This window comes from Chiloscyllium punctatum, chromosome 36 (assembly GCF_047496795.1).
Source record: "Chiloscyllium punctatum isolate Juve2018m chromosome 36, sChiPun1.3, whole genome shotgun sequence".
NCBI lineage: Eukaryota > Metazoa > Chordata > Chondrichthyes > Orectolobiformes > Hemiscylliidae > Chiloscyllium > Chiloscyllium punctatum.
Window position 1 is genome coordinate 19,042,134 of NC_092774.1, and position 288,358 is coordinate 19,330,491.

General features: G+C 48.2%; 7 protein-coding genes and 1 long non-coding RNA gene across 10 annotated transcripts in view; 3 read left to right on the forward strand and 5 right to left on the reverse strand.

Annotated features, from left to right (window-relative positions):
• Positions 1-16,462: 16,462 nt before the first annotated feature.
• Positions 16,463-23,820, reverse strand: LOC140460856 (uncharacterized). Of its 2 annotated transcripts, none has more exons than XM_072555550.1 (2): positions 23,674-23,820; positions 16,463-18,043 (listed from the first exon to the last, which is right to left on the reverse strand). In XM_072555550.1, exon 2 carries the CDS (start codon positions 17,634-17,636, stop codon positions 16,659-16,661), a length of 978 nt encoding a protein of 325 aa, XP_072411651.1. In that variant the 5' UTR covers positions 17,637-18,043; positions 23,674-23,820; the 3' UTR covers positions 16,463-16,658. The 2 variants fall into 2 exon arrangements, with proteins under 2 accessions (XP_072411651.1, XP_072411652.1); XM_072555551.1 differs by lacking the exon at positions 23,674-23,820 and adding an exon at positions 19,149-19,440.
• Positions 23,821-46,348: 22,528 nt separating this feature from the next.
• On the forward strand, positions 46,349-51,465 carry LOC140460841 (uncharacterized). The gene is made up of 2 exons (XM_072555524.1): positions 46,349-46,388; positions 48,975-51,465. Exon 2 carries the CDS (start codon positions 49,382-49,384, stop codon positions 50,852-50,854), a length of 1,473 nt encoding a protein of 490 aa, XP_072411625.1. The 5' UTR covers positions 46,349-46,388; positions 48,975-49,381; the 3' UTR covers positions 50,855-51,465.
• A 4,435-nt stretch (positions 51,466-55,900) lies between these two features.
• On the forward strand, positions 55,901-117,997 carry LOC140460025 (uncharacterized). The gene is made up of 5 exons (XM_072554431.1): positions 55,901-55,968; positions 57,734-59,750; positions 66,093-66,240; positions 69,558-70,744; positions 116,134-117,997. Exons 2-5 carry the CDS (start codon positions 58,104-58,106, stop codon positions 117,451-117,453), a joined length of 4,302 nt encoding a protein of 1,433 aa, XP_072410532.1. The 5' UTR covers positions 55,901-55,968; positions 57,734-58,103; the 3' UTR covers positions 117,454-117,997.
• LOC140460857 (uncharacterized) lies at positions 78,548-84,325 on the reverse strand. The gene is made up of 2 exons (XM_072555552.1): positions 84,076-84,325; positions 78,548-81,523 (listed from the first exon to the last, which is right to left on the reverse strand). Exon 2 carries the CDS (start codon positions 81,113-81,115, stop codon positions 80,147-80,149), a length of 969 nt encoding a protein of 322 aa, XP_072411653.1. The 5' UTR covers positions 81,116-81,523; positions 84,076-84,325; the 3' UTR covers positions 78,548-80,146.
• Positions 95,307-103,984, reverse strand: LOC140460864 (uncharacterized). The gene is made up of 2 exons (XM_072555564.1): positions 103,906-103,984; positions 95,307-96,621 (listed from the first exon to the last, which is right to left on the reverse strand). Exon 2 carries the CDS (start codon positions 96,294-96,296, stop codon positions 95,532-95,534), a length of 765 nt encoding a protein of 254 aa, XP_072411665.1. The 5' UTR covers positions 96,297-96,621; positions 103,906-103,984; the 3' UTR covers positions 95,307-95,531.
• A 5,846-nt stretch (positions 117,998-123,843) lies between the features above and the next one.
• LOC140460851 (uncharacterized) lies at positions 123,844-220,999 on the reverse strand. 2 transcript variants are annotated; one of them, XM_072555544.1, is made up of 5 exons: positions 181,623-183,063; positions 164,939-166,461; positions 131,990-132,241; positions 126,422-126,429; positions 123,844-125,919 (listed from the first exon to the last, which is right to left on the reverse strand). In XM_072555544.1, exons 2-5 carry the CDS (start codon positions 166,052-166,054, stop codon positions 125,556-125,558), a joined length of 1,740 nt encoding a protein of 579 aa, XP_072411645.1. In that variant the 5' UTR covers positions 166,055-166,461; positions 181,623-183,063; the 3' UTR covers positions 123,844-125,555. The 2 variants fall into 2 exon arrangements, with proteins under 2 accessions (XP_072411645.1, XP_072411644.1); XM_072555543.1 differs by lacking the exons at positions 123,844-125,919; positions 126,422-126,429; positions 131,990-132,241; positions 181,623-183,063 and adding exons at positions 216,012-216,116; positions 220,040-220,999 and having other exon boundaries at positions 164,569-166,461.
• LOC140460900 (uncharacterized) lies at positions 142,096-146,668 on the forward strand. The gene is made up of 3 exons (XR_011954386.1): positions 142,096-142,268; positions 143,810-143,947; positions 145,639-146,668. It is a non-coding gene; the product is annotated as an uncharacterized lncRNA (long non-coding RNA).
• Positions 221,000-226,011: 5,012 nt separating the features above from the next.
• The window catches only part of LOC140461035 (uncharacterized), a 205,070-nt gene continuing 142,723 nt past the window's right edge, over positions 226,012-288,358 (reverse strand). The window contains exons 2-4 of the mRNA XM_072555820.1: positions 258,528-260,520; positions 237,325-237,828; positions 226,012-228,340 (exon numbers count right to left, since the gene is read on the reverse strand). Of these exons, the coding sequence (XP_072411921.1) occupies positions 227,636-228,340; positions 237,325-237,828; positions 258,528-260,114 (2,796 nt within the window). The 5' untranslated portion in view covers positions 260,115-260,520 and the 3' untranslated portion in view covers positions 226,012-227,635. The remainder of the gene's footprint in view (positions 228,341-237,324; positions 237,829-258,527; positions 260,521-288,358) is intronic.

Here is a 288,358-nt window from a genome sequence, read left to right on the forward strand (position 1 = left end):
GAGTTATAAGGAGAGACTGGGACACTTTTCACTGAAGTGCAGGAGGTTGAGTGGTGATGTCATTGAGATTTATAAAATCATGAAGAGTGGAGGTAAGGTGAATAGCAAAGGGCTCTTCCTTAGTGTAGAGGTGCTCAAAACTAGGAGGTATATTTTTTAAAAGTGAGGGGAGAGATATTTAAAAGGAGCCTGATGGACAACATTTTGGTATAGGGTGGTTTGCATATGGAATTAACTTGCTGAGGAAGTGGTAGATGCGGGGACAGTTACAACATTGAAACGACATTCGGATGGGTACATGAATAGAAAGGTTTAGAGGATTATGGGCCAAACGTAAGTAAGTGGGACTAGTTTAGTTTGGGAATCCTGGTCGGCATGGACGAGTTGGACCGAAGGGTCTGTTTCTGTGCTGTCTACCTCTATGAACCAGAAGTGATCTTATTGAAACCAATAGATTTCTGAAAGGGGCTTGACAGGATAGATGCCGATAAAATGCTCCTTTGTGGGGAGGGTCATAGAATCCCAACAATGTGGAAGCAGGCCATTCAGCCCATCTATTCCACACTGGCCCTCTGAAGAGCATCCCACCCATTCCTAACCCCTTTCTCTGTATTTCCCATGGCTAATCTATCCTAACTTGCACATCCCAGGGCACTATGGGTAAGTTAGCACTGCCAATCCACCCTAACCGACACCCTAAAATACAGAAGAGGAAGTGTTGGATGTCTTCAAACATAAAGGTGGATAAATCCCCAGGACCTGATCCGGTGTAGCCTAGAGCTCCGTGGGAAGCTAGAGAAGTGATTGCTGGGCCTCTTGCTGAGATATTATCATCAATAGTCACAGGTGAGGTGCCGGAAGACTGGAGCTTGGCTAACATGGTTCCACTGTTTAAGAAGGGTGGTAGTCCAGGAAGCCTGATGTCATTGGTGGGCAAGTTGTTGGAGGGAGTCCTGAGGGACAGGATGTACATGTATTTGGAAAGGCAAGGACTGATTAGGGTAAGGTCCTAGGGAGTGTTGCTGAACAAAGAGACCTTGGAGTGCAGGTTCATAGCTCCTGCATGAAAGTGGAGTCGCAGGAAGATAGGATAGTGAAGGCAGCGTTTGGTATGCTTTCCTTTATTGGTCAGAGTATTGAGTACAGGAGTTGGGAGGTCATGTTGTGGCTGTACAGGACATTGGTAGGCCACTGTTGGAATGTTGCATGCAATTCTGGTCTCCTTTCTATCGGAAAGATGTTGTGAAACTTGAAAGGGTTCAGAAAAGATTTACAAGAATGTTGCCAGGGTTGGAGGATCTGAGCTAAAGGGAGATACTGAACAGGCTGGGGCTGCTTTCCCTGGAGCATTGGAGGCTGAGGGGTGACCTTATCGAGTTTACAAAATTAGGAGGGGCATGGAAACGATAAATAGACTAAGTCTTTTCCCTAGGGTCAGGGAGTCCAGAACTAGAGGGCATAGCTTTTGGGTGAGAGGGGAAAGATATAAAAGAGACCTAAGGGGCAACTTTTTTATGCAGAGGGTGGTATGTGTATGGAATGAGCTGCCAGAGGATGTGGTGGAGGCTGGTACAATTGCAACATTTAAAAGGCATTTGGATGGGTATATGAATAGGAAGGGTTTGGAGGGTTATGGGCTGGGTGCTGGCAGCTGGGACTAGATTGGATTGGGATATCTGGTCGGCATGGACGGGTTGGACCAAAGGGTCTGTTTCTATGCTGTACATCTCTTTGACTCTAAAAGCAAGTTGTAGACAAGTAAAAAGGCCCAACCAGGCAAGGAGGTGGTTAACAACCTTAGGGCATCCCTCTTAAACCATGCATCTAGTTTGTTTACAAATTAAACATGCTTCAGCTCTTTTCCTATCTGCTTTCTGGAAATCTGGGTGACACCAGGTTTGTAATACAGTATTAACCATTCCCTCCTTGCCCACGTGTGTACAATACTGCACATAATCAATTGAAAAAGGCAGCAGCAAAGAAGGAACACAAAGTAGTCCATCAGGGGTCACCCACATTTCGGTTTGAGTATCGAGGGAGTACCTTATTTGAGGCCATAGTTTGTGGTGCTCAGCAGGGGAAGCACCCTGTGATTTCAGTCCCATACCCAGGCCTGGCATTTCTATCCCCATATTGTCTCTGTCGGGGTTTTGCTGGGGACGCAATGGGACCAGAGGTTTGGGGTGTCAGGCTGCCTGCTTGGCAGCAGCATCCATCTGCTCATTCCTTTGGAGACTGTATCCATTGCCTCAGCATGAGCTGAACATCTTGATAGCTGCCAGATTGATTGGACAAAACAGCATTACTGTTCGTCTGCCCCATGGGGGTTAAAAATCCTCTCCGTTCCCACAAGTCTCTGTAATCATGGGTCACACCAAAAGCACAGTGAGAGTTGAAGAGCTCAACCCCCCGGAGGGGTCTCTCAGTTCTGAGATCGGTCAAATGAACACTACGATTATGGTCTGTTTCAGCAAGGTTTCACACTTTAATTTGTAACAGCCGGGCAAAGATTTGTCCAGCAACACAGATATTAAAAGATTCTGTGTTCCTTGGAGAAACTGTGAGATTAACTTGGAATAAAATATCAATTTTCATATGTTTCTTAAGAGACCATACAGCCTTAATTACAGAATATTCCAATAAAATGTAATAAAATTACATAATGGAAACAGGTTAACCCAATGATATTTCCTGGGAAATAATGTTGTTTCACACGCATTATCTCCTCATACCTGTGCTTCAAGGTTAGCTAGGATGGTCAGTAATGTCCTATCTAGCTTAATTAGATCCATACAATGAAGAAGGCATTGTTTGCTTAATCTGTAATTCAGTTAGCTCAGAAATGCAGCTTTTAGCCATTTTAAACACAATGTTAATTTGCAGCCTGAAGCCATGTTGTTCTATTACTTTATATTGAGATGCCATTTTGTGATGAATAAAAGCTCCTGACAACAGCCTAAATCTAGCTATTAGATCCTCATCTGATGTGGACCCGCTCCGTCACTCAAAGCAAAACTAAATTTACAATTTAAAGCCATACGTGCTATTCTGCTAAATTAATCCAGTTGATTTGTTTTTGTTTAAAAATGTGAAAACCTCGTGAACAGTTCTTCCAGTTAATCACTGGATATTCAAATTTCTCTTCAAAATTAAAGATCATAACAAAACTGGGTGTCATTGTGGGATTTTGAATCTGGAGTGTGTGCTTGTGAAGTTTGAATGAACAATATTTCAAAGTGAATGTTATCGTGTTCAGTATTAAGACTTTCTGGAGATGAAAAATTTGCCCTTGTGTGTTTTGCAACACTTAACCAAGGTCAGTTCTATAGAATATGCAGACAGGTTGATGCGAGAGTTTGAGAGCTGGGGCAAACATCAGAAATAATGGAGGCAGGAGCACAGCAATTAGAGTTAGAAAGTTAGCCAAAAATATAAAAACAGGAAGGAAAGTTTCGTCACTTTGTTAACTTTTTTAAGAAAAGCTAAGTGTTGGTTCTGTAAAAAATGAGTCTGGGGATTCAATAACGGAGGATAAAGAGATGGTCGGTGAATTGAAAAGAGCTTGAATCTGTCGTCACTAGAGAGGATACAAGTAACAGCCTGGAACTAGCTGGAAATCAGGAATTGAAAGGGAAGGAGGAACTGAAGACAATTACAATTACCAGGGAAGTAGTACTGAGTAAACTGTTGGAACTACAAGCTCACAAGTCCCAGGGGTCCAAAGGATTTCATTCTAGATCCTTAAAGAAAAACTAGCTGGTGATATAGTTAATGCATTGGTTTTAATTTTCCAAACGTCATTCGTTTCAGGGAAGGTTTCTGTAGATTGGAAAACTCCTTTCTTCAAAAAGGGAGACCGAGAACAGGACACTGCAGACAATTTACCTTAACATATGCCATTGGGAAAATGTTCAAAGCTATGATTAAAGATGTGATGACAGGGCACTTGTACAAGTTCAAGGTAATCAGGCAACATGAATGTGTTTTTGTCAATGGGAAATAATGTTTTGAAGAACTGCCTCTCCCACCTGTGACTGAGCTGATAAATCTCATGGACCGACAGAGAATTGAATCCGTTAGCACAGTCCCCGCATTTCTACGACTTCTCTGTCGTTCTGGTGTCCTTTTGGCTCCCTGTTTCTGATGAACAATTGAAACTGTGATCACACTCAGGAAATGTGTGCAGTTACTTCCTGCTGCGAATACTATAATGTTACTTCAGTCTGTGTAACTGGTTACAGCTCCATCCCATAGACAGCTCACTGGGGCACACTCTCTCTCAACAAGGACAAAAGACATACAAAAGTTGAGTAACCAGACAAAACGCAGAAGCAATAAAATGTCGAACCACAGGGGAAAAAAAAATTGTGGCTCTCCCCCTTTTTTCCCTGTTGGCATTTGAACACTTCAAATCTGTCAATAACAGCAGCAGCCTCAAAGAGCATACTGCGCATGTTTGCCGGTGTCAGCAACGCAGTACGCATGCTCGCTGGTGTCAGCAAAAACTGGTGCGCATGCTAATCGCTATCGGCAAATAAGGTGCGGGACCTTCTTTTGATTGACCAATAGGAAGCACGGGAGGACCGGAAGGACATTGGTCCTCCTGCCAATCAGAGTCACCCCATTGTCTGAATGCGGAAGTTGGACCATGAGGTTCTGAAGTTGCTGCTGCTCGTGTCTGAATGAACATTGAGCTTCATCCCAGACTGCAAATTCCTCCCTCTGTCCATTATCTGGGAGTACGGCACTCTCTTCTCTTGCCACCTTTTCCATTTATTTTTTTCATTCTGGGATTCAGTTGTTGACTCGCAGCAACTAAAAGGAAAGGGAGTGTGTCGGGATGGGGACAGACTCTGGAAACGTTGCGCCAGGTCTGTGTCTCAATTGGCAAGATACACAGGTAGGAGGCTGGAAGAACACAACAAGTCAGGCAGTATCAGGAGGTGGAGAAGTCAACGTTTCGGGTGTAACCCTTCTTCAGGATTGGGGTTGGGTGTAGGGGGCGATGCAGATAAAGGGTGTGCTGGTTGGTGAAGTGGGGATAGATGTAGACAGGTAGAGGGTTCGATCAAGGCAGAAGGGAGGACTGCAGATGCTGGAAACCAGAGTTTAGATCAGAGTGGTGCTGGAAAAGCACAGCAGGTCAGGCAGCATCCGAGGAGCAGGAAAATCGATGCTTCGGGCAAAAGCCCTTCATCAGGAATTTCCCCAGGGTCAGGGAGTCCAAAGCTAGAGGACAAATGTTTGAGGTGAGAGGGGAATGATTTAAAAGAGACGTGAAGGACAACCTTTTCACATAGACAGTTGTGCATGCGTGGAACGAGCTGCCAGAGGAATTGGTGGAGGCTGGTACGATTATATTTAAAATGCATCTGGCTGGGTACATGAATCGGGATGGTTTGGAGCCGTGTGGGTCACATGCTGGCAAACGGGATTAGATTAATTTTGGATATCTGGTCATCACGGACAAGTTGGACCAAAGGGTCTGTTTCCATGCTGTATGACTCTTAATCGTCTTTGGTGAAAGCAGAAGTGTGGTTGTGAAGACTAGAGTTTCAGAGCAGCTTTCGAAGATGTTTTGCCCTTACTGGGAGCAGAAGAATACAATGAAATCTTGCATTTGTGAGAGAGCAACTGAGTAAAGGGAGTACATCTGCGATTTTGGTGGAAAATGGGAATTCATTGCACTGTGGGGATGAAGCCCTACCCTATCCAGTTATTTCAGCTGGTGGATGAGACTCGGCAGTTCACACAGGCAGTCAATCCAGTAATATTTTGTAAATTCCACTTTGGAAATAGAACCAGTCTGATTCAAGATTGGGATACAGGCAGACTCTGACCTCACACCTTTAATGCATTGTCTAAGCTGATATGACACCTTTTTGTTATAAAACCTTGTTATCTCAAGAAAGTGTCTTACAGGAAGTTCTGGGATTTACATATTAATGATACCTGCAACCCATTCTGAAATATGAAAGGCTTAACAATCCAGGTTTGTTCAATATATCATTTCAGTGGCAGGACACCGTAATGTTTTTCGATAAATTCTGTGCCTTATGATCTCATTCTCCACAACCACCTGATGAAGGAGCAGCACTCCAAATGCTGGTCCTTCCAAATAAACCTGTTGGACAATAACCTGGGTGTGTGTGATTTTTTTTAAACTTTGTCCAGGTTAGGTTGGATTGATCATGCTAAAGTGCTCACAGTGCCCAGGGAGGTGCAGGTTTGTGTGAATTGGCTGTGCTAAATTACACAGTGCCCAGGGATGCGCAGCTTAGAATGGATTGGCCATGCTAAATTACCTATAGTTCCCAGGAATGTGCAGGTTAGGGTTAATTGACCAGGTCAAACTATCCAGAGTGAAGATCTAGACCCCTCTTAAGGGGCCTTTTGGTTCGCGATTGGTCTAAAGAATCAATGAAATGCAGTCTGTACAAAGCAAGGTTATCAGTTTAATAAGGCATCTTGACCCAATTCTGTCCAACAACACAGTGATTAAAGCTTCTGTGTTCCATGGCGAAGTTGTGCAATTACATTTGAAAATGACACGTTATTTATTTAGGTTTTTTAAGAGACAGTACAGCCTTAATTACAAGAAAAGACCAATCAAATGTAATAAGGTGACATGATTTAGAGCAGGTTAATCCAATGATATTTCCTGGGGAAGGGGTCTTAATTACATAAATCATCATGCCATGGTAGCAGCTCAAGGTTAGTTCAAATGGTCAATTAATGTGTCAGTGTTCATTTTAAACAAACTCCATTGTCCTCTTATCTTTGGATTGTAGCTTAATTCTGCAAAACAGCAGGACAAGTTCACAGAGTTCAATCATTATTCTCAGCCATTTTGTGTATTATTTTAAATTGAAAAGCCATTTTGTGGTTAGTAAAAATCTACATATACTTGTTGAGTCTGACAATACCCTAAATTCAAATTTTAGATCCTCACCTGAAGCATCAGAGTCTGAGGGGTGACCTGATAAACGTTTGTAAGAGGCATGGATATGGTGAATACCCAAGGTCTTTTCCCCAGGGTAAGGGAGTCCAAAGCTCGAGGGCATATGTTTGAGGTGAGAGGGGAATGATTTCAAAGGGACCTGAGGGGCAACTTCACGCAGAGAGTGGTGCATGTATGGAACGAGCTGCCAGAGGGAGTGGTGACGGCTGGTACAATTACAACATTTTAAAAAGCATCTGGATGGGGATATGAATAAGAAGGGTTCGGAGGGATATGGGGCACATGCAAACAAATTTGACTAGATTAATCAAATGTTGTCTGATTGTGTGCTGCATTGTAACTAAAGTGATTGAATTGACTGCACACATTGAAGTGAATAATTATGATCAAAGACTCCTTACAGAGACATGGCTTCATGATGACAAGGATTGGATCCTGAATATTGAGGGGATAGTCAAATGGGAAGCTAGGTATAGGCAGAGAGTTGGCACTGCTAATCAAAGCACTGATCACAGGGTAGTCTGGTGTCAGCTCGGGTTTCAGGTCCTGATTTCTCTGTCCTCTGATCTCCCTGTTCCCACAGAGTAAGATGTTGGTCTGTTCTCAGCTCTGCTGAATTTCTGCTGAAGCTTTGACCCCACCTTTACACCTTCCGGAACAATAAAACATTCAGTCAATCAAGCCCCAACCCACAATCCCCCAGCCTGTCAACCGACCAGGCACAGACCGTAATCATAGCATGGAATCAAACAAGAAAAATGAAACAAAATTAAAAACATATAGGTGCTTATGCTTAATGTTTGTTCATTAGGAAGCAAAGCAGAAATAGGGATCTCCCAGGATTTTTATACTGCTCTTCTTGACGAATTATCGCTCCCTTCCATCTCACCATTTGCACCCAGCTATGATTTACAACAAATTTACACCAACAGAAGTGAAGCATCTGTTATCAAATAGACGTAGAGATATACAGCACCGATACAGACATTTTCTCTCCCTCACGCACGCATGCGCACACATGTCCAATAGGGGTTGAATGTGTATTTGCAGAATCATGTTTGCAGATACATTTTATTGTGCATTTTTGCGCAAAATCTGCAAGCAGTCGGTACACGTAATATTTTTTAAATTCCACTTTGGAAGTGGAACCAGTTTGACTCAAGATTGGGATACAGACAGACTCTGGCCTCAATCCTTTTAATGCATTTTCTGAGCTGAGATGTCACTTTTTGTTATAAAACCTTAATTTATCTTGAGAAGATGGCTGACACCAAGTTCTGGGATTTACATATTATTGATACCTGAAACCTGTACTAAACGATGAAAGACTTAACAACCAGGCTTGTTCAACTTTGTCCAGGTGAGAGTGGATTGACCGTGCTAAGTTACCCATCGTGCCCAGGGAAGTAATGTCTTGATGGTGCCTTTCCCCCAACTTCCCATGTACGTTAACCATTTCATGCTAAAGTTGTTCCTCAAGAAGCTGCATTGCAGGCTCACCCTGAAATGACAGTTTATTTTGTTGCCCAAAATCTGACCTGCTCACTCTCTCGGCAGTATCCGAATGCTGTGAAAGATATTAACTTTCAGATGGAGGTATTCAAAATTCAGAGTAGTGATATTTTTGCTTTTCTGTCCCTATAAAATCCTGAATCAACACCTTCAGGAGAATGAGTGAGAGCGGAGTGGTGCTTTCAATTTCATGGAATAACAAAAGAACATTCCGCTGAATCGCTTGTTCTGAATTTCTACCCTGCACTGTCAGGGAGGACTTTTGTGATCTCTTTTTATCAGAGTACTTGAAGATCTGAAGACTGAAGTTTCAAAATCAACAGATGAAAGGCCTACGCCCAAAATGTTGACTCTTCTGCACCTCGGATGCTGCCTGACCTCCTGTGCTTTTCCAGCGCTACACTTTTCAGCACTGACTCTCCAATGTCTGTAGTGGTCACTGCCTGAGTCACTCAATTCGTTGGGACTGCAACGATTTTCAGCTATGATTCTGTGATATTAACTTTCAGGCAGAGTTATCCAAAATGCTCTTCTGTTTCTGTACAATCCTGAATCAGAACATGCAGGAGGATTAGTTAGAGTGGAGTGAGAACAGAGGGGGAGAGAGAGTGGGATGGTGCTTTCAATTTTGTGGAACAACAAAAGAAAAGCATATTCCGCAGAAAGTTGAATTGCTTGTTCAGAATTTCTACCCTGCGCTGACAGTGAGGACTTTTGTAATCTGTTTTTGCAGAATATTTGAAGATCTGAAGGAGGAAGCTTCGAAACCAACAGATGAAAGCCTTATACCGGAAACATTGACTCTCCAGCGTCTGCAGTTCTCACTTTGACATCAATGTCTGACAGTCTCTCAATCCATCGGGACAGGCAACAATTTTCAACTATGATTCTGTGAGAAGGAGCAAAGGTTTTTGGGTCCCATTTAAGTATATTTTCAGTATCCGTGGGACTGGATGAGAGACCCTACCATTGCAGTGCAGTGTGTGTGTGTGTGGAGCGTGTAACAACTATATGGCCTGGAAAGAGGAATTCACGGCAGAGAGGGCCTGTACACACGTTTGTATGTCACTGAAGTTTTGGCCATGGAGAAACCAGAGGAATGCCACTCTTTGGAGAAACCGTGGAAGTGTGCCAACTGTGGGAAAGGCTTTCGTGTCCCATCTGCCCTGGAGACTCATCAGCGTAGCCACACTGGGGTGGGGGGGGGGGGGGGGGGGGGGGGTGGGAAGACCCTTCAGTTGCCCCAAGTGCAGAAAAGGCTTTACCCAGGCCTCTGCACTGCTGACCCACCAGCAAGATCCACACGGGGGAGAGGCCTTTCAGCTGCCCCGAATGTGGGAAGGCCTTCAACAGTTCACCGTCCCTGCTGAGGCACCAATGGGTCCACACGGGGGAGAGGCCTTTCAGCTGCCCTGAGTGCGGCAAGGCCTTCAACAATTCGCCCAACCTGTTGAGGCACTGGCGGGTCCACACGGGGGAAGAGGCCATTCCCCTGCCCCCAAGTGCGGCAAGATCTTCACCCACTCCCTCCAACTGCAAAGCCACCAGCAAGTTCAGGAGCTATCGCAGGGGGATTGTAGGAGCGACGGCCGAGTACCAATATCGACTGGACTATCAACCAAGTTCCGGGGATCCCGGATTTGAATCCGGCTGTGGCAGATGGTGGAATTGGAATTTGGTCAGAAATCTGGAGTTCAGAATGTAACGGTGAAACCATTTTTTGGTGGGGGGGGGGGTGAGCAAACGCCCATCTGATTCACTTCCGTCCCTTTTTTTTTAGGGAAGGAAACTGCCATTTTATGAATAGATTCACTCAGTCATCCCAGTCTGGCCGATGTGTGACTCCAGATCCACATCAGTGTGGTTGACTTTACACAGATGCCCCAACCCCCACCTCCTGGCAGATGGGCAGGGAGACACTTACTTGGAGATAGGGTATGGGCTGAAATTGCTGAGTGAGGCAGTTGCGGGTTTTGGTACATTAATACTTAATCCCAGAGCTTTTTTTAATTCACATTCTCAAGGTGACATAAGGTCTTCTAAAATAGGTGACATCTGGGTTCAGATGTTGCATTAAAGGTGTGAACATTGAATCTGTGTCCCAATCTTCAATCAGACCAGTTCTATTTCCAAAGTAGGAATTTATATAAAACATTACATGGATTGATTTTCTGCAGATTGCTCAAAAAGTGCACAAAGTTGAATATATATGCAAATACAATTCTGCCAATACAAATTCACCCCATTGAGTTGTGTATGTGCACATGCATGCATGAGAGAGCATGTGTGTGCATGTGTTGAGTGTATGCTTGGTACAATGAGTGTAATGGAGTATGAGCCTGTGTGAGTCAGAGAGAGTGGGTGTGTGTGTGTGTTGGGGGGGGGGGGGGGGGAGGTTCAGGTACATCGTTCTTTGGAAGTTGCATCACTGGTAGACAGGGTGGTTAAGAAGGCATTTAGCACCATTGCCTTCATTGTTCACACCATTGAGTACAAGGGTTGGGACATCATGTTCAGGTTGTACAGGATCTCCACACGGGTGTGGGCGGGGCCGGGGGAGGGGTGGGCGGGGCCGGGGTTGGGGATGGGCGGGGCCCGGGGAGCCTCACCGTCACCAAGTCACAGCCACCTCGCGCTACAACTGTTCATTCACAAAAACAAACTCTCCTGTCTCACTCTGCAGCTGCGGGGGGAGAACACATAACACATTTAAAGGGCTGAGCTACAAGTAACGGGGCATTTTTATATTTAAAACGATACATTGAAATCTAAGGAGACTTGGACATAATTAATGGTACATGGTAATATTTACAAAGCATGACCATATTGGAAATAGTGCAGCCACTTTGAAAAGGGGTTTGGAGGTGACCTTGAGATCGTTAATTTTTAAGAAAATAGGAAATTATTACGATTTGAAATGATCGTGAAGGGGTAATGTAACCAGTAAATGGCAAAGGTAATTGCAAAATTCTTGAAAAGAAAACGATTCCAGATATATGCGGATGCAGGGAAATAATTCAACAAAAGAGCCATTATTAATATTTTTGGACCAAACACTCTCCTTTTGAGAGATATAAATAGGAGCATCAATGTCTCTGTCTTTTCAGAGTACAGTGCAAGCCAGTACCATTTGTTTTGCCATAGTAGACCTTGCAACTCAAGCTCACCAAATATTCATATCTGTGTTCTTAGCAGTCAAATTCTGGCTCTGCCAGTGATGCTCACATTCCACGAACAAATAAAACAGATTATGGTGCTGCTATCACTGCATGTGCCAGAATTAAAAGGAAGAGAAAAATTCTGAACTCACACGACACACAGTTTGTGTACAATGCCATTATCTCTACTTAGTCTGTACCAAATTAAGAGCAGCCACAGTTGACATTTCTTTGGCAATTCTACATGTTGACTTTCTATCATCACAATCTCTTTGACGTTCTTGTAGGTGCCTAAATTAATCTTCAGATTATTCAATTGTGAAACAATGTTACTAGACTAAAAATTCACAACTTCACCAACTGCCAAAACATTTTTTTTAGGCTATTTGGGCAGTAAAAGTGACAAATGCAATATCAAAGAAATACAAAGTTATGAAGAGGGTTACATACACTTAACCAAATACAATGGCAGTGCAGAGAATTTCAGAAAAAGTGCAATAAATATTCACTTTTTAACCCCTTATCCAACTCATTCAAGAATTTCAAATTGAATTTGTGGTAATTCAAGAGCAAATGGCAACATTTGTTTGTTAATAGACTCACCATAAATTGTGAAAGATCACTTTTATCAAAGTCACAATGTTCAATCCCAAACATTGCAATTAAGTGCAAAGTTACTTTCAACTGTTTAATAAAACACTGCAAACTGTATTTCATATGAAAATACAATCATTTTAAAATTTGGATAAGATCTTTACAAAGGAAATATATTAAACAAAATAGCTTTCCTGGGTATCAATGTTGACAACAGTTGTGCAGGTATTATTTGGCAATTGACCACCTAATTGAAATAATTTCAGAATAAATGAGCTGCTTCATTATTATACATTGAGATATTTTAATACTAATCACATGAAAAGAAAATCTTTGCCTTAAAGAGCCAAATAAAGTTAAATAAAATAGAAAAGCATCTTACAGAATTCACTTCAAATCATCTCTGGTGAATCACAAGAAGATGATGCTCAATAAACCAAATGATGGACAATCACTGGTAATGATAGAAAAAACATTGTAAAGAATGTAGATATCTCAATTGTACCTTAAAAGAATATCTACTCTGCCTTGGACAAGGACAACTGAAAGTTTTTTTTTTGTCTGATTGAAATCCACAATAACCAAGCTTTAGAAAATCCATCACTGAGCCCAATCTGGAATAAACGTTTTTTATCCCCCCAGGAAATCCTTTACAGCTTTCAGCCTTCTCCAGCTACGATTAGCACGAAGGAAAGGTGAAGCTCAGTGGGGAAAGGCTGAGTAATAGCATATCTCGGCTCTCACCTAAGTATTCTTCGAAGAAAAACATATATCTGGATGGGGACATGAATAGGAAACATTCAGAGGGATATGGGCCAAATGGGTCACTAGATTAATTTAGGATATCTGGTTGGCCTGGACTGAAGGGTTTGTTTCTGTGTGTCATTACAGACTCCCCTCTTCTGGAATCCCCATACCAGCTGTTATTTTCATGAAATAATCTGACAATTGTTGACTTCCATCAACCTCTTCCATCCGGAGAAATTTCCTCTCTCTGCAAAGTGTGGTTCACGTTGGCAAGTTCAATCCTCCTCCGGTCCTCAGGAACACACTCTATAATGTGCAACATTCTCAATACCTGTTTAATGTTCAGTAGGGAAACTACTTTCAGTCCAACAGTTAAGACAGAATTCCTCAGAAATGTTTTTGGCAAATGCACTGCTCCCACGAGAGCTCGTGGACCCATAGTTCACATGCTTTTAACAGCCTGTTTTTATTTTCATTTCCCTGCCTTCCCAGGATACAGAATTTCTCCCACCAGAAATTGTTTGCCCTGAAAAATATCCAGCAGGAAGATGATTATGGAGCTATCAATAAAAATGCCTCATATAGGTCACCCAAGGTTAAAAATAGAAGAACATCTCTCTTCAAAGTTACTGTTCGTTTGCCCTTTCAAAATTCCTCGAATTTAAGGTGTTCCATTGTAGCATTTAATTATGATCCATTAAAAGCAGTATCCAGTCTCATCTGAGTGAGGAACTGACTGAACAAGCGAAATAACTTTTCTGTCTGCTCTTTAGATGTGACATCCTCTCCCTCTCTGTGTTGATGCAACAGGATTACCAGAGCTGGAAGTACCACTCTCTGAATACAATTGCTGATTGACAGTTTACTTGAACTCCTTAACGTAAGGATTTAAAAGCTGCTCGCCCGATCTCGCACAAAGTACAAAAAACAAACTGTTCACCCGTGCCTGCACAGAGGAGAAATTTCACTTGGAATAGATCACAAAATAAGAACTGTTACCAGTCCCACAACTCATGTGTTTCCCATGGACAAAGTTAAACATCACCCAACACCAGGTTATAATCCAACAGGTTTGTTTGGAAGCACTAGCTTTCGGAGCACCGCTCCTTCATCAGGTGGTTGTGGAGAATGAGATCATGATCACAATTTATATCCAAAGGAGTCTAGCGTCACGGAAATATGACACATCAACCAATTTTAGATTAAATCTTTCACCTTTCGAATGGGTTTCTGTTCTTTGCTATGTTAATCCCAGAATTTGATTTTAATTACCTTCTCAAGAATATCATTCAAATGTAGAGCTTTTCTAACAATAGGTGTGAATTCAGTCTGCGTCTGAATATTGATTCAGAGTGACATTTATCTGAGAGAAAAGCTCTGCATTTAAATTTCATTTTTGAGGAGGTAATTTCTAGATTAGGGTGTAGAGGTTAGGGTGGATTGGCTGTGCTGAATTACCCATAGTGACCAGGGATGTGCAATTTAGGGTGGATTGTCCATGGGAAATACAGAGGATGGGAATGGATATGGGTGAAACTCTTCGGAGGGCCAGAGTAAAATAAATGGGCTGAATGGCCTGCATCCACATTGTTGGGATTCTATGCCTCCCCCGACAAAGGAGCATTTTATCGGCATCTATCCCGTCAAGCCCCTTTCAGAATTCTACAGGTTTCAATAAGATCACTTCTGGTTCAGAGAGGTAGACGGCACAGAAACAGACCCATTGGTTCAATTCATCCATGCCGATCAGGATTCCCAAACTAAACTAGTCCCACTTGCCTGTGTTTGGCCCATATCCCTCTAAACCTTTCTATGCATATACTCATCCAAATTCCACATGCAAACCACCCTCTGTCAAAACGTTGTCCCTCAGGTTCCTTTTAAATCTCTCTCCTCTCACTTTAAAGATATATGCCCCTGAGCCTTGACTTCCCCTACACTAAGGAAGAGCCCTTCGCTATTCACCTTACCTCCATTCCTCATGATTTTATCAATCTCAATAATGTCACTCCTCAACCTCCTGTGCTCCAATAAATAAAGTCCAAATCTCTTCTTATAACTCAAACCATCTAGTCTTGGCAACCTCCTGGTAAATCTTTACCGAACCCTCTCTCATTGGAAGACTTCTCTTACAGGGTCACCAGAATCGTACTCCGTACTCTCCAAGTGGCCTCACCAACATCCTGTACAACCTCAACATGATGTCCCAACTCCGAGACTCAGTGGGGTGAACAATGAAGGCAAGTATGCTTAATGTCTTCTTGACCACCCTGTCGAGCAGCGATGCAACTTTCAAAGAACTGTGTACCTGAACCCCACCCTGTCTCTCTTTTACAGCACGACAAAGGGTTGGACCCTTAATTGTTCATGGGCTTCCCTTCCTTGTTTTAGCAAAACGCAAGCCCTCGCTTTTAATAGCTCACTCATACACACGCTTTCTCTCCAGACACCCACACATACACACCCCCAACACTCTCTCAGCGTATACTCCATCACGCACTCACTTTACCAAACATGCGCAGACACTTACGTGCACTCTCATGCACAAACTCACATCACTTTTTGGGCAAACTTGTATTGGCAGAAATATGTTTGCAGACTCATTCTACTTTGCTCAAAAAAGTGCACAAACTGCAGGCAATCAATCCGTGTAATATTTTATAAATTCCCAGTTTGAATCCGACTGGTTCTAGTTCCAAGATTGGGATACTGACAGACTCGAACCTCACACCTTTAATGCATTGTCTGGGCTGAGATGTCACTTTTTTAAAAAAAAACCTTAAGTCATCTCGAGAATGTGAATTAATAGTAATTCTGGGATTTACAGGTTAATGAACTGAAACCTGCAACTCAGTCTAAAAGGTGAAAGACTGAACAGCAATCTTGGTGTGTTCAATATGTCATTTCAGTTACATGACACTGTGATCTTTTGCTATAAAATTTGGGTGTTATGATCCTGCTCCACAGTTACATGATGAAGGAGCAGCGCTCCAAAAGCTCATCCTTCCAAATAAACCTGTTGGACTATAACCTGGTGTTGTGTGATTTTTAACTTTATCCAGCCCAGTCCAACATCGGCCTCTCCACATAATTTCTCGCGAACACTGCCCACACCTCCTGATGCTGCCAGGAAACTTTCCAACGCCGATGAAATGACACACTCTGCACTCCTGAAAAATTGACAAGTTCTCACGATACTGGCTGCTCATTCACGACTCCAACTGATATGCGACATTGGAAGCTTAGTGCAGGAAGCTGAAAGAAATGAGCAGCTTTAAAACAAAAACTCTTGGAGCTCAAAGCTTTCAATGAGAGTCTGAGCACAGCAGCAAGTTCAGGTAACCTTTATTGCGACCCAACTTTGTTACAGCTTCAAACCCCCTCAGCAAAATGGCAGAGAAAAAGCAGTTGCTTTTTAAACAGCTCAAAGTCAAAGCGCACACACCCCCCCCCCACCCCTATTCTCCCCCACCCCCACCCCATCCCCCATCACTTTCTTTACTCTTGGTCACCACCAAGATGTCCCTTTGTAATTGGATCCTTGGTACAGCCTTAACCTGGAGGAATTATTGCCTCACTCGACAATTTCAACCCATACCCTGTATAGCACCATCTGCTGCAGCGGGATTCAAACCCGGGATCCCTGGAACTGGGTTAATAGTCCAGTCGATAATGGCACTCAGCCATCATTCCTTCAATCCCCCCTGCGGTGGTACGTGAACTCGCTGGTGCCTCTGAAGGTGGGAGGAGCGCGTGAAGTCCTTTCCGCACTCGGGGCATCTGAAGGGCCTCTCCCCAGTGTGGACCCGCCGATGGGTCAGCAAGTGGGAGGAATTGCTGAAGGCCTTCCCGCAGTCGGTGCAGGGGAATGGCCTCTCCCCCGTGTGGGCCCGCTGGTGTCTCAGCAGGTTGGGGGAATGCCTGAAGGCCTTCCCACACTCGGGGCAGCTGAAGGGCCTCTCCCCCGTGTGGACACGTTGGTGTCTCAGCAGGGTGGAGGAATTGCTGAAGGCCTTCCCGCACTCGGGGCAGCTGAAGGGCCTCTCCCCGGTGTGGATCCGCTGGTGGGTCAGCAGAGAAGAGGAATTGTTGAAGCCCTTCCCGCAGTCGGTGCAGCTGAAGGGCCTCTCCCCCGTGTGGACCCGCTGGTGGGTCAGCAGGGAAGAGAAATCGCTGAAGGCCTTCCCGCACTCAGTGCAGCTGAAGGGCCTCTCCCCCGTGTGAACACGTTGGTGTCTCAGCAGGGTGGGGGAACTGCTGAAGGCCTTCCCGCACTCGGGGCAGCTGAAGGGCCTCTCCCCGGTGTGGACCCTCCGGTGGGTCAGCAGGTTGTAGGCCTGGGCAAATCTCTTCCCACACTCAGGGCAGGAGAACGGCCTCTCCCCCGTGTGGGCCAGCTGGTGTCTCAGCAGGTGGGAGGCCCGGGTAAATCTCTTCCCGCACTTGGGGCAGTTGAAGGGCCTCTCTCCCGTGTGGGAGCGCTGGTGCCTCAGCAGGTCGGAGCATTTGTAGAAGGCCTTCCCACACTCCGGGCAGGAGAACGGCCCCTCCCCTGTGTGGATGCGCTGATGAATCTCCGGGGCAGACGGGAAATGGAAGCTTTTTCCGCCATCAGCACACTTCCACCGTTTCTCCACGGGGCGGGATTCCTCAGGTTTCTTCATGGCCGAAGCTTCAGCTGCGCGCACACACACGTTTCCAGCCCCTCCCTGCCGTCAATTCCTCTTTCCAGGCTGTAGATGCTTCTACACACCCCACACTCAATGCACTGCAACAGTAGGGTCTCTCATCCAGTCCCACTGATGCTGAAAACGTACTCAAACAGGAACCAAAACGCTTTGCTGCTTCTCACAGACTCAGTTGAAAATTGTTTCCTGTCCCGATGGATTGAGCGACTGTCAGACATTGACGTCAAAGTGAGGTCTGCAGACGCTGGAGAGTCAGTGTCAAAATGTGTGGTACTGAAAAAGCGCAGGTCAGGCAGCATCCGAGGAGCAGGAGAGTCAATGTTTCGGGTGTAAGGACTTCATGCGTTGATTTTGAAGCTTCTATCTTCAAATCTTCAAGTACACTGTTTAAAAAGAGATTACAAAAGTCATCACTGCCAGGGCAGGGTAAAAATTCAGAACAAGCAATTCTACTTTCTGTGGAATATTCTGATCTTTTGATACTCCACAAAATTGAAAGCACCATCCCACTCTCTGTTCTCACTCCGATATAACTAATTCCCCTGAAGGTGCTGATTCATCTTACAGGGGCAGAAAAAGCAAAAACATCAAGACTGACTTCTCTCTGAAGTTTGGATAATACCACCTGAAAATTAATATCTTTCACGACACTGGGATCCTGCTGAGAGTGAGCAGGTCTGATTTTGGGAAGCATAAAAAAAGTGTCAATTCAGGGTGAACCTGCAATGCAGCTTCTTGAGGAAGGACCAGACACAAAATGGTTAATGACCCCGAGAAGGTGGGAGCAAAATGAGACATCAAGGCATTAACACCGACGCACTTCAGTCAAACTGTTCTGCTCCCAGTCAGGGCAAAACATGCTCTGAAAGTCCAGCCTTCACAATCACAAGATGGTCATAAATCCTATCCCTCAGAATCCTTTCCAACACCTTGCAGACGACAGATGTGTTCTTGCCTTCCCCCACAAACATCCACTTCTTTGTTGTTCAAAAATCAGATGAAACCAGCCTTGGATATATTCAATGACCTTATTCTCTGAATCCTTTCAAGTTTCACAACATCCTTCCTCTAGCAGAGATACCAGAACTGCACACAACATTCCAAAAGTGGCCTAACCAATGTCTAGTGCAGCTACAACATAACTTCACAACTTTTATAAGAAGAGCATTGGGAAAGTTTTCAAAACCCACAAAAAGAATGGAGGGATAAACCGATCTTTTGCGGGTCAGCTTGGAACATCAGGGCGGGGGGATGGGAATGAGGGAAGGAAGCTGAATGTGCTGGAGCCAAGGTGGAGGAAGAACAGAGGATGCAAAACCGGCTTGAAGCTGCAATGAGGAATATTGCATGTGCTGTACTTGTACCTGTTGCAGTTACTGGTGGGAATCGGGTGCATTTTAAACATCAAAACAGAAAAGATATCCAGCCCTCCCCCTTCCCAATCTCTATCCTTCAGTCCCTCCTCACCCGGGTAACTAAGACACATACCTGAGTTTGAGGAGTCTGCTCCCTCCCTGGATTCACTCCAGTTGCTCCAAGTGACCAATTTCCCCTCCTCCCATCTCTGTCTCCCTCCCAGGATGAAGAGTCGCCCAGAGGGAGGGAGATTCACATTGAAACGGACAGGACCACTTCCGCGTTGTGACGTCACAAAGGAACTAGGGGCGGGGCGAGGAAACGTTACGGTACAGGAGGCGGGGCGAGGAAAAGTGGAGGTTGAGGGGGCGGGGCAAGACCGACTGCGGGACGCTGCACTGCGCATGCGCTGCTCCTTGGGGCGTAGGGCAGGAGAACACACTTTCCAAAAGCCCCCTCCCTTCAGAGAATCCCCACAGTGTGGAAGCAGGTCACTCGGCCTCACCAACCCTCCCACACCCACATCCCTATCCCCATTGCTCTACATTTAACCCTGAGTCATGCACCTTACCTGTACATTATGCCTAATTTAGCACGGCCATTCCACCCTAACCTGCATATCCCTGGGCACTATGGGTAATTTAGCATGGCCATTCCATCCTAACCTGCACATCCCTGGGCACTATGGGGAATTTAGCATAGCCAATCCACCTTAACTTGGATAAAGGTTAAAATTACAACTCCAGGTTGTAGTCCAACAGGCTTCTCTGGAAGCAGTAACCTTTGGAGTGTCATGAGACATAAGCATGGAAACAGACCCTTCGGTCCAACCTGTCCATGCCGACCAGATATCCCAACCCAAACCCATCTGCCAGCACCTGGCCCATATCCCTCCAAACCCTTCCTATTCATGTACTCATCCAAATGCCTTTTAAATGTTGCAATTGTACCAGCCTCCACCACTTCCTCTGGTAGCTCATTCCATACACGTACTGCCCTCTGCATGAAAAAGTTTCCCCTTAGGTCTCTTTTATATCTTTCCCCTCTCACCCTAAACCTATGCCCTCTAGTTCTGGACTCCCCGACCCCAGGGAAAAGACTTAATCTATTATTGGAAGCAGTAACTTTTGGAGTGATTTGGGTTCAATTCCCGCTTCGGGCAAATGTGCGGCATTTGCACGTTCTCCCAGTGTCTGAGCGGGTTTCCTCCCACAGTCCAAAGAATTGCAGGTTAGGTGAATTTGCCATGCTTAATTGCCCTGTAGTGTAGGTGCATTCGTCAGGGGTGAATGTCGGGGAATGGGTCTGGGTGGGTTGCTCTTCGGAGCGTCAGTGTGGACTTATTGGGCTGAAGGGCCCGTTTCCACTCCGGAGGGAATAATTATTTATATAAAATGCCCCCGATCCATTAGAGGGCCCAACATTAGTTTTAATTGGGTAGTAGAAATCTGAAGTATAATTGCTCGCTTCAGGACATCCAGACGTGAATGAATTTGGCACAGGACACATTGGGCAACTATTAAAGAATCCGTTGTATTTCACTGGGTTGTGGACTCATGCAGAGACAAGAACAACTTACTTTGATAACAGTGTTCGATTTGCAAATGGAACGGCTGACCGATATTGAGAGTTTGCACACATGGTTAAGCAGCTATGGGTCATAGCCAGGATTTATGAGGCTCAACTCCCTAATTTGCACTGTTCTGGAAAGTGTGTGCTTCATTTGCCTTGGAAGGAAGAAATAAACAAGAGCTGACAAACAGGTATGAGGAAAGTTGGAAAATGTTACAGAGAGACACACACACACAGGCAGAAGTTTGCAGGAAAGTTAACACTTCATAATCTGGTTTCAATGCACATTAGCCTGGGTATGGTACTGATATCACAGGGGCCTCAAAAAGGGCACTCCCTCAATACTCAAACCAAAACATGGGTGCCCCCTGCTCGACTGGTTTGTGTTCACTCTTTGCTGCTGCCTATTTCAGTTGATGATGTACATTATTGTACACGCTCACAAACCTGGTGGCACCCAGATTTTGGGAAAGCAGCTAGGAAAAGATCTGAAGTGTGTTTAATTTGTGAACAAACAAGGTGCAGACTCTAAGAGGGATGTCCTGTGTTTGTTAACCACTTCCTTGCCTGGTCAGTCTTTTTTACTTGTCTACAACTTGCATATATAGTATCACCTCCCATACATTGTCATGAATATTGTCTAATAATAGTAGATGTATTTAGCAGATGAATCAAAACCATCTCAAGTGACTGAAACAGCTGACACTGTATTGTTGGACAAGTGGGAAATATTTGCATCAGTTAACCAAAACACTTCAAAGTTTACAGTCACGGGTATGTCAAGCTGAAGAATTAGGACCGGGGCATTTTGGAGCCTGCTTCCTTGGACAGAGAATTCTGCAGATACACGACTCTCTGGGAAAACCAGCAGCCCTCACTTCCTCCTCCTCATCTCAGTCCTAAACCTACTCCCCCCAAAGCTTGACGCCTCGTCTCAGCTACCAGCAGAAATGACTGGATAGCTTTTGCATTTTGTCGGGCTGCTCACTTTTTTTAAAAAAATGTATTTTCGTCAGTGTAGGGGTGAGGTTCACAACTAGAGGGCATAGGTTTAGGGTGAGAGCAGAAAAATATTAAAGGTACCTAAGGAGCAACTTTTCCATACAGAGGGTGGTGCATGTATGGAATGAACTGCCAGAGGAAGTAGTGGAAGCTGGTATAATTACAGCATTTAAAACACATCTGAATGGATATATGAACAGGAAGGGATTAGAGGGATAGGAGCCAAGTGCTGGCAAATGGGACTAGATTAATTTAGGATATCTGGTTGGCATGGACAGGTTGGACCGAATGGGTCTGGCTCCGTGCTGTACATCTCTATGATTCTAAATAATAAAAGTATATTTTTCTAAATAATAAACTATATCCATGTTAATAAGGCTTAGTGCACCACATTTACTAACCATTCTCAACAGATCCTGCCCCTTCAATAACTGAGGAACATATACATGCTGGTGCATAATCTCCTTCACTAGGATTTACACACTACCCTCAGCAATTGCACAAGTAACAGCAAAGGATAAACAGCACAAGGATTAAAGAAACAGTGAGGGGGGAAACAGCCCAAGGATTAAACAAACAGTGAGGGGGGGTAAACAGCCCAAGGATTAAACAGACAGTGAGGGGGGTAAACAGCCCAAGGGCCAGTAAAAGCAGATGGAAAGTGAGTGTAAAATGTCACTATGACAGGACAGGCCCCACATTCCCCACTGGTTGAGCTGAAGGGCCTGTTTCCACACTGTTGGGAATCCTTCTGGGCTGATCAGAGTCTAGCGACCCGGCTGTATCAAAGAATAAACTATTGCTTGTGTGATTGACAAAGAGTCATTTCCAGGTGTGTTTATTGACCAATCCCAGAAATCCGAAGATCCGGACTAGCAGTCCGAACAGCCAGACAGGAAATGGTTAATGTCCCCAGGATGTGGGGAGCAAATAAGACACCAAGGCGTTAACACCAACACCAGGGAGAACCTGAATATACAGACGTGACAAACATTAGTGGCAAGCCAGAATCACAGATGTACAGCACAGAAACAGTCCCTTCAGTCCATGCTGACCAGATATCCTAAATCAATCTAGTCCCATTTGCCAGCACTTGGCCCATGTCCCTCTAAATGTTTCCCAACATATACCCATCCAGATACCTTTTAAAGGTTATAATTGTAGCCAAAACTTCCTCTGGCAGCTCATTCTTTACACACACCACCCTCTGTACATAGGAGTTTCTCCTTAGGTTTCTTTTAAATCTCACCCTAAACCTATGAGCAACCCCAGATCAAAGATCTTGTCTGTTTACCCTCGCCATGTCCCACATTATTTATACAAGGTTGTTGGGTCACCCCTGTGGGATATAGGTAAAGCACTGTTACTTCTGCAACCATAATTGCTTCTGCATGGTAAATGAACTAACACCAGGGTATAATTGTTTCAGCCAACAGTGGAGTTAACAAGAATGAAAGCTATGTGAAGGAAATATATAATTGCTTTTGTATTAGCTAAAATGTGCATACATGAAATGTGCCTGCAAACAATGTTACAGACAAACAGATAAAGGTGCTGTGAGGGGAGGGGGTGTAGATTAAACTAGATGTGCTCGTACAAACAGTTATAACCATCTATTTCCTGCTTCTGCAAAAACAAAAAACACACAATCAAGGAGGTTAGAGAGCTCAGTGTCGGCGGAAAATGGGAGGAAATGTTGCTTTCGCAAACAAGGAAGCAGCTGGCAGTGAAAGAGGATATACGCTAACACTTTGTTCACACACAAGGCCGGATAAGGCAAGAAATAGACAAGAGTAATGGGCGCCACCGGGAAAGAATGGAGCTTGGAACATCAGGGCGGGGGGAAATGTGAATGAGGGAAAGAGGCTAAATGTGCAGGAACGAAGGTGGAGGAAGAACAGAGGATGCAAAACCAGCGTGAAGCTGCAATGAGGAATATTGCATGTGCTGTACTTGTACCTGTTGCAGTTACTGGTGGGAATCGGGTGCATTTTAAACATCAAAACAGAAAAGATATCCAGCCCTCCCCCTTCCCAATCTCTATCCTTCAGTCCCTCCTCACCCGGGTAACTACGACACATACCTGAGTTTGCGGAGTCTGCTCCCTCCCTGGATTCACTCCAGTTGCTCCAAGTGACCAATTTCCCCTCCTCCCATCTCTGTCTCCCTCCCAGGATGAAGAGTCGCCCAGAAGGAGGGAGATTCACTTTGAAACTGACAGGGCCACTTCCGCGTTGTGACGTCACAAAGGAACTAGGGGCGGGGCGAGGAAACGTGACGGTTCAGGAGGCGGGGCGAGTCCTTCAGCGGGCCGCCGCACCGCGCATGCGCGGCCCCAGCAGCAGACGGGGAGAACAACTCACTTTCCAAACCCCCTCCCTTCAGAGAATCCCCACAGTGTGGAAGCAGGCCACTCGGCCTCACCGACCCTCCCAAGGGTCACCCACCCACACCCATTCCCCCACATTGAACCCTGAGGAATTGTTAGAAACGAAAATCGCTTCCTAATAATCGCTCGAGACAAATTCAGGAAAACAAAGGTTTATTTCCAAGTCTGCAGAGTTGGGCACCCTTCTGAGAAAAAGGCGCCCCGAGGCTTACAAAGTTTCTCATTATATACAGCACAAGTCCCTCCCCTCCTTGGCTCTAACCAGCCACGAGGTTCACATTCTTAAACCGTCATTATTCTCCAATTTGCACCCTTATCACAAAGTCTGCAACAAATGTCTCCAGAGTTGTTTTTTTACCCTGTAGTCTTATCAGTCAAAGACTTATTCTTCTCTGTCTGTGCTAGCGGTCTTATCAATCTGTAGCAGATGCGTTTTTCTATCCTGCAGTCTTATCAGTCAAGGACTCATTCTTCCCTGTCTGTGTTAATGGTTTCATCAATCAAGGACTTGTTTTTACTCTGCTCACAAAATGTCAGCATTTGCACAATTTAAGTTATCCTACTTTTGAGTATACAAAATGTTTTAGAAAAGAAGCAAAAGTCTTGTCCTTTATTATAGAGCAGCCTGTTGGTTCAGGCACATCTTAATTGTTTGAACCGAAATTGCCTCACAATTCCACCCTTTCTCTTTTTAAGATGTGCCTGACCAAGATAAGTGTGAGAGGTAATTTCGGTTCAAACTTTAAGATGTGCCTAGACCACAGACTGATCTATAATAAAAGACAAAACTTTTGCTTCTTTTCTAAAACATTTTGTATACTAAAAAGTAGAATAGTTTAAAATTGTGCATGCAGTTTGTGAGCAGAGTAAAAACAAACAGGCCCTTGATTGATGAAACCATAAACACAGGCAGGGAAGGATGAGTCCTTGACTGATAAAGACTGCAGGACAGGGAAACGACTCGAGAGACATCTGCTACAGATTGATAAGACCGCTAGCACAGACAGAGAAGAATAAGTCTTTGACTGATAAGACTACAGGGGGAGAAAGACAACACCTCTAGGAACATTGGAGACATTTATTGCAGACTTTGTGATAAGGATGCAAGTTGGAGAATAATGACGGTTTAAGAATGTGAACCTCATGGCTCGTTAAGAGCCAGGAAGGGGAGGGTCTGGAGACATTTGTTGCAGACTTTGTGATAAGGGTGCGAATTGGAGAATAATGATGTTTTTAAGAATGTGAACCTCATGGCTCATTAGAACCAAGGAGGGGAGGGACTTGTGCTGTATATAATGAGAAACTTTGTAAGCCTCAGCGCGCCTTTTACTCAGAAGGGTGCCCAACTCTGCAGACTTGCTAATAAAACTTTGTTTTCCTGAATTTGTCTAGAGCGATTATTAAGAAGCGATTTTCGTTTCTAACAGTTTCATAGCAAAATGTGACATCTCAGCTCAGACAATGCAATAAAGGTGTGAGGTCAGAGTCTTCTGTGTCCCGATCTTGGGTCAGACTGATTCTATTTCCAAAGTGGAATTCACAAAATATTGCACGTATTGAGTGCCTGCAGATTTTGCATTTTTTGAGCAAATATAATTCTGCAGATACACATTCACTGGCATGGACTTCTATGTGTGCGTATGTGCATGAGGGAGAGAAAAAGTCTACATCAGTGCTGTCTATCTCTATGCGTATTTGATAACAGATGCTTTATTTCTAGTGATGTAAATCCAAGCTGCATACGAATAGTTAAATGTAAGCGAGAGAGAGAATTCCTCAAGTTGGGCATGAGGAGAAACCTGTGAGATCCCTCCCTCTGGTTTTCTTCCTCATAAACATACAGTAAACACAAACATGTATTTATTTCTCATTGTGTTTCATTTCTCTTGTTTAATTCCCTGCGATGATGTGGGAGAATTATTAGATTTGGGTCAGCCATTTTGTCACATATTAAAGCCTGGAAACCATTTTGAATCTCAGCTTAGTGCCTGCTTGCTAAAGCTTGTGTTTCCCAGGCTCAGCGGAGACGGTTGGCCTTGCAGCTTTACTGCTTCCTGATAAACAAATTCTTTCCTGACATGGGACTTTATTTCCATCCCCCACAGTTGGCGAGTCAGGCAGGAGATACCCTGGTCCTCTCAGGTCACCGGCCGATATCCTTTGAGAGATGAAATATAGAGGGTGGTTGCTGCTTTTGTTGTGTCCAAAATAAAGAGGAAAGCTGGCCAGGGACAAAAATGCTGTTAGAAATGTTGATACAATTCTCCCTACTCAGCCACAAGATACTAGTGAGAGAACTCAACAGGGTCCTAGAGTCTGGACGTAATGTTGCTGAGAGCACTTGTGCTTTACAAAGTTAGTAATAATGAATTTGCTTACCCCAGGGCTTTGAGAGGTGAAACCCTATTTGATAAGCCCTGGACTCACACTGAGGTCCGTGCCATGCTTCAAGTTGCCCCCGATCTGTTCGAGTGCCCAACATTACTTTTAATTGGTGAGTAGAAATCTGCAGTAAGTATAATCGCTCGCTTCAGGATGTCCTGACTTGAATGAATTCGACATACAGGACACATTGGGGCAACTATGAAAGACTCCGTTGTACTTCCCCCGAGTTGTGGACTCATGCAGAGACATGAACAACTTGCTTTGGAAATAGTGTTCAATTTACAAATGGAACAGCTGAGAGGGATTGAGAGTTTGCACACTTGGCTAAGCAGCAATGTGTCAGGATTTATGAGGCTCAACTCCCTAACTTGGGCTGTTCTGGAATGTGAGTGCCTCATTACTCTTGGAAGGAAGGAATAATCAAAGCTGACAAACTGAGACATGGAGAAAGTTGAAGAGTGTTACACAGAGAGAGAGAGGGGTGCAGGCAGAGAGAGTGTGTTTGTTAACCACCTCCTTGCCTGGTCAGCCTTTTTCCCTGTCGACAACTTGCTTTTATAGAATCACCTCACGTACATTGTTATGAATATTGTCTAATAAGAGTAGATGTATTTAGTAGATGAATCAAAACCATCCCAATGGCTGAAACAGCGGACACTCTCGTGTTGGACAAGTGGGAAATAATTGCATCAGTGAACCAAAACTCTTCAGAGTTTACATTCACGGGAACGCCAAGCCTCAGCATTAGGACCGGGGCATATTGGGGCTGAGATGGAAAGGCCCGTTCCTAGTCCCTGCTGGGGTTCCCCGGTCAGCAGTCAAGGTCATGGGGAGGCCGCATGGACACACACAACACAATGCAAACTCCAGGTGTGGTCTCACCAGGACCCTGTAGAGCTGCAGAAGCACCTCTTTGCTTCTATACTCAATTCCTCTTATTATGAAGGCCAGCATGCTATTAGCTTTCTTCACTACCTGCTGTACCTGCATGCTTGCCTTCATTGACTGGTGTACAAGAACACCCAGATCTCTCTGTACTGCCCCTTTACCTAAATTGATTCCATTGAGGTAGTAATCTGCCTTCCTGTTCTTGCCACCAAAGTGGATAACCATACATTTATCCACATTAAACTGCATCTGCCATGCATCTACCCACTCACCTAACTTGTCCAGGTCACCCTGTAATCTCCTAACATCCTCATCACATTTCACCCTGTCACCTAGATTTGTATCATCAGCAAATTTGCTAATGTTATTGCTGATACCATCTTCTATATCATTTACATATATTGTAAAAAGCTGCGGTCCCAGCACGGATCCCTGCGGTACCCCACTGGTCACTACCCGCCATTCTGAAATAGAGCCGTTTATCACTACCCTTTGTTTCCTATCAGCCAACCAATTTTCAATCCAATCTAGGACTTTGCCCCCAATACCATGCGCCCTAATTTTACTCACTAATCTCCTGTGTGGGACTTTATCAAAAGCTTTCTGAAAGTCCAGGTACACTACATCTACTGGATCTCCCTCGTCCATCTTCAGAGTTACATCCTCAAAAAATTCAAAAAGATTAGTCAAGCATGATTTCCCCTCAATAAATCCATGCTGACTCTGTCCTATCCTGTTACTACTATCCAGATGTGTTGTAATTTCATCCTTTATAATAGACTCCAGCATCTTTCCCACCACTGAGGTCAGACTAACTGGTGTATAATTTCCTGCTTTCTCTCTCCCTCCTTTCTTAAAAAGTGGTATAACATTAGCCGCCCTCCAATCCTCAGGAACCGACCCCGATGAGGAGACTGCCAGGTATTGTTTCCCTCGGGTGGGTGGTTCAAGATTAGGCAGCAAATTTGAAGGTGAGAGGAGAAAGATTTCAAAAAGGCAGGAGGGGCACCTTTTTTTCAACACAGAGAGTGGTTTGTGTGTGGAATAAATGTCCAAAGGAAGTGGTGGATGCAGGTACAGTAACAATATTTAAAAGACATTTGGATAAGTATATGAATAGGAAAGGTTCAGAGGGAATTGGGCCAAACACAGGCAGGTGGGACTAGTTTAGTTTGTGAATATAGTCAGCATGGACTAGTTGGGCTGAAGGGTCTGTTTCGGTGCTGTATGACCCAGTAACTGTTCTGTACTGGTCTTAAAATCATTTTCTTGCCTTCCCCCATAAACATCCACTTCATGGTTGTTCTAAAATCAGATGAGCTCAGCCTCGAATATATTCAATGATCCCCTAACTGCAGAGAGACATTCTCACTTCTGAGCTCAATTCCTCTTGCTAATATAACACTTGCCTTGCTGACTGCTTGCTGCACCTGTCTGACAACTGGCAGTGACTGGTGTAGGAGGACGCCGAGGCCCCTTGGTATGTCCACACATCATTCCTAATAAAGGGCTGGTGCCCGAAATGTCGACTCTGCCGCTCCTTGGATGCTACCTGACCTACTGTGCTTTTCCAGCACCACACTTTGACTCTGATCTCCACCATCTGCAGTCCTCACTTTCTCCACATCCCAATCCATCACCATTTAAACAATACACCTCCTTTCAGCTTTTATTTCTACAGAAAGGCTCTCACTTCACATTGTGGTACTGCATTTGCCATGTGTTTGCCAATGGTGGTCTTCTCTACATCGGGGAGACCGAGCATAAACTTGGGGAACGGTTCGCCGAGCATCGCAGCCGGGTCCACAGAGGCCGACCGGACCTCCCAGTCACCACCCATTTTAATCCCCCTCCCCCACTCCATTCCTGGCATGACCACCTTTGGCCTCCTCCGTTACCACACCACACCAAACCACAACCTGGAGGAACAACACCTCATCTCCCGCCTGTGCAGCCTCCAGCTCGGAGGACTCAGGATTGGGTTCTCCAATTTCAAATAACCCTCACTTCCCATCCCCAACTCCCTCCCCAGCCCCGACCCCTCATTTCCAATCCTCCCTGCCTGTAGGACCGGGGCATATTGGGGCTGAGATGGAAAGGCCCGTTCCTAGTCCCTGCTGGGGTTCCCCGGTCAACAGTCAAGGTCATGGGGAGGCCGCATGGACACACACACAACACAATGAAAACGAGCGCCACCTCCTGGAGGAACACCAGAAGACCCCCGTCAGAGACACATCTTCAGTCTTCATCGTGAATGGTTCAGCCTGATCATTCTGCCTTTCACTGCACTCTTCCTTATCTTTCTTTCACTAACTATGCTTGATTGGGCCACAATGGATAACCTGGTGATCTGTAGTAAATGGGAATGACAGTGTCATACTTTTCTTTACAGGACATACCTTTATGCAGAAAAGGACAGCCGCTCGAGCTGCTGGGTTTGTGCCCATATTCCCATCCACTCCAAGGGAGGGATTCCCCCTGAGATCCATACCTTTTAATGAATCTGACCCTGCTGAATGGGGGGCTGTATCAGGGTCGCTCTGCTGCTGTCACAACTTTTCACATCCCCCCGGTTTCCTAAGTGGGTGAGCACCCCAAACTCTGACGGGGATAATACCCACCTCCGCTGGCAATCAGTGGGATATACAATGGATACATTTAAGGGTTGGTTCCAGCCTCAATACTATCACTCCTGTCATGTTTGGGCACCCAGTGCGATGTGGGGAGGACAGGTCACAGGACCTCCTCTGCTCCTGGGCCTGGCCAAACTGGTCATAAACAGGTCCAGGCAGCAGGCCATGGAGGGGGTCGTTAGGGCGACTGCCTGCCCCTCCTCTGTGGGTATGTCAGAGCCGGGGTGTCTCTGGAGAAGGAGCACGCGGTGCCCACCAACACCTTTGGGCTGTTCAGAGAGAGGTGGGCACCGCAGGGAGTGGAGTGTATTATTTCCCCCTCCAACTCTATTTTGATTTGATCCCTGCCCTCCCCCTCACTGTTTGATCTTGCAGCATTGCCCTCTGAGAAGGGCACTGCTCGTCACTGGCCACTCAGGTGTTTCCTTTCTTCCTGGTGGTGAAAGTGGAATAAAGATTTGTGCACTTATTGTCTTTCACTGTGTCTCACACCTACACACGTCTCATGGGTGCGGGGGGAAATATAAGCACTCCTGCAGCAAGGTGGTAGTGTGGGGGTAGAGAAGAGAAAAAAAAATACAACCCTGCCCGAACACCCCCCTCCCTGTTCCTCACCAATCTCACTGCCATGACTCCACATCTAGGAAGTACTTGCATCAAGAGCAAGCATCCCTCAGGATGACAGGCTGGTTTCAGTAAGTGTCTGCACTCCCTACTCCTTACTTCAACTGCTTACCAGCCCACTGCAGACAGGAGCATACTTAACCTCAGGGCTCCCAACAAGACCGCCATCAATTCCTCACTTCCCACCTTTTGGATTGGAACCCAATGCAATCATTTGTTGCCCTCCAACGGCACTGATTTCATTTGTGGCCATACGGCTTACCCCTGGCTGCCTACCTCCTGGACTGGCAGCTGGTATTTAGGATATGTTGTCCCTTTCCTTTACCACTCCCACACTTTGCCTTTTGAGACTTCCAAACCGCAAATCAAGAGAGCGCTGACAACTTTACAGCACCTTTTCTCTACCTTCTCCCCTCCCTATGCTACCCTCCACCTTGAGGGTGAAGGTTAGCGAATTGCTACCACTCTGGAAGAGATTGCCAATGCCACACCTTCAGCCTTTGACCTGCTCAGTGCAGGGATGGTCACTGTCTGCACCATTGCTCTCCAAAGTCACATGGCCCTCGACTCCCTGTTAGCTGAGAAAGGAGGCACTTGTGCCCTTATCGGCTCTGACTGCTGTATCTACATCCCCGACTCCAGTGACAACATTACTAACATTGCCGCCCACATTGGCGAGGCGGCCTCCTCCCTCCATGACACTACTCCCCGTTGGGACCTTTGGACATGGATGGGTGGTTGGCTTGGCTTTTGGGCTCCCGCTCTCTTCCAGGGCCTTGTGCTTCTCATTGCTGGTTTCGTTCTGCGAGCACTTAGTATTATTTTCCAGAAACAGTGCTGTGCCCATTTCAGCTGCCTTCTGATGCCGAATATCCCAGCATCTTCCCAACTTGTGCCGCTTCTCATTTCTGACATTTCCGCACCAATGGATGGTGTCACTGACACTCTCTCTCCTGATCCTGGTGACCTGGACTATGACGGTTACCTTGGCGACTCTAAACCCCCATCGCCAACAAACCCCACTGGGACTGCTACATCCCTCCTTTTGCCGGTTCCTCTGAACTGACCTCCTGATTTGGTGAAAGAAAAAGAAGGAAGGAATTGTGGGAGAATTATTATATTCTAGTCAGCCATTTAGTCACATATTAAAAACCTGGAAACCACTTTCAATCACAGCTTAGTGCCTGCTTGCCAAACCTTATGTTTCCCAGGCTAAGATTGTGTTTCCCAGGCTCAATAGAGACAGTGGACTTGCAGCTGTACTGCTACCTGATAAACAAATTCTTTCCTTGCGTGGGAATATCTTTCTCTTTGCAAGGACCTATTGTACACATCAGCTACTAACCAACACTGTCCAGACACTACGTGACTGGGCAAAGTGCCTCAGTTTGCTCAATTTCCTGCAATTAACAGTTTGCTAATTGTTAAATGATTGTAACCTATATAATCATACAACTCTCTGTTTCTCGTCGGAGTGACTTGTGACTATTAGGTCGACTTGGCTCTCCCCGTGAGCTCCGAATAGACAGTCAATAACCCAAGGTTTGTGTGTCATGATTACTTATCTAATACTTATTGGACTACTACGAGCAAGTCACCCACAGCATAATCCACTTCCATCCCCAACATGGATCAAGACACCATCCTTTTTTTCCAGACAAGTAAATGTATCAAGCTCAGGAAACAAAGCCTGTCAAACATTAACAGGCACAGATCTAGACCAACCTTTTCCAGAGTCTGTCCCTTCACCTCGATTGACTTTCTTTTTCCCCTCAGCTCCTACAAACCAACAGCTGAACCCAAGGATGAGAAAAGAAATGGGAAAGAGGGTGAGAAAAGAGAGTGCGGTCCTCCCAGATGTTAAACAGAGGAAGGAAGCTGCAACCTGGGATAAAGCTTAACCTTCATTCAGAGAGGAGCAGCAGCTTCAGAAGCTCATGGTCAAAACCATCCGCATTCAGACAATACAAGGGCTCTGATTGGCAGAAGGACCAGGCTCCTTCCGGTCCTTCAGGCTTTCCCAAAGGTTCGTCTCCCCGTCCATCAGAGCAATGAGGAGCGGGGCCCCCCAAATCGATTTCACACATGCGCACCATCAGCACTGCTCACGGCCGATAGAACGGTTTACTGATCGCATGGGATTGTGGGTGCTACATCCGCCATTAAAGAGATGAAATCAAGAGTCCCATATGTCTTTTTAATCGTCTTTTTTTGGATGTTGGCGACGTATACGTCAGGGACTAATCTTTAATCGATGTTAGATTGATACACTGAGTGAAACACAACAGGCATTCAACTCTAAACTCTATTTCCAATTTGGTGCCAGTGCAGCACTCTTTATCTGTCCTCACATCAGGACAGAATCAAAGCCCGACATCTGTTCCACCTGAACGTTGATATTGTTTAGTTTGCAGGTTCCAACCCTCCGTTTCAATCATTTATTAAAACTTACTCGTGGTACATGGGCATCGCTGGCTGGCCAGCATTTAGTTCCCCTTGAGAAGGTGGTGGTGACCTTCTGTAGTCCACACGCTGTACGGTGACCCACAATGTCCTGAGGGAGAGAATTCCAGGATTTAGACCCAGCAACACTGAAGGAACAGCAATGTGTTTCCAAGTCAAGACGGTGAGTGGATTGGAGGGGGTACTTGCAACAGGTTGTGTTCCCAAGCATCTGTTGCCTTGGTCCTTCTAGATGGAAGTGGTTGTTGGTTTGGAAGGTATTTTCTAAGTATCTTTGGTGAATTTCTGTGTTGCATCTTGTAGATCGTACACATTCCTGCTTCTGAACAGTGGGGCAGAGGGAATGGATGTATGTGGAGATGGTGCCAATCAAGCAGGCAACTTTGTCCTGGATGGTATCAAGCTTTTTGGATGCTGTTGAAGCTGCATCCATCCAAGCTGGTGGGAGAGTATTCCATTACACTGCTGACTTGTGATTCGTAGAAGATGGACAGGGTTTGGGGAGTCACAGTATGCCTGACCTGTTGCCTGCTCTTGTTGCCATTGTGTCTGTGATTAGTCTAGTTGAGTTTCTGGTCAATGGTAAACCCCAAGAACGTTGATAGTGGGGTGTTTAGTGACAGTAACACTGTTGAATATCACGGGGCAGTGGTCAGATTATCTCTTTTGGGGATGAGTCATTGTTTGTCATTGGCATGGCATACATGTTACTTGCCACTCCTGAGCCCATTGGATATTGTTAAGATCTTGTTGCATTTCAAACTGAACTGCTTCAGTTTGTGAGGAGTTGTGAATCGTGCCGAACATTGTGCAATTATTGGTGAATATCACCACCTCTGACCTTATGATGGAGGAAGGTCACTGATGAAGATGGTTGAGCCTAAGAAGACACGACCCTATGAATTCCTGCAGAGACGTCCTGGAACTGAGATGACTGACCTCCAACAACCAAAGCCATCTCTCTATATGCCAAGTATACCTTAACACTTAAGATACACAATAATATTTCAAAACTAATTGAAGGAATACATATGAAACACCCCTCTTCTGAGAGCTTTCAGTGCAAGTTTTTTTCTGTTCCAGGAACAATCTGATAAGTGTTGACTGTCATTAACCCTTTTAATCTTGGCCACCCATAGCACCCCCTATCCATTCTCCACCGCCATTCAAGCGCCCTCTATCTATTATCCCCCCCCCCCCCCACCCCGAGTGCCCCCTGTCCATTAACCATCCCAGGAACTGACCTCGTGAACCTACGCTGCACTTCCTCAATAGCCACAATGTCTTTCCTCAAATTTGGAGACCAGAACTGTACACAGTACTCCAGGTGTGGTCTCACCAGGGCCCTGTACAGCTGCAGAAGCACCTCTTTGCTTCGATACTCAATTCCTCTTGTTATGAAGGCCAGCATGCTATTAGCCTTCGTCACTACCTGCTGTATCTGCATGCTTGCCTTCATTGACTCGTGAAAGTGAGGACTGCAGATGCTGGAGATCAGAGCTGAAAAATGTGTTGCTGAAAAAGCGCAGCAGGTCAGGCAGCATCCAAGGAGCAGGAGAATCGACGTTTTGGGAATAAGCCCTTCCTCAGGAATGAGGAAAGTGCGTCCAGCAGGCTAAGATAAAAGGTAGGGAGGAGGGACTTGGGGGAGGGGCTTTGGGAATGCGATAGGTGGAAGGAGGTCAAGGTGAGGGTGATAGGCCGGAGTGGGGTGGGGGCAGAGAGGTCAGGAAGAAGATTGCAGGTTAGGAAGGCGGTGCTGAGTTCGAGGGATTTGACTGAGACAAGGTGGGGCGAGGGGAAATGAGGAAACTGGAGAAATCTGAGTTCATCCCTTGTGGTTGGAGGGTTCCCAGGCGGAAGATGAGGCGCTCTTGCTCCAACCGTTGTGTTGCTATGGTCTGGCAATGGAGGAGTCCAAGGACCTGCATGTCCTTGGTGGAGTGGGAAGGGGAGTTGAAGTGTTGAGCTACAGGGTGGTTGGGTTGGTTGGTTGGTCCGGGTGTCCCAGAGGTGTTCTCTGAAACATTCCGCAAGTAGGCGGCCTGTCTCCCCAATATAGAGGAGGCCACATCGGGTGCAGCGGATGCAATAGATGATGTGTGTAGAGGTGCAGGTGAATTTGTGGCGGATATGGAAGTGTCCCTTGGGGCCTTGGAGGGAGGTAAGGGGGGAGGTGTGGGCGCAAGTTTTGCATTTCTTGCGGTTGCAGGGGAAGGTGCCGGGAGTGGAGGTTGGGTTGGTGGGAGGTGTGGACCTGACGAGGGAGTCACGGAGGGAGTGGTCTTTTCGAAACACTGATAGGGGAGGGGAGGGAAATATGTCCCTGGTGGTGGGGTCCGTTTGGAGGTGGCGGAAATGATGGCGGATGATACGTTGGACATAGAAGTTGGTGGGGTGGTAGGTGAGGACCAGTGGGGTTCTGTCCTGGTGGTGGTTGGAGGGGCGGGGCTCAAGGGGGGAGGAGCGGGAAGTGGAAGAGATGCGGTGGAGGGCATTGTCGACCATGTCTGGGGGGAAATTGCGGTCCTTGCAGAAGGAGGCCATCTGGGTTGTGCGGTGTTGGAACTGGTCCTCCTGGGAGCAGATGCAGTGGAGACGAACGAATTGGGAATATGGGATGGCATTTTTACAGGGGGCAGGGTGGGACGAGGTGTAGTCTAGGTAGCTGTGGGAGTCGGTCGGTTTATAGTAAATGTCCGTGTTGATTTGGTCACCAGAGATAGAAATGGAAAGGTCTAGGAAGGGGAAGACGGTCCAGGTGAATTTGAGGTCGGGGTGGAAGGTGTTGGTAAAGTGGATGAACTGTTCAACCTCCTTGTGGGAGCACGAGGCAGCGCCGATACAGTCATCGATGTAGAGGATGTAAAGGTGGGGGGTGGGGCCAGTGTAGCTGCGGAAGATGGACTGTTCCACATATCCTACGAAGAGGCAGGCATAGCTGGGGCCCATGCGGGTGCCCATGGCTACTCCTTTGGTTTGGAGGAAGTGGGAGGATTGGAAAGAGAAGTTGTTCAGAGTGAGGACCAGTTCAGTCAGTCGAAGGAGGGTGTCAGTGGAAGGGTACTGGTTGGTACGGCGGGAAAGGAAGAAGCAGAGGGCTTTGAGTCCTTCGTGATCGGGGATGGAGGTGTACAGGGACTGGATGTCCATGGTGAAGAAAGGGCATTGGGGGCCGGGGAAGCGAAAATCATGGAGAAGGTGGAGGGCGTGGGTGGTGTCCCGAACGTAGGTGGGGAGTTCTCGGACTAAGGGGGACAGGACCGTGTCGAGGTATGCAGAGATGAGTTCGGTGGGGCAGGAGCAGGCTGAGACAATGGGTCGTCCCGGGGCAGTCAGGTTTGTGGGTTTTGGGCAGGAGGTAGAAACGGGCGGTGTGGGGTTGTGGGACTATGAGGTTGGAGGCGGTGGATGGGAGATCCCCCTGAGGTTATGGACGGTCTGGGGGGATGATGGTTCGGTGGTGGGAGGTGGGGTCATGGTCAAGGGGGTAGTAGGAGGAGGTGTCCTAAACATATGTAAATATGGCCCCGCCCATACGCTCCTTCCGTGACGTCACAACGTGGAAGTGACACTGAATGAATGAAAATCCCTCCGTCTGAGCAAATCCTGGGGCAGGAAAATCTGTTCACTTGGAGCAATGGGAGTGACTCCAGGGCGGGAGCAGACCCTGTCAGCTCAGGGATGGGAGTTAATACCAGGTGAGGAGGACAGAGATTGGGAGGAGTAGATATCTTTACCGGTTTCCTTTTCAAAATGCACCCAATTTCCACAAGTAAATGCAACAGGTATAAGTACAGCACATGCAGCTTCAAGCCGGCTGTGCATCCTCTGTTCTGCCTCTGCCTTGGCTGCAGCACTTTTGGCTTCCTTTCCCTTCTCCACTCTTCCCCCCTTTCCCCACCCACCCCCCCCCCCCCCACCCCCCGGGTGTTGACACCTCAATGTTTTCCCTGGTTGTCTTTTGTGGGCTTTGAAAACTTTCCCACAATCGTCTGAGTACAGGATTTGGGAGATTATGTTGGAGCTGTCCGGGACATTGGTTAGGCCACATTTGGAATATTGTGTGGCAGTACTGGTCTCTCTGCTGCAGGAAGGATGTTGTGAAACTTGAAAGGGTTCAGAAAAGATTGGCAAGGATGTTGTCAGGGTGTGAGCTGAACAGGCTGGGGCTGTTTTCTCTCGAGCACCAGAGGCTGAGGGGTGACCCTACAAACTTTTATAAAATCAGGAGGGGCATGGAGAGGGTAAAAAGACAAGGTGTTTCCCTGGAATGGGGGAGTCCAGAACTAGAGGGTAATAGTTTTAGGGTTGGGGGGAGATTTAAAAGGGCCCTAAGGCCCTTATATTCAGAGGGTGGTGCATGTAAGGAGTGAGCTGCCAGAGGAAGTGGCGGAGGCTGGTACAATTACAGCATTTAAAAGGCATCTCGCTGGGTATATGAAGAGAAAGGGTTTAGAGGGATATGGGTTAAGTGCTGTCAAATGGGACTAGTGATTTAGGATATCTGATCGACATGGATGAGTTGGACTGAAGGGACTATTTCTGTGCTGTATGGTCCTCACAATGCTGTTCTCATTGGGCTCTCCCTTAACTTTATTGCACATGGTCTTGGCGACAGTATCACATTCTGAAATGAGAAAAGACCTATAAATGCACAAGGGAAGGGTTCCATTCTGGGTGTGTACATGGAGATGGGTATAGTTACTTACGACGCAGAAGTTGTCCCCCAGCCAGTGGAACACAAGCCATCTTTGGACATGGGCAGGAGGTATAAGGCTCCTTTTGTCTTACGCGAGTGGGCGGGACAGGTCTCAAGTAGGCTGGCGGTGTTATGTGGAACATGAACAATTGCACACCCATAGCCAGTTCCATTAAAGCAATTCTCACACGACCCTGCAGTAGAGTGAAAAGATGTCAGCAAACAGGTAGGAGGAGGCTCATACAGTGTTGGAAAGCGATACTGTATTTCTCTGCGGAGGGTCGGCAGGAGGGAGTCTGACGAATACAATGGAATCGGGGACTGGGGACGGGGCAAGTCAGTCATCTCCCGATCGAGAGGAGTAACATACTACTGCCTCTGGGGTGAAGAGCGTTCTCTGGGCCTGTATAAAGAAGTTCCTTGTGGATTGAGGAGTTTCCCCTATCAGGCTTCCCTTTTCTCGAGTCGGCCCGTCCTACAAAAAGGGATGGTGTTCCTGGGCGTCCTTAAAATATTTACCATAATGACGGGGTTGATCATTTTTATCCTCACTAGGCTTGCGTCTGCAGGTAAGATCAAAAAGACAGGTTCGGTAACGCCATGGTAACTCCCCCTGATTTCTACTGTCCAGATGGACCATCTGGTCTTTCTGATGGAAGAGTCCATTACAATAATCAATCTTCATCACGTTCCACACGTCAAAGGCGTCTGGTCCGGTGCACTGGACGACATCTCCTCAGTATGGGTGGTGGATAACCTCTGATCATTCCCGGTCCCATCCATACTTAGAGCCTTTCCCCATCAGGATGTTGTATGTGATCAGAAAGGTGAGGAGATAAGTGATCCCCCACATGTCCCTCCTCTTAGTTCAAGTATCTGTAATAAGATTAACATTAGAACAACAGCAGGATTCAAAAACCCAAATGGACAGCGTCCACTCCTTTTGTTCAGATTCCAGTATTCTCTCCTCGTCTTTCCCCCTTTTGATTGGTGCGGTCAATCAATTTACCATGGTGCAGTTGGACCCAAGCTGAGTGCCCAGCGACTGTGACCGCCGTAGGGGTGGGAAGTAAAACCTGGAAGGGGCCATCCCAAGGAGGTTGGAGACCTTTGCCAGTCCAGTTCTTGATGAGCACCAATGAACCAGGCTCTACCCGTGATGAGGCTGAAAGGGAGGGAACATCGCTGTAGGCCGCACGCTCCTGGGAGTAAAAGGCACGCATAACATTCGTTAGAGCAAGAACATAACCAATCATTGCTTCGGTCATGTGGTGGACGTGGACTGAGAAGGGAGCCGAATCATTCCAAAGGGTACGGAGGGGGTGACCAGAGAGACTCTCAGCTGGAGACAGTCGTGTCTTGCCCGCAGACATGGATCACATCTGGAATAAGGCCACAGGGATTAGCATAACCAGGAGGGGCCAGACTCTGCCATTAATTTGGCAAGTTTAGTCGTGAGTCTGGTTAAAACATTCAACAAGGCCGGCCGCCTGAGGATGATAAGTACCATGCAGTTGCCGACAAATACAAAGCTGGGAACAGAGTTCTCCGTTAATATTACCTACAAATGTGACTGGAGTCATAGAGATGTACAGCACAGAAACAGACCCTTCGGTCCAACTCGTCCTTGCTGACAAGAGAGCCAACCCAATTTCGTCCCAGCTGTCAGCACCCGGCCCATATAGGGGCCAAGTGATGGCAAACGTGACTAGATTAATTTAGGATATCTGGGCAGGTTGGGCCAAAGGGTCTGTTTCCGTGCTGTGTGACTCTAATTGTCTTCAGTGAAAGCAGAAGTGTGGTTGTGAAGGCTGATCTTTCAGAGCATGTTTTGCCCTGACTGGGAGCAGAAGAGTTTGACTGAAGTGTGTCGGTGTTAATGCCTTGATGTCTCATTTTGCTCCACCTTCTTGGGGTCATTAACCATTTTGTGTCTGGTCCTTCCTCAAGAAGCTGCATTGCAGGTTCACCCTGAATTGACACACTTTTTTTATGCTTCCCAAAATCAGACCTGCTCACTCTCAGCAGGATCCCAGTGTTGTGAAAGATATTAACTTTCAGGTGGAGGTATCCAAAATTCAGAGAGATGTCAGTCTTGATGTTTTTGCTTTTTCTGCCCCTGTAAGATCCTGAATCAGCACCTTCAGGGGAATTAGTTAGAGTGGAGTGAGAACAGAGGTGAAGGGAGAGTGGGATGGTACATTCAGTTTTGTGGAACAACAAAAGAATATTCCACAGAAAGTAGAATTGCTTGTTCTGAATTTCTACCCTGCACTGATAGTGATGACTTTTGTAATCTCTTTTTGCAGAGTATTTGAAAATCTGAAGACTGAAGTTTCAAAATCAACGGCTGAAGGGCTTATTCCCGAAACATTGACTCTTCTGCTCCTTGGATGCTGCCTGACCTGCTGTGCTTTTCCAGCGCCACATTTTTTGACTGACTCTCCAGTGTCTGCAGTCCTCACTTTGATGTCAATGTCTGACAGTCTCTCAATCCATCAGGACCACAACAGTTTTTGACTGTGATTTCTGTGAGAGGGATCCACACTTTTTGGTTCCTGTTTGAGGACGTTTTCAGCATCAGTGGGACTGGACCAGAGACCCCACTGTTACAGCGCCCTGAGTGTGGAGCCTGAAACAGTTATACGGCCTGGGAAGGGGACTTCACGGCAGGGAGGGGCTCTACACGTGTTTGTGTGCAGCTGAAGCTGTGGCGATGGAGAAACCTGAGGAATCCCGCCCTGTGGAGGAACCGTGGAAGTGTGGTGACTGTGGGAAAGGCTACCATTTCCCGTCTGCCCTGGAGACTCATCGGCGCAGTCACACCGGGGAGAGGCCATTCCCCTGCCCTGTCTGCGGAAAGGCCTTCAGACATTCCTCTAACCTGTTGGCCCACCAGCGGATCCACACGGGGGAAAGGCCCTTCCACTGCCCCGAGTGTGGGAAGGCCTTCGGGACATCCTCCCACCTGCTGACCCACCAGCGGATCCACACAGGAGAGAGGCCATTCACCTGCTCTCAGTGCGGGAAGGGCTTCAGGTATACCTCCCACCTGCTGACCCACCAGCGTATCCACACGGGGGAGAGGCCCTTCAGCTGCCCCGAGTGCGGGAAGGGCTTCAGCACTTCCTGCAACCTGCTGACCCACCAGCGGGTCCACACGGGGGAGAGGCCGTTCACCTGCTCTCAGTGTGGGAAGGGCTTCACCTGCTCCTCCCACCTGCGGAACCACCAGCATATCCACACGGGGGAGAGGCCCTTCAGCTGCCCAGAGTGTGGGAAGGCCTTTACCCAGGTCTCCTCCCTGCTGACCCACCAGTGGGTCCACACCGGGGAGAAGCCAGTTACCTGCTCTCAGTGCGGGAAGGGCTTCACCAGCTCCACCAACCTGCGGAAGCACCAGCGAGTTCACGTGCCATCGCAGGGGGATTGAAGGAGTGACGGCCGAGAGCCAATATCAATTGAACTGTGGACCTGTTTCTGGGGACTCCCGGGTCTGAATCCCACCACGACAGATGGCAGAATTGGTATTCGGACAGAAATGTGGAGTTCGGAATCTAACGATGAGACCGTTTCAGGGAGGGGGAGGTCGGGGGGGGGGGAGAAAGCCCCCATCTGATTTCCCCCTCTCCCTTGTTAGGGAAGGGAACCACCATTGTGGGAAAGGATTCACTCAGTCGTTCCAGCTGCATCCTTTACCCGGTCTGGCCTACACCTGACTCCAGACCCACAGCAGTCTGGTTGACTCTACAGTGCCCCTTCCTGGCAAATGAGCAGGGAGACACTTACTTGGAGACAGGGTATGGGTTAAAATTGCTGAGTGAGGCAATACTTCCTCCGGGTTACGGATGTACCAGGGATCCAATTACAAAGGGACAACTTGGTGCTGGCCAATAGTGAAGACAGTGAGGGGGAGGTGGGACAGGGGGGGTGTGGTGTGTGCACTTTCACGTTGAGCTGTTCAAACAGCAACTGCTTTTTCTCTGCCTTTTTGCTGGGGGGATCTGAAGCTGTAACAAAGTTGGGTTGCAATAAAGGTTACCTGAACTTACTGCTGGGCTCAGACTCTCATTGAAAGCTTTGAGCTCCAAGAGGTTTTTGTTTTAAAGCTGCTCATTTCTTTCAGCCTCCTGCACTAAGTTTAGAACATGGAACATAGAACAGTACAGTGCAGAACAGGCCTTTCAGCCCTTGATGTTGCGCCGACCTTTGAACTATTCTCAGCTTGTCCCCCTACACTATCCCAAAATCATCCATGCGCTTATCTAAGGATTGTTTACATCTCCCTAATGTGGCTGAGTTGACTACCTTAGCAGGTAGGGCATTCCATGCCCTTACCACTCTCTACATAAAGAACTTGCCTCTGACATCTGTCTTAAATCTATCACCCCTCAATTTGTAGTTATGTCCCCTCGTACAAGCTGATGTCACCATCCTAGGAAAGAGTCTTTCACTGTCTACCCTATCTAATCCTCTGATCATCTTATATGTCTCTCTCAAATCCCCTCTTAGCCGCCTTCTTTCCAATGAGAACAGACCCAAGTCTCTCAGCCTTTCCTCATAAGACCCTCCCTCCAGACCAGGCAACAACCTGGTAAATCTCCTCTGCACCGTTTCCAATGCTTCCCACATCCTTCCTGAAATATGGGGACCAGAACTATACACAATATTCCAAGTGTGGCTGCACCAGCATTTTGTATACTTGGAGCGTGATATTGCGGTTCCAGAACTCAATCCCTCTACGAATGAAACCTAACACACCGTGTGCCTTCTTCACAGCACTATCCACCTGGGTGGCAACTTTCAGGGATCTATGTACATGGACTCCAAGATCACTGCCTTCCTGTTATTCTTCCCAAAGTGAATCACCTCACATTTAGCTGCATTGAACTTCATTTGCCACCTCTCAGCCCAATTCTGCAGTTTATCCAAGTCCCCCTGCAACCTATAACATTCTTCCAAACTGTCCAGTACTCCCCCCACTTTAGTGTTTTCTGCAAATTTACTAATCCATCCACCTATGCCTGCATCTAAGTCATCTATAAAAATGACAAACCGCAATAGTCCCAAAACAGATCCTTGTGGCACACCACTAGTAACTGGATTCCAGGCTGAATATTTTCCATAAACCACCACATGCTGCATTCTTTCAGAAAGCCAGTTTCTAATCCAAACTGCTAAATCACCCTCAATCCCATGCCTCTGCATTTTCTCCAACAGCCTGCCATGTGGAACCTTTATTGAGGTCCATGTACACCATGTCAACTGCCCTACCCTCATCTCCATGCTTGGTCACCTTCTCAATAAACCCAATGAGGTTTGTGAGACACGATCTGCCCTTGATGAAACCATGTTGACTATCTGAAATCAAATTGTTGCTTGCTAGATGATTATAAATCCTATCTCTAACCTTCCTTTCCAAAAGCTTTCCGACAACAGAAGTAAGGCTCACTGGTCTATAATTACCTGGGTCATCTCTGCTGCCCTTCTTGAACAAGGGCACAACATTTGCAATCCTCCACTCTGGTACTAAACCTGCAGATAATGACAACTCAAATATCACAGCCAAAGGCTCTTCTATCTCCTCACTCACTTCCCAAAGAATCCTCTGATAAATCCTATCCGGCCCAGGACATTTGTCTACTTTCACCTCTTCTAGAATTGATAACACCTGTGTGCAACTAACCTCGATCCTTTCGAGTCTAATATCTCATACCTCATTCTTCTCCTCTACAATATTCTCTTTTTCCTGAGTGAAGACCGATGAGAGATATTCATTAACACCTCTCCAATCTCCACAGGGCCCACACTCAACTTCCCACTTCTGTCTTTGACTGGCCCTATTCCTACCCTAATCATCCTCTTATTCCTCACATACCTATAGAAAGCTTTAGGGTTCTCCTGTATTCTATTTGTTAAAGACTGCTCATGTCCTCTCTTTGCTCTTAACTCTCTCTTTAGATCCTTCCTCGCTGATCTATAATTCTCCATCGCCTCATCTGAACCATCTTGCCTCATCAACACATAAGCCGTCTCCTTCTTTGGAACAAGAGACGCAATTTCTATTGTAAACCACGCTTCCCTTACCCTATCACTTCCTCCCTGCCTGACAGGGACATACCTATCAAGGACACACAATATCTGTTCCTTAAACCAGCTCCACATTTCAATTGTCCCCATCCCCTGCATTTTGCTACCCTATTCTATGCATCCTAACTCTTGCCTAATTGCATTATAATTGCCCTTGCCCCATCGATAACTCTTGACCTGTGGCATGTTCCTATCCCTTTACATCACTAAATGAAACCTAATTGAATTATGGTCACTCTCTCCAAAGTGTTCACCTTCCACTAAATCAAACATCTGGCCTGGTTCATTACCAAGCACCAGATCCAGTGTGACCTCCCCTCTTGTTGGCCCTTCGACATACTGTGTCAGAAAACCCTCCTGCACACACTGGACAAAAACTGATCCATACGATGTACTAGAGTGAAAGCATTTCCTGTCAATGTTGGGGAAGGTAAAGTCCCCCCTAATGACCATCCTGTTCCTTTCACTCCTACCCAGAATAATTTTTGCTAATCCTCTCTTCCACCTCCCTGGAACTCTGTGGAGGCCTATAAAAAAACTCCAAGCAGTGTAACGTCTCCTCTCCTGTTTCTAACCTCAGCCCACATTACCTCAGTAGACGAGTCCTCATCAAAAGTTCTGTCAGCCACCGTTATACTATCCTTGACTAACAAGGCCACACCCCCCCCCTCTTTTACCGTCTTGGCTGTTCTTAATGAAAGATCAAAACCCTGGAACCTGCAACATCCATTCCTCACCCTGCTCTATCCATGTCTCCAAAATGGCCACAACATCCAAGTCCCAGGTACCTATCCGTGCTGCAAGCTCACCTACCTTATTGTGGATACTCTGGCATTGATGTAGACACACTTCAAACCACTTCGCTGTCTGCCAGCACATTCCTGTGACCCTGAAATCCTGTCCCTGTCCTTCCTGCTCTCATCCTCCTGTGCATTGCAGCTACACCCCTGGTTCCCATCCCCCTGCTGAGTTAGTTTAAACCCACCCGAATAGCACCAGCAAATTTCCCACCCTGGTTCAAGTGAAGACTGTCCTGTTTGTACAAGTCCCACTTTCCCCAATTATCCAAAAACCTGAAACCCTCCCTCCTGCACCATCCTTACAGCCACGTGTTCAGATAATATCTCTCCCTATTCCTTGCTTTGCTATCACGTGGCATGGGTAACAAACCAGAGATAACCACTCTGTTTGTTCTAGCCCTCAGCTTCCACCCTAGCTCCCTGAAATCCTGCCTTACATCCCTATCCCTCTTTCTACCTATGTCGTTGGTACCTACGTGGACCAAGGTTTGGGGCAGGACACCCTCTCCCTTCAGGATCCCAAAGACATGATCCAAGACATCACGCACCCTGGCACCTGAGAGGCAACACACCAACCGCGAGTCTTGTTCGTTCCCAACAAACCTTCTATCTGACCCTCTAAGTATCGACTCCCCAATGACTAATACTCTCCTGCTTTCCCTCCTTTCCTTCTGGTGCAAGAGACCTGGGCCCCAGTGCATACCCCTAGTAGGACGTTTTCCCCCCTCAACAGTACCCTCTGACTTATAAAGCAGGAAGAAAATAAAAATAAGTCGTCCCTCCTCTCCCAGGAACCTCTGCTCTCCAACTTCAAATGTAAAACCTCAACTCAGTGACTCCCCACTCCTGGATTGCTGCTGCCGCTGAAAAATAGAAAATGTCACCTGTTTTTTTTGTGGTTAGCACTGCTGCCTCACAGCGCCAGAGCCCCGGGTTCAATTCCCCACCCACGTCTGCGCGGATATCCTCCCACAGTCCCAAGATGTGTGGATTAGGGTGAATTGGCCACGCTAAATTGCACCATTGTATTAGGTGACGGGGAATGGGGCTGGGTGTTTTGCTCTTCGACGGGTCGGTGTGGACTTGTTGGGCCGAAGGGCCTGTTTCCACACTGTAGGGAATCTGATCTAAAGTTCTGGAATTTATATATTGATGAACTGAAACCTGCAACCCCTTCTAAAAGATGAAGGATTCAGCAGCGGTCCAGGTTTGTGCCAAACATTGCATCGGTTGCAAGACACTGTGATGTTTTGCTATTAATTCTGTGTCTTATGATCCTGCAGCACAGCGACCCGCAGAAGGAGCAGCGCTGCAGAAGCGAGTGCTTCCAAATACACCTGGGTGGGCGGGGTTTACCAGGAGGGGCGGGGTTTAGCCTGGGGACGGGTTTTAGCGGGAGGGCGGTGCTCATGGGCGGGGCGTGTCTCGTGAGGTTCGCGCGCTGGTAGGCGGGGCGAGGCTCAGCGGACGATGCGGCGCGTCCAGCCTGGACGCACGCGGCTTTGTGGGCGGTTGCGCGTGATGGAGGGGGGCGTGGTTTTGACTCGCGCGGGGATCGCGGCGAAGGGGTGGGGTTTAGTGCAGGAGGGGGAAAGAGGTTTGGTTCCCAGAGGCGGGGCTTTGTCCCGAAGCGGCGGGGCTTATGACCTGCTTCAGGAAGGGGCGGGGTCTACGAGTTGCGTTCGGAAGGGGCGGGGTTGAAGTGTCCCCTGGGCGGCGGAGGGGGCGGGACCAGGACCTGGATCAGTGGGCGTGGCCATCCCGAAGCCGGAAGTGTGCCCGCGGCCTGTTTTCTCCGCTGGAGCCTCGCCTGCAGCAAGTAAGGTAAAGCTTTATCAATATTTCCTTTTACAGAGTTTGTATTTAATAACCAGTAATGGATACTCAATATCATCATCAAGTCCCAAAATGCAATTCATTTCAATCCATTGCAGATAAGCACTAAGAGTTAATTTTCTACAGGATTCAACAGTCTCAGCACTAAAATGGTCTCACAAGGGAACGGCTGTGAATGTTATCACTTGGTGTCCTGTTCACACAGATTCACCGATGCTGAGGCAAACGTTCTTCATTGCCTTACAGCATCCTGTTATCACTTGGTGAGCCCAGGTGTCCCTATCTTTAAGTTCTCTCCTCATTCTGAGCCTTCCTGCCTGTTTATTTTCTAGTGCAGTAAATGTATTCAATAATTCATCATTACATTTTAGTCTGAATGTTTAAAGACATGTTTTAAGGCTATAGACTTTATCACCCAGATGCCCACACTCTCATTCCTCCCTTTGATTGCACTGTGGTTACTGAAAGAGAAGGCTAGTCCAAACGAATGCCCTTCAAGGTGGTCCAGCCATCAACATCCTGTAGAGCAGCACCACCATCTTCACAGCTCATCTGGTCATATTTATCATCACCATCGACACGTGTGGGTGAGCCATCAGATCGCGAAAGGAACATCTTCTGGGGCAAATCTATATCACTAAGGGACCTCATAAGCCTAGCAATTAAATAGCTAACAATACCAATACCGACAAACAGACATAGCTAAACTGATAAGCCAATTGTACCATCGGCCCAATCTGCAGTTTCCCCAACTGGTCCCTTCAGTCATTCTGTCACGGAATACCTGGATCACTTCTTGCATCTTAGTAATATTGCCAGTGAGATTGGGAATGCCCATAGTGCGTTTATCTTGGACAATGGTGCAGACCTCACCCTCCCGGGCGAGTATATAGCCTAATGCACACCGATTCTGCATAGAGTAAAGACACAGGTCTGATAATCCCAGTTTACTCTGTTCCAGAGCCTCTTTACTCTTATTTCCTTAAATGGTCAGGCCACAAAAGAGGGAATTGAGGTTCTGTTGACTTGTCACCCCTGCCGATCCTTCCAACCTCAGGGTACTCTGGATTCCCCAGCCTATCGGGTGTCCTGTATTGTCACCCAGTCCCTTGGGATCCTTTCAGTTGGAGCAAGGTTGGCTGAGGTTCCATCGACTTGTCCACTGGCCTGGACAAGGTACTGTTGTGGGAACAAGGGCTCCGATTGTGACCTTATGAGGGACATCTTTGCCATCCAGGACAAGGAAATTGGTAGCTTTACCTTAGCTGAAGAAATAATAGTCTGGTTTGGTGTATATTAGGGAGAGTTTGTCAAAATAGGTTACTGAAATGTTACAGCAGGGGGTCTGGTCAGGTCTACAGGAGTATAGGGTCAACGTTTTGCAAGAGGAGTCGCTTTAGCACTGTACAAAATGGGCCAAGTGACTCGAGCAGTCGCACTGTATGGGAGACAATGGTCCTCAGAATGCTGTTCCCGTTGGGCTCTCCCTTCGCTCTATTGTACATGGTCTTGGTGACAGTATCAGGTTCTGAAAAGAGAAAAGGCCTATAAATGCACAAGGGAAGGGTTCCATTCCAGGTCCATGTGCCACATAAGGCCTGCTGTACCCCAGGCAGTGTTACACCAGCTGTTTGTATACACAGACCGGAGGTATTGGAAAGTGATATTTCTCTTCACAGGATCGGCAGTAGGAAGTCTGACAAATAGAATGGAATCGGGGACTGATTGGTGCGGCCATTCAATTGACAACGGTGCAGTTGGACGCAAGCTGAGCGTCCAGCGACTGTGACCGTCATAGGGGTGGGAAGTAAAACCTGGAAGGTTTCTCCGTTCTCCGTTCATATTACATGCAAAGTGTCGTCCATTGTCTGAGCGAATGCACGCAGGTATACTGAAGCGGGGAATTATTTCCTTAAACAAAATCTTCATCACAGTCTCAGCAGTAGTGTTTGGAGGAGGGTAGGCTTCAATCCACTTCAAAAAGACATCAACAATAAGCAAAACATATTTATAGCAACTCAACTCATTTCTCCAACTCAATGAAGTCCAGTTGAAGTGTCTCCAAGGGACCCTCCAGCAAGGGAGTTCTCGTAGAGAGCATGTTCTGCCCTGACTGGGAGCAGAATGGTTTGACTGAAGTGTGTCTGTGTTAATGCCTTGATGTCTCATTTTGCTCCCACCTTCCCGGTGTCATTAACCATTTTGTGTCTGGTCCTTCCTCAAGAAGCTGCATTGTAGCTGAACTGACACTTTTTTATTGCTTCCCAAAATCAGACCTGCTCACTCTCAGCAGGATCCCAGTGTTGTGAAAGATATTAACTTTCAGGTGGAGGTATCCAAAATTCAGAGAGATGTCAGTCTTGATGTTTTTGCTTTTTCTGCCCCTGTAAGATCCTGAATCAGCACCTTCAGGGGAATTAGTTAGAGTGCAGTGAGAACAGAGGGGAAGGGAGAGTGGGATGGTACTTTCAGTTTTGTGGAACAACAAAAGATTATTCCACAGAAAGTAGAATTGCTTGTTCTGAATTTCTACCCTGTACTGATAGTGATGACTTTTGTAATCTCTTTTTGCAGAGTATATGAAAATCTGAAGACTGAAGTTTCAAAATCAACGGATGAAGGGCTTATTCCCGAAACATTGACTCTCCTGTTCCTCGGATGCTGCCTGACCTGCTGTGCTTTTCCAGCGCCACATTTTTTGACTGACTCTCTAGTGTCTGCAGTCCTCACTTTGACGTCAATGTCTGACAGTCTCTGAATCCATCGGGACCACAACGATTTTTGACTGTGATTTCTGTGAGAGGGATCTACACTTTTTGGTTCCTGTTTGAGGACGTTTTCAGCATCAGTGGGACTGGACGAGAGATCCCACTGTTGCAGCGCACTGTGTGTGGAGCCTGAAACAGTGATACGGCCTGGGAAGGGGACTTCACGGCAGGGAGGGGCTCTACACGTGTTTGTGTGCAGCTGAAGCTGTGGCCATGGAGAAACCTGAGGAATCCCACCCTGTGGAGGAACCGTGGAAGTGTGGTGACTGTGGGAAAGGCTTCCTTGTCCCACCTACCCTGGAGACTCATCGACGCAGTTACACGGGGGAGAGGCCATTCCTCTGCACCGACTGCGGGAAGGCCTTCAGACATTCCTCCCACCTGTTGGCCCACCAGCAGGACCAAACGGGGGAAAGGCCCTTCAGCTGCCCAGAGTGTGGGAAGGCCTTTACCCAGGCCTCCACACTGCAGAGTCACCGGCGTATCCACACGGGGGAGAGGCCCTTCAGATGCCCAGAGTGTGGGAAGGCCTTTACCCAAGTCTCCACCCTGCTGAGGCACCAGCGTGTCCACACAGGGGAGAGACCCTTCAGCTGCCCCGAGTGTGGGAAGGCCTTCAGTAATTCCTCCACCCTGCTGACCCACCAGCGGGTCCACACGGGGGAGAGGCCATTCAGCTGCCCAGAGTGCGGGAAGGCCTTTATCCAGGTCTCCACCCTACTGAGGCACCAGCGTGTCCACACGGGGGAAAGGCCCTTCAGCTGCCCCAAGTGTGGGAAGGCCTTCAGCGACTCCTCCACCCTGCGGAGTCACCAGCGTGTCCACAATGGGGAGAGGCCGTTCACCTGCTCTCAGTGCGGAAAGGGCTTCACCTGCTCCTCCAACCTGCGGAGCCACCAGCGTATCCACACGGGGGAGAGGCCCTTCAGCTGTCCTGAATGCAGGAAGGACTTCAGTAATTCCTCCGCCCTGTTGAGGCACCAACATGTCCACACGGGGGAGAGGCCATTCACCTGCTCTCAGTGCGGAAAGGGCTTCACCTGCTCCTCCACCCTGCAGAGTCACCAGCGTATCCACACGGGGGAGAAACCCTTCAGCTGCTCTCAGTGCGGGAAGGCCTTTACCCACGTCTCCTCCCTGCTGACCCACCAGCGTATCCACACGGGGGAGAGGCCGTTCACCTGCTCTCAGTGTGGAAAGGGCTTCACCTGCTCCTTCAACCTCCAGACCCACCAGCGGGTCCACACGGGGGAGAGGCCCTTTAGCTGCCCAGAGTGTGGGAAGGCCTTTACCCAGGTTTCCACCCTGCTGAGGCACCAACGTGTCCACACAGGGGAGAGGCCCTTCAGCTGCCCCGAGTGCGGGAAGGCCTTCAGCAATTCCTCCACCCTGCTGACTCACCAGCGGGTCCACACGGGGGAGAGGCCATTCACCTGCTCTCAGTGCAGGAAGGGCTTCAGGTATACCTCCCACCTGCTGACCCACTGGCGGGTCCACACGGGGGAGAGGCCCTTCAGCTGCCCCGAGTGTGGGAAGGCCTTCAGCACATCTTCCACCCTGCTGAGACACCAGCGGATCCACACCGGGGAGAGGCCGTTCACCTGCTCTCAGTGTGGGAAGGGCTTCACCTACTCCTGCAACCTGTGGAAGCACCAGCGAGTTCACGTGCCATCGCAGGGGGATTGAAGGAGTGACGGCCGAGTGCCATTATCGATTGGACTATCAACCCGGTTCCGGGGTCTGCCGGATTCAAATCCTGCCACGACAGATGGCAGAATCGGTATTCGGTCAGAAATGTGGAGTTCGGAATCTAACAATGAGACCGTTTCAGGGAGGGGGTGGTGCAGGGGAGAAAGCCCCCATCTGATTCCCTGTCTCCCTTGTTAGGGAAGGGAACCACCATTGTGGGAAAGGATTCACTCAGTCGTTCCAGCTGCATCCTTTACCCGGTCTGGCCTATACCTGACTCCAGACCCACAGCAGTCTGGTTGACTCTACACTGCCCCTTCTTGGCAAATGAGCAGGGAGACACTTACTTGGAGACAGGGTATGGGTTAAAATTGCTGAGTGAGGCAATACTTCCTCCGTGTTACAGCTGTACCAAGGATCCAATTACAAAGGGACAACTTGGTGCTGGCCAATAGTAAAAACAGTGAGGGGGGTGGGACAGGGGAGGTGTGGTGTGTGCACTTTGACCTTGAGCTGTTCAAAAAGCACCTGCTGTTTCTCTGCCTTTTTGCTGGTGGGATCTGAAGCTGTAACAAAGTTGGGTTGCAATAAAGGTTACCTGAACTTAACACCGGCCTCAGACTCTCATTGAAAGCTTTGAGCTCCAAGAGGTTTTTGTTTTAAAGCTGCTCATTTCTTTCAGCCTCCTGCACTAAGTTTAGAACATGGAACATAGAACAGTACAGTGCAGAACAGGCCCTTCTGCCCTCGATTTTGCGCCGACCTGTGAACTATTCTCAGCTTGTCCCCCTACACTATCCCAAAATCAACCATGTGCTTATCTAAGGATTGTTTAAATCTCCCTAATGTGGCTGAGTTGACTACCTTAGCAGGTAGGGCATTCCACCCCCTTACCACTCTCTGCATAAAGAACTTGCCTCTGACATCTGTCTTAGATCGATCATCCCTCAATTTGTAGTTATGTCCCCTCGTACAAGCTGACGTCACCATGCTAGGAAAGAGTCTTTCACTGTCTACCCTATCTAATCCTCTGATTACCTTGTATGTCTCTATCAAATCCCCTCTTAGCCGCCTTCTTTCCAATGAGAACAGACCCAAGTCTCTCAGCCTTTCCTCATAAGACCCTCCCTCCAGACCAGGCAACAACCTGGTAAATCTCTTCTGCACCGTTTCCAATACTTCCCACATCCTTCCTGAAATATGGGGACCAGAACTATACACAATATTCCAAGTGTGGCCGCACCAGCGTTTATATAGTTGCAGCATGATATTGCGGTTCCGGAACTCGATCCCCCTACCAATGAAACCTAACACACCGTGTGCCTTCTTCACAGCACTATCCACCAGGGTGGCAAATTTCAGGGATCTATGTACATGGACTCCAAGATCACTGCCTTCCTGTTATTCTTCCCAAAGTGAATCACCTCACATTTAGCTGCATTGAACTTGATTTGCCACCTCTCAGCCCAATTCTGCAGTTTATCCAAGTCCCCCTGCAACCTGTAACATTCTTCCAAACTGTCCAGTACTGCACCAACTTTAGTGTCGTCTGCAAATTTGTCTACTTTCACTCCTTCTAGAATTGATAACACCTGTGTGCAACTAACCTCGATCCTTTCGAGTCTAATATCTCGTACCTCATTCTTCTCCTCTACAATATTCTCTTTTTCCTGAGTGAAGACCGATGAGAGATATTCATTAACACCTCTCCAATCTCCACAGGGCCCACACTCAACTTCCCACTTCTGTCTTTGACTGGCCCTATTCCTACCCTAATCATCCTTTTATTCCTCACATACCTATAGAAAGCTTTAGGCTTCTCCTTTATGTGTTAAAGACTGCTCATGTCCTCTCTTTGCTCTTAACTCTCTTTAAATCCTTCCTAGCTGATCTGTAACTCTCCATCGCCTCATCTGAACCATCTTGCCTCATCAACACATAAGCCTCCTCCTTCTTTGTAACAAGAGACGCAATTTCTATTGTAGACCATGGTTCCCTGACCTTATCACTTCCTCCCTGCCTGACAGGGACATACCTATCAAGGATACACAATATCTGTTCCTTAAACCAGTTCCACATTTCAATTGTGTCCATCCCCTGCATTTTGCTACCCTATTCTATGCATCCTAAGTCTTGCCTAATTGCATTATAATTGCCCTTGCCCCATCGATAACTCTTGACCTGTGGCATGTTCCTATCCCTTTACATCGCTAAATGAAACCTAACTGAATTATGGTCACGCTCTCCAAAGTGTTCACCTTCCACTAAATCAAACATCTGGCCTGGTTCATTACCAAGCACCAAGCTCCAGTGTGACCTCCCCTCTTGTTGGCCCTTCAACATACTGTGTCAGAAAACCCACTTGCCCACACTGGACAAAAACTGATCCATACAATGTACTAGAATGAAAGCAGTTACAGTCAATGTTGGGGAAGTTAAAGTCCCCCATAATGACCACCCTGTTCCTTTCACTCCTACCCAGAATAATTTTGCTAATCTTCTCTTCCACCTCCCTGGAATTCTGCAGAGGTCTATAAAAAAACTCCAAGCAGTGTGACCTCTTCTCAACTGTTTCTAACCTCAGCCCACATTACCTCAGTAGTCAAGTCCTCATGAAATGTTCTGTCAGCCACCGTTATACTATCCTTGACTAACAAGGCCACGCCTCTCCCTCTTTTACAGCCTTGGCTGTTCTCAATGAAAGATCAAAACCCTGGAACCTGCAACATCCATTCCTCACCCTGCTCTATCCATGTCTCCGAAATGGCCACAACATCCAAGTCCCAGGTACCTATCTGTGCTGCAAGCTCACCTACCTTATTGTGGATACTCTGGCATTGATGTAGACACACTTCAAACCACTTCGCTGTCTGCCAGCACATTCCTGTGACCCTGAAATCCTGTCCCTGTCCTTCCTGCTCTCATCCTCCTGTGCATTGCAGCTACACCCCTGGTTCCCATCCCCCTGCTGAGCTAGTTTAAACCCACCCGAATAGCACCAGCAAATTTCCCACCCAGGATATTAGTACCCCTCTGGTTCAAGTGAAGACTGTCCTGTGTGTACAAGTCCCACTTTCCCCAATTATCCAAAAACCTGAAACCCTCCCTCCTGCACTATCCTTGCTGCCGCATGTTCAGCTGATATCTCTCCCTATTCCTTGCCTTGCTATCACGTGGCACGGGTAACAAAGCAGAGATAACCATTCTGTTTGTTCTAGCCCTCAGCTTCCACCCGAGCTCCCTGAAATCCTGCCTTACATCCCGATCCCTCTTGCTGTGGGAGATTAGAAATGTTGTTTTTTGCAGAGGAGGCGAAGTGGGGGGAAGGGAAGCGGAATTCTTGTAGCATGTAGCGTACGTAATGAATATAAGAGGGTCTTTTAAAGAAAATAGTTTTAAGCTAGGAAATAACTTTAAAGTGTTGTAGTTGACCACAAAAAGAAGCAGCAGGGACATTTCACAATAAAGCTTTTAGTATGATAAGAGAAACTGGATAAAAGAACAAGCTGTAACAAACAAGGAACAAAGAATGCAGACAAGGACAGCAGGATGGCCAAATAAGAAAATTACTAATAAGTGAGGTAATCAGCTTATGATAAGATGGGAAAAGGGAGGTGTGATTCAGCAACTTGTAAACTAAATAAGAAAGCGAACATGCTGTTTTGGCACACATTTCTGCTCAATTGCAGAAGCGTCCGGTACGTGTAAGACTGTAATAAATTGTTCTTGTTTCCAAGGCTTTGTCTCAGGCTGATTGATTTGTGATTGAGTTCTGTTTCTCACATTTCTACCTATGTCATTGGTACCTACATGGACCATGACTTGGGGTTGGAAACCCTCTCCCTTCAGGACTCCAAAGATACGATCCGAGACATCACGCACCCTGGCACCTGGGAGGCAACACACTAACCGCGAGTCTTGTGAATTCCCAACAAAACTTCTATCTTACCCTCTAACTATCGAGTCCCCAATGTCTAACACTCTCCTCCTTCCCTTCTGGTGCAACAGAGACAAGCTCTGTGCCAGAGACTTGGGTCCCAGTGCATACCCCTGAGTTATGCAGTACCCACTGACTTATACAGAAGGAAATACAAATAAGTCGTCCCTCCTCTCCCATTAACCTCTGCTCTCCAACTTCAAATTTAAAACCTCAAATCAGTAACTCCCCACTCCCGGATTGCTGCTGCCGCTGAAAAACAGAAAATGTCACCTGCTTTTTTGCGGTTAGCACTGCTGCCTCACAGCGCCAGAGCCCCGGGTTCAATTCCACTCCCCCCCCCCCCCCACATCTGCGCGGATATCCTCCCACAGTCCAAAGACGTGTGGGTTAGGGTGAATTGGCCACGCTAAATTGCCCTGTATTGTTAGGTGACGGGGAATGGGGCTGGGTGTTTTGCTCTTCGGCGGGTCGGTGTGGACTTGTTGGGCCGAAGGGCCTGTTTCCACACTGTAGGGAATCTGATCTAAAGTTCTGGAATTTATATATTGATGAACTGAAACCTGCAAACACCTTCTAAAAGATGAAGGACTCAGCAGCGGTCCAGGTTTGTTCCAAATATTGCATCGGTTGCAAGACACTGTGATGTTTTGCTATTAATTCTGTGTCTTATGATCCTGCAGCACAGCCACCCGCAGAAGGAGCAGCGCTGCAGAAGCGAGTGCTTCCAAATACACCTGGGTGGGCGGGGTTTACCAGAGAGGGCGGGGTTTAGCGGGCGGGCGGGGCTCATGGACGTGTATCGTGAGGTTCGCGCGCTGATAGGCGGGGCGAGGCTGGAGGCGCGCGGCTTTGTGGGCGGTTGCGCGTGAGGGAGGGGGGCGTGGTTTTGACTCGCGCGGGGATCGCGGCGAAGGGGTGGGGTTTGGTGCAGGAGGGGGAATGAGGTTTGGTTCACAGAGGCGGGGCTTTGTCCCGAAGCGGCGGGGTTTACGAGCTGCGTTCGGAAGGGGCGGGGTTTACGAGCTGCGTTCGGAAGGGGCGGGGTTGACGTGTCCCCTGGGCGGAGGAGGGGGCGGGACCAGGACCTGGTCCAATGGGCGTGGCCATCCCGAAGCCGGAAGTGTGCCCGCGGCCTGTTTCCTCCGCTGGAGCCTCGCCTGCAGCAAGTAAGGTAAAGCTTTATCAATATTTCCTTTCACAGAGTTTGTATTTAATAACCAGTAATGGATACTCAATATCATCATAAAGTCCCAAAATGCAATTCATTTCAATCCATTGCAGATAAGCACTAAGAGTTAATTTTCTACAGGATTCAACAGGTGGGAAGTAAAACCTGGAAGGGGCCATCCCAAAGAGGGTGGAGACCTTTGCCAGTCCAGTTCTTGACGAGCACCAACGAACCAGGGTCTACCCGTGACGAGGCTGAAAGGGAGGGAACATCGCCGTAGGTCACACGCTCCTGGGAGTGAAAGACACACATAACACTAGTTAGAGCAAGAACATAACCAATCATTGCTTCGGTCATGTGGTGGACGTGGACTGAGAAGGGAGCCGAATCGTTCCAAGGGGTACGGAGGGGGTGACCAGAGAGACTCTCAGCTGGAGACAGTCGTGTCTTGCCCGCAGACATGGATCGCATCTGGAATAAGGCCACAGGGATTAACATAACCAGGAGAGGCCAGACTCGGCCATTAATTTGGTAAATTTAGTCTTGAGTCTGGTTAAAACATTCAACAAGGCCGGCCGCCTGAGGATGATAAGCACCGTGCAGTTGCCGACAAATACGAAGCTGGGAACAGAGTTCTCCGTTAATATTACATGCAAAGTGTGGTCCATTGTCTGAGCTAATGCACGCAGGTATACTGAAGCGGGGAATTATTTCCTTAAACAAAATCTTCACCACAGTCTCAGCAGTAGTGTTAGGAGGAGGGTAGACTTCAATCCATTTCGAAAAGACATCAACAATAAGCAAAACATATTTATAGCAACTCAACTCATTTCTCCAACTCAATGAAGTCCAGTTGAAGTGTCTCCAAGGGACCCTCCAGCAAGGGAGTTCTGCAGCAGACCTGACGCTTTCAACGTGGAGTCGCTTGAGTGATGAAGTGAGCTGCCAGAGGAAGTGTTGGGTGCTGGTACGATGACAAGTTAAAAGGCTCCTGGATGAGCATCTGAATATGAAGGGTTCAGATGGGTCAGGGCCAAGTGATGGCAAATGCAACTGCACTCATAGAGATGTACAGCACAGAAACAGACCCTTCGGTCCAACTCGTCCTTGCTGACAAGAGAGCCAACCCAATTTAGTCCCAGCTGCCAGCACCCGGCCCATATAGGGGCCAAGTGATGGCAAACGTGACTAGATTAATTTAGGATATCTGGGCAGGTTGGGCCAAAGAGTCTGTTTCTGCGCTGTGTGACCCTAATTGTCTTCAGTGAAAGCAGAAGTGTGGTGTGAAGGCTGGACCTTCAGAGCATGTTCTGCCCTGACTGGAAGCAGAAGAGTTTGACTGAAGTGTGTTGGTGTTAATGCCTTGATGTCTCATTTTGCTCCCACCTTCTCGGGGTCATTAACCATTTTGTGTCTGGTCCTTCCTCGAGAAGCTGCATTGCAGGTTCACCCTGAATTGACACTTTATTTTTGCTTCCCAAAATCAGACCTGCTCATTCTCAGCAGGATCCCAGTGTTGTGAAAGATATTAACTTTCAGGTGGAGATGTCAGTCTTGATGTTTTTGCTTTTTCTGCCCCTGTACGATCCTGAATCAGCACCTTCAGGGGAATTAGTTAGAGCGGAGTGAGAACAGAGGTGAAAGGAGAGTGGGATGGTACTTTCAGTTTTGTGGAACAACAAAAGATTATTCCACAGAAAGTAGAATTGCTTGTTCTGAATTTCTACCCTGCACTGATAGTGATGACTTTTGTAATCTGTTTTTGCAGAGTATATGAAAATCTGAAGACTGAAGTTTCAAAATCAACAGATGAAATGCTTATGCCCGAAACATTGACTCTCCTGTTCCTCGGATGCTGCCTGACCTGCTGTGCTTTTCCAGTGCCACATTTTTTGACTGACTCTCCAGTGTCTGCAGTCCTCACTTTGATGTCAATGTCTGACAGTCTCTGAATCCATCGGGACCGCAACTATTTTTGACTGTGATTTCTGTGAGAGGGAACCACACTTTTTGGTTCCTCTTTGAGGACGTTTTCAGCGCACTGTGCGTGGAGCCTGGAACAGTTATACGGCCTGGGAAGGGGACTTCACGGCAGGGAGGGGCTCTACACGTGTTTGTGTGCAGCTGAAGCTGTGGCTATGGAGAAACCTGAGGAATCCCGCCCTGTGGAGGAACCGTGGAAGTGTGGCGACTGTGGGAAAGGCTTCCGTGTCCCATCTGCCCTGGAGACACATCGGCGCAGTCACACCGGGGAGAGGCCATTCCCCTGCACTGATTGCGGGAAGGCCTTCAGACATTCCTCCCACCTGTTGGCCCACCAGCGGGACCACACGGGGGAGAAGCCCTTTAGCTGCCCAGAGTGTGGGAAGGCCTTCAGCACATCCTCCCACCTGCTGACCCACCAGCGTGTCCACACGGGGGAGAGGCCCTTCAGCTGCCCAGTGTGCTTGAAGGCCTTTACCCAGGCCTCCACCCTGCTGACCCACCAGCGGGTCCACACAGGGGAGAGGCCCTTCAGCTGCCCAGAGTGCGGGAAGGCCTTTACCCAGGCCTCCACCCTACTGAGGCACCAGCGTGTCCACACGGGGGAAAGGCCCTTCAGCTGCCCCAAGTGTGGGAAGGCCTTCAGCGACTCCTCCACCCTGCTGAGGCACGGGCGTGTCCACACCGGGGAGAGGCCATTCACCTGCTCTCAGTGCGGGAAGGGCTTCACCTGCTCCTCCCACCTGCTGACCCACCAGCAGGTCCACACGGGGGAGAGGCCCTTCACTTGCTCTCAGTGCGGGAAGGGCTTCAGGTATTCCTCCCACCTGTTGAGGCACCAGCATGTCCACACCGGGGAGAGGCCCTTCAGCTGCCCCGAGTGCGGAAAGGCCTTCAGCAATTCCTCTACCCTGTTGGCCCACCAGCATGTCCACACCGGGGAGAGACCGTTCACCTGCTCTCAGTGCGGGAAGGGCTTCACCTGCCCCTCCCACCTGCTGACCCACCAGCGGGTCCATACGGGGGAGAGGCCCTTCAGCTGCCCCGAGTGCGGGAAGGCCTTCAGCAATTCGTCCCACCTGTGGAGCCACCAGCGTGTCCACACGGGGGAGAGGCCCTTCAGCTGCCCCAAGTGCGGGAAGGCCTTCAGCGATTCCTCCTCCCTGCGGAGGCACCAGCGGGTCCACACGGGGGAGAGGCCGTTCACCTGCTCTCAGTGCGGGAAGGCCTTCAGCGATTCCTCCCACCTGCTGACCCACCGACGGGTCCACACGGGGGAGAGGCCCTTCAGCTGCCCCGAGTGTGGGAAGGCCTTCAGCAATTCCTCCACCCTGCTGACCCACCAGCAGATCCACACGGGGGAGAGACCGTTCACCTGCTCTCAGTGCGGAAAGGGCTTCACCTGCTCCTCCGCCCTGCTGAGGCACCAGCGTGTCCACACGGGGGAGAGGCCCTTCAGCTGCCCCGAGTGTGGGAAGGCCTTTACCCAGGCCTCCACCCTGCTGAGGCACCAGCGTGTCCACACGGGGGAGAGGCCCTTCACTTGCTCTCAGTGCGGGAAGGGCTTCAGGTATACCTCCCACCTGCTGACCCACTGGCGGGATCCACACGGGAGAGAGGCCCTTCAGCTGCCCCAAATGCGGAAAGGGCTTCAGCACATCCTCCTCCCTCCTGAGGCACCAACGGATCCACACGGGGGAGAGGCCGTTCACCTGCTCTCAGTGCGGGAAGGCCTTCACCTACTCCTCCCACCTGCTGACCCACCAGCGAGTTCACGTGCCATCGCAGGGGGATTGAAGGAGTGACGGCCGAGTGCCATTATCGATTGGACTATCAACCAGGTTCCGGGGACTCCCGGGTTTGAATCCCGCCAAGACAGACGGCAGAATTGGTATTCGGTCAGAAATGTGGAGTTTGGAATCTAACGATGAGACCGTTTCAGGGAGGGGGTGGTGCAGGGGAGAAAGCCCCCATCTGATTCCCTCTCTCCCTTGTTAGGGAAGGGAACCACCATTGGGGGGAAAGGATTCACTCAGTCGTTCCAGCTGCATCCTTTACCCGGTGTGGTCTACATGTGACTCCAGACCCACAGCAGTCTGGTTGACTCTACACTGCCCCTTCCTGGCAAATGAGCGGGGAGAAACTTACTTGGAGACAGGGTATGGGTTAAAATTGCTGAGTGAGGCAATACTTCCTCCGGGTTACGGATGTACCAAGGATCCAATAACAAAGGGACAACTTGGTGCTGACCAATAGTAAAGACAGTGAGGGGAGGGGGGTGCACTTTCACGTTGAGCTGTTCAAAAAGCACCTGCTGTTTCTCTGCCTTTTTGCTGGGGGGATCTGAAGCTGTAACAAAGTTGAGTTGCAATAAAGGTTACCTGAACTTACTGCCGGGCTCAGACTCTCATTGAAAGCTTTGAGCTCCAAGAGGTTTTTGTTTTAAAGCTGCTCATTTCTTTCAGCCTCCTGCACTAAGTTTAGAACATGGAACATAGAACAGTACAGTGCAGAACAGGCCTTTCAGCCCTCGATGTTGCACCGACCTTTGAACTATTCTCAGCTTGTCCCCCGACACTATCCCAAAATCATCCACGCGCTTATCTAAGGATTGTTTAAATCTCCCTAATGTGGCTGAGTTGACTACCTTAGCAGGTAGGGCATTCCACGCCCTTACCACTCTCTGCATAAAGAACTTGCCTCTGACATCTGTCTTAAATCTATCATCCCTCAATTTGTAGTTATGTCCCCTCGTACAAGCTGACATCACCATCCTAGGAAAGAGTCTTTCACTGTCTACCCTATCTAATCCTCTGATTATCTTATATGTCTCTATCAAATCCCCTCTTAGCCGCCTTCTTTCCAATGAGAACAGACCCAAGTCTCTCAGCCTTTCCTCATAAGACCCTCCCTCCAGACCAGGCAACAACCTGGTAAATCTCCTCTGCTCCTTTTCCAATGCTTCCCATATCCTTCCTGAAATATGGGGGCCAGAACTATACACAATATTCCAAGTGTGGCCGCACCAGCGTTTTGTACAGTTGCAGCATGATATTGCGGTTCCGGAACTCAATCCCTCTATGAATGAAACCTAACACACCGTATGCCTTCTTCACAGCACTATCCACCTGGGTGGCAACTTTCAGGGATCTATGTACATGGACTCCAAGATCACTGCCTTCCTGTTATTCTTCCCAAAGCGAATCACCTCACATTTAGCTGCATTGAACTTCATTTGCCACCTCTCAGCCCAATTCTGCAGTTTATCCAAGTCCCCCTGCAACCTATAACATTCTTCCAAACTGTCCAGTACTCCCCCCACTTTAGTGTTTTCTGCAAATTTACTAATCCATCCACCTATGCCTGCATCTAAGTCATCTATAAAAATGACAAACCGCAATAGTCCCAAAACAGATCCTTGTGGCACACCACTAGTAACTGGACTCCAGTCTGAATATTTTCCATAAACCACCACTCCCTGCCTTCTTTCAGAAAGCCAGTTTCTAATCCAAACTGCTAAATCACCCTCAATCCCATGCCTCTGCATTTTCTCCAACAGCCTGCCATGTGGAACCTTTACTGAGGTCCATGTACACCATGTCAACTGCCCTACCTTCATCTCCATGCTTGGTCACCTTCTCAATAAACCCAATGAGGTTTTGTGAGACACGATCTGCCCTTGATGAAACCATGTTGATTATCTGAAATCAAATTTTTGCTTGCTAGATGATTATAAATCCTATCTCTAACATTCCTTTCCAAAAGCTTTCCAACAACAGATGTAAGGCTCACTGGTCTATAATTACCTGGGTCATCTCTGCTGCCCTTCTTGAACAAGGGCACAACATTTGCAATCCTCCACTCTGGTACTAAACCTGTAGACAATAACGACTCAAATATCACAGCCAAAGGCTCTTCTATCTCCTCACTCGCTTCCCAAAGAATCCTCTGATAAATCCCATTCGGCCCAGGGCATTTGTCTACTTTCACTCCTTCTAGAATTGATAACACCTGTGTGCAACTAACCTCGATCCTTTCGAGTCTAATATCTCGTACCTCATTCTTCTCCTCTACAATATTCTCTTTTTCCTGAGTGAAGACCGATGAGAGATATTCATTAACACCTCTCCAATCTCCACAGGGCCCAGACTCAACTTCCCACTTCTGTCTTTGACTGGCCCTATTCCTACCCTAATCATCCTCTTATTCCTCACATACCTATAGAAAGCTTTAGGCTTCTCCTGTATTCTATTTGTTAAAGACTGCTCATGTCCTCTCTTTGCTCTTAACTCTCTCTTTAGATCCTTCCTCGCTGATCTATAATTCTCCATCACCTCATCTGAACCATCTTGCCTCATCAACACATAAGCCGTCTCCTTCTTTGTAACAAGAGACGCAATTTCTATTGTAAACCACGCTTCCCTTACCCTATAACTTCCTCCCTGCCTGACAGGGACATACCTATCAAGGACACACAATATCTGTTCCTTAAACCAGCTCCACATTTCAATTGTCCCCATCCCCTGCATTTTGCTACCCTATTCTATGCATCCTAACTCTTGCCTAATTGCATTATAATTGCCCTTGCCCCATCGATAACTCTTGACCTGTGGCATGTTCCTATCCCTTTACATCGCTAAATGAAACCTAACTGAATTATGGTCACTCTCTCCAAAGTGCTTACCTTCCACTAAATCAAACATCTGGCCTGATTCATTTCCAAGCACCAGATCCAGTGTGACCTCCCCTCTTGTTGGCCCTTCGACATACTGTGTCAGAAAACCCTCTTGCACACACTGGACAAAAACTGATCCATACGATGTACTAGAGTGAAAGCATTTCCTGTCAATGTTGGGGGAGGTAAAGTCCCCCCTAATGACCATCCTGTTCCTTTCACTCCTACCCAGAATAATTTTTGCTAATCCTCTCTTCCACCTCCCTGGAACTCTGCGGAGGCCTATTAAAAAAAACTCCAAGCAGTGTAACGTCTCCTCTCCTGTTTCTAACCTCAGCCCACATTACCTCAGTAGACGAGTCCTCATCAAAAGTTCTGTCAGCCACCGTTATACTATCCTTGACTAACAAGGCCACACCTCTCCCTCTTTTACAGTCTTGGCTGTTCTTAATGAAAGATCAAAACCCTGGAACCTGCAACATCCATTCCTCACCCTGCTCTATCCATGTCTCCAAAATGGCCACAACATCCAAGTCCCAGGTACCTATCCGTGCTGCAAGCTCACCTACCTTATTGTGGATACTCTGGCATTGATGTAGACACACTTCAAACCACTTTGCTGTCTGCCAGCACATTCCTGTGACCCTGAAATCCTGTCCCTGTCCTTCCTGCTCTCATCCTCCTGTGCATTGCAGCTACACCCCTGGTTCCCATCCCCCTGCTGAGCTAGTTTAAACCCACCCGAATAGCACCAGCAAATTTCCCACCCTGGTTCAAGTGAAGACTGTCCTGTTTGTACAAGTCCCACTTTCCCCAATTATCCAAAAACCTGAAACCCTCCCTCCTGCACCATCCTTACAGCCACGTGTTCAGATAATATCTCTCCCTATTCCTTGCTCTGCTATCACGTGGCATGGGTAACAAACCAGAGATAACCACTCTGTTTGTTCTAGCCCTCAGCTTCCACCCTAGCTCCCTGAAATCCTGCCTTACATCCCTATCCCTCTTTCTACCTATGTCGTTGGTACCTACGTGGACCATGGTTTGGGGCAGGACACCCTCTCCCTTCAGGACCCCAAAGACACGATCCAAGACATCACGCACCCTGGCACCTGAGAGGCAACACACCAACCGCGAGTCTTGTTCGTTCCCAACAAACCTTCTATCTGACCCTCTAAGTATCGACTCCCCAATGATTAATACTCTCCAGCTTTCCCTCCTTTCCTTCTGGTGCAAGAGACCTGGGCTCCAGTGCATACCCCTAGTAGGACGTTTTCCCCCCTCAACAGTACCCTCTGACTTATACAGCAGGAAGAAAATAAAAATAAGTCGTCCCTCCTCTCCCAGGAACCTCTGCTCTCCAACTTCAAATGTAAAACCTCAACTCAGTGACTCCCCACTCCTGGGTTGCTGCTGCCGCTGAAAAATAGAAAATGTCACCTGTTTTTTTTGCGGTTAGCACTGCTGCCTCACAGCACCAGAGCCCCGGGTTCAATTCCCCTCCCACGTCTGCGCGGATATCCTCCCACAGTCCCAAGATGTGTGGGTTAGGGTGAATTGGCCACGCTAAATTGCACCATTGTATTAGGTGACGGGGAATGGGGCTGGGTGTTTTGCTCTTCGACGGGTCGGTGTGGACTTGTTGGGCCGAAGGGCCTGTTTCCACACTGTAGGGAATCTGATCTAAAGTTCTGGAATTTATATATTGATGAACTGAAACCTGCAACCCCTTCTAAAAGATGAAGGATTCAGCAGCGGTCCAGGTTTGTGCCAAACATTGCATCGGTTGCAAGACACTGTGATGTTTTGCTATTAATTCTGTGTCTTATGATCCTGCAGCACAACCACCCGCAGAAGGAGCAGCGCTGCAGAAGCTAGTGCTTCCAAATACTCCTGGGTGGGTGGGGTTTAGCCTGGGGGGCGGGGTTTACCAGGAGGGGCGGGGTTTATCCCGGGGGGCGGGTTTTAGCGGAAGGGCGCTGCTCATGGGCGGGGCGTGTCTCGTCAGGTTCGAGCGCTGGTAGGCGGGGCGAGGCTCAGCGGACGATGCGGCGCGTCCAGCCTGGACGCACGCGGCTTTGTGGGCGGTTGCGTGTGAGGGAGGGGGGCGTGGTTTTGACTCGCGCGGGGATCGCGGCGAAGGGGTGGGGTTGAGTGCAGGAGGGGGAAAGAGGTTTGGTTCCCAGAGGCGGGGCTTTGTCCCGAAGCGGCGGGGCTTATGACCTGCTTCAGGAAGGGGCGGGGTCTACGAGCTGCGTTCGGAAGGGGCGGCGTTGACGTGTGACAATGGCGGAGGAGGGGGCGGGACCAGGATCTGGATCAGTGGGCGTGGCCATCCCGAAGCCGGAAGTGTGCCCGCGGTCTGTTTCCTCCGCTGGAGCCTCGGCTGCAGCAAGTAAGGTAAAGCTTTATCAATATTTCCTTTTACAGAGTTTGTATTTAATAACCAGTAATGGATACTCAATATCATCATAAAGTCCCAAAATGCAATTCATTTCAATCCATTGCAGATAAGCACTAAGAGTTAATTTTCTACAGGATTCAACAGTCTCAGCACTAAAATGGTCTCACAAGGGAACGGCTGTGAATGTTATCACTTGGTGTCCTGTTCACACAGATTCACCGATGCTGAGGCAAACGTTCTTCATTGCCTTACAGCATCCTGTTATCACTTGGTGAGCCCAGGTGTCCCTATCTTTAAGTTCTCTCCTCTTTCTGAGCCTTCCTGCCTGTTTATTTTCTAGTGCAGTAAATGTATTCAATAATTCAGCATTACATTTTAGTCTGAATGTTTAAAGACAAGTTTTAAGGCTATAGACTTTATCACCCAGATGCCCACACTCTCATTCCTCCCTTTGATTGCACCGCGATCACTGAAAGAGAAGGCTAGTCCAAACGAATGCCCTTCAAGGTGGTCCAGCCGTCAACATCCTGTAGAGCAGCACCACCATCTTCACAGCTCATCTGGTCATATTTATCATCACCATCGACACGTGTGGGTGAGCCATCAGATCGCGAAAGGAACATCTTCTGGGGCAAATCTATATCACTAAGGGACCTCATAAGCCTAGCAATTAAATAGCTAACAATACCAATACCGACAAACAGACATAGCTAAACCGATGAGCCAATTGTACCATCGGCCCGATCTGCAGTTTCCCCAACTGGTCCCTTCAGTCATTCTGTCACGGAATACCTGGATCTCTTCTTGAATCTTAGTAATATTGCCAGTGAGATCGGGAATGCCCATAGTGCATTTATCTTGGACAATGGTGCAGACCTCACCCTCCCGGGCGAGTATATAGTCTAAGGCATACCGATTCTGCATAGAGTAAAGACACAGGTCTGATAATCCCAGTTTACTCTGTTCCAGAGCCTCTTTACTCTTATTTCCTCAAATGGTCAGGCCACAAAAGAGGGAATTGCAGTTCTGTTGACTTGTCAACCCTGCCGATCCTTCCAACCTCAGGGTACTCTGGATTCCCCAGCCTGTCGGGTGTCCTCTATTGTCACCCAGTCCCTTGGGATCCTTCCAGTTGGAGCAAGGTTGGCTGAGACCGATCGCTGCATCCTCCTCAGATGGAGGTTCCATCGACTTGTCCACTGGCCAGGACAAGGTACTGTTGTGGGAACAAGGGCTCCGATGGTGACCTTATGAGAGACATCTTTGCCATCCAGGACAAGGAAATTGGTAGCTTTACCTTAGCTGAAGAAATAATAGTCTGGTTTGGTGTATATTAGGGAGAGTTTGTCAAAATAGGTTACTGAAATGTTACAGCAGGGGGTCTGGTCAGATCTACAGGAGTAGAGGGTCAACGTTTTGCAAGAGGAGTTGCTTTAGCACTGTACAAAATGGGCCAAGTGACTTGAGCACTCGCAGTGTATGGGAGACAATGGTCCTCAGAATGCTGTTCCCATTGGGCTCTCCCTTAGCTCTATTGTACATGGTATTGGTGACAGTATCAGGTTCTGAAAAGAGAAAAGGCCTATAAATGCACAAGGGAAGGGTTCCGTTCCAGGTCCATGTGCCACATAAGGCCTGCTGTACCTCAGGCAGTGTTACACCAGCTGTTTGTATACACAGACCGGAGGTATTGGAAAGTGATATTCCTCTTCGCAGGGTCGGCAGTAGGAAATCTGACAAATAGAATGGAATCGGGGACTGGGGACTGGGCAAGTAAGTCATCTCCCGATAGAGAGGAGTAACATACTACTGCCTCTGGGGTGTAGAGCGTTCTGTGGGCCTGTATAAATAAGTTCCTTGTGGATTGAGGAGTTTCCCCTATCAGGCTTCCCTTTTCTCGAGTCAGCCCGTCCTACAAAAAGGGATGGTGTTCCTGGGCGTCCTTAAAATATTTACCATAATGACGGGGTTGATCATTTTTATCCTCACTAGGCTTGCGTCTGCAGATAAAATCAAAAAGACAGGTTCGGTAACGCCACGGTAACTCCCCCTGATTTCTACTGTCCAGATGGACCATCTGGTCTTTCTGATGGAAGAGTCCATTACAACAATCAATCTTCATCACGTTCCACACGTCAAAGGGGTCTGGTCCGGTGCACTGGACGACATCTCCTCAGTATGGGTGGTGATAACCTCTGATCATTCCCGGTCCCATCTATACTTAGAGCCTTTCCCCATCAGGATGTTGTACGTAATCAGAAAGGGAGGAGATAAGCGATCCCCCACATGTCCCTCCTCTTAGTTCAAGTATCTGTAATAAGATTAACATTAGAACAACAGCAGGATTCAAAAACCCAACTGGACAGGGTCCACTCCTTTTGTTCAGATTCCAGGATTCTCTCCTCCTCTTCTACACCTTTTGATTGGTGCGGTCAATCAATTTACAACGGTGCCGTTGGACCCAAGCTGAGCGCCCAGCGACTGTGACCGTTGTAGGGGTGGGAAGTAAAACCTGCAAGGGGCCATTTCAACGAGGTTGAAGACCTTTGCCAGTCCAGTTCTCAACGAGCACCAACAAACCAAGGTCTACCTGTGACGAGGCTGAAAGGGAGGGAACATCGCCGTAGGTCACACGCTCCTGGGAGTGAACGGCACACATAACATTAGATAGAGCAAGAACATAACCAATCATTGCTTCGGTCATGTGGTGGACGTGGACTGAGAAGGGAGCCGAATCGTTCCAAGGGGTACGGAGGGGGTGACCAGAGAGACTCTCAGCTGGAGACAGTCGTGTCATGCCCGCAGACATGGATCACATCTGGAATAAGGCCACAGGGATTAGCATAACCAGGAGGGGCCAGACTCTGCCATTAATTTGGCAAGTTTAGTCTTGCGTCTGGTTAAAACATTCAACAAGGCCGGTCACCTGAGGATGATAAATACCATGCAGTTGCCGACAAATACAAAGCTGGGAACAGAGTTCTCCGTTAATATTACCCACAAAGTGTGGTCCATTGTCTGAGCTAATGCACGCAGGTATACTGAAGCGGGGCATTATTTCCTTAAACAAATTCTTCACCACACTCTCAGCAGTAGCGTTAGGAGGAGGGTAGGCTTCAATCCACTTCGAAAAGACATCAACAATAAGCAAAACATATTTATAGCAACTCAACTCATTTCTCCAACTCAATGAAGTCCAGTTGAAGTGTCTCCAAGGGACCCTCCAGCAAGGGAGTTCTCGTAGAGATACTTGAACTAAGAGGTGGGGGATCGCCTACTCACTGACCTGTTTGATCACGTACAACATCCTGATCGGGAAAGTCACTGACTGAGTATCGATGCGATCTGAAAATGATCTGAGATTATCCTGGTGTCATCTGGTGCACCAGACCAGACGCTTTCAACATGGAGTCACTTGAGCGATGGAGTGAGCTGCCAGAGGAAGTGGTGGGGGTGCTGGTATGATGACAAGTTAAAAGGCTCCTGGATGGACATATGAATATGATGGGTCAGGGCCAAGTGATGGCAAATGTGACTGGAGTCATAGAGATGTACAGCACAGAAACAGACCCTTCGGTCCAACTCCGTCCTTGCTGACAAAAGAGCCAACCCAATTTAGTCCCAGCTGTCAGCACCCAGCCCATATAGGGGCCAAGTGATGGCAAACATGACTAGATTAATTTAGGATATCTGGGCAGGTTGGACCAAAGGGTCTGTTTCTGCGCTGTGTGACTCTAATTGTCTTCAGTGAAAGCAGAAGTATGGTTGTGAAGGCTGGACTTTCAGAGCATGTTTTGCCCTGACTGGGAGCAGAAGGGTTTGACTGAAGTGTGTCGGTGTTAATGGCTTGATGTCTCATTTTGCTCCCACCTTCCCGGGGTCATTAACCATTTTGTCTCTGGTCCTTCCTCAAGAAGCTGCATTGCAGGTTCACCCTGAATTGACACTTTTTTTATGCTTCCCAAAATCAGACCTGCTCACTCTCAGCAGGATCCCAGTGTTGTGAAAGATATTAACTTTCAGGTGGAGGTATCCAAAATTCAGAGAGATGTCAGTCTTGATGTTTTTGCTTTTTCTGCCCCTGTAAGATCCTGAATCAGCACCTTCAGGAGAATTAGTTAGAGTGGAGTGAGAACAGAGGGGAAGGGAGAGTGGGATGGTGCTTTCAATTTTGTGGAAAAACAAAAGAATATTCCACAGAAAGTAGAATTGCTTGTTCTGAATTTCTACCCTGTACTGATAGTGATGACTTTTGTAATCTCTTTTTGCAGAGTATATGAAAATCTGACGACTTGAAGTTTCAAAATCAACGGATGAAGGGCTTATTCCCGAAACATTGACTCTCCTGTTCCTCGGATGCTGCCTGACCTGCTGTGCTTTTCCAGCGCCACATTTTTTGACTGACTCTCCAGTGTCTGCAGTCCTCACTTTGATGTCAATGTCTGACAGTCTCTGAATCCATCGGGACCGCAACGATTTTTGACTGTGATTTCTGTGATAGGGATCCACACTTTTTGGTTCCTGTTTGAGGACGTTTTCAGCAGCAGTGGGACTGGACGAGAGACCCCACTGTTGCAGCGAACTGTGTGTGGAGTCCGAAACAGTTATACGGCCTGGGAAGGGGACTTCACGGCAGGGAGGGGCTCTACACGTGTTTGTGTGCAGCTGAAGCTGTGGCCATGGAGAAAGCAGAGGAATCCCGCCCTGTGGAGGAACCGTGGAAGTGTGGTGACTGTGGGAAAGGCTTCCGTTTCCCGTCTGCCCTGGAGACTCATCGGCGCAGTTACACCGGGGAGAGGCCATTCCCCTGCACCGACTGCGGAAAGGCCTTCAGACATTCCTCTAACCTGCAGGCCCACCAGCGGATCCACACGGGAGAGAGGCCCTTCACCTGCTCTCAGTGCGGGAAGGGCTTCAGGTATACCTCCCACCTGCTGATCCACCAGCGAGTCCACACGGGGGAGAGGCCGTTCACCTGCTCTCAGTGCGGGAAGGGCTTCACCTGCTCCTCCACCCTGCTGAGGCACCAGCGTATCCACACGGGAGAGAGACCCTTCAGCTGCCCCGAGTGCGGGAAGGCCTTCAGCAGTTCCTCCCACCTGCTGACCCACCAGCGGGTCCACACGGGGGAGAGACCCTTCAGCTGCCCCAAGTGCGGGAAGGCCTTCAGCTGTTCCTCCCACATGCTGACCCACCAGCGTATCCACACGGGGGAGAGACCCTTCAGCTGCCCCGAGTGTGGGAAGGCCTTTACCCAGGTCTCCTCCCTGCTGACCCACCAGTGGGTCCACACCGGGGAGAGGCCGTTCACCTGCTCTCAGTGCGGGAAGGGCTTCATCAGTTCCTCCAACCTGCTGATCCACCGACGCGTCCACACGGGGGAGAGACCCTTCAGCTGCCCCGAGTGTGGGAAGGCCTTCAGCAGTTCCTCCCACCTGCTGACCCACCAGCGTATCCACACGGGGGAGAGACCCTTCAGCTGCCCCAAGTGCGGGAAGGCCTTCAGCAGTTCCTCCAACCTGCTGACCCACCAGCGTATCCACACGGGGGAGAGACCCTTCAGCTGCCCCGAGTGTGGGAAGGCCTTTACCCAGGTCTCCTCCCTGCTGAGACACCAGCGGATCCACACGGGGGAGAGACCATTCACCTGCTCTCAGTGCGGGAAGGCCTTCACCTACTCCTCCCACCTGTGGAAGCACCAGCGAGTTCACGTGCCATCGCAGGGGGATTGAAGGAGTGACGGCCGAGTGACCATATCAGTTGGACTGTCGACCTGTTTCCGGGGACTCCCGGGTTCAAATCCCGCCACGACAGATGTCAGAATCGGTATTCGGTCAGAAATGTGGAGTTCGGAATCTAACGGTGAGACCGTTTCAGGGAGGGGGAGGTCGGTGGGGGGAGAAAGCCCCCATCTGATTTCCCACTCTCCCTTGTTAGGGAAGGGAACCGCCATTGTGGGAAAGGATTCACTCAGCCGTTCCAGCTGCATCCTTTACCCGGTCTGGCTTACACCTGACTCCAGACCCACAGCAGTCTGGTTGACTCTACATTGCCCCTTCCTGGCAAATGAGCAGGGAGACACTTACTTGGAGACGGGGTACGGGTTAAAATTGCTGAGTGAGGCAATACTTCCTCCGGGTTACGGATGTACCAAGGATCCAATTACAAAGGGACAACTTGGTGCTGGCTAATAGTGAAGACAGTGAGGTGGGGGCGGTGGGACAGGGGAGGTGTGGTGTGTGCAGGCAGTCAACACATGTAATAGCTTGTAACTTTGACTTTGGAAACAGAACCAGTCTGACTCAAGATTGGGATACAGGCTGACTCTGACCTCACACCTTTAATGCATTGTCTGAGCTGAGATGTGAGCTTTTGCTATCAAACCTTGTTATCTCGAGAAGGTGACAACAAGAAGTTCTGGGATTCACATTGTAATGACACCTGCAACCTATTTGAAAAGGTGGAAGACTTAACAATCCAGGTTTGTTCAATATACCATTTCAGTGGCAGGACGCTGGAATGTTTTGCTCTAAATTGTGTCTCAGGATCTTATCCTCCACAACCACCTGATGATGAGGCAGCACTCCAAAAGTTACTGCTTCCAAAGAAGCCTGTTGGACTACAACCTGGAGTTGTGTGATTCTAGAATCTGGTCTCCAGCATCTGCAGTCCTGGTTTTTACCTTGTTGATTTTAACCCTACAGCGAATCCTCTTGCAAGGATGCCTGCCTTGAAGAGTTTTCCTCCTCTGTCTACAAGAATCTCAGGGAGTCCCTCTCCCACTGCAACTCCCAGGTTTTTTAGATTACTTTACAGTGTGGAAACAGGCCCTTCGGCCCAACAAGTCCACACCGCCCCGCCGAAGCGTAACCCACCCATACCCCTACATTTACCCCTTACCTAACACTACAGGCAATTTAGCATGGCCAATTCACCTGACCTGCACATCTTTTGGACTGTGGGAGGAAACCGGAGCACCCGGAGGAAACCCACGCAGACACGGGGAGAACGTGCAAACTCCACACAGTCAGTCGCCTGAGGCGGGAATTGAACCCGGGTCTCTGGCGCTGTGAGGCAGCAGTGCTAACCACTGTGCCACCGTGCCGCCCACTGCCACCGTGCCGCCCACGGTGCCGCCCAGGTCATTTCCTCTGCCCTGATGCTCTTCAACCATGTCCTGAAACAGACTCGCCACCACAGCCCCATTCGCTTCCTCAGTGCCTGCCTCCGTAACCAACTCATCCCACACGGACTCCAGACCACCTTTAAACCAGCACAGTTCGGATCCGAACAGGACAAACAGTACAGACTACAGATTCAAAAAACACCAGGAACGGTTCTCCTTCAAGATCCTCCGCTCCACGCTTGCAGCAATGCGCCGGCACCTAACCTCTCTCCAGTCAGCCCTGCCTCAGCTGAGGGCCACACTCTCTCAGAATTACAAAGGACCCACTCTGTACTACATCCTCAGGAGAATTCATACTCTCAACAAACAGTATTTCAACTCCATCTTAAACATCAAAAACTGTAAGTACAACAAACTTTTATCCACCCACCTCCATAACCAGCGCTCCTCAAACATTCCAGAAGATTCCCCCGGCCTCTGAAATTGCTCGGACGCCATTAGCCATGCGGCTGGTGCAGCTGCCGCCCCCACGCTGATTGATGTCACTTCCGCCCCCATCATGGCTACTCCCACAGCCACTTCCGCCCCTCACAATTCCTCATGCATCACATGTGACATCATTTCTGCCCCTCACATCATCGCTGATGTCACACGCTCAGTGACTTCCGCCACTCTTACTGCTGTGGTCACCCCCACTTCCGCCCCCACCAACGCCACTCACCTGCATTCTGCTGACATGCCCCCCACAGATCCCACCGTCACCATTCCTGGCCTACAGAACCCTGAGGGGAACACCACCCCTGCTCATGACTCCACCCCCCCATTCCCCCCCACCATCACACCCACTCCAGTTACCGGCTCCGCCCCCACTCCCAGCTCCACACCCACACCAGATCCCAGCTCCCAGCCCTGCCGCGTTTTCACCATCCCCCCAGACCTCCCCCTCACTGAGGACGAACGATAAGTCCTCAGCAAAGGACTCATCTTCATCCCCCTCCGTCCACGCATCAATGAATTTAATACACGCCGTGATGTCGAACACTTCCTCCGCCTCCGAGCTTACTTTCACAATCTGGACTCCCGCCCACCTTCCGAGGACCCCTTCGCCCACCTCCAACACACTGCATCCACCTGGACACCCCGCGCTGGCCTATTACCTGCCCTCGACCTCTTCATTTCCAACTGCCGCCGGGACATTAACCACCTCAACCTGTCTACCCCCCCTCCCCCACTCCAACCTCTCACCCTCACAACGCGCAGCCCTCCAATCCCTCTGCTCCAATCCCGACCTCACCATCAAGCCAGTGGATAAAGGGGGCGCAGTGGGAGTCTGGCGCACTGACCTCTACACCGCTGAAGCCAAACGCCAACTCGAAGACACCTCTTCCTACTGCCCCCTCGACCATGACCCAACCCCCATCATCTCCCAGACCATACAGAACCTCATCACCTCAGGAGATCTCCCACCCACAGCTTCCAACCTCATAGTCCGGGAACCCCGCACTGCCTGGTTCAACCTCCTTCCCAAGATCCACAAGCCTGGCCACCCTGGCCGACCCATTGTCTCAGCATGCTCCTGCCCCACTGAACTCATCTCTACCTACCTATACACTGTCCTATCCCCCGAGTCCAAGAACTCCCCACATACGTTCGAGACACCACCCACGCCCTCCTCCACCTCCAAGACTTCCGTTTCCCCGGCCCCCAACGCCTTATCTTCACCATGGATATCCAATCCCTCTACACCTCCATCCGCAATGTCCAGGGCCTCCAAGCCCTCCGTTTTTTCCTCTCCAGACGTCCCCAACAGTACCCTTCCACTGACACTCTCATTCGTTTGGCTGAACTGGTCCTCACCCTTAACAATTTCTCCTTCGAATCCTCCCACTTCCTCCAGACCAAAGGGGTAGCCCATGGGCACACGTATGGGCCCCAGCTATGTTTGTCTCTTTGTTGGCTACGTAGAACAGTTGATCTTCTGTAATTACACCGGCACCACTCCCCACCTCTTCTTCCGCTACATTGATGACTGCATTGGCACCACCTCGTGCTCCCGCAAGGAGGTTGAGCAATTCAGCAACTTCACCAACACATTCCACCCTGACCTTAAAGTTAACTGGACCATCCCTGACACCTCCCTCCCCTTCCTCGACCTCTCCATCTCCATTAATGATGACCGACTTGACACCGACATTTCCTACAAACCCACCGACTCCCACAGCTACCTGGATTACACCTCTTCCCACACTACCTCTTGCAAAAATGCCATCCCGTATTCCCAATTCCTCCGCTCCCGCCGGATCTGCTCCCAGGAGGACCAGTTCCACCACAGAACACACCAGATGCCCCCCTTCTTTAGAGACCGCATTTTCCCTTCCCACGTGGTTAAAGGTGCCCTCCAAGGCATCTCGTCCACATCCCGCACTCCTGCCCTCAGACCCCACCCCTCCAACCGTAACAAGGACAGAACGCCCCTGGTGCTCACCTTCCACCCTACCAACCTTCGCATAAACCAAATCGTCTGCCGACATTTCCGCCACCTCCAGGGATATATTTCCCACCCCACCCCTTTTCCGCCTTCCGTATCTACTTGGTTAGGTCCACCCCCCCCCCCCACCCCATTAGGAAGACTGGGTGCCTCCTACCAGAGTGCTTTAGGGAACATCTCCGGGACACCTGCACCAATCAACCACACTGCCCGGTGGCCCAACATTTCAACCGCCGCTCCCTCACCACCAGACGCCTGGAGGAAGAACGCCTCATCTTCTGCCTCGGAACACTTCAACCCCAAGGCATCGATGTGGACTTCAACAGTTTCCTCATTTCCTCTTCCCCCACCTCACCCTAGTTCCAAACTTCCAGCTCAGCACTGTCCCCCTGACTTGTCCTAACTTTCTATTTTCTTTTCCACCTATCCACTCCACCCTCCGCCTTGACCTATCACCTTCATCCCCTCCCCCACTCGCCTATTGTACTCTATGCTACTTTCTCCACTCCCCCACCCTCCTCTCACTAGTCTCTCCACGCTTCAGGCTCTCTGCCTTTATTCCTGATGAAGGGCTTTTGCCTGAAACGTCGATTTCGAAGCTACTTGGATGTTGCCTGAACTGCTGTGCTCTTCCAGCACCACTAATCCCGAATCTGGTTTCCAGCATCTGCAGTCATTGTTTTTACCCAATAGTAAAGACAGGGTGGGGGGGTGGGGGGTGAGGAGGAGGGGAGGTGTGGGGTTCAAAAAGCAACTGCTTTTTCTCTGCCTTTTTGCTGGGGGGATCTGAAGCTGTAACAAAGTTGGTTTGCAATAAACGGTTACCTGAACTTACTGCCGGGCTCAGACTCTCATTGAAAGCTTTGAGCTCCAAGAGGTTTTTGTTTTAAAGCTGCTCATTTCTTTCAGCTTCCTGCACTAAGTTTAGAACATAGAACAATCCAGCGCTGGGGAACTCAAAACTAGGGAGGGGGAGGGGGGGCATTTTTATTTAAATATAAGGAGAGAGATTTAAAAGAAACCGGAGGGGCAATATTTTGAAAGAGGGTGAATTGCATGTGGAATGAACTTGCTGAGGATGTGGTAGATGCAGGTACAGTGACAACATTGAAACAGCATTCGGATGGATACATGAGTAGAAAGGTTTAGAGGGATATGGGCCAAATGCAGGCAAGTGGGACTGGTTTAGATTGGGAATCCTGGTCAACATGGACAATTTGGACCGAAGTGTCTGTTTCTTTGCTGTATACCTTTATCGAAACCAGTAGATTTCTGAAAGGGGCTTGACAGGATAATAGATGCAGATAAAATGCTCCTTCGTGGGGAGGGTCATCGAATTCCGACAAGGTGGAAGCAGGCCATTCAGCCCATCTATTTCACTCTGGCCCTCCGAACAGTATCCCACCCATCCCCCCCCCCCCCCCCCGCAATGGGTGAGTGGGTGAGTGGGGGAGGAGATGAAGATGATCGGTCAAGGAGGAGAGGGTGGAGTGGAGAGGTGGAAAAAGGAGATAGGCAGGTCGGACAAGTCCGGACAAGTCAAGGAGACAGTTACTGAGCTGGAAGTTTGAAACTAGGATGAGGTGGGGGAAGGGGAAATGAGGAAGCTGTTGAAGTCCACATTGATGCCCTGGGGTTGAAGTGTTCCGAAGCGGAAGATGAGACGTTCTTCCTCCAGGCGTCTGGTGGTGAGGGAGCGGCGGTGAAGGAGGCCCAGTCCCAGTCCCCCCCCCCCCCACCCCAGTCCCCAGTCCCCGTCCCCCCCCCCCCCCCCCCGTCCCCAGTCCCCCCCCCCCCCGTCCCCAGTCCCCCCCCCCCGTCCCGTCCCCCCCCCCCCCCCCAGTCCCCGTCCCGTCCCCCCCCCCCCCCCCAGTCCCCGTCCCCGTCCCGTCCCCCCCCCCCCCCCCCAGTCCCCGTCCCAGTCCCCGTCCCGTCCCCCCCCCCCCCCCCCAGTCCCCGTCCCCCCCCCCCCCCCCCAGTCCCCGTCCCGTCCCCCCCAGTCCCCGTCCCCCCCCCGTCCCCCCCCAGTCCCCGTCCCGTCCCCGTCCCCCCCCCCCCCCCCAGTCCCCGTCCCGTCCCCGTCCCGTCCCCCCCCCCCCAGTCCCCGTCCCGTCCCCGTCCCGTCCCCCCCCCCCAGTCCCCGTCCCGTCCCCCCCCCCCCCCCCCAGTCCCCGTCCCGTCCCCCCGTCCCCCGGTCCCCGTCCCGTCCCCCCCAGTCCCCGTCCCGTCCCCCCCCCCCCCCCAGTCCCCGTCCACCCCCCCCCAGTCCCCGTCCCGTCCCCCCCCCCCCCAGTCCCCGTCCCGTCCCCCCCCCCCCCAGTCCCCGTCCCGTCCCGTCCCCCCCCAGTCCCCGTCCCGTCCCCCCCCCCCCAGTCCCCGTCCCGTCCCCCCCCCAGTCCCCGTCCCGTCCCCCCCCCCCCCCAGTCCCCGTCCCGTCCCCCCCCAGTCCCCGTCCCGTCCCCCCCCAGTCCCCGTCCCGTCCCCCCCCCCCCCCCAGTCCCCGTCCCGTCCCCCCCCCAGTCCCCGTCCCGTCCCCCCCCCCCCCCCCAGTCCCCGTCCCGTCCCCCCCCCCCCCCCCCCAGTCCCCGTCCCGTCCCCCCCCCCCCCCCAGTCCCCGTCCACGTCCACCCCCCAAGCGGCCGACCATGTTCCCAAACAGACCCTTAACCCCCATCCTCCTCCACAATGATCACCGGCTCCTACCTGCTGTACAGCCCGGGGGGGGGGGGGGGGGGGCGGTGTGGCCCGTGACCCAGCAGCTGCCCCAGGAAGGCGGCGGTGCCCAGTGACGGGTGTCTGTCCCCCGGGGCCCGCACGGCGCCATTGTCCTAACGGCCGCCCTCCCGCCGCTTCCTCGCTCGAGCGACTTCTCCTCCCAACCGCCTTCACCCCCGCGTGACGTCTGCACGTGGGAGATGGGCGGGGCCGGGGGAGGGGGATGGGCGGGGCCCGGGGTGGGTGGATGGGCGGGGCCGGGGGTGGGGATGGGCGGGGCCCGGGGTTGGGGATGGGCGGGGCCGTGGGGCCTCCCCGTCACCAAGTCACAGCCACCTCGCGCTACAACTGTTCATTCACAAAAACAAACTCTCCTGTCTCACTCTGCAGCTGCGGGGGGCGGGGACACTGCCACGTTTCGAGGAGCCCTGTCTACATTGGGAAAGCTCACGGCTCAATTTAAACAGATATTCCGACATCGAACGGAACGGCGTCATATCTGCATTTTTTAATGCTGGAATCCATTGCTTATTATTTTTTTTCTTAACCCCCCCCCCCCCACTACGGTAGTGCTTATTATTCCCCCAGCACCCATGGTGTGTGTGTGTGCAAATGTAAGACACAGTGAAAGACACAAAGTGCACGAATCTGCAAATAAAGAGGTTTAAATGGACAAGATTATATTTCAAAGGGATGTGAGCACATTCAAAGGGACATCTTCATATGTAAAGTCACACAGTTATATCCAAATGAATCTACATTTCAAAGAGACGTTGCCCTATTTATAAGTAGAGACAATCGGTGTGAATTCTGTCTGTGTCCCAATGTTGAGTCAGACTGACATTTTTCTTAGAAAAGCTCTGCATTTAAACTACATTCTTGTGCTCCAGTGAATAAAGTCCCAGCCTCTCTCCTTATAACTCAAACCCTCCAGTCCTTACAACATCCTGGTAAATCTTTATTAAACCCTCTCTGATAGTATTCTTCCTATTACAGGGCCACCAGAACTGTACTCAGTCCTCTGCAAGTGGCTTCACCAACATCCTGTACAACCTCAACATGATGTCCCAACCCCGATACTCAATGGTGTGAACAATGAATGCTATGCTGCTAAATGCCTTCTTAACTGCCCTGGCTACCTGTGATGCAACTTCCAAAGAACCATGTACCTGAACACCACCCGCCCCCCCCCCCCATGTCTGTCTGTTCTATAACATGACCCAGGGCCCTATCATTATCTGGACAAGTGCTGCCCTTCCTTGTTTTAGCAAAATGCAACCCCTTGCTTGTATTAATACCTCTCACACATATGCTCCGACACACACACACACACACACACACACACACACACACGTTCCTCCTCCCCTCAATACTCTCACAGGCTTATACACCATCACACTCACACTTTACCAAGCATGTACACACTCTCACGCACAAACTCACATGCACGCGCACACAATTCTTTGGGGTGAATTTGTATTGGCAGAATTATATTTGCAGATACATTCAATTTTGGTCAAAAAGCACACAATGTCCAGGCAGTCAATCCATGTAATATTTTATGAATTCCTCCGTTGGAAATAGAACCAGTCTGATTCAAGATTGGGGTACAGACAGACTCTGACCTCACACCTTTAATGCATGGTCTGAGCTGAGATGTTATCTTTTTCATAAAACCTTAAGTCATCTCAAGAATGTGACTTAAAAGATGTTCTGGCAGTGACACATTAATGAACCAAAACCTGCACCCATTCTAAGAGATGAAAGGCTTAACAGCAATCTAGGCTTGTTCAATATATTCTATCAGTTGCATGATCTTTTGATATACGTTCTGTGTCTGCTCCACAGCTACCCGATAAAGGAGCAGCACTCAGAAAGCTAGTGCTTCCAAATAAACCTGTTGAACAATAACCTGGTGTTGTGATTTTTTTAACTTTATCACCCCAGTCTAATACCAACCCCTCCATATCATTTCGACTGAACACAGCCCCCACCTCCTGGTGCTGCCAGGAAACTTGACAATGCTGATGAAACAACGCAGTACCTGAAAGATGTACAATTTCTAATGATACAAGCTACTCATTCACTGCTCCATCTGATACACGACATTGGAAACTCTGCAGAGGCTGAAAGACAGGAGCAGCTTTAAAACAAAAACCTCTCGGAGCTCAAAGCTTTCAATGAGAGTCTGAGCCCGGCGGTAAGGTCAGGTAACCTTGATTGTGACCCGACTTTGTTACAGCTTCAGATTCCCCCAGCAAAAAGGCATAGACAAAGTAGCAGCTTTTTAAACAGTTCAAGATCAAAGCACACACACACCCCACTGTCTTTACTATTGGTCAGCACCAAGTTGTCCCTTTGTAATTGGATCCTTGGTACAGCCGTAATCCGGAGGAAGTATTGCCTCACTCAGCAATTTTAACCCATATCCTGTCTCCAAGTAAGTTTCTCCCCGCTCATTTGCCAGGAAGGGGCAGTGTCGAGTCAACCAGACTGCTGTGGGTCTGGAGTCAGGTGTAGGCCAGACCGGGTAAAGGATGCAGCTGGAACGACTGAGTGAATCCTTTCCCACAATGGCGGTTCCCTTCCCTAACAAGGGAGAGAGTGAATCAGATGGGGGCTTTCTCCCCCGCACCACCCCCTCCCTGAAACGGTCTCATGGTTAGATTCCGAACTCCACATTTCTGACCGAATACCAATTCCACCATCTGCCACAGTGGGATTCAAACCCAGGAGTCCCCAGAACCTGGTTGATAGTCCAATCGATAATGGCACTCAGCCGTCACTCCTTCAATCCCCCTGCGATGGCACGTGAACTCGCTGGTGCTTCCGCAGGTGGGAGGAGTAGGTGAAGCCCTTCCCGCACTGAGAGCAGGTGAATGGCCTCTCCCCGGTGTGGATCCGTTGGTGCCACAGCAGGGTGGAGGAGTCGCTGAAGGCCTTCCCACACTCGGGGCAGCTGAAGGGCCTCTCCCCCGTGTGGACCCGCTGGTGGCTCCGCAGGTTGGAGGAGCACGTGAAGCCCTTCCCGCACTGAGAGCAGGTGAACGGTCTCTCCCCCGTGTGGACATGCTGGTGGGTCAGCAGGGTGGAGGAACTGCTGAAGGCCTTCCCGCACTCGGGGCAGCTGAAGGGCCTCTCCCCCATGTGGACCCGCTGGTGGGTCAGCAGGGTGGTGGCCTGGGTAAAGGCCTTCCCACACTCGGGGCAGCTGAAGGGCCTCTCCCCCGTGTGGATCTGCTGGTGCCTCATCAGGGAGGAGACGTGGGTAAAGGCCTTCCCACACTCGGGGCAGCTGAAGGGCCTCTTCCCTGTGTGGACACGCCGGTGACTCCGCAGGGTGGAGGAATCGCTGAAGGCCTTCCCACACTCGGGGCAGCTGAAGGGCCTCTCCCCCGTGTGGACCCGCCGGTGGCTCAACAGGGTGGAGGAATACCTGAAGGCCTTCCCGCACTCGGGGCAGCTGAACGGCCTCTCTCCTGTGTGGACCCGCTGGTGGGCCAACAGGGCAGAGAAAAACACGAAGGCCTTCCCGCACTCAGGGCAGCGGAAGGGCCTCTCCCCCGTGTGGTCCTGCTGGTGGGCCAGCAGGTGGGAGGAATGTCTGAAGGCCTTCCCACAGTCGGTGCAGAGGAATGGCCTCTCCCCGGTGTGACTGCGCCGATGAGTCTCCAGGGCAGACGGGAAACGGAAGCCTTTCCCACAGTCGCCACACTTCCACGGTTCCTCCACGGGGCGGGATTCCTCTGGTTTCTCCATGGCCAAAGCTTCGGCTGCACACAAACACGTGTAGAGCCCCTCCCTGCCGTGAAGTCCCCTTCCCAGGCCGTATAACTGTTTCAGTCTCCACGCACAGTTCGCTGTAATACTGGGGTCTCTCGTCCAGTCCCACTGATGTTGAAAACATACTCAGACAGGAACCAAAAAGCTTTGATCCCTCTCCCAGAAATCACGGTCGAAAATGTTTGCTGGCCCCAGTGGATTGAGTGACTGTCAGACATTGACATCAAAGTGAGGGTCAGAGATGCTGGAGAGTCAGTGGAAAAATGTGGCACTGGAAAAGCACAGGGGAGTCAGGCAGCATCCGAGGAGCAGGAGGGTCAATGTTTCGGGCATAAGCCCTTCATCCGTTGATTTTGAACTTCCCTCTTCAAATCTTCAAAAACTCTGTCAGAACAGATTACAAAGCTCATCACTGCCAGTGCAGGGTAGAAATTCTGAACAAGCAATTCTACTGTCTGTGGAATATTCTTTTGTTGTTCCACAAAATTGAAAGCACCATCCCACTCTCTCTCCCCCTCTGTTCTCACTCCGCTCTGACTAATTCCCCTGAAGATGCTGCTTCAGGATCTTACAGGGGCAGAAAAGCAAAAATGTCAGGACATGATATCTCTCTGAATTTTGGATACCTCCACCTGAAAAGCTAATATCTTTCACAACACTGGGATCCTGCTGAGAGTGAGCAGGTCTGATTTTGGGAAGCAATAAAAAAGTGTGTCAGTTCAGGATGAACCTGCCACGCAGCTTCTTGAGGAAGGACCAGACACAAAATGGTTAACGTCCCCGGGAAGGTGGGAGGAAAGTGAGGCATTAACACCGACATTAGAGAGAAAGTGAACCTACTGACATGGCAAAAGTTAGTAGAAAGCCAGAGTCATCGAGATATATAGCACAGAAACAGACCCTTCTGTCCAACACGACTGTACTGACCAGATATCCTAAATCAATCTAGTCCCATTTGCTGGTATGTGGCCCATAGCTGGGGTCATCCCCACCCCCTGTCCTGAGACCTTGATGCCTCCAAGCTGACCCTCAAAGGTTCGGTTTGTCCCTCCATTCTTTCCCAGTTTTCTTTTGTAGGTTTTGAAAACTTTCCCAATCCTCTGAGTATAGGATTTGGAAAGTTATGTTGTAGCCGTACAGGACATTGGTTAGGCCACATTTGGAATATTGTGTGCAATTCTGGTTTCCTTACTATCAGTAACATGTTGTGAAACTTCAAAGTGTTCAGAAAAGATTTACAGGAATGTTGCCAGGGTTGGAGGATTTGATCTATAGGGAGGCTAGGGCTGTTTGCCCTGAGCATTGGAGGCCAAGGAGTAACCTATAAAATCATGAAGGGCATGGATAGGATAAATAGACAAAGCCTTATCTGTGGAAGGGGGGGTCAGGGGGAAAAGTCCAAAACTAGAGGGCATATGTTTGGGGTGAGGGGAAAAGATACAAAGGAGATCTGAGGGGCAATTTTTTCACACAGAGGGTATTACGTGTATGGAATGAGCTGCCAGAGGAAATGGTGGAGGCTAGTACAATTGCAACATTTAAAAAGACAGCTGGACAGGTATACGAATAGGAAGGGTTTGGAGGGATATGGGCCAAATACTGGCAGGTGGGACTAGATTGGGTTGGGATATCTGGTTGGCATGAACGGGTTGAACCGAAGGGTCTGTTTCTATGCTGTATATCTCTATGACTAGTTGGACTAAAGGGTCTGTTTCTGTACAGTATGACTTTGGAACTGGCCTTAAAACCACTTTCTTGCCTTCCTCCACAAAATCCACCGCTGTGTTGCTCAAAAATCAGATGAGCTCAGCCTTGAACATATACAATGACCCCCTAACTGCAGGAAGACATCCCCCTTTCTAAACTCAATTCCTCTTGCTAATATACACTTGCCTTGCTGATTGTTTGCTACACCGGTCTGACAAATGACAGTGACTGGTGTAGAAGGACGCTGAGGCCTCTTTGTCTATCCACACATCATTCCTGATAAAGGGCTCCTGTCCAAAACGTCAACTCTCCTGCTCCTCGGATGCTTAAAAATGTGTTGCTGGAAAAGCGCAGCAGGTCAGGCAGCAAAGGAGGAGAATCGACGTTTCGGGCATAAGCCCTTCTTCAGGAATGATTCTCCTTCTCCTTTGATGCTGCCTGACCTGCTGCGCTTTTCCAGCAACACATTTTTAAGCTCTGATCTCCAGCATCTGCAGTCCTCACTTTTTCCCTGCTCCTCGGATGCTGCCTAACCTACTGTGCTCTTCCAGTAACCCCACTTTTTGACTCTGATCTCCAGCATCTGCAGTTCTCACTTTCTCCACATTCAAATACATCTCCAGTTAAACAATACACCTCCTTTCTGCGTTTTTTTTTCCACAGCCAAGGCTATAACTTCATATTGTGGTACTGCATTTGCCATGTGTTTACCAATTGTGGTCTTCTCTATATCGGAGAGCGAGTGCAAACTTGGGGAACGATTCGCCAAGCATCGCAGCTGTGTCTGCAGAGGGCGACCAGACCTCTCAGTAACCACCCATTCCAATTTCCCTTCCCAACCCCTTTCTGACATGACCATCTTTGGCCTCCTCCATTGCCACAACGAATCTAACAGCAAATTGGAGGAACAACACCTCATCATCCGGGCAGCCTGCAGCCCGAAGGACTCAACGTTGAGTTTTCCAATTTCAAACCCCCCACCCCTCCATTCCCTGACTCCATTCCCATCCCCGACCTCCTCTCTGCCACCAACCAGATTCATTCCTCCCACTGACCAACCAGGTCGTACCCTCTAACTGTCTCGACCTATCCCCACTTCCCCACCACCCCCTTTTTATCTGCAGTTTCTGCACCCAGCCCCAGCCCTGAAGAAGGGTCACACCTGATATATCGACTTCTCCACCATCTGATGACTCCTGCCTCACTATTTTGCCAATTGAGATACAGACCTGGATCAACGTTTCCGGAGTCTGTCCCCGCCGAATTCACTCTCTTTCCTTTCAGTTGCTGAAAGTCAACAATTGAATCACAGAATGGTTAAAAAAAAGTGGAAAAGGGGGCGAGATAAGAGAGTGCCGTCCTCACAGACCTGAGACAGAGGAAGGAATTTGCAGTCTGGGTAAAGCTCAATCTTTATTCAGAGAGAGAGAGGATCAGGACTCGCAGCTTGAGAAGTTCATGGTCCAACTTCCGCATTCAGACAATGGGCTGGCTCTGATTGGCAGGAGGACCAGTCTCCTTCCAGTCCTCCAATGCTGCCTATTGGTCAATCAAAAGAAGGTCTCGCGCCGTTTTTGCGTACAGCGATGAGCATGCCCAGTGTTTTGCCCAGTCTGCTCTCCGGGGATGTTGGTGTTACTGACAGATTGTAAGGGTCCAAATACCAATGGGGGAAAAAAGATAGAGACACAATTTTTTTTCCCCTTATGGCTCGATATTTTATTCCTTTTGCATTTTGTCTGGCTGCTCAATTTTTGTATGTTTTTTTCCGCTTATTGTGGGGGGCAAGACCCCAAGACCAGAACTGGAGGACATAGGTTTAGGGTGAGAGGGGAAAGATTTCTGGGGGTCCTTAGGGGCGATCTTTTCGCACAGAGGATGAGGTATGTACATGGAATGAGCTGCCAGAGGAAGTGGTGGAGGCTGGTACAATTCCATTATTTAAAATGCATCTGGATGCGGATATGAATAGGAAAGATTCAGAGGGGTGGGGGGGCAAATGCTGGCAAATGGGTCACTAGATTAATTTAGGACATCTGGTCGGTGTGGACCGAAGGGTTTGTTTCTGTGCTCTACAACCCTGAGTCTATTTTTAGATAGTATGGAAAATAAAGAGCATGAAAGCATGGGAAGGGTTAGAGCATGGAGACCACTGCCAGTTTGTTGCAAAGGATAGTGGAAAGCTCTTACACCAATTAGCAGAGTAAGGTTGAGGCTGAAAGGTCACTATGGCAAGATGAGATAACAGTCAGTAAAGTTAGCCTCACCTGCTAAATATGATTGACAGGATTGGGACAATAAATATTTGGGATATGACATTAAATATCTAATTAATGATTGGTAGAGTCAGCCTGCTTGAGACTATTGATAATAAATATCTAATCATGACATTAGGAAAATATTAAGTAGGGTCTGGAATGCTGACACCTCTAACCGTGACATTAGAATATCATTAAGTAGAATGTAGGAAAAACTGTAAGGGTGCAACTAAAGAGATAATGGGAACTAACATCATGGTTTATTGTGCAGCTAACGTGAGGTACTTTTGATTAATATAGTTGGACATGCTGATAAGCTAACAAACACACTGCTCAGCTGGAGACAATGCTGTCCCCTCTGTCCAGGAGTAAATGCTGGAAAGGTGGTATTGTTCATAGGGAGGAGGATGGTCTCCGGCTACACTCTGATATCTATCAGCTCGTAAATGGGGCAGAACTGTGGAATTTAATCTCCAGGCAGTTTGGGAAATTTAATAAGGGAAGGAAGTAAGCAATAAATAGTAGATCCCTACAGAGTGCAGAGGAACAAAGGGTCCTTGCTGTCCAAGTTCAGAGATCCCCGAAGGTATCAGTACAGGTAAAACAGGGGATGAGGAAGGCATAGATTTGTACTTTTTCACACAGAGGATGGTGCGTGTGTGCAACGAGCTGCTAGAGGAAGTGGTGGAGGCTGGCACAAACACAATTTTTAAAAGGCAGCTGGATGGGTATGTGAGTAGGTAGGGTTTAGAGGAATATGGGCCAAGTGCTGGTAAATAGGATAGATTAATTTCAGACATCTAGTCAGCAGGGATGAGATGGACTGTTTCTGTGCTGTACAGCTCTATGGCCATCCCCTTCATTTTGAAATATTTTGGAACACCCTGTTAGGGTTCAGAGTGTGCCAGGTCCTGACACCTCCCTCCTCACATCTCCTGTGTATTTTAAATCAATAATACCGTTTGTATGTTACTGGGTTAGTACTTTAAACACACAGACTCATACAATATAATCAGAATTTCTATTCGGTACAGACAGTGATGACTTGTTTCAACTTGCTAGCAGGGTATCAGAAGGGGAGGATCTGCAGACAGAAATCTTGGAAGAAATTCCATAACAAGATCTGACAGGGTCACTGAATATCGTTGGGGGGGTTGAGTCTGGAAAGAGAAATCCATTTGACCTGCTTCAAAAGGTACTGGACATCAGTGTGAGCAGAGGAGCACTCGGAGAGGAACATACCAGTGAACTGACCTTTAACTGGTTACACAGAATGAGTGTATGTGTCCCAGTGAACTGACTTTGGAACAGACTGAGAGAGGGGCTGGGGCATTTATTTTACCCTGGAGCATCAGAGCCTGAGGGGTGACCTTAGAGAGGTTTATAAAATTGTGAGGGGCATAGATAGGGCAAATAGCCTAGGTCTTTTCCCCCCAGGATGGGGCAGTCAAAAACTGGAAGGCATAGGTTTAAGGTGAGAAGGGAAAGATTGAAAAGGAGCCTAAGGGACAACTTTTCATGCAGAGGGTTATGCATGTATGGAATGAACTGCCAGAGGAAGTGGTGGAGGTGGGTACAATTCCAACGTTTAAGAGGCATTTGGATGGGTATATAATAGGAAGGGTTTGGAGGGATATGGGCTGGGTGCTGGCAGGTGGGATTAGATTGGGTTGGGATATCTGGTCAGCATGGGCGGGTTGGACCGAAGGGTTTGTTTCCATGCTGTACATCTCTATGACTAGCACTCGGAGCATGGCTCCTTCATCAGGTAATTGTGGAGAATAAAATCATAAGGCACAGAATGGATGGAAAAACATTACTGTGCACTGATATCATATGTTGAAAAATCCTGCATTGTTAAGTCTTTCATCTTTTAGTATGGGCTGCTCGTATCATTCATTTGTAAATCCCAGAATTTCCTGAGAGACATTTTCTTGAGTTAACTCAAAGTTTTATAAGAAAAGGTGACATCTCAGCTCTGACAATGCATTAAAGGTGTGAAATCAGGGTCTGTCTGTATCACAATCTTGAGTCAGACTGGTTATATTTCCAAAGGGGAATTTACAAAATATTACATGGATCAGCCTGCAGATTGTGCATTTTTTGAGAAAAATCGAATGTATCTGCAAAAATAATTCTGCAAATACAAATTCACCCCCATGGATGTATATGTGTATATGTGTGTGAATGAGACAGAGAAAAGTCTATTCTGTGCTGTATATCCCGATGTCTACTTGATAACAGATGCTTTAATTCTGCTGGTGTAAATATTGTTGTAAATCATAGCTGGGTATGAATAGTTAGATGTTAGGGTGAGAGAGTGCCTTAAGAGGGGCAGTATAAGAATCCTGGGAGAGCCCTATTTCTGGTTTACTTCCTCATGAACAAACATTAAGCACGAGCATTTATTTATTTCTAATTTTGTTCTGTTTTTCTTGTTTGATTCCTGGCTAGGACTACACTCTGTGTCTGGATGGTTGACAGGCTGGGAGACTGTGGCTTGGGTCTTGGTTGACTGAATGCTTTATTGTTCCAGAAGGTGTGGGGGGGGGGGGGGGGGGGGGTCTAGGCTTCAGCAGAAATCCAGCAGAGCAGAGAACAGACCAATATCTTACTCTGTGAGAACAGGGACATCAGAGGAGAGAGAAATCAGGACCTGAATCCAAGCTGACACCAGACTTCCCTGTGATTAGTGCTTTGATGAGCAGCGTCAACCCTCTACCTTCACCTCGCTTCCCATTTGACTACCACCTCGATATTCAGGATCCAATCCTTGTCATCCTGAAGCCATGCCTCTGTAAGGAGTCTCAGATCATAATTATTCTCTTCAATGTGTGCAGTCAATTTTGTTACAATGCACCACACATTCAGAAACATCGTTTTTAGTTTCAAGTTTTTGTGATCTTCAGAATCCAGTTTTGATTGCTGGTACATTTTCTCCCCTTGTGCCTTTCTATCATTCTCGGATGTTCATTTTCCACATCACTACATTGCTGATTGGCCATGCTAAATTGCCCATAATATCCAGAGATGTGTAGATTAGGTGGGTTAGCCATGGGAAATGCAGGGTTATAGTTTCATAGTAAAAGAAGTAAGAGTTGGCCATTTGGCCCATCGAACCTGCTCCACCATTCATTATGATCATGGCTGATATAACCGTCGTCTGAGATCCTCCTCAATGCATTGTCCCAACTACCCTTAATTCCCCTACCATGCAAGTAACCATCGAACTGTGTTTTGAATATACTTAATGAAGATGCTGCTACTGCTTCATTGGGCAGAGAATTCCATCGATTGACTGCTCTTTGGGAAAAGCAGTTCCTCCTCATTTCTGTCCTAAATCTACTCCCCTCAACTTGAGGCCTGGTCTCATCCACCAGCAGAAATGACTGGATAGGGTAGGACTTTATCCCCACAGTGCAATGAATTTCCACTTTCCACCAACTCTCAGATGTACTCACTCACTCGGTTGCTGTCTCACAAACTAAAGACTTCATTGTAAATTCTTTTGCTCCCAGTAAGGGCACAACATCTTGGAAAGCTGCTCTGAAAGTCCAACCACACCGAAGACAATTCCAGTATTACGGCACAGAAACAGACCTTCCGGCCCAACTCGTCCGTGCTGGGGGGGGGAATATGTTAAGCTAGATATGCTTGCAAGCAGTTACAAGTAGCTGCATCTTGCTTCTGCAAAAATCGCAAGGCAGAATCATGAGGGTATATTCCAAGAAATAACTCACTGAAAAGGGGGGTGGTCGACTGGTAGAAGCAGATGTATTGAGATGACAGTAGCAATGATCACACACATAGAGATTCTGGATGAAGGGCTTTTGCCCGAAATGTCGATTTTGAAGCTACTTGGATGCTGCCTGAACTGCTGTGCTCTTCCAGCACCAATAATCCAGAATCTGGTTTCCAGCATCTGCAGTCATTGTTTTTACCACGCACAAAGGGAGTTAGTATGAACAAGATAACCAAATAAGAATCTGCGTTGGGCCAGCAAAAGTAATAAGACCCAGCTATCGTTGGGGGAGGGTTGCACGCCACAGACAGATGTGGTAAAATGATTAGATTAGCAGAAGTAAGAAGGGAGTCTGGAGCAAACTCAATCTCCATTCAGAGACACAGAGCAGCAGCTTCTGCATTCAGACCATAGGAAGGCTCTGATTGGCAGGAGGACCAGTCACCTTCCGGTCCTCCACGGCTTCTGATTGGCCCCCCAAAAGAAAGTCGCGAGGCGTGTGCCTTGTGTGCAGTGAGGAGCACGCGCAGTCTGCTCTCTGGCGATGAGGCTGTTACTGACAGGATTGAAGTGTCTGAATGTCAAGAGAAGGAAAACAGGGGAGATGCATCATTCCCCCCCCCCCCCCCCCCCCACGTAATATTTACCTTTCCTACACGCCCCATGAGTTTATAAATCGAAATAAGGTCACCCGACAACTTGTGGTCGTCGATAGGGCGACCAGAAGTGTACTCAGTACTCTACACATGGTCTCACCAATATCCTGTCCAACCTCAACGTGATGTCCCAACTCCTGCACTGAACGGTGTGAACAATGAAGGAGAGTGTGCTAAACGCCTCTTTCACCACCCTGTCCACCAATGATGCAACTTCCAAAGAACTATGTCCCCGACTTGGAGATGCCGGTGTTGGACTGGGGTGGATGAAGTTAAAATTCACACCACACCAGCTGATACTCCAACAGGCTCATTTGGAAGCATTAGCTTTTGGAGCGCTGCTCCTTCATCAGGTGGTTGTGTCTTATGATCCTGTTCCACAAACACCCCATGAAGGAGCAGTGCTCCAAAAGCTTGTGTTTCCAAATAAACCAGTTGGACGATGACCTGGTGTTGAGAGATTTTTAACTTTATGTACCTGAACCCCCCCCCCCATGAATCTGTTCTACAACACGATGCAGGACCCTACTGTACAAGTCCTGCCCTTCCTTGTTTTAGCAAAATGCAACCCCTTGCCTTTATCTCTCGCTCTCTCAGACACACACACACCCTAACACTCACCCCATCTCACAGGCTTATACTCCACCTCACACACAGTTCATTAGCATGCACGCACACACACACTCGTGCAGATACAATCACACATAAGTCAATGGGGTGAATTTCCATTTGCAGAATTATATTTGCAGATATATTCAATTTTGCTCAAAAAGCACACAAACTGCAGGCCGTCAATCCATGTAATATTTTATAAATTCCTACTTTGATTAATAGAACCAGTCTGATTCAAGATTGGGACACAGACACTTTTGTGCAGTATCTGAGCTGAGATGTCACCCATTTTTATAAAACCTTACATCATCTCAAGAAGGTGAATTAAAAGTAGTTCTGGGGTTTACTGAACTGAAACCTGCAACCCATGGTAAAAGATGAAAGACTAATCCGCAATCTAGATTTGTTCAATATGTCCTGTCTGTTGCATGACAGTGTGATCTTTTGCTATAAATTCTGTGTCTTATGACCTTGCTTCACAGCTACCTGATGAAGGGGCACCGCTCCGAAAGCTAATGCTTACAAATAAGCCAGTTGGACTGTAACCTGGTGTTGTGTGATTTTTAACTTTATCCACCCCAGTCCAACACCGGCACCTCCACATCGTTTCCAATGGACACAGCCCACACCTCCCAGTGCTGCCAGGAAACTGGACAATGACAATGGGATGATGGAGTACCTGCACTCCTGAAAAATTTACAATTTCTAACAATACTGGCTACTCATTCACGGCTGCAACCGATACACAATATTGGAAACATAGTACAGGAGACTGTCAGAAATCAGCACAGCAGGTCAGGCAGCATCCGAGGAGCAGGAAAATCAACGTTGCCTGACCTGCTGTACTTTGCCAGCACCACACTCATCTTGACTCTGATCTCCAGCATCAGCAGTTTTCACTTTCGCCTGCAAGAAATGAGCAGTTTTAAAACAAAAACTGTTGAGTTCAAAGCTCTCATTGAGAGTCTGAGCTTGATGTGAAGTACAGGTAATCTTTATTGTGACCCAACTTTGTTACAGCTTCAGAATCTCGCAACAGAAAGGCACAGAAAAAGTAGCAATTTTTAAAAAAACAACACTCCCTCCAACCCCTCACTTTCTTCATTATTGGTCACCACCAAGTTGTCCCTTTGTAATTGGATCCTTACTACAGCCTTCACCCGGAAAAAGTATTGCCTCACTCAGGAACTTCAACCTGTATCCTGTATCCAAGTAAGTTGGATGGGCAGTGTAGAGTCAGCTGCACTGCTGTGGGTCTGGAGTCACAGGTCGACCAGACTAGGTAAAGGAGACAGCTGGGATGTCTGAGTGAATCCTCTCCCACAACGACAGTTTCCTTCCCTAAAAAGGAGCTGAGTGGATCAGATGGGGATTTCTTCCACCCCCAACCCCACCAACAACGGTTTCACTCCAGATTTCTGACCATATTCCAATTCCACTAGCTGCCGCGGCGGGATTCAAACCCGGGAATCCCCAGAATTGGTTTGATAGCCCAGTCAATAATGGCACTCGGCTGTCATTCCTTCAATCCCCCTGCGATGGTACGTGAACTTGCTGGTGGCTCCGCAGGTAGGAGGAGCGGGTGAAGGCCTTCCCGCATTCAGGGCAGCTGAAGGGCCTCCCCCCCGTGTGGACCCGCTGGTGCCTCAGCAGATTGGAGACCTGGGTAAAGGCCTTCCCGCACTCGGGGCAGGGGAATGCCCTCTCCCCTGTGTGGACCCGCTGGTGGGTCAGCAAGCTGGAGGACTTGCCGAAGGCCTTCCCGCACACAGTGCAGCTGAAGGACCTGTCCCCAGTGTGGATCCGCTGGTGGGTCAGCAGGTGAGAGGAACGTCTGAAGGCCTTCCCGCAGTCGGTGCAGGGGAATGGCCTCTCCCCGGTGTGACTGCGCCGATGAGTCTCCAGGACAGACGGGACACGGAAGCCTTTCCCACAGTCACCACACTTCCACGGTTTCCCCACGGCCAACGCTTCAGCCGCACACAAACGCGTGAGGAGCCTCTCCCCACCTTGAATTCCTCTTCCCAGGCCGTATAGCTGTTTCAGTCTCCACACTCAGTGCACCATCCCACTCTCTCTCTCCCCCTCTGTTCTCACCCCGCTCTAATTCCCCTGAAGGTGCTGATTCAGGATCTTACTGGGGCAGAAAAAGCAAAAACATCAAGACTGACATCTCCCTGCATTTTGGATACCTCCCCCTGAAAGTTAATATCTGTCATCACCTTTTGTTACGATGCGGCGCACATTCAGACACACCATGTATCGTTTCAGGTTTGGGGACATGAGGATCCAGTTTCGATTGTTGGTCCATTGGTGACGCTGTTGCTTGGTGACGGTGAGGCTCCCCCGGCCCCGCCCATCCCTCCCCCCGGCCCCGCCCATCCCCCCCGGCCCCGCCCATCCGCTCCCCCGGCCCCGCCCATCCCCACGTGCAGACGTCACGCGGGGGCGAAGGCGGTTGGGAGGAGAAGTCGCTCGAGCGAGGAAGCGGCGCGAGGGCGGCCGTTAGGAAAATGGCGCCGTGCGGGCCCCGGGGGCAGACACCCGTCACTAGGCTTGTGATTTTTACCATCAGTGTTTGTTTTTAATTCCTTGTACTTTTCACCCTTGTGGACTAATCTAATTTATAAATTAAGGTAGATTCGCTATGCTAAATTACCCATAGTGCCCTGGGATGGGCAGGTTAGAGTGGATTGGCTATGCTAAATTACCCATAGTGCACTGGGATGGGTAGGTTAGGGTGGATTGGCCATGCTAAATTACCCATAGTGCCCTGGATGTGCAGGTTAGGGTGGATTGGCTATGCTAAATTACCCATAGTGCACTGGGATGGGCAAATTGGCTATGCTAAATTACCCATAGTGCCTTGGGAGTGGTACGTTAGGGTAGATTGGCTATGCTAAATTACCCATAGTGCCTTGGGAGTGGTACGTTAGGGTGGATTGGCTATGCTAAATTACCCATAGTGCCCTGGATGTGCAGGTTAGGGTGGATGAGCCATAGGAAATACAGAGTAAAGGGGTGGGTATGGGTGAGATGCTTTTCAGAATGCCAGTGTGGAATAGATGGGCCGAATGGCCTGTTTCCACATTGTCGGGATTCTCTGACTCTCCCCCCCAAAAAAGGAGAATTTTATCGGTATCTATCTTGTCAAGCTGCTTTCAGAATTCTACTGGTTTCAATAAGATCGCTTCCGGTTCGTAGAGGCATACAGCACAGAAACAGACCCTTCGGTCCAACTCGACCATGCTGACCAGGTTTCCCAAACTAAACCAGTCCCACTTGCCTGCATTTCGTCCATATCCCTCTAAACCTTTCTATTCATGCACCCATCTGAATGTTGTTTAAATGTTGTAATTGTACCTGCATCTACCACTTCCTCAGCAAGTTCATTCCACACACAAACCACCCTCTGTCAAAACGTTGCCCCTTGCGTTCCTTTTAAACCTCTCTCCTCTCACCTTGAAAGAATATGCCCCCTAGTTTTGAGCTCCCCGACGTGAAGGAAGAACTCTTTGATATTCAGTCCTGGCAATGTCCTGGTAAATCTTGACCAAACCCTCTCTAATAGTCTTCTTCCTATTACAGGGCCACCAGAACTGTACCCAGTACTCTAAACCACTGTCTACCAGTGATATAACTTTCAAAGAACTATGTACCTAACCCCCGCCTCACCCCATGTCTCAGGTTTGGAGAGATAAGGGCCGGGTGATGGAAGGTGGGACTAGATTGGGTTGGGATATCTGGTCGCTGTGGATAGATTGGACCAAAGTGTCTGTTTCCATGCTGTATATCTCTATGACTCTATGTCTCTCTCTTTTACAAGATGACCCAGGGTCCCACAATTAACTGCACTTCCTTGTTTTAGTAAAACATAAACCCTTGCATTCATACCTGTCTCATACACACATACACCAAGCCTCTCACAGACTTATACTCCATCACACTCACACTTTACCAAACATGCACGCACACCCACACACACAAACTATGAGGTGAATTTGTATTGGCAGAATTATATTTGCAGATACATTCAATTTTGCTCAAAAAAGCGCAGAGTCTGTAAGCAGTCAATCCATGTAATATTTTATAAATTCCTACTTGGGAAATAGGATCCCAACCTTGAATCAGATTGGTTCTGACAGACTCGAACCTCACACCTTTAAGGCATTGTCTGAGCTGAGATGTGACTTTTTTAAAAAAAATAAAAACCTTAAATCATCTCAAGAAGATGATTTGAAAGATGTTCAATGATTTACATTCGAACAAACCGAAACCTGCAACCCGTTCTAAAAGATGAAAGACTTAACAGCAATTTAGGTTTGTTCAATATATCTATGACAGTGATCTTTTGCTATAAAATGTAACGTCTTTCGATCCTGCTCCACAGCTACCCAATGAAGGAGCAGCACTCCAAAAGCTGGTGCTTTCAAATAAACTTGGTGTTGAGAGTTTTAAATTTTATCCATCCCAGTCCAAAACCGGCACCTCCACATCTGGTGAACACAGCCCAAACGTCCCAGTGCTGCCAGGAAACTTTACAAAGCTGATGAAATGACGCAGTACCTGCACTCGGGAAAATTTACAATTTCTAATGATACTAGCTCCTCATTCACTGCTCTATCTGATACACGACATTGGAAACTCAGTGCAGGAGGCTGAAAGAAATGAGCAGCTTTAAAACAAAAAACCCCTTGGTGCTCAAAGCCTTCAATGAGAGTCTGAGCCCGGCAGTAAGTTCAGGTAACCTTTATTGCAACCCAACTTTGTTACAGCTTCAGATCCCCCCAGCAAAAAGGCAGAGAAAAAGTAGCTACTTTTCAAACAGCTCAAGACCGAAGTGCGCACACCTCCCCCCAACAACCACACTTTCCTTAGTATTGGTCACCACCAAGTTGTCCCTTTGTAATTGGATCCTTGGTACAGCCTTAACCTTTGGGAAGTATTGCCTCACTCAGTAATTTCAACCCGTATCCTGTATTCCAAGTAAGTTGGATGGGCAGTGTCGAGTCAACCACACCGCTGTGGGTCTGGAGTCACGTGTAGGCCAGCCTGGGTAAAGGATGCAGCTGGAACGACTGAGTGAATCCTTTCCCACAACGGCAGTTTCCTCCCCTAAAAAGGATGTGAGTGAATCAGATAGGGGTTTTTGCTCCACCCACCCCCTCCCCCCCCCCAACAAAAAATGGTTTCATCGTTAGATTCTGAACTCCAGTTTCTGAACAAATTCCAATTCCGCCATCTGCCGCGGCCGGATTCGAACCCAGCAGCCCCGAAACTGGGTCGATAGTCCAGTTGATAATGGCACTCGGCTGTGGCTGCTTCAGTGCGTCCACAATTGGGAGGAGCAGGTGAAGCCCTTCCTGCACTGAGAGAGTAGGTGAACGGCCTCTCCCCGGTGTGGAGCCACTGGTGGGTCAGCAGCTTAATCGAGCAGGTGAACCCCTTCCTGCACCAGGGGCCCCCTGAAGGGCCTCTCCCCCTAGTGGAGCTGCTCGTGCCTCCGCAGGCTGCTCACCTGACAGAACCCCTCCCCACACTCGGGGCAGCTGAAAGGCCTCTCCCCCCGTGTGGACCTGCTGGTGCCTCAGCAGGTTGGAGGCCTGGGTAAAGGTCTTCCTGCACTTGGGGCAGCTGAAGGGCCTCTCCCCCGTGTGGACCCGCTGGTGGGTCAGCAGGTTGGAGGAACTGCTGAAGGCCTTCCTGCAGACAGGACAGGGGAATGGCCTCTCCCCCGTGTGGACCCGCCGGTGGGGCAGCAGGTTGGAGGAATTGCTGAAGGCCTTCCCACACTCGGTGCAGGGGAACGGCCTCTTCCCCATGTGGACCCACTGGTGCCTCAGCAGGGCAGAGGCCTGGGTAAAGGCCTTCCCGCACTTGGAACATCTGAACAGCCTCTCCCCCGTGTGGACCCGCCGGTGGGTCAGCAGGGCAGAGGAATCGCTGAAGGCCTTCCCGCACTCGGGGCAGCTGAAGGGCCTCTCCCTGGTGTGAATCCGCTGGTGCCTCAGCAGGGTGGAGGAATCGCTGAAGGCCTTCCCGCAGACATAGCAGGAGAACGGCTTCTCCCTGGTGTGGCTGCGCCGATGCGTCTCCAGGACAGACGGGACATGGAAACCTTTCCCGCAGTCGCCACACTTCCACGGTTTCTCCACGGGGCAGGATTCCTCGGGTCTCTCCATGGCCGAAGCTTCAGTTACACACAACTGCGTGTGGAGCCCCTCCCCACCGTGAATTCCCCTTCCCAGGCCGTATAACTGTTTCAGGCTCCACGGTCAGTGCACTGCAACAGTGGGGTCTCTCATCCAGTCCCACTGACGCTGAAAACATCCTCAAACAGGAACCAAAAAGCTTTGCTCCTTCTCACACAATCACAGTTGGAAAATTGTTGTCGTCCCGATGGATTGAGTGACTGTCAGACATTGATGTCAAAGTGAGGACTGCAGACAATGGAGAGCCCTTCAATCTGTTGATTTTGAAACTTCTGTCTTCAGATCGTCCAATACTCTGTTAAAAAGAGATTACAAAAGTGATCATTGTCAGTGCAGGGTAGAAATTCAGAACTAGGAATTCAACTTTCTGCGGAATATTCTTTTCTTTTCTAATTCCACAAAATTGAAAGCACCATCCCCCTCTGTTCTCACTCCGCTCTAACTAACTCCCCTGAAGATGCTGATTCAGGATCTTACAGGGGCAGAAAAGCAAAAACTGTCAAGACTAACATCAAGAAAAATCCACCTGAAAGTGAATATCTTTCACAACACTGGGATACTGCGGAGAGTGAGCAGGTCTGCCCCTCAGGTCCCTTTTAAATCATTCCCCTCTCAGCTCAAACATATGCCCTCTAGTTCTGGACTCCCATACCCAGGGGAAAAGACCTTGGATATTCACCCAATCCATGCCCCTTATGAACATTCATCAGACAATAGACAATAGGTGCATGAGTAGGCCATTCTGCCCTTCGAGCCAGCACCACCATGGCTGATCATCCACAATCAGTATCCTGTTCCTGCCTTATCCCCATAACCCTTGATCCCACTATCCTTAAGAGCTCTATCCAACTCTTTCTTGAAAGTATCCAGAGACTTGGCCTCCACTGCCCTCTGGGGAAGAGCATTCCATATACCCACCACTCTCTGGGTGAAGAAGTTTCTCTTCAACTCTGTTCTAAATGGCCTACCCCTTATATCTAAACTGTGCCCTCTGGTTCGGCACTCCCCCATCAGCAGAAACATGCTTCCTGCCTCCCGAGTGTCCAATCCTTTAATAATCTTATACGTCTCAATCAGATCCCCTCTCAGCCTTCTAAACTCAAGGGTACACAAGCCCAGTCGCTCCAATCTTTCAGCGTAAGATAGTCCCGCCATTCTGGGAATTGACTTTGTGAACCTATCTTGCATTCCCTCAATAGCCAGATTGCCTTTCCTCAAAATTTGGAGACCAAAACTGCACACAGTACTCCAGGTGCAGTCTCACCAGGTCCCTGTACAGCTGCAGAAGGACCTCTTTGCTTCTATACTCAATTCCTCTTGTTATGAAGGCCAGCATGCTATTAGCTTTCTTCACTGCCTGCTGTACCTGCATGCTTACTTTCATTGACTGATGTACAAGAACACCTAGATCCCCTTTACCTAACTTGACTCCATTTAGGTAGCAATCTGCCTTCCTGTTCTTGCCACCAAAATGGATAACCACACATTTATCCACATTAAACAGCATCTGCCATGCATCTATCCACTCACCGAGCCTATCCAGGTCACCCTGTATTCTCCTAACATCCTCCTCACATTTCACCCTGCCACCCAGCTTTGTGTCATCAGCAAATTTGCTAATATTACTTTTAATACCTTCATCTATATCGTTAATGTACATTGTAAAAAGCTGCGGTCCCAGCACTGATCCCTGCGGTACCCCACTGGTCACCGCCTGCCATTTCGTAAGGGAGCCGTTTATCACTACTCTTTGTTTCCTGTCAGCCAACCAATTTTTAATCCATGTCAGTATTTTGCCCTCAATACCATGTGCCCTAATTTTGCTCACTAACCTCCTATGTGGGACTTTATCAAAGGCTTTCTGAAAGTCCAGGTATACTACATCCACTGGATCTCCCTTGTCCACCTTCAGAGTTACATCCTCAAAAAATTCCAGAAGATTAGTCAAGCATGATTTCCCCTTCATAAATCCATGCTGACTCTGACCTATCCTGTTACTGCTATCCAGATGTGTCATAATTTCGTCCTTTATAATTGACTTCAGCATTTTTCCCACCACTATAATCCTCTGTTTTCTCTCTCCCTCCTTTCTTAAAAAGTGGGACAACATTAGCCACCCTCCAATCTGCAGGAACTGATCCTGAATTTATAGAACATTGGAAAATGATCACCAATGCATCCACGATTTCTAGAGCCACCTCCTTCAGTACCCTGGGATGCAGACTATTATGTCCTGGGGTCATATCGGCCTTCAGACCTAACAGTCTCTCCAGCACCATTTCCTGCCTAATTCAAATTCCCTTCAGTTCAGGTCCTTCAGCCACTATTACATCTGGGAGATTAGATCTGTCTTCACTGGGGAAGACACGAGCAAAGTACCAATTCAACTCTTCTGCCATTTCTTTGTTCCTCGCAATAAATTCATTTGTTTCTGTCTTCAAGGGCCCAATTTTAGTCTTAATCATTTTTTTTTCTTTTCACATACCTAAAAAAAGCCTTTACTATCCTCCTTTACAATTTTGGCCAGTTTACCTTCGTACCCGATTTGTTCTTTGCATATTTCCTTTTTAGATATCCTCTGTTGTTCTTTAAAAGCTTCCCAGTCCTCCGATTTCCCACTCATCTTTGCTATGTTATACTTTTTCCCTTTTGTCTTTATATGGTCCTTAACTTCCCTCATCAGCCACAGCCACCCCTGCCTGTCCTTCGGATCTTTCTTCCTTTCTGGAATGAACTGGTCCTGCATCTTCTGCATTATACCCAGAGATACCTGCCATTGTTCCTCCACTGCCATCCCTGTCAGGGGATTGCACCATTGAACATTGGCCAGCTCCTCGCTCGTACCTCCATAGTTTCCCTTATTCAACTGAAATATTGTCACTTCCGATTCTACCCTCTCCCTTTCAAACTGCAGATTAAAGTTTATTGTATTGTGGTCACTACCTCCTAATGCCTCTTTTACTTCGGGGTTCCTGATCAAATCCGGTTCGATGCACAACATCTGGTCGGCTCCAGCACAAGCTGTTCTAAGAATCCATCTCGGAGACACTCCACAAACTCCCTTTCTTGGGGTCCAGTACCATCCTGATTCTCCCAGTCTACCTGCATGTTGAAATCCCCCATAACAATGTACTAATATCTTTGCGACAGGCCAATTTCAGCTCCTTATTCAACTTACACACTACATCCAGGCTACTGTTTGGGGGCCTGTAGATAACTCCCATTATGGTCTTTCTACCCTTAGAATTTCTCAGTTCGAGCCATACTGACTCTCCAACCCCTGATTATAGGTCCCCCCATGCAAGGGACTGAATATCATTCCTTACCAACAGGGCCACCCCACCCCCCTCTGCCAGTTAGTCTGTCCTTACGATAGCACGTATACCTTTGGAATATTCATTTCCCAGGCTCTGTCCACTTGAAGCCACATCTCAGTTATCCCCACATCATCATAACTGCCAATTTCCAAATGAGCCTCAAGTTCCTCCACCTTATTGCTAATGCTTGGTGCATTCATATTTTTAATTTGTTACTCCCCTCACCCTTCCCATCAATCCCTATTTCACTTGACCTTACGGCATGATCCTTTTCTTTTGAGTTTTCTGCTCCATTGATTCCGTTGTCTTTCTTGACTTCTCTTGTTCTAACTTTCTTCTTAAACTTCCAGTTTGTCCCCTCCCCCCGACTATTTAGTTTAAATGCAGCTGTGTTGCAGTGGACAACCTACCTGCCAGAATGCTGGTCCCCCACCTATTAAGGTGCAACCCGCCCCTCTTGTATAATTTATCCTTCCCGCTAAACGTCAGCCTCTCATGCGCCAGGGAAAATATCCCTGGCCTATTCAGCCTCCCCCTGTAGCTCAAACCCTCCAACCCTGGCAACAGCCTTGTAAATCTTTTCCAACTCCTTTCAAAGTTTCACAACATCTTTCCTCTAGCAGGGAGACCAGAACTGAATGCAGTATTCCAAAAGTGGTCTCACCAATGTCCTGTACAGCTGCAACATGACCTCCCAACCCCTCTACTCAATGTTCTGACCAATAAAGGGAAGCATCCCAAACACTTTCTTCAGTATCTTCCTGAGACTCCGCTCTCAAGGAACAATGAACCTGCACTCCAAGGTCTCTTCGTTCTCCAACTTAACATTTGGATAAGTACATGAATAGGAAAGGTTCGGAGGGATATGGACCAATCAAGGTGGGACTAGCTTAGTTTCTGAATATAGTCAGCATGGACTCGTTGGGCTGAAGGGTCTGTTTCTGTGCTGTCTGACTAACTATTCTGTACTGGTCTTGAAATCATTTCCTTGCCTTCCCCCACAAACATCCACTTCTTTGTTGTTCAAAAATCAGTTGAGTTCAGCCTTGAATATATTCAATGACCCCCTAATTGCAGGGAGACATCCCCACTTCCGATCTGAATTCCTCTTGCTAATACACCACTTGCCTTGCTGACTGCTTGCTGCACCTGTCTGACAACTGGCAGTGACTGGTGTAGGAGGACGCTGAGGCCCCTTTGCACATCCACACATCATTCCTGATGAAGGGCTGGTGCCCGAAACATCAACTCTCCTGCTCCTCGGATGCTGTCTGACCTGCTGTGCTTTTCCAGCACCACACTTTTCGACTCTGATCTCCAGCATCGGAAATTCACCTCCTTTCTGCTTTTCTTTCCCCCCACAGTAAAGGCTGTAACTTTACATTGTGGCACTCCATTTGCCATGTGTTTGCCAATGGTGGTCTTCTCGACATCGGGGACCCTGAGCATAAACTTGGGGAACGGTTCGCCGAGCATCGCAGCTGGGTCCACAGAAGCCGACTGGACCTCCCAGTCACCACCCATTTTAATTCCCCTTCCCAATATGACCATCTTTGGCCTCTTCCATTGTCACAACAAAGCACACTGCAAATTGGAGGAACAACCCACCTTCTGCCTGGGCAGCCTGCAGCCCTGAGGATCAACACGGAGTTCTCCAATTTCAAATCACCTCCCTTCACCACTCTGGAAAAAGGGGGTGAGAAAAGAGAGTCCCGGGCTCAGAGATGTTGGACAGGGGAAGGGCATTGTGGTCTGGGGTGAAGCTTAATCTTCATTCAGAGAGAGAGAGGAGCAGGAGCTTCAGAAGCTAATGGTCCAACTTCTGTATTTAGACAATGGGGGGGCTCTGATAGGCAGGAGGACAATTCCAACTCTGGATTCCTCCCGTGGGTTAAACTTGTATGTCTGATGATCTTGCTCTATGGGTTATTGACTGTGTACATTATGCAACTCACGGTGGTGCCCGTTCGGTCGCCGACTTTCTCCTGACAGCTTGGTGGCGTCCCCCGCCTCCAACAACGAGCTCAAAGGGTTAGCGGCCGGTGTCTTATTTGTCAGGAACATAACCCCGGAAAAGGCTTGCCTTGTACTCCGGGTAGAACTCCCTTGGCAGAGGGTCCCTTTGAGACACTTCAACTGGACTTCATTGAGTTGCAGAAATGTCAGTGCTATAAATATGTTTCGCTTATTGTTGATGTCTTTTCTAAGTGGATTGAAGTCTACCCTCCTCCTAACGCTACTGCTGAGACTGTGGTGAAGATTTTGCTGAAGGAAATGACTCCCCCGCTTCGGTATACCTGCGTGCATTCGCTCGGACAATGGACCGCACTTTGTTGGTAATAGTAATGAAGAACTCTCGATAAAGGACAGATTTGAGAAGGCCTAAGGAATTCCTTATGAACTTGTAAGCCTCTCTTGGCTCATCCCGGAGATCGTACCTTTGGTAGTCTGGAATTTTAAAAAAAGCTCTTGCAGACAGTTTTAGTTTAATTTTAATCATCCCCTTCATGTAACAGTGATGCTATTAGTACAACCTAACATTGATACCTATAAGCCAGGCTAACTGGATTCTAATAAGCCAGGAGAGTAGGACATTGTTCTCCCTTCAAGAGCCCTAGCAGGCTACTCTGTTGTACTATCACAAACAGACTATCTTTATCCACAAGTTTACAAAGGCTATACTGTCACAAACACAAAAAAGTTAACAAAACCACTGCATGTTCTGAACTAGACAGATAATAGTGAAGGACAATAATTCAAGGGAGAAGTCAATTGATAGCGAGTTTCATTTTGAGGTCAGAATCAAACATTGTTATTAATTTCACAAAGGGACAGCCGTGAATGTTATCACTCGGTGTCCTGTTTTTTACAGGTTCACTGATGTTCAGGCAAACGTTCTTAATTGTCTTACTCTCTATTGTGCAGCAAATGTGTTATATTATTCAAAATTAAACATTTTAGTCAAAATGTTTAAGGATAGGTTTTCCTACTGCCACCTGTTTGCTGAAGTCTTTTAACTCTACTGCCAGGTCGTATGAGAATTGCTTTAATGGTACCAGCTATGGGTGTGCAATTGTTCATGTTCTACATAACATCTCCTGCCTATTTGAGACTTGTCTCACCCACTCGTGTAAGACAAAGGGGCCATATACCTCCTGCCCGTATAGACAAACAGCTTGTGTTCCACTGGCTGGGATACAGAAGGCCTTATGCGGCATGAGTAACTATGTACGGACCCGGGACGGAATCCTTCCCTTGTGCATTTATGGGGTCCTTTTTCTTTTCAGAATCTCATACTGTCACCAAGACCACTTGCAATTGAGTTAAGGGAGAGCTTAATGGGAACAGAATTCTGAGGACCACTGTCTATCAGATGTACAGCACAGAAACAGGCCCTTTGGTCCAACGCGTCTATGCTGGCAAGATATCCTAAATCTATCTGGTCCCATTTGCTAACACTTGGCCCATATCCCTGTAAAACCCTTCCTAGTCATATATACATCCAGATGCCTTTTAAATGTTGTAATTGTACCAGCCTCCACCACTTCCTCTGGCAGCTCATTCCTTAGATGCACTGCCCTCAATATAGGAATTGCCCCAAAGGTCCCTTTTAAATCTTCCCCCCACCCTCACCCTAAACCTGTAGTTCTGGACTCCCCCTTCCCAGGGAAAACACCTTGTCTTTTTACCCTCTCCATGCCCCTCATGATTTTATAGAAATCTGTGGGGTCACCCCTCAGCCTCTGGCACTCGAAGGAAAACAGCCCCAGCCTGTTCAGCTCAAACCCTGACAACATCCTTGTCAATCTTTTCTGAATCCTTTCAGGTTTCACAACATCCTTCCTCTAGCAGAGAGACCAGAACTGCACACAACATTCCAAAAGTGGCCTAACCAGTGTCTGGTGCAGCTACAACATAACTTCCCAACTCATCTACTCAATTAAAAGGATTGAGAAAGTTCTCAAAACCCACAACAGACACTGGAGGAACTTTTGCGGGTCAGCTTGGAACATCAGGGCGGGGGGATGGGAATGAGGGAAGGAAGCTGAATGTGCTGGAGCCAAGGTGGAGGAAGAACAGAGGATGCAATACCGGCTTGAAGCTGCAATGAGGAATATTGCATGTGCTGTACTTGGACCTGTTGCAGTTACTGGTGGGAATCGGGTACATTTTAAACATCAAAACAGAAAAGATATCCAGCCCTCCCCCTTCCCAATCTCTATCCTTCAGTCCCTCCTCACCCGGGTAACTAAGACACATACCTGAGTTTGCGGAGTCTGCTCCCTCCCTGGATTCACTCCAGTTGCAACAAGGGAACAGACTTCCCCGCTTCCCGTCTCTCCAGGATGAGGCGATGCCCAGAGGGAGGGAGTGTCACTCAAACTGACAGGGCCACTTCCGCATTATGACGTCATTAAAGGGGCGGGGAAAGGTGACAGTAAAGGGGGCGGGGCGAGGTGGACAGCGGGGCCCCCTCACTGCACCTGCGCGGCCCTGCAGCAGAAGGGGAGGAGAATCCCTTTCCCTTCAGGAAATCCCCACAGTGTGGCAGCAGGCCACACTGCCCCACTGACCCTCCCAAGGGTAACCCATTCCCCCACCCCCACTGCTCTCCATTTAACCCTGAATAATACACCTAACCTGCACATCTTTGGATATTATGCGGAATTTGGCATAGCCAATCTACCCGAACCTGCACATCCCTGGGCACTATGGGTAATTTAGCATGGCCAATTCACCCTAACCTGCACATCCCGGGGCACTATGGGTAATTTAGCATGGCCAATCCACCCTAACCTGCACATCCCTGGGCACTAGGGGTAATTTAGCATGACCAATCCACCCTAACCTGCACATCCCTGGGCACTAGGGGTAATTTAGCATGACCAATCCACCCTAACCTGCACATTCCTGGGCACTAGGGGTAATTTAGCATGACCAATCCACCCTAACCTGCACATCTCTGGTCACTAGGGGTAATTTAGCATGACCAATCCACACTAACCTGCACATCCCTGGGCACTAGGGGTAATTTAGCATGACCAATCCACCCGAACCTGCACATCTCTGGGCATTATGGGTAATTTAGCATGACCAATCCACCCGAACCTGCACATCTCTGGGCATTATGGGTAATTTAGCATGACCAATCCACCCGAACCTGCACATCCCTGGTCACTATGGGTAATTTAGCATGACCAATCCACCCTAATGTGCACATCCCTGGTCACTATGGGTAATTTAGCATGACCAATCCACCCTAATGTGCACATCTCTGGGCACTATGGGTAATTTAGCACGGCCAATCCACCCTAACCTGGACAAAGTTAAAAACCACACAACGTTCCCCGTCCAACTCTATTTTGATTTAGTCCCTACCCTCCCCTTCACTGTTTTGATCACACAGCATTGTCCTGTGGTTTGAAGGGCAGTGCTTGTCACTGGCCACTCGGGTGTTTTTATATCTTCCTGGTGGTGGAAATTGAATAAAGATTTGTGCACTTTGTGTCCTTCACTGTGTTTTACACCTGCACACACACACACACACCATGGGTGCTGGGGAAAAAATAAGCACTGCCGCACTTAGGCGGTAGTGTGGGGGTTGAAAAAAAAGAGAAAAAAGAAGAAAAGAGAGAAAAAAAATATATAAACAGAGGGGATAAAAATAAGCACTACCGCACTTAGGCGAAAGAAAAAAAAACCACACAACGCCAGGTTTTGTCCAACAGGCTTCTTTGGAACCAGTAGCTTTCGGAGTGCTGCTCCTCCATCAGGTGGTTGTGGAGAATAATATCATAAGACACAGAATTTATAGCAAAACATTCCCGTGTCCTGCCACTGAAATGATATATTGAACAAACCTGGGATTGTTAAGTTTTTATCTTTTCGAATGGGTTGCAGGTATCATGACATCTTCTAGTCTGTCACCTTCTCAAGATAACTCAAGGTTTCATCGCAAAATGTGACATCTCAGCTCAGACAATGCAGTAAAGGTGTGAGGTCAGAGTCTTCTGTGTCCCGATCTTGGGTCAGACTGATTCTATTTCCAAAGTGGAATTCACAAAATATTGCACGTATTGAGTGCCTGCAGATTTTGCATTTTTTGAGCAAAATAGAACGTATCTGCAAATATAATTCTGTAGATACACATTCACTGGCATGGACCTCTATGTGTGCGTATGTGCATGAGGGAGAGAAAAAGTCTACATCAGTGCTGTCTATCTCTATGCGTATTTGATAACAGATGCTTTATTTCTAGTGATGTAAATCCAAGCTGCATATGAATAGTTAAATGTAAGCGAGAGAGAGAATTCCTCAAGTTGGGCATGAGGAGAAACCTGTGAGATCCCTCCTTCTGGTTTTCTTCCTCATAAACATACAGTAAACACAAGCATGTATTTATTTCTCATTTTGTTTCATTTCTCTTGTTTTATACCCTGCGATGATGTGAGAGAATTATTAGATTTGGGTCAGCCATTTTGTCACATATTAAAGCCTGGAAACCATTTTGAATCTCAGCTTAGTGCCTGCTTGCTAAAGCTTGTGTTTCCCAGGCTCAGCGGAGACGGTTGGCCTTGCAGCTTTACTGCTTCCTGATAAACAAATTCTTTCCTGACATGGGACTTTATTTCCATCCCCCACAGTTGGCGAGTCAGGCAGGAGATACCCTGGTCCTCTCAGATCACCGGCCGATATCCTTTGAGAGATGAAATATAGAGGGTGGTTGCTGTTTTTGTTGTGTCCAAAATAAAGAGGAAAGCTGGCCAGGGACAAAAATGCTGTTAGAAATGTTGATACAATTCTCCCTACTCAGCCACAAGATACTAGTCAGAGAACTCAACAGGGTCCTAGCGTCTGGACGTAATGTTGCTGAGAGCACTTGTGCTTTACAAAGTTAGTAATAATGAATTTGCTTGCCCCAGGGTTTTGAGAGGTGAAACCCTATTTGATAAGCCCTGGACCCACACTGAGGTCCGTGCCATCCTTCAAGATGCCCCCGATCTGTTCGAGTGCCCAACATTACTTTTAAATGGCGAGTAGAAATCTGCAGTAAGTATAATCGCTCGCTTCAGGATGTCCTGACTTGAATGAATTCGACATACAGGACACATTGGGGCAACTATGAAAGACTCCGTTGTACTTCCCCCGAGTTGTGGACTCATGCAGAGACATGAACAACTTGCTTTGGAAATAGTGTTCAATTTACAAATGGAACAGCTGAGAGGGATTGAGAGTTTGCACACTTGGCTAAGCAGCAATGTGTCAGGATTTATGAGGCTCAACTCCCTAACTTGGGCTGTTCTGGAATGTGAGTGCCTCATTACCCTTGGAAGGAAGGAATAATCAAAGCTGACAAACTGAGACATGTAGAAAGTTGAAGAGTGTTACACGGAGAGAGAGAGGGGTGCAGGCAGAGAGAGTGTGTTTGTTAACCACCTCCTTGCCTGGTCAGCCTTTTTCCCTGTCGACAACTTGCTTTTATAGAATCACCTCACGTACATTGTTATGAATATTGTCTAATAAGAGTAGATGTATTTAGTAGATGAATCAAAACCATCCCAATGGCTGAAACAGCGGACACTCTCGTGTTGGACAAGTGGGAAATAATTGCATCAGTGAACCAAAACTCTTCAGAGTTTACATTCACGGGAAGGCCAAGCCTCAGCATTAGGACCGGGGCATATTGGGGCTGAGATGGAAAGGCCCGTTCCTAGTCCCTGCTGGGGTTCCCCGGTCAACAGTCAAGGTCATGGGGAGGCCGCATGGACACACACACAACACAATGAAAACGAGCGCCACCTCCTGGAGGAACACCAGAAGACCCCCGTCAGAGACACATCTTCAGTCTTCATCGTGAATGGTTCAGCCTGATCATTCTGCCTTTCACTGCACTCTTCCTTATCTTTCTTTCACTGACTATGTTTGATTGGGCCACAATGGATAGCCTGGTGATCTGTAGTAAATGGGAATTACAGTGTCATACTTTTCTTTACAGGACATACCTTCATGCAGAAAAGGACAGCCGCTCTAGCTGCTGGGTTTGTGCCCATATTCCCATCCACTCCAAGGGAGGGATTCCCCCTGAGATCCATACCTTTTAATGAATCTGACCCTGCTGAATGGGGGGGCTGTATCAGGGTCGCTCTGCTGCTGTCACAACTTTTCACATCCCCCCGGTTTCCTAAGTGGGTGAGTACCCCAAACTCTGACGGGGATAATACCCACCTCCGCTGGCAATCAGTGGGATATACAATGGATACATTTAAGGGTCGGTTCCAGCCTCAATACTATCACTCCTGTCATGTTTGGGCACCCAATGCGATGTGGGGAGGACAGGTCACAGGACCTCCTCTGCTCCTGGGCCTGGCCAAACTGGCCATAAACAGGTCCAGGCAACAGGCCATGGAGGGGGTCGTTAGGGCGACTGCCTGCCCCTCCTCTGTGGGTATGTCAGAGCCGGGGTGTCTCTGGAGAAGGAGCACGCGGTGCCCACCAACACCTTTGGGCTGTTCAGAGAGAGGTGGGCACCGCAGGGAGTGGAGTGTATTATTTCCCCCTCCAACTCTATTTTGATTTGATCCCTGCCCTCCCCCTCACTGTTTGATCACGCAGCATTGCCCTCTGAGAAGGGCACTGCTCGTCACTGGCCACTCGGGTGTTTCCTTTCTTCCTGGTGTTGGAAGTGGAATAAAGATTTGTGCACTTATTGTCTTTCACTGTGTCTCACACCTACACACGCCTCATGGGTGCGGGGGGAAATATAAGCACTCCTGCAGCAAGGTGGTAGTGTGGGGGGTAGAGAAGAGAAAAAAAATACAACCCTGCCCGAACACCCCCCTCCCTGTTCCTCACCAATCTCACTGCCATGACTCCACATCTAGGAAGTATTTGCATCAAGAGCAAGCATCCCTCAGGATGGCAGGCTGGTTTCAGTAAGTGTCTGCACTCCCTACTCCTTACTTCAACTGCTTACCAGCCCACTGCAGACAGGAGCATACTTAACCTCAGGGGTCCCAACAAGACCGCCATCAATTCCTCACTTCCCACCTTTTGGATTGGAACCCAATGCAATCATTTGTTGCCCTCTAATGGCACTGATTTCATTTGTGGCCATACGGCTTACCCCTGGCTGCCTACCTCCTGGACTGGCAGCTGGTATTTAGGATATGTTGACCCTTTCCTTTACCACTCCCACACTTTGCCTTTTGCGACTTCCAAACCACAAATCAAGAGAGCGCTCACAACTGTACAGCACCTTTTCTCTACCTTCTCCCCTCCCTATGCTACCCTCCACCTTGAGGGTGAAGGTTAGCGAATTGCTACCACTCTGGAAGAGATTGCCAATGCCACACCTTCAGCCTTTGACCTGCTCAGTGCAGGGATGGTCACTGTCTGCACCATTGCTCTCCAAAGTCACATGGCCCTCGACGCCCTGTTAGCTGAGAAAGCAGGCACTTGTGGCCTTATCGGCTCTGACTGCTGTATCTACATCCCCGACTCCAGTGACAACATTACTAACATTGCCGCCCACATTGGCAAGGCGGCCTCCTCCCTCCATGACACTACTCCCCGTTGGGACCTTTGGTCATGGATGGGTGGCTGGCTTGGCTTTTGGGCTCCCGCTCTCTTCCAGGGCCTTGTGCTTCTCATTGCTGGTTTCGTTCTGCGAGCACTTAGCATTATTTTCCAGAAACAGTGCTGTGCCCATTTCAGCTGCCTTCTGATGCCGAATATCCCAGCATCTTCCCAACTTGTGCCGCTTCTCATTTCTGACATTTCCGCACCAATGGATGGTTTCACTGACACTCTCTCTCCTGATCCTGGTGACCTGGACTATGACGGTTACCTTGGCGACTCTAAACCCCCATCGCCAACAAACCCCACTGGGTCCCTCCTTTTGCCGGTTCCTCTGAACTGACCTCCTGATTTGGTGAAAGAAAAGAAGGAAGGAATCGTGGGAGAATTATTATATTCTGGTCAGCCATTTAGTCGCATATTAAAAACCTGGAAACCACTTTCAATCTCAGCTTAGTGCCTGCTTGCCAAACCTTATGTTTCCCAGGCTAAGATTGTGTTTCCCAGGCTCAATAGAGACAGTCGGCCTTGCAGCTGTACTGCTACCTGATAAACAAATTCTTTCCTTGCATGGGAATATCTTTCTCTTTGCAAGGACCTATTGTATACTGATCAGATTCTAACCAAAACTGTCCAGACACTACGTGACTGGGCAAAGTGCCTCAGTTTGCTCAATATCCTGCAATTAACAGATTGCTAATTGTTAAATGATTGTAACCTATATAATCATACAACTCTCTGTTTCTCGTCATAGTGACTTGTGACCATGAGGTCGACTTGGCTCTCCCCGTGAGCTCCGAATAAACAGTCAATAACCCAAGGTTTGTGTGTCATGATTACTTATCTAATACTTATTGGACTACTACGAGCAAGTCACCCACAGCATAATCCATTTCCATCCCCAACATGGATCAAGACACCATCCTTTTTTGCCAGACAAGTAAATGTATCAAGCTCAGGAAACAAAGCCTGTCAAACATTAACAGGCACAGATCTAGACCAACCTTTTCCATAGTCTGTCCCTTCACCTCGATTGACTTTCTTTTTCCCCTCAGCTCCTACAAACCAACAGCTGAACCCAAGGATGAGAAAAGAAATGGGAAAGAGGGCGAGAAAAGAGAGTGGAGTCCTCCCAGATGTTAAACAGAGGAAGGAAGTTACAGTCTGGACTGAAGCTCAATCTTCATTCAGAGAGAGAGGAGCAACATCAACTTCAGAAGCTCATGGTCAACCTTCCGCATTCAGACAGTGGCGGAGGTTCTGATTGGCAGGAGGACCAGGCCCCTTCCGGTCCTCCAGGGTTTCCCAAAGATTGGTCTCCCCGTCCATCAGAGCAATGAGGAGCGGGGCCCTATGTCGGTCTCACACATGCGCACCATCAGCACTGCTCACAGCCGATAGAGCGGTTTCTTGGTCGCATGGGATTGTGGGTGCTACATCCGCCATTAAAGAGATGAAATCAAGAGTCCCATATGTCTTTTTAATCGTCTTTTTTTGGATGTTGGCGACGTATACGTCAGGGACTAATCTTTAATCGATGTTAGATTGATACACTGAGTGAAACACAACAGGCATTCAACTCTAAACTCTATTTCCAATTTGGTGCCAGTGCAGCACTCTTTATCTGTCCTCACATCAGGACAGAATCAAAGCCCGACATCTGTTCCACCTTAACGTTGATATTTTTTTAGTTTGCAGTTTCCAACCCTCCGTTTCAATCATTTATTAAAAGTTACTCGTGGTACGTGGGCATCGCTGGCTGGCCAGCATTTAGTTCCCCTTGAGAAGGTGGTGGTGACCTTCTGTAGTCCACACGCTGTACGGTGACCCACAATGTCCTGAGGGAGAGAATTCCAGGATTTAGACCCAGCAACACTGAAGGAACAGCAATGTGTTTCCAAGTCAAGACGGTGAGTGGATTGGAGGGGTACTTGCAAGAGGTTGTGTTCCCAAGCATCTGTTGCCTTGGTCCTTCTAGATGGAAGTGGTTGTTGGTTTGGAAGGTATTTTCTAAGTATCTTTGGTGAATTTCTATGTTGCATCTTGTAGATCGTACACATTCCTGCTTCTGAACAGTGGGGCAGAGGGAGTGGATGTATGTGGAGATGGTGCCAATCAAGCAGGCGACTTTGTCCTGGATGGTATCAAGCTTTTTGGATGCTGTTGAAGCTGCACCCATCCAAGCTGGTGGGAGAGTATTCCATTACACTGCTGACTTGTGCCTTGTAGAAGATGGACAGGGTTTGGGGAGTCACAGTATGCCTGACCTGTTGCCTGCTCTTGTTGCCATTGTGTCTGTGATTAGTCTAGTTGAGTTTCTGGTCAATGATAAACCCCAAGAACGTTGATAGTGGGGTGTTTAGTGACAGTAACACTGTTGAATATCACGGGGCAGTGGTCAGATTATCTCTTTTGGGGATGAGTCATTGTTTGTCATTGGCATGGCATACATGTTACTTGCCATTCATCGGCCCATTAGATATTGTTAAGATCTTGTTGCATTTCAAACTGAACTGCTTCAGTTTGTGAGGAGTTGTGAATCGTGCCGAACATTGTGCAATTATTGGGGAATATCTCCACCTCTGACCTTATGATGGAGGAAGGTCACTGATGAAGATGGTTGAGCCTAAGAAGACACGACCCTATGAATTCCTGCAGAGACGTCCTGGAACTGAGATGACTGACCTCCAACAACCAAAGCCATCTCTCTATATGCCAAGTATACCTTAACACTTAAGATACACAATAATATTTCAAAACTAATTGAAGGAATACATATAAGACACCCCTCTTCTGGGAGCTTTCAGTGCAAGTTTTTTTCTGTTCCAGGAACAATCTGATAAGTGTTGACTGTCATTAACCCTTTTAATCTTGGCCACCCATAGCACCCCCTATCCATTCTCCACCGCCATTCAAGCGCCCTCTATCTATTATCCACCTCCCCCCACCCCGAGTGCCCCCTGTCCATTAACCATCCCAGGAACTGACCTCGTGAACCTACGCTGCACTTCCTCAATAGCCACAATGTCTTTCCTCAAATTTGGAGACCAGAACTGTACACAGTACTCCAGGTGTGGTCTCACCAGGGCACTGTACAGCTGCAGAAGCACCTCTTTGCTTCTATACTCAATTCCTCTTGTTATGAAGGCCAGCATGCTATTAGCCTTCGTCACTACCTGCTGTATCTGCATGCTTGCCTTCATTGACTCGTGAAAGTGAAGACTGCAGATGCTGGAGATCAGAGCTGAAAAATGTGTTGCTGAAAAAGCGCAGCAGGTCAGGCAGCATCCAAGGAGCAGGAGAATCGACGTTTTGGGCATAAGCCCTTCCTCAGGAATGAGGAAAGTGCGTCCAGCAGGCTAAGATAAAAGGTAGGGAGGAGGGACTTGGGGGAGGGGCGTTGGAAATGCGATAGGTGGAAGGAGGTCAAGGTGAGGGTGATAGGCCGGAGTGGGGTGGGGGCAGAGAGGTCAGGAAGAAGATTGCAGGTTAGGAAGGCGGTGCTGAGTTCGAGGGATTTGACTGAGACAAGGTGGGGGGACGGGAAATGAGGAAACTGGAGAAATCTGAGTTCATCCCTTGTGGTTGGAGGGTTCCCAGGCGGAAGATGAGGCGCTCTTCCTCCAACCGTCGTGTTGCTATGGTCTGGCAATGGAGGAGTCCAAGGACCTGCATGTCCTTGGTGGAGTGGGAAGGGGAGTTGAAGTGTTGAGCTACAGGGTGGTTGGGTTGGTTGGTTGGTCCGGGTGTCCCAGAGGTGTTCTCTGAAACATTCCGCAAGTTCCATTAAAGCAATTCTCACACGACCCTGCAGTAGAGTGAAAAGATGTCAGCAAACAGGTAGGAGGAGGCTCATACAGTGTTGGAAAGCGATACTGTATTTCTCTGCGGAGGGTCGGCAGGAGGGAGTCTGACGAATACAATGGAATCGGGGACTGGGGACGGGGCAAGTCAGTCATCTCCCGATCGAGAGGAGTAACATACTACTGCCTCTGGGGTGAAGAGCGTTCTGTGGGACTGTATAAAGAAGTTCCTTGTGGATTGAGGAGTTTCCCCTATCAGGCTTCCCTTTTCTCGATTCGGCCCGTCCTACACAAAGGGATGGTGTTCCTGGGCGTCCTTAAAATATTTACCATAATGACGGGGTTGATCATTTTTATCCTCACTAGGCTTGCGTCTGCAGGTAAGATCAAAAAGACAGGTTCGGTAACGCCATTGTAACTCCCCCTGATTTCTACTGTCCAGATGGACCATCTGGTCTTTCTGATGGAAGAGTCCATTACAATAATCAATCTTCATCACGTTCCACACGTCAAAGGGGTCTGGTCCGGTGCACTGGACGACATCTCCTCAGTATGGGTGGTGATAATCTCTGATCATTCCCGGTCCCATCCATACTTAGTGGCTTTCCCCATCAGGATGTTGTACGTGATCAGAGAGGTGAGGAGATAAGTGATCCCCCACATGTCCCTCCTCTTAGTTCAAGTATCTGTAATAAGATTAACATTAGAACAACAGCAAGATTCAAAAACCCAAATGGACAGGGTCCACTCCTTTTGTTGGGATTCCAGAATTCTCTCCTCGTCTTTCCCCCTTTTGATTGGTGCGGTCAATCAATTTACAATGGTGCAGTTGGACCCAAGCTGAGCGCCCAGTGACTGTGACCGCCGTAGGGGTGGGAAGTAAAACCTGGAAGGGGCCATCCCAACGAGGTTGGAGACCTTTGCCAGTCCAGTTCTTGACGAGCACCAACGAACTGGGCTCTACCCGTGACGAGGCTGAAAGGGAGGGAACATCGCTGTAGGCCGCATGCTCCTGAGAATGAAAGGCACGCATAACACTAGTTAGAGCAAGAACATAACCAATGATTGCTTCGGTCACGTGGTGGACGTGGACTGAGAAGGGAGCCGAACCGTTCCAAGGGGTATGGAGGGGGTGACCAGAGAGACTCTCAGCTGGAGACAGTCGTGTCTTGCCCGCAGACATGGATCACATATGGAATAAGGCCACAGGGATTAACATAACCAGGAGAGGCCAGATTCGGCCATTAATTTGGCAAGGTTAGTCTTGAGTCTGGTTAAAACATTCAACAAGGCTGGTCACCTGCGGATGATAAGCACCGTGCAGTTCCCGACAAATACAAAGCTGGGAACAGAGTTCTCCGTTAATATTACATGCAAAGTGTGGTCCATTGTCTGAGCTAATGCATGCAGGTATACTGAAGGGGGGAATTCTTTCCTTAAGCAAAATCTTTATCACAGTCTCAGCAGTAGCGTTAGGAGGAGGGTAGGCTTCAATCCACTTCGAAAAGACATCAGCAATAAGCAAAACATATTTATAGCAACTCAACTCATTTCTCCAACTCAATGAAATCCAGTTGAAGTGTCTCCAAGGGACCCTCCAGCAAGGGAGTTCTCGTAGAGATACTTGAACTAAGAGGTGGGGGATCGCCTACTCACTGACCTGTTTGATCACGTACAACATCCTGATCGGGAAAGTCACTGACTGAGTATCGATGCGATCTGGAACGATCTGAGATTATCCTGGTGTCATCTGGTGCACCAGACCAGACGCTTTCAACGTGGAGTCGCTTGAGCGATGGAGTGAGCTGCCAGAGGAAGTGGTGGGTGCTGGTACGATGACAAGTTAAAAGGCTTCTGTATGGGCATCTGAATATGAAGGGTTCAGGTGGGTCAGGGCCAAGTGATGGCAAATGTGACTGGAGTCATAGAGATGTACAGCACAGAAACAGACCCTTCGGTCCAACTCCGTCCTTGCTGACAAGAGAGCCAACCCAATTTAGTCCCAGCTGTCAGCATCCGGCAAATATAGGGGGCAAGTGATGGCAAAATTGACTAGATTAATTTAGGATATCTGGGCAGGTTGGGCCAAAGGTTCTGTTTCCGTGCTGTGTGACTGTAATTGTCTTCAGTGAAAGCAGAAGTGTGGTTGTGAAGGCTGGACTTTCAGAGCATGTTTTGCCCTGACTGGAAGCAGCTGAAAATGTGTTGTTGGAAAAGCGCAGCAGGTCAAGCAGCATCCAAGGATCAGGAGAATTGACGAACCGGGCGTGAGCCCTGAAGAAGGGCTCATGCCCGAAGCGTCGATTCTCCTGCTCCTTGTATGCTGCCTGACCTGTTGTGTTTTTCCAGCAACAGATTTTCAGCTCTGATCTCTAGCATCTGCAGTCCTCACTTTCTCCTGACTGGAAGCAAAAGAGTTGGACTGAAGTGTGTTGGTGTTAATGCCTTGATGTCTCATTTTGCTCCCACCTTCCCAGGGACGTTAACCATTTTGTGTCTGGTCCTTCCTCAAGAAGCTGCATTGCAGGTTCACCCTGAATTGACACTTTTATTGCTTCCCAAAATCAGACCTGCTCACTCTCAGCAGGATCCCAGTGTTGTGAAAGATATTAACTTTCAGGTGGAGGTATCCAAAATTCAGAGAGATGTCAGTCTTGATGTTTTTGCTTTTTCTGCCCCTGTAAGATCCTGAATCTTCAGGGGAAATAGTTAGAGCAGAGTGAGAACAGAGGGGAAGGGAGAGTGGGATGGTGCTTTCAATTTTGTGGAATAACAAAAGGAAAGGATATTCCACAGAAAGTAGAATTGATTGTTCAGAATTTCTACCCTGCACTGATCATCCCTTTTGTAATCCCTTTTTGCAGAGTATTTGAAAATCTGAAGACTGAAGTTTCAAAATCAACGAATGAAGGGCTTACACCCGAAACATTGACTCTCCTGCTCTCCAAATGCTGCCTGACCTGCTGTGCTTTTTGATTGACTCTCCAGTGTCTGCAGTCCTCACTTTGATGTCAATGTCTGACAGTCTCTGAATCCATTGGGACCGCAACTATTTTTGACTGTGATTTCTGTGAGAGGGATCTACACTTTTTGGTTCCTGTTTGAGGACGTTTTCAGCATCAGTGGGACTGGACGAGAGACCCCTCTGTTACAGCGCACTGTGTGTGGAGCCTGAAACAGTTATACGGCCTGGGAAGGGGACTTCACGGCAGGGAGGGGCTCTACACGTGTTTGTGTGCAGCTGAAGCTGTGGCTATGGAGAAACCTGAGGAATCCCGCCCCGTGGAGAAACCGTGGAAGTGTGGTGACTGTGGGAAAGGCTTCCGTGTCCCGTCTGCCCTGGAGACTCATCAGCGCAGTCACACCGGGGAGAGGCCATTCCCCTGCACCGACTGCGGGATGGCCTTCAGACATTCCTCTCACCTGTTGGCCCACCAGCGGGACCACACGGGGGAGAGGCCCTTCAGCTGTCCAGATTGTGGGAAGGCCTTCAGATATTCCTCCTCCCTGATGAGGCACCAGCGTGTCCACACGGGGGAGAGGCCCTTTAGCTGCCCCGAGTGCGGGAAGGCCTATACCGACATCTCCTCCCTGATGAGGCACCGGCGTGCCCACACTGGGGAGAGGCCCTTCAGCTGCCCCGAGTGTGGGAAGGCCTTTACCGACATCTCCTCCCTGATGAGACACCAGCAGATCCACACGGGGGAGAGGCCCTTCAGCTGCCCCGAGTGTGGGAAGGCCTTCAGTTATTCCTCTGCCCTGCGGAGCCACTGGCGCATCCACACGGGAGAGAAGCCCTTCAGCTGCCCTGAATGTGGGAAGGCCTTCACAGACGTCTCCACCCTGCAGAAGCACCAGCGTATCCACACGGGGGAGAGGCCCTTCAGCTGCCCTGAGTGTGGGAAGGCCTTTACCCACGGCTGCGCCCTGCGGAGACACCAGCGTGTCCACACCGGGGAGAGGCCCTTCAGCTGCCCCGAGTGTGGGAAGGCCTATACTGACATCTCCTCCCTGATGAGGCACCAGCGGGCCCACACGGGGGAGAGGCCCTTCAGCTGCCCCGAGTGTGGGAAGGCCTTTACCGAAGTCTCCTCCCTGATGAGGCACCAGCGGGTCCACACCGGGGAGAGGCCGTTCACCTGCTCTCAGTGCGGGAAGAGCTTCACCTGCTCCTCCAACCTGCGGAGCCACCGACGTGTCCACACGGGGGAGAGGCCCTTCAGCTGCCCCGAGTGTGGGAAGGCCTTTAGCGATTCCTCGAACCTGCTGGCCCACCAGCGGATCCACACCGGGGAGAGGCCGTTCACCTGCTCTCAGTGCGGGAAGGGCTTCACCCGCACCTCCCACCTGCTGACCCATCAGCGAGTTCACGTGCCATTGCAGGGGGATCGATTGGACTATCAACCCGGTTCCGGGGAGTCCCGGGTTTGAATCCCGCCAAGACAGATGGCAGAATCGGTATTCGGTCAGAAACGTGGAGTTCGGAATCTAACAATGAGACCGTTTCAGGGAGGGGGTGGTGCGGGGGAGAAAGCCCCCATCTGATTCACTCTCTCCCTTGTTAGGGAAGGGAACCACCATTGGGGGAAAGGATTCACTCAGTCGTTCCAGCTGCATCCTTTACCCGGTCTGGCCTACACCTGACTCCAGACCCACAGCAGTCTGGTTGACTCTACACTGCCCCTTCCTTGCAAATGAGCGGGGAGCCACTTACTTGGAGACAGGGTATGGGTTAAAATTGCTGAGTGAGGCAATACTTCCTCCGGGTTGCGGATGTACCAAGGATCCAATTACAAAGGGACAACTTGGTGCTGACCAATAGTAAAGACAGTGAGGGGGGTGGGACAAGGGGACGTGTGGTGTGTGCACTTTGACCTTGAGCTGTTCAAAAAGCAACTGCTTTTTCTCTGCCTTTTTGCTGGGGGGATCTGAAGCTGTGACAAAGTTGGGTTGCAATAAAGGTTACCTGAACTTACCACCGGGCTCAGACTCTCATTGAACGCTTTGAGCTCCAAGAGGTTTTTGTTTTAAAGCTGCTCATTTCTTTCAGCCTCCTGCACTAAGTTTAGAACATGGAACATAGAACAGTACAGTGCAGAACAGGCCCTTCAGCCCTCGATGTTGCACTGACCTGTGAACTATTCTCAGCTTGTCCCCCTACACTATCCCAAAATCAACCATGTGCTTATCTAAGGATTGTTTACATCTCCCTAATGTGGCTGAGTTGACTACCTTCGCAGGTCGGGAATTCCACGCCCTTACCACTCTCTGCATAAAGAACTTGCCTCTGAAATCCATCTTAGATCTAGCATCCCTCAATTTGTAGTTATGTCCCCTCGTACAAGCTGACGTCACCATGCTAGGAAAGAGTCTTTCACTGTCTACCCTATCTAATCCTCTGATCATCTTATATGTCTCTATCAAATCCCCTCTTAGCCTTCTTCTTTCCAATGAGAACAGACCCAAGTCTCTCAGCCTTTCCTCATAAGACCCTCCCTCCAGACCAGGCAACATCCTGGTAAATCTCCTCTGCACCTTTTCCAATGCTTCCACATCCTTTCTGTAATTGGGCGACCAGAACTATACACAATATTCCAAATATGGCTGCACCAGTGTTTTGTATAGTTGCAGCATGATATTGCGGTTCCAGAACTCAATCCTTCTACGAATGAAACCTAACACACCGTGTGCCTTCTTCACAGCACTACCCATCTGAGTGGCAACTTTCAGGGATCTATGTACATGGACTCCAAGATCCCTCTGCACATCCACCCTACCAAGAATCTTTCCATTGACCAACTACTCTGCCATCCTGTTATTCTTCCCGAAGTGCATCACCTCTCATTTAGCTGCATTGAACTCCATTTGCCACCTCTCAGCCCAATTCTGCAGTTTATCCAATCCCCCTGCAACTTGTAACATTCTTCCAAACTGTCCAGTACTCCACCGACTTTAGTGTCATCTGCAAATTTACTAATCCATCCACCTATGCCTGTGTCTAAGTCAGTTATAAAAATGACAAACAGCAGTGGTGCCAAAACAGATCCTTGTGGAACACCACTAGTAACTGGACTCCAGGCTGAATATTTTCCATCAACCACCACTCGCTGCCTTCTTCCAGTTTCTAATCTTTTCTACAATAGATGTAAGACTCACTGGTCTATAATTACCTGGGTCATCTCTGCTGCCCTTCTTGAATAAGGGCACATTTGCAATCCTCCAGTCCTCAGGTACTAAACCCGTAGACAATGACGACTCAAATATCAAAGCCAAAGGCTCTGCTATCTCCTCCCTCGCTTCCCAGAGAATCCTTGTATAAATCCCATCTAGCCCAGGGGACTTGTCCACTTTCACTCCTCCTTGAATTGATAACACCTGTGTGTAACCAACCTCGGTCCTTTCGAGTCTAATATCTCGTACCTCATTCTTTTCCTGAGTGAACACTGATGAGAAATGTTCATTTAGCCTCTCTCCGAACTCTGCAGGGCCCACACTCCACTTCCCACTTCTGTCTTTGATTGGCCCTATTTCTACCCTAATCATCCTTTTATTCCTCACATACCTATCGAAAGCTTTAGGGTTCTCCTTTATTCTGTTTGCTAAAGACTGCTCGTGTCCTCTCTTTGCTCTTCTTAACTCTCTCTTTCAATCCTTCCTCGGTGATCTGTAATTCTCAATCACCTCATCTGTACCATCCTGCCTCATCGACACATAAGCCTCATAGAACAGCATCATAAGACACAGAACTTACATCAAAAGATCAGTGTCATGCAACTGTTAGAATATATTGAACAAACTTAGATAGTCTTCATCTCTTAGAATGGGTGTGGGCTTTGGTTCATTAATGTGTAACAATGTTCTTGAGATGACTTCAGGTTTTATAAAAAAAAAGACATGTCTGCTCAGACAATGCATTAAAGGTGAGATTTCAGTCTGTTGGTATTCCAATCTCGAATCAGACTGGTTCTGTTTCCAAAGTCTGAATTTGTAAAATATTACATGCATTGACTGCCTGCAGATTGTGTGCTTTTTGAACAGACTTGAATGTATCTGCAAATATAATTCTGCCAATACAATTTCACCCCACAGAGTAGTGTGTGTGTATGTGTGCATGTGAGTTTGTGTGTGTGTGTGTGTGTGTGTGGGGGGGGTGGTGGTGGTGTTCGGGTACATAGTTCTTTGATAGTTTCATTACTGCTAGTCAGGGTGGTTAAAGTGGCATTTCGCAACATTGCCTTCATTGTTCACCCCATTGAGTATCGGGGTTGGGACATCATGTTGTGGTTGTACAGGATGTTGGTGAGGGCACTTTCAGAGTACGGAGTACAGTTCTGGTGGCCCTGTAATAGGAAGAACACTATTAGAGAGGGTTTAATAAAGATTTACCAGGATGTTGGAAGGACTGGAGGGTTTGAGTTATAAGGAGAGGCTGGGACTTTATTCACAGGAGCACAGGAAGTTGGGGGTGACCTCATTGAGATTGATAAAATCATGAAGAGTGGAGGGAAGGTGAATAGCAAATGGCTCTTGCTTAGCGAAGGGGAAATCAAAACTAGGGGGCTTTTTTTAATGTGAGGAGAGAGATTTAAAAGGAACCGGAGGGGCAACATTTTGAAAGAGGGTGATTTGCATGTGGAATAAACTTGCTGAGGATGTGGTAGATGCAGGTACGGTTACAACATTGAAACAGCATTCGGATGGATACATGAGTAGAAAGGTTTAGAGGGATATGGGCCAAATGCAGGCAAGTGGGACTGGTTTAGTTTGGAATCCTGGTCAACATGGACAAATTGGACCGAAGTGTCTGTTTCTGTGCTGTATACCTCTATTGAAACCAGTAGAATTCTGAAAGGGGCTTGACAGGATAGATGCAGATAAAATGCTCCTTTGTGGGGAGGGTCATCGAATTCCGACAAGGTGGAAGCGGGCCATTCAGCCCATCTATTTCACTCTGGTCCTCTGAACAGTATCCCACCCATAACCCAACCCCTTACTCTGTATTTCCCATGGCCAATGAAGTGTGAACTTCATTGAAAGTTGCATCACTGGTTGGAAGGGTGGTTCAGAAGGCATTCAGCACACTTACCTTATTTGTTCACACCATTGAATAAAGGAGTTGGGACATCATTTAGAAGTTGTACAGGATGTTGGTGAAGCCACTTGTAGAGTACTGAGAATGCTTCTGGTGGCCCTGTAATAGGAAGAATACTATTATAGAGGGTTCAGTAAAGACTTACCAGGATGTTGCCAGGACTGGAGGGTTTAAGTTATAATGAGAGGCTGAGACTCTCTTCACTGGAGCACAGGAGGTTGAGGGGTGACCTCATTGAGATTAATATAATCATGAGGGTTCGAGGTAACATGAACATCAAAAATAGCGAGGAGCCTGCACGGTTATGTCAAGTGTGCCTTACTGAAGTCCATATAGATCACATTACTGCTCTACCTTCTTGTCCTTACCACCCTTCTTAAACAGTGGCACCACGTTCGCCACCTCCTGATACTGCCTGGCTTGCTCTTCCAGTCTCCTGTCCGTCTATTTTGCCAATTGAGACACAGGCCTGGACTAACTTTTCCAGAGTCTGTCCCCTCGCTGGATTCACTCCCATTCCTTTCAGTTGCTCCAAGTCAACACTTGAACCCCAGAATGAAACGTAAATGGAAAAGGGGGTGAGAAAAGAGAGTGCTGTACTCACATGTTGGACGGAGGAAAGAAGTTGCAGTCTGAGGTGAAGCTCAATCTTCATTCAGAGAGAGGAGGAGCAGGACCTTAAGAAGCTCATGGTCCAACTTCCACATTCACCAACAGGGGAGCTCCGAATGGCAGAAGGACAAGTCTCCCCCTGGTCCTCCAGTGCTCCTTATTCGTCCATCAAAAGTAGGTTTCGCAACTTTTCTGCAGACAGCGAGGAACATGCCCAATGTTTTGGTGACATTGGCAAACACGTGCCCTGCTTGTTGACACTGAGGAGTGTACACAACGTGCTCTGTAGCAATGCTGATGGTATTGACAGATTTTAAGTTTCCAAATACCTATCGGAGAACAAAAAGGGCAGAGCCATAATTCCCCCCAATGTGGCTCGATATTTGGCAATGTTTTTAAGCCTTTTCCTCAGTGTTGGGGTGAGACTCACAACTAGAGGGAATAGGTTTAGGGTGAGGCCACAAAGATATAAAAGGTTCCTGAAGGGGCAACGTTTCCATGTAGAGGGTGGTGCAGGTATGGAATGAGCTGCCAGAGGAAGTGGAGGAGGCTGGTATAATTACAGCCTTTAAAAGGTATCTGGATGGGTATATGAATAGGAAGGGTTTAGAGGGATATAGCGCTGGCAAAGGGGACTAGATTAATTCAGGATATCTGGATTTTCCTAACGGCCGCCCTCCCGCCGCTTCCTCGCTCGAGCGACTTCTCCTCCCAACCGCCTTCACCCCCGCGTGACGTCTGCACGTGGGGGATGGGCGGGGCCCGGGGTTGGGGATGGGCGGGGCCCGGGGTTGGGGATGGGCGGGGCCCGGGGGAGCCTCACCGTCACCATGTCACAGCCACCTCGCGCTACAACTGTTCATTCACAAAAACAAACTCTCCTGTCTCACTCTGCAGCTGCGGGGGGCGGGGACACTGCCACGTTTCGAGGAGCCCTGTCTACATTGGGAAAGCTCACGGCTCAATTTAAACAGATATTCCGACATCGAACGGAACGGCGTCATATCTAAAGGGGGAAATCTGCATTTTAAAGGGACATGGACATTTTAACGGGTATTTCTGTAAATAAAGAGGTTTAAATGGACAAGATTATATTTCAAAGGGATGTGAGCACATTCAAAGGGATATCTTCATATGTAAAGTGACGCAGTTATATCGAAGTGAATCTACATTTCAAAGGGACGTTGCCCTATTTATAAGTAGAGACAATCGGTGTGAATTCTGTCTGTGTCCCAATGTTGAGTCTTAGAAAAGCTCTGCATTTAAATTACATTCTTGAGAAGGTAATTTATAGATTAGGGTGTAGAGGTTAAGGAGAATTGGCCGTGCTAAATTACCCAAAGTGACCAGGGATGTACAGGTTCAGGTGGCTTGGCCATGGGAAATACAGAGTAAGGGGTTGGGTTATGGGTGGGATACTGTTCAGAGGGCCAGAGTGAAATAGATGGGCTGAATGGCCCGCTTCCACCTTGTCGGAATTCGATGACCCTCCCCACAAAGGAGCATTTTATCTGCATCTATCCTGTCAAGCCCCTTTCAGAAATCTACTGGTTTCAATAAAGTTATACAGCACAGAAACAGACACTTCGGTCCAATTCGTCCATGTTGACCAGGATTCCCAATCTAAACCAGTCCCACTTGCCTGCATTTGGCCCATATCCCTCTAAACCTTTCTACTCATGTATCCATCCGAATGCTGTTTCAATGTTGTAACCGTACCTGCATCTACCACATCCTCAGCAAGTTCATTCCACATGCAAATCACCCTCTTTCAAAATGTTGCCCCTCCGGTTCCTTTTAAATCTCTCTCCTCACATTAAAAAAAGCCCCCTAGTTTTGATTTCCCCTACGCTAATCAAGAGCCATTTGCTATTCACCTTCCCTCCACTCCTCAGGATTTTATCAATCTCAATGAGGTCACCCCCAACTTCCTGTGCTCCTGTGAATAAAGTCCCAGCCTCTCCTTATAACTCAAACCCTCCAGTCCTTCCAACATCCTGGTAAATCTTTACCGAACCCTCTCTGATTGTAATTGGAAGAATACTGGGCCATCAGAACTGTACTCAGTCCTCTCACCAACATCCTGTACAACCTCAACATGATGTCCCAACCCCGATACTCAATGGGGTGAACAATGAATGCTATGCTGCTAAATGCCTTCTTAACTGCCCTGGCTACCTGTGATGCAACTTCCAAAGAACCATGTACCTGAACACCACCCCCCTCTCCATGTCTGTCTGTTCTATAACATGACCCAGGGCCCTATCATTATCTGGACAAGTGCTGCCCTTCCTTGTTTTAGCAAAATGCAACCCCTTGCTTGTATTAATACCTCTCACACATATGCTCCGACACACACACACACACACACACACACACACACACACGTTCCTCCTCCCCTCAATACTCTCACAGGCTTATACACCATCACACTCACACTTTACCAAGCATGTACACACTCTCACGCACAAACTCACATGCACGCACACACAATTCTTTGTGGGGTGAATTTGTATTGGCAGAATTATATTTGCAGATACATTCAATTTTGGTCAAAAAGCACACAATGTCCAGGCAGTCAATCCATGTAATATTTTATGAATTCCTCCTTTGGAAATAGAACCAGTCTGATTCAAGATTGGGGTACAGACAGACTCTGACCTCACACCTTTAATGCATGGTCTGAGCTGAGATGTTATCTTTTTCATAAAACCTTAAGTCATCTCAAGAATGTGACTTAAAAGATGTTCTGGCAGTGACACATTAATGAACCAAAACCTGCACCCATTCTAAGAGATGAAGGGCTTAACAGCAATCTAGGCTTGTTCAATATATTCTATCAGTTGCATGATCTTTTGATATACGTTCTGTGTCTGCTCCACAGCTACCCAATAAAGGAGCAGCACTCAGAAAGCTAGTGCTTCCAAATAAACCTGTTGAACAATAACCTGGTATTGTGATTTTTTTAAACTTTATCACCCCAGTCTAATACCAACCCCTCCATATCATTTCGACTGAACACAGCCCCCACCTCCTGGTGCTGCCAGGAAACTTGACAATGCTGATGAAACAACGCAGTACCTGAAAGATGTACAATTTCTAATGATACAAGCTACTCATTCACTGCTCCATCTGATACACGACATTGGAAACTCTGCAGGAGGCTGAAAGACAGGAGCAGCTTTAAAACAAAAACCTCTCGGAGCTCAAAGCTTTCAATGAGAGTCTGAGCCCGGCGGTAAGTTCAGGTAACCTTGATTGTGACCCGACTTTGTTACAGCTTCAGATTCCCCCAGCAAAAAGGCATAGACAAAGTTGCAGCTTTTTAAACAGTTCAAGATCAAAGCCCACACACACCCCACTGTCTTTACTATTGGTCAGCACCAAGTTGTCCCTTTGTAATTGGATCCTTGGTACAGCCGTAATCCGGAGGAAGTATTGCCTCACTCAGCAATTTTAACCTATATCCTGTCTCCAAGTAAGTTTCTCCCCGCTCATTTGCCAGGAAGGGGCAGTGTAGAGTCAACCAGAGTGCTGTGGGTCTGGAGTCAGGTGTAGGCCAGACCGGGTAAAGGATGCAGCTGGAACGACTGAGTGAATCCTTTCCCCCAATGGCGGTTCCCTTCCCTAACAAGGGAGAGAGGGAATCAGATGGGGGCTTTCTCCCCTGCACCACCCCCCTCCTTGAAACGGTCTCATTGTTAGATTCCGAACTCCACATTTCTGACCGAATACCAATTCTGCCATCTGTCGTGGTGGGATTCAAACCCGGGACTCCCCGGAACCGGGTTGATAGTCCAATCGATAATGGCACTCGGCCGTCACTCCTTCAATTCCCCTGCGATGGCACGTGAACTCGCTGGTGCTTCTGCAGATGGAAGGAGCGGGTGAAGCCCTTCCCGCACTGAGAGCAGGTGAATGGCCTCTCCCCGGTGTGGATCCGCTGGTGTCTCAGCAGGGTGGAGACCTGGGTAAAGGCCTTCCCACACTCGGGGCAGCTGAAGGGCCTCTCCCCCGTGTGCACTCGCTGGTGGGTCTGGAGGTTGGAGTAATTGCTGAAGGCCTTCCCGCACTCGGGGCAGCTGAAGGGCCTCTCCCCTGAGTGAACCCGTTGGTGCCTCAGCAGGTCAGAGCAATAGTTGAAGCCCTTCCCACACTCAGAGCAGCTGAACGGCCTCTCCCCCGTGTGGATTCTCCGGTGGGCCAACAGGGCAGAGAAAAACATGAAGGCCTTCCCACAATCGGGACAGCCGAAGGGTCTCTCCCCCGTGTGGTCCCGCTGGTGGGCCAGCAGGTGGGAGGAATGTCTGAAGGCCTTCCCGCAGTCGGTGCAGGGGAATGGCCTCTCCCCGGTGTGACTGCGCCGATGGGTCTCCAGGGCAGACGGGAAATGAAAGCCTTTCCCACAGTCGCCACACTTCCACCGTTTCTCCATGGGGTGGGATTCCTCAGGTTTCTCCATGGCCGAAGCTTCAGCTGCACATAAACGCTTTTCCAGCCCCTCCCTGCCGTGAATTCCTCTTCCCAGGCCGTCCAACTGTTTCAGGCTCCACACTCTGTGGGTCAGACTGATGGTGAAAACATACTCAGTCAGGAACCAAAAAGCTTTGATCCCTCTCACAGAGATCACAGTTGAAAATCGTTGCGGTCCTGGTGGACTGAGTGACTGTCAGACATTGATGTTGAAGTGAGGACCGCAAATGCTGGAGAGTCAGTCGAAAAATGTGGCACTGGAAAAGCATGGGGATGTCAGACAGCATCTGAGGAGCAGGAGGGCCAATGTTTCTCATCTGTTGATTGAGAAACTTCCGCCATCAGATCTTCAAATACGCTGTAAAAATAGATTACAAAAGTCACCACTGTCAGTCCCAGGGTAGAAACTCTAAACAAGCAATTCTACTTTGTAGAATTTTCTTTTCTTTTGTTATTCTACAAAATTGAAAGCACCATCCCACTCTGTTCTCACTCTGCTCTAACTAATTCTCCTGGAAGTGCTGATTCAGGATCTTACAAGGGCAGAAAAAGCAAAAACGTCAAGACGGACATCTCAGAACAAGAGGGCATAGGTTTAGGGTGAGAAAGAAACAAAAGAGATCTGAGGGGCAACCTTTTCACACAGAGGGTAGGACATGTATGGAATGAGCTGCAGGAGGAAGTGGTGGAGGCTGGTACAATTGCAAGATTTAAAAGCCATCTGGCCGGGTATATGAATGGGAAGAGTTTGGAGGGATATGGGCCAGATGCTGGCAGATGGGACTAGATTGGGATGGGATATCTGGTCGGCATGGACAGGTTGGACCGAAGGGTCTCTTTCCATGCTGTATATCTCTCTGACTAGTTGGACTTAAGGGTCTGTTTCTGTGCTGTTTGACTCTGGAACTGTTCTGTACTGGTCTTGAAACCATGCTCTTGCCTTCCCCCACAAACATCCACTTCTTTGTTCTTCAAAAATCAGATGAACTCAGCCTTGAATATATTCAATGACCCCCTAACTGCAGGAAGACCTCCCCACTTCTGAACTCAATTCCTCTTGCTAATACACCACTTGCCTTGCTGATTGTTTGCTGCACCTGTCTGACAACTGGCAGTGACTGGTGTAGGAGGACGCTGAGGCTCCTTTGTCTATCCACACATCATTCCTGATGAAGGGCTCGTGCCCAAAAAGTCAACTGTCCTGCTCCTCGGATGCTGCCTAACCTACCGTGCTCTTCCAGTCCCACACTTTTTGACCCTGATCTCCAGCATCTGCAGTTCTCACTTTCTCCACATCCAATTACATCACCATTTTAGCAATGCACTTCCTTTCTACTTTTTTTCCCAAAATAAAGGCTATAACTTCATATTGTGGGACTGCATTTGCCATGTGTTTGCCAGTTGTGGTCTTCTCTATATCGGGGAGAGTGAGCACAAACCTGGGAAATGGTTCACTGAACATCATATCCAGGTCCACAGAGCCGACCAGAGTTCCCAGTCACCACCCATTTCAATTCCCCTTCCCACCCCCTTTCTGACATTACCATCTTTGGCCTCCTCTATTGCCACAACGAATCAAACCACAAATTGGAGGGACAACACCTCATCTTAATAGGGAAGGAAGTAAGCAATAAATAGTAGATCCCTACAGAGTGCTCAGGAACAAAGGGACCTTACTGTCCAAGTTCAGAGATCCCCAAAGGTATCAGTACAGGTAAAACGGGGGATGAGGAAGGCATAGATTTGTATTTTTCACACAGAGAGTGGTGCGTGTGTGCAATGAGCTGCGAGAGGAAGTGGTGGAGGCTGGCACAAATACAACTTTTAAAGAGCAGCTGGATGGGTACGTGAATGGGAAGGGTTTAGAGGGATATGGGCTGCTCGTATCATTCATTTGTAAATCCCAGAATTTCCTGAAAGACATCTTCTTGAGATAACTCAAGGTTTTATAACAAAAGGTGACATCTCAGCTCTGACAATGCATTAAAGGTGTGAGGTCAGAGTCTGTCTGTAACACAATCTTGAGTCAGACTGGTTCTACTTCCAAAGTGGAATTTACAAAACATTACATGGATCAGCCTGCATATTGTGCATTTTTGAGAAAAATAGAATGTCTCTGCAAATATAATTTTGCAACTACAAATTCACCCCCATGGATGTATGTGTGTGAATGAGACAGAGAAAAGTCTATTTTGTGCTGTATATCCCGATGTCTACTTGATAACAGATGCTTTATTTCTGCTGGTGTAAATATTGTTGTAAATCATAGCTGGGTATGAATAGTTAGATGTTAGGGTGAGAGAGTGCCTCAAGAGGGGCACTATAAGAATCCTGGGAGAGCCCTATTTCTGGTTTACTTCCTCATGAACAAACATTAAGCACGAGCATTTATTTATTTCTAATTTTGTTCTGTTTTTCTTGTTTGATTCCCAGCTAGGACTACACTCGGTGTCTGGATGGTTGACAGGCTGGGAGACTGTGGCTTGGGTCTTGATTGACTGAATGTTTTATTGTTCCAGAAGGTGTGGGGGGTGGAGGGGTCAAGGCTTCAGCAGAAATCTAGCAGAGCAGAGAACAGACCAATATCTTACTCTGTGGGAAACTGAAATCCGAGCTGATTGTGGCTGATATATCCATTGGCTCAGCTCTTTCTCCCTGCATTATCCCAACTACCCTTAATTCCCTGACCATGAAAACCCATCCAATTGTCTCTTGAATATACTTAATGAAGATGCCTCTACTGCTTCCTTGGGCAGAGAATTCCATAGAATGACTATTCTCCAGGAAAAGCAGTTCCTCCTCATCTGTCCTCAGTGGCACAGTGAGTAGCACTGCTGCGTCACAGCGCCAGAGACCCAAGTTCAATTCCTGCCTCGGGCAACTGTCTGTGTGGGTTTCCTCCGGGTGCTCTGGTTTCCTCCCACAGTCCAAAGATGTGCAGGTTAGGTGAATTGGCCACGCTAAATTGCGTGTAGGGTCAGGTGAAGGGGTAAATGTTGGGGAGTGGGTCTGGGAGGGTTGCTCTTCAGAGGGTTGGTGAGGTCTTCTTGGGGGTAGTGCATCCACCACGACCTCTGGACATTCATCCCATACATGACCCGCTCTCTGTTTATGAAAACCTTTTCCCGAATCGGTCCACGCCGTGCATTCACTTGCAGCAACCGAAAGGAAATGGAAGTCAAAGATTGAATCCAAGAATGGGGGGAAAAAAAAGGAAAAGGAGTTGGGAAGAGAGTGCCCTACTCACAGATGGTTGACAGAGTAAAGAGGTTGCAGTCTGGAGCAAACTCAATCTTCATTCAGAGACAGAGCAGCAGCAACTCCCCAGGCTCGTGTTCCAACTTCCGCATTCAGACAATAGGAAGGCTCTGATTGGCAGGAGGACCATTCACCTTCCGGTCCTCCACGGCTTCCGATTGGTCCACCAAAAGAAAGTCGCGAGGCGTGTGCCTTGCGTGCAGTGAGGAGCACGCGCAGTCTGCTCTCTGGCGATGAGGCTGTAACTGACAGGATTGAAGTGTCTGAATGTCAAGAGAAGTTAAAAAGGGGAGATGCATCATTTTTTTCCCCTGTTATATTTACCTTTCCTCCACGCCCCATTACTTTATAAATCGAAATAAGGTCACCCGACAACTTGTGGTTGTCGATAGGGCGACCAGAAGTGTACTCAGTACTCTACACATGGTCTCACCAATATCCTGTCCAACCTCAACGTGATGTCCCAACTCCTGCACTGAACGGTGTGAACAATGAAGGAAAGTGTGCTAAACGCCTCTTTCACCACCCTGTCTACCAATGATGCAACTTCCAAAGAACTATGTCCCCGACTTGGAGATGCCGGTGTTGGACTGGGGTGGATGAAGTTAAAATTCACACCACACCAGCTGATACTCCAACAGGCTCATTTGCAAGCATTAGCTTTTGGAGTACTGCTCCTTCATCAGGTGGTTGTGTCTTATGATCCTGTTCCACAAACATCCCATGAAGGAGCAGTGCTCCAAAAGCTTGTGTTTCCAAATAAACCAGTTGGACAATAACCTGGTGTTGAGAGATTTTTAACTTTATGTCCCAGAACCCCTCCACGCCACCGCCCGCCCCCATGAATCTGTTCTACATGACGATGCAGGGCCCTACCATTAATGGTACAAGTCCTGCCCTTCCCTGTTTTAGCAAAATGCAACCCCTTTCCTTTATCTCTCGCTCTCTCAGACACACACACCCTAACACTCTCACCATCTCACAGGCTTATGTTCCATCTCACACACATTTAATTAGCATATATGCACAAACTCGCATACGCACGCACATACACTCCTGCAGATACAGTCACACATAACTCAATGGAGTGAACTTCCATTTGCAGAATTATATTTGCAGATATATTCAATTTTGCTCAAAATCATACAAACTGCAGACAGTCAATCCATGTAATATTTTATGAATTCCTACTTTGGTTAGTAGAACCAGTCTGATTCAAGATTGGGATTCAGACACTTTTGTGCAGTATCTGAGCTGCAACGTCACCTATTTTTATAAAACCTTACATCATCTCGAGAAGGTGAATTAAAAGTAGTTCTGGGATTTACATATTAATGAACTGAAACCTGCAGCCCATACTAAAAGATGAAAGATTAATCTGCAATCTAGATTTGTTTAATATGTCCTGTCTGTTGCATGACACTGTGATCTTTTGCTATAAATTCTGTGTCTTATGACCTTGCTCCACAGCTACCTGATGAAGGGGCACCGCTCCGAAAGCTCGTGCTTACAAATAAGCCTGTTGGACTATAACCTGGTGTTGTGTGACTTTTAACTTTATCCACCCCAGTCCAACACTGGCACCTCCACATCGTTTCCAGTGGACACAGCCCACACCTCCCAGTGCTGCCAGGAAACTGGACAATGACAATGGGATGATGGAGTACCTGCACTCCTGAAAAATTTACAATTTCTAACAATACTGGCTACTCATTCACTGCTGCAACCGATACACAACATTGGAAACATAGTACAGGAGACTGTCAGAAATCAGCACAACAGGTCAGGCAGCATCCGTTGCCCAAAAAATGTCGATTTTCCTGCTCCTTGGATGCTGCCTGACCTGCTCTGCGTTGCCAGCACCACTCTAAGCTTGACTCTGATCTCCAGCATCAGCAGTTCTCACTTTCGCCTGTAAGAAATGAGCAGTTTTAAAACAAAAACCTGTTGCAGTTCAAAGCTCTCAATGAGAGTCTGAGCTGGCCTGAGCTCGGCAGGTAATCTTTATTGCGACCCAACTTTGATACAGCTTCACCAAAGAGCACACACCCCCTCCAACCCCTCACTTGTTTCATTATTGGTCACTACCCAGTTGACCCTTTGTAATTGGATCCTTGGTACAGCCTTAACCCGGAGAAAGTACTGCCTCACTCAGCATTTTCAACCCGTACCCTGTTTCCAAGTAAGTTGGATGGGCAGTGTAGAGTCAATCATACTGCTTTGGGTCTGGAGTCACGTGTAGGCCAGACCGGGTAAAGGATGCAGCTGGGACGATTGAGTGAATCCTCTCCCACAACGACAGTTTCTTTCCCTAAAAAAGAACGGAGTGAATCAGGGTGGGGGTTTTCTTCCATCCCCACTCCACCGACAATGGTTTCACCGTTAGATTCTGAACTCCAGATTTCTGACCAAATTCCAATTCCCCCATCTGCTGCGGTGGGAATCGAACCCGGGAGTCCCTGGAACCGGGTTGATAGTCCAGTCAATAAATGGTACTCGGCTGTCATTCCTTCAATCGCCCTGCGATGGTACATGAACTCGCTGGTGGCTCCGCAGGTAGGAGGAGCGGGTGAAGGCCTTCCCGCACTCGGGGCAGCTGAAGGGCCTCTCCCCCGTGTGGACCCGCTGGTGCCTCAGCAGGTTGGAGGAATTGCTGAAGGCCTTCCCACACTCGGGGCAGGGGAACGGCCTCTCCCCCGTGTGGACCCGCTGGTTGGTCTGGAGGTTGGAGGAATGCCTGAAGGCCTTCCCGCAGTCGGTGCAGGGGAATGGCCTCTCCCCCGTGTGGACCCGCTGGTTGGTCTGGAGGTTGGAGGAATTGCTGAAGGCCTTCCCGCAGACAGGGCAGGGGAATGGCCTCTCCCTGGTGTGCCTGCGCCGATGAGTCTCCGGGACAGACGGGGCACGAAAGCCAGTCCCACAGTCGCCACAATTCCACGGTTTCTCCACGGGGCGGGATTCCTCAGGTTTCTCCATGGCCAAAGCTTCAGCCACACACCAACGCGTGTGGAGCCCCTCCCCGCCGTAAATTCCTCTTCCCAGGCCCCACACTCAGTGCACTGCAACGGTAGGGTCTCTCATCCAGTCCCACTGATGCTGAAAACGTGCTCAAACAGGAACCAAAAGGCTTTGCTCCTTCTCACAGAATCATAGTCAAAAATCATTGTGTTCCTGATGGATTGAGTGACGAGGTAAAAACAATGACTGCAGATGCTGGAAACCAGATTCTGGATTAGTGGTGCTGGAAGAGCACAGCAGTTAGGGCAGCATCCAAGTAGCTTCGAAATCGACGTTTCGGGCAAAAGCCCTTCATCAGGAATAAAGGCAGTCAGCCTGAAGCGTGTAGAGATAAGCTAGAGGAGGGTGGGGGTGGGGAGAAAGTAGCATAGAATACAATGGGTGAGTGGGGGAGGGGATGAAGGTGATAGGTCAAGGAGGCTGTGGTAGCGAGTCTGTTTCACGACATGGTTGAAGAGCTTCAGGGCAGAGGAAATGACCTGGGAGTTGCAGTGGGAGAGGGACTCCCTGAGATTCTTGTAGAGAGAGAGGAGGAAAACTTCTTCAAGGCAGGCATCCTTGCAGTGACTGTCAGACACTGACGTCAAAGTGAGGACAGCAGATGCTGGAGAGTCAGAGTCGAAAAGTGCAGTGCTGGAAAAGCACAGCAGGTCAGGCAGCATCGGAGGAGCAGGAGAGTCGATGTTTTGGGCATAAGCACTTCATGTGTTGATATTGAAACTTCCATCTTCAGATCTTCAAATACTCTGTAAAAAGAGATTACAAAGGTCATCACTGTCAGTGCAGGGTAGAAAACCTGAACAAGGAATTCTACTTTCTGTGGAATATCCTTTTCTTTTGTTATTCCACAAAATTGAAGGCACCATCCCACTCTCTCTCCCCCTCTGTTCTCACTCCATTCTAACTAATTCTCCTGAAGGTGCTGATTCAGGATCTTACAGGGGCAGATGAGCAAAAACATCAAGACTGACATCTCTCTGAATTTTGGATAACTCCACCTGAAAGTTAATATATTTCACAACACTGGGATCCTGCGGAGAGGTGAGCAGGTCTGATTTTGGGAAGCAAAAAAAAAATGAGATTGTGAGAATCCCCAGAGTGTGGGAGCAGGCCACTTGGCACAAAGACTCCACATTGACCCTCCAAAGGTAACCCACCCACACTCATTCCCTTACCCCTATTGCTCAACATTTATCCCCTGATTAATGCACCTAACCTGCACATCCCTGGGCACTATGTAATTGAGCACAGTCAATCCAACCATACCTGGACATACTTAAAAATCACACAACACCGAGTGAGTGTTCAATGGGTTATTTGGAAGCACTCGCTTTTGGAGCGCTGATCCTTCACCAGGTGGTTGTGGAGAATAAGATCAAAAGACACCGAATTTATAGAAATCCAGCAGAGCTGAGAACAGACTAACATCTCGATGCCTTTTAAAAGTTGTAATTCTACCAGTCTCCACCACTTCCTCTGGTAGTTCGTTCTATACATGCACCACCCTCTGTGTGAAAAGGTTGCCCCTCAGGTCCCTTTCAAATCATTCCCCTCTCACCTCAAATGGATGCCCTCTAGTTTTGGACTCCCCTACCCTGGGGAAACGACTTTAAGTACTCACCCTATCCATGCCCCTCACAAACGTCTATAAAATCACCATGCAGCCTCCGATGCTCCAGGGTAAATATTCCCAGCCTATTCAGCCTCTCCATGTAGCTCAAACCCTCAAAATCTGGCAACAGCCTTGTCAATCTTTCGAAGTATCACACGTGTTTCCTACAGCAGGGAGACCAGAACTGAACACAGTATTCCCAAAAGTGGCCTGACCAATGCCCTGCACATCCACAACTTAACCTCCCAACTCCTGTACTCTCTGCTCTGACCAATAAAGGCCAGCATACCAAACGCCTTCTTCACTATCCTGCCTACCTGCGACTCCAATTTCAAGGAACTACAGTCCAAGGTCTCCTTGCTCTACAACACTCGCCTTAACTGTGTCAGTCCTGGCTGGATTCACTTCTCCTTATCAACAGCTCAAGACCAGGAGCCTGGAACATTGGAGGTCCTTTTCATGTATGGAGTTGTTTTTCTCATTCCTTGACTCTTGATATGGTAGTTTACTGGCCTTGTAAGTCTGCTGTTAGGTCGGTTTAACTTGACATTTTTTTTCTGCCTGTCTGCAAAGTCAGGCCCTGACTTCTTTGTTACCCTATGCTTTTATAGATTTCACAATAAATGTTAATTTTCCATTACACCAGCTGGGTACCTTTTAAATGCTGTAATTGTACCAGCCGCCACCACTTCCTCTGGCAGCTCATTCCTTCCACGCACCACCCTCTGAATGGAGGAGTTGCCCCTTTTAAATCTCACCCTCACCCTGACACTACGACCCATCTAGGGAAAAGATCTTGTCTATTTACCCTCTCCATGCCCCTCCTGATTTTATAAATGTTTGTAGGGTCACCCCTCAGCCTCTGGTGCTCGAGAGAAAACAGCTCCAGCCTGTTCAGCTCAAACTCTGACAACATCCTTGTCAACCGTTTCCGAACTCTTTCAAGTTTCACAACATCCTTCCTCTAGCAGAGATACCAGAACTGCACACAACATCCCAAAAGTGGCCTAACCAATGTCTGGTGCAGCTACAACATAAATTCAACTCCTATAATCAGAGGATTGGGAAAGTTTTCAAAACCCACAAAAGACAACTGGGAAAGAATGGAGGGACAAACCGAACTTTTGCGGGTCAGCTTGGAACATTAGGGCGGGGGGCTGGGAATGAGGGAAGGAAGCTGAATGTGCTGGAGCCAAAGTGAAGGAAGAACAGAGGATGCAAAACCGGCTTGAAGCTGCAATGAGGAATATTGCATGTGCTGTACTTGTACCTGTTGCAGTTACTGGTGGGAATCGGGTGCATTTTAAATATAAAAACAGAAAAGCTAGCTACCCCTGACACAAAACTGCATGGAAGCCATATTGTCACAAAGCAATGTTTGCAGTAAAATGTAGCCTGTTAACAGAATGCTGTCTGAGCCCTGGCTAAGGAATTCTGTTTTGATAGCCTGACCTTGCAGCTGCAGGCTGTCTCTGCTCCTCAGGCCATTAGACTGTGCTGCTTCATAGAATGATGGATTGGTTCTCTCTGTCCCTTATCGGTAATTAGAGCCTAGCTGAACCTGCAGTATAAGATAACATTCAGTTTTGTAGACATGAAGAAATGTAGGTCTGGACAATGTATGTGAACCTTACGACTGCCCCTCAGTTGCATAATTAATGGAGAGTGGGGCTTGTGTTTTACATAAAACTTGTAACATTCTGTATTTTATTGGAATATATCAGACTTTATTTTCAACTCAGAGGTATTCCCCAATGGCAACGAATAAAGCTAATTAATTGCTCAAGGTCTCCTCTCCTGACTACTTTACTTTAAACGATTTGACACACGAGTTACTTTGCTCCAACAGTACTAATAGTTACATCGAAGGGAGAGAGAATTCCTCAAGTAGGGCACTCTCAGAATCCTGGGACAGCCCTATTTCTGGTTTACTTCCGAATGGACAAACATTAGGCATTTATTTATTTCTGATTTTGTTTCATTTTTCTTGTTTGATTCCCTGCTGTGACTACACTCTGTATCTGGAATGGTGACAGGCTGAGATTGTAGGTTGGCTTTCGATTGACTGAATGTTTTCTTGTTCTGGAAGCTGTAAAAGAGGCGTGAAAGCTTCAGCAGAAGTCCAGCAAAGGTGAGGATAGACCAACATCTTACACTGTGGGAACAGGGAGATCAGAGGACAGAGAAATCAGGCCCTGAAATCCGAGCTGACACCAGACTACCCTGTGATCAGTGCTTTGATTAGCAATGCCAACCCTCTGCCTGACCTCGCTTCCCATCTGACTACACCTCAATATTCAGGATCCAATTCTTGCCATCCTGAAGCCATGTGTCTGTAAGGAGTCTCAGACCATAATTATTCATTTCAATGAGTGCAGTTAATTCATTTACTTTTGTTACAATGTGGCAAACATTCAGATTCACCATGTATCATTTCAATTTTTGTGATCTTTAGAATCCAGTTTTGATTGCTGGTATATTTACTCTCCTTGTCCCTTTCTATTGTTCTCTGATGTTCATTTTCCACATCACTACACTGCTCACTGGCCTTGATTTGGATTGGCCATGCTAAATTGGCAACAGTGCCCAGGGATGTGCAGGTTAGGTGGGTTAGCCATGGGAAATGCAGGGTTATAGTTTCATAGTAATAGAAGCAGGAGTAGGCCATTTGGCCCATCCAGCCTGCTCCACCATTCATTACGATCAGGGCTGATCTATCCACTGTCTGAGCTCCTCCTCCCTGCATTGTCCCAACTACCCTTAATTCCCAGACTCAACAGAGACACTCGGCCTTGCAGCTGTACTGTTACCTGATAAACAAATTCTTTCCTTGCATGGGAGTATCCTCTCTTTGCAAGGACCTATTGTATACTTATCAGCTACTAACCAACACTATCCAGACACTGTGTTGCTGGGTAAAGTGCCTCAGTTTGCTCAAATTCCTGCAATTAACAGTTTGCTAATTGTTAAATGATTGTAACCTATATAATCAGACAACTCTGTTTCTCGTCAGAGTGACTTGTGACCATGAGGTCGACTTGGCTCTCCCCGTGAGCTCCGAATAAACAGTCAATAACCCAAGGTTTGTGTGTCATGATTACTTATCTAATGCTTATTGGACTACTACGAGCAAGTCACCCACAGCATAATCCACTTCCATCCCCAACATGGATCAAGACGCCATCCCTTTTTGCCAGACAAGTAAATGTATCAAGCTCAGGAAACAAAGCCTGTCAAACATTAATAGACACAGATCTAGACCAACCTTTTCCAGAGTCTGTCCCTTCACCTCGATTGACTTTCTTTTTCCCCTCAGCTCCTACAAACCAACAGCTGAACCCAAGGATGAGAAAAGAAATGGGAAAGAGGGCGAGAAAAGAGAGTGCGGTCCTCCCAGATGTTAAACAGAGGAAGGAAGTTACAGTCTGGACTGAAGCTCAATCTTCATTCAGAGAGAGAGGAGCAACAGCAACTTCAGAAGCTCATGGTCGACCTTCCGCATTCAGACAGTGGCGGAGGTTCTGATTGGCAGGAGGACCAGGCCCCTTCCGGTCCGAGAGGGTTTCCCAAAGATTGGTCTCCCCGTCCATCAGAACGACGACGGGAGGGGCCCTATGTCGATCTCACACATGCGCACTATGAACACTGCTCACGGCCAATAGAGCGAAGTCTGGATCGCATGGGACTGTGGGTATTACATTAGCCATTAAAGAGATGAAATCAAGAGTCCCATATGCCTTCTTAACCGTCCTTTTTTATGTGTTAATGACGAACACGTCAAGAGCTAATCTTTAATCGATTTTCAATTGATAGACTGAGTGAAACACTACAGGGGTTTAACTCTCTATTTCCAGTTCAGTGTCAGTATATCGCTCTTTATCTGTCCTCAAATAAGGACCGAATCAAAGCGCGACGTCTGTTCCACCTGAACGTTGATTTTTTTTTAGTTTGCAGGTTCCAACCCTCCGTTTCAATCATTTATTAAAAGTTATTCGTGTTACATGGGCATCGCTGGTTGGCCAGCATTTAGTTCCCCTTGAGAAGGTGGTGGTGACCTTCTGTAGTCCACACGCTGTACGGTGACCCACAATGTCCTGAGGGAGAGAATTCCAGGATTTAGACCCAGCAACACTGAAGGAACAGCAATGTGTTTCCAAGTCAAGATGGTGAGTGGATTGGAGGGGTACTTGCAAGAGGTTGTGTTCCCAAGAATCTGTTGCCCTGGTCCTTGTAGATGGAAGTGGTTGTTGGTTTGGAAGGTATTATCTAAGGATATTTGGAGAATTTCTGTGTTGTGTCTTGTAGATCATACACATTCCTGCTTCTGAACAGTGGGGCAGAGGGAATGGATGTATGTGGAGATGGTGCCAATCAAGCAGGCGACTTTGTCCTGGATGGTATCAAGCTTTTTGCATGCTGTTGAAGCTGCACCCATCCAAGCTGGTGGGAGAGTATTCCATTACACTGCTGACTTGTGCCTTGTCGAAGATGGACAGGGTTTGGGGAGTCACAGTATGCCTGACCTGTTGCCTGCTCTTGTTGCCATTGTGTCTGTGATTAGTCTAGTTGAGTTTCTGGTCAATGGTAAACCCCAAGGATGTTGATAGTGGGGTGTTTAGTGACAGTAACACTGTTGAATATCACGGGGCAGTGGTCAGTTATCTCTTTTGGGGATGAGTCATTGTTTGTCATTGGCATGGCATATATGTTACTTGCCACTCCTGAGCCCATTGGATATTGTTAAGATCTTGTTGCATTTCAAACTGAACTGCTTCAGTTTGTGAGGAGTTGTGAATCGTGCCGAACATTGTCCAATTATTGGCAAATATCACCACCTCTGACCTTATGATGGATGAAGGTCACTGATGAAGATGGTTGAGCCTCAGAAGACACGACCCTATGAATTCCTGCAGAGACGTCCTGGAACTGAGATGACTGACCTCCAACAACCAAAGCCATCTCTCTCTGTCCCAGGTATCCCTGAACAATTCAGATACACAACAATATTTCAAAACTAATTGAAGGCATACAGATGAAACACCCCTCTTCTGGGAGTCTCCAGTGCAAGGTTTTCTGTTCGGGAAACCATCTGATTAGTGTTGACTGTCATCAACCTTTTTGATCTTGGCCACACACAGCGCCCCCTGTCCATTAGCCCCCGCCACTCCAGCGCTCCCTGTCCATTTCTACCCCGGCACTCCAGCGCCCCCTATCCATTCTCCCTCACCACTCACAGCACCCCCGTCCTTTCCTCCCACCACCCACAGCTCCCACTGTCCATTCCACCGCCAACCACAGCGCCCCTTGTCCATTCTCTCTCCATCCCCAGGTTCTTGCCCGTTCTCCCTCTATACTCCAAACACCCTGTCCACTCTCTCTCACGCAACCCTCTGTACCCCTGTCGTTTCATTCCTCAGGCCCTGTCCAGTCCGTCTCCCCACCTTCTACACCCATCTATTCTCTCTCCACCCCACCCTCTGCCCCCATCTATTCTCTCTCCACCCCACCCTCTGCCCCCATCTATTCTCTCTCCACCCCACCCCCTGCCCCCATCTATTCTCTCTCCACCCCACCCCCTGCCCCCATCTATTCTCTCTCCACCCCACCCCATGCCCCCATCTATTCTCTCTCACCCCACCCTCTGTCCCATGTCCATTCTTCCAGCCCCCACCATCCATTCTCTCTCTCTCTCCCCTCCCCCCACCATCTGCCACCCGCCCCATTCTCTCTCCCCTGAAATACACCAGGCTCGGAGTCAGAATTGGGGTTCAATGACAGAGTTTATTGCACAAGGAAATACCGGGGCTCCGGGGAGAGAAAGACACCAACAGCACAGTGTCAGCTGCGAGACTTCTCTCGACCCGGAGCACACGTCAAGAAACTTTTATACATTTTGTGACACAATCGGTCAGGGATGAGATTATTGTCTTTGTAACATGATTTGTTTATGGTAATCCTTGCAGAATCGTTGATAGTTGATACAATCATTGTCAGTTCCAGCACAGCCTTTGTTAATTTCCACACAGTCGTTGTCAGTTTCAGTGCAGACATTGTCCATTTCAATGTCTGCATGGAAATCCATTGTTGTTGTAATGGGCGCTAATTGCTCTCCCTGAGAAGGAGGATTCCTGCAGCCCTGGCTGTTAGCATTTGGTATTGAGTCTGTATCATGCTGTTAGCACTTCTATAAGAGGTGTTGGCTGGACCCAGACACTTCGGCGGGCAGTGTTCATTACTCATGAATATTCTCACCCCCACCCGCCTTAAACTAATCACCTGGGTTGTGAGTCCATTGTGCTACATTCTGGTGGCCCCAGACAGTGTCTGTATCTGCTCTGCTGTTTCTCTCCATATTGTGATCCAGCGGCCATCTTGTGTGTCAAGTTGGCCAACTGATGGCTCAGTGGCCATCTTGTGTGTCTGTGTGCCCAGTATCACCCTGCCCTGTGCCATCTCCCACTTCTCCGCCACGCCCACTCTCTCTCCCCCGCCCAATTTCTCCATCAACCCCACCCATTCTCTCTCTCTGTACCCCTAGTCTCTCTCTACCCCCACACTCTGCCCCCCGTCCATTTTCTCTCTCTCTGTCCCCCATCCTTTCGGTCTCTTTTCTCCCCAGCTCCCACCACACCGTCCTTTCTCGAGCCTCGAACCATCTTTGACCTCTGTATCAAACCCTTCAAAGGACAGAGAGAGAGAGAGAGAGAGAGAGAGAGAGAGAGAGATAATGGATGGTGATGACTCTACCTGGGAGTCGGGAGGAGTGAGAAATGGCTGATCTTCAAAATTGAGAATACCTAAAATGATATCTTCAGAAACATCATTAAAGCCAGAAAGCGCGTTCAAGTTTTTTTAAAAGAGCTGCTGAAATCTATCTGATTCTTTCTCTGAAATAAACGCAGTCAGGCCACCGCTCAGGACAGGCTGGAAGGGGTGAATGGGCGAAAGTGAGCACTGCAGATACAGGAGATTAGAGTCAAGATTAGAGTGGTGCTGGAAAAGCACAGCCGGTCAGGCAGTATTCGAGACTTTTGTCTGAAACGTCAATGTTCCTGCTCCTTGGATGCTGCCTGACCTGCTGTGATTTCCAACACCACTCTGATCTTGAATGTAAGGGGTGAATGGCCTAGTCCTAGTCTTGTGAAGTTGGTTCCAACTATCTAGAAATAGCATCACAGAGCACAGAAACATACCCTTCGGTCTGTGCCGACCAGATATCCTAAATTAATCTGGTGACCCATTTGCCAGTATTTGGCTCCTTATCCCCCTGAATCTGTCCTATTTATATCCCCATCCAGATGCATTTTAAATATTATCATCGTACTAGCCTCCATCACTTCCTCTGGCTGACACGCACCAGCGTCTGTGCAAAAAGGTTGCCCCTCAGAAACCTTTCCCCCCTCACCCTAAACCCACGCCCTCCAGTTTTGGACTCGGGGAAAAGCTGGGGAAAAGACATACAAAAGTTGAGCAGCCAGACAGAATGCAAAAGAAATACAATGTCGAATCACAGGGAAAAACAAATTGTGGCTCTACCCCTTTCCCCCCTCACCTTAAACCCATGCCCTCCAGTTCTGGACTCGGGGAAAAGCTGGGGACAAGCCAGACAGAATGCAATGTCGAATCACAGGGAAAAACAAATTGTGGTTCTACCCCTTTTTTCCTATTGGCATTTGGCCTCTTAACATCTGACAGAAACACCAGCATTGAAAAGTGTGGTGCTGGAAAAAACACAACAGGCCAGGCAGCGTCCGAGGAGCAGGAGAATCGACGTTTCGGGCATAAGCCCTTCTTCAGGCATTTTATGCCAGAATTTTCAACTCTGGTCTCCAGCATCTGCAGTCCTCACTTTCTCCAAGAAACACCACCATCCCCCAGTGAGCATACTGCGCATGTTTCCCGGTGTCATCAACGCAGTGCACATGCCCACCGGTGTCAGCAAAACTCTGGGCATGCTCATTGCTTTCCGCAAAAAAAAGGCGCGCGACCTTCCTTTGATGGCCCAATAGGGAACCGTGGAGGACCAGAACAAAACTGGTCCTCCTGCCAATCAGAGCCACCCCATTGTCTGAATGCGGAAGTTGGACCATGAGTTTCTGAAGCTGCTCCTCCTGCTCCTCTCTTTCTGAATCAACATTGAGCTTCACTCAGACCGCAAATTCATTCCTCTGTCTCAGATCTGTGAGTACCGCACTCTCTTTTCTCGCCCCCTTTGCCATTTCTGTTTCTTTCCGGAGTTTAATTGTTGACTTACACCAACTGAAAGGAAAGGGATTGAACCCAGGGAGGGGACGGACTGTGGAAAAGTGATCGAGGTCTGTGTTTCAATTGGCAAAATAGACAGGCAGGAGGCTGGAAGGACACAGCAAATCAGGCAGCATCAAGAGGTGGAGAAGTCGATATTTCGGGTGTAACCCTTCTTCAGGGCTGAGGCTGGGGCTGGGGCTGGGGCTAGGGCTAAAGTGGGGAATGGTGAAGATAGGGAGAGGGTCCGGCCTGATTAATCATTGGGTGGAAGAAATCAGGTTGGTGGCAGGAAGGAGTGATAGTGAGGGGCACGGGGCTGAGAAGGGAGTCGGGGGATGGAAAGGGAGGTTATTTGAAATTGGAGAACTCGATGTTGGGTCCTGTAGGCTGTAGGCTGCCCGGGCGGAAGATGGGGTTTGTTCCCTAATTTGCAGTTTGGTTCGTTGTGGCAATAAAGGAAGGCTAAGATGTTCTTGTCAGAAAGGGAGTGGGAAGGGGAATTAAAATCGATGGTGACTGGGAGGTCTGGTCAGCCTTTCGGACCCGGCTGTGATGCTCACCAATCCGTTCCCCAAGTTTACGCTCAGTCTCCCCGAAGTCGAGAAGACCACAATTTACAAACACGTGGCAAATGCAGTATCTCAATGTGAACTTATAGCCTTTGCTATGATAAAAAAGCAGAAAGACGGTTTATTGTTTAAATGGTGATACTTTGGGATGTGGAGAAAGTGAGATCTGCAGATGCTGGAGATTAGAGTCAAAGTGTGGTGCTAGAAAAAGGCAGTAGGTCAGGCAACATCTGAGGACCTTGAGAGTCGACATTTAGATCCCGAGCACTTCATCAGGAATGATGTGTGGATGGACAAAGGGTCTGATTCTGTGCTGTATGACTCTAATCATCTTCGGGGAGAGCAGAAGGGTGATTGTGAAGGTTGGAGTTGAAGAGGAGCTTTCAAAGATGTTTGCCCTTAATGGGAGCAGAAGTTACAATGAAATCTTGCATTTGTGAGACAGCAACTGAGTGAGTGAGTGAGTAAATCCGAGATTTTGGTGCAAAGTGGGAATTCATTGCACTGTGAGGATGAAGCTCTACCTATTGAGTCATTTCTGCTGGTGAATGAAACCAGGCTCAAGATTAGGAGGAGTAAATTTAGGACAGGGATGAGGAGGAACTGCTTTTCCTGGAGTGTAGTGAATCTATGGAATTCTCTGCCCCTGGAAGCAGTGGAGGCAGCTTCATTAAGTATATTCAAGACACAGTTGGATGGGTTTTTGCATGGTAGGGGAATTAAAGGTAGTTGGGACAATGCAAGGAGGAGGATCTCAGATGATGAATAAATTAGCCATGATCTTAATGAATGGCGGAGCAGGTTGGACGGGCCAAATGGTCTTCTCCTGCTTCTATTACTATGTAACTGTAACCCTGCATTTCCCACAGCTAACCCACCTAACCTGCACATCCGTCATCATTACAGGCAATTTAGCATGGCCGATCCAAATCAAGGCCGGTGAGCAGTGAGGTGATGTGGGAAATGAATATTAGAGAAAGGGACAAGGAGAGTAAATGTACCAGCAATCAAAACTGGATTCTAAAGATCACAAAAACTGAAACGGTGAGTCTGAATGTGTGCTGCATTGTAACAAAATTGAATGAGTTAACTGCACACATTGAAGTGAATAATTATGGTCTGAGACTCCTTACAGAGACATGGCTTCAGGATGACAAGGATTGGATCCTGAATATTGAGGGTGTTGTCTCTGGGAAGCTTGGTAAAGGTAAAGGGTTGGCACTGCTAACCTGCAACCCATTTGAAAAGATGAAAGACTTCACAATCCAGGTTTGTTCAATGGATCATTTCAGTGACAGGACACTGTCGTGTTTTTCTATAAATTCTGTGTCTTATGATCTTATTCTCCATAACCACTTGATGAAGGAACAGTGCTCCAAAAGCGAGTGCTTCTAAATAAACCTGTTGGACTACAATGTGGTGTTGTGATTTTTAAATTTGTCCAGGTTAGGGGGGGAAGTTGCTATGCTAAATTACCCATAGTGCCCAGGGATGTGCAGGTTAGGGTGTGATAGTCAGGGAGTAGAGCAACAGGTGAAGGGGAATAGATGTGGGTGGGTTACCCTTTGGAGGGTCAGTGTGGACTCGTCGGGCCGAGTGGCGTGCTTCCACACTGTGGGGATTCTGTGAAGGGAAGGAATTCCTGCAAACTGTGCAGGGCAGTGCAGGCTAGCCAGCCAGCCGGCCGCGCCCCACCCCTTCCTCTCGCCCCTTTTCCCATTCCCTACCCCACCCCTGACCCATTGAAGGCGTCACAACGCGGAAGTGGCCCTGTCAGTTTGCATGAAACTCCCTCCCTCTCGGCAATTCTTCGTCCTGGGAGTGTGTGGGGGGAATCTGTTCACTTGTGGCAACTGGAGTGAATCCAGGGAGGCAGCAGACTCTGCAAACTCAGGTATGTGTGTTAATTACCCGGGAGAGGAGGGACAGAAGGATGGGGTGGAGCTGTTTTCCTCATCGCGCCAGAGTCTGAGACTTTTATAAAATCATGAGGATGGGACAATCCCGAACTGGAGGGTCATAGGTTCAGGGTGAGGGCGGGGGGAGATGTAAAAGAGACCTCGGGCAACTTTTTCATGAAGAGGGTGGTGCGTTTATGGAATGAGCTGCCAGAGGAAGTGGTGGGGGGTGGTACAATTCCAACAGTTGATAGACAACTGGATGGGTGAATGAATACAAAGGGTTCAGAAGGAGAGAGGCCAAGTGGTGGTAAATGCAACTGGAGTCATAGAGATGTACAGCACAGAAACAGACCCTGACTGGGAGCACAAGAGTTTGACTGAAGTGTATTGGCGTTAATGCCTTGATGTCTCATTTTGCTCCCACCTTCCCGGGGTCATTAACCATTTTGTGTCTGGTCCTTCCTCAAGAAGCTGCATTGCAGGTTCACCCTGAATTGACATACTATTTTTTTTTGCTTCCCAAAATCAGACCTGCTCACTCTCAGCAGGATCCCAGTGTTGTGAAAGATATTAACTTTCAGGTGGAGGTATCCAAAATTCAGAGAGATGTCAGTCTTGATGTTTTTGCTTTTTCTGCCCCTGTAAGATCCTGAATCAGCACCTTCAGGAGAATTAGTTAGAGCGGAGTGAGAACAGAGGGGAAAGGAGAGTGGGATGATGCTTTCAATTTTTTGGAACAACAAAAGAACAGAATATTCTGCAGAAAGTAGAATTGCTTGTTCAGAATTTCTACCCGACACTGATAGTGATAATTTTTGTAATCCCTTTTTACAGAGTATTTGAAGATCTGAAGTTGGAAGATTCAAAATCAACAGATGAAGGGCTTATGCCCAAAACATTGACTCTCCTGCTCCTCGGATGCTGCCTGACCTGCTGTGATTTTCCAGCGCCACACTTTTAGACTCTGACTCTCCAGTGTCTGCAGTCCTCACTTTGACATCAATGTCTGACAGTCTCTCAATCCATCGGGACCGCAACGGTTTTCAACTCTGATTCTGTGAGAAGGAGCAAAGCTTTTTGGTTCCTGTTTGCGTATGTTTTCAGCATCAGTGGGACTGGATGAGAGACCCTACTGTTGCAGTGCACTGAGTGTGGAGCCTGAAACAGTTATACGGCCGGGAAAGAGGAATTGACGGCAGGGAGGGGCTGTATGCGTGTTTGTGTGTAACTGAAGCTTTAGTCATGGATAAACCGGAGAAATCCCACCTTTTGGAGAAACGATGGAAGTGTGATGACTGCGGGAAAAGCTTCTGTTTCCCATCTACCCTGGACTCTCATCGGCGCAGCCACACCGGGGAGAGGCCGTTCCCCTGCCCCGAGTGCGGGAAGGCCTTCAGCAATTCCTCCAACCTGCTGAGGCATCAGCAGGTCCACACGGGGGAGAGGCCCTTCAGCTGCCCCAAGTGCGGGAAGGCCTTCAGTAATTCCTCCGCCCTGCTGACCCACCAACGGGTTCACACAGGGGAGAGGCCCTTCAGCTGCTGTCAGTGCAAGAAGGCTTACACCTGCTCCTCCGCCCTGCGGAGGCACCAGCGAGTTCTCCTGGAGGGGAATTGAAACTGTGATGGCCAAGTTGCATCCTTTACCCGGTCTGGCCTACACATGACTCCAGGTCCTCAGCAGTGTGGTTGACTCTACACTGCCACAACCCTCCTCACTCGGCAAATGAGAGGGGAGAAACTTACTTGGAGACAGAGTATGGATTGAAATTGCTGAGTGAGGAGGCAACACATCCTCCTGGTTACAGCTGTACCAAGGATCCAATCACAAAGGGATGACTGGGTGCTAACCAATAGTAAAGAACGTGGGGGGGGGGGGAGGTGGAGTGTATGTACTTTCACCTTGAGCTGTTAAAAAGCAGCTACTGTTTCTCTGCCTTTTTGCAGGGGGATCTGAGGATGGAACAAAGTTGGGTTGCAATAAAGGTTACCTGAATTTACCCCCTGGCTCAGACTCTCATTGAAAGCTTTGAGCTCCAAGCGGTTTTTGTTTTAAAGCTGATCAGTTGTTTCAGCCTCCTGCACTAAGCTTCCAATGTTGTCTGTCAGATGGAGCAGTGAATGAGGAGCCAGTATCATTAGAAATTGTATGTTTTTCAGGATTGTAGAGTGCATCATCCCATCGTCATTGTAAAGTTTCCTGGCAGCATCGGGAGGTGTGGGCTGTGTTCAATGGAAACGAGGTGGAGGAGCCAGTGGTGGACTGGCCTGGATGAAGTTAAAAATCACACAACACCAGGTTATAGTCCAACAGGTTTATTTGGAAGCACTAGCTTTCGGAGCGCTGCTCCTTCACCGGGTAGCTGTGGAGCCCGATCAAAAGACACAGAATTGATAGCAAAAGCTCACAGTGTCATGCAACTGAAAGGATATATTGAACAAGCCTAGATTACTGTTAAGTCTTCCATCTTTGAGAATGGATTGCAGGTTTTGGTTCATTTATATGTAAATCCCAGAACATCTTTTAAGCTACGTGCTTGAGATGACTTAAGGTTTTATTTTTAAAAAGGCTGACAGCTCAGACAATGCATTAAAGGTGTGAGGTTCGAGCCTGTCATACCCCAATCTTGGATCAGACTGGTTCCAGTTCCAAAGTAGGAATTTATAAAATATTACACAGATTGACTGCCTGCAGTTTCTGCACATTTTGAGCAAAGTAGAATGTATCTGCAAACATAATTCTGCCAATTCAAATTCACTTCTTAGAGTTATTTGTGTGTGTGCATGTGAGTTTGTGTGCATGCTTGGTAAAGAGTATAAGCCTGTGAGAGTGTTGGGGGGTGTATGTGTGTGTGTATGTATGAGAGAGGTATGAATAAAAGCAAGGGGTTACATTTTGCTGAAACAAGGAAGGGTGGACCTATACAGGTAGTGGTAGGGCCTTGAGTCTTGTTGGAGAACAGAGACATGGGAGGATTCAGGTGTATAGCTGCATCACTGGGAGACAGGGTGGTCAAGAAGGTGTTTAGCACACTTGCCTTCACTGTTGACCCCATTGAGTATTGGAGTTGGGACATCATGTTGAGGTTCTACAGGATGTTGGTGAGGCCACTTGGAGAGTACTGAGTACAGTTCTGGTGGCCCTGTAATAAGAAGAATACTATTAGAGAGGGTTTAATAAAGATTTACCAGGACATTGCCAGGACTGGAGGGTTTGAGTTATAAGGAGAGACTGGGACACTTTTCACTGAAGTGCAGGAGGTTGAGTGGTGATGTCATTGAGATTTATAAAATCATGAAGAGTGGAGGTAAGGTGAATAGCAAAGGGCTCTTCCTTAGTGTAGAGGTGCTCAAAACTAGGAGGTATATTTTTTTAAAGTGAGGGGAGAGAGATTTAAAAGGAGCCTGAGGGACAACATTTTGGTACAGGGTGGTTTGCATATGGAATTAACTTGCTGAGGAAGTGGTAGATGCGGGGACAGTTACAACATTGAAATGACATTCGGATGGGTACATGAATAGAAAGGTTTAGAGGGATATGGGCCAAATGTAAGTAAGTGGGACTAGTTTAGTTTGGGAATCCTGGTCGGCATGGACGAGTTGGACCGAAGGGTCTGTTTCTGTGCTGTCTACCTCTATGAACCAGAAGTGATCTTATTGAAACCAATAGATTTCTGAAAGGGGCTTGACAGGATAGATGCCGATAAAATGCTCCTTTGTGGGGAGGGTCATAGAATCCCAACAATGTGGAAGCAGGCCATTCAGCCCATCTATTCCACACTGGCCCTCTGAAGAGCATCCCACCCATTCCTAACCCCTTTCTCTGTATTTCCCATGGCTAATCTATCCTAACTTGCACATCCCAGGGCACTATGGGTAAGTTAGCACTGCCAATCCACCCTAACCGACACCCTAAAATACAGAAGAGGAAGTGTTGGATGTCTTCAAACATAAAGGTGGATAAATCCCCAGGACCTGATCCGGTGTAGCCTAGAGCTCCGTGGTAAGCTAGAGAAGTGATTGCTGGGCCTCTTGCTGAGATATTATCATCAATAGTCACAGGTGAGGTGCCGGAAGACTGGAGCTTGGCCAACATGGTTCCACTGTTTAAGAAGGGTGGTAGTCCAGGAAGCCTGATGTCATTGGTGGGCAAGTTGTTGGAGGGAGTCCTGAGGGACAGGATGTACATGTATTTGGAAAGGCAAGGACTGATTAGGGTAAGGTCCTAGGGAGTGTTGCTGAACAAAGAGACCTTGGAGTGCAGGTTCATAGCTCCTCGAAAGTGGAGTCGCAGGTAGATAGGATAGTGAAGGCAGCGTTTGGTATGCTTTCCTTTATTGGTCAGAGTATTGAGTACAGGAGTTGGGAGGTCATGTTGTGGCTGTATAGGACATTGGTAGGCCACTGTTGGAATGTTGCATGCAATTCTGGTCTCCTTTCTATCGGAAAGATGTTGTGAAACTTGAAAGGGTTCAGAAAAGATTTACAAGAATGTTGCCAGGGTTGGAGGATCTGAGCTAAAGGGAGATACTGAACAGGCTGGGGCTGCTTTCCCTGGAGCATTGGAGGCTGAGGGGTGACCTTATCGAGTTTACAAAATTAGGAGGGGCATGGAAACGATAAATAGACTAAGTCTTTTCCCTAGGGTCAGGGAGTCCAGAACTAGAGGGCATAGCTTTTGGGTGAGAGGGGAAAGATATAAAAGAGACCTAAGGGGCAACTTTTTTATGCAGAGGGTGGTACGTGTATGGAATGAGCTGCCAGAGGATGTGGTGGAGGCTGGTACAATTGCAACATTTAAAAGGCATTTGGATGGGTATATGAATAGGAAGGGTTTGGAGGGTTATGGGCTGGGTGCTGGCAGCTGGGACTAGATTGGATTGGGATATCTGGTCGGCATGGACGGGTTGGACCAAAGGGTCTGTTTCTATGCTGTACATCTCTTTGACTCTAAAAGCAAGTTGTAGACAAGTAAAAAGGCCCAACCAGGCAAGGAGGTGGTTAACAACCTTAGGGCATCCCTCTTAAACCATGCATCTAGTTTGTTTACAAATTAAACATGCTTCAGCTCTTTTCCTATCTGCTTTCTGGAAATCTGGGTGACACCAGGTTTGTAATACAGTATTAACCATTCCCTCCTTGCCCACGTGTGTACAATACTGCACATAATCAATTGAAAAAGGCAGCAGCAAAGAAGGAACACAAAGTAGTCCATCAGGGGTCACCCACATTTCGGTTTGAGTATCGAGGGAGGACCCTGTTTGAGGCCATAGTTTGTGCTGCTCAGCAGGGGGCGCACCCTGTGATTTCAGTCCCATACCCAGGCCTGGCATTTCTATCCCCATATTGTCTCTGTCGGGGTTTTGCTGGGGACGCAATGGGACCAGAGGTTTGGGGTGTCAGGCTGCCTGCTTGGCAGCAGCATCCATCTGCTCATTCCTTTGGAGACTGTATCCATTGCCTCAGCATGAGCTGAACATCTTGATAGCTGCCAGATTGATTGGACAAAACAGCATTACTGTTCGTCTGCCCCATGGGGGTTAAAAATCCTCTCCGTTCCCACAAGTCTCTGTAATCATGGGTCACACCAAAAGCACAGTGAGAGTTGAAGAGCTCAACCCCCCAGAGGGGTCTCTCAGTTCTGAGATCGGTCAAATGAACACTAGGATTATGGTCTGTTTCAGCAAGGTTTCACACTTTAATTTGTAACAGCCGGGCAAAGATTTGTCCAGCAACACAGATATTAAAAGATTCTGTGTTCCTTGGAGAAACTGTGAGATTAACTTGGAATAAAATATCAATTTTCATATGTTTCTTAAGAGACCATACAGCCTTAATTACAGAATATTCCAATAAAATGTAATAAAATTACATAATGGAAACAGGTTAACCCAATGATATTTCCTGGGAAATAATGTTGTTTCACACGCATTATCTCCTCATACCTGTGCTTCAAGGTTAGCTAGGATGGTCAGTAATGTCCTATCTAGCTTAATTAGGTCCATACAATGAAGAAGGCATTGTTTGCTTAATCTGTAATTCAGTTAGCTCAGAAATGCAGCTTTTAGCCATTTTAAACACAATGTTAATTTGCAGCCTGAAGCCATGTTGTTCTATTACTTTATATTGAGATGCCATTTTGTGATGAATAAAAGCTCCTGACAACAGCCTAAATCTAGGTATTAGATCCTCATCTGGTGTGGACCCGCTCCGTCACTCAAAGCAAAACTAAATTGACAATTTAAAGCCATACGTGCTATTCTGCTAAATTAATCCAGTTGGTTTGTTTTTGTTTAAAAATGTGAAAACCTCGTGAACAGTTCTTCCAGTTAATCACTGGATATTCAAATTTCTCTTCAAAATTAAAGATCATAACAAAACTGGGTGTCATTGTGGGATTTTGAATCTGGAGTGTGTGCTTGTGAAGTTTGAATGAACAATATTTCAAAGTGAATGTTATCGTGTTCAGTATTAAGACTTTCTGGAGATGAAAAATTTGCCCTTGTGTGTTTTGCAACACTTAACCAAGGTCAGTTCTATAGAATATGCAGACAGGTTGATGTGAGAGTTTGAGAGCTGGGGCAAACATCAGAAATAATGGAGGCAGGAGCACAGCAATTAGAGTTAGAAAGTTAGCCAAAAATATAAAAACAGGAAGGAAAGTTTCGTCACTTTGTTAACTTTTTTAAGAAAAGCTAAGTGTTGGTTCTGTAAAAAATGAGTCTGGGGATTCAATAACGGAGGATAAAGAGATGGTCGGTGAATTGAAAAGAGCTTGAATCTGTCGTCACTAGAGAGGATACAAGTAACAGCCTGGAACTAGCTGGAAATCAGGAATTGAAAGGGAAGGAGGAACTGAAGACAATTACAATTACCAGGGAAGTAGTACTGAGTAAACTGTTGGAACTACAAGCTCACAAGTCCCAGGGGTCCAAAGGATTTCATTCTAGATCCTTAAAGAAAAACTAGCTGGTGATATAGTTAATGCATTGGTTTTAATTTTCCAAACGTCATTCGTTTCAGGGAAGGTTTCTGTAGATTGGAAAACTCCTTTCTTCAAAAAGGGAGACCGAGAACAGGACACTGCAGACAATTTACCTTAACATATGCCATTGGGAAAATGTTCAAAGCTATGATTAAAGATGTGATGACAGGGCACTTGTACAAGTTCAAGGTAATCAGGCAACATGAATGTGTTTTTGTCAATGGGAAATAATGTTTTGAAGAACTGCCTCTCCCACCTGTGACTGAGCTGATAAATCTCATGTACCGACAGGGAATGGAATCCGTTAGCACAGTCCCCGCATTTCTACGACTTCTCTGTCGTTCTGGTGTCCTTTTGGCTCCCTGTTTCTGATGAACAATTGAAACTGTGATCACACTCAGGAAATGTGTGCAGTTACTTCCTGCTGCGAATACTATAATGTTACTTCAGTCTGTGTAACTGGTTACAGCTCCATCCCATAGACAGCTCACTGGGGCACACTCTCTCTCAACAAGGACAAAAGACATACAAAAGTTGAGTAACCAGACAAAACGCAGAAGCAATAAAATGTCGAACCACAGGGGAAAAAAAAATTGTGGCTCTACCCCTTTTTTCCCTGTTGGCATTTGAACACTTCAAATCTGTCAATAACAGCCCCAGCCTCAAAGAGCATACTGCGCATGTTTGCCGGTGTCAGCAACGCAGTACGCATGCTCGCTGGTGTCAGCAAAAACTGGTGCGCATGCTAATCGCTATGGGCAAATAAGGCGCGGGACCTTCTTTTGATTGACCAATAGGAAGCACGGGAGGACCGGAAGGACATTGGTCCTCCTGCCAATCAGAGTCACCCCATTGTCTGAATGCGGAAGTTGGACCATGAGGTTCTGAAGTTGCTGCTGCTCGTGTCTGAATGAACATTGAGCTTCATCCCAGACTGCAAATTCCTCCCTCTGTCCATTATCTGGGAGTACGGCACTCTCTTCTCTTGTCACCTTTTCCATTTAGTTTTATTCTGGGATTCAGTTGTTGACTTGCAGCAGCTAAAAGGAAAGGGAGTGTGTCGGGATGGGGACAGACTCTGGAAACGTTGCGCCAGGTCTGTGTCTCAATTGGCAAGATACACAGGTAGGAGGCTGGAAGAACACAACAAGTCAGGCAGTATCAGGAGGTGGAGAAGTCAACGTTTCGGGTGTAACCCTTCTTCAGGATTGGGGTTGGGTGTAGGGGGCGATGCAGATAAAGGGTGTGCTGGTTGGTGAAGTGGGGATAGATGTAGACAGGTAGAGGGTTCGATCTAGGCAGAAGGGAGGACTGCAGATGCTGGAAACCAGAGTTTAGATCAGAGTGGTGCTGGAAAAGCACAGCAGGTCAGGCAGCATCCGAGGAGCAGGAAAATCGATGCTTCGGGCAAAAGCCCTTCATCAGGAATTTCCCCAGGGTCAGGGAGTCCAAAGCTAGAGGACAAATGTTTGAGGTGAGAGGGGAATGATTTAAAAGAGACGTGAAGGACAACCTTTTCACATAGACAGTTGTGCATGCGTGGAACGAGCTGCCAGAGGAATTGGTGGAGGCTGGTACGATTATATTTAAAATGCATCTGGCTGGGTACAGGAATCGGGATGGTTTGGAGCCGTGTGGGTCACATGCTGGCAAACGGGATTAGATTAATTTTGGATATCTGGTCATCACGGACAAGTTGGACCAAAGGGTCTGTTTCCATGCTGTATGACTCTTAATCGTCTTTGGTGAAAGCAGAAGTGTGGTTGTGAAGACTAGAGTTTCAGAGCAGCTTTCGAAGATGTTTTGCCCTTACTGGGAGCAGAAGAATACAATGAAATCTTGCATTTGTGAGAGAGCAACTGAGTAAAGGGAGTACATCTGCGATTTTGGTGGAAAATGGGAATTCATTGCACTGTGGGGATGAAGCCCTACCCTATCCAGTTATTTCAGCTGGTGGATGAGACTCGGCAGTTCACACAGGCAGTCAATCCAGTAATATTTTGTAAATTCCACTTGGGAAATAGAACCAGTCTGATTCAAGATTGGGGTACAGACAGACTCTGACCTCACACCTTTAATGCATTGTCTAAGCTGAGATGACACCTTTTGTTATAAAACCTGAAGTTATTTCAAGAAAGTGTCTGACAGGAAGTTCTGGGATTTACATATTAATGATACCTGCAACCCATTCTGAAATATGAAAGGCTTAACAATCCAGGTTTGTTCAATATATCATTTCAGTGGCAGGACACCGTAATGTTTTTCTATAAATTCTGTGCCTTATGATCTTATTCTCCACAACCACCTGATGAAGGAGCAGCACTCCAAATGCTGGTCCTTCCAAATACACCTGTTGGACAATAACCTGGGTGTGTGTGATTTTTTTTAAACTTTGTCCAGGTTAGGTTGGATTGACCATGCTAAAGTCCTCACAGTGCCCAGGGAGGTGCAAGTTTGTGTGAATTGGCTGTGCTAAATTACACATAGTGTCCAGGGATGCGCAGCTTAGCATGGATTGGCCACGCTAAATTACCTATAGTTCCCAGGAATGTGCAGGTTAGGGTTAATTGGCCAGGTCAAGCTATCCAGAGTGAAGATCTAGACCCCTCTTAAGGGGCCTTTTAGTTCGCGATTGGTCTAAAGAATCAATGAAATGCAGTCTGTACAAAGCAAGGTTATCAGTTTAATAAGGCAGCTTGACCCAATTCTGTCCAACAACACAGTGATTAAAGCTTCTGTGTTCCATGGCGAAGTTGTGCAATTACATTTGAAAATGACACGTTATTTATTTAGGTTTTTTAAGAGACAGTACAGCCTTAATTACGAGAAAAGACCAATCAAATGTAATAAGGTGACATGCTTTAGAGCAGGTTAATCCAATGATATTTCCTGGGGAAGGGGTCTTAATTACATAAATCATCATGCCATGGTAGCAGCTCAAGGTTAGTTCAAATGGTCAATTAATGTGTCCGTGTTCATTTTAAACAAACTCCATTGTCCTTTTATCTTTGGATTGTAGCTTAATTCTGCAAAACAGCAGGACAAGTTCACAGAGTTCAATCATTATTCTCAGCTATTTTGTGTATTATTTTAAATTGAAAAGCCATTTTGTGGTTAGTAAAAATCTACATATACTTGTTGAGTCTGACAATACCCTAAATTCAAATTTTAGATCCTCACCTGAAGCATCAGAGTCTGAGGGGTGACCTGATAAACGTTTGTAAGAGGCATGGATATGGTGAATACCCAAAGTCTTTTCCCCAGGGTAAGGGAGTCCAAAGCTCGAGGGCATATGTTTGAGGTGAGAGGGGAATGATTTCGAAGGGACCTGAGGGGCAACTTCACACAGAGAGTGGTGCATGTATGGAACGAGCTGCCAGAGGGAGTGGTGACGGCTGGTACAATTACAACATTTAAAAAGCATCTGGATGGGGATATGAATAAGGAGGGTTCGGAGGGATATGGGGCACATGCAAACAAATTAGACTAGATTAATCAAATGTTGTCTGATTGTGTGCCGCATCGTAACTAAAGTGAATGAATTGACTGCACACACTGAAGTGAATAATTATGATCTGAGATTCCTTACAGAAACGTGGCTTCATGATGATAAGGATTGGATCCTGAATATCGAGGGGATGGTCAAATGGGAAGCTAGGCAAAGGCAGAGAGTTGGCACTGCTAATCAAAGCACTGATCACAGGGTAGTCTGGTGTCAGCTCGGATTTCAGGTCCTGATTTCTCTGTCCTCTGATCTCCCTGTTCCCACAGAGTAAGATGTTGGTCTGTTCTCAGCTCTGCTGAATTTCTGCTGAAGCTTTGACCCCACCTTTACACCTTCCGGAACAATAAAACATTCAGTCAATCAAGCCCCAACCCACAATCCCCCAGCCTGTCAACCGACCAGGCACAGACCATAATCATAGCATGGAATCAAACAAGAAAAATGAAACAAAATTAAAAACTTATCGGTGCTCAGGCTTAATGTTTGTTCATTAGGAAGCAAAGCAGAAATAGGGGTCTCCCAGGATTTTTATACTGCTCTACTTGACGAATTATCTCTCCCTTACATCTAACCATTTGCACCCAGCTATGATTTACAACAATATTTACACCAACAGAAGCGAAGCATCTGTTATCAAATAGACGTAGAGATATACAGCACCGATACAGACATTTTCTCTCCCTCACGCACGCATGCGCACACATGTCCAATGGGGGTTGAATGTGTATTTGCAGAATCATGTTTGCAGATACATTTTATTGTGCATTTTTGCGCAAAATCTGCAAGCAGTCGGTACACGTAATATTTTTTAAATTCCACTTTGGAAGTGGAACCAGTTTGACTCAAGATTGGGATACAGACAGACTCTGGCCTCAATCCTTTTAATGCATTTTCTGAGCTGAGATGTCACTTTTTGTTATAAAACCTTAATTTATCTTGAGAAGATGGCTGACACCAAGTTCTGGGATTTACATATTATTGATACCTGAAACCTGTACTAAACGATGAAAGACTTAACAACCAGGCTTGTTCAACTTTGTCCAGGTGAGAGTGGATTGACCGTGCTAAGTTACCCATCGTGCCCAGGGAAGTAATGTCTTGATGGTGCCTTTCCCCCAACTTCCCATGTACGTTAACCATTTCATGCTAAAGTTGTTCCTCAAGAAGCTGCATTGCAGGCTCACCCTGAAATGACAGTTTATTTTGTTTCCCAAAATCTGACCTGCTCACTCTCTCGGCAGTATCCGAATGCTGTGAAAGATATTAACTTTCAGATGGAGGTATTCAAAATTCAGAGTAGTGATATTTTTGCTTTTCTGTCCCTATAAAATCCTGAATCAACACCTTCAGGAGAATGAGTGAGAGCGGAGTGGTGCTTTCAATTTCATGGAATAACAAAAGAACATTCCGCTGAATCGCTTGTTCTGAATTTCTACCCTGCACTGACAGGGAGGACTTTTGTGATCTCTTTTTATCAGAGTACTTGAAGATCTGAAGACTGAAGTTTCAAAATCAACAGATGAAAGGCCTACGCCCAAAACGTTGACTCTTCTGCACCTCGGATGCTGCCTGACCTCCTGTGCTTTTCCAGCGCTACACTTTTCAGCACTGACTCTCCAATGTCTGTAGTGGTCACTGCCTGAGTCACTCAATTCGTTGGGACTGCAACGATTTTCAGCTATGATTCTGTGATATTAACTTTCAGGCAGAGTTATCCAAAATGCTCTTCTGTTTCTGTACAATCCTGAATCAGAACATGCAGGAGGATTAGTTAGAGTGGAGTGAGAACAGAGGGGGAGAGAGAGTGGGATGGTGCTTTCAATTTTGTGGAACAACAAAAGAAAAGCATATTCCGCAGAAAGTTGAATTGCTTGTTCAGAATTTCTACCCTGCGCTGACAGTGAGGACTTTTGTAATCTGTTTTTGCAGAATATTTGAAGATCTGAAGGAGGAAGCTTCGAAACCAACAGATGAAAGCCTTATACCGGAAACATTGACTCTCCAGCGTCTGCAGTTCTCACTTTGACATCAATGTCTTGACAGTCACTCAATCCATCGGGACAGGCAACAATTTTCAACTATGATTCTGTGAGAAGGAGCAAAGGTTTTTGGGTCCCATTTAAGTATATTTTCAGTATCCGTGGGACTGGATGACAGACCCTACCATTGCAGTGCAGTGTGTGTGTGTGTGGAGCGTGTAACAACTATACGGCCTGGAAAGAGGAATTCACGGCAGAGAGGGCCTGTACACACGTTTGTATGTCACTGAAGTTTTGGCCATGGAGAAACCAGAGGAATGCCACTCTTTGGAGAAACCGTGGAAGTGTGCCAACTGTGGGAAAGGCTTTCGTCTTCCATCTGCCCTGGAGACTCATCAGCGTAGCCATACTGGGGGGGGGGGGGTGGGGGAAAGACCCTTCAGTTGCCCCAAGTGCAGAAAAGGCTTTACCCAGGCCTCTGCACTGCTGACCCACCAGCAAGATCCACACGGGGGAGAGGCCTTTCAGCTGCCCCGAATGTGGGAAGGCCTTCAGCGATTCCTCTTCCCTGCTGAGGCACCGACAGGTCCACACGGGGGAGAGGCCTTTCAGCTGCCCTGAGTGCGGCAAGGCCTTCAACAATTCGCCCAACCTGTTGAGGCACTGGCGGGTCCACACGGGGGAAGAGGCCATTCCCCTGCCCCCAAGTGCGGCAAGATCTTCACCCACTCCCTCCAACTGCAAAGCCACCAGCAAGTTCAGGAGCTATCGCAGGGGGATTGTAGGAGCGACGGCCGAGTACCAATATCGACTGGACTATCAACCAAGTTCCGGGGATCCCGCATTTGAATCCGGCTGTGGCAGATGGTGGAATTGGAATTTGGTCAGAAATCTGGAGTTCAGAATCTAACGGTGAAACCATTTTTTGGTGGGGGGGGGGGGTGAGAAAACGCCCATCTGATTCACTTCCGTCCCTTTTTTTTTAGGGAAGGAAACTGCCATTTTATGAATAGATTCACTCAGTCATCCCAGTCTGGCCGATGTGTGACTCCAGACCCACATCAGTGTGGTTGACTTTACACAGATGCCCCAACCCCCACCTCCTGGCAGATGGGCAGGGAGACACTTACTTGGAGATAGGGTATGGGCTGAAATTGCTGAGTGAGGCAGTTGCGGGTTTTGGTACATTAATACTTAATCCCAGAGCTTTTTTTAATTTACGTTCTCAAGGTGACATAAGGTCTTCTAAAATAGGTGACATCTGGGTTCAGATGTTGCATTAAAGGTGTGAACATTGAATCTGTGTCCCAATCTTCAATCAGACCAGTTCTATTTCCAAAGTAGGAATTTATATAAAACATTACATGGATTGATTTTCTGCAGATTGCTCAAAAAGTGCACAAAGTTGAATATATATGCAAATACAATTCTGCCAATACAAATTCACCCCATTGAGTTGTGTCTGTGCACATGCATGCATGAGAGAGCATGTGTGTGCATGTGTTGAGTGTATGCTTGGTATAATGAGTGTAATGGAGTATGAGCCTGTGTGTGTCAGAGAGAGTGTGTGTGTGTGTGTGTGTGGTTCGAGAGAGCAGATGTGTATGAGCAAGGTATGAATCAAAGCGAGGGGTTGTATTCTGCTAAAACAGGGAAGGGCAGGACTTGCACAGAATGATAGGGCCCCGGCTCATGTTGTGCAATAGAGAGGTGTGTGTGTGTGTGTGTGTGTTGGGGGGGGGGGGGGGTTCAGTTACATCGTTCTTTGGAAGTTGCATCACTGGTAGACAGGGTGGTTAAGAAGGCATTTAGCACCATTGCCTTCATTGTTCACACCATTGAGTACAAGGGTTGGGACATCATGTTCAGGTTGTACAGGATCTCCACACGGGTGTGGGCGGGGCCGGGGGAGGGGTGGGCGGGGCCGGGGGAGGGGTGGGGCCGGGGAGCCTCACCTTCACCAAGTAACAGCCACCTCGCGCTACAACTGTTCATTCACAAAAACAAACTCTCCTGTCTCACTCTGCAGCTGCGGGGGGAGAACACATAACACATTTAAAGGGCTGAGCTACAAGTAACGGGGCATTTTTATATTTAAAACGATACATTGAAATCTAAGGAGACTTGGACATAATTAATGGTATATGGTAATATTTACAAAGCATGACCATATTGGAAATAGTGCAGCCACTTTGAAAAAAGGGGTTTGAGGTGACCTTGAGATAGTTAATTTTTAAGAAAATAGGAAATTATTACGATTTGAAATGATCGTGAAGGGGTAATGTAACCAGTAAATGGCAAAGGTAATTGCAAAATTCTTGAAAAGAAAACGATTCCAGATATATGCGGATGCAGGGAAATAATTCAACAAAAGAGCCATTATTAATATTTTTGGACCAAACACTCTCCTTTTGAGAGATATAAATAGGAGCATCAATGTCTCTGTCTTTTCAGAGTACAGTGCAAGCCAGTACCATTTGTTTTGCCATAGTAGACCTTGCAACTCAAGCTCACCGAATATTCATATCTGTGTTCTTAGCAGTCAAATTCTGGCTCTGCCAGTGATGCTCACATTCCACGAACAAATAAAACAGATTATGGTGCTGCTATCACTGCATGTGCCAGAATTAAAAGGAAGAGAAAAATTCTGAACTCACACGACACACAGTTTGTGTACAATGCCATTATCTCTACTTAGTCTGTACCAAATTAAGAGCAGCCACAGTTGACATTTCTTTGGCAATTCTACATGTTGACTTTCTATCATCACAATCTCTTTGACGTTCTTGTAGGTGCCTAAATTAATCTTCAGATTATTCAATTGTGAAACAATGTTACTAGACTAAAAATTCACAACTTCACCAACTGCCAAAACATTTTTTTTAGGCTATTTGGGCAGTAAAAGTGACAAATGCAATATCAAAGAAATACAAAGTTATGAAGAGGGTTACATACACTTAACCAAATACAATGGCAGTGCAGAGAATTTCAGAAAAAGTGCAATAAATATTCACTTTTTAACCCCTTATCCAACTCATTCAAGAATTTCAAATTGAATTTGTGGTAATTCAAGAGCAAATGGCAACATTTGTTTGTTAATAGACTTACCATAAATTGTGAAAGATCACTTTTATCAAAGTCACAATGTTTAATCCCAAACATTGCAATTAAGTGCAAAGTTACTTTCAACTGTTTAATAAAACACTGCAAACTGTATTTCATATGAAAATACAATCATTTTATAATTTGGATAAGATCTTTACAAAGGAAATATATTAAACAAAATAGCTTTCCTGGGTATCAATGTTGACAACAGTTGTGCAGGTATTATTTGGCAATTGACCACCTAATTGAAATAATTTCAGAATAAATGAGCTGCTTCATTATTATACATTGAGATATTTTAATACTAATCACATGAAAAGGAAATCTTTGCCTTAAAGAGCCAAGTAAAGTTAAATAAAATAGAAAAGCATCTTACAGAATTCACTTCAAATCATCTCTGGTGAATCACAAGAAGATGATGCTCAATAAACCAAATGATGGACAATCACTGGTAATGATGGAAAAAACATTGTAAAGAATGTAGATATCTCAATTGTACCTTAAAAGAATATCTACTCTGCCTTGGACAAGGACAACTGAAAGTTTTTTTTTTGTCTGATTGAAATCTACAATAACCAAGCTTTAGAAAATCCATCACTGAGCCCAATCTGGAATAAACGTTTTTTTTTCCCCAGGAAATCCTTTACGGCTTTCAGCCTTCTCCAGCTACGATTAGCACGAAGGAAAGGTGAAGCTCAGTGGGGAAAGGCTGAGTAATAGCATATCTCGGCTCTCACCTAAGTATTCTTCGAAGAAAAACATATATCTGGATGGGGACATGAATAGGAAACATTCAGGAGGGATATGGGCCAAATGGGTCACTAGATTAATTTAGGATATCTGGTTGGCCTGGACTGAAGGGTTTGTTTCTGTGTGTCATTACAGACTCCCCTCTTCTGGAATCCCCATACCAGCTGTTATTTTCATGAAATAATCTGACAATTGTTGACTTCCATCAACCTCTTCCATCCGGAGAAATTTCCTCTCTCTGCAAAGTATGGTTCACGTTGGCAAGTTCAATCCTCCTCCGGTCCTCAGGAACACACTCTATAATGCACGACGTTCTCAATACCTGTTTAATGTTCAGTAGGGAAACTACTTTCAGTCCAACAGTTAAGACAGAATTCCTCAGAAATGTTTTTGGCAAATGCACTGCTCCCACGAGAGCTCGTGGACCCATAGTTCACATGCTTTTAACAGCCTGTTTTTATTTTCATTTCCCTGCCTTCCCAGGATACAGAATTTCTCCCACCAGAAATTGTTTGCCCTGAAAAATATCCAGCAGGAAGATGATTATGGAGCTATCAATAAAAATGCCTCATATAGGTCACCCAAGGTTAAAAATAGAAGAACATCTCTCTTCAAAGTTACTGTTCGTTTGCCCTTTCAAAATTCCTCGAATTTAAGGTGTTCCATTGTAGCATTTAATTATGATCCATTAAAAGCAGTATCCAGTCTCATCTGAGTGAGGAACTGACTGAACAAGCGAAATAACTTTTCTGTCTGCTCTTTAGATGTGACATCCTCTCCCTCTCTGTGTTGATGCAACAGGATTACCAGAGCTGGAAGTACCACTCTCTGAATACAATTGCTGATTGACAGTTTACTTGAACTGCTTAACGTAAGGATTTAAAAGCTGCTCGCCCGATCTCGCACAAAGTACAAAAAACAAACTGTTCACCCGTGCCTGCACAGAGGAGAAATTTCACTTGGAATAGATCACAAAATAAGAACTGTTACCAGTCCCACAACTCATGTGTTTCCCATGGACAAAGTTAAACATCACCCAACACCAGGTTATAATCCAACAGGTTTGTTTGGAAGCACTAGCTTTCGGAGCACCGCTCCTTCATCAGGTGGTTGTGGAGAATGAGATCATGATCACAATTTATATCCAAAGGAGTCTAGCGTCACGGAAATATGACACATCAACCAATTTTAGATTAAATCTTTCACCTTTCGAATGGGTTTCTGTTCTTTGCTATGTTAATCCCAGAATTTGATTTTAATTACCTTCTCAAGAATATCATTCAAATGTAGAGCTTTTCTAACAATAGGTGTGAATTCTGTCTGCGTCTGAATATTGATTCAGAGTGACATTTATCTGAGAGAAAAGCTCTGCATTTAAATTTCATTTTTGAGGAGGTAATTTCTAGATTAGGGTGTAGAGGTTTGGGTGGATTGGCTGTGCTGAATTACCCATAGTGACCAGGGATGTGCAATTTAGGGTGGATTGTCCACGGGAAATACAGAGGATGGGAATGGATATGGGTGAAACTCTTCAGAGGGCCAGAATAAAATAAATGGGCTGAATGGCCTGCTTCCACATTGTCGGGGGAGTCATAGAATCCCAACAAAGGAGCATTTTATCGGCATCTATCCTGTCAAGCCCCTTTCAGAATTCTACTGGTTTCAATAAGATCACTTCTGGTTCAGAGAGGTAGACAGCACAGAAACAGACCGTTCGGTTCAATTCATCCATGCCGATCAGGATTCCCAAACTAAACTAGTCCCACTTGCCTGTGTTTGGCCCATATCCCTCTAAACCTTTCTATGCATATACTCATCCAAATTCCACATGCAAACCACCCTCTGTCAAAACATTGTCCCTCAGGTTCCTTTTAAATCTCTCTCCTCTCACTTTAAAGATATATGCCCCTGAGCCTTGACTTCCCCTACACTAAGGAAGAGCCCTTCGCTATTCACCTTACCTCCATTCCTCATGATTTTATCAACCTCAATAATGTCACTCCTCAACCTCCTGTGCTCCAATAAATAAAGTCCAAATCTCTTCTTATAACTCAAACCATCTAGTCTTGGCAACATCCTGGTAAATCTTTACCGAACCCTCTCATCGGAAGAATTCTCTTACAGGGTCACCAGAATCGTACTCCGTACTCTACAAGTGGCCTCACCAACATCATGTACAACCTCAACATGATGTCCCAACTCCGAGACTCAGTGGGGTGAACAATGAAGGCAAGTATGCTTAATGTCTTCTTGACCACCCTGTCGAGCAGCGATGCAACTTTCTAAGAACTGTGTACCTGAACCCCACCCTGTCTCTCTTTTACAGCACGACAAAGGGTTGGACCCTTAATTGTTCATGGGCTTCCCTTCCTTGTTTTAGCCAAACGCAAGCCCTCGCTTTTGATAGCTCACTCATACACACGCTTTCTCTCCAGACACCCACACATACACGCCCCCAACACTCTCTCAGCGTATACTCCATCACGCACTCACTTTACCAAACATGCGCAGACACTTACGTGCACTCTCATGCACAAACTCATCACTTTTTGGGCAAACTTGTATCGGCAGAAATAGGTTTGCAGACACATTCTACTTTGCTCAAAAATGTGCAGAAACTGCAGGCAGTCAATCAGTGTAATATTTTATAAATTCCCAGTTTGAATCAGACTGGTTCTAGTTCCAAATTTGGGATACTGACAGACTCGAACCTCACACCTTTAATGCATTGTCTGGGCTGAGATGTCACTGTTTTTTTAAAAAAAACCTTAAGTCATCTCGAGAATGTGAATTAATAGTAATTCTGGGATTTACAGGTTAATGAACTGAAACCTGCAACTCAGTCTAAAAGGTGAAAGACTTAACAGCAATCTTGGTGTGTTCAATATGTCATTTCAGTTACATGACACTGTGATCTTTTGCTATAAAATCTGGGTCTTATGATCCTGCTCCACAGTTACAGCTCATCCTTCCAAATAAACCTGTTGGACTATAACCTGGTGTTGTGTGATTTTTAACTTTATCCAGCCCAGTCCAACATCAGCATCTCCACATAATTTCTCGTGAACACTGCCCACACCTCCTGATGCTGCCAGGAAACTTTACAACGCCGATGAAATGGCACACTCTGCACTCCTGAAAAATTGTCAAGTTCTCACGATACTGGCTCCTCATTCACGACTCCAACTGATATGCGACATTGGAAGCTTAGTGCAGGAGGCTGAAAGAAATGAGCAGCTTTAAAATAAAAACTCTTGGAGCTCAAAGCTTTCAATGAGAGTCTGAGCACAGCAGCAAGTTCAGGTAACCTTTATTGTGACCCAACTTTGTTACAGCTTCAAACCCCCTCAGCAAAATGGCAGAGAAAAAGTAGTTGCTTTTTAAACAGCTCAAAGTCAAAGCGCACACACCCCCCCACCCCCATTCCCCCCCCACCCCCCATCCCCCATCACTTTCTTTACTATTGGTCACCACCAAGATGTCCCTTTGTAATTGGATCCTTGGTACAGCCTTAACCTGGAGGAATTATTGCCTCACTCAGCAATTTCAACCCATACCCTGTATAGCGCCATCTGCCGCAGCGGGATTTAAACCCGGGAGCCCCTGGAACTGGGTTAATAGTCCAGTCGATAATGGCACTCAGCCATCATTCCTTCAATCCCCCCTGCGGTGGTATGTGAACTCGCTGGTGCCTCTGGAGGAGGGAGGAGCGGGTGGGTCAGCGGGTTGGAGGAATTGCTGAAGGCCTTCCCACACTCGGGGCAGCTGAAGGGCCTCTCCCCCATGTGCAGGGGAACGGCCTCACCCCCATGTGGACCCGCTGGTGTCTCAGCAGGTTGGGGGAATGCCTGAAGGCCTTCCCACACTCGGGGCAGCTGAAGGGCCTCTCCCCCGTGTGGACCCGCTGGTGGGTCAGCAGGGTGGAGGAATTGCTGAAGGCCTTCCCGCAGTCGGGGCAGCTGAAGGGCCTCTCCCCCGTGTGGACACGTTGGTATCTCAGCAGGGCGGAGGAGCAGGTGAAGCCCTTCCCGCAGTCGGTGCAGCTGAAGGGCCTCTCCCCCGTGTGGATCCGCTGGTGGGTCAGCAGAAAATAGGAATCGCTGAAGGCCTTCCCGCACTCGGGGCAGCTGAAGGGCCTCTCCCCTGTGTGGACACGTTGGTGTCTCAGCAGGTTGCGGGAATCGCTGAAGGCCTTCCTGCACTCGGGGCAGCTGAAGGGCCTCTCCCCCGTGTGGATCTGCTGGTGGTTCAGCAGAGAAGAGGAATTGTTGAAGGCCTTCCCGCACTCGGGGCAGCTGAAGGGCCTCTCCCCCGTGTGGATCCGCTGGTGGGTCAGCAGAGAAGAGGAATCGCTGAAGGCCTTCCCGCACTCGGGGCAGCTGAAGGGCCTCTCCCCCGTGTGGATCCGCTGGTGGGTCAGCAGGTTGGAGGAATTGCTGAAGGCCTTCCCGCAGTCGGTGCAGCTGAAGGGCCTCTCCCCCGTGTGGACCCGCTGGTGTCTCAGCAGGTTGGGGGAACTGCTGAAGGCCTTCCCGCACTTGGGGCAGCTGAAGGGCCTCTCCCCCGTGTGGATCCGCTGGTGGGTCAGCAGGTTGAAGGAATTGTTGAAGGCCTTCCCGCACTCGGGGCAGCTGAAGGGCCTCTCCCCGGTGTGGACCCTCCGGTGGGTCAGCAGGTTGGAGGCCCGGGCAAATCTCTTCCCGCATTTGGGGCAGTTGAAGGGCCTCTCTCCCGTGTGGGAGCGCTGGTGCCTCAGCAGGTTGGAGCATTTGCTGAAGGCCTTCCCACACTCGGGGCAGGAGAACGGCCTCTCCCCTGTGTGGATGCGCTGATGAATCTCCGGGGCAGACGGGAAATGGAAGCTTTTTCCGCCATCAGCACACTTCCACTGTTTCTCCACGGGGCGGGATTCCTCAGGTTTCTCCATGGCCGAAGCTTCAGCTGCGCGCACACACACGTTTCCAGCCCCTCCCTGTTGTCAATTCCTCTTTCCAGGCTGTAGATGCTTCTACACACCCCACACTCAATGCGCTGCAACAGTAGGGTCTCTCATCCAGTCCCACTGATGCTGAAAACATACTCAAACAGGAACCAAAACGCTTTGCTGCTTCTCTCAGACTCAGTTGAAAATTGTTTCCTGTCCCGATGGATTGAGCGACTGTCAGACATTGACGTCAAAGTGAGGTCTGCAGACGCTGGAGAGTCAGTGTCAAAATGTGTGGTACTGAAAAAGCGCAGGTAAGGCAGCATCCGAGGAGCAGGAGAGTCAATGTTTCGGGTGTAAGGACTTCATGCGTTGATTTTGAAGCTTCTATCTTCAAATCTTCAAGTACACTGTTTAAAAAGAGATTACAAAAGTCATCACTGCCAGGGCAGGGTAAAAATTCAGAACAAGCAATTCTACTTTCTGTGGAATATTCTGGTCTTTTGTTACTCCACAAAATTGAAAGCACCATCCCACTCTCTGTTCTCACTCCAATATAACTAATTCCCCTGAAGGTGCTGATTCAGGATCTTACAGGGGCAGAAAAAGCAAAAACATCAAGACTGACATCTCTCCGAATTTTGGATAATACCACCTGAAAATTAATATCTTTCACACCACTGGGATCCTGCTGAGAGTGAGCAGGTCTGATTTTGGGAAGCATAAAAAAAAGTGTCAATTCAGGGTGAACCTGCAATGCAGCTTCTTGAGGAAGGACCAGACACAAAATGGTTAATGACCCCGAGAAGGTGGGAGCAAAATGAGACATCAAGGCATTAACACCGACACACTTCAGTCAAACTCTTCTGCTCCCAGTCAGGGCAAAACATGCTCTGAAAGTCCAGCCTTCACAATCACAAGATGGTCATAAATCCTATCCCTCAGAATCCTTTCTAACACCTTGCAGACGACAGATGTGTTCTTGCCTTCCCCAACAAACATCCACTTCTTTGTTGTTCAAAAATCAGATGAAACCAGCCTTGGATATATTCAATGACCTTATTCGCTGAATCCTTTCAAGTTTCACAACATCCATCCTCTCGCATGGAGACCAGAACTGCACACAACATTCCAAAAGTGGCCTAACCAATGTCTGGTGCAGCTACAACATAACTTCACAACTCTTATAATCAGAGCATTGGGAAAGTTTTCAAAACCCACAAAAAAGAATGGAGGGACAAACCGATCTTTTGAGGGTCAGCTTGGAACATCAGGGCGGGGGGATGGGAATGAGGGAAGGAAGCTGAATGTGCTGGAGCCAAGGTGGAGCAAGAACAGAGGATGCAAAACCGGCTTGAAGCTGCAATGAGGAATATTGCATGTGCTGTACTTGTACCTGTTGCAGTTACTGGTGGGAATCGGGTGCATTTTAAACATCAAAACAGAAAAGATATCCAGCCCTCCCCCCTTCCCAATCTCTATCCTTCAGTCCCTCCTCACCCGGGTAACTAAGACACATACCTGAGTTTGTGGAGTCTGCTCCCTCCCTGGATTCACTCCAGTTGCTACAAGTGACCAATTTCCCCTCCTCCCATCTCTGTCTCCCTCCCAGGATGAAGAGTCGCCCAGAGGGAGGGAGATTCACTTTGAAACGGACAGGGCCACTTCCGCGTTGTGACGTCACAAAGGAACTAGGGGCGGGGCGAGGAAACGTGACGGTGCAGGAGGCGGGGCGAGGCCTTCAGCGGGCCGCCGCACCGCGCATGCGCAGCACCTGCAGCAGACGGGGAGGACAACTCACTTTCCAAACCCCCTCCCTTCAGAGAATCCCCACAGTGTGGAAGCAGGTCACTCGGCCTCACCGACCCTCCCAAGGGTCACCCACCCACACCCATTCCCCCTGTCCCCACTGCTCTACATTTAACCCTGAGTCATGCACCTTACCTGCACATTATGCCTAATTTAGCATGGCCCATTCAAACTAACCTGCACATCCCTGGGCACTATGGGTAATTTAGCATGGCCCATCCACCCCAACCTGCACATCCCTGGGCACTATGGTTAATTTAGCATGGCCAATCCACCCTAACCTGCACATCCCTGGGCACGATGGGTAATTTAGCATGGCCAATCCACCCCAACCTGCACATCCTTAGACACTATGGGTAATTTAGCATGGCCAATCCACCCTAACCTGCACATCCCTGGGCACTATGGGTAATTTAGCATAGCCAATCCACCCCAACCTGCACATCCCTGGGCACTATTTTATAAACCTCTCTAAGGTCACCCCTCAGGCTCTGATGCTCCAGGGTGAAATAAATGCCCCAGCCCCCCTCTCAGTCTGTTCCAAAGTCAGCTCACTGGGACACATACACTCATTCTGTGTAACCAGTTAAAGCTCAGTTCACTGGTGTGTTCCTCTCTGAATGCTCCTCTGCTCACACTGATGTCCAGTACCTTTTGAAGCAGGTCAAATGGATTTCTCTTTCCAGACTCAACCCCCCCAACGATATTCAGTGACCCTGTCAGATCTTGTTATGGAATTTCTTCCAAGATTTCTGTCTGCAGATCTTCCCCTTCTGATACCCTGTTAGCAAAGTTGAAACAAGTCATCACTTTCCGTACCGAATAGAAATTCTGATTATATTGTATGTGTCTGTGTGTTTAAAGTACTAACCCAGTAACATACAAACGGTATTATTGATTTAAAATGCACAGGAGACATGAGGAGGGAGGTGTCAGGACCTGGCACACTCTGAACCCTGACAGGGTGTTCCAAAATATTTCAAAATGAAGGGGATGGCCATAGAGCTGTACAGCACAGAAACAGTCCATCTCATCCCTGCTGACTAGATATCCGAAATTAATCTATCCTATTTACCAGCACTTGGCCCATATTCCTCTAAACCCTCCCTATTCACATACCCATCCAGCTACCTTTTAAAAATTGTATTTGTGCCAGCCTACACCACTTCCTCTCGCAGCTCATTGCACACACGCACCACCCTCTGTGTGAAAAAGTACAAATCGATGCCTTCCTCATCCCCCGTTTTACCTGTACTGATACCTTCGGGGATCTCTGAACTTGGACAGCAAGGACCCTTTGTTCCTCTGCACTCTGTAGGGATCTACTATTTATTGCTTACTTCCTTCCCTTATTAAATTTCCCAAACTGCCTGGAGATTAAATTCCACAGTTCTGCCCCATTTACGAGCTGATAGATACCAGAGTGTAGCCGGAGACCATCCTCCTCCCTATGAACAATCCCACCTTTCCAGCATTTACTCCTGGACAGAGGGGACAGCATTGTCTCCAGCTCAGCAGTGTGTTTGTTAGCTTATCAGCATGTCCAACTATATTAATCAAAAGTACCTCACGTTAGCTACACAATAAACCAGTGATGTTAGTTCCCATTATCTCTTTAGTTGCACCCTTATAGTTTTTCCTACATTCTACTTAATGTTATTCTAATGTCACGGTTAGAGGTTTAGTGTCAGCATTCCAGACCCTACTTAATATTTTCCTAATGTCATGATTAGATATTTATTATCAATAGTCTCAAGCAGACTGACTCTACTAATCATTAATTAGATATTTAATGTCATGTCCCAAATATTTATTGTCCCAATCCTGTCAATCATATTTAGCAGGTGAGGCTAACTTTACTGACTGTTATCACATCTTGCCATAGTGACCTTTCAGCCTCAACCTTACTCTGCTAATTGGTGTAAGAGCTTTCCACTATCCTTTGCAACAAACTGGCAGTGGTCTCCATGCTCTAACCCTTCCCATGCCTTCATGCTCTTTATTTTCCATACTATCTAAAAATAGACTCAGGGTTGTAGAGCACAGAAACAAACCCTTCGGTCCACACCGACCAGATGTCCTAAATTAATCTAGTGACCCATTTGCCAGCATTTGCCCCCTACCCCTCTGAATCTTTCCTATTCATATCCGCATCCAGATGCATTTTAAATAATGTAATTGTTCCAGCCTCCACCACTTCCTCTGGCAGCTCATTCCATGTACATACCTCATCCTCTGTGCGAAAAGATCGCCCCTAAAGACCCCCAGAAATCTTTCCCCTCTCACCCTAAACCTATGCCCTCCAGTTCTGGTCTTTGGTTCTTGCCCCCACAACAAGGGGGAAAAAAACATACAAAAATTGAGCAGCCAGACAAAATGCAAAAGGAATAAAATATCGAGCCATAAGGGGAAAAAAAATTGTGTCTCTATCTTTTTTCCCCCATTGGTATTTGGACCCTTACAATCTGTCAGTAACACCAACATCCCCGGAGAGCAGACTGGGCAAAACACTGGGCATGCTCATCACTGTCCGCAAAAACGGCGCGAGTCCTTCTTTTGATTGACCAATAGGCAGCATTGGAGGACTGGAAGGAGACTGGTCCTCCTGCCAATCAGAGCCAGCCCATTGTCTGAATGCGGAAGTTGGACCATGAACTTCTCAAGCTGCGAGTCCTGATCCTCTCTCTCTCTGAATAAAGATTGAGCTTTACCCAGACTGCAAATTCCTTCCTCTGTCTCAGGTCTGTGAGGACGGCACTCTCTTATCTCGCCCCCTTTTCCACTTTTTTTTACCATTCTGTGATTCAATTGCTGACTTTCAGCAACTGAAAGGAAAGAGAGTGAATTCGGCGGGGACAGACTCCGGAAACGTTGATCCAGGTCTGTATCTCAATTGGCAAAATAGTTAGGCAGGAGTCATCAGATGGTGGAGAAGTCGATATATCAGGTGTAACCCTTCTTCAGGGCTGGGGCTGGGTGCAGAAACTGCAGATAAAAAGGGGGTGGTGGGGAAGTGGGGATAGGTCGAGACAGTTAGAGGGTACGACCTGGTTGGTCAGTGGGAGGAATGAATCTGGTTGGTGGCAGGGAGGAGGTCGGGGATGGGAATGGAGTCAGGGAATGGAGGGGTGGGGGGCTTGAAATTGGAAAACTCAACGTTGAGTCCTTCGGGCTGCAGGCTGCCCGGATGATGAGGTGTTGTTCCTCCAATTTGCTGTTAGATTCGTTGTGGCAATGGAGGAGGCCAAAGATGGTCATGTCAGAAAGGGGTTGGGAAGGGAAATTGGAATGGGTGGTTACTGAGAGGTCTGGTCGCCCTCTGCAGACACAGCTGCGATGCTTGGTGAATCGTTCCCCAAGTTTGCACTCGCTCTCCGATATAGAGAAGACCACAATTGGTAAACACATGGCAAATGCAGTACCACAATATGAAGTTATAGCCTTGGCTGTGGAAAAAAAAACGCAGAAAGGAGGTGTATTGTTTAACTGGAGATGTATTTGAATGTGGAGAAAGTGAGAACTGCAGATGCTGGAGATCAGAGTCAAAAAGTGGGGTTACTGGAAGAGCACAGTAGGTTAGGCAGCATCCGAAGAGCAGGGAGAAAGTGAGGACCGCAGATGCTGGAGATCAGAGCTTAAAAATGTGTTGCTGGAAAAGCGCAGCAGGTCAGGCAGCATCAAAGGAGAAGGTGAATCATTCCTGAAGAAGGGCTTATGCCCAAAAAGTCGATTCTCCTCCTTTGCTGCCTGACCTGCTGCGCTTTTCCAGCAACACATTTTTAAGCATCTGAGGAGCAGGAGAGTTGACGTTTTGGACACGAGCCCTTTGTCAGGAATGATGTGTGGATGGACAAAGAGGCCTCAGCGTCCTTCTACACCAGTCACTGTCATTTGTCAGACAGGTGTAGCAAACAATCAGCAAGGCAAGTGTATATTAGCAAGAGGAATTGAGTTTAGAAAGGGGGATGTCTTCCTGCAGTTAGGGGGTCATTGAATATGTTCAAGGCTGAGTTCATCTGATTTTTGAGCAACACAGCGGTGGATTTGTGGGGGAAGGCAAGAAAGTGGTTTTAAGGCCAGTTCCAAAGTCATACTGCACAGAAACAGACCCTTTAGTCCAACTAGTCCTAGAGATATACAGCATAGAAACAGACCCTTCGGTTCAACCCGTTTATGCCAACCAGATATCCCAACCCAATCTAGTCCCACCTGCCAGCATTTGGCCCATATCCCTCCAAACCCTTCCTATTCATATACCTGTCCAGCTGTCTTTTTAAATGTTGCAATTGTACTAGCCTCCACCATTTCCTCTGGCAGCTCATTCCATACACGTAATACCCTCTGTGTGAAAAAGTTGCCCCTCAGATCTCCTTTGTATCTTTTCCCCTCACCCCAAACATATGCCCTCTAGTTTTGGACTCTTTCCCCCTGATCCCCTTCCACAGATAAGGCTTTGTCTATTTATCCTAGCAATGCCCTTCATGATTTTATAGGTTACTCCTTGGCCTCCAATGCTCAGGGCAAACAGCCCTAGCCTCCCTATAGATCAAATCCCCCAACCCTGGCAACATCCTTGTAAATCTTTTCTGAACACTTTGAAGTTTCACAACATCTTACCGATAGTAAGGAAACCAGAATTGCACACAATATTCCAAATGTGGCCTAACCAATGTCCTGTACGGCTACAACATAACTTTCCAAATCCTATACTCAGAGGATTGGGAAAGTTTTCAAAACCTACAAAAGACAACCGGGAAAGAATGGAGGGACAAACCGAACCTTTGAGGGTCAGCTTGGAGGCATCAAGGTCTCAGGACAGGGGGTGGGGATGACCCCAGCTATGGGCCACATACCAGCAAATGGGACTAGATTGATTTAGGATATCTGGTCAGTACAGTCGATATGGACAGAAGGGTCTGTTTCTGTGCTATATGTCTCGATGACTCTGGCTTTCTACTAACTTTTGCCATGTCAGTAGGTTCACTTTCTCTCTAATGTCGGTGTTAATGCCTTGATGTTCTCACTTTCCTCCCACCTTCCCGGGGACATTAACCATTTTGTGTATGGGTGTTCCTCAAGAAGCTGCGTGGCAGGTTCACCCTGAATTGACACACTTTTTTTTTGCTTCCCAAAATCAGACCTGCTCACTCTCAGCAGGATCCCAGTGTTGTGAAAGATATTAGCTTTTCAGGTGGAGGTATCCAAAATTCAGAGAGATATCATATCATGTCTTGACATTTTTGCTTTTCTGCCCCTGTAAGATCCTGAAGCAGCATCTTCAGGGGAATTAGTCAGAGCGGAGTGAGAACAGAGGGGGAGAGAGAGTGGGATGGTGCTTTCAATTTTGTGGAATAACAAAAGAAAAGAATATTCCACAGACAGTAGAATTGCTTGTTCAAAATTTCTACCCTGCACTGGCAGTGATGAGCTTTGTAATCTATTCTGACAGAGTTTTTGAAGATTTGAAGAGGGAAGTTTCAAAATCAACGGATGAAGGGCTTATGCCCGAAACATTGACCCTCCTGCTCCTCTGATGCTGCCTGACTCCCCTGTGCTTTTCCAGTGCCACATTTTTCCACTGACTCTCCAGCATCTCCGATCCTCACTTTGATGTCAATGTCTGACAGTCACTCAATCCACTGGGGCCAGCAAACATTTTCGACCGTGATTTCTGGGAGAGGGATCAAAGCTTTTTGGCTCCTGTCTGAGTATGTTTTCAGCATCAGTGGGACTGGACGGGAGACCCCACTGTTGCAGCGCACTGTGCGTGGAGACTGAAACAGTTATACGGCCTGGAAAAGGGATTTCATGGCAGGGAGGGGCTCTACACGTGTTTGTGTGCAGCCGAAGCTTTGGCCATGGAGAAACCTGAGGAATCCCGCCCTGTGGAGAAACCGTGGAAGTGTGGTGACTGTGGGAAAGGCTTCCGTTTCCCGTCTGCCCTGGAGACTCATCGGCGCAGTCACACCGGGGAGAGGCCGTTCCCCTGCACCGACTGCGGGAAGGCCTTCAGACATTCCTCCCACCTGCTGGCCCACCAGCAGGACCACACGGGGGAGAGGCCCTTCAGCTGTCCAGATTGTGGGAAGGCCTTCGTGTTTTTCTCTGCCCTGTTGGCCCACCAGCGGGTCCACACGGGGGAGAGGCCGTTCAGCTGCCCCGAGTGCGGGAAGGCCTTCAGGTATTCCTCCACCCTGTTGAGCCACCGGCGGGTCCACACGGGGGAAAGGCCCTTCAGCTGCCCCGAGTGTGGGAAGGCCTTCAGCGATTCCTCCACCCTGCGGAGTCACCGTCGTGTCCACACGGGGCAGAGGCCCTTCAGCTGCCCCGAGTGCGGGAAGGCCTTTACCCACGTCTCCTCCCTGATGAGGCACCAGCAGATCCACACGGGGGAGAGGCCCTTCAGCTGCCCCGAGTGTGGGAAGGCCTTTACCCAGGCCACCACCCTGCTGACTCACCAGCGGGTCCACACGGGGGAGAGGCCCTTCAGCTGCCCCAAGTGTGGGAAGGCCTTCAGCAGTTCCTCCACCCTGCTGACCCACCAGCATGTCCACACGGGGGAGAGACCGTTCACCTGCTCTCAGTGCGGGAAGGGCTTCACGTGCTCCTCCAACCTGCGGAGCCACCAGCGTATCCACACAGGGGAGAGGCCCTTCAGCTGCCCCGAGTGTGGGAAGGCCTTCAGCGACTCCTCCACCCTGCTGAGACACCAACGGATCCACACGGGGGAGAGGCCGTTCACCTGCTCTCAGTGCGGGAAGGGCTTCACCTACTCCTCCCACCTGCGGAAGCACCAGCGAGTTCACTTGCCATCGCAGGGGGAATGAAGGAGTCACGGCCGAGTGCCATTATCGATTGGACTATCAACCAGGTTCTGGGGACTCCTGGGTTTGAATCCCACTGTGGCAGATGGTGGAATTGGTATTCGGTCAGAAATGTGGAGTTCGGAATCTAACCATGAGACCGTTTCAGGGAGGGGGTGGTGCGGGGGAGAAAGCCCCCATGTGATTCCCTCTCTCCCTTGTTAGGGAAGGGAACCACCATTGTGGGAAAGGATTCACTCAGTCGTTCCAGCTGCATCCTTTACCCGGTCTGGCCTACACCTGACTCCAGACCCACAGCAGTCTGGTTGACTCTCCACTGCCCCTTCCTGGCAAATGAGCAGGGAGAAACTTACTTGGAGACAGGGTATGGGTTAAAATTGCTGAGTGAGGCAATACTTCCTCCGGATTACGGCTGTACCAAGGATCCAATTACAAAGGGACAACTTGGTGCTGACCAATAGTAAAGACAGTGGGGTGTGTGTGGGCTTTGATCTTGAACTGTTTAAAAAGCTGCTACTTTGTCTATGCTTTTTTGCTGGGGGAATCTGAAGCTGTAACAAAGTCGGGTCACAATAAAGGTTACCTGACCTTACCGCCGGGCTCAGACTCTCATTGAAAGCTTTGAACTCTGAGAGGTTTTTGTTTTAAAGCTGCTCCTGTCTTTCAGCCTCCGGCAGAGTTTCCAATGTCGTGTATCAGATGGAGCAGTGAATGAGTAGCTTGTATCATTAGAAATTGTACATCTTTCAGGTACTGCGTTGTTTCATCAGCATTGTCAAGTTTCCTGGCAGCACCAGGAGGTGGGGGCTGTGTTCAGTCGAAATGATATGGAGGGGTTGGTATTTGACTGGGGTGATAAAGTTAAAAAAAATCACAATACCAGGTTATTGTTCAACAGGTTTATTTGGAAGCACTAGCTTTCTGAGTGCTGCTCCTTTATCGGGTAGCTGTGGAGCAGACACAGAACGTATATCAAAAGATCATGCAACTGATAGAATATATTGAACAAGCCTAGATTGCTGTTAAGCCTTTCATCTCTTAGAATGGGTGCAGGTTTCGGTTCATTAATGTGTCACTGCCAGAACATCTTTTAAGTCACATTCTTGAGATGACTTAAGGTTTTATGAAAAAGATAACATCTCAGCTCAGACCATGCATTAAAGGTGTGAGGTCAGAGTCTGTCAGTATTCCAATCTTGAATCAGACTGGTTCTATTTCCAAAGGAGGAATTCATAAAATATTACATGGATTGACTGCCTGGACATTGTGTGCTTTTTGACCAAAATTGAATGTATCTGCAAATATAATTCTGCCAATACAAATTCACCCCACAAAGAATTGTGTGTGCGTGCATGTGAGTTTGTGCGTGAGAGTGTGTACATGCTTGGTAAAGTGTGAGTGTGATGGTGTATAAGCCTGTGAGAGTATTGAGGGGAGGGGGAACGTGTGTGTGTGTGTCGGAGCATATGTGTGAGAGGTATTAATACAAGCAAGGGGTTGCATTTTGCTAAAACAAGGAAGGGCAGCACTTGTCCAGATAATGATAGGGCCCTGGGTCATGTTATAGAACAGACAGACATGGGGGGGGGGGTGTGTGGTGTTCAGGTACATGGTTCTTTGGAAGTTGCATCACAGGTAGCCAGGGCAGTTAAGAAGGCATTTAGCAGCATAGCATTCATTGTTCACACCATTGAGTATCGGGGTTGGGACATCATGTTGAGGTTGTACAGGATGTTGGTGAGGCCACTTGCAGAGGACTGAGTACAGTTCTGGTGGCCCTGTAATAGGAAGAATACTATCAGAGAGGGTTTAATAAAGATTTACCAGGATGTTGTAAGGACTGGAGGGTTTGAGTTATAAGGAGAGAGGCTGGGACTTTATTCACTGGAGCACAAGAATGTAGTTGAAATGCAGAGCTTTTCTAAGAAAAATGTCAGTCTGACTCAACATTGGGACACAGACAGAATTCACACCGATTGTCTCTACTTATAAATAGGGCAACGTCTCTTTGAAATGTAGATTCATTTGGATATAACTGTGTGACTTTACATATGAAGATATCCCTTTGAATGTGCTCACATCCCTTTGAAATATAATCTTGTCCATTTAAACCTCTTTATTTGCAGATTCGTGCACTTTGTGTCTTTCACTGTGTCTTACATTTGCACACACACACACCATGGGTGCTGGGGGAAAAATAAGCACTACCGTAGTGAGGGGGGGGGGTTAAGAAAAAAAATAATAAGCAATGGATTCCAGCATAAAAAAATGCAGATATGACGCCGTCCTGTTCGATGTCGGAATATCTGTTTAAATTGAGCCGTGAGCTTTCCCAATGTAGACAGGGCTCCCCGAAACGTGGCAGTGTCCCCGCCCCCCGCAGCTGCAGAGTGAGACAGGAGAGTTTGTTTTTGTGAATGAACAGTTGTAGCGCGAGGTGGCTGTGACTTGGTGACGGTGAGGCTCCCCGGGCCCCGCCCATCCCCTCCCCGGCCCCGCCCATCCCTCCCCCGGCCCCGCCCATCCCTCCGGCCCCGCCCATCCCTCCCCCGCACCCCCCCCGGGGTCAGACCCCCGTCACTGGGCACCGCCGCCTTCCTGGGGCAGCTGCTGGGTCACGGGCCACAACCGGAAGCGGCAGAGACAGGCCACTATAAATGCCGGAGGAAACATCACAGAAGCGCTTCACAGGAGGCTCCCAAGCACTGCTGGTGCAGGCTTAAAAGACCAAATGGCCGACTCCTGTTCCCAATTCTGACAGGCTCCCAGGTCATTTCCTCTGCTCTGAAGCTCTTCAACCATGTTGTGCTACATTGGGGAGACTGGGCGCCTCCTAGCAGAGCGCTTTAGGGAACATCTCCGAGACACACGCACCAATCAACCAAACCGCCCCGTGGCCCAACATTTCAACTCCCCCTCCCACTCTGCCGAGGACATGGAGGTCCTGGGCCTCCTTCACCGCCGCTCCCTCACCACCAGACGCCTGGAGGAAGAACGTCTCATCTTCCGCTTCGGAACACTTCAACCCCAGGGCATCAATGTGGACTTCAACAGCTTCCTCATTTCCCCTTCCCCCACCTCATCCTAGTTTCAAACTTCCAGCTCAGTAACTGTCTCCTTGACTTGTCCGACCTGCCTATCTCCTTTTCCACCTCTCCACTCCACCCTCTCCTCCTTGACCGATCACCTTCATCTCCTCCCCCACTCACCCATGGCGGGGGGGGGGGATGGGTATGGGTGGGATACTGTTCAGAGGGCCAGAGTGAAATAGATGGGCTGAATGGCCCGCTTCCACCTTGTCGGAATTCGATGACCCTCCCCACGAAGGAGCATTTTATCTGCATCTATCCTGTCAAGCCCCTTTCAGAAATCTACTGGTTTCAATAGAGGTATACAGCACAGAAACAGACACTTCGGTCCAATTTGTCCATGTTGACCAGGATTCCAATCTAAACTAGTTCCACTTGCCTGCATTTGGCCCATATCCCTCTAAACCTTTCTACTCATGTATCCATCCGAATGCTGTTTCAATGTTGTCACTGTACCTGCATCTACCACATCCTCAGCAAGTTCATTCCACATGCAATTCACCCTCTTTCAAAATATTGCCCCGCCGGTTTCTTTTAAATCTCTCTCCTTATATTTAAATAAAAATGCCCCCCCTCCCCCTCCCCCTCCCCCAGTTTTGAGTTCCCCAGCGCTGGATTGTTCTATGTTCTAAACTTAGTGCAGGAGGCTGAAAGAAATGAGCAGCTTTAAAACAAAAACCTCTCGGAGCTGAAAGCTTTCAATGAGAGTCTGAGCCCGGTGTTAAGTTCAGGTAACCTTTATTGCAAACCAACTTTGTTCCAGCTTCAGATCCCCCGAGCAAAAAGGCAGAGAAAAAGCAGTTGCTTTTTAAACCCCACACCTCCCCTCCTCCTCACCCCCCCCACCCTGTCTTTACTATTGGGTAAAAACAATGACTGCAGATGCTGGAAACCAGATTCGGGATTAGTGGTGCTGGAAGAGCACAGCGGTTCAGGCAGCATCCAAGTAGCTTCGAAATCAACGTTTCGGGCAAAAGCCCTTCATCAGGAATAAAGGCAGAGAGCCTGAAGCGTGGAGAGACTAGTGAGAGGAGGGTGGGGGAGTGGAGAAAGTAGCATAGAGTACAATAGGCGAGTGGGGGAGGGGATGAAGGTGATAGGTCAAGGCGGAGGGTGGAGTGAATAGGTGGAAAAGAAAATAGAAAGTTAGGACAAGTCATGGGGACAGTGCTGAGCTGAAAGTTTGGAACTAGGGTGAGGTGGGGGAAGAGGAAATGAGGAAACTGTTGAAGTCCACATTGATGTCCTGGGGTTGAAGTGTTCCGAGGCGGAAGATGAGGCGTTCTTCCTCCAGGCGTCTGGTGGTGAGGGAGCGGCGGTTGAAATGTTGGGCCATAGGACGGTGTGGTTGATTGGTGCAGGTGTCCTGGAGATGTTCCCTAAAGCGCTCTGGTTGGATGCCTCCAGTCTCGCCAATGTAGAGGAGACCGCATCGGCAGCAACGGATACAATAAAATGATATTGGTGGATGTGCAGGTGAAACTTTGATGGATGTGGAAGGCTCCTTTGGGGCCTTGGACGGAGGTGAGGGAAGAGGTGTGGGCGCAGGTTTTGCAATTCCTGCGGTGGCAGGGGAAGGTGCCAGGATGGGAGGGTGAGTTGTGGGGGGGCGTGGACCTAAACAAGTAGATACGGAAGGCGGAAAAGGGGTGGGGAGGGAAATATATCCCTGGTGGTGGGGTCTTTTTGGAGGTGGCGGAAATGTCGGCAGACGATTTGGTTTATGCGAAGGTTGGTAGGGTGGAAGGTGAGCACCAGGGGCGTTCTGTCCTTGTTACGGTTGGAGGGGTGGGGTCTGAGGGCAGGAGTGCAGGATGTGGACGAGATGCGTTGGAGGGCACCTTTAACCACGTGGGAAGGGAAATTGCGGTCTCTAAAGAAGGGGGGCATCTGGTGTGTTCTCTGGTGGAACTGGTCCTCCTGGGAGCAGATCCAGCAGAGGCGGAGGAATTGGGAATACGGGATGGCATTTTTGCAAGAGGTAGTGTGGGAAGAGGTGTAATCCAGGTAGCTGTGGGAGTCGGTGGGTTTGTAGAAAATGTCGGTGTCAAGTCGGTCATCATTAATGGAGATGGAGAGGTCAAGGAAGGGGAGGGAGGTGTCAGAGATGGTCCAGTTAATTTTAAGGTCATGGTGGAATGTGTTGGTGAAGTTGATGAATTGCTCAACCTCCTCGCGGGAGCACGAGGTGACGCCAATGCAGTCATCAATGTAGCGGAAGAAGAGGTGGGGAGTGGTGCCGGTGTAATTACAGAAGATCAAATGTTCTACGTAGCCAACAAAGAGACAAACATAGCTGGGGCCCATACGTGTGCCCATGGGCTACCCCTTTGGTCTGGAGGAAGTGGGAGGATTCGAAGGAGAAATTGTTAAGGGTGAGGACCAGTTCAGCCAAACGAATGAGAGTGTCAGTGGAAGGGTACTGTTGGGGACGTCTGGAGAGGAAAAAACGGAGGGCTTGGAGGCCCTGGACATTGCGGATGGAGGTGTCGAGGGATTGGATATCCATGGTGAAGATAAGGCGTTGGGGGCCGGGGAAACGGAAGTCTTGGAGGAGGTGGAGGGCGTGGGTGGCGTCTCAAACAGATGTGGGGAGTTCCTGGACTCGGGGGATAGTACAGTGTATAGGTAGGTAGAGATGAGTTCAGTGGGGCAGGAGCATGCTGAGACAATGGGTCGGCCAGGGTGGCCAGGCTTGTGGATCTTGGGAAGGAGGTTGAACCAGGCAGTGCGGGGTTCCCGGACTGAGGTTGGAAGCTGTGGTTGGGAGATCTCCTGAGGTGATGAGGTTCTGTATGGTCTGGGAGATGATGGGTTGGTGATGGGTGGTTGGGTCATGGTCGAGGGGGCAGTAGGAAGAGGTGTCTTCGAGTTGGCGTTTGGCTTCAGCGGCGTAGAGGTCAGTGCGCCAGACTCCCACTGCGCCCCCTTTATCCGCTGGCTTGATGGTGAGGTTGGGATTGGAGCAGAGGGATTGGAGGGCTGCGCGTTGTGAGGGTGAGAGGTTGGAGTGGGGGGGGGGGGGGGGGGGGTAGACAGGTTGAGGCGGTTAATGTCCCGGCGACAGTTGGAAATGAAGAGGTCGAGGGCAGGTAATAGGCCAGCGCGGGGTGTCCAGGTGGATGCAGTGTGTTGGAGGTGGGCGAAGGGGTCCTCGGAAGGTGGGCGGGAGTCCAGATTGTGAAAGTAAGCTCGGAGGCGGAGGAAGTGTTCGACATCACGGCGTGTATTAAATTCATTGATGCATGGACGGAGGGGGATGAAGATGAGTCCTTTGCTGAGGACTAATCGTTCGTCCTCAGTGAGGGGGAGGTCTGGAGGGATGGTGAAAATGCAGCATGGCTGGGAGCTGGGATCTGATGTGGGTGTGGAGCTGGGAGTGGGGGCGGAGCCGGTAACTGGAGTGGGTGTGATGGTGGGGGGGAATGGGGGGGTGGAGTCATGAGCTGGGGTGGTGTTCCCCTCAGGGTTCTGTAGGCCAGGAATGGCGACAGTGGGATCTGTGGGGGGCATGTCAGCAGAATGCAGGTGAGTGGCGTTGGTGGGGGCGGAAGTGGGGGTGACCACAGCAGTAAGGGTGGCGGAAGTCACTGAGCGTGTGACATCAGCGATGATGTGAGGGGCAGAAATGATGTCACATGTGACGCACGAGGAATTGTGAGGGGCGGAAGTGGCTGTGGGAGTAGCCATGATGGGGGGCGGAAGTGACATCAATCAGCGTGGGGGCGGCAGCTGCACCAGCCGCATGGCTAATGGCGTCCGAGCAATTTCAGAGGCCGGGGGAATCTTCTGGAATGTTTGAGGAGCGCTGGTTATGGAGGTGGGTGGATAAAAGTTTGTTGTACTTACAGTTTTTGATGTTTAAGATGGAGTTGAAATACTGTTTGTTGAGAGTATGAATTCTCCTGAGGATGTAGTACAGAGGGGGTCCTTTGTAATTCTGAGAGAGTGTGGCCCTCAGCTGAGGCAGGGCTGACTGGAGAGAGGTTAGGTGACGGCGCATTGCTGCAAGCGTGGAGCGGAGGATCCTGAAGGAGAACCGTTGCTGGTGTTTTTGAATCTGTAGTCTGTACTGTTTGTCCTGTTCGGATCCGAACTCTGCTGGTTTAAAGGTGGTCCGAAGTCCATGTGGGATGAGTTGGTTACGGAGGCAGGCACTGAGGAAGCGAATGGGGCTGTGGTAGCGAGTCTGTTTCAGGACATGGTTGAAGAGCCTCAGGGCAGAGGAAATGACCTGGGAGTTGCAGTGGGAGAGGGACTCCCTGAGATTCTTGTAGAGAGAGGAGGAAAACTTCTTCAAGGCAGGCATCCTTGCAAGAGGATCCGCAGTAGGGTTAAAATCAACGAGGTAAAAACAAGGACTGCAGATGCTGGAGACCAGATTCTAGAATCACACAACTCCAGGTTGTAGTCCAACAGGCTTCTTTGGAAGCAGTAACTTTTGGAGTGCTGCCTCATCATCAGGTGGTTGTGGAGGATAAGATCCTGAGACACAATTTAGAGCAAAACATTCCAGCGTCCTGCCACTGAAATGGTATATTGAACAAACCTGGATTGTTAAGTCTTCCACCTTTTCAAATAGGTTGCAGGTCTCATTACAATGTGAATCCCAGAACTTCTTGTTGTCACCTTCTCGAGATAACAAGGTTTGATAGCAAAAGCTCACATCTCAGCTCAGACAATGCATTAAAGGTGTGAGGTCAGAGTCTGCCTGCATCCCAATCTTGAGTCAGACTGGTTCTGTTTCCAAAGTCAAAGTTACAAGCTATTACATGTATTGACTGCCTGCACACACCACACCTCCCCTGTCCCACCTCCCTCACTGTCTTCACTATTGGCGAGCACCAAGTTGTCTCTTTGTAATTGGATCCTTGGTACATCCGTAACCCGGAGGAAGTATTGCCTCACTCAGCAATTTTAACCCGTACCCCGTCTCCAAGTAAGTGTCTCCCTGCTCATTTGCCAGGAAGGGGCAGTGTAGAGTCAACCAGACTGCTGTGGGTCTGGAGTCAGGTGTAGACCAGACCGGGTAAAGGATGCAGCTGGAACGACTGAGTGAATCCTTTCCCCCAATGGTGGTTCCCTTCCCTAACAAGGGAGGGGGGGAAATCAGATGGGGGCTTTCTCCCCTGCACCACCCCCTCCCTGAAACGGTCTCATCGTCAGATTCCGAACTCCACATTTCTGACCGAATACCAATTCTGCCATCTGTGGTGGCGGGATTCAAACCCGGGACTCCCCAGAAACAGGTCCACAGTTCAATTGATATTGGCACTCGGCCGTCACTCCTTCAATCTCCCTGCGATGGCACGTGAACTCGCTGGTGCTTCCGCAGGTGGGAGGAGTAGGTGAAGCCCTTCCCGCACTGAGAGCAGGTGAACGGTCTCTCCCCCGTGTGGATCCGCTGGTGTCTCAGCAGGGTGGAAGATGTGCTGAAGGCCTTCCCACACTCGGGGCAGCTGAAGGGCCTCTCCCCCGTGTGGATCCGTTGGTGGGCCAGCAGGGTGGAGGAGCTGGTGAAGCCCTTCCCGCACTGAGAGCAGGTAACTGGCTTCTCCCCGGTGTGGACCCACTGGTGGGTCAGCAGGGAGGAGACCTGGGTAAAGGCCTTCCCACACTCGGGGCAGCTGAAGGGCCTCTCCCCCGTGTGGATATACTGGTGGTTCCGCAGGTTGGAGGAGCAGGTGAAGCCCTTCCCGCACTCGGGGCAGCTGAAGGGCCTCTCCCCCGTGTGGACCCGCTGGTGGGTCAGCAGGGAGGAGGAATCGCTGAAGGCCTTCCCGCACTGAGAGCAGGTGAATGGCCTCTCCCCCGTGTGGATCCGCTGGTGGGTCATCAGGTGGGAGGATGTGCCGAAGGCCTTCCCGCACTCGGGACAGCGGAAGGGCCTCTCCCCCGTGTGGTCCTGCTGGTGGGCCTGCAGGTTGGAGGAATGTCTGAAGGCCTTTCCGCAGACAGGGCAGGGGAATGGCTTCTCCCCGGTGTGACTGCGCCGATGAGTCTCCAGGGCAGACGGGAAATGGTAGCTTTTCCCACAGTCACCACACTTCCACAGTTTCTCCACAGGGCCTGATTCCTCTGGTTTCTCCATGGCCACAGCTTCAGCTGCACACAAACATGTGTAGAGCCCCTCCCTGCCGTGAAGTCCCCTTCCCAGGCCGTATAACTGTTTCAGGCTCCACACACAGTTCGCTGTAACAGTGGGGTCTCTGGTCCAGTCCCACTGATGCTGAAAACATCCTCAAACAGGAACCAAAAAGTGTGGATCCCTCTCACAGAAATCACAGTCAAAAATCGTTGTGGTCCCGATGGATTCAGAGACTGTCAGACATTGACATCAAAGTGAGGACTGCAGACACTGGAGAGTCAATTGAAAAATGTGGCGCTGGAAAAGCACAGCAGGTCAGGCAGCATCCGAGGAACAGGAGAGTCAATGGTTCAGGAATAAGCCCTTCATCTGTTGATTTTGAAACTTCAGTCTTCAGATTTTCAAATACTCTGCAAAAACAGATTACAAAAGTCATCACTATCAGTGCAGGGTAGAAATTCAGAACAAGCAATTCTACTTTCTGTGGAATATTCTTTTGTTGTTCCACAAAATTGAAAGCACCATCCCAATCTCCCTTCCCCTCTGTTCTCACTCTGCTCTAACTAATTCCCCTGAAGGTGCTGATTCAGGATCTTACAGGGGCAGAAAAAGCAAAAACATCAAGACTGACATCTCTCTGAATTTTGGATACCTCCACCTGAAAGTTAATATCTTTCACAACACTGGGATCCTGCTGAGAGTGAGCAGGTCTGATTTTGGGAAGCAAAAACAAAGTGTGCCAATTCAGGGTGAACCTGCAATGCAGCTTCTTGAGGAAGGACCAGACACAAAATGGTTAATGACCCCGAGAAGGTGGGAGGAAAATGAGACATCAAGGCATTAACACCAACACACTTCAGTCAAACTCTTCTGCTTCCAGTCAGGGCAGAACATGCTCTGAAAGTCCAGCCTTCACAACCACACTTCTGCTTTCACTGAAGACAATTAGAGTCACACAGCGCAGAAACAGACCCTTTGGCCCAACCTGCCCAGATATCCTAAATTAACCGAGTCACGTTTGCCATCACTTGGCCCCTATATGAGCCGGGAGCTGGCAGCTGGGACTAAATTGGGTTGGCTCTCTTGTCAGCAAGGACGGAGTTGGACCGAAGGGTCTGTTTCTGTGCTGTACATCTCTATGACTCCAGTCACATTTGTAGGTAATATTAACAGAGAACTCTGTTCCCAGCTTTGTATTTGTCGGCAACTGCATGGTACTTATCATCCTCAGGTGACCGGCCTTGTTGAATGTTTTAACCAGACTCACGCCTAAACTTGCCAAATTAATGGCCGAGTCTGGCCTCTCCTGGTTATGCTAATCCCTGTGGCCTTATTCCAGATGTGATCCATGTCTGCGGGCAAGACACGACTGTCTCCAGCTGAGAGTCTCTCTGGTCACCCCCTCCGTACCCCTTGGAACGATTCAGCTCCCTTCTCAGTCCACGTCCGCCACGTGACCGAAGCAATCATTGGTTATGTTCTTGCTCTATCTAATGTTATGTGTGCCTTTCACTCCCAGGAGCGTGTGACCTACAGCGATGTTCCCCCCCTTTCAGCCTCGTTACGGGTAGAGCCTGGTTCATTGGTGCTCGTCAAGAACTGGACTGGCAAAGGTCTCCAACCTCGTTGGGATGGCCCCTTCCAGGTTTTACTTCCCGCCCCTACGGCGGTCACAGTCGCTGGGCACTCAGCTTGGGTCCACCTGCACCATTGTAAATTGATTGACCGCACCAATCAAAAGGGGCGAAGAGGAGGAGAGAATCCTGGAATCTGAACAAAAGGAGTGAACCCTGTCCATTTGGGTTTTTGAATCCTGCTGTTGTTCTAATGTTAATCTTATTACAGACACTTGAACTAAGAGGAGGGACACGTTGGGGATCGCTTATCTCCTCACCTTTCTGATCACGTACAACATCCTGATGGGGAAAGGCTCTAAGTATGGATGGGACCGGGAATGATCAGAGGTTATCACCACCCATACTGAGGAGATGTCGTCCAGTGAACCGGACCAGACGCCTTTGACGTGTGGAACGTGATGAAGATTGATTGTTGTAATGGACTCTTCCATCAGAAAGACCAGATGGTCCATCTGGACAGTAGAAATCAGGGGGAGTTACCATGGCGTTACCGAACCTGTCTTTTTGATCTTACCTGCAGACGCAAGCCTAGTGAGGATAAAAATGATCAACCCCGTCATTACGGTAAATATTTTAAGGACGCCCATGAACACCATCCCTTTTTGTTGGACGGGCTGAATCGAGAAAAGGGAAGCCTGATAGGGGAAACTCCTCAATCTACAAGGAACTTTTTTTTACAGGCCCACAGAACGCTCTTCACCCCAGAGACAGTAGTATGTTACTCCTCTCTATCAGGAGATGACTTACGTGCCCTGTCCCCAGACCCCGATTCCATTCTATTCGTCAGACTTCCCACTGCTGATCCTGTGAAGAGAAATATCACTTTCCAATACCTCCGGTCTGTGTATACAAACAGCTGGTGTAACACTGCCTGGGGTACAGCAGGCCTGATGTGGCACATGGACCTGGAACGGAACCCTTCCCTTGTGCATTTATAGGCCTTTTCTCTTTTCAGAACCAGATACTGTCACCAAGACCATGTACAATAGAGCGAAGGGAGAGCCCAATGGGAACAGCATTCTGAGGACCATTGTCTCCCATACACTGCAAGGGCTCGAGTCACTTGGCCCATTTTGTACAGTGCTAAAGTGACTCCCCTTGCAAAACGTTGACCCTATACTCCTGTAGACCTGACCAGACCCCCTGCTGTAACATTTCGGTAACCTATTTTGACAAACTCTCCCTAATATACACCAAACCAGACCATTATTTCTTCAGCTAAGGTAAAGCTACCAATTTCCTTGTCCTGGATGGCAAAGATGTCCCTCATAAGGTCAGTATCGGAGCCCTTGTTCCCACAACAGTACCTTGTCCTGGCCAGTGGACAAGTCGATGGAACCTCCATCTGAGGAGGATGCAGCGGTTGGTCTCAGCCAACCTTGCTCCAACTGGAAGGATCCCAAGGGACTGGGTGACAATACAGGACACCCGATAGGCTGGGGAATCCAGAGTACCCTGAGGTTGGAAGGATCGGCAGGGTTGACAAGTCAACAGAACCGCAGTTCCCTCTTTTGCGGCCTGACCAATTGAGGAAATAAGAGTAAAGAGGCTCTGGAACAGAGTAAACTGGGATTATCAGACCTGTGTCTTTACTCTGTGCAGAATTGATATGCCTTAGACTATATACTCGCCCGGGAGGGTGAGGTCTGCACCATTGTCCAAGATAAATGCACTATGGGTATTCCTGATCTCACTGGCAATATTAACTAAGATACAAGAAGAGATTCAGGTATTCCGTGACAGAATGACTGAAGGGACCAGTTGGGGAAACTGCAGATCGGGCCGATGGTACAATTGGCTTATCAATTTAGCTATGTCTGTTTGTCGGTATTGGTATTGTTAGGTATTTAATTGCTAGGCTTATGAGGGCCCTTAGTGATATAGATTTGCCCCAGAAAATGTTCCTTTCGCGATCTGATGGCTCACCCACACGTGTCGATGGCGATGATAAATATGACCAGATGAGCTGCGAAGATGGTGGTGCCTCTCTACAGGATGTTGATGGCTGGACCACCTTGAAGGGCATTCGTTTGGACTAGCCTTCTCTTTCAGTGATCGCGGTGCAATCAAAGGGAGGAATGAGGGTGTGGGCATCTGGGTGATGAAGTCTATAGCCTTAAAACTTGTCTTTAAACATTCAGACTAAAATGTAATGCTGAATTATTGAATACATTTACTGCACTAGAAAATAAACAGGCAGGAAGGCTCAGAATGAGGAGAGAACTTAAAGATAGGGATACCTGGGCTCACCAAGTGATAACAGGATGCTGTAATGCAATTAAGAATGTTTGCCTCAGCATCAGTGAATCTGTGTGAACAGGACACCAAGTGATAACATTCACAGCCGTTCCCTTGTGAGACCATTTTAGTGCTGAGACTGTTGAAACCCGTAGAAAATTAACTCTTAGTGCTTATCTGCTATGGATTGAATTGAATTGCATTTTGGGGCTTTATGATGAGAGATTTTTATTCCAGGCTTCCAAAGAGAATGATTTCCAGGACAAACCAAGAATGAGGCGTTACAGGTCTGAGTTCTCAAAGGATTCCCTGGGCCACCTCAAATCTCCACTTTAACATGGGAGGTAGGACAAAATGGCTTCTGCTTGGCTAACTCGGTGGGACTGAGTCAGGCAGATACGACTCAGAACAAACAAGAATCCACAGACGGATGTAAATCCAGTGAAAAAAATTGCAAATGCAGAAGTAACAAATCTGAACCTAACCATCAATCGCAGAAGTAACGTTTAATCCTCACCACTAGCCAGGACAAATACGATTCCAAGAACAGGTTGTCTACAAGAAATTATGATAGATTAGATTAGATTCCCTACAGTTTGGAAACAGGCCCTTCGGCCCAACCAGTCCACACTGACCCTCTGAAGAGTAACCCACCCAGAACCATTTTCCCTCTGACTAATGCACCTAACACTATGGGCAATTTAGCATGGCCAATCCACCTGACCTGCACATCTTTGGACTCTGGGAGGAAACTGGAGCCCCTGGAGGAAACCCACGCAGACACAGGGAGAATGTGCAAACTCCACACAGACGGTCACCCAAGGCTGGAATCGAACCTGGGACCCTGGTGCTGTGAGGCAGCAGTAGCTAACCACTGAGCTACCATGCCACCCTAGGCTAAGTCAAAAATGCACGAGGACCTTGCGGGATCTGATTGGTTGTTACTATGTGATCATGTTCAATGTCTGAGTCTAAACAATGTACATAAGTTCTATCCAAACTCTGTAAAAGTCGGCGGATTCTTTTGGCACTCTAGGAGTACTCATCGGTGGCTCAGTGGTTAGCACTGCTGCCTCACAACACCAGAGTCCCAGGTTCGAGTCCAGCCTCGGGGGCTGGCTGTGTGGAGTTTGCACATTGTCCCCATGTCTGCGTGGGTTTCCTCCAGGGGCTCCGGTTTCCTCCCAGAGTCCAAAGATGTGCAGGTCAGGTGGATTGGCCATGCTAAATTGCCCATAGTGTTAGGTGCATTAGTCAGAGGGAAAATGGTTCTGGGTGGGTTACTCTTCAGAGGGTCAGTGTGGACTGGTTGGGCCGAAGGGCCTGTTTCCATACTGTTGGGAATCTAATCTAATCCTTCTGGGCTGATCAGAGTCTACCGACCCGGCCGTATCAAAGAATAAACTATTGCTTGTGTGATTGACAAAGAGTCATTTCCAGGTGTGCTTATTGACCAATCCCAGAAATCCAAAGATCCGGACAGCAGTCCAGATCAGAACAACCAGACAGGAAATGGTTAATGTCCCCAGGATGTGGGGAGCAAAATAAGACACCAAGGCGTTAACACCAACACCAGGGAGAACCTGAACATACAGACGTGACAAACATTAGTGGCAAGCCAGAATCACAGATGTACAGCACAGAAACAGTCCCTTCAGTCCATGCTGACCAGATATCCTAAATCAATCTAGTCCCATTTGCCAGCACTTGGCCCATGTCCCTCTAAATGTTTCCCAACATATACCATTCCAGATATCTTTTAAAGGTTATAATTGTAGCCACCACTTCCTCTGGCAGCTCATTCTTTACACACACCACCCTCTGTACATAGGAGTTGCTCCTTAGGTTTCTTTTAAATCTCACCCTAAACCTATGAGCAACCCCAGATCAAAGATCTTGTCTGTTTACCCTCGCCATGCCCCACATTATTTATACAAGGTTGTAGGGTCACCCCTGTGGGAAAAAGGTAAAGCGGTGTTACTTCTGCAACCATAATTGCTTCTGCAAAGTAAATGAACTAACATCAGGGTATAATTGTTTCAGCCAACAGTGGAGTTAACAAGAATGAAAGCTATGTGAAGGAAATATATAATTGCTTTTGTATTAGCTAAAACGTGCATACATGAAATGTGCCTGCAAACAATGTTACAGACAAACAGATAAAGGTGCTGAGGGGAGGGGGTTTAGATTAAACTAGATGTGCTCGTACAAACAGTTATAACCATCTATTTCCTGCTTCTGCAAAAACAAAAAACACACAATCAAGGAGGTTAGAGAGCTCAGTGTCGGCGGAAAATGGGAGGAAATGTTGCTTTCGCAAACAAGGAAGCAGCTGGCAGTGAAAGAGGATATACGTTAACACTGTGTTCACACACAAGGCCGGATAAGGCAAGAAATAGACAAGAGTAATGGGCGCCATCGGGAAAGAATGGAGCTTGGAACATCAGGGCGGGGGGTTGGGAATGAGGGAAAGAGGCTGAATGTGCAGGAACGAAGGTGGAGGAAGAACAGAGGATGCAAAACCGGCTTGAAGCTGCAATGAGGAATATTGCATGTGCTGTACTTGTACCTGTTGCAGTTACTGGTGGGAATCGGGTGCATTTTAAACATCAAAACAGAAAAGATATCCAGCCCTCCCCCTTCCCAATCTCTATCCTTCAGTCCCTCCTCACCCGGGTAACTAAGACACATACCTGAGTTTGTGGAGTCTGCTCCCTCCCTGGATTCACTCCAGTTGCTCCAAGTGACCAATTTCCCCTCCTCCCATCTCTGTCTCCCTCCCAGGATGAAGAGTTGCCCAGAGGGAGGGAGATTCACTTTGAAACTGACAGGGCCACTTCCGCGTGGTGACGTCACAAAGGAACTAGGGGCGGGGCGAGGAAACGTGACCGTACAGGAGGCGGGGCGAGTCCTTCAGCGGGCCGCCGCACAGCGCATGCGCGGCCCCAGCAGCAGACGGGGGGGACAACTCACTTTCCAAACCCCCCTCCCTTCAGAGAATCCCCACAGTGTGGAAGCAGGCCACTCGGCCTCACCGACCCTCCCAAGGGTCACCCACCCACACCCATTCCCCCTGTCCCCACTGCTCTACGTTTAACCCTGAGTCATGCACCTTACCTGCACATTATGCCTAATTTAGCATGGCCCATTCAAACTAACCCGCACATCCCTGGGCACTATGGGTAATTTAGCATGGCCCATTCAAACTAACCTGCACATCCCTGGGCACTATGGGGAATTTAGCATGGCCAATCCACCCCAACCTGCACATCCCTGGGCACGATGGGTAATTTAGCACAGCCAATCCACCCTAACCTGCACATCCCTGGGCACTATGGGGAATTTAGCATGGCCAATCCACCCTAACCTGCACATCCCTGGGCACGATGGGTAATTTAGCATGGCCAATCCACCCTAACCTGCACATCCCTGGGCACTATGGGGAATTTAGCATGGCCAATCCACCCTAACCTGCACATCCTTAGACACTATGGGTAATTTAGCATGACCAATCCACCCTAACCTGCACATCCCTGGGCAGGATGGGGAATTTAGCACAGCCAATCCACTCTAACATGCACATCCCTGGGCACTATGGGTAGTTTAGCACGGCCAATCCACCCTAACCTGCACATCCTTAGACATTATGGATAATTCAGCATGGCCAATCCACTTTAGATTAGGTACTGGAAAAGTACAGCAGTTCAGGCAGCATCCGAGGAGCAGGAAAATTGACATTTTGGGCAAAAGCCCTTCATCAGCAATAGAGGCAGTGCACCTGCAAGGTGGTGAGATAAATGAGAGGGGGGTGGGGAGAAAGTAATATAGAGTACAATAGGTGAATAGGGGTGGGGATGAAGGTGATAGGTCAGACAGGAGGGTGGAGTGGCCTGTTCAGATCAGAACTCTGTTTGGTTAAAGGTGGTCCAGAGTCTGTGTAGGATGAGCTGGTTACGGAGGCTGGCACTGAGGAAGCAAATGTGGCTGTGGTAGCGAGTCTGTTTCAGGACATGGTTGAAGAGCTTCAGGGCAGCGGAAATGACCTGGGAGTTGCAGTGGGAGAGGGACTCCCTGAGATTCTTGTAGAGAGAGGAGGAAAACTTGGAGAGAGAGGAGGAAAGGCAGGCATCCTTGCAAGAGGATTCGCTGTAGGGTTAAAATCAACGAGGTAAAAACAAGGACTGCAGATGCTGGAGACCAGATTCTAGAATCACACAACTCCACGTTGTAGTCCAACAGGCTTCTTTGGAAGCAGTAACTTTTGGAGTACTGCCTCATCATCAGGTGGTTGTGGAGGATAAGATCCTGAGACACAATTTAGAGCAAAACATTCCAGCGTCCTGCCACTGAAATGGTATATTCAACAAACCTGGATTGTTAAGTCTTCCACCTTTTCAAATAGGTTGCAGGTCTCATTACAATGTGAATCCCTGAACTTCTTGTTGTCACCTTCTCGAGATAACAAGGTTTTATAGCAAAAGCTCACATCTCAAACTAGACAATGCATTAAAGGTGTGAGGTCAGAGTCTGCCTGTATCCCAAACTTGAGTTAGACTGGTTCTATTTCCAAAGTCAAATTTACACACTATTACATGTATTGACTGCCTACAGAGTTTTGCTTTAAAAATTGCACATAAACAGGATGGTCTGCACCTGAACCTGAGGGGCACCAGTATCCTTGGGGGGAGGTTTGCTAGTGCTCTTGGGGGGGGGTTTAAACTAACATGCAGGGGCATGGGAACCCAGACTGTAGCTTTAGGGTGCAGGATCTGGAGTGTAGGGCGGTTAGGAATATGGCATCAATCTTAAAGGAGGGTGCCTGTAAACAGAAGAGTGGTTTGAAGTGTGTATACTTTAATGCCAGAAGTATACGAAATAAGGTAGGTGAACTCGCAGCGTGGGTTGGTACCTGGGACTTCGATGTTGTGGCTATTACGGAGACATGGCTAAATCAGGGACAGGATTGGCTGTTGCAGGTTCCAGGGTTTAAATGTTTTAGTAGGGTCAGAGATGGGGGTAAAAGAGGGGGGGTGGCTTTGCTTGTCAAAGATAGTATTACAGCAGTGGAAAGGAAGATGGACGAAGATTTGCCATCTGAGGTAGTTTGGGTTGAGGTAAGGAATAGGAGAGGTGAGGTCACCCTGTTAGGAGTCTTTTACAGGCCTCCTAATAGTCCTAGAATCGTTGAAGAAAGGATTGCGAAGATGATTCAGGAGAAGAGTGACAGTAATAGGGTGGTTGTTATGGGAGACTTTAACTTTCCTGATATTGATTGGGAAAGCTATAGCTCAAGTACGTTAGATGGGTCAGTGTTTGTGCAATGTGTGCAGGAGAGTTTCCTGACACAATATGTAGATAAGCCAACAAGAGGTGAGGCCATACTGGATTTGGTTCTGGGTAACGAACCAGGCCAGGTATTAGAACTAGAGGTAGGTGAGCACTTTGGGGACAGTGACCACAATTCGGTGATTTTTACTCTGGTGATGGAGAGGGATAAGTGTGTACTACAGGGCAAGAGTTATAGCCGGGGGCAGGGAAATTATGATGCGTTGAGGCATGACTTAGGATGTGTGGATTGGAAAAGTAGATTCCAAGGCAAGAGTGTAATTGATATGTGGAACTTGTTCAAGGAGCAACTATTGAGTGTCCTTGATAAGTACGTACCTATCAGGCAGGGAGGAAAGGGTCGTGTGAGGGAGCCGTGGTTTAATAAGGAGTTGGAATCCCTTGTTAAATGGAAGAGGGCGGCCTTTGTAAAGATGAGGCGTGAAGGTTCAATAGGGGCGATTGAGAGTTATAAGGTAGCCCGGAAGGACCTGAAGAGAGAGCTAAGAGCAGCAAGGAGGGGACATGAAAGGTCCTTAGTTGGTAGGATTAGGGAAAACCCTAAGGCTTTCTATAGGTATGTTAGGAATAAAAGAATGACTAGGGAAGGAATAGGTCCAATCAAGGATAGTAATGGGAAGTTGCGTGTGGAGGCTGAAGAGATTGGGGAGGCACTGAATGAATACTTTTCGTCAGTATTCACTCAGGAACAGGACATTGTTGTCGATATGAATACTGAGGCACGAATAAGTAGAATGGATGGCTTTGAGATATGTAGAGAAGAGGTGTTGAAAATTCTGGCAAGGGTGAAAATAGATAAGTCCCCTGGGCCTGATGGCATTTATCCTAGGATTCTCTGGGAAGCAAGGGAGGAGATTGCAGAGCCATTGGCCTTGATTTTTGTGTCCTCTTTGTCTACAAGAGTAGTGCCGGAGGACTGGAGGCTAGCAAACGTGGTTCCCTTGTTCAAGAAGGGGAGTAGGGATAATCCTAGTAACTATAGGCCAGTGAGTCTCACTTCTGTTGTGGGCAAAGTCTTAGAGAGAATTGTAAGGGATAGGATTTATGCACATCTGGATAAGAATGATGTGATCAAGGATAGTCAGCATGGTTTTGTGAAGGGCAGGTCGTGCCTCACAAACCTTATTGAATTCTTTGAGAAGGTGACTAAGGAGGTAGATGAGGGGAAAGCGGTAGATGTGGTATATCTGGATTTTAGTAAGGCGTTTGATAAGGTCCCCCATGGTAGGCTACTGCAGAAAATACAGAGATATGGCATTGAGGGTGAGTTGGAGGTTTGGATTAGGAATTGGCTGGCTGGAAGAAGCCAGAGGGTAGTAGTTGATGGCAAAGGTTCATCTTGGAGTGCTGTCACTCGCGGTGTTCCACAAGGATCTGTTTTGGGCCATTGCTGTTTGTCATTTTTATAAATGACCTGGAGGAAGGGTTAGAAGGTTGGGTGAGCAAGTTTGCGGATGATACGAAAGTCGGAGGAGTTGTAGACAGTGAGGAAGGATGTGGCAGGTTACAGCGGGATATAGAGAAGCTGCAGAGCTGGGCAGAAAGGTGGCAAATGGAGTTCAATGTAGCTAAGTGTGAGGTGATTCACTTTGGTAAGAGTAATAAAAAGATGGATTACTGGGCTAATGGTAGACTACTTGGTAGTGTGGAAGAGCAGAGGGATCTTGGTGTCCATGTACACAGATCTCTGAAAGTTGCCACCCAGGTAAATAGTGCAGTGAAGAAGGCATATGGCATACTGGCTTTTATTGGTAGAGGAATTGAGTTCCGGAGTCCTGAGGTCATGCTGCAGTTGTATAAGACTCTGGTGCGGCCGCATCTGGAATATTGTGTGCAGTTTTGGTCGCCATACTATAGGAAGGATGTGGAGGCACTGGAACGGGTGCAGAGGAAGTTTACCAGGATGTTGCCTGGTATGGTAGGAAGATCCTATGAGGAAAGGCTGAGGCACTTGGGATTGTTTTCATTGGAGAAAAGAAGGTTTAGGGGTGACTTGATAGAGGTGTACAAGATGATTAGGGGGTTAGATAGGGTTGACAGTGAGAACCTTTTTCCACGTATGGAGTCAGCTATTACAAGGGGGCATAGTTTTAAATTAAGGGGGGGTAGATATAGGACTGATGTTAGGGGTAGGTTCTTCACTCAGCGAGTCGTAAGTTCATGGAATGCCCTGCCAGTAGCAGTGGTGGACTCTCCCTCTTTATGGGTATTTAAGTGGGCATTGGATAGGTATATGGAGGATAGTGGGTTAGTGTAGGTTAGGTGGGCTTTGATCGGCGCAACATCGAGGGCCGAAGGGCCTGTACTGCGCTGTATTCTTCTATGTTCTATGTTCTATAACCAATCATTGCTTCGGTCATGTGGTGGACGTGGACTGAGAAGGGAGCCAAATCGTTCCAAGGGGTACGGAGGGGGTCACCAGAGAGACTCTCAGCTGGAGACAGTCGTGTCTTGCCCGCAGACATGGATCACATCTGGAATAAGGCCACAGGGATTAGCATAACCAGGAGAGGCCAGATTCGGCCATTAATTTGGCAAGTTTAGTCTTGCGTCTGGTTAAAACATTCAACAAGGCCGGTCACCTGAGGATGATAAGCACCGTGCAGTTGCCAACAAATACAAAGCTGGGAACAGAGTTCTCCGTTAATATTACATGCAAAGTGTGGTCCATTGTCTGAGCTAATGCACGCAGGTATACTGAAGGGGGGAATTATTTCCTTAAACAAAACCTTCACCACACTCTCAGCAGTAGTGTTAGGAGGAGGGTAGGCTTCAATCCACTTCGAAAAGACATCAACAATAAGCAAAACATATTTATAGCAACTCAACTCATTTCTCCAACTCAATGAAGTCCAGTTGAAGTGTCTCCAAGGGACCCTCCAGCAAGGGAGTTCTCGTAGAGATACTTGAACTAAGAGGTGGGGGATCGCCTACCCACTGACCTGTTTGATCATGTACAACATCCTGATCGGGAAAGTCACTGACTGAATATCAATGCGATCTGAAAATGATCTGAGATTATCCTGGTGTCATCTGGTGCACCAGACCAGACGCTTTCAACATGGAGTCACTTGAGCGATGGAGTGAGCTGCCAGAGGAAGTGGTGGGGGTGCTGGTACGATGACAAGTTAAAAGGCTCCTGGATGGACATATGAATATGATGGGTCAGGGCCAAGTGATGGCAAATGTGACTGGAGTCATAGAGATGTACAGCACAGAAACAGACCCTTCGGTCCAACTCCGTCCTTGCTGACAAGAGAGCCAACCCAATTTAGTCCCAGCTGCCAGCTCACGGCTCATATAGGGGCCAAGTGATGGCAAACGTGACTAGATTAATTTAGGATATCTGGGCAGGTTGGACCAAAGAGTCTGTTTCCGTGCTGTGTGACTCTAATTGTCTTCAGTGAAAGCAGAAGTATGGTTGTGAAGGCTCGACTTTCAGAGCATGTTTTGCCCTGACTGGGAGCAGAAGGGTTTGACTGAAGTGTGTCGGTGTTAATGGCTTGATGTCTCATTTTGCTCCCACCTTCCCGGGGTCATTAAGCATTTTATGTCTGGTCCTTCCTCAAGAAGCTGCATTGCAGGTTCACCCTGAATTGACACTTTTTTATTGCTTCCCAAAATCAGACCTGCTCACTCTCAGCAGGATCCCAGTGTTGTGAAAGATATTAACTTTCAGGTGGAGGTATCCAAAATTCAGAGAGATGTCAGTCTTGATGTTTTTGCTTTTTCTGCCCCTGTAAGATCCTGAATCAGCACCTTCAGGAGAATTAGTTAGAGTGGAGTGAGAACAGAGGGGAAGGGAGAGTAGGATGGTGCTTTCAATTTCGTGGAACAACAAAAGAATATTCCACAGAAAGTAGAATTGCTTGTTCTGAATTTCTACCCTACACTGATAGTGATGACTTTTGTAATCTCGTTTTGCAGAGTATATGAAAATCTGACGACTTGAAGTTTCAAAATCAACGGATGAAGGGCTTATTCCCGAAACATTGACTCTCCTGTTCCTCGGATGCTGCCTGACCTGCTGTGCTTTTCCAGCGCCACATTTTTTGACTGACTCTCCAGTGTCTGCAGTCCTCACTTTGATGTCAATGTCTGACAGTCTCTGAATCCATCGGGACCGCAACGATTTTTGACTGTAATTTCTGTGAGAGGGATCCACACTTTTTGGTTCCTGTTTGAGGACGTTTTCAGCATCAGTGGGACTGGACGAGAGATCCCACTGTTACAGCGCACTGTGTGTGGAGTCTGAAACAGTTATACGGCCTGGGAAGGGGACTTCACGGCAGGGAGGGGCTCTACACGTGTTTGTGTGCAGCTGAAGCTGTGGCCATGGAGAAACCAGAGGAATCCCGCCCTGTGGAGAAACCGTGGAAGTGTGGTGACTGTGGGAAAGGCTACCATTTCCCGTCTGCCCTGGAGACTCATCGACGCAGTCACACCGGGGAGAAGCCATTCCTCTGCCCTGTCTGCGGAAAGGCCTTCAGACATTCCTCCAACCTGCAGGCCCACCAGCGGATCCACACGGGGGAGAGGCCCTTCCGCTGTCCCGAGTGCGGAAAGGCCTTCGGCACATCCTCCCACCTGATGACCCACCAGCGGATCCATACGGGGGAGAGGCCGTTCATCTGCTCTCTGTGCGGGAAGGGCTTCACCTACACCTCCCACCTGCGGAACCATCAGCGTATCCACACGGGGGAGAGACCCTTCAGATGCCCCGAGTGTGGGAAGGCCTTCAGCAGTTCCTCCCACCTGCTGACCCACCAGCGTATCCACACGGGGGAGAGACCCTTCAGCTGCCCCAAGTGCGGGAAGGCCTTCAGCAGTTCCTCCAACCTGCTGACCCACCGACGCGTCCACACGGGGGAGAGACCCTTCAGCTGCCCCGAGTGTGGGAAGGCCTTTACCCAGGTCTCCTCCCTGCTGACCCACCAGCGGATCCACACCGGGGAGAGACCATTCACCTGCTCTCAGTGTGGGAAGGGCTTCACCCGCTCCTCCCACCTGCGGAAGCACCAGCGAGTTCATGTGCCATCGCAGGGGGATTGAAGGAGTGACGGCCGTGTGCCAATATCAGTTGGACTGTCGACCTGTTTCCGGGGACTCCCGGGTTCAAATCCCGCCACGACAGATGTCAGAATCGGTATTCGGTCAGAAATGTGGAGTTCGGAATCTAACGGTGAGACCGTTTCGGGGGGGGAGAAAGCCCCCATCTGATTTCCCCCTCTCCCTTGTGAGGGAAGGGAACCGCCACTGTGGGAAAGGATTCACTCAGTCGTTCCAGCTGCATCCTTTACCCGGTCTGGCCTACACCTGACTCCAGACCCACAGCAGTCTGGTTGACTCTACATTGCCCCTTCCTGGCAAATGAGCGGGGAGACAATTACTTGGAGACGGGGTACGGGTTAAAATTGCTGAGTGAGGCAATACTTCCTCCGGGTTACGGATGTACCAAGGATCCAATTACAAAGGGACAACTTGGTGCTGGCCAATAGTGAAGACAGTGAGGGGGGGGAACAGGGGAGGTGTGGTGTGTGCAGGCAGTCAATACATGTAATAGCTTGTAACTTTGACTTTGGAAACAGAACCAGTCTGACTCAAGATTGGGATGCAGGCAGACTCTGACCTCACACCTTTAATGCATTGTCTGAGCTGAGATGTGAGCTTTTGCTATAAAACCTTGTTATCTCGAGAAGGTGACAACAAGAAGTACTGGGATTCACATTGTAATGAGACCTGCAACCTATTTGAAAAGGTGGAAGACTTAACAATCCAGGTTTGTTCAATATACCATTTCAGTGGCAGGACGCTGGAATATTTTGCTCTAAATTGTGTCGCAGGATCTTATCCTCCACAACCACCTGATGATGAGGCAGCACTCCAAAAGTTACTGCTTCCAAAGAAGCCTGTTGGACTCCAACCTGGAGATGTGTGATTCTAGAATCTGGTCTCCAGCATCTGCAGTCCTTGTTTTTACCTCGTTGATTTTAACCCTACTGCGAATCCTCTTGCAAGGATGCCTGCCTTGAAGAAGTTTTCCTCCTCTCTCTACAAGAATCTCAGGGAGTCCCTCTCCCACTGCAACTCCCAGGTCATTTCCTCTGCCCTGAGGCTCTTCAACCATGTCCTGAAACAGACTCGCTACCACAGCCCCATTCGCTTCCTCAGTGCCTGCCTCCGTAACCAGCTCATCCTACACAGACTCTGGACCACCTTTAAACCAGCAGAGTTCGGATCCGAACAGGACAAACAGTACAGACTACAGATTCAAAAACACCAGCAACGGTTCTCCTTCAAGATCCTCCGCTCCATGCTTGCAGCAATGCGCCATCACCTAACCTCTCTCCAGTCAGCCCTGCCTCAGCTGAGGGCCACACTCTCTCAGAATTACAAAGGACCCCCTCTGTACTACATCCTCAGGAGAATTCATACTCTCAACAAACAGTATTTCAACTCCATCTTAAACATCAAAAACTGTAAGTACAACAAACTTTTATCCACCCACCTCCATAACCGGCGCTCCTCAAACATTCCAGAAGATTCTCCCGGCCTCTGAAATTGCTCGGACGCCATTAGCCATGCGGCTGGTGCAGCTGCCGCCCCCACGCTGATTGATGTCACTTCCGCCCCCATCATGTCTACTCCCACAGCCACTTCCGCCCCTCACAATTCCTCGTGCATCACATGTGACATCATTTCTGCCCCTCACATCATCGCTGATGTCACACGCTCAGTGACTTCCGCCACTCTTACTGCTGTGGTCACCCCCACTTCCGCCCCCACCAACGCCACTCACCTGCATTCTGCTGACATGCCCCCCACAGATCCCACTGTCGCCATTCCCGGCCTACAGAACCCTGAGGGGAACACAACCCCTGCTCATGACTCCACCCCCCCATTCCCCCCCACCATCACACCCACTCCAGTTACCGGCTCCGCCCCCACTCCCAGCTCCACACCCACACCAGATCCCAGCTCCCAGCCATGCCGCGTTTTCACCATCCCCCCAGACCTCCCCCTCACTGAGGACGAACGATTAGTCCTCAGCAAAGGACTCATCTTCATCCCCCTCCGTCCACGCATCAATGAATTTAATACACGCCGTGATGTCGAACACTTCCTCCGCCTCCGAGCTTACTTTCACAATCTGGACTCCCGCCCACCTTCCGAGGACCCCTTCGCCCACCTCCAACACACTGCATCCACCTGGACACCCCGCGCTGGCCTATTACCTGCCCTCGACCTCTTCATTTCCAACTGCCGCCGGGACATTAACCGCCTCAACCTGTCTACCCCCCCTCCCCCACTCCAACCTCTCACCCTCACAACGCGCAGCCCTCCAATCCCTCTGCTCCAATCCTGACCTCACCATCAAGCCAGTGGATAAAGGGGGCGCAGTGGTAGTCTGGCGCACTGACCTCTACACCGCTGAAGCCAAATGCCAACTCGAAGACACCTTTTCCTACTGCCCCCTCGACCATGACCCAACCCCCCATCACCAACCCATCATCTCCCAGACCATACAGAACCTCATCACCTCAGGAGATCTCCCAACCACAGCTTCCAACCTCATAGTCCGGGAACCCCGCACTGCCTGGTTCAACCTCCTTCCCAAGATCCACAAGCCTGGCCACCCTGGACGACCCATTGTCTCAGCATGCTCCTGCCCCACTGAACTCATCTCTACCTACCTATACACTGTCCTATCCCCCGAGTCAAGGAACTCCCCACATCTGTTCGAGACACCACGCACGCCCTCCACCTCCTCCAAGACTTCCGTTTCCCCGGCCCCCAACGCCTTATCTTCACCATGGATATCCAATCCCTCTACACCTCCATCCGCAATGTCCAGGGCCTCCAAGCCCTCCATTTTTTCCTCTCCAGACGTCCCCAACAGTACCCTTCCACTGACACTCTCATTTGTTTGGCCGAACTGGTCCTCACCTTTAACAATTTCTCCTTTGAATCCTCTCACTTCCTCCAGAACAAAGGGGTAGCCCATGGGCACTCGTATGGGCCCCAGCTATGTTTGTCTCTTTGTTGGCTACGTAGAACAGTTGATCTTCTGTAATTACACCGGCACCACTCCCCACCTCTTCTTCCGCTACATTGATGACTGCATTGGCACCACCTTGTGCTCCCGTGAGGAGGTTGAGCAATTCATCAACTTCACCAACACATTCCACCATGACCTTAAAGTTAACTGGACCATCTCTGACACCTCCCTCCCCTTCCTGGACCTCTCCATCTCCATTAATGATGACCGACTTGACACCGACATTTTCTACAAACCCACCGACTCCCACAGCTACCTGGATTACACCTCTTCCCACACTACCTCTTGCAAAAATGCCATCCCGTATTCCCAATTCCTCCGCTCCCGCCGGATCTGCTCCCAGGAGGACCAGTTCCACCAGAGAACACACCAGATGCCCCCCTTGTTTAGAGACCGCAATTTCCCTTCCCACGTGGTTAAAGGTGCCCTCCAACGCATCTCGTCCAGATCCCGCACTCCTGCCCTCAGATCCCACCCCTCCAACCGTAACAAGGACAGAACGCCCCTGGTGCTCACCTTCCACCCGACCAACCTTCGCATAAACCAAATCGTCTGCCGACATTTCCGCCACCTCCAAAAAGACCCCACCACCAGGGATATATTTCCCTCCCCACCCCTTTTCCGCCTTCCATATCTACTTGGTTAGGTCCACCCCCCCACCCCCCCACCCACCCCCCAACCCATTAGGAAGACTGGGTGCCTCCTACCAGAGTGCTTTAGGGAACATCTCCAGGACACCTGCACCAATCAACCACACCGTCCTATGGCCCAACATTTCAACCGCCGCTCCCTCACCACCAGACGCCTGGAGGAAGAACGCCTCATCTTCCGCCTCGGAACACTTCAACCCCAGGACATCAATGTGGACTTCAACAGTTTCCTCATTTCCTCTTCCCCCACCTCACCCTAGTTCCAAACTTCCAGCTCAGCACTGTCCCCCTGACTTGTCCGAACTTTCTATTTTCTTTTCCACCTATCCACTCCACCCTCCGCCTTGACCTATCACCTTCATCCCCTCCCCCACTCGCCTATTGTACTCTATGCTACTTTCTCCACTCCCCCACCCTCCTCTCACTAGTCTCTCCACACTTCAGGCTCTCTGCCTTTATTCCTGATGAAGGGCTTTTGCCCGAAACGTTGATTTCGAAGCTACTTGGATGCTGCCTGAACTGCTGTGCTCTTCCAGCACCACTAATCCAGAATCTGGTTTCCAGCATCTGCAGTCATTGTTTTTACCCAATAGTAAAGACAGGGTGGGGGGGGTGAGGAGGAGGGGAGGTGTGGTGTGGGGGGGAGGGGAGGTGTGTGGGGGAGCGGGTGAGGAGGAGGGGAGGTGTGGTGTGTGGGGCGGGGGGGGTGAGGAGGAGGGGAGGTGTGGTGTGTGCACTTTGACCTTGAGCTGTTCAAAAAGCAACTGCTGTTTCTCTGCCTTTTTGCTGGGGGGATCTGAAGCTGTAACAAAGTTGGGTTGCAATAAAGGTTACCTGAACTTACCGCCGGGCTCAGACTCTCATTGAAAGCTTTCAGCTCCAAGAGGTTTTTGTTTTAAAGCTGCTCATTTCTTTCAGCCTCCTGCACTAAGTTTAGAACAGAGAACAATCCAGCGCTGGGGAACTCAAAACTAGGTGGGGGGGCATTTTTATTTAAATATAAGGAGAGAGATTTAAAAGAAACCGGCGGGGCAATATTTTGAAAGAGGGTGAATTGCATGTGGAATTAACTTGCTGAGGATGTGGTAGATACAGGTACAGTGACAACATTGAAACAGCATTCGGATGGATACATGAGTAGAAAGGTTTAGAGGGATATGGGCCAAATGCAGGCAAGTGGGACTGGTTTAGTTTGGAATCCTGGTCAACATGGACAAATTGGACCGAAGTGTCTGTTTCTGTGCTGTATACCTTTATCGAAACCAGTAGATTTCTGAAAGGGGCTTGACAGGATAGATGCAGATAAAATGCTCCTTTGTGGGGAGGGTCATCGAATTCCGACAAGGTGGAAGCAGGCCATTCAGCCCATCTATTTCACTCTGGCCCTCTGAACAGTATCCCACCCATACCCAACCCCTGCCCATCCCCCCCGTGCAGACGACACGCGGGGGCGAAGGCGGTTGGGAGGAGAAGTCGCTCGAGCGAGGAAGTGGCGGGAGGGCGGCCGTTAGGAAAATCCTTGTTTAATCCTTGGGCTGTTTACCCCCCTCACTGTCTGTTTAATCCTCGGGCTGTTTACCCCCCTCACTGTCTGTTTAATCCTTGGGCTGTTTACCCCCCTCACTGTCTGTTTAATCCTCGGGCTGTTTACCCCCCTCACTGTCTGTTTAATCCTCGGGCTGTTTACCCCCCTCACTGTCTGTTTAATCCTCGGGCTGTTTACCCCCCTCACTGTCTGTTTAATCCTTGGGATGTTTACCCCCCTCACTGTTACTTGTGCAATTGCTGAGGGTAGTGTGTAAACCCTAGTGAAGGAGATTATACACCAGCATGTATATGTTCCTCAGTTATTGAAGGGGCAGGACCTGTTGAGAATGGTTAGTAAATGTGGTGCACTAAGCCTTGTTAACATGGATATAGTTTATTATTTGGAAAAGTAGACTTTATTGTTTAGAGTCACCGATGTACAGCACGGAGCCAGACCCATTCGGTCCAACCTGTCCATGCCAACCAGATATCCTAAATTAATCTAGTCCCCATTTGCCAGCACTTGGCTCCTATCCCTCTAATCCCTTCCTCTTCATATACCCATCCAGATGTGTTTTAAATGCTGTAATTATACCAGCCTCCACTACTTCCTCTGGCAGTTCATTCCATACATGCACCACCCTCTACATGGAAAGGTTGCCCCTTAGGTACCTTTTTAATATCTTTCTGCTCTCACCCTAAACCTGTGCTCTCTCGTTGTGAACCTCACCCCTACACTGACAAAAAGACACTTTAAAAAAGAGTGAGCAGCCAGACAAAATGCAAAAGCTATAAAACGTTGAGCCACTTGGGGAAAAAAGAACTGTGGCTCTACCCTTTATTTCTCCCATTGGCATTTGAACACTTAACATCTGTCAATAACACCAGCATCGCCACAGAGCATATTGTGTCTGCTCTTCGGTGTGAACAACAGCGCACCTGCTCGCTGGTGTCACCAACACATTGTCCATGCTCCTTGCTGTCGGCAGAAAAGGCGACATCGCTTATCTCTGTTCCTAAAGGTCTTCCTTTTATTCTTAAAGCTGTGCCCTCTGGTCCTAGTCTCTCCTACCAATGGAAACAGCTTCCCAATGTCATTGCACTGTGGGGATGAAGCCCTACCCTGTCCGGTAATTTCTGCTGGTGGGTGAGACTAGGCCTCAAGGTTAGAGGGAGTAGCTTTCAGACAGAGATGAGGAACTGCTTTTCCCAGAGGGTCGTGAATCTTTGGAAGAGTCTAGATTAGAGTGGTGCTGGAAAAGCACAGCAGGTCAGGCAGCATCCGGAAAGCAGGAAGATCGATGTTTCAGGCAATAGCCCTTCATCAAAATCTATGGAATACTCTGGCCAAGGAAGCAATAGAGTCAGCTTCATTAAGTATATTCAAGACACAGTTGGGTGGGTTTTTGCCTGGTAGTGGAATTAAGGGGTTCCTTGTGACAGTGCAGGGAGGAGGAGATGAGTCTATGGATAGATGAGCCATGATCTTAGTGATTGCGGAGCAGGCTCACTTGTAGCAACTGGAGTGAATCCAGGGAGGGAGCAGCCTTTGCGACCTCAGGTATGTGCCTTGGTGCCCCGGGTGAGGTTAGACAGAAGGACAGGTTGGTACTGTTTTCTGTAGCTTGCCAGAGTCTGAGGAGTGACCTTATATGCTTTTATATCGTCATGAGGGACATGGATAGGGTAAATAGACAAGGTATTTTTGTTTGGATGGGGCAGTCAGAACTAGAGGATAATAGGTTTAGGATCGAGAGTTTGGTGCTGCAGCAAATCAGGCAGTATCCAAGGAGCAGGGAAGTTGACGTTTCGGGGAAACTCCCTTCATCAGGGAAGTGTGTGTATGTGAGTTAGTGTATAAGACTGCGCGTGGGAGTGTGTGTATTTGCACATGTGCCTGCTTGATAAAGTGAGATTGTGATGTCTGACAACTGGCACAGAAGGATGCTGATGCCCCTCTGAACATCCACGCATCATTCCTGATGAAACTTCGACTGTCCTACTGCTCGGATGCTGCTTGACCTACTGTGCTTTTCATTGCCAGACTTTCCGACTCTGATCTCCAGTTCTCACTTTCTCCACATCCCAATACATCACCATTTAAACAATATACCTTTCTGCTTTTTTTCCACAGTAAAGGGTATAACTTCATATTATGGTACTGCACTTGCCACGTGTTTGCCAATTGTGGTCTTTTCTACATCGGGGAGACCGAGTGTAAACTTGGGAAATGGTTTGTTGAGCATTACGGCCGGGTCTGCAGCAACCGACCGGACCTCCCAGTCACCATCCATTTTAATTTCCCTTCCCACGCCCTTTCTGACATGACCATCTTAGGTCTTCTCCATTACCACAATGAAGCAAACCGTAAATTGGAGGAACACCACCTCATCTTCCACCTGGGCAGCCTACAGCTCAGAGGACTCAACATTGAGTTCTCCAATTTAAAATAACCTCCCTTCCCATCCCCCAACTCCTCCCCATCCCTTCCACTCCTCCCTGCCAACTTGATTCCTTCCTCCCATTGATCAACCAGATCCTACCCTCTACCCGTCTTCACCTATCCCCACTTCACGATCCTCCCCCCCCCCCAACACCTATCCCCACTTCACGATCCTCCCCCCCCCCAACACCTATCCCCACTTCACTATCCTCCCCCCCCCCCCCCCCAAGCACCCCCTTGTTCTGCAGCTCCCCCTACACCCACGCCCCATCCTGAAGGGGTACACCAGAAACGTCAACTTCTCCACCTCCTGATGCTGCCTGGCTTGCTGTCATCTCCCAGCCTCCTGCCTGTTTATTTTGCCAATTGAAACACAAACCTGGACCAACTTTTCCAGAGCCTGACACCTGCCTGGATTCACTCCCTATCCTTTCAGTTGCTACAAGTCAATAATTTCGAATTCCTGCAGTGTGGAAAGCCGCCTTTCGGCCTAACTAGTCCACACCAACTCTCTAAAGAGCAAACCATTCAGACCCATTCCCCTATCCTATTACTCTACATTTACCCCGGAGTAATGCACCTAACATACGCATCCCTGATTGCAATGGACAATTCACCTAACCTGGATTAGTGGTGCTGGAAGAGCACAGCAGTTCAGGCAGCATCCAACGAGCAGTGAAATCGACGTTTCGGGCAAAAGCCCTTCATCAGGAATAAAGGCAGTGAGCCTGAAGTGTGGAGAGATAAGCTAGAGGAGGGTGGGGGTGGGGAGAGAGTAGCATAGATTACAATGGGTGAGTGGGGGAGGAGATGAAGGTGATCGGTCAAGGAGGAGAGGGTGGAGTGGAGAGGTGGAAAAGGAGATAGGCAGGTCGGACAAGTCCGGACAAGTCAAGGAGACAGTTACTGAGCTGGAAGTTTGAAACTAGGATGAGGTGGGGGAAGGGGAAATGAGGAAGCTGTTGAAGTCCACATTGATGCCCTGGGGTTGAAGTGTTCCGAAGCGGAAGATGAGACGTTCTTCCTCCAGGCGTCTGGTGGTGAGGGAGCGGCGGTGAAGGAGGCCCAGGACCTCCATGTCCTCGGCAGAGTGGGAGGGGGAGTTGAAATGTTGGGCCACGGGGCGGTTTGGTTGATTGGTGCGTGTGTCTCGGAGATGTTCCCTAAAGCGCTCTGCTAGGAGGCGCCCAGTCTCCCCAATGTAGCACAACATGGTTGAAGAGCTTCAGAGCAGAGGAAATGACCTGGGAGCCTGTCAGAATTGGGAACAGGAGTCGGCCATTTGGTCTTTTAAGCCTGCACCAGCAGTGCTTGGGAGCCTCCTGTGAAGCGCTTCTGTGATGTTTCCTCCGGCATTTATAGTGGCCTGTCTCTGCCGCTTCCGGTTGTCAGTTCCAGCTGTCCACTGTAGTGGCCGGTATATTGGGTCCAGGTCGATGTGGCCACACACGCAGAAGACAAGCAACATGAATTTGACTGGGACAACACTACCATTATAGGGCAAGCCAAACAGAGAACAGCCAGGGAATTCCTAGAGGCATGGCAGTCATCCACAGACTCTATCAACAAACACATTGACCTGGACCCAATATACCAGCTGCTACAGCGGACAGCTCGAACTGACAACCGGAAGTGGCAGAGACTGGCCACTATAAATGCCGGAGGAAACAGCACAGAAGCGCTTCACAGGAGGCTCCCAAGCACTGAGGATATCACCTAGACAGGGGACGAAACGTTTGCGAGACAAATTCCCAGCTCGGCGAACAGAACCACAACAATGAGCACCCGAGCTACAAATCTTCTCCCAAACTTTGAACACCTGCACCAGCATTGAACAGATCACAAATGGATATGGATCTCCCTACATCAAGCAGAGGCTGGGACTTTATTCACTGGAGCATTGGACGTTAGAAGGTGGTTAATCAGCATGAACCAGACCCTTCAGGATTAGGGTCAGCAAAGTGAGAATGGAGGGAGAGTGTGTGGGATGGAGATTTTCAGCTTCTTGGGAATGAGAGAGAAAAGAGAATTGATCGGATGGGCCAAAGAGTGGTAGATGGAATGAAATTTTGAGAAATGTGAGTTGTTGCATTTTGGTCAAGCAATCCAGACAGGACTGACACAGTTAAGGGGAATGTTGCAGAACAAAGAGTCCTTGGAGTGCAGGTTCCGTAGTTCTCAGGTAGCCAGGATAGTGAATGAGGCATTTGGTAGGATGGCCTTGATTGGTCAGAGCATTGAGTAGCTGAGTTGGGAGGTCATGTTGTGGCTGTCCAAGATGTTGGTTAAACCACTTTTGGAATACTGCATTCAGTTCTGGTCTCCCTGCTGCAGGAAAGATGTTATGAAACTTTGAAAGGTGTCAGAAAAGATTTGAGCTATAGGGAGAGGCTGAATAGGCCAGGGACATTTCCATGGATCATCAGAGGCTGAGGGGTAAACTTATAGACCTTTGTAAGGGCCATGGATAGAGGGGAAACCTCAAGGTCTTTTCCCCAGGGTAGGGCAGTCCAAGACTAGAAGGCATTTGTCTGAGGTGAGAGTGAAATGATTTAAAAGGGATCTGGGGGGAAACCTTTTCACACAGAGGGTGGTGCATGTATGGAACGAACTGCCAGAGGAGGTGGTGGAAACTGGCACAATTACAACATTTAAAAGGCATATGGATGTCATTCTGTTCTCCGCTCTGCTGGATTTCTGTTGAAGCTTTGGACCCCCCCACCCCCCACTCCCCACTCCCCACTCCCCACTTTTACACCTTCTGGGACAATCAAACATTCAGTCAATCAAGCCCCAACCCACAATCTCCCAGCCAGTTAACCATCCAGGCACAGTGTAGTCACAGCAGGGAATCAAACAAGAAAAATGAAACAACATTAGAAATAAATAGGTGCTCGTGTCCTAATGTTTATTCATTAGGAAGGAAACCAGAAATAGGGCTCTCCCAGGATTCGTGTGGTGCCCTACTTGAGGAATTCTTTCTCTCTTACATTGAGCTGTTAGTGTGCAGCTCTGATTTACAACAATAGTTACATCAACAGGACTAAAGCATCTGTTATCAAATTGGCATAGAGCTATACAGCACAGAAAGAGTTTTTCTCTCTCTCATGCACACACGCACATAACAAGGCCATGGGGGTGAATTTGTATTTGCAGAATGATATTTGCAGATACATTCTGTTTTGTTCAAAAAGTACACAATCTGCAGGCAGTCAATCTATGTAATATTGTGTAAATTCCACTTTGGAAATAGAACCAGTCTGACTCCAGATCAGGATACAGACACACTCTGACCTCACACCTTTAATGCATTGTCTGAGCTGAGATGTCACATTTTGCTATAAAACTTCGAGTTATCTTGATAAGGTGCCTTGCAGGAAGGTCTGGGATTTACATGTTAATGATAGCTGCAACCCAGTCTAAAAGCTGAAAGACTTGACAATCCAGGTTTGTTCAATGTATCATTTCAAGGGCAGGATACTATAATGTTTTTCTATAAATTGTGTCTTGTGGTCTTATTCTCCAGAACCACCTGATGAAGGATCAGCACTCTGAAAGCAAGTGCTTCCAAATAAACCTGTTGAACACTCACTTGGTGTTGTGATTTTTAACTTTGTCCAGGTTAGGATGGATTGACCGTGCCCAGGGATGTGCAGGTTAGGTGCAATAATCAGGGGGTAAATAATGAGCAATAGGGGTAGGTCTGTTACCCTTCAGAGGGTCGGTGTGGATTTGTGGGGCCGGGTGGCCTGCTTCCACACTCTGAAGGGCAGGGATTGGCACGAACTCATTTTTTTTGCTTCCCAAAATCAGACCTGCTCCCCTCTCAGTAGTATCCCAATGTTGTGAAAGATATTAACTTTCAGGTGGAATTATCCAAAGTTCAGAGAGATGTCAGTCTTGATGTTTTTGCTTTTCAGCCCCTGTAAGATCCTGAATCAGCACCTTCAGGGGAATTAGTTAGAGTGGAGTGAGAACAGAGGGAGAGAGAGAGTGGGATGGTGCTTTCAATTTTGTGGAATAACAAAAGGAAAGGATATTCCACAGACAGTAGAATTCCTTGTTCAGAATTTCTATCCTGCACTGACAGTGATGACATTTTGTAATCTCTTTTTTTACATTTGAGGATCTGAAGACGGAAGTTTCAAAATCAACAGATGAAGGGCTTATGCCTGAAACGTTGACTCTCCTGCTCCTCAGATGCTGCCTGACCTGCTGTGCTTTTCCAGTGCTGTAATTTCTGACTCTAACTCTGACTCTCCAGCGTCTGCAGTCCTCACTTTGACGTCAATGTCTGACAGTCACTCAATCCATCGGGACCACAAAGATTTTCAACTATGATTCTGTGAGAAGGAGCAAAGCTTTTTGGTTCCTGTTTGGGTACATTTTCAGCATCAGTGGGACTGGATGAGAGACCCTACCATTGCAGTGCACTGAGTGAGGAGCGTGTAACAGCTATACGGTCTGGAAAGGGGAATTCACGGTGGAGAGAGGCTCCACATGCATTTGTGTGGGCTGAAGCTTCAGCCATGGAGAAACCTGAGGAATCCTGCCCCGTGGAGAAACCATGAAAGTGTGGTGACTGCGGGAAAGGCTTCAGTTTCCCGTCTGCCCTGGAGACCCATTGGTGTAGTCACACCGGAGAGAGGCCGTTCCCCTGCCCTAACTGCGGGAAGAGCTTCAGCGATTCCTCCAACCTCCAGACCCACCAGCGGATCCACACCGGGGAGAGGCCTTTTCAACTGCTCCGAGTGCAGGAAGGCCTTTACCCAGGCCGCCTCCTTGCTGACCCACCAGCGGGATCACGTGGTATTGCAGGGGGATTGAAAGAACGACGGCCGAGTGCCTTTATTAACTGGACTATCAACCCAGTTCCAGTGGCTCCCAAGTTCGATTCCCACTGTGACAGATGGTGGAATTGGAATTTGGTCAGAAATCTGGAGTTCAGAATCTGACGTGAAACCATTGTTGGTGGGGTGGGGGTGGAAGAAAACCCCCATCTGATTCACTCAGTTCTTTTTTTTTTAGGGAAGACTTGAGCGGTTATTAGAGCAAGTCGTCCCAGCTGCATCCTTTACCCGGTCTGGCCTACACGTGACTCCAGCCCCACAGCAGTCTGGTTGACTCTATGCTGCTCATCCAACTTTCTTACATACAGGTTGAAATTGCTGAGTGAGGCAATACTTCCTCCAGGTTAAGGCTGTACCAAGGATGCAATTACTCAGTGGTGACCAATAATGAAGAAAGTGAGGGGTTGCACTTTGACCTTGAGCTGTTTTTTAAAAATTGCTACTTTTTCTACACCTTTCTGCTGGGAGATTCTGAAGCTGTAACAAAGTTGGGTCACAATAAAGATTACCTGAACTTCACGCTGAGCTCAGACTCTCAATGAGAGCTTTAAACTGTGACAGGTTTTTGTTTTAAAACTGCTCATTTCTTACAGGCGAAAGTGAGAACTGCTGATACTGGAGATCAGAGTCAAGATTAGAGTGGTGCTGGCAAAGCACAGAAGATCAGGCAGCGGCCGAGGAGCAGGAAAATCGACATTTCGGGTAAAAGCTCTTCCTCAGGTGCTGCCAGACCTGCTGTGCCCATTTCTGACAGTCTCCTGTACTATGTTTCCAATGTTGTGTTTCGGTTGCAGCAGTGAATGAGTAGCCAGTAGTGTTAGAAATTGTAAAGTTTTCAGGAGTGCAATGTCATCAGCATTGTCGTTTCCTGGCAGCACTGAGAAGGGTGGGCTTGGTTCATTGGAAACGATGTGGAGGTGCCCGTGTTGGACTGGGGTGGATAAAGTTCAAACTCAACACCAGGTTATCGTCCAACTGGCTTATTTGGAAGCACGAGCTTCTTCATGGGGTGTTTGTGGTACAGGATCATAAGACACAGCCACCTGATGAAGGAGCAGTACTCCAAAAGCTAGTGCTTACAAATGAGCCTGTTGGAGTATCACCTGGTGTGGTGTGAAATTTAACTTCATACACCCCAGTCCAACACCAGCATCTCCAAATCAGGTACATAGTTCTTTGAAAGTTGAATCATTGGGAGACAGGGTGGTGAAAGAGGCCAGTCAGGAGCCCCGGAGGACTGGAAGGTGACTGGTCCTCCTGCCAATCAGAGCCTTCCTATTGTCTGAATGCAGACGTTGGAACATGAGCTTCGGAAGCTGCTGCTGCTCTGTCTCTGAATGAAGATTGAGTTTGCTCCAGACTGCAACCTCCTTACTCTGTCAACCATCTGTGAGTAGGGTACTCTCTTCCCAACTCCTTTTCCATTTTTTTCATTCTGGGCTTCAATTTACAACTTGCAGCAACCGAAAGGAAAGGGAATGAATTCAAGGAGTGGACAGAATCAGGAAAAGTTTGTTTATAAACAGAGCGGTTCATGTGTGGAGTGAATGTAAAGAGGAAGTGGTGGATGCACATTCAGATGCAACGTTTAAAAGACATTTGGATAAGTAGATGAAGAGGCACGGTGCACAGGGATATGGGCCAAGCACTGGCACGTGGCCCTAGTTTAGTTTGAGAACGTAGTCAACGTGGACTAGTTGGATTGAAGGGTCCGTTTCTGTGCTGTCTAACAGTAACTGTTCTGTCGTGGTCTTAAAACCATTTTCTTGCCTTCCACTTTCAACGTGGATACTGTACCTGCATCCAACACATAAACCATTCAAAAGAAAAACCCACCTCCCGCGCACAAAAAAATCCACACTTTATTGTTCAAAAATCCGAGGAACTCAGCCTTAAATATATTCAATGACCCCCCTAACTGCAGGAAGACATCCCCACTTCTAATCTCAGTTCAACCTGCTAATATACCACTTACCTTGCTGAACCTGTCTGACAACTGGCATTGACTGATGTAAAAGGATGCTGCTAATCAAAGCACTGATCACAGGGTGGAATGGTGTCAGCTCGGGTTTCAGGCCCTGATTTCTCTGTCCTCTGTTGATCCTCCTATTCCTACAGACTAAGATGTTGGTCTGTTCTCAGCTCGGCTGGATTTCTGCTAAAGCTTTGACCCCCCCACCCCCTCGCCCCTTTTATAACTTCTGGAACGATAAAATATTCAATCCAGACCCAACCCACAATCTCCCAGACTGTCAACCATCCTGATAAAAGGTGCAGTCATAGCAGGGAATCAAATAAGAAAAATGAAACAATCATAAATAGGCGCACGTGCTTAATGTTTGTTCATGAGGAAGTAAACCAGGAGTCTCTTAGGAATCTTACAGTGCCCTACTTGAGGAATTCTGTCACCATTGCATCTATTAGTACCCAGCTATGAATTACAACAACATTTACACCAACAGAAATAAAGCATCAGTTATCAAATAGACATAGAGATATACAGCACGGACGTAGACTTTTTCTCTGTCTCATACACACACAAGATAGATCATCCATGGGGGTGAGTTTGTATTTGCAGCATGATGTTTAGGGTATGTTTAGATGGCATCTAGATCTATGTGTTTGTTTCTGGCGTTGTGGTTGGAGTGCCAGGCCTCGAGGAATTCTCTGGCATGTCTTTGCTTAGCTTGCCCCAGTCGAAATTGTGGGGTTTTTTTCATCCGTACGTGGGGCTACGAGGGATAGAGGGTTGGGTCTTTTTGTGGCTAGCTGGTGTTAGTGTATCCTGGTGGCTAACTTTCTTCCTGTTTGTCTGACGTAGTGTTTGTGGCAGTCCTTGCAAACCCCCCCCGGAACCCCACCCAGGAGAAAGATATAAATAGAAAGTAGGAGACAACAGCTTCGCTTCACTTGGAAGTCGCCACTGATGATGTTACCTAGCCAGGTAATGAAATGTCTGGATATCAAACCTACAGCTCAACGAGCAAACCTGCACCCTAAACATTCTACTTTGCTGAAAGACTGCACAATCTGCAGGCAGTCAATACATGTAATATATTGTAAATTCCACTTTGAAAATAGATAATGGGCCCACTACATTTTGGATGTGAGCATAAGTGGTATAGTAAGTAAGTTTGCAGATGACACCAAAATCGGAGGCGTAGTGGACAGCGAAGGAGGTTACCTCAGATTACAATGGGATCTTTATCAGATGGGCCAATGGGCTGAGAAGTGGCAAATGGAATTTAATTTAGGTAAATGAGAGGTGCTGCACTTTGGGAAAGCAAATCTTAGCAGGACTTATACATTTAATGGTAAAGTCTTAGGGAGTGTTGCTGAACAAAGAGACCTTGGAGTGCAAGCTCATAGCTCCTTGAAAGTGGAATCGCAGGTTGACAGGATAGTGAAGATGGTGTTTTGTATGCTTTCCTTTATTGGTCAGAATATTGAGTACAGGAGTTGGGAGGTCATGTTACTGCTGTACAGTTGGAATATTGCGTGCAATTCTGGTTTCCTTCCTATCAGAAAGATGTTGTGAAACTTAAGGGTTCAGAAAAGATGTACAAGAATGTTACCAAGACTGGAGGATTTGAGCTATAGCGAGAGACAGAACAGGCTGGGGCTGTTTTCCCTGGAGCGTCAGAGGCTGGGGGGTGACCTTCTATAGGTGTATAAAATCATGAGGGGCATGGATAGGATAGAGAGACAAAGTCTTTTCCCTGGGATGGGAGAGTCTAGAACTAGAGGTCATAGGTTTACACCGAGAGGGGAAAGATATGAAAGAGACCTAAGAGGCAACCTTTTCATTTAGAGGGTGGTATGTGTATGGAATGAGCTGCCAGAGGAAGTGGTGGAGGCTGGTACAATTACAACATTTAAAAGGCAACTGGAGGGATATGGGCCCCGTGCTGGCAGATGGGACAAGATTGGGTTGGGATATTGTGCACAGGGATGTGCAGGTTCGGTGCATTAGTCAGGGGTAAATGTTGAGCAATAGGGGTAGGGGAATTGTATGGGCGGGTTACCCTTCGGAGGATCGGTGTGTAGTCTTTGGGCCGAGTGGCCTGCTCCCACACTGTGGGGAGTCTCTGAAGGGGAAGGGATTTTTGTAAACTGTGCAAGGTAACGCAGGCGTAGTGCGGGGACCTGCTGTTGGCCTTGCCCCGCCCCTTGATTCTCCCCCCCCCTGCTCCTCCCCCCCCCCCTTGCTCCTCCCCCCCTTGCTCCTCCCCCCCCTTGCTCCTCCCCCCCTTGCTCCTCCCCCCCCCCCCCCACCCCTTGCTCCTCTCCCCCCCCCCCCCCCCCACCCCTGTTGTTGAGCTGTCTAACAAACAGCTACTCTTTCTCTGCCTTTTTGCTGGGGGCATCTGAAGCTGTAACAATGTTGGGACACAATAAAGGTTACCTGAACGTTCTGCCGGGCTCAGGCTCTCATTGAAAGCTCCAAGGTTTTGTTTTAAAGCTGCTCATTTCTTGCAGCCTCCTGCACGAAGTTTCCAATGTTGTGTATCAGATGGAGCAGTGAATGAGGAGCTGGTTTCATTAGAAGTTATAAATTTTTCAGGAGTGCAGGCACTGCATTGTTTCAGCAGCAGTTTACTGGCAGCACTGGGAGGTATGGGCTGTGTTCACTGGAAAGGAGGTGGAGGTGCTGCTGTTGGACTAGGTGGGACACGGTTTAAACATCACAACACCGGGTTATAGTCCAATGGGTTAATTTGGAAGCACTAGCTTTTGGAGCACTGCTCCTTCATTGGGTAGCTGTGGAGCAGCATCATAAGACACAGAGTTAAGAGCAAAAGATCAGTGTCATGCAACTGATAAGATATATTGACAAATGTAGATTGCTGTTAAGTCTTTCATCCTTTAGAATGGGTTGCAGGTTTTAGGTCATTCATGTGTACATCCCAGAACTATTATTAAGTCATATTCTCGAGATCATTTAAGGTTTTTTTTGAAACTGGTGACAGCTCAACCCAGACAATGCAGGAAAGGTGTGTCAGTATCCCAATCTTAAATCGGACTGGTTCTATTTCCAAACTAGGAATTTATAAGATATTACATGGATTGACTACCTGTGTGTTGTGTGCTTTTTGTGCAAAATTGAATATATCTGCAAATATAATTCTGCAAATGCACCCCATCGTTGTGCGTGTGTGTGTGCATGCTTTGTAAAGGGAGTGTGATGGAGGAGAAGCCTGTGAGAGGGTGTGTGTACGTCTGAGAAAGAACGTGTGTATGAGAGAGGTATAGATAAGTGAGGGGTTGCATTTTGCTAAAATAAGGAAGGGCAGGGCTTGTACAGAGGGATATGGTGGGGGGTGGGGTTCAGATACATACTTCATTGAAAGTTGCATCACTGGTTGGAAGGGTGCTTCAGAAGGCATTCAGCACACTTACCTTATGTGTTCACACCATTGAATAAAGGAGTTGGGACATGATTTAGAAGTTGTACAGGATGTTGGTGAAGCCACTTGTAGAGTACTGAGAACGCTTCTGGTGGCCCTGTAATAGGAAGAATACTATTATAGAGGGTTCAGTAAAGACTTACCAGGATGTTGCCAGGATTGGAGGGTTTGAGTTATAAGGAGAGGCTGAGACTCTCTTCACTGGAGCACAGGAGGTTGAGGGGTGACCTCATTGAGATTAATATAATCATGAGGGTTCGAGGTAACATGAACATCAAAAATAGCGAGGACCCTGCACGGTTATGTCAAGTGTGCCTTACTGAAGTCCATATAGATCACATTACTGCTCTACCTTCCTCAAAAAACTCAATCAAGTTTGTGAGACATGATTTCCCATACACACAACCATGTTGACTATCCCGAATTAGTCTTTGCCTTTTCAAATACATGTACGTCCTCTCCCTCAGGATTCCCTCCAACAATGTGCCCACCACTGATGTCAGGCTCATTGGTCTATAGTTCCCTGGCTTGTCCTTACCACCCTTCTTAAACAGTGGCACCACGTTCGCCACCTCCTGATACTGCCTGGCTTGCTCTTCCAGTCTCCTGTCTGTCTATTTTGCCAATTGAGACACAGGCCTGGACTAACTTTTCCAGAGTCTGTCCCCTCACTGGATTCACTCCCATTCCTTTCAGTTGCTCCAAGTCAACACTTGAACCCCAGAATGAAACGTAAATGGAAAAGGGGGTGAGAAAAGATAGTGCTGTACTCACATGTTGGACGGAGGAAAGAAGTTGCAGTCTGAGGTGAAGCTCAATCTTCATTCAGAGAGAGGAGGAGCAGGACCTTAAGAAGCTCATGGTCCAACTTCCACATTCACCAATAGGGGAGCTCCGAATGGCAGAAGGACAAGTCTCCCCCTGGTCCTCCAGTGCTCCTTATTCGTCCATCAAAAGTAGGTTTCGCAACTTTTCTGCCGACAGCGAGGAACATGCCCAATGTTTTGGTGACATTGGCAAACATGTGCCCTGCTTGTTGACACTGAGGAGTGTACACAACGTGCACTGTAGCAATGCTGATGTTATTGACAGATTTTAAGTTTCCAAATACCTATCGGAGAACAAATAGGGCAGAGCCATAATTCCCCCCGTCCCCCCAATGTAGCTCGCTATTTGATTGTTTTTGTATTTTTCTGGCTGCTCAATGTTTTTAATTCTTTTCCTCAGTGTTGGGGGGAGACTCACAACTAGAGGGAATAGGTTTAGGGTGAGGCCACAAAGATATAAAAGGTTCCTGAAGGGGCAACGTTTCCATGTGGAGGGTGGTGCAGGTATGGAATGAGCTGCCAGAGGAAGTGGAGGAGGCTGGTATAATTACAGCCTTTAAAAGGTATCTGGATGGATATATGAATAGGAAGGGTTTAGAGGGATATAGTGCTGGCAAAGGGGACTAGATTAATTTAGGATATCTGGATTTTCCTAACGGCCGCCCTCCCGCCGCTTCCTCGCTCGAGCGACTTCTCCTCCCAACCGCCTTCACCCCCGCGTGACGTCTGCACGTGGGGAGATGGGCGGGGCCCGGGGAGGGGATGGGTATGGGTGGGATACTGTTCAGAGGGCCAGAGTGAAATAGATGGGCTGAATGGCCTGCTTCCACATTGTCGGAATTCGATGACCCTCCCCACAAAGGAGCATTTTATCTGCATCTATCCTGTCAAGCCCCTTTCAGAAATCTACTGGTTTCGATAAAGGTATACAGCACAGAAACAGACACTTCGGTCCAATTTGTCCATGTTGACCAGGATTCCCAATCTAAACCAGTCCCACTTGCCTGCATTTGGCCCATATCCCTCTAAACCTTTCTACTCATGTATCCATCCGAATGCTGTTTCAATGTTGTCACTGTACCTGCATCTACCACATCCTCAGCAAGTTCATTCCACATGCAAATCACCCTCTTTCAAAATGTTGCCCCTCCGGTTCCTTTTAAATCTCTCTCCTTATATTTAAATAAAAATGCCCCCCCTAGTTTTGAGTTCCCCAGTGCTGGATTGTTCTCTGTTCTAAACTTAGTGCAGGAGGCTGAAAGAAATGAGCAGCTTTAAAACAAAAACCTCTTGGAGCTGAAAGCTTTCAATGAGAGTCTGAGCCCAGCAGTAAGTTCAGGTAACCTTTATTGCAACCCAACTTTGTTACAGCTTCAGATCCCCCCAGCAAAAAGGCAGAGAAACAGCAGTTGCTTTTTGAACAGCTCAAGGTCAAAGTGCACACACCACACCTCCCCTCCTCCTCACCCGCCCCCACACACCACACCTCCCCTCCTCCTCACCCCCCCCCGCACACACCACACCTCCCCTCCTCCTCACCCCCCCACCCCACACACCACACCTCCCCTCCTCCTCACCCCCCCCCGCACACACACCACACCTCCCCTCCTCCTCACCCCCCCCCGCACACACACCACACCTCCCCTCCTCCTCACCCCCCCCCGCACACACACCACACCTCCCCTCCTCCTCACCCCCCCCCCACACACCACACCGCCCCTCCTCCACACCCCCCCCACACACCACACCTCCCCTCCTCCTCACCCCCCCCCCGCACACACACCACACCTCCCCTCCTCCTCACCCCCCCCCCGCACACACACCACACCTCCCCTCCTCCTCACCCCCCCCCCGCACACACACCACACCTCCCCTCCTCCTCACCCCCCACACACACACCACACCTCCCCTCCTCCTCACCCCCCACACACACACCACACCTCCCCTCCTCCTCACCCCCCACACACACCACACCTCCCCTCCTCCTCACCCCCCCCCACACACCACACCTCCCCTCCTCCTCACCCCCCCCCGCACACACACCACACCTCCCCTCCTCCACACCCCCCACACACACCACACCTCCCCTCCTCCTCACCCCCCCGCACACACCACACCTCCCCTCCTCACCACCCCTCCCCCCTGAGGTGATGAGGTTCTGTATGCTCTGGGAGATGATGGGGGGTTGGGTCATGGTCGAGGGGGCAGTAGGAAAAGGTGTCTTCGAGTTGGCGTTTGGCTTCAGCGGCGTAGAGGTCAGTGCGCCAGACTCCCACTGCGCCCCCTTTATCCGCTGGCTTGATGGTGAGGTCGGGATTGGAGGGCTGCGTGTTGTGAGGGTGAGAGGTTGGAGGGGGGGAGGGGTGGAGGGGGGGAGGTAGACAGGTTGAGGCGGTTAATGTACCGGCGGCAGTTGGAAATGAAGTGGTCGAGGGCAGGTAATAGGCCAGCGCGGGGTGTCCAGGTGGATGCAGTGTATTGGAGGTGGGCAAAGGGGTCCTCGGAAGGTGGGCGGGAGTCCAGATTGTGAAAGTAAGCTCGGAGGCGGAGGAAGTGTTCGACATCACGGCGTGTATTAAATTCATTGATGCATGGACGGAGGGGGATGAAGATGAGTCCTTTGCTGAGGACTAATCGTTCGTCCTCAGTGAGGGGGAGGTCTGGAGGGATGGTGAAAACGCGGCAGGGCTGGGAGCTGGGATCTGGTGTGGGTGTGGAGCTGGGAGTGGGGGCGGAGCCGGTAACTGGAGTGGGTGTGATGGTGGGGGGGAATGGGGGGTGGAGTTATGAGCAGGGGTGGTGTTCCCCTCAGGGTTCTGTAGGCCAGGAATGGTGACGGTGGGATCTGTGGGGGGCATGTCAGCAGAATGCAGGTGAGTGGCGTTGGTGGGGGTGGAAGTGGGGGTGACCACAGCAGTAGGGGTGGCGGAAGTCACTGAGCGTGTGACATCAGCGATGATGTGAGGGGCAGAAATGATGTCACATGTGACGCACGAGGAATTGTGAGGGGCGGAAGTGGCTGTGGGAGTAGACATGATGGGGGCGGAAGTGACATCAATCAGCGTGGGGGCGGCAGCTGCACCAGCCGCATGGCTAATGGCGTCCGAGCAATTTCAGAGGCCGGGGGAATCTTCTGGAATGTTTGAGGAGCGCTGGTTATGGAGGTGGGTGGATAAAAGTTTGTTGTACTTACAGTTTTTGATGTTTAAGATGGAGTTGAAATACTGTTTGTTGAGAGTATGAATTCTCCTGAGGATGTAGTACAGAGTGGGTCCTTTGTAATTCTGAGAGAGTGTGGCCCTCAGCTGAGGCAGGGCTGACTGGAGAAAGGTTAGGTGACGGCGCATTGCTGCAAGCGTGGAGCGGAGGATCCTGAAGGAGAACCGTTGCTGGTGTTTTTTGAATCTGTAGTCTGTACTGTTTGTCCTGTTCGGATCCGAACTCTGCTGGTTTAAAGGTGGTCCGAAGTCCATGTGGGATGAGTTGGTTACGGAGGCAGGCACTGAGGAAGCGAATGGGGCTGTGGTAGCGAGTCTGTTTCAGGATATGGTTGAAGAGCCTCAGGGCAGAGGAAATGACCTGGGAGTTGCAGTGGGAGAGGGACTCCCTGCGATTCTTGCAGACAGAGGAGGAAAACTTCTTCAAGGCAGGCATCCTTGCAAGAGGATTCGCTGTAGGGTTAAAATCAACGAGGTAAAAACAAGGACAGCAGATGCTGGAGACCAGATTCTAGAATCACACAACTCCAGGTTGGAGTCCAACAGGCTTCTTTGGAAGCAGTAACTTTTGGAGTGCTGCCTCATCATCAGGTGGTTGTGGAGGATAAGATCCTGAGACACAATTTAGAGCAAAACATTCCAGCGTCCTGCCACTGAAATGGTATATTCAACAAACCTGGATTGTTAAGTCTTCCACCTTATCAAATAGTTTGCAGGTCTCATTACAATGTGAATCCCAGAACTTCTTGTTGTCACCTTCTCGAGATAACAAGGTTTGATAGCAAAAGCTCACATCTCAGCTCAGACAATGCATTAAAGGTGTGAGGTCAGAGTCTGCCTGCATCCCAATCTTGAGTCAGACTGGTTCTGTTTCCAAAGTCAAAGTTACAAGCTATTACATGTATTGACTGCCTGCACACACCACACCTCCCCTGTCCCACCCCCCGCCCCCCCACTGTCTTCACTATTGGCCAGCACCAAGTTGTCCCTTTGTAATTGGATCCTTAGTACATCCGTAACCCGGAGGAAGTATTGCCTCACTCAGCAATTTTAACCCATACCCCGTCTCCAACTAAGTGTCTCCCTGCTCATTTGCCAGGAAGGGGCAATGTAGAGTCAACCAGACTGCTGTGGGTCTGGAGTCAGGTGTAGGCCAGACCGGGTAAAGGATGCAGCTGGAACGACTGAGTGAATCCTTTCCCACAGTGGCGGTTCCCTTCCCTAACAAGGGAGAGGGGGAAATCAGATGGGGGCTTTCTCCCCCCCCCGACCTCCCCCTCCCTGAAACGGTCTCATCGTTAGATTCCGAACTCCACATTTCTGACCGAATACCGATTCTGACATCTGTCGTGGTGGGATTTGAACCCAGGAGTCCCCGGAAACAGGTCGACAGTCCAACTGATATTGGCACTCGGCCGTCACTCCTTCAATCCCCCTGCGATGGCACGTGAACTCGCTGGTGCTTCCGCAGGTGGGAGGAGTAGGTGAAGGCCTTCCCGCACTGAGAGCAGGTGAAGGGCCTCTCCCCGGTGTGGATCCGTTGGTGGACCAGCAGGGAGGAGACCTGGGTAAAGCCCTTCCCACACTCGGGGCAGCTGAAGGGCCTCTCCCCCGTGTGGATACGCTGGTGGGTCAGCAGGTTGGAGGAAGTGCCGAAGGCCTTGCCGCACTCTGGGCAGTGGAAGGGCCTCTCCCCCGTTTGGTCCTGCTGGTGGGCCTGCAGGTTAGAGGAATGTCTGAAGTCCTTCCCGCAGTCGGTGCAGAGGAATGGCCTCTCCCCAGTGTGACTGCGCCGATGAGTCTCCAGGGTAGGCGGGACACGGAAACCTTTCCCACAGTCACCACACTTCCACGGTTTCTCCACAGGGCGGGATTCCTCAGGTTTCTCCATAGCCACAGCTTCAGCTGCACACAAACACGTGTAGAGCCCCTCCCTGCCGTGAAGTCCCCTTCCCAGGCCGTATAACTGTTTCAGGCTCCACACACAGTTCGCTGCAACAGTGGGGTCTCTCGTCCAGTCCCACTGATGCTGAAAACGTCCTCAAACAGGAACCAAAAAGTGTTGATCCCTCTCACAGAAATCACAGTCAAACACCGTTGTGGTCCTGATGGATTCAGAGACTGTCAGACATTGACATCAAAGTGAGGACTGCAGACACTGGAGAGTCAGTCAAAAAATGTGGCGCTGGAAAAGCACAGCAGGTCAGGCAGCATCCGAGGAGCAGGAGAGTCAATGTTTCGGGAATAAGCCCTTCATCCGTTGATTTTGAAACTTCAAGTCGTCAGATTTTCATATACTCTGCAAAAAGAGATTACAAAAGTCATCACTATCAGTACAGGGTAGAAATTCAGAACAAGCAATTCTACTTTCTGTGGAATATTCTTTTGTTCCACAAAATTGAAAGCTTTGATCTTGAGCTGTTTAAAAAGCAGCTACTTTCTCTCTGCCTTTTTGCTGAGGAGGATTGAACTTGCCAACGTGAACCACACTTGGCAGAGAGAGGAAATTTCTCCGGATGGAAGAGGTTGATGGAAGTCAACAATTGTCAGATTATTTCATGAAAATAACAGCTGGTACGGGGATCCCAGAAGAGGGGCGTCTGTAATGACACACAGAAACAAACCCTTCAGTCCAGGCCAACCAGATATCCTAAATTAATCTAGTGACCCATTTGCCAGCATTTGGCCCATATCCCTCTGAATGCTTCCTATTCATGTCCCCATCCAGATACATTTTTTTCTTCGGACAATACTTGGGTGAGAGCCAAGATATGCAATACCTCAATGTATAATAATGAAACAGCTCATTTATTCTGAAACTATTTCAATTAGTTGGTCAATTGCCAAATAATAGCTGCATAACTGTTGTCAATATTGATACCCAGGAAAGCTATTTTGTTTAATATATTTCCTTTGTAAAGATCTTATCCAAATTATAAAATGATTGTATTTTCATACAAAATAAAATTTGCAGTGTTTTATTAAATGGTTGAACGTAACTTTGCACTTAATTGCTCTGTTTGGGATTAAACATTGTGACTTAGCTAAAAGTGATCTTTCATAATATATGGTGAGTTTATTAACAAACGAATGTTGCCATTTGCTCTCAAGTTAGCTCAGATTCAATTTGAAATTCTTGAATGAGTTGAATAAGGGGTAAAAAGTAAATATTTATTGCACTTTTCTGAAATTCTCTGCACCGCCATTGTAGTTGGTTAAACAAAATATCTATCTCTCTTCATAACTTTGATATCACCACAAATCCTAGGAACCCCATCCAGGACAAACATATAAATAGAAAGTAGGAGACAACAGCTTCGCTTCACTTGGAGGTCGCCACTGATGATGTTACCTAGCCAGGTAATGAAAGGTCTGGATATCAAACCGATGTCTACTGTACCCTCGACCTGTCTCCACCTATCCCCACTTCAATACCCTGCCCCCAGCACACCCTTGTTCCACAGCTCTCCCTCTACCCACCCCCAGTCCTGAACAAGGGTTACACCAGATACCTCGACTTCTCCACCTCCTGATACTGCCTGGCTTGCTCTTCCAGTCCCCTGTCTGTCTATTTTGCCAATTGAGACACAGGCCTGGACTAACTTTTCCAGAGTCTGTCCCCTCGCCGGATTCACTCCCATTCCTTTCAGTTGCTCCAAGTCAACACTTGAACCCCAGAATGAAACGTAAATGGAAAAGGGGGTGAGAAAAGAGAGTGCTGTACTCACATGTTGGACAGAGGAAAGAAGTTGCAGTCTGAAGTGAAGCTCAATCTTCATTCAGAGAGAGGAGGAGCAGGACCTTAAGAAGCTCATGCTCCAACTTCCACATTCACCAATAGGGGAGCTCCGAATGGCAGAAGGACAAGTCTCCCCCTGGTCCTCCAGTGCTCCTTATTCGTCCATCAAAAGTAGGTTTCGCAACTTTTCTGCCGACAGTGAGGAACATGCCCAATGTTTTGGTGACATTGGCAAACACGTGCCCTGCTTGTTGACACTGAGGAGTGTACACAACGTGCTCTGTAGCAATGCTGATGGTATTGACAGATTTTAAGTTTCCAAATACCTATCGGAGAATAAAAAGGGTAGAGCCATAGTTTCCCCCCCAATGTAGCTCGATATTTGGCAATGTTTTTAAGTCTTTTCCTCAGTGTTGGGGGTGAGACTCACAACTAGAGGGAATAGGTTTAGGGTGAGGCCACAAAGATATAAAAGGTTCCTGAAGGGGCAACGTTTCCATGTGGAGGGTGGTGCAGGTATGGAATGAGCTGCCAGAGGAAGTGGAGGAGGCTGGTATAATTACAGCCTTTAAAAGGTATCTGGATGGGTATATGAATAGGAAGGGTTTAGAGGGATATAGCGCTGGCAAAGGGGACTAGATTAATTCAGGATATCTGGATTTTCCTAACGGCCGCCCTCCCGCCGCTTCCTCGCTCGAGCGACTTCTCCTCCCAACCGCCGTCACCCCCGCGTGACGTCTGCACGTGGGGGATGGGCGGGGCCGGGGCCGGGGAGGGGCGGGGCCGGGATGGGCGGGGCCCGTGGTTGGAGATGGGCGGGGCCCGGGGAGCCTCACCGTCACCAAGTCACAGCCCCCTCGCGCTACAACTGTTCATTCACAAAAACAAACTCTCCTGTCTCACTCTGCAGCTGCGGGGGGCGGGGACACTGCCACGTTTCGAGGAGCCCTGTCTACATTGGGAAAGCTCACGGCTCAATTTAAACAGATATTCCGACATCGAACGGAACGGCGTCATATCTAAAGGGGGAAATCTGCATTTTAAAGGGACATGGACATTTTAACGGGTATTTCTGCAAATAAAGAGGTTTAAATGGACAAGATTATATTTCAAAGGGATGTGAGCACATTCAAAGGGATATCTTCATATGTAAAGTGACGCAGTTATATCTAAATGAATCTACATTTCAAAGGGACGTTGCCCTATTTATAAGTAGAGACAATAGGTGTGAATTCTGTCTGCGTCCCAATGTTGAGTCTTAGAAAAGCTCTGCATTTAAATTACATTCTTGAGAAGGTAATTTATAGATTAGGGTGGAGAGGTTAGGGAGAATTGGCCGTGCTAAATTACGCATAGTGACCAGGGATGTACAGGTTAAGGTGGCTTGGCCATGGGAAATACAGAGTAAGGGGTTGGGTTATGGGTGGGATACTGTTCAGAGGGCCAGAGTGAAATAGATGGGCTGAATGGCCCGCTTCCACCTTGTCGGAATTCGATGACCCTCCCCACAAAGGAGCATTTTATCTGCATCTATCCTGTCAAGCCCCTTTCAGAAATCTACTGGTTTCAGTAAAGTTATACAGCACAGAAACAGACACTTCGGTCCAATTCGTCCATGTTGACCAGGATTCCCAATCTAAACCAGTCCCACTTGCCTGCATTTGGCCCATATCCCTCTAAACCTTTCTACTGATGTATCCATCCGAATGCTGTTTCAATGTTGTCACTGTACCTGCATCTACCACATCCTCAGCAAGTTCATTCCACATGCAAATCACCCTCTTTCAAAATGTTGCCCCTCTGGTTCCTTTTAAATCTCTCTCCTCACGTTAAAAAAAGCCCCCTAGTTTTGATTTCCCCTTCGCTAAGCAAGAGCCATTTGCTATTCACCTTCCCTCCACTCTTCATGATTTTATCAATCTCAATGAGGTCACCCCCAACTTCCTGTGCTCCAGTGAATAAAGTCCCAGCCTCTCCTCATAACTCAAACCCTCCAGTCCTTCCAACATCCTGGTAAATATTTACCGAACCCTCTCTGATTGTAATTGGAAGAATACTGGGCCATCAGAACTCTACTCAGGACTCTGAAAGTGGCCTCACCAACATCCTGTACAACCTCAACATGATGTCCCAACCCCTATACTCAATGGTGTGAACAATGAATGCTATGCTGCTGAATGCCTTCCTAACTGCCCTGTCTACCTGTGATGCAACTTCCAAAGAACTATGTACCTGAACACCACCCTCCCCATGTCTGTCTGTTCTATAACATGACCCAGGGCCCTATCATTATCTGGACAAGTGCTGCCCTTCCTTGTTTTAGCAAAATGCAACCCCTTGCTTGTATTAATACCTCTCACACATATGCTCCCCCTCAGACTCAGACACACACACACACACGTTCCTCCTCCCCTCAATACTCTCACAGGCTTATACACCATCACACTCACACTTTACCAAGCATGTACACACTCTCACGCACAAACTCACATGCACGCGCACACAATTCTTTGGGGTGAATTTGTATTGGCAGAATTATATTTGCAGATACATTCAATTTTGGTCAAAAAGCACACAATGTCCAGGCAGTCAATCCATGTAATATTTTATGAATTCCTCCGTTGGAAATAGAACCAGTCTGATTCAAGATTGGGGTACAGACAGACTCTGACCTCACACCTTTAATGCATGGTCTGAGCTGAGATGTTATCTTTTTCATAAAACCTTAAGTCATCTCAAGAATGTGACTTAAAAGATGTTCTGGCAGTGACACATTAATGAACCAAAACCTGCACCCATTCTAAGAGATGAAAGGCTTAACAGCAATCTAGGCTTGTTCAATATATTCTATCAGTTGCATGATCTTTTGATATACGTTCTGTGTCTGCTCCACAGCTACCCGATAAAGGAGCAGCACTCAGAAAGCTAGTGCTTCCAAATAAACCTGTTGAACAATAACCTGGTATTGTGATTTTTTTTTAAACTTTATCACCCCAGTCTAATACCAACCCCTCCATATCATTTCGACTGAACACAGCCCCCACCTCCTGGTGCTGCCAGGAAACTTGACAATGCTGATGAAACAACGCAGTACCTGAAAGATGTACAATTTCTAATGATACAAGCTACTCATTCACTGCTCCATCTGATACACGACATTGGAAACTCTGCAGAGGCTGAAAGACAGGAGCAGCTTTAAAACAAAAACCTCTTGGAGTTCAAAGCTTTCAATGAGAGTCTGAGCCCGGCGGTAAGTTCAGGTAACCTTGATTGTGACCCGACTTTGTTACAGCTTCAGATTCCCCCAGCAAAAAGGCAGAGACAAAGTAGCAGCTTTTTAAACAGTTCAAGATCAAAGCCCACACACACCCCACTGTCTTTACTATTGGTCAGCACCAAGTTGTCCCTTTGTAATTGGATCCTTGGTACAGCCGTAATCCGGAGGAAGTATTGCCTCACTCAGCAATTTTAACCCATACCCTGTCTCCAAGTAAGTGTCTCCCCGCTCATTTGCCAGGAAGGGGCAGTGTAGAGTCAACCAGACTGCTGTGGGTCTGGAGTCACGTGTAGGCCAGACCGGGTAAAGGATGCAGCTGGAACGACTGAGTGAATCCTTTCCCACAATGGTGGTTCCCTTCCCTAACAAGGGAGAGAGGGAATCAGATGGGGGCTTTCTCCCCCGCACCACCCCCTCCCTGAAACGGTCTCATGGTTAGATTCCGAACTCCACATTTCTGACCAAATACCAATTCCACCATCTGCCACAGTCGGATTCAAACCCAGGAGTCCCCGGAACCTGGTTGATAGTCCAATCGATAATGGCACTTGGCCGTCACTCCTTCAATCCCCCTGCGATGGCACGTGAACTCGCTGGTGCTTCCGCAGGTGGGAGGAGTAGGTGAAGGCCTTCCCACACAGAGCAGGAGAATGGCCTCTCCCCGGTGTGGATCCGTTGGTGTCTCAGCAGGGTGGAGGAACTGCTGAAGGCCTTCCCGCACTTGGGGCAGCTGAAGGGCCTCTCCCCAGTGTGGACCCGCCGGTGGCTCAACAGGGTGGAGGAATACCTGAAGGCCTTCCCGCACTCGGGGCAGCTGAACGGCCTCTCTCCTGTGTGGACCCGCTGGTGGGCCAACAGGGCAGAGAAAAACACAAAGGCCTTCCCGCACTCAGGGCAGCGGAAGGGCCTCTCCCCCGTGTGGTCCTGCTGGTGGGCCAGCAGGTGGGAGGAATGTCTGAAGGCCTTCCCGCAGTCGGTGCAGGGGAATGGCCTCTCCCCGGTGTGACTGCGCCGACGAGTCTCCAGGGCAGACGGGAAACGGAAGCCTTTCCCACAGTCACCACACTTCCACGGTTTCTCCACGGGGCGGGATTTCTCTGCTTTCTCCATGGCCAAAGCTTCAGCTGCACACAAACACGTGTAGAGCCCCTCCCTGCCGTGAAGTCCCTTTCCCAGGCCGTATAACTGTTTCAGTCTCCACGCACAGTGCGCTGCAACAGTGGGGTCTCTCGTCCAGTCCCACTGATGCTGAAAACATACTCAGACAGGAACCAAAAAGCTTTGATCCCTCTCCCAGAAATCACGGTCGAAAATGTTTGCTGGCCCCAGTGGATTGAGTGACTGTCAGACATTGACATCAAAGTGAGGATCGGAGATGCTGGAGAGTCAGTCGAAAAATGTGGCACTGGAAAAGCACAGGGGAGTCAGGCAGCATCCGAGGAGCAGGAGGGTCAATGTTTCGGGCATAAGCCCTTCATCCGTTGATTTTGAAACTTCCCTCTTCAAATCTTCAAAAACTCTGTCAGAATAGATTACAAAGCTCATCACTGCCAGTGCAGGGTAGAAATTTTGAACAAGCATTTCTACTGTCTGGAATATTCTTTTCTTTTGGTATTCCACAAAATTGAAAGCACCATCCCACTCTCCCTTCCCCTCTGTTCTCACTCCGCTCTGACTAATTCCCCTGAAGATGCTGATTCAGGATCTTACAGGGGCAGAAAAGCAAAAATGTCAAGACATGATATGATATCTCTCTGAATTTTGGATACCTCCACCTGAAAAGCTAATATCTTTCACAACACTGGGATCCTGCTGAGAGTGAGCAGGTCTGATTTTGGGAAGCAAAAAGAAAGTGTCAATTCAGGGTTAACCTGCAATGCAGCTTCTTGAGGAACAACCAGACACAAAATGGTTAACGTCCCCAGGAAGGTGGGAGCAAAATGAGACATCAAGACATTAACACCGACATTAGAGAGAAAGTGGACATATTGATGTGGCAAAAGTTAGTAGAAAGCCAGAGTCATGGAGATATATAGCACAGCAACAGACCCTTCTGTCCAACACGACTGTACTGACCAGATATCCTAAATCAATCTAGTCCCATTTGCTGGTATGTGGCCCATAGCTGGGGTCATCCCCACCCCCTGTCCTGAGACCTTGATGCCTCCAAGCTGACCCTCAAAGGTTCGGTTTGTCCCTCCATTCTTTCCCGGTTGTCTTTTGTAGGTTTTGAAAACTTTCCCGACCTCCTCCCTGCCACCAACCAGATTCATTCCTCCCACTGACCAAGCAGGTCGTACCCTCTAACTGTCTCGACCTATCCCCACTTCTCCACCACCCCCTTTTATCTGCAGTTTCTGCACCCAGCCCCAGCCCTGAAGAAGGGTTACACCTGATATATCGACTTCTCCACCATCTGATGACTCCTGCCTAACTATTTTGCCAATTGAGACACAGACCTGGATCAACGTTTCCGGAGTCTGTTCCCGCCGAATTCACTCTCTTTCCTTTCAGTTGCTGAAAGTCAACAATTGAATCACAGAATGGTTAAAAAAAAGTGGAAAAGGGGGCGAGATAAGAGAGTGCCGTCCTCACAGACCTGAGACAGAGGAAGGAATTTGCAGTCTGGGTAAAGCTCAATCTTTATTCAGAGAGAGAGAGGATCAGGACTCGCAGCTTGAGAAGATCATGGTCCAACTTCCGCATTCAGACAATGGGCTGGCTCTGATTGGCAGGAGGACCAGTCTCCTTCCAGTCCTCCAATGCTGCCTATTGGTCAATCAAAAGAAAGTCTCGCGCCGTTTTTTTCGCGTACAGCGATGAGCATGCCCAGTGTTTTGCCCAGTCTGCTCTCCGGGGATGTTGGTGTTACTGACAGATTGTAAGGGTCCAAATACCAATGGGGGGAAAAAGATAGAGACACAATTTTTTTTCCCTTATGGCTCGATATTTTATTCCTTTTGCATTTTGTCTGGCTGCTCAATTTTTGTATGTTTTTTTCCCCTTATTGTGGGGGGCAAGACACCAAGACCAGAACTGGAGGGCATAGGTTTAGGGTGAGAGGGGAAAGATTTCTGGGGGTCCTTAGGGGCGATCTTTTCGTACAGAGGATGAGGTATGTACATGGAATGAGCTGCCAGAGGAAGTGGTGGAGGCTGGTACAATTCCATTATTTAAAATGCATCTGGATGCGGATATGAATAGGAAAGATTCAGAGGGGTAGGGGGCAAATGCTGGCAAATGGGTCACTAGATTAATTTAGGACATCTGGTCGGTGTGGACCGAAGGGTTTGTTTCTGTGCTCTACAACCCTGAGTCTATTTTTAGATAGTATGGAAAATAAAGAGCATGAAGGCATGGGAAGGGTTAGAGCATGGAGACCACTGCCAGTTTGTTGCAAAGGATAGTGGAAAGCTCTTACACCAATTAGCAGAGTAAGGTTGAGGCTGAAAGGTCACTATGGCAAGATGAGATAACAGTCAGTAAAGTTAGCCTCACCTGCTAAATATGATTGACAGGATTGGGACAATAAATATTTGGGACATGACATTAAATATCTAATTAATGATTAGTAGAGTCAGTCTGCTTGAGACTATTGATAATAAATATCTAATCATGACATTAGGAAAATATTAAGTAGGGTCTGGAATGCTGACACTAAATCTCTAACCGTGACATTAGAATAATATTAAGTAGAATGTAGGAAAAACTGTAAGGGTGCAACTAAAGAGATAATGGGAACTAACATCACTGGTTTATTGTGTAGGTAGCGTGAGGTACTTTTGATTAATATAGTTGGACATGCTGATAAGCTAACAAACACAATGCTGAGCTGGAGACAATGCTGTCCCCTCTGTCCAGGAGTAAATGCTGGAAAGGTGGGATTGTTCATAGGGAGGAGGATGGTCTCCGGCTACACTCTGATATCTATCAGCTCGTAAATGGGGCAGAACTGTGGAATTTAATCTCCAGGCAGTTTGAGAAATTTAATAAGGGAAGGAAGTAAGCAATAAATAGTAGATCCCTACAGAGTGCAGAGGAACAAAGGGTCCTTGCTGTCCAAGTTCAGAGATCCCCGAAGGTATCAGTACAGGTAAAACGGGGGATGAGGAAGGCATCGATTTATACTTTTTCACACAGAGGGTGGTGCATGTGTGCAACGAGCTGCTAGAGGAAGTGGTGGAGGCTGGCACAAACACAATTTTTAAAAGGCAGCTGGATGGGTATGTGAGTAGGTAGGGTTTAGAGGAATATGGGCCAAGTGCTGGTAAATAGGATAGATTAATTTCGGATATCTAGTCAGCATGGACGAGATGGACTGTTTCTGTGCTGTACAGCTCTATGGCCATCCCCTTCATTTTGAAATATTTTGGAACACCCTGTCAGGGTTCAGAGTGTGCCAGGTCCTGACACCTCCCTCCTCACGTCTCCTGTGTATTTTAAATCAATAATACCGTTTGTATGTTACTGGGTTAGTACTTTAAACACACAGACACATACATTATAATCAGAATTTCTATTTGGTACAGACAGTGATGACTTGTTTCAACTTTGCTAACGGGGTATCAGAAGGGGAAGATCTGCAGACAGAAATCTTGGAAGAAATTCCATAACAAGATCTGACAGGGTCACTCAATATCGTTGGGGGGGTTGAGTCTGGAAAGAGAAATCCATTTGACCTGCTTCAAAAGGTACTGGACATCAGTGTGAGCAGAGGAGCATTCGGAGAGGAACATACCAGTGAACTGAGCTTTAACTGGTTACACAGAATGAGTGTATGTGTCCCAGTGAACTGACTTTGGAACAGACTGAGAGGGGGGCTGGGGCATTTATTTTACCCTGGAGCATCAGAGCCTGAGGGGTGACCTTAGAGAGGTTTATAAAATTGTGAGGGGCATAGATAGGGCAAATAGCCTAGGTCTTTTCCCCCCAGGGTGGGGCAGTCAAAAACTAGAAGGCATAGGTTTAAGTTGAGAAGGGAAAGATTTAAAAGGAGCCTAAAGGACAACTTTTCATGCAGAGGGTTATGCATGTATGGAATGAACTGCCAGAGGAAGTGGTGGAGGTGGGTACAATTGCAACGTTTAAGAGGCATTTGGATGGGTATATGAATAGGAAGGGTTTGGAGGGATATGGGCCGGGTGCTGGCAGGTGGGATTAGATTGGGTTGGGATATCTGGTCGGCGTGGGCCGAAGGGTTTGTTTCCATGCTGTACATCTCTATGACTAGCACTCGGAGCGTGGCTCCTTCATCAGGCAATTGTGGAGAATAAAATCATAAGGCACAGAATGGATGGAAAAACGTTACAGTGCACTGAAATGATATCTTGAAAAGCCCTGGATTGTTAAGTCTTTCATCTTTTACTATGGGCTGCTCGTATCATTCATTTGTAAATCCCGGAATTTCCTGAGAGACATTTTCTTGAGATAACTCAAAGTTTTATAAGAAAAGGTGACATCTCAGCTCTGACAATGCATTAAAGGTGTGAAATCAGGGTCTGTCTGTATCACAATCTTGAGTCAGACTGGTTATACTTCCAAAGGGGAATTTACAAAATATTACATGGATTGACTGCCTGTATATTGTGCATTTTTTGAGAAAAATCGAATGTATCTGCAAATATAAATTCACCCCCATGGATGTATATGTGTATATGTGTGTGAATGAGACAGAGAAAAGTCTATTTCGTGCTGTATATCCCGATGTCTACTTGATAACAGATGCTTTATTTCTGCTGGTGTAAATATTGTTGTAAATCATAGCTGGGTATGAATAGTTAGATGTTAGGGTGAGAGAGTGCCTCAAGAGGGGCACTATAAGAATCGTGGGAGAGCCCTATTTCTGGTTTACTTCCTCATGAACAAACATTAAGCACGAGCATTTATTTATTTCTAATTTTGTTCTGTTTTACTTGTTTGATTCCTGGCTAGGACTACACTCTGTGTCTGGATGGTTGACAGGCTGGGAGACTGTGGCTTGGGTCTTGGTTGACTGAATGCTTTATTGTTCCAGAAGGTGTGGGGATGGGGGAGGGGGGGGTCAAGGCTTCAGCAGAAATCCAGCAGAGCAGAGAACAGACCAATATCTTACTCTGTGGGAACAGGGACATCAGAGGACAGAGAAATCAGGACCTGAATCCAAGCTGACACCAGACTTCCCTGTGATTAGTACTTTGATGACCAGCGTCAACCCTCTACCTTCACCTAGCTTCCCATTTGACTACCACCTCGATATTCAGGATCCAATCCTTGTCATCCTGAAGCCATGTCTCTGTAAGGAGTCTCAGATCATAATTATTCTCTTCAATGTGTGCAGTCAATTTTGTTACAATGCACCACACATTCAGAAACATCGTTTTTAGTTTCAAGTTTTTGTGATCTTCAGAATCCAGTTTTGATTGCTGGTACATTTACTCACCTTGTCCCTTTCTATCATTCTCGGATGGTCATTTTCCACGTCACTACACTACTCACCGGCCTTGATTTGGATTGGCCATGCTAAATTGCCCATAATGTCCAGGCAAGTGAAGGTTAGGTGGGTTAGCCTTGGGAAATGCAGTGTTATAGTTTCATAGTAAAAGAAGTAGGAGTTGGCCATTTGGCCCATCGAACCTGCTCCACCATTCATTTTGATCATGGCTGATATATCCGTCGTCTGAGATCCTCCTCACTGCATTGTCCCGACGACCCTTAAGTCCCATACCATGCAAATACCCAACTATGTTTTGAATATACTTAATAAAGATGCCTCCACTGCTTCCTTGGGCAGAGAATTCCATAGATTGACTACTCTCCGGAAAAAGCAGTTCCTCCTCATCTCTGTCCTAAATCTACTCCCCTCAACTTGAGGCCTGGTCTCATCCACCAGCAGAAATGACTGGATAGGGTAGGACTTCATCCCCACAGTGCAATGAATTCCCACTTTCCACCGAACTCTCAAATGCACTCACTCACTCGGTTGCTGTCTCACAAACGAAAGACTTCGTTGTAACTTCTTTTGCTCCCAGTAAGGGAACAACATCTTGGAAAGCTGCTCTGAAAGTCCAACCACACTTCTGCATTCACCGGAGACAAATACAGCCCGGAAACAGACCCTCTGGCCCCAATTCGACCGTGCTGACCAAATATCCTAAATTAACCTGGTCTCATTTGCCCACATATGGCCCATATCCCTCTAAACTCTTCCTATTCATGGACCCATCAAAATGGGTTTTAAATGTTGTACCTGTTCCAGCCTCCACCACTTCCTCTAGCAGTTCGTTCCATCCATGCACCATCGTGTGTTTGAAAAGGTTGCCCCTCATGTCCCTTTCCCCACTCACCTACCCTGAGGAAAAGACCTTGGGTATTGACTCTCCATGCACCTTATAAAGGTTAACGCTCAGCGTCTGATGTACAGAAAGTGAGACCTGCAGATGCTGGAATCAGAGTCTAAAAGTGTGGGGCTGAAAAAGCACAGCCAGGACAGGCAGCACCTGAAGACGAGGAGAGTTGACATTTCAGGCCCGAGCCCTTCATCAGGAATGATGCATGGGTGTACAAAGGGGCCTCAGTGTTCTTCTCCACCAGTCCTCAGACAGACGCAGCAAGCAATCAGCAAGGCAAAGTGGTGTATTTGGAAGATGAACTGGGATTAGAAGTGGGGATGTCTTCCTGAATATAAGGGCCCATTGAATATATTCAAATTGAGTTCATCTGTTTTTTGAACACAGTGCGGATGTTTATGTTGTGTGGATGAAGTGGTTTCTTTTGTTCAGAATGGTTTATGCATTGGATGCAGGTACAGTAACTGTGAGAGGCCCTTGTGAAAATCGCAAGGCAGAATCATGAGGGTATATTCCAAGAAATAACTCACTGAAAAGGGAGGTGGTCGACTGGTAGAAGCAGATGTATTGACATGACAGTAGCAATGGTCACGCACATAGGGAGTTAGTATGAACAAGATAAGCAAATAAGATCCTGTCTTGCATCAGCAAAAGTAATAAGACTCAGCTATCGGTGGGGGGAGGGTTGCACGCCACAGACAGATGTGGTAAAACGATTAGATTAGCAGAAGGAAGAAGGAAGTCTGGAACAAACTCAATCTCCATTCAGAGACACAGAGCAGCAGCTTCTGCATTCAGACAATAGGAAGGCTCTGATTGGCAGGAGGACCAGCCACCTTCCGGTCCTCCAGCGCTCCTGATTGGCCCACCAAAAGAAAGTCGCGAGGCGTGTACCTTGTGTGCAGTGAGGAGCATGCGCAGTCTGCTCTCTGGCGATGAGGCTGTTACTGACAGGATTGAAGTGTCTGAATGTCAAGAGAAGGAAAAAAGGGGAGATGCATCACTAGCTTTTGGAGCGCTGCTCCTTCATCAGGTGGTTGTGTCTTATGATCCTGTTCCACAAACATCCCATGAAGGAGCAGTGCTCCAAAAGCTTGTGTTTCCAAATAAACCAGTTGGACAATAACCTGGTGTTGAGAGATTTTTAACTTTATGTCCCTGAACCCCTCCACGCGCCCACCCCCCCCCATGAATCTGTTCTAGAACACATTGCAGGGCCCTAGTATTAACTGTACAAGTCCTGCCCTTCCTTGGTTTAGCAAAGTGCAACCCCTTGCCTTTATCTCTCGCTCTCTCAGACACACACACACCCTAACACTCACCCCATCTCACAGGCTGATACTCCACCTCACACACACTTCATTTGCATATATGCACACACTCTCATGCACACACAGTCACACAAGTCTATGGGGTGAATTTGCAATTGCAGAATTATATTTGCAGATATATTCAATTTTGCTCAAAAAGCACACAAACTGCATGTAATATTTTATAAATTCCTACTTTGGTTAATAGAACCAATCTGATTCAAGATTGGGATACAGACTCGAACCTCACAACTTTTATGCAGTATCGGAGCTGAGATGCCACCTATTTGTATAAAACCTTAAACCGTCTCAAGAAGTTGAATTAAAAGTAGTTCTGGGGTTTACTGAACTGAAACCTGCAACCCATGGTAAAAGATGAAAGACTCATCCGCAATCTAGATTTGTTCAATATCTTATCAGTTGCATGACACCGTCAGCTTTTGCTATAAATTTTGTGTCTTATGATCCTGCTCCACAGCTACCTGATGAAGGAGCTGCACTCCAAAAGCCAGTGCTTCCAAATAAACCAGAAGGAAGATAACCTGGTGTTGTGTGATTTGTAACTTTCTCCACCCCAGTCCAACACTGGCACCTCCACATCGTTTCCAGTGGACACAGCCCACACCTCCCAGTGCTGCCAGGAAACTGTACAATGACAATGGGATGATGGAGTACCTGCACTCCTGAAAAATTCACAATTTCTAACAATACTGGCCACTCATTCACTGCTGCAACCGATACACAACATTGGAAACATAGTACAGGAGACTGTCAGAAATGAGCACAGAAGGTCAGGCAGCATCCGAGGAGCAGGAAAATCAATATTGCCCAAAAAATGTCGATTTTCCTGCTCCTTGGATGCTGCTTGACCTGCTGTGCGTTGCCAGCACCACTCTAAGCTCGATTCTGATCTCCAGCATCAGCAGTTCTCACTTTCACCTGTAAGAAATGAGCAGTTTTAGAACAAAATGCAATTCAAAGCTCTCAATGAGAGTCTGAGCTCGGCGTGAAGTTCAGGTAATCTTTTTTGTGACCCAACTTTGTTACAGCTTCAGAATCTCCCAGCAGAAAGGTGTAGAAAAAGTAGCAATGTTTTAAAAACAGCTCACAGTCAAAGTGCACACACCCCCTCCAACCCCTCACTTTCTTCATTATTGGTCATTACCCAGTTGCCCCTTTGTAATTGGATCCTTGGTACAGCCTTAACCCGGAGAAAGTACTGCCTCACTCAGCATTTTCAACTCGTATCCTGTATCCAAGTAAGTTGGATGGGCAGTGTAGAGTCAATCATACTGCTTTGGGTCTGGAGTCACGTGTAGGCCAGACCGGGTAAAGGATGCAGCTGGGACGATTGAGTGAATCCTCTCCCACAACGATAGTTTCTTTCCCTAAAAAAGAACGGAGTGAATCAGGGTGGGGGTTTTCTTCCATCCCCACCCCACCGACAATGGTTTCACCGTTAGATTCTGAACTCCAGATTTCTGACTAAATTCCAATTCCCCCATCTGCTGCGGTGGGAATCGAACCCGGGAGTCCCTGGAACAGGGTTGATAGTCCAGTCAATAAATGGTACTCGGCTGTCATTCCTTCAATCGCCCTGCGATGGTACATGAACTCGCTGGTGGCTCCGCAGGTAGGAGGAGCGGGTGAAGGCCTTCCAACACTCGGGGCAGCTGAAGGGCCTCTCCCCCGTGTGGACCCGCTGGTGCCTCAGCAGGTTGGAGGAATTGCTGAAGGCCTTCCCGCACTCGGGGCAGCTGAAGGGCCTCTCCCCCGTGTGGACCCGCCAGTGGGTCAGCAAGTGAGAAGAATACCTGAAGGCCTTCCCACACTCTGTGCAAGGGAACAGCCTCTTCCCCGTGTGGACCTGCTGGTGCCTCAGCAGGGTGGAGGAATTGCTGAAGGCCTTCCCGCACTCGAGGCAGCTGAAGGGCCTCTCCCCCGTGTGGACCCGCTGGTGGGTCAGCAAGTGGGAGGAATTGCTGAAGGCCTTCCCACACTCGGGGCAGCTGAAGGGCCTCTCCCCTGTGTGGACTCGCCGGTGGGTCTGGAGGTTGGAGGCCTGGGAAAAGGCCTTCCCACACTCGTGGCAGCTGAAGGGCCTTTCCCCCATGTGGACCCGCTGGTGGGTGTGGAGGTTGGTGGAATCGCTGAAGCCCTTCCCACAGCCAGGGCAGGGGAATCGCCTCTCCACAGTGTGGCTGCGCCGATGAGTCTCCAGGGCAGACGGGAAACGGAAGCTTTTCCTGCAGTCGCCACACTTCCACCATTTCTCCATGGGGTGGGATTCCTCTGGTTTCTCCATGGCCGAACCTTCAGTTACACACAAACGCGTGTGGAGCCCCTCCCCACCCTGAATTCCTCTTCCCAGGCCGTATAACTGTTTCAGGCTCCACACTCAGTGCGCTGCAACAGTGGGGTCTCTCATCCAGTCCCACTGATGCTGAAAACGTCCTCAAAGAGGAACCAAAACACTTTGCTCCTTCTCACAGAATCAGAGTTGAAAACCGTTGTGGTCCGGATGGATTGAGTGACTGTCAGACATTGACATCAAAGTGAGGACTGCAGATACTGGAGAGTCAGAGTCAGAAAGTGTGGCGCTGGAAAAGCACAGCAGGTCAGGCAGCATCTGAGGAGCAGGAGAGTCAACGTTTTGGGCATAAGGCTTTCACCTGTTGATTTTGAAACTTCTGTCTTCAGATCTTCAAATACTCTGTAAAAAGAGATTACAAAAGGCATCATTGTCAGTGCAGGGTAGAAATTCTGAACAAGGAATTCTACTTTCTGCGAAATATTCTTTTCTTTTGTTATTCCACAAAATTGAAAGCACCATCCCATTTTCTCTCCCCCTCTGTTCTCACTCCACTCTAATTCCCTGAAGGTGCTGATTCAGGATCTTAAAGGGGCAGAAAAGCAGAAACGTCAAGACTGACACCTCTCTGCATTTTGGATAACCCCACAACACTGGGATACAGTTGACAGTGAGCAGGTCTGTTTCTGAGAAGCAAACATAAGTGTGTCAATTCATGGGGTAACCTGCAATGCAGCTATTTGTGGAACAAAATGGTTAAGGTCCCCAGGAAGGTGGAAGCAAATTGAGACATCAAGGCATTAACACCGACACACTTCAGTCAAACTCTTCTGCTCCCAGTCAGGGCAAAACATCTTTGAAAGCTGCTCTGAAAGTCCAGTCTTCACAACCACACTTCTGCTTTCACCAAAGACAATTAGACTCATACAGCACGGAAGAAGACCCTTTGGCCCAACTTGTCCGAGCTGACCAGATATCCTAAATTAATCTAGCCACATTTGCCATCACTTGGCAATAGATCCACACACATCATCTATTGCATCCGCTGCACCCGATGTGGCCTCCTCTATATTGGGGAGACAGGCCGCCTACTTGCGGAACGTTTCAGAGAACATCTCTGGGACACCCAGACCAACCAACCCAACCATCCTGTAGCCCAACACTTCAACTCCCCCTCCCACTCCACCAAGGACATGCAGGTCCTTGGACTCCTCCATCGCCAGACCATGGCAACAGGACGGTTGGAGGAAGAGCGCCTCATCTTCCGCCTGGGAACCCTCCAACCACAAGGGATGAACTCAGATTTCTCCAGTTTCCTCATTTCCCCTCCCCCCACCTTGCCTCAGTCAAATCCCTCGAACTCAGCACCGCCTTCCTAACCTGCAATCTTCTTCCTGACCTCTCTGCCCCCACCCCACTCCGGCCTATCACCCTCACCTTGACCTCCCTCCACCTATCGCATTCCCAACGCCCCTCCCCCAAGTCCCTCCTCCCTACCTTTTATCTTAGCCTGCTGGACACACTTTCCTCATTCCTGAAGAAGGGCTGATGCCTGAAACGTCGATTCTCCTGCTCCTTGGATGCTGCCTGACCTGCTGCGCTTTTCCAGCAACACATTTTCAGCTCTGATCTCCAGCATCTGCAGTCCTCACTTTCTCCACCAATTCAGACACATACCTGAGTTTGCAGAATCTGCTCCCTCCCTGGATTCACTCGAGCTGCTACAAGTGAACAGATTTCCACCCCTCCCCTCTCTCGCCTCCCCAGGATGAACAGTTGTCCAGAGGGAGGGAGTTTCACTCTGAAACTGACAGGGCCACTTCCGCGCTTTGTGACGCCATCGATGGGTCGGGGGTGGGGGAGGGTATGGGAGACTGGGCGAGAGAAAGGGGTGGGATGGGATGCGGGGCTCGGCCAGCAGCGGGACCCCGCAGTGCGCCTGCGCTGCCCTGCACAGTTTGCAGAAATTCCTTCCCTTCATAGAATCCCCAGTGTAGAAGCAGGCCACTCGGCCCAACGAGTCCACACCGACCCTCCAAAGGGTAACTCACCCTCAACCATTCCCCTAGCCGTATTGCTCAATACTGTTAGAAATGGGGTAAAGTGTTGTTTTTGCAGATATATACAGAAAAGGGGTACAGCAAGAGAACTATTCACCCTGCAGGTATTTAGGGACTTTTCAGTGTTTAATTGTGGTTAATTAAATACTAACTTTGGTGTGTAATTACTATAACAAAAAATTCTTTTTGTAAAATTATGCTTTCAGCAAAAAGCTGAGATAACCGAAATACTTGAGCGATACAAAACGATACAAGTTAATGAAATATCTGAGGATGGAATGTACCAGCAGAACTGATACAAAATGTTAAACCAGATCTTGACAAAATAAATGTATGTGTCAGCATTTACAGAGAGGAAGGTTGCCAACCTGGGGAAGGGGGAAGTAATAAGGGTGGAGCGCAGCTGGGCAGTGGTCTGGTACAGTGAGAGAGATTGGGTCATTAGGAGTCTGGAGAGATGAGCTCACTCAGCTCAAAGGGTATAACTGTACACTAACCTGATTCTAATTTGCTCATTTGCTTCTGCATTTGATGCCCTTTCTTGCAAGATCGTAGAATAAATTGTCTTGTTTCCAGTTTCGGTGGTCTCCTCTAAATTTTATTCAACTTGTTTCTAAAAGATTTGGGGGCTCGTTCCTGGATCCCAAGCTCCGGTCACTCGGCGTTCTTGGAGAAACGGAGAAGGTGCACCTCGCTGATTTCGGCGACCTCTAGCTTCCCCTCGTTGCCGAGGCGGCTCTGGGCGAGGGTGATCCGGACTGGGAGACCCTGGAGACAGGACGGGCAGAGGCGACGCAGCGGGTCCGGTCGGGTAACTTTTGTGCACAAGACCCGGGTAAGAAAAAGGTCTTAAATAAGTATTGTCCAGGCGACCAGGGTAGGCAGCGGGTTTTGTTTTGTTGTCAGTCTTTGCCACGAGCGAGGTGCACTAAGACCTGGCGGGTTGGTCAGGTAACACTTATGGACTTAAGACCTGCATTCGCGGGCGGCCGGGATTCGCAGCAGTACTTGCTGTTTCACCGCGGCGCGAAGGTCTTGTACATAAGACCCAGGTAAAGGTAAATTTCAGGCAACCTAGATGGACAACGTATTTTGCTGTCTGGTATTGCCGCAGGAAGGGGCACGCATTCGACCAGGTAACTTTTGTGCACAGACCAAGGTATGAAAATTGACCTTTAGGTATTACCTTGGTGGTCGGTTCCGTACGAGAAGTACGGGGGAATTGGCAACATAAAAAATAGAGAATAAAGGTCTTTAATTGGCTAGATTAATCAAACAAGTAAGGTGTCTAACTGATTCGATCACCCAGCCTTAGACCGGTTATTAAGAAGGGAAACCCCCACGTGGAGATTAGGACCCTGAAGTGGGTGTGGAAGAAGGTAACACCGAACTTCAGAGAGGTTAATTGAAATTATATAAAGAAAACGGCCGAGTATTAAAAGGGGAAATAAGAATAGCAATTTAGATGTAGAAGGGGACATGAGAGGGACGTTCGAGGACCACATCCCAACGGACAGTCCTTTAGGAAAAATGTTAAGAGATTGGAAGGACAATCCTCGGACGCGAGGAAAGGATAAAAAACAAATGATAAAATGTCAATGAAAAACAGCCTTATAGTCAGGAGGAATCAGATTATGCTTCGTGTCAGAAGGGCTAGTAGCTGAAGGGCTACTGGGGGTGCACTTCGGAACTAACTTATGGCCAGACGCCCAGAAAAATATTCAAAAGCTAGAGGAGTCATTGCGGGAAACTCAAAGTGTCTGTGAGACACGGTGTGTGTGTGTGTGAGAGAGAGAGAGAGAGAGAGAGAGAGAGAGAGAAAAGAGCTGTACAGTTAGTAGAAAGTTTATCCCTGTGTGATTCAGTCTGAATGCACATTTGTTTGTTGGTGATTGAATGTTCCCTGGAGCTTGAGATCCAGGACTGTTTTGAATCTGATTTCTACTATGGAAATTTTAACATGATTTCTTTTAAGGTTAAGGATTTTGCAAGACTATGAAATAAAATGTTCTTTTTACAGGTCATGGCTGCCTTACTATCAGTTACTAATTAATCTCTTTTATCCTTACATAAAAGTGATTTATGGAGGACAGTTGAAGTTTTAACTTGAATAGACAAATCCTTTTAAGGCAGCTCTGGTTATTTCACGACCTATAGCATTGTAATTGAGCAATGACTGGTCAGGACTAGTTGGGAGGACTAGTTTTGGATTTGAATCAGGGGACTGGAACCGGGTGATTGTGGTGGATTTCAGAGTTGGGAACTGTGTGCATTTTGCATTTTGAATATTAAACACTGAATAAATGAATTTATAATAGATAAATATATATTTACAAGTAAGATTCCAAAATGTATAGTTAGGAACAGGCTTTAAAGAAAAGCAAGCATCAATTGATAAATTGTATTTGAGATTACAGGGAGCAAGAAAAATTGCAATATTTCTTTAAAAGAATCAAGGTCTAAACAAAACATTGGGTGATGAGGAATGGCCATGAGGTGGCCCTAAAGCTGTTCAGTTGGTTCAATCGGCTCAGCCATTGATCTGGCAACGTAACATGAGGAGCAGAAACAGAAAGCAAAAATAATGATAAGCCACGGTGAATGAGGTAATAAAGAAAAGGACAAAACTAAAAGGAGAAGGAAACCGGAATGGTGGCAGGCAGCATGTTGAAAATAAAGGGAGGAGAAAGGATCGGGGAGGAGATGTGAAGGGGTCTGGGAGACAGGAACAAGGATCAAAGTGGAAATCCCCACAGGCGGGATGTTATTACTGTGGAAAGACAGGTCACTTTAAGAGAGAGTGTCCTGATCCGACAAAGGAAGTAAAGGCAGTGCCGTTTATGAGCCTTGATGAAAACTAGGGGTGTCAGGAGTTCCTGCCCCCGGGGACCCACCAGGAACCCTCGATAAATTTAAAGGTGGGACCTTACAAAGAGGACGTAGTTTTCCGAGTCGATACGGGGGCAGCAAGGTCATCCTTCAATTTTCAGCCCACAGGAGTGGGAACGAAAACAAAAGTTAATTGGATTATGGCAACAGTTTTGTGATGAGAGGCAGGAAGAATCAGTCTTGGGTTCATGACGAGATATTGCCACCAAATTGGGGATTTAATTAACTGCAAAAGGTGCTATGGAATCTGTCGAGGTTCTCAAAAATGAATGTGCTTGAGCAAAAATATATAATTAATAATTAATATTTATAATAATTCAAATGCGTTAGCCTGAATCAATATTAATTGGCAGGATTCCTTCAAACATTCTCAGTGACCTGTCATTATTGATTCATGGTTAATTCAAAACATGACTGCATGAATTCATTGTTAATTAAAGAATGGAAAGCTACATTACTGACTTTTAAAGCTCCAATTTGTAACTAAATCATGGCAGGACGTACAAAAGAAGTTACAGAGATTAGAAGGCTGGAGTGAAAAACAGATAGAAGATCTGTTATATGAGGCACAGAAAGTGTGTGTGAGAAGGGAAGAGGAGAAACAAAAACAAAAAGCTAAAATAATGGTTGCAGCAGTTGAAGAAATTACGATAGACGATGTCCAAGGTTAGGACGACAAAGAGAAGCGGTATCATTGATGATTTTTGATGAAGATTAGGGGAGTCAGGGGTTCCCTCCTCCTGAGACCCACCGGGAACCCTTGATAAAGTTAAAGGTGGCACCTGAAGGAGAGGAAACAGTATTTTTAGTGGATACGGGAGCAGCACGATCATCCCTAAGCTTTAGACCTAGCGGTGTTAAATTAACTAACAAAGATCTCAAGGTTTCTGGAGTAAAAGGCAAAGAATTCTTAAATCAGAATGCAGGACAATGGCTCACAGACTCTGGGATCTTGAAATATGAGACAATCTTAATAGAACAGGATGACCTTGTGTTAGTCACAGACAGTTGCTTGAATCCAGCTGCATTTCTGTGGCGGAGAGAGGGGGGTGACCCCGGTCAATCCAGAACATGACTGCCTTGATATTACCGAATATCAGACTAAAGTGCGAATGAACTTAAGAGACGTACCGTTGCATGCGAGAGCTCGGTTGTATATCGACGGGTCCTCCCGGATGATTGAGGGTAAAAAGCACAATGAATATACTGTAGTAGACAGGATCGAGGGAAGCATTATCGAGGCTGAAAAACTGCCTCACGGCTGGTCAGAGTTCAATGATAAGTTTTTAACGAACTATATAGTGGCACTCAGCTCTTCTTTGTCTATTCTTAGGAATAAAGGCCTGTTGGTACAGACACTGCCACTCGAGTTTACAGTACATCGAATACAACCGGGTGATTGGGTCCTGATCAAGACCTGGAAAGAGACCAAACTGTACCCGAGCTGGGAGGGACCATTCCTAACCCTCCTAACTAGTGAAACAGCTATTCGGACTGCTGAGGAAGGGTGGAGTCATCACACTCCCGTTAAAGGTCCTGTGAACGCCCCAAAGGTGGAGTGGCACGCTCATCCTACAGACAACCCTCTGAAAGTTAAGAAAGAAAGAATGAACCGAAACAAAAGACTCTTTTAACGTTTGCTGATATATATATATATATATTGTTATTGATTGTAAGGGCTGTGTGACATCTAAAATGTTAAGACAGGATGGTGGGCAGAGTTCAGAGATGGGTAGATACTGGTATAGTATTGTAATGTTAGTAGTACTAACTATTCAAGGAAGTGGGAAAAATCACTTCACTACGCTGTGCCAGAATTATGCTAAACAAGAGGGACTTACCGACTGTTGGGTCTGTGCAGAGGTCCCACACCATAGCGAATCTTGGAATCCCCACCTCAGTAATTCCGCTCACTAAAAAAAAATATGATGTACAATAATTTGATGTGGGTTCAAATAATACAAAGTGGAGATCTGAAAGGAGCAAATATAACTTTGCGGGATGGTTCCCAAGGCCAGCCCCGAAAAATCAGGGCGCTATTGACAGTCTTCGAATTTCCCCACCGAAAGGAGCAGTGAATACCACCTGTTTGTGTCATCAGAATGATGCTGCACCTTTCCAACTAGGAAAATCATCTTGTGTCCACACCAGTCAGGCCACTGCCACGACCACTCCCCGAATATTAAACGGAACGTGTTGGGGATGCGGTCTGAAGGCCTATCCATTTATTCCCGGGGAAAAATATGTGCATGTGATCGAATGTGTCACGTTATGAAGTTGACGAAACACTTCCTCAAAACCAGAAAGGTTGGAGTGGCTGCTGTTCCCTCGCTTATATAGTCCCTCACCTCCGAATAGAAAAGCATGAGCCCAACCTGAGAAAGGAGGGGGGGGGGGAATAAGACGTAAGACCCGAGAGGTCTCTGAAGGAGACCGTCTACTGTGGACACTGCTCCCAAACTACGGCACTACAAGGGCAGGGGTGGAAATACAGAAATGGCGGCCGCCCTTGAAAATTTAATTAATGATAACACCGGCACGATGGGGAATCTCAATCCCAAATATCGGCCATAACCACTGAAATGATTGCCACGAGACCGACAGCTTTACAGAATCGAATGGCTTTAGACTATCTTTTGGCCGAAAAAGGGGGAACTTGTGCTCTGATTGGTAAAGAATGCTGCACCTTCATCCCAGACACCTGTTCCATAGTGGAAGATAAGGTGGAAATAGTAAAGAAAAAGATAAACGATATAAGACAAATTGGAGATGAACTCCGAAAAGATGAAGGATGGGGATGGGGTAACTGGAGATTGACCGAGTGGGGAAAATGGTTCGTGAATTTAGGCATTTATGTGCGACTAATAATTGTAGGTTTACTGATAGGGTTTAATGTGTTAAAGTGGATAATGACTAAGCTGGTAATGTCTTTGGGAGGACAACAACCAATAACGGTCATGACAATAGCACAAGCTCAAGAAAGAGAGAGTAACAGATTACTCCTAGAGTTTAAAAAAAGACAAACTTAGAAGGACAGAAATGACTAGATTGTGGACCTCGACACCACAGGGTCAAAAGAGGGCAGAAAATAAGATTGCAAAAACAACAAATGGTTAAAGAAAAGAAATGGGGGAATCGTGAGAAATGGGGTAAAGTGTTGTTTTTGCAGATATAGAAAAAGCATACAGAAAAGGGGTACAGCAAGAGAACTGTTCACCCTGCAGGTTAGAGAAGAGTATCTTTACTTTTCAGTGTACAATTGTGGTTAAGAAAACACCAACTTTGGTGTGTAATTACTATAGCAAAAAGTCCTTTTTGAAAAATTATGCTTTCACCAAAAAAGCTGAGATAACCAAAATGCTTGATCGATACAAAACGATACAAGTTAATGAAATGTCCGAGGATGGAATGTACCAGCAAAATTGATACAAAATGTTAAACCAGATCTTGACAAAATAGTGTGAGTTCAGCACTTACAGAGAGGAAGGTTGCCAACTTGGGGAAGGGGGAAGTAATAAGGGTGGAGCGCAGCTGGGCAGTGGTCTGGTACAGTAAGAGAGATTGGGTCATTAGGAGTCTGGAGAGATGACCTCACTCAGCTCAAAGGGTATAACTGTACACTAACCTGATTCTAATTTGCTCATTTGCTTCTGCATTTGAAGCCCTTACTTGCAAGTTCGTAATAAATTGTCTTGTTTCCAGTTGTGGTGGTCTCGTCTAAATTTTATTAAGTTTGTTTCTAACAATTGGGACGCAGACAGAATTCACACCTATTGTCTCGACTTACAAATAGGGCAACGTCCCTTTGAAATGTAGATTCATTTAGATATAACTGCGCCACTTTACATATGAAGATATCCCTTTGAATGTGCTCACATCCCTTTGAAATTTAATCTTGTCCATTTAAACCTCTTTATTTGCAGAAATACCCGTTAAAATGTCCATGTCCCTTTAAAATGCAGATTTCCCCCTTTAGATATGACGCCGTTCCGTTCGATGTCGGAATATCTGTTTAAATTGAGCCGTGAGCTTTCCCAATGTAGACAGGGCTCCTCGAAACGTGGCAGTGTCCCCGCCCCCCGCAGCTGCAGAGTGAGACAGGAGAGTTTGTTTTTGTGAATGAACAGTTGGAGCGCGAGGTGGCTGTGACTTGGTGACGGTGAGGCACCCCGGGCCCCGCCCATCCCTCCCCCGGGCCCCGCCCATCCCCCCACCCATCCCCCCACCCATCCCCCCACCCATCCCCCCACCCCGGCCCCGCCCATCCCCCCGGCCCCGCCCATCCCCCCCCCGGCCCCGCCCATCTCCCCCCCCCCGCCGGCCCCGCCCATCTCCCCCCGGCCCCGCCCATCCCTCCCCCGGCCCCGCCCATCCCAGCACGTGCAGACGTCACGCGGGGGTGAAGGCGGTTGGGAGGAGAAGTCGCTCGAGCGAGGAAGCGGCGGGAGGGCGGCCGTTAGGAAAATCCAGATATCCTGAATTAATCTAGTCCCCTTTGCCAGCGCGATATCCCTCTAAACCCTTCCTATTCATATACCCATCCAGATACCTTTTAAAGGCTGTAATTATACCAGCCTCCTCCACTTCCTCTGGCAGCTCATTCCATACCTGCACCACCCTCCACATGGAAACGTTGCCCCTTCAGGAACCTTTTATATCTTTGTGGCCTCACCCTAAACCTATTCCCTCTAGTTGTGAGTCTCACCCCAACACTGAGGAAAAGACTTAAAAACATTGCCAAATATCGAGCCACATTTGGGGGGGAATTATGGCTCTGCCCTTTTTGTTCTCCGATAGGTATTTGGAAACTTAAAATCTGTCAATACCATCAGCATTGCTACAGAGCACGTTGTGTACACTCCTCAGTGTCAACAAGCAGGGCACGTGTTTGCCAATGTCACCAAAACATTGGGCATGTTCCTCGCTGTCGGCAGAAAAGTTGCGAAACCTACTTTTGATGGACGAATAAGGAGCACTGGAGGACCAGGGGGAGACTTGTCCTTCTGCCATTCGGAGCTCCCCTATTGGTGAATGTGGAAGTTGGACCATGAGCTTCTTAAGGTCCTGCTCCTCCTCTCTCTGAATGAAGATTGAGCTTCACCTCAGACTGCAACTTCTTTCCTCCGTCCAACATGTGAGTACAGCACTCTCTTTTCTCACCCCCTTTTCCATTTACGTTTCATTCTGGGGTTCAAGTGTTGACTTGGAGCAACTGAAAGGAATGGGAGTGAATCCAGCGAGGGGACAGACTCTGGAAAAGTTAGTCCAGGCCTGTGTCTCAATTGGCAAAATAGACAGACAGGAGACTGGAAGAGCAAGCCAGGCAGTATCAGGAGGTGGAGAAGTCGAGGTATCTGGTGTAACCCTTGTTCAGGACTGGGGGTGGGTATAGGGAGAACTGTGGAACAAGGGTGTGCTGGGGGCAGGGTATTGAAGTGGGGATAGGTGGAGACAGGTAGAGGGTACAATAGACAATAAGTGCAGGAGTAGGCTGTTCTGCCCTTCGAGCCAGCACCACCATTCATTGTGATAATGGCTGATCATCCTTAATCAGTATCCTGTTCCTGCCTTATCGTCATAACCTGGTACGACCTGGTTGGTGAATGGGAGGAAGGAATCTAGTTGGCAGGGAAGAGTGGAAGGGGCTGGGAAGTGAGTTGGGGGATGGGATGGGAAATTATTTGAAATTGGAGAACTGTGTTGAGTCCTCCGGGCTTTTGACTGCTCAGACAAGATGAGGTTTTGTTCCTCCAGTTTGTGGTTTGGTTTGTTGTGGTAATGGAGGAAGCCAAAGATAGTCATGTCAGAAGGGGAGTGGGAAGGGGCATTAAAATGGGTGGAGACTGGGAAGTCCGCTCAGCCTCTGCGGACCCGGCTGTGATGCTCAGCAAACCGTTCCCCAAGTTTACGCTCGGTTTCCCCGATGTAGAGAAGACCACAATTGACAAAGCACAGCAGGTCAAGCAGCATCTGAGCAGTAGGACAGTCGTAGTTTGGGGCACGAGCCCTTCATCAGGAATGATGCGTGGATGTTCCGAGGGGCATCAGTGTCCTTCTGTGCCATTGTCAGACAGGTGCAGCAGGCAATGAGCAAGGCAAGTGGTGTATTAACAAGAGGAATTGAGTTCAGAAGTAGGGATGTCTTCCTGCAGTTAGGGGGTCATTGAATATATTCAAGGCTGAGTTCATCTGATTTTTACGTGAATGTTTATGGGGAAGGCAAGAAAATAGTTTTAAGACCAGTATAGAACTGAGTTACAGAGCCATACCGCACAGAAACAGATCCTTCAGTCCAACTAGTCCATGCTGACTATGTTCTCAAACTAAACCAGTCCCACTTGCCAGTGTTTTGGCCCAAATCCCTCCAAACCTTTCCTATTCATGAACTTATCCAAATGTCTTTTAAAGGTCGTTACTGTATCTGCATCCACCACTTCCTCTAGACATTTAGTCCACACGTGAACCACTCTATAAAAAAAATTGTGCCCTTCAAGTCTTTTTAAAATCTCTTTCTCCTGTCACCATCAAAATTTGCTCCCTAATCTTGAAGCCCCAACCCTAGGGGAAGGACACCTGTCGTTCACCTCGTCTCTCTCCTCATGATTTTATAAACCTTGATAAGGTCACATCTCCTCCTCCTCTGCTCCAGTGAAAGTCCCAGCTCATCCACCGAGATGCAGGTAGATCCATATCCAGTCATGATCGGTTCAATGCTGGTCCCAATTCTCTCTCACGGTGTCCAGGACAGCAAGAGACCACAAGACACAGGAGCAGAAATTAGGCCACCAGGTCTGCTCATTCCATTCAATCATGGCTGATATGTTTCTCAGTTACATTCTTCCGCTATAAGCAAAGTGAAAATGGAGGGAGTGAGTGTGGGATGGAGATTTTCAGCTTCCAGGGAATAAGAGAGGAAAGAGTTCACTATAAATTAGAATTTATGGGATCGGCTGATGAGCCGAGGAGTGTCAGTTGGAGTTTAATTTAGAGAAATCAGAGGTTTGTATTTAGGTCAAGCAATCCAGGCAGGACTGACACAGTTAAGGGGAGTGTTGCAGAATACAGAGACCTTGGAGTGCTGGAGTCTCAGGTGGATAGAGTAGTGAAGGCAGCGTTTGGTTTGCTTTCCTTCATTGCTAATAGCATTGAGGATAGGAGTTGTGAGATTATGTCATACACACTTCCCACTCGAACGTGTTATCTACCTGCTTAACTGTTTTTAGTGAATATAATCCACACCTCCCGCTGCTGCCATAACGTGGTTTGTTTGGAAGCCCTAGCTTTCAGAGTGATTAGATTTATTTTAGATTTTATTACTTACAGTGTGGAAACAGGCCCTTCAGCCCAAACCGACCCTTCGAAGAGCTACCCACCCAGACCCATTCCCTAACATTTACCCCTTCACCTAACACTACAGGCAAATTAGCGTGGCCACTTCACCTAACCTGCACATCTTTGGACTGTGGGAGGAAACCCACACAGACACGGGGAGAATGTGCAAACTCCGCACTGACAGTTGCCCGAGGTGGGAATTGAACCCGGATCTCTGGCGCTCTGAAGTGCTGCTGCTGCTTCAGGTGGTTGTGGACAATAAGATCATGATTAGACTATTTATAGCCAACGGAGTCCAGTGTCCTGGAGATGTGATACATTAAACAATTTAGATTAAATCTTCCATCTTTTAGAATGGAGTTCTGTTCTTTGGTATGTTAATCCCAGAACCTGTTTTCAGTAACTTTCTCAAGAACGTAATTTAAATGCATAGCTTTTCTATCAAAAATGTCAGGCTGACTCGACAGAATTCGACCCTATTGGTGGGTAGGCTGGGACTTTTTTCACTGAAGCACAGGAGGTTAAAAGGTGAAGGTATCGGGTGCCTCATTAGCAAGTTTGCAGATGACATTCAGATTGATGGAAAATCAGATAGTGAAGGGGACTGTCAGACGCTTCAGCAGAATATAGACCGGAGAGTTGGGAAGAGAAATGGCAGATGGAGTTCAACCTTGACAAAGTTATATAAGATTTTGGTTTGGCGCATTTGGAATGCTGCGTACAATTCCGGTTGCCAGATTTCCAAAAGGATGTGGATACGTTTGGAGACAGTGCAGAGGAGGTTCACCAGGATGTTGCCTGTTATGGAGAGCGCTAGCTATGAGGAGAGGTTGAGTAAATTAGGATTATTTTCATTGGAAATAAGGAGGTTGAGGCGGGGTGGGGGGTGTTCCTGATTGAGTCCGAAAAACCATGAGGGGTGTAAACGGGGTGGATAGGAAGAATTATTTTCCCAGAGGGGGAGACTTAATTACTCAGGGTTACGAGTTCAAAGTGAGAGGGGAAAGGTTTGAGGGAGATATACATGGAAAGTTCTTTACAGAGAGGGTGGTGGGCGCCTCGAATGCATCACCAGCAGGGGCAGTAGGGGTGGGATCGATAGTGTCATTTAAGATGTATCTGGACAGATACATGAATGGGCAAGGAGCAGAGGGATACAGATCCTTAGAAAATAGGCGGCAGGTTTAGATAGAGTATCTCGATCAGCATAGCCTTGGAGGGCTGAAGGGCCTGTTCCTGTGCTGTAGGGTTCTTTATTCTCTTTATAGAGGTTTCCAAAACCATGAGGGGCCTAGATAAGGTGAACGGCATGTGTCATTTCAAGATTAGGCTGCAAATTAAGGTGAGAGGAGAAAGATTTGAAAAACACATGCAGGAGGCTGCAAGAAACAAAAACCGTTTGAAGCTGTAAGCTTTCAATGAGAGCCTGAGCCCGGCAGAACGTTCAGGTAACCTTTATTGTGTCTCAACATTGTTACAGCTTCAGATGCCCCCAGCAAAAAGGCAGAGAAAGAGTAGCTGTTTGTTAGACAGCTCAACAACAGGGGGAGGAGCAAGGGGTGGGGCAAGGCCAACAGCAGGCCCCCGCACTACGCCTGCGTTACTTTGCACAGTTTACAAAAATCCCTTCCCCTTTAGAGACTCCCCACAGTGTGGGAGCAGGCCACTCAGCCCAAAGACTACACACTGATCCTCCGAAGGGTAACCCACCCACACAATTCCCCTAACCCTATTGCTCAACATTTACCCCTGACTAATGCACCTAACCTGCACATCCCTGTGCACAATATCCCAACCCAATCTTGTCCCACCTTCCAGCAGGAGGCCCATATCCCTCCAGTTGCCTTTTAAATGTTGTAATTGTACCAGCCTCCACCACTTCCTCTGGCAGCTCATTCCATACACGTACCACCCTCTAAATGAAAAGGTTGCCTCTTAGGTTTCTTTCATATCTTTCCCCTCTCGGTGTAAACCTATGCCCTCTAGTTCTCGACTCTCCCACCCCAGGGAAAAGACTTTGTCTCTCTATCCTATCCATGCCCCTCATGATTTTACAATCCTATAGAAAATCACCCCCCAGTCTCTGACGCTCCAGGGAAAACAGCCCCAGCCTGTTCTGTCTCTCCCTATAGCTCAAATCCTCCAGTCTTGGCAACATCCTTGTAAATCTTTTCTGAACCCTTAAGTTTCACAACATCTTTCTGATCGGAAGGGAACCAGAATTGCACGCAATATTCCAACTGTACAGTAGTAACATGACCTCCCAACTCCTGTACTCAATATTCTGACCAATAAAGGAAAGCATACAAAACACCATCTTCACTATCCTGTCAACCTGCAATTCCACTTTCAAGGAGTTATGAACTTGCACTCCAAGGTCCCTTTGTTCAGCAACACTCCCTAAGACTTTACCATTAAATGTATAAGTCCTGCTAGGATTTGCTTTCCCAAAGTGCAGCACCTCTCATTTACCTAAATTAAATTCCATTTCCCACTTCTCAGCCCATTGGCCCATCTGATCAAGATCCCATTGTAATCTGAGGTAACCTCCTTCGCTGTCCACTTCACCTCCGATTTTGGTGTCATCTGCAAACTTACTTACTATACCACTTATGCTCACATCCAAAACGTAGTGGGCCCATTATCTATTTTCAAAGTGTAATTTACAATATATTACATGTATTGACTGCCTGCAGATTGTGCAGTCTTTCAGCAAAGTAGAATGTTTAGGGTGCAGGTTTGCTCGCTGAGCTGTAGGTTTAATATCCAGACATTTCATTACCTGGCCAGGTAACATCATCAGTGGTGACCTCCAAGTGAAGCGAAGCTGTTGTCTCCTACTTTCTATTTATATGTTTGTCCTGGATGGGGTTCCTAGGATTTGTGGTGATATCAAAGTTATGAAGAGAGATACATATTTTGTTTAACCAACTACAATGGCAGTGCAGAGAATTTCAGAAAAGTGCAATAAATATTTACTTTTTACCCCTTATTCAACTCATTCAAGAATTTCAAATTGAATCTGAGCTAACTTGAGAGCAAATGGCAACATTCGTTTGTTAATAGACTCACCATATATTATGAAAGATCACTTTTAGCAAAGTCACAATGTTTAATCCCAAACGGAGCAATTAAGTGCAAAGTTACTTTCAACCATTTAATAAAACACTGCAAATTTTATTTCATATGAAAATACAATCATTTTCTAATTTGGATAAGATCTTTCCAAAGGAAATATATTAAACAAAATAGCTTTCCTGGGTATCAATATTGACAACAGTTATGCAGCTATTATTTGGCAATTGACCAACTAATTGAAATAGTTTCAGAATAAATGAGCTGCTTCATTATTATACATTGAGGTATTGCATATCTTGGCTCTCACCCAAGTATTCTCCGAAGAAAAAAATGTATCTGGATGGGGACATGAATAGGAAGCATTCAGAAGGATATGGGCCAAATGCTGGCAAATGGGTCACTAGATTAATTTAGGATATCTGGTTGGCCTGGACTGAAGGGTTTGTTTCTGTGTGTCATTACAGACGCCCCTCTTCTGGGATCCCCATACCAGCTGTTATTTTCATGAAATAATCTGACAATTGTTGACTTCCATCAACCTATTCCATCCGGAGAGAAATTTCCTCTCTCTGCAAAGTGTGGTTCACGTTGGCAAGTTCAATCCTCCTCAGCAAAAAGGCAGAGAGAAAGTAGCTGCTTTTTAAACAGCTCAAGATCAAAGCGCACCCCACCACCCCCCCCCCTCCAACCCACCTCACTTCTATACTATTGGTCACCACCAAGTTGTCCCTTTGTAATTGGATCCTTGGTACAGCCTTAACCTGGAGGAAGTATTGCCTCACTCGGCAATTTCAACCCATACCCTGTATCGCACCATCTGCTGCAGTGGGATTCAAACCTGGGAGTCCCCGGAACCGGGTTGATATTCCAGTCGATAATGGCACTCAGCCATCGCGCCTTCAATCCACCTGCGATGGTACATGAGCTCCCTGGTGCGTCCGGAGGTTGGTAGAGCTGGTGAAAGCCTTCCCGCACTCTGGGCAGCTGAAGGGCCTCTCTCCTGTGTGGATCTGCTGGTGAGTCAGCAGGTTGGAGGCCTGGGTAAATCTCTACCTGCACTTGGGGCAGCTGAAGGGCCTCTTCCCCCGTGTGGACCCACTGGTGCCTCAGCAGGGTGGAGGAATCACTGAAGGCCTTCCTGCACACTGGCCAGCTGAAGGGTGTCTCCCCAGTGTGGATCCGCTGGTGGGTTAGCAGGGTGGAGGAAGTGCTGAAGCCCTTCCCGCAGACGGGACAGGAGAACGGGCGCTCCCTGGTGTGGCTGCGCCGATGAGTCTCCAGGACAGAGGGGACACGGAAGCTTTTCCTGCAGGTGCCACACTTCCACCATTTCTCCACAGGGTGGGATTCCTCGGGTTACTCCATGGCCGAACCTTCAGTTACACACAAACGTGTGAGGAGCCCCTCCCCACCCTGAATTCCCCTTCCCAGGCTGTATAACTGTTTCAGGCTCCACACTCAGTGCGCTGCAACAGTGGGGTCTCTCATCCAGTCCCACTGATGCTGAAAACATCCTCAAACAGGAACCAAAACACTTTGCTCCTTCTCTCAGACTCAGTTGAAAATTGGTTCCTGTCCCGATGGATTGAGCGACTGTCAGACATTGACATCAAAGTGAGGTCTGCAGACGCTGGAGAGTCAGTGTCAAAATGTGTGGTACTGGAAAAGCACAGCAGGTCAGGCAGCATCCGAATCGGAGGAGAGTCAATGTTTCGGGCGTAAGGCTTTCATCTGTTGATTTTGAAGCTTCCGTCTTCAGATCTTCAAATACACTGTTAAAAACAGATTACAAAAGTCATCACTATCCGTGCAGGGTAGAAATTCTAAACAAGCAATTCTACTTTCTGTGGAATATTCTTTTCTTTTGCTGTTCCACAAAATTAAAAGCACCATCCCACTGTCCCTTCCCCTCTGTTCTCACTCCGCTCTAACTAACTCTCCTGAAGATGCTGAAAAGCAAAAACATCAAGACTGACATCTCTCTGAATTTTGGATACCTCCACCTGAAAGTTAATATCTTTCACAATACTGGGATCGTGCTGAGAATGAGCAGGTCTGATTTTGGGAAGCAAAAGAAAAGTGTCAATTCAGGGCGAACCTGCAATGCAGTTTCTTGAGGAAGGGCCAGACACAAAATGGTTAATGACCCCGAGAAGGTGGGAGCAAAATGAGACATCAAGGCATTAACACCGACACACTTCAGACAAACTCTTCTGCTTCCAGTCAGGGCAAAACATGCTCTGAAAGTCCAGCCTTCACAACAACACTTCTGCTTTCACTGAAGACAATTAGAGTCACACAGCACGGAAACAGAACCTTTGGCCCAATCTGCCCAGATATCCTAAATTAATCTCGTCAGATTTGCCATCACTTGCCCCCTATATGGGTCGGGTGATGACAGCTGGGACTAAATTGGGTTGGCTATCTTGTCAGCAAGGACGGAGTTGGACCGAAGAGTCTGTTTCTGTGCTGTTCATCTCTGACTCCAGTCACATTTGCCATCACTTGGTCCTGACCCATCTGAACCCTTCATATTCAGATGCCCGTCCAGGAGCCTTTTAACTTGTCATCATACCAGCACCCACCACTTCCTCTGGCAGCTCACTCCATCGCTCAAGCGACGCCACGTTGAAAGCGTCTGGTCTGGTGCACCAGATGACATCAGGATAATCTCAGATCGTTCCAGATCGCATCGATACTCAGTCAGTGACTTTCCCGATCAGGATGTTGTACGTGATCAAACAGCTCAGTGAGTAGGCGATCCCCCACCTCTTAGTTCAAGTATCTCTACGAGAACTCCCTTGCTGGAGGGTCCCTTGGAGACACTTCAACTGGACTTCATTGAGTTGGAGAAATGAGTTGAGTTGCTATAAATATGTTTTGCTTATTGCTGATGTCTTTTCGAAGTGGATTGAAGCCTACACTCCTCCTAACGCTACTGCTGAGACTGTGGTGAAGATTTTGTTTAAGGAAATAATTCCCCCGCTTCAGTATACCTGCGTGCATTAGCTCAGACAATGGACCACACTTTGTGGGTAATATTAACGGAGAACTCTTCCCAGCTTTGTATTTGTCGGCAACTGCATGGTGCTTATCATCCTCAGGCAGCCGGCCTTGTTGAATGTTTTAACCAGACTCAAGACTAAACTTGCTAAATAAGTGGCAGAGTCTGGCCTCTCCTGGTTATGCTAATCCCTGTGGCCTTATTCCAGATGCGATCCATGTCTGTGGGCAAGACACGACTGTCTCCAGCTGAGAGTCTCTCTGGTCACCCCCTCCGTACCCCTTGGAACGATTCGGCTCCCTTCTCAGTCCACGTCCACCACATGACCGAAGCAATGATTGGTTATGTTCTTGCTTTAACCAATGTTATGTGTGCCTTTCACTCCCAGGAGTGTGCGGCCTAGAGCGATGTTCCCTCCCTTTCAGCCTCGTCACGGGTAGACCCTGGTTCATTGGTGCTCGTCAAGAACTGGACTAGCAAAGGTCTCCAACCTCGTTGGGATGGCCCCTTCCAGGTTTTACTTCCCACCCCTACGGCGGTCACAGTCACTGGGCGCTCAGCTTGGGTCCACCTGCACCATTGTAAATTGATTGACCGCACCAATCAAAAGTGGGGAAAGAGGAGGAGAGAATCCTGGAATCTCATGAAAAGGAGTGGACCATGTCCAGTTGGGTTTTTGAATCCTGCTGTTGTTCTAATGTTAATCTTATTACAGATACTTGAACTAAGAGGAGCGAGTGGTGGCTTATGGAAAATATTCAGCCTGGTGTCTGGATACTAGTGGTGTGCCACAAGGATCTGTTTTGGGACTACTGCGGTTTGTCATTTTTATAAATGACTTAGATACAGGCACAGGTGGATGGATTAGCAGAATTGGACAGAGAGGTGGCAAATGGAGTTCAATGCAGCTAAATGTGAGGTGATTCACTTTGGGAAGAATAACAGGAAGGCAGTGATCTTGGAGTCCATGTGCACAGATCCCTGAAAGTTGCCACTCTGGTAAATAGTGCTGTGAAGAAGGCATACGGTGTGTTAGGTTTCATTCGTAGAGGGATTGAGTTCTGGAACCGCAATATCACACTGCAACAAAACCAAACACGGGTGCGGCCACATTTGGAATATCCTGTATAGTTCTGGCCCCCATATTTCAGGAAGGATGTGGGAAGCATTGGAAACGGTGCAGAGGAGATTTACCAGGTTGTTGCCTGGTCTGGAGGGAGGGTCTTATGAGGAAAGGCTGAGAGAGGGTCTGTTCTCATTGGAAAGAAGGCGGATAAGGGGGGATTTGATAGAGACATATAAGATATAGATAGGGTAGACAGTGAAAGACTCTTTCCTAGGATGGTGACGTCAGCTTGTACGAGGGGGCATAACTACAAATTGAGGGGTGATAGATTTAAGACAGATGTCAAAGGCAAGTTCTTTATGCAGAGAGTGGTAAGGGCATGGAATGCCCTCCCTGCTAAGGTAGTCAACTCAGCCATATTAGGGAGATGTAAACAATCCTTAGATAAGCACATGGTTGATTTTGGGATAGTGTAGGGGGACAAGCTGAGAATAGTTCACAGGTCAGCGCAACATCGAGGGCTGAAGGGCCTGTTCTGCACTGTACTGTTCTATGTTCCATGTTCTAAACTTAGTGCAGGAGGCTGAAAGAAATGAGCAGCTTTAAAACAAAAACCTCTTGGAGCTCAAAGCTTTCAATGAGAGTCTGAGCCCGGCAGTAAGTTCAGGTAACCTTTATTGCAACCCAACTTTGTTACAGCTTCAGATTCCCCCAGCAAAAAGGCAGATAAAAAGAAGTTCCTTTTTGAACAGCTCAAGGTCAAAGTGCACACACCACACCTCCCCTGTCCCACATCCCCCTCACTGTCTTTACTATTGGTCAGCACCAAGTTGTCCCTTTGTAATTGGATCCTTGTTACAGCCGTAACCTGGAGGAAGTATTGCCTCACTCAGCAATTTTAACCCATACCCTGTCTCCAAGTAAGTGGCTCCCTGCTCATTTGCCAGGAAGGGGCAGTGTAGAGTCAACCAGACTGCTGTGGGTCTGGAGTCACGTGTAGACCAGACCGGGTAAAGGATGCAGCTGGAACGATTGAGTGAATCCTTTCCCCCAATGGTGGTTCCCTTCCCTAACAAGGGAGAGAGGGAATCAGATGGGGGCTTTCTCCCCCGCACCACCCCCTCCCTGAAACGGTCTCATTGTTAGATTCCGAACTCCACATTTCTGACCGAATACCGATTCTGCCATCTGTCGTGGCAGGATTTGAACCCGGCAGACCCCGGAACCGGGTTGATAGTCCAATCGATAATGGCACTCGGCCGTCACTCCTTAAATCCCCCTGCGATGGCACGTGAACTCGCTGGTGCTTCCACAGGTTGCAGGAGTAGGTGAAGCCCTTCCCGCACTGAGAGCAGGTGAACGGCCTCTCCCCCGTGTGGATCCGCTGGTGCCTCAGCAGGGTGGAGGAATTGCTGAAAGCCTTCCCACACTCGGGGCAGCTGAAGGGCCTCTCTCCCGTGTGGAGTCGCCAGTGGGTCAGCAGGTGGGAGGTATACCTGAAGCCCTTCCTGCACTGAGAGCAGGTGAATGGCCTCTCCCCCGTGTGGACCCGCTGGTGGGTCAGCAGGGTGGAGGAATTGCTGAAGGCCTTCCCGCACTCGGGGCAGCTGAAGGGCCTCTCCCCCGTGTGGACCCGCTGGTGGGTCTGCAGGTTGAAGGAGCAGGTGAAGCCCTTCCCACACTGAGAGCAGGTGAACGGCCTCTCCCCCGTGTGGATACGCTGGTGGGTCATCAGGGAGGAGACGTGGGTAAAGGCCTTCCCGCACTGAGAGCAGCTGAAGGGTCTCTCCCCCGTGTGGATACGCTGGTGACTCTGCAGGGTGGAGGAGCAGGTGAAGCCCTTCCCGCACAGAGAGCAGGTGAATGGCCTCTCCCCCGTGTGGACATGTTGGTGCCTCAACAGGGCGGAGGAATTACTGAAGGCCTTCCTGCATTCAGGACAGCTGAAGGGCCTCTCCCCCGTGTGGATACGCTGGTGGCTCCGCAGGTTGGAGGAGCAGGTGAAGCCCTTTCCGCACTGAGAGCAGGTGAACGGCCTCTCCCCATTGTGGACACGCTGGTGACTCCGCAGGGTGGAGGAATCGCTGAAGGCCTTCCCGCACTCAGGACAGCTGAAGGGCCTCTCCCCCGTGTGGACACGCTGGTGCCTCAGTAGGGTGGAGACCTGGGTAAAGGCCTTCCCACACTCTGGGCAGCTGAATGGCCTCTCCCCCGTGTGGACCCGCTGGTGGGTCAGCAGGGTGGAGGAATTACTGAAGGCCTTCCCACACTCGGGGCAGCTGAAGGGCCTCTCCCCGGTGTGGACACGCTGGTGCCTCAGCAGGGTGGAGACCTGGGTAAAGGCCTTCCCACACTCTGGGCATCTGAAGGGCCTCTCCCCTGTGTGGATACGCCGGTGACTCTGCAGTGTGGAGGCCTGGGTAAAGGCCTTCCCGCACTCTGGGCAGCTGAAGGGCCTTTCCCCCGTGTGGTCCTGCTGGTGGGCCAACAGGTGAGAGGAATGTCTGAAGGCCTTCCCGCAGTCGGTGCAGGGGAATGGCCTCTTCCCCGTGTGACTGCGCCGATGAGTCTCCAGGGCAGACGGGAAATGGTAGCCTTTCCCACAGTCACCACACTTCCACGGTTCCTCCACAGGGCGGGATTCCTCAGGTTTCTCCATGGCCACAGCTTCAGCTGCACACAAACACGTGTAGAGCCCCTCCCTGCCGTGAAGTCCCCTTCCCAGGCTGTAAACTGTTTCAGGCTCCACACACAGTTCGCTGCAACACTGGGATCTCTCGTCCAGTCCCACTGATGCTGAAAACGTCCTCAAACAGGAACCAAAAAGTGTAGATCCCTCTCACAGAAATCACAGTCAAAAATCGTTGTGGTCCCGATGGATTCAGAGACTGTCAGACATTGACATCAAAGTGAGGACTGCAGACACTGGAGAGTCAGTCAAAAAATGTGGCGCTGGAAAAGCACAGCAGGTCAGGCAGCATCCGAGGAACAGGAGAGTCAATGTTTCGGGAATAAGCCCTTCGTCCGTTGATTTTGAAACTTCAGTCTTCAGATTTTCATATACTCTGCAAAAAGAGATTACAAAAGTCATCACTATCAGTGTAGGGTAGAAATTCAGAACAAGCAATTCTACTTTCTGTGGAATATTCTTTTGCTGTTCCACAATGTTGAAAGCACCATACCACTCTCCCTTCCCCTCTGTTCTCAGCCCGCTGTAACTAATTCCCCTAAAGGTGCTGATTCAGGATCTTACAGGGGCAGAAAAAGCAAAAACATCAAGACTGACATCTCTCTGAATTTTGGATACCTCCACCTGAAAGTTAATATCTTTCACAACACTGGGATCCTGCTGAGAGTGAGCAGGTCTGATTTTGGGAAGCAATAAAAAAGTGTCAATTCAGCTACAATGCAGCTTCTTGAGGAAGGACCAGACACAAAATGGTTAATGACCCCGGGAAGGTGGAAGGAAAATGAGACATCAAGGCATTAACACCGACACACTTCAGTCAAACTCTTCTGCTCCCAGTCAGGGCAGAACATGCTCTCTACGAGAACTCCCTTGCTGGAGGGTCCCTTGGAGACACTTCAACTGGATTTCATTGAGTTGGAGAAATGAGTTGAGTTGAGTTGCTATAAATATGTTTTGCTTATTGTTGATATCTTTTTGAAGTGGATTGAAGCCTACCCTCCTCCTAACACTACTGCTGAGACTGTGATGAAGATTTTGTTTCAGGAAATAATTCCCCGCTTCAGTATACCTGCGTGCATTCGCTCAGACAATGGACCACACTTTGCATGTAATATTAACGGAGAACGGAGAAACCTTCCAGGTTTTACTTCCCACCCCTACGACGGTCACTGTCGCTGGGCGCTCAGCTTGCGTCCAACTGCACTGTTGTCAATTGAATGGCCGCACCAATCAGTCCCCGATTCCATTCTATTTGTCAGACTTCCTACTGCCGATCCTGTGAAGAGAAATATCACTTTCCAATACCTCCGGTCTGTGTATACAAACAGCCGGTGTAACACTGCCTGGGGTACAGCAGGCCTTATGTGGCACATAGACCTGGAATGGAACCCTTCCCTTGTGCATTTATAGGCCTTTTCTCTTTTCAGAACCTGATACTGTCACCAAGACCATGTACAATAGAGCGAAGGGAGAGCCCAACGGTAAAAGCATTCTGAGGACCATTGTCTCCCATACACTGCGAGTGCTCGAGTCACTTGGCCCATTTTGTACAGTGCTAAAGCGACTCCTCTTCCAAAACGTTGACCCTATACTCCTGTAGACCTGACCAGACCCCCTGCTGTAACATTTCAGTAACCTATTTTGACAAACTCTCCCTAATATACACCAAACCAGACTATTATTTCTTCAGCTAAGGTAAAGCTACCAATTTCCTTGTCCTGGATGGCAAAGATGTCCCTCATAAGGTCACTATCGGAGCCCTTGTTCCCACAACAGTACCTTGTCCAGGCCAGTGGACAAGTCGATGGAACCTCAGCCAACCTTGCTCCAACTGAAAGGATCCTAAGGGACTGGGTGACAATACAGGACACCCGATAGGCTGGGGAATCCAGAGTACCCTGAGGTTGGAAGGATCGGCAGGGGTGACAAGTCAACAGAACCTCAATTCCCTCTTTTGTGGCCTGACCATTTAAGGAAATAAGAGTAAAGAGGCTCTGGAACAGAGTAAACTGGGATTATCAGACCTGTGTCTTTACTCTATGCAGAATCGGTGTGCCTTAGGCTATATACTCGCCCGGGAGGGTGAGGTCTGTACCATTGTCCAAGATAAACGCACTATGGGCATTCCCAATCTCACTGGCAATATTACTAAGATACAAGAAGTGATCCAGGTATTCCGTGACAGAATGACTGAAGGGACCAGTTGGGGAAACTGCAGATTGGGCCGATGGTACAACTGGCTTATCAGTTTAGCTATGTCTGTTTGTCGGTATTGGTATTGTTAGCTATTTAATTGCTAGGCTTATGAGGTCCCTTAGTGATATAGATTTGCCCCAGAAGATGTTCCTTTCGCGATCTGATGGCTCACCCACACGTGTCGATGGTGATGATAAATATGACCAGATGAGCTGTGAAGATGGTGGTGCTGCTCTACAGGATGTTGATGGCTGGACCACCTTGAAGGGCATTCGTTTGGACTAGCCTTCTCTTTCAGTGATCGCGGTGCAATCAAAGGGAGGAATGAGAGTGTGGGCATCTGGGTGATAAAGTCTATAGCCTTAAAACTTGTCTTTAAACATTCAGACTAAAATGTAATGCTGAATTATTGAATACATTTACTGCACTAGAAAATAAACAGGCAGGAAGGCTCAGAATGAGGAGAGAACTTAAAGATAGGGACACCTGGGCTCACCAAGTGAGAACAGGATGCTGTAAGGCAATGAAGAACGTTTGCCTCAGCATCAGTGAATCTGTGTGAACAGGACACCAAGTGATAACATTCACAGCCGTTCCCTTGTGAGACCATTTTAGTGCTGAGACTGTTGAATCCTGTAGAAAATTAACTCTTAGTGCTTATCTGCAATGGATTGAAATGAATTGCATTTTGGGACTTTATGATGATATTGAGTATCCATTACTGGTTATTAAATACAAACTCTGTAAAAGGAAATATTGATAAAGCTTTACCTTACTTGCTGCAGGCGAGGCTCCAGCGGAGGAAACAGGCCCCGGGCACACTTCCGGCTTCGGGATGGCCACGCCCACTGATCCAGGTCCTGGTCCCGCCCCCTCCTCCGCCAACTTCACACGTCAACGCCGCCCCTTCCGAACGCAGCTCGTAGACCCCGCCCCTTCCTGAACCAGGTCATAAGCCCCGCCGCTTCGGGACAAAGCCCCGCCTCTGGGAACCAAACCTCTTTCCCCCTCCTGCACTAAACCCCACCCCTTCGCCGCGATCCCCCCGCGAGTCAAAACCACGCCCCCCTCCCTCACGCGCAACCGCCCACAAAGCCGCGTGCGTCCAGGCTGGACGCGCTTCATCGTCCGCTGAGCCTCGCCCCGCCTACCAGCGCGCGAAACTCACGAGACACGCCCCGCCCATGAGCACCGCCCTCCCGCTAAAACCCGTCCCCCAGGCTAAACCCCGCCCCTCCTGGTAAACCCCGCCCACCCAGGTGTATTTGGAAGCACTAGCTTCTGCAGCGCTGCTCCTTCTGCGGGTGGCTGTGCTGCAGGATCATAAGACACAGAATTAATAGCAAAATATCACAGTGTCTTGCAACCGATGCAATGTTTGGCACAAACCTGGACCGCTGCTGAATCCTTCATCTTTTAGAAGGGGTTGCAGGTTTCAGTTCATCAATATATAAATTCCAGAACTTTAGGTCAGATTCCCTACAGTGTGGAAACAGGCTCTTCGGCCCAACAAGTCCACACCGACCCGCCGAAGAGCAAAACACCCAGCCCCATTCCCCGTCACCTAATACAATGGTGCAATTTAGCGTGGCCAATTCACCCTAACCCACACATCTTGGGACTGTGGGAAGATATCCGCGCAGACGTAGGAGGGGAATTGAACCCGGGGCTCTGGTGCTGTGAGGCAGCAGTGCTAACCTCAAAAAAAAACAGGTGACATTTTCTATTTTTCAGCGGCAGCAGCAACCCAGGAGTGGGGAGTCACTGAGTTGAGGTTTTACATTTGAAGTTGGAGAGCAGAGGTTCCTGGGAGAGGAGGGACGACTTATTTTTATTTTCTTCCTGCTGTATAAGTCAGAGGGTACTGTTGAGGGGGGGAAAACGTCCTACTAGGGGTATGCACTGGGGCCCAGGTCTCTTGCACCAGAAGGAAAGGAGGGAAAGCAGGAGAGTATTAGTCATTGGGGAGTCGATACTTAGAGGGTCAGATAGAAGGTTTGTTGGGAACGAACAAGACTCGCGGTTGGTGTGTTGCCTCTCAGGTGCCAGGGTGCGTGATGTCTTGGATGATGTCTTTGGGGTCCTGAAGGGAGAGGGTGTCCTGCCCCAAACCATGGTCCACGTAGGTACCAACGACATAGGTAGAAAGAGGGATAGGGATGTAAGGCAGGATTTCAGGGAGCTAGGGTGGAAGCTGAGGGCTAGAACAAACAGAGTGGTTATCTCTGGTTTGTTACCCATGCCACGTGATAGCAAAGCAAGGAATAGGGAGAGATATTATCTGAACACGTGGCTGTAAGGATGGTGCAGGAGGGAGGGTTTCAGGTTTTTGGATAATTGGGGAAAGTGGGACTTGTACAAACAGGACAGTCTTCACTTGAACCAGGGTGGGAAATTTGCTGGTGCGATTCGGGTGGGTTTAAACTAGCTCAGCAAGGGGATGGGAACCAGGGGTGTAGCTGCAATGCACAGGAGGATGAGAGCAGGAAGGACAGGGACAGGATTTCAGGGTCACAGGAATGTGCTGGCAGACAGCGAAGTGGTTTGAAGTGTGTCTACATCAATGCCAGAGTATCCACAATAAGGTAGGTGAGCTTGCAGCACAGATAGGTACCTGGGACTTGGATGTTGTGGCCATTTTGGAGACATGGATAGAGCAGGGTGAGGAATGGATGTTGCAGGTTCCAGGGTTTTGATCTTTCATTAAGAACAGCCAAGACGGTAAAAGAGGGAGAGGTGTGGCCTTGTTAGTCAAAGATACTATAACGGTGGCTGACAGAACTTTTGATGAGGACTCGTCTACTGAGGTAATGTGGGCTGAGGTTAGAAACAGGAGAGGAGACGTTACACTGCTTGGAGTTTTTGTATAGGCCTCCGCAGAGTTCCAGGGAGGTGGAAGAGAGGATTAGCAAAAATTATTCTGGGTAGGAGTGAAAGGAACAGGATGGTCATTAGGGGGGACATTACCTTCCCCAACATTGACAGGAAATGCTTTCACTCTAGTACATCGTATGGATCAGTTTTTGTCCAGTGTGTTCAGGAGGGTTTTCTGACACAGTATGTCGAAAGGCCAACAAGAGGGGAGATCACACTGGATCTGGTGCTTGGTAATGAACCAGGCCAGATGTTTGATTTAGTGGAAGGTGAACACTTTGGAGAGAGTGACCATAATTCAATTAGGTTTCATTTAGCGATGTAAAGGGATAGGAACATGCCACAGTCAAGAGTTATCGATGGGGCAAGGGCAATTATAATGCAATTAGGCAAGAGTTAGGATGCATAGAATAGGGTAGCAAAATGCAGGGGATGGGGACAATTGAAATGTGGAGCTGGTTTAAGGAACAGATATTGTGTGTCCTTGATAGGTATGTCCCTGTCAGGCAGGGAGGAAGTTATAGGGTAAGGGAAGCGTGGTTTACAATAGAAATTGCGTCTCTTGTTACAAAGAAGGAGACGGCTTATGTGTTGATGAGCCAAGATGGTTCAGATGAGGCGATGGAGAATTATAGATCAGCGAGGAAGGATCTAAAGAGAGAGTTAAGAGCAAAGAGAGGACATGAGCAGTCTTTAACAAATAGAATACAGGAGAAGCCTAAAGCTTTCTATAGGTATGTGAGGAATAAGAGGATGATTAGGGTAGGAATAGGGCCAGTCAAAGACAGAAGTGGGAAGTTGAGTGTGGGCCCTGTGGAGATTGGAGAGGTGTTAATGAATATCTCTCATCGGTCTTCACTCAGGAAAAAGAGAATATTGTAGAGGAGAAGAATGAGGTACGAGATATTAGACTCGAAAGGATCGAGGTTAGTTGCACACAGGTGTTATCAATTCTAGAAGAGGTGAAAGTAGACAAATGCCCTGGGCCGGATGGGATTTATCAGAGGATTCTTTGGGAAGCGAGTGAGGAGATAGAAGAGCCTTTGGCTTTGATATTTGAGTTGTCATTGTCTACAGGTTTAGTACCAGAGTGGAGGATTGCAAATGTTGTGCCCTTGTTCAAGAAAGGCAGCAGAGATGACCCAGGTAATTATAGACCAGTGAGCCTTACTTCTGTTGTAGGAAAGCTTTTGGAAAGGAATGTTAGAGATAGGATTTATAATCATCTAGCAAGCAACAATTTGATTTCAGATAGTCAACATGGTTTCATCAAGGGCAGATCGTGTCTCACAAACCTCATTGGGTTTATTGAGAAGGTGACCAAGCATGGAGATGAGGGTAGGGCAGTTGACGTGGTGTACATGGACCACAGTAAAGCCTTTGATAAGGTTCTATATGGAGGCTGTTGGAGACATTGCAGAGGCATGGGTTGTTGTGGGCTCACCCAGTAATAACAGAATTCTGTAATGCAATTAAGAATGTTTACCTTAGTGTCGGTGAATCTGTGTGAACAGGACACCAAGTGATAACATTCACAGCCGTTCCCTTGTGAAATTAATGATAGTCTTTGAATCTGACCCTGAAACAAGACTCGGTACTATCCATAGCTTTGTAATTAATGGTTGGATCTTATCCATTATAATGGATTCTTACTACCCCTTGCAAGCGGGGCATTCACAAAATAAATCTTTGCTGTCTTCAGCATTCAAAAGGACGAGAGTGAGAGAGACAGAGAGAGACAGAGACAGAGACAGAGAGAGAGACAGAAAGTCAGAGACAGAGAGAGAGAGACAGAGAGAGAGAGAGACAGAGAGAGAGAGACAGAGAGAGAGAGACAGAGACAGATCGAGATCTGCTATGGATTGAATTGAATTGCATTTTGGGGCTTTATGATGAGAGATTTTTATTCCACGCTTCCAAAGAGTATGATTTCCAGGACAAACCAAGAGTGAGGCTTTACAGGTCTGAGTTCTCAAAGGATTCCCTGGGCCACCTCAAATCTCCACTTTAACATGGGAGGTAGGACAAAATGGCTTCTGCTTGGCTAACTCGGTGGGACTGAGTCAGGCAGATACGACTCAGAACAAACAAGAATCCACAGACGGATGTAAGTCCAGTGAAAAAAATTGCAAATGCAGAAGTAACAAATCTGAACCTAACCATCAATCGCACAAGTAACGTTTAATCCTAACCACCAGACAGGACAAATACGATCCCAAGAACAGGTTGTCTACAAGAGATTATGCTAGATTAGATTAGATTCCCTACAGTTTGAAACAGGCCCTTCGGCCCAACCAGTCCACACTGACCCTCTGAAGAGTAACCCGCCCAGAACCATTTTCCCTCTGACTAATGCACCTAACACTGTGGGCAATTTAGCATGGCCAATCCACCTGACCTGCACATCCCTGAGCACTATGGGTAATTTAGCATGGCCAATCCACCACAACCTGCACATCCCTGGGCACTATGGGTAATCTAGCATGGCCAATCCACCACAACCTGCGCATCCCTGGGCACTATGGGTAATTTAGCATGGCCAATCCACTCTAACATGCACATCCCTGGGCACTATGGGTAATCTAGCATGGCCAATCCACCACAACCTGCGCATCCCTGGGCACTATGGGTAATTTAGCATGGCCAATCCACCCTAACCTACACATCCCTGGGCACTATGGGTAATCTAGCATGGCCAATCCATCACAACCTGCACATCCCTGGGCACTATGGGTAATTCAACATGGCCACTCCACTTTTGATTAGAGTGGTGCTGGAAAAGCACAGCAGTTCAGGCAACATCCGAGGAGCAGGAAAATGTACGTTTCAGGCAAAAACCCTTCATCAGGAATAGAGCCTGCAGGGTGGTGAGATAAATGAGAGGAGGGTGGGGGTGGGGGTGGGGGTGGGGAGAAAGTAGCATAGAGTACAATAGGTGAATGGGGGTAGGGATGGAGGGGATAGGTCAGGGAGGAGGGTGGGGAAGGTAGCAAAGAGTACAATGGGTGAATGGGGGTGGGGATAGGTCAGGGAGGAGGGTGGGGAAGGTAGCAAAGAGTATTGAAGAGTAAGGAATTCTGTTTTGAAAGCCTGACCTTGCAGCTGCAGGCTGTCTCTGCTCCACATTAGACTGTGCTGCTTCATAGAATGACAGATTCGTTCTCTCTGTCCCTTATCAGTAATTAGAGCCGAGCTTGAACCTGCAGTATAAGATAACATTCAGTTTTGTAGACATGAAGAAATGTAGGTCTGGACAATGTATGTGAACCTTACGACTGCCCCTCAGTTGCATAATTAATGGAGAGTGGGGCTTGTGTTTTACATAAAACATGTAACATTCTGTATTTTATTGGAATACGTCAGACTTTATTTTGAACTCAGAGGTATTCCCCAATGGCAACGAATAAAGCTAGTTAATTGCTCAAGGTCTCCTCTCCTGACTACTTTACTTTAAACAATTTGACACACGAGTTACTTTGCTCCAACAGTACTAATAGTTACATCGAAGGGAGAGAGAATTCCTCAACTAGGGCACTCTCAGAATCCTGGAAGAGCCCTATTTCTGGTAGATTGTGGACTGGCTTTCGATTGACTGAATGTTTTCTTGTTCTGGAAGCTGTCAAAGAGACGTGAAAGCTTCAGCAGAAGTCCAGCAAAGGTGAGGACAGACCAACATCTTACTCTGTGGGAACAGGGAGATCAGAGGACAGAGAAATCAGGGCCTGAAACCCAAGCTGACACCAGACTACCCTGTGATCAGAGCTTTGATTAGCAGTGCCAACCCTCTGCCTTTACCTCGCTTCCTATCTGACTACACCTCAATATTCAGGATCCAATCCTTGTCATCCTGAAGCCATGTCTCTGTAAGGAGTCTCAGAGCATAATTATTCACTTCAGTGTGTGCAGTTAATTCATTCACTTTTGTTACAATGCGGCACACATTCAGACACACCATGTATCGTTTCAGTTTTTGTGACATTAGTATTCAGTTTCGATTGCTGGTATAGTTACTCTCCTTGTCCCTTTCTATCATTCTCTGATGTTCATTTTCCACATCACTACACTGCTCACCGGCCTTGATTTGGATTGGCCATGCTAAATTGCCCACAGTGCCCAGGGATGTGCAGGTTAGGTGGGTTAGCTGTGGGAAATGCAGGGTTATAGTTTCATAGTAATAGAAGCAGGAGTAGGCCATTTGACCCATCCAGCCTGCTCCACCATTCATTACGATCAGGGCTGATCTATCCACTGTCTGAGCTCCTCCTCCCTGCATTGTCCCAACTACCCTTAATTCCCAGACTCAACAGAGACACTCGGTCTTGCAGCTGTACTGTTACCTGATAAACAAATTCTTTCCTTGCATGGGATTATCTTTCTCTTTGCAAGGACCTATTGCACACATCAGCTACTAACCAACACTATCCAGACACTACGTGACTGGGTAAAGTGCCTCAGTTTGCTCAAATTCCTGCAATTAACAGTTTGCTAATTGTTAAATGATTGTAACCTATATAATCACACAACTCTGTTTCTCGTCGGAGTGACTTGTGACCATTAGGCCGACTTGGCTCTCCCCGTGAGCTCCGAATAAACAGTCAATAACCCAAGGTTTGTGTGTCATGATTACTTATCTAATACTTATTGGACTACTACGAGCAAGTCACCCACAGCATAATCCACTTCCATCCCCAACATGGATCAAGACACCATCCTTTTTTTCCAGACAAGTAAATGTCTCAAGCTCAGAAAACAAAGCCTGTCAAACATTAATAGACACAGATCTAGACCAACCTTTTCCAGAGTCTGTCCCTTCACCTCGATTGACTTTCTTTTCCCCCTCAGCTCCTACAAACCAACAGCTGAACCCAAGGATGAGAAAAGAAATGGGAAAGAGGGCGAGAAAAGAGAGTGCGGTCCTCCCAGATGTTAAACAGAGGAAGGAAGCTGCAACCTGGGATAAAGCTTCACCTTCATTCAGAGAGAGAGGTGTAGCAGCAACTTCAGAAGCTCATGGTCAAAACCATCCGCATTCAGACAATAGAAGGGCTCTGATTGGCAGGAGGACCAGGCTCCTTCCGGTCCTTCAGGCTTTCCCAAAGGTTCGTCTCCCCGTCCATCAGAGCAATGAGGAGCGGGGCCCCCAAATCGATTTCACACATGCGCACCATCAGCACTGCTCACGGCCGATAGAACGGTTTACTGATCGCATGGGATTGTGGGTGCTACATCCGCCATTAAAGAGATGAAATCAAGAGTCCCATTTGCCTTTTTAACCGTCTTTTTTTGTATGTTGGTGACGTATACGTCAGGGACTAATCTTTAATCGATGTTAGATTGATACACTGACTAAAACACAACAGGCATTCAACTCTAAATACTATTTCCAGTTCAGTGTCAGGATATCGCTCTTTATCTGTCCTCACATCAGGACAGAATCAAAGCCCGAAATCTGTTCCACCTGAACGTTGATTTTTGTTTAGTTTGCAGGTTCCAACCCTCCGTTTCAATCATTTCTTAAAAGTCACTCGTGTTACATGGGCTTCGCTGGCTGGCCAGCATTTAGTTCCCCTTGAGAAGGTGGTGGTGACCTGCCTTCTTCAACTGCTGTGGTCCACACGCTGTACGGTGACCCACAATGTCCTGAGGGAGAGAATTCCAGGATTTAGACCCAGCAACATTGAAGGAACAGCAATGTGTTTCCAAGTCAAGATGGTGAGTGGAATGGAGGGGTACTTGCAAGAGTTTGTGTTCCCAAGCATCTGTTGCCCTGGTCGTTCTAGAGGAAGTGGTTGTTGGTTTGGAAGGTATTTTCTAAGGATATTTGGAGAATTTCTGTGTTATATCTTGTAGATCGTACACATTCCTGCTTCTGAACAGTGGGGCAGAGGGAATGGATGTATGTGGAGATGGTGCCAATCAAGCAGGTGACTTTGTCCTGGATGGTATCAAGCTTTTTGGATGCTGTTGAAGCTGCACCCATCCAAGCTGGTGGGAGAGTATTCCATTACACTGCTGACTTGTGCCTTGTAGAAGATGGACAGAGTTTGGGGAGTCACAGTATGCCTGACCTGTTGCCTGCTCTTGTTGCCATTGTGTCTGTGATTAGTCTAGGTGAGTTTCTGGTCAATGGTAAACCCCAAGGATGTTGATAGTGGGGTGTTTAGTGACAGTAACACTGTTGAATATCACAGGGCAGTGGTCAGATTATCTCTCTTGGGGATGAGTCATTGTTTGTCATTGGCATGGCATACATGTTACTTGCCACTCCTGAGCCCATTGGATATTGTTAAGATCTTGTTGCATTTCAAACTGAACTGCTTCAGTTTGTGAGGAGTTGTGAATCGTGCCGAACATTGTGCAATTATTGGTAAATATCACCACCTCTGACCTTATGATGGAGGAAGGTCACTGATGAAGATGGTTGAGCCTAAGAAGACACGACCCTATGAATTCCTGCAGAGTTGTCCTGGAACTGAGATGACTGACCTCCAACAACCAAAGCCATCTCCCTATATGCCAAGTATACCTTAACACTAAAGATACACAATAATATTTCAAAACTAATTGAAGGAATACATATGAAACACCCCTCTTCTGGGACCCTTCAGTGCAAGTTTTTCTGTTCCAGGAACAATCTGATAAGTGTTGACTGTCATTAACCCTTTTAATCTTGGCCACACACAGCGCTTCCTGTCCATTTCTCCCCTGCCACCCACAGCACCAACTATCCATTCTCCACCGCCATTCAAGCGCCCTCTATCTATTATCCCCCGCCACCCCAAGTGCCCCCTGTCCATTCACCCCCGCCACTCCAGCACCCTCTATCCATTCTCCCTGCCACTCACAGCGCTCCCTATCCATTCTCCCCACCCTCACAGCACCTCGTCTATTCTGCCCGCCACCCTCAGTGCTCATTGTCCATTGCCCCCGCCAACGACAGCACCCCCTGTCCATTCTCTCTCCAGCCCCAGCTTCTTGTCCATTCTCTCTCTTTCCTCTGAACACACTATCCATTCTCTCTCATGCAACCCTCTGCATCCCTGTCATTTCTTTCCACGTCCTCTGTCCCCTCCATCTATTCTCTCCCCACCATCTGCCTCCCACTATTCTCTCTCACCACACGCTTTTGCCATGTCCGTTCACTCCCCAGTCTCTCTCTCCCCCATTCTCTCTCTCTCACCCCCCCATTCTCTCTCCCCTCCCCATTCTCTTTCCCCTCCCCATTCTCTCTTCCCTTCCCCCCAGTCTCTCTCCCCTCAGTCTCTCCCCTCAGTCTCTCTCACCTCCCCCATTCTCTCTCCCCTCTCCCCCATTCTCTCTCCCCTCCACCATTCTCTCCCCTTCCCTCCATTCTCTCTCCCCTCCCCCATTCTCTCTCCCACACCCCCATTCTCTCTCCCCTCCCACATACTCTCTCCCCCCCTCCCCATTCTCTCTCCCCTGTTGTGGGGAAAAGCACCAGGCTCGGAATCAGAATTGGGGTTCAATGACAGAGTTTATTGCACAAGGAAATACCGGGGCTCCGGGGAGAAAAAGACACCAACAGCACAGTGTCAGCTGCGAGACTTCTCTCGACCCGAAGCACACGTCAAGAAACTTTTATACATTTTGTGATACAATCGGTCAGGGATGAGATTATTGTCTTTGTAACATGATTTGTTTATGGTAATCCTTGTAGAATCGTTGATAGTTGATACAATCATTGTCAGTTCCAACACAACCTTTGTTAATTTCCACACAGTCGTTGTCAGTTTCAGTGCAGACATTGTCCATTTCAATGTCTGCATGGAAATCCATTGTTGTAGTAATGGGCGCTAATTGCTCTCCCTGAGAAGGAGGATTCCTGCAGCCCTGGCTATTAGCATTTGGTATTGAGTCTGTATCATGCTGTTGGCACTTCTATAAGAGGTGTTGGCTGGACCCAGACACTTCGGCGGGCAGTGTTCATTACTCATGAATATTCTCTCCCCCACCCGCCTTAAACTAATCACCTGGGTTGTGAGTCCATTGTGCTAACATTCTGGTGGCCCCAGGCAGTGTCTGTATCTGCTCTGCTGTTTCTCTCCATATTGTGATCCAGCGGCCATCTTGTGTGTCAAGTTGGCCAACTGATGGCTCAGTGACCATCTTGTGTATCTGTGTGCCTAGTATCACCCTGCCCTGTGCCATCTCCCACTTCTCCGCCACGCCCACTCTCTCCCCCGCCCAATTTCTCTATCAACCCCATTCATTCTCTCTCTCTCTGTACCCCCTAGTCTCTCTCTACCCCCACCCTCTGCCCCCTGTCCATTTTCTCTCTCTCTGTCCCCCATCCAGTCTGTCTCTTTTCTCCCCAGCCCCCACCACACCCGTCCTTTCTCGTGCCTTGAACCATCTTTGACCGCTGTATCAAACCCTTCAAAGGACAGAGAGAGAGAGAGAGAGAGAGGGAGATAATGGATGGTGATGACTCTACCTGGGAGTCGGGAGGGGTGAGAAATGGCTGATCTTCTAAATTGAGAATACCTAAAATAATATCTTCAGAAACATCGTTAAAGCCAGAAAGCGCGTTCAAGATTTTTAAAAGAGCTGCTGAAATCTATCTGATTCTTTCTCTGAAATAAACGCAGTCAGGCCACCGCTCAGGACAGGCTGGAAGGGGTGAATGGGCGAAAGTGAGCACTGCAGATGCAGGAGATTAGAGTCAAGATTAGAGTGGTGCTGGAAAAGCACAGCCGGTCAGGCAGCACTCGAGACTTTTGTCTGAAACGTCGATGTTCCTGCTCCTTGGATGCTGCCTGACCTGCTGTCATTTCCAACACCACTCTGATCTTGAATGTAAGGGGTGAATAGCCTAGTCCTAGTCTTGTGAAGTTGGTTCCAACTATCTAGAAATAGCATCACAGAGCACAGAAACATACCCTTCGGTCTATGCCGACCAGATATCCTAAATTAATCTAGTGACCCATTTGCCAGTATTTGGCTCCTTATCCCTCTGAATCTGTCCTATTTATATCCCCATCCAGATGCATTTTAAATATTATCATTGTACTAGCCTCCACCACTCCCTCTGGCTGACACGCACCAGCGTCTGTGCAAAAAGGTTGCCCCTCAGAAACCTTTCCCCCCTCACCCTAAACCCATGCCCTCCAGTTTTGGACTCGGGGAAAAGCTGGGGAAAAGACATACAAAAGTTGAGCAGCCAGACAGAATGCAAAAACAATACAATGTCGAATCACAGGGAAAAACAAATTGTGGTTCTACCCTTTTTTTTCCAGTTGGCATTTGGACTCTTAACATTTGACAGAAACACCAGCATTGAAAAGTGTGGTGCTGGAAAAAACACAGCAGGCCAGGCAGCATCCGAGGAGCAGGAGAATCGACGTTTCGGGCATAAGCCCTTCTTCAGGAATTTTATGCCAGAATTTTCAACTCTGGTCTCCAGCATCTGCAGTCCTCACTTTCTCCAAGAAACACCAGCATCCCCAATGAGCATACTGCGCATGTTTTCCGGTGTCATCAACGCAGTGCACATGCCCACCGGTGTCAGCAAAACTCTGGGCATGTTCATTGCTTTCCGCAAAAATAAGGCGCGCGACCTTCCTTTGATGGCCCAATAGGGAACCGTGGAGGACCAGAACAAAACTGGTCCTCCTGCCAATCAGAGCCACCCCATTGTCTGAATGCGGAAGTTGGACCATGAGTTTCTGAAGCTGCTCCTCTTGCTCCTCTCTTTCTGAATCAACATTGAGCTTCACTCAGACCGCAAATTCCTTCCTCTGTTTCAGATCTGTGAGTACCGCACTCTCTTTTCTCGCCCCCTTTGCCATTTCTGTTTCTTTCCGGAGATCTATTGTTGATTTAGAGCAACTGAAAGGAAAGGGATTTAACCCAGGGAGGGGACGGACTATGGAAAAGTGATCGAGGTCTGTGTCTCAATTGGCAAAGTAGACAGGCAGGAGGCTGGAAGGACACAGCAAATCAGGCAGCATCACGAGGTGTAGAGGTCGATATTTCGGGTGTAACCCTTCTTCGGGGCCGGGGCCGGGGCTCCCCAGTCCGCGGTCCGGCCCGCCGTGGTAATAGAGGAAGGCTAAGACGCCCCCGCCGGAAAGGGAGTGGGAAGGGGAATTAAACCGAGTGGCGACAGGGAGGTCGGGACGGCCTCTACGCACCCGGTTGCGACCCTCACCAATTCGTACCCCGAGTGTACGCACAGCCTCCCCACAGACGAGAAGACCACAATGTACAAACACGTGGCAAACGCAGTATCTCAATGTGAAGGTGTAGTCTTTGCTATGGAAAACAAAAGCAGGAAGACAGTGTACTATGCAAATGGGAAAAGGATGGAGTTTAAGAGGAGCCTCCAAAGATGTTTGCCCTTAATGGGAGCAGAAGAAGTTACAATGAAATCTTGCATTTGTGGGACAGCAACCGAGTGAGTGAGTAAATCCGAGGTTTTGGTGCAAAGCGGGAATTCATTGCAGTGTGAGGATGAAGCCCTACCTATTGAGTCATTTCTACTGGTGAATGAAACCAGGCTGAAGATTAGGAGGGGTAAATTCAGGACAGAGTTGAGGAGGAACTGCTTTTCCTGGAGTCTAGTGGATCTATGGAATTCTCTGCCCCAGGAAGCAGTGGAGGCAGCTTCATTAAGTATATTCAAGACACAGTTGGATGGGTTTTTGCATGGTACGGGAATTTAAAGGTAGTTGGGACAATGCAAGGAGGAGGACCTCAGATGATGAATAGATCAGCCATGATCTTAATGAATGGCAGAGCAGGTTGGATGGGCCAAATGGCCTTCTCCTGCTTCTATTACAATGTAACTGTAACCCTGCATTTCCCACGGCTAACCCACCTAACCTGCACATCCGTCATCGTTATAGGCAATTTAGCATGGCCAATCCAAATCAAGGCCGGTGAGCAGTGAGGTGATGTGGGAAATGAATATTAGAGAAAGGGACAAGGAGAGTAAATGTACCAGCAATCAAAACTGGATTCTAAAGATCACAAAAACTGAAACGGTGAGTCTGAATGTGTGCTGCATTGTAACAAAATTGAATGAATTAACTGCACACATTGAAGTGAATAATTATGGTCTGAGACTCCTTACAGAGACATGGCTTTAGGATGGCAAGGATTAGATTCTGTATATTGAGGGTGTTGTCTAATGGGAAGCTTGGTAAAGGTAGAGGGTTGGCACTGGTCATCAAAGCACTGATCACATGGTAGTCTGATGTCAGCTCGGGTTTTATGGCCTGGTTTCTTTGTCCTCTGTTGATCTCCCTGTCCCCAAGGAGTATGATGTCGGTCTGTGCTCAGCTCTGCTGGATTTCTGCTGAAGCTTTGTCCCCTTTCTCACCTTCTGGAACAATAAAGCATTCAGTCAATCAAGCCCCAACCCACCATCTCCCAGTCTGTCAGCCACCCAGGCACAGTGTAATCACAGCAGGGGATCTCACAAGAAAAAGGAAACCAAATTCGAAATGACGAGGTGCTCGTGTTTAATGTTTGTTCATGAGAAAGTAAACCACAAATGGGGCTCTCCCAGGATTCTTATACTATCCTACTTGAGGAATTCTCTCTCCCTTACATCTAACTCTGAGAACCCAGCTATGATTTACAACAATATTTACACCAACAAAAGTAAGGCACCTGTTCTCAAATAGACAGAGAGATATACAAGATGTGCACATACAAGATCTCTCATACACACACACACACGTTCACGGGAGTGAATGCACATTTTCAGAGCTGAGCTCAAGTGTCACTTTTTGTCATAAAACTTTAAGTTCGCTTGATAAGGTGCTTTCCAGGGATTTCTGGGATTTGCATATTAATGAAACCTACAACCCATTTGTAAAGATGAAAGACTTAACAATCCAGGTTTGTTCAATGGATCATTTCAGTGGCAGGACACTGTCATGTTTTTCCATAAATTCTGTGTCTTATTATTTTATTCTCCACAACCACTTGATGAAGGAACAGTGCTCCAAAAGCTAGTGCTTCTAAATAAACCTGTTGGACTATAACGTGGTGTTGCGATTTTTACCTTTGTCCAGGTTAGGGGAGGAATTGCTATGCTAAATTACCCATAGTGCCCAGGGATGTGCAGGTTAGGTGTGATAGTCAGGGAGTAGAGCAACAGGTGAAGGGGAATAGATGTGGGTGGGTTACCCTTCGGAGGGTCAGTGTGGACTCGTCGGGCCGAGTGGCCTGCTTCCACACTGTGGGGATTCTGTGAAGGGAAGGAATTCCTGCAAACTGTGCAGGGCGGTGCAGGCTAGCCAGCCGGCCGGCCGCGCCCCACCCCTTCCTCTCGCCCCTTTTCCCATTCCCTACCCCACCCCTGACCCATTGAAGGCGTCACAACGCAGAAGTGGCCCTGTCAGTTTGCATGAGACTCCCTCCCTCTCAGCAATTCTTCATCCTGGGAGTGTGTGGGGGGAATCTGTTCACTTGTGCCAACTGGAGTGAATCCAAGGAGGCAGCAGACTCTGCAAACTCAGGTATGTGTCTTAATTACCCGGGTGAGGAGGGACAGAAGGATGGGGTGGAGCTGTTTTCCCCATCGCGCCAGAGTCTGAGACTTTTATAAAATCATGAGGGGTATGGATAGGGTAAATGGACAAGGTCTTTCCATTGGGATGGGAGAGTCCCAAACTGGAGGGTCATAGGTTCAGGGTGAGGGCAGTGGGGAGATGTAAAAGAGACCTCGGGGGCAACTTTATCATGAAGAGGGTGATGCGTATATGGAATGAGCTGCCAGAGGAAGTGGTGGGGGCTGGTAGAATTCCAACAGTTAAAAGGCATCTGGATGGGCGGATGAATACAAAGGGTTCAGATATAGAGGGGCCAAGTGATGGTAAATGCGACTGGAGTCATAGAGATGTACAGCACAGAAACAGACCCTTCGGTCCAACTCCGTCCTTGCTGACAACAGAGCCAACCCAATTTAGTCCCAGCTGTCAGCACCCAGCCCATATAGGGGCCAAGTGATGGCAAACATGACTAGATTAATTTAGGATATCTGGGCAGGTTGGACCAAAGGGTCTGTTTTCGTGCTGTGTGACTCTAATTGTCTTCAGTGAAAGCAGAAGTATGGTTGTGAAGGCTGGACTTTCAGAGCATGTTTTGCCCTGACTGGGAGCAGAAGGGTTTGACTGAAGTGTGTCGGTGTTAATGGCTTGATGTCTCATTTTGCTCCCACCTTCCCGGGGTCATTAACCATTTTGTCTCTGGTCCTTCCTCAAGAAGCTGCATTGCAGGTTCACCCTGAATTGACACTTTTTTTATGCTTCCCAAAATCAGACCTGCTCACTCTCAGCAGGATCCCAGTGTTGTGAAAGATATCCTGTTCCTCGGATGCTGCCTGACCTGCTGTGCTTTTCCAGCGCCACATTTTTTGTCTGACTCTCCAGTGTCTGCAGTCCTCACTTTGATGTCAATGTCTGACAGTCTCTGAATCCATCGGGACCGCAACGATTTTTGACTGTGATTTCTGTGATAGGGATCCACACTTTTTGGTTCCTGTTTGAGGACGTTTTCAGCAGCAGTGGGACTGGACGAGAGACCCCACTGTTGCAGCGAACTGTGTGTGGAGTCCGAAACAGTTATACGGCCTGGGAAGGGGACTTCACGGCAGGGAGGGGCTCTACACGTGTTTGTGTGCAGCTGAAGCTGTGGCCATGGAGAAAGCAGAGGAATCCCGCCCTGTGGAGGAACCGTGGAAGTGTGGTGACTGTGGGAAAGGCTTCCGTTTCCCGTCTGCCCTGGAGACTCATCGGCGCAGTTACACCGGGGAGAGGCCATTCCCCTGCACCGACTGCGGAAAGGCCTTCAGACATTCCTCTAACCTGCAGGCCCACCAGCGGATCCACACGGGAGAGAGGCCCTTCACCTGCTCTCAGTGCGGGAAGGGCTTCACCTGCTCCTCCACCCTGCTGAGGCACCAGCGTATCCACACGGGAGAGAGACCCTTCAGCTGCCCCGAGTGCGGGAAGGCCTTCAGCAGTTCCTCCCACCTGCTGACCCACCAGCGGGTCCACACGGGGGAGAGACCCTTCAGCTGCCCCAAGTGCGGGAAGGCCTTCAGCAGTTCCTCCCACATGCTGACCCACCAGCGTATCCACACGGGGGAGAGACCCTTCAGCTGCCCCGAGTGTGGGAAGGCCTTTACCCAGGTCTCCTCCCTGCTGACCCACCAGTGGGTCCACACCGGGGAGAGGCCGTTCACCTGCTCTCAGTGCGGGAAGGGCTTCATCAGTTCCTCCAACCTGCTGATCCACCGACGCGTCCACACGGGGGAGAGACCCTTCAGCTGCCCCGAGTGTGGGAAGGCCTTCAGCAGTTCCTCCCACCTGCTGACCCACCAGCGTATCCACACGGGGGAGAGACCCTTCAGCTGCCCCGAGTGTGGGAAGGCCTTTACCCAGGTCTCCTCCCTGCTGAGACACCAGCGGATCCACACGGGGGAGAGACCATTCACCTGCTCTCAGTGCGGGAAGACCTTCACCTACTCCTCCCACCTGTGGAAGCACCAGCGAGTTCACGTGCCATCGCAGGGGGATTGAAGGAGTGACGGCCGAGTGACCATATCAGTTGGACTGTCGACCTGTTTCCGGGGACTCCCGGGTTCAAATCCCGCCCCGACAGATGTCAGAATTGGTATTCGGTCAGAAATGTGGAGTTCGGAATCTAACGGTGAGACCGTTTCAGGGAGGGGGAGGTCGGTGGGGGGAGAAAGCCCCCATCTGATTTCCCCCTCTCCCTTGTTAGGGAAGGGAACCGCCATTGTGGGAAAGGATTCACTCAGCCGTTCCAGCTGCATCCTTTACCCGGTCTGGCTTACACCTGACTCCAGACCCACAGCAGTCTGGGTGACTCTACATTGCCCCTTCCTGGCAAATGAGCAGGGAGACACTTACTTGGAGACGGGGTACGGGTTAAAATTGCTGAGTGAGGCAATACTTCCTCCGGGTTACGGATGTACCAAGGATCCAATTACAAAGGGACAACTTGGTGCTGGCTAATAGTGAAGACAGTGAGGGGGGGGCGGTGGGACAGGGGAGGTGTGGTGTGTGCAGGCAGTCAACACATGTAATAGCTTGTAACTTTGACTTTGGAAACAGAACCAGTCTGACTCAAGATTGGGATACAGGCTGACTCTGACCTCACACCTTTAATGCATTGTCTGAGCTGAGATGTGAGCTTTTGCTATCAAACCTTGTTATCTCGAGAAGGTGACAACAAGAAGTTCTGGGATTCACATTGTAATGAGACCTGCAACCTATTTGAAAAGGTGGAAGACTTAACAATCCAGGTTTGTTGAATATACCATTTCAGTGGCAGGACGCTGGAATGTTTTGCTCTAAATTGTGTCTCAGGATCTTATCCTCCACAACCACCTGATGATGAGGCAGCACTCCAAAAGTTACTGCTTCCAAAGAAGCCTGTTGGACTACAACGTGGAGTTGTGTGATTCTAGAATCTGGTCTCCAGCATCTGCAGTCCTTGTTTTTACCTCGTTGATTTTAACCCTACAGCGAATCCTCTTGCAAGGATGCCTGCCTTGAAGAAGTTTTCCTCCTCTGTCTACAAGAATCTCAGGGAGTCCCTCTCCCACTGCAATTCCCAGGTTTTTTAGATTACTTTACAGTGTGGAAACAGGCCCTTCGGCCCAACAAGTCCACACCGCCCCGCCGAAGCGTAACCCACCCATACCCCTACATTTACCCCTTACCTAACACTACAGGCAATTTAGCATGGCCAATTCACCTGACCTGCACATCTTTTGGACTGTGGGAGGAAACCGGAGCACCCGGAGGAAACCCACGCAGACACGGGGAGAACGTGCAAACTCCACACAGTCAGTCGCCTGAGGCGGGAATTGAACCCGGGTCTCTGGCGCTGTGAGGCAGCAGTGCTAACCACTGTGCCACCGTGCCGCCCACTGCCACCGTGCCGCCCACGGTGCCGCCCAGGTCATTTCCTCTGCCCTGATGCTCTTCAACCATGTCCTGAAACAGACTCGCCACCACAGCCCCATTCGCTTCCTCAGTGCCTGCCTCCGTAACCAACTCATCCCACACGGACTCCGGACCACCTTTAAACCAGCACAGTTCGGATCCGAACAGGACAAACAGTACAGACTACAGATTCAAAAAACACCAGCAACGGTTCTCCTTCAAGATCCTCCGCTCCACGCTTGCAGCAATGCGCCGTCACCTAACCTCTCTCCAGTCAGCCCTGCCTCAGCTGAGGGCCACACTCTCTCAGAATTACAAAGGACCCACTCTGTACTACATCCTCAGGAGAATTCATACTCTCAACAAACAGTATTTCAACTCCATCTTAAACATCAAAAACTGTAAGTACAACAAACTTTTATCCACCCACCTCCATAACCAGCGCTCCTCAAACATTCCAGAAGATTCCCCCGGCCTCTGAAATTGCTCGGACGCCATTAGCCATGCGGCTGGTGCAGCTGCCGCCCCCACGCTGATTGATGTCACTTCCGCCCCCATCATGGCTACTCCCACAGCCACTTCCGACCCTCACAATTCCTCATGCATCACATGTGACATCATTTCTGCCCCTCACATCATCGCTGATGTCACACGCTCAGTGACTTCCGCCACTCTTACTGCTGTGGTCACCCCCACTTCCGTCCCCACCAACGCCACTCACCTGCATTCTGCTGACATGCCCCCCACAGATCCCACTGTCACCATTCCTGGCCTACAGAACCCTGAGGGGAACACCACCCCTGCTCATGACTCCATCCCCCCATTCCCCCCCACCATCACACCCACTCCAGTTACCGGCTCCGCCCCCACTCCCAGCTCCACACCCACACCAGATCCCAGCTCCCAGCCCTGCCGCGTTTTCACCATCCCCCAGACCTGCCCCTCACCTGAGGACGAACGATTAGTCCTCAGCAAAGGACTCATCTTCATCCCCCTCCGTCCACGCATCAATGAATTTAATACACGCCGTGATGTCGAACACTTCCTCCGCCTCCGAGCTTACTTTCACAATCTGGACTCCCGCCCACCTTCCGAGGACCCCTTCGCCCACCTCCAACACACTGCATCCACCTGGACACCCCGCGCTGGCCTATTACCTGCCCTCGACCTCTTCATTTCCAACTGCCGCCGGGACATTAACCGCCTCAACCTGTCTACCCCCCCTCCCCCACTCCAACCTCTCACCCTCACAACGCGCAGCCCTCCAATCCCGACCTCACCATTAAGCCAGCGGATAAAGGGGGCGCAGTGGGAGTCTGGCGCACTGACCTCTACGCCGCTGAAGCCAAACGCCAACTCGAAGACACCTCTTCCTACTGCCCCCTCGACCATGACCCAACCCCCATCACCAACCCATCATCTCCCAGACCATACAGAACCTCATCACCTCAGGAGATCTCCCACCCACAGCTTCCAACCTCATAGTCCGGGAACGCCGCACTGTCTGGTTCAACCTCCTTCCCAAGATCCACAAGCCTGGCCACCCTGGACGACCCATTGTCTCAGCATGCTCCTGCCCCACTGAACTCATCTCTACCTACCTCGACACTGTCCTATTCCCCCTAGTCCAGGACCTCCCCACATCTGTTCGAGACACCACCACGCCCTCCACCTCCTCCAAGACTTCCGTTTCCCCGGCCCCCAACACCTCATCTTCACCATGGATATCCAATCCCTCTACACCTCCATCCGCAATGTCCAGGGCCTCCAAGCCCTCCGTTTTTTCCTCTCCAGACGTCCCCAACAGTACCCTTCCACCGACACTCTCATTCGTTTGGCCGAACTGGTCCTCACCCTTAACAATTTCTCCTTCGAATCCTCCCACTTCCTCCAGACCAAAGGGGTAGCCCATGGGCACACGTATGGGCCCCAGCTATGCCTGTCTCTTTGTTAGCTATGTAGAACAGTTGATCTTCCGTAATTACACCGGCACCACTCCCCACCTCTTCTTCCGCTACATTGATGACTGCATTGGCGCCACCTCGTGCTCCCGCGAGGAGGTTGAGCAATTCAGCAACTTCACCAACACATTCCACCCTGACCTTAAAGTTAACTGGACCATCTCTGACACCTCCCTCCCCTTCCTCGACCTCTCCATCTCCATTAATGATGACCGACTTGACACCGACATTTTCTACAAACCCACCGACTCCCACAGCTACCTGGATTACACCTCTTCCCACCCTACCTCTTGCAAAAATGTCATCCCGTATTCCCAATTCCTCTGCCTCCGCCAGATCTGCTCCCAGGAGGACCAGTTCCACCACAGAACACACCAGATGCCCCCCTTCTTTAGAGACTGCAATTTCCCTTCCCACGTGGTTAAAGGTGCCCTCCAACGCATCTCGTCCAGATCCCGCACTCCTGCCCTCAGACCCCACCCCTCCAACCGTAACAAGGACAGAACGCCCCTGGTGCTCACCTTGCACCCTACCAACCTTCGCATAAACCAAATCATCTGCTGACATTTCCGCCACCTCCAAAAAGACCCCACCACCAGGGATATATTTCCCTCCCCACCCCTTTTCCGCCTTCCGTATCTACTTGGTTAGGTCCACGCCCCCCCACAACCCACCCTCCCATCCTGGCACCTTCCCCTGCCACCGTAGGAATTGCAAAACGTGTGCCCGCACCTCCATCCAAGGCCCGAAAGGAGCCCTCCACATCCATCAAAGTTTCACCTGCACATCCACCAATATCATTTTATTGTATCCGTTGCTCCCGATGCGGTCTCCTCTACATTGGGGAGACTGGATGCCTCCTACCAGAGCACTTTAGGGAACATCTCCGGGACACCCGCACCAATCAACCACACCGTCCTATGGCCCAACATTTCAACCGCCGCTCCCTCACCACCAGACGCCTGGAGGAAGAACGCCTCATCTTCTGCCTCGGAACACTTCAACCCCAAGGCATCGATGTGGACTTCAACAGTTTCTTCATTTCCTCTTCCCCCACCTCACCCTAGTTCCAAACTTCCAGCTCAGCACTGTCCCCCTGACTTGTCCTAACTTTCTATTTTCTTTTCCACCTATCCACTCCACCCTCCACCTTGACCTATCACCTTCATCCCCTCCCCCACTCGCCTATTGTACTCTATGCTACTTTCTCCACTCCCCCACCCTCCTCTCACTAGTCTCTCCATGCTTCAGGCTCTCTGCCTTTATTCCTGATGAAGGGCTTTTGCCCGAAACGTCGATTTCGAAGCTACTTGGATGCTGCCTGAACTGCTGTGCTCTTCCAGCACCACTAATCCCGAATCTGGTTTCCAGCATCTGCAGTCATTGTTTTTACCCAATAGTAAAGACAGGGTGGGGGGGGATGAGGAGGAGGGGAGGTGTGGGGTTCAAAAAGCAACTGCTTTTTCTCTGCCTTTTTGCTGGGGGGGATCTGAAGCTGTAACAAAGTTGGTTTGCAATAAAGGTTACCTGAACTTAACACCGGGCTCAGACTCTCATTGAGAGCTTTCAGCTCCGAGAGGTTTTTGTTTTAAAGCTGCTCATTTCTTTCAGCCTCCTGCACTAAGTTTAGAACATAGAACAATCCAGCGCTGGGGAACTCAAAACTAGGGGGGGGGCATTTTTATTTAAATATAAGGAGAGAGATTTAAAAGAAACCGGAGGGGCAACATTTTGAAAGAGGGTGAATTGCATGTGGAATGAACTTGCTGAGGATGTGGTAGATGCAGGTACAGTGACAACATTGAAACAGCATTCGGATGGATACATGAGTAGAAAGGTTTAGAGGGATATGGGCCAAATGCAGGCAAGTGGGACTGGTTTAGATTGGGAATCCTGGTCAACATGGACAAATTGGACCGAAGTGTCTGTTTCTGTGCTGTATACCTTTATCGAAACCAGTAGATTTCTGAAAGGGGCTTGACAGGATAGATGCAGATAAAATGCTCCTTTGTGGGGAGGGTCATCGAATTCCGACAAGGTGGAAGCGGGCCATTCAGCCCATCTATTTCACTCTGGCCCTCTGAACAGTATCCCACCCATAACCCATCCCCTCCCCGGCCCATCCTTCCCTGGCCCCGCCCATCCCCTCCCCCCGGCCCCGCCCATCCCCTCCCCCGGGCCCGCCCATCCCCTCCCCCGGGCCCTGCCCTTCCCTCCCCCGGCCCCGCCCATCCCCCCCTCCCCGGGCCCCGCCCATCTCCCACGTGCAGACGTCACGCGGGGGTGAAGGCGGTTGGGAGGAGAAGTCGCTCGAGCGAGGAAGCGGCGGGAGGGCGGCCGTTAGGAAAATCCTTGTTTAATCCTCGGGCTGTTTACCCCCCTCACTGTCTGTTTACCCCCCTCACTGTCTGTTTAATCCTTGGGCTGTTTACCCCCCCTCACTGTCTGTTTACCCCCCTCACTGTCTGTTTAATCCTTGGGCTGTTTACCCCCCTCACTGTCTGTTTAATCCTTGGGCTGTTTACCCCCCTCACTGTCTGTTTAATCCTCGGGCTGTTTACCCCCCTCACTGTCTGTTTAATCCTCGGGCTGTTTACCCCCCTCACTGTCTGTTTAATCCTCGGGCTGTTTACCCCCCTCACTGTTACTTGTGCAATTGCTGAGGGTAGTGTGTAAATCCTAGTGAAGGAGATTATACACCAGCATGTATATGTTCCTCAGTTATTGAAGGGGCAGGACCTGTTGAGAATGGTTAGTAAATGTGGTGCACTAAGCCTTGTTAACATGGATATAGTTTATTATTTAGAAAAATACTTTTTTAATTTAGTCATAGAGATGTACAGCACGGAGCCAGACCCATTCGGTCCAACCTGTCCATGCCAACCAGATATCCTAAATTAATCTAGTCCCCATTTGCCAGCACTTGGCTCCTATTCCTCTAATCCCTTCCTGTTCATATATCCATCCAGATGTGTTTTAAATGCTGTAATTATACCGGCTTCCACTTGTTCCTCTGGCAGTTCATTCCATACATGCACCACCCTCTGTATGGAAAAGTTGTCCCTTAGGTATCTTTAATATCTTTCTGCTCTCACCCTAAACCTATGCCCTCTAGTTGTGAACCTCACCCCTACACTGACAAAAAGACATTTTAAAAAAAAGTTGAGCAGCCAGACAAAATGCAAAAGCTATAAAATGTTGAGCCACTTGGGGAAAAAGAACTGTGGCTCTACCCTTTGTTTCTCCCATTGGCATTTGAACACTTAACATCTGTCAATAACACCAGCATCGCCAGAGAGCATATTGTGTCTGCTCCTCGGTGTGAACAACAGCGCACCTACTTGCTGGTGTCACCAACACATTGTCCATGCTCCTCGCTGTCGGCAGAAAAAGCGACATCGCTTATCTCTGTTCCTAAAGTTCTTCCCTTTATTCTTAAAGCTGTGCCCTCTGGTACTAGTCTCTCCTACCAATGGAAACAGCTTCCCAATGTCATTGCACTGTGGGGATGAAGCCCTACCCTGTCCGGTAATTTCTGCTGGTGGGTGAGACTAGGCCTCAAGGTTAGAGGGAGTAGCTTTCAGACAGAGATGAGGAACTGCTTTTCCCAGAGGGTCGTGAATCTTTGGAATAGTCTAGATTAGAGTGGTGCTGGAAAAGCACAGCAGGTCAGGCAGCATCCGGAGAGCAGGAAGATCGATGTTTCAGGCAATAGCCCTTCATTAAGATCTATGGAATACTCTGGCCAAGGAAGCAATAGAGGCAGCTTCATTAAGTATATTCAAGATACAGTTGGGTGGGTTTTTGCCTGGTATTGGAATTAAGGGGTTCCTTGTGACAGTGCAGGGAGGTGGAGATGAGTCTATGGATAGATGAGCCATGATCTTAATGATTGCGGAGCAGGCTCACTTGTAGCAACCGGAGTGAATCCAGGGAGGGAGCAGACTTTGCGACCTCAGGTATGTGCCTTGGTGCCCTGGGTGAGGTTAGACAGAAGGACAGGTGGTTGGTACTGTTTTCCGTAGCTTGCCAGAGTCTGAGGAGTGACCTTATATGCTTTTATATCATCATGAGGGACATGGATAGGGTAAATAGACAAGGTATTTTTGTTTGGATGGGGCAGTCAGAACTAGAGGATAATAGGTTTAGGATCGAGAGTTTGGTGCTGCAGCAAATCAGGCAGTATCCAAGGAGCAGGGAAGTTGACGTTTCGGGGAAACTCCCTTCATCAGGGAAGTGTGTCTGTGTATGTGAGTTAGTGTATAAGACTGCGCGTGGGAGTGTGTGTATTTGCACATGTGCCTGCTTGATAAAGTGAGATTGTGATGTCTGACAACTGGCACAGAAGGATGCTGATGCCCCTCTGAACATCCACGCATCATTCCTGATGAAACTTCGACTGTCCTACTGCTCGGATGCTGCTTGACCTACTGTGCTTTTCATTGCCAGACTTTCCGACTCTGATCTCCAGTTCTCACTTTCTCCACATCCCAATACATCACCATTTAAACAATATACCTTTCTGCTTTTTTTCCACAGCAAAGGGTATAAGTTCATATTATGGTACTGCACTTGCCACGTGTTTGCCAATTGTGGTCTTCTCTACATCGGGGAGACAGAGTGTAAACTTGGGAAATGGTTTGTTGAGCATTACGGCCGGGTCTGCAGCAACCGACCGGACCTCCCAGTCACCATCCATTTTAATTTCCCTTCCCACGCCCTTTCTGACATGACCATCTTAGGTCTTCTCCATTACCACAATGAAGCAAACCGTAAATTGGAGGAACACCACCTCATCTTCCACCTGGGCAGCCTACAGCTCAGAGGACTCGACATTGAGTTCTCCAATTTAAAATAACCTCCCTTCCCATCCCCCAACTCCTCCCCATCCCTTCCACTCCTCCCTGCCAACTTGATTCCTTCCTCCCATTGATCAACCAGATCCTACCCTCTACCCGTCTTCACCTATCCCCACTTCACGATCCTCCCCCCCCCCCAACACCTATCCCCACTTCACGATCCTCCCCCGCCCCCCCCAAGCACCCCCTTGTTCTGCAGCTCCCCCTACACCCACGCCCCATCCTGAAGGGGTACACCAGAAACGTCAACTTCTCCACCTCCTGATGCTGCCTGGCTTGCTGTAATCTCCCAGCCTCCTGCCTGTTTATTTTGCCAATTGAAACACAGACCTGGACCAACTTTTCCAGAGCCTGACACCTGCCTGGATTCACTC

Coding starts and splice junctions, on each gene's coding strand:
- LOC140460856 (XM_072555550.1), bottom strand. CDS start 17,636: ATGAAGAAACCTGAGGAATCCCGCCCCGTGGAGAAACGGTGGAAGTGT.
- LOC140460841 (XM_072555524.1), top strand. CDS start 49,382: ATGGAGAAACCTGAGGAATCCCACCCTGTGGAGGAACCGTGGAAGTGT.
- LOC140460025 (XM_072554431.1), top strand. CDS start 58,104: ATGGAGAAACCTGAGGAATCCCGCCCTGTGGAGGAACCGTGGAAGTGT. Junction 59,751..66,092: donor TCGCAGGGGGATTGAAGGAG/TGACGGCCGAGT, acceptor TTCCAACCTCAG/GGTACTCTGGATTCCCCAGC. Junction 66,241..69,557: donor TGTCCACTGGCCAGGACAAG/GTACTGTTGTGG, acceptor TTCCTGTTTGAG/GACGTTTTCAGCAGCAGTGG.
- LOC140460857 (XM_072555552.1), bottom strand. CDS start 81,115: ATGGAGAAACCAGAGGAATCCCGCCCCGTGGAGGAACCGTGGAAGTGT.
- LOC140460864 (XM_072555564.1), bottom strand. CDS start 96,296: ATGGAGAGACCCGAGGAATCCTGCCCCGTGGAGAAACCGTGGAAGTGT.
- LOC140460851 (XM_072555544.1), bottom strand. CDS start 166,054: ATGGAGAAACCTGAGGAATCCCGCCCCGTGGAGAAACAGTGGAAGTGT. Junction 132,242..164,938: donor TGAGACACCAGCGGGTCCAC/ATGGGGGTGAGG, acceptor CAGCGGGTCCAC/ACGGGGGAGAGGCCATTCCC.